A 255,190-nucleotide genomic window follows, 5' to 3' on the forward strand; every position below is an offset into this window, starting at 1 on the left:
AACCCCCTGCACAGACCCCAAATGCCACAGCAGGAGAAGGAGATGTGCAGGTGGGTCAAAAGCTTTGCCCCCTTCCTTCAGATGCTGGACCCCCCCCTCCCACCCCACACCCCTACCCCAAAATGAGTCCAGTCAGAGTGTCAAGTGAGAGGGGTTACTGGCAAAAACCTTCATTTATTTTTTTTTCTCCTATTCATGCAATGGATCAACCCCTGACCTTATTTAAATAAAACAAAATACTTTTGCTGTATAATAAAAATTCCATGTTTTAATACATCGCCATGCACAAATGAAATCAAACAATGCAGAGTACAAAATTGTCAAATATACAAAATGATAAAGCAGATATCCAAAGCTTCCAGAGATCATGCCCAAAGATACCAAAAATTTGATATTGATTTTAATTTAATTGTTTAAAAGAATTCCTCCCTCCCACCTGGGTATTATTTTTTTGTTGATTTTTGAAAACAGAAGGAATTAAAGAGTAAATATAAAAACTGTAAGGTGGAATTAACAGTGATGGCCACTTTGTATACTAAAAATTAGATTGCATTATAATTTTTGTTTGGGGAAAAAAGCACTGCTGTACAGATGAACACCTTGGATGCCTGGGGAAATGCAGTGTACATCAAACAAAAAGGCACACTTTTGTCTTATGCCACCTCATTTGGCTCCTTTAAAAAATTCAGCCACAGACTTACTGGGAATAACAGTGTCTTGCTTTTTAACTAGTAGAGTGCTGGTATTTTCCTAGCTTTTCCACCAAGTTAACATCAAAAGATCACTGACTTGCTTCCTTAGTGAATGTAAAGCAGAAGTGACTCCAAAGGCAGCTGGACCAGACACAACTTGCTGGCTTCAGGAGACCATTTTGGTCACACAATGTGGCCATGGGCCTGCATCCAGCTCTCCTGCAGAAAGCCACTGGACTTCCCAGGGCCTTCATCCCCACCTCCCTCTTGCTCCCTGCAGCTCCTGTCCAGCTCAGCCAGAGCCAACGTGCCCAAGCAGCCTGGATCTGGTTCTGTACATGGGCCACAAATTTAGGGGCAACCTTTGGAGACACCTCAGGTGCTGGTGTCAATCCAGCTGACAGTTACCTGTTTGCCTCAAATTCAGGTTCAATCAACCTTAAATTTAGATCCTCAAAATAAAGAAGCCCAAATCTGGAGGCCCCTTTGCAGGTTTAGGCAGTGCAGAGCCAGCAAGGTGTGACTTCCAGCTTACCCCCTCCTGGGAAAAAGAAATAGGAGTTGTGAGGCAGATCCATGTAGTCCCTAAGAGAAACTGAAAGCAAAGCCCAGCACACCCCGAAGCATGTCCCTGACACTTCCAGAGTTGCAGGAACTGTGAGAAAGATAAAAATGTGCCTTTTACTCTGGCCCGGTAGCCCAGCAGCATCGTGCAGAGCAAAGGAGCCCTCTCCTGAGCCAGCAGCCTCTGGGGAAGCATTGATCATTCCCATGACCAGAGCATTGCTCCTGCAGGTCACCTGTATTCCAGGGAAGCCAGCAGGTAGCAGCAACCCAGCTGATGCCCTGAAACACAGGGACTGATCCTGCAAGGTAACGTTTCCCCTGCGCTGGGTACAGGATCCGGGCTTTGGTTCTGGGTCAGCTCAGTACAGCCCCTTGGTCAGTGGCGTTGGGGTGAGGAGGATGAGCTCTGGGTCTCAGACATGCTTTGCATAGGCTGTAACCTTGTGACTCTCTGTGCCTTCTCTACTGCCACTTAATTTATTTTCTACCTTTCTCAAAAGGAAAGCAGAGAAGGAGCCTCTTGTGTACAAGTGAGACAGATGAAGTAGCAAGAGGACTCCAAACACATCTTCATTTGGACTAGTCTGAGGACCAGACCCTGGCTCAGTAGGGAAAAGTTTTGTCAGGATGCAAAAGCAGGCTCTCAATAAACACCACCAACCAACCAACCAACCAACCAACCAAGTCCCCTAAGCATCTGATGGGGCAGATTGTGTTGGTTTATTTTTTCTCTCCTGCACAGCTTCTTATTGCTTATATGCAGTTTTGCTGCAATATTGATCTCCCTGCTTTAAAATAACCCTGTGTGTTGCTATTTAATTTGGTGACTTATGATATTAAATAGATGAATCCAAGGCAAGCACTTAATAGAAGTAACATGGTTAGAGATGTAAAAGCGGCTACACTGGATGTTGTGGGTTTTTTCTGGTTTTTGTTTTTGTTTTTTTTTTTCTGAGAACGTTTTTACACATATTTGGAATTAAAATCAGAAAGGAGCTTTTTGTCTCATCCTCAGACTGTGTTACAATACTGCTGGCAATCCTACATTTATGGCAAAAGCAGATATTATACAGTCATCTGCAAGATCAGCTTCTTCTCTGTCCAGCCTGGCCCCAGGTCTGCCTGCTAGGGATGCTGTCCCCCAGAGCTGCAAGGTGTCTCAGCAGCCTGAGGACACTCAGAAGCCACCATGCACCAAAGCCAGTGACTTCACAATATTTATTTGACAGGCAGCCAGCTTGTACCAATGTTCTTTAAACAATAAATCTAGACCAAACTAATTTTCTTAGGATTTCACACTGGATTAGAGAAAGAATCCCCAAAGACCTTTATCTTCTTAGCTATGGCTGTAGTTGGCTCCCTTCTTGTTTCAGCTTCTTGATGTCAATTCAATATCAATTTGCTGTAAGTATTGCTTTTATGGTTTCTCTGGGCTACGTGGACTGCTTACTCTTTAAACCTGTACATCCCAGATCCTGCTGTTCCCCACTGCCACACAGAGCTTCTAGAAGGGGGTTCTGAGGGTCTGCACTTGCCTCACACCAGGTCACAGCCCCCCTGAGAAACCCCAACCAGACACCGAGCTCCCCTTTGCTTATTCTTTAGGTACAACATTCAAACCAGACATTAGAGCCCCAAAACCCACCCCCAGGAGCAGCTCTCATTTCTCTGGGCAGTCCCACTGAAATAAATTTCACTTCTAGGGTCTCCTTAGCTGGCTCTGACGGGGCTGGTCAGGACAGCAGCAGAGTTTGCTGTCTTTAGAGCAAGGAACTGGTGTACCCTGTTCAGCTGCACAGTGACACAGTGTAATTCTCAGTCTGCAACACAGCTTCTCTGCCGGTTGTTGAAGGCAGGAAAAAATCTGTTTCTTGCCAGCAAGATGCTACCTCCTTAATTAAGAGGCAAGTCCACAGTTGTTCTTCCTTGCTCAGACCACACTTCCACTTGGCCCCAGCCATTTGAGTGCAACATTTTGTCTCAGGCTGTTATTAATGAAAGGCAGCAGTCCTTCTCTCTGCGTCCAAGGGTTTGTGTTGTCCCTTGTCTGATTTTCTTCCTTTAATTACATGCAGAAGGACTTCACAAGTGCAAGCAGATCTACTGATGCTCAGAACAAATGCTGGAAAGCACAGCTCTTCCCATATGAGCTGTTTAAATTAAGAACATTTTCTGTGGAAAAAAATGGATAAAGGCTGCCCTGCCTTCCTGTAATATTGGAAAGTTTAAGATATTTTTAATTTAGAAGTTGACATCTGATGATCTAGTCTAATACTTGCATAACACACACCTAGTAACCTCATCCAGTAAAGGCTGCGCCAAGCCTGGATTTTAGTTTGAGGTAGAGCTTATTGACTTAGAAAAATACTCTGCCTACGTTTAAAGACTTTATGTGATGGGGAACATGCCAGGTAACTAAGTAAGTTGTCTCCATGGGTTATTATCCTCCCTGTCAAGCATTTGCACCTAATTTCTAGCCTGAAATCAGTATCCAACCAGTAGAGCACATAATTCCCTTTCCTTCTAAATAACAGAGTTACCTGTCCTCAGCCAGGACATGCCTGCCCAGGTAGAAGATTGTGATTGCAGCTGGAGATCGAGTCACCTCTTCAAATTACCTCTGATAAATTAATAGCTTGAGCTTCATTAGTCTGGCACTATAATAAGACCTGTTTTCCTGCCCTTGAATGACACTGGGAGCTATTGATAATAATATTTCCTAGTTGTCAATACCCTTTCTGAAAGGCAGGCAGTAACCCAGCAAACTGGAACATCATCACTACTGCCAGGTCCCACAGCCCTGCTGGCAGGAGTCTCTCTGGGGCTGATGTTGAACAGATTATTTATCACACTTTATAACCAATATATTGTGCCAGACACACTCCCCATGCCTCTAAGTGGGACTTGCTGCCATTTCTCCTGGATTTCCAACCTTGCTGCCCTCCAGGTTACTCTCTACCACTGACCTGCTCCATATCATTATTTACTGTGCCCCTGTTTTTGTTGCCACTGGCTGTTGCCAACAATAATTTTCTCTTTCCCTGGGAGGAACATTGAAAACAGAACATACCTTGGGAGGAGCTAATTAGAAATACTCTCACTGATGACAATTTTTTTATTTTTTATGATCTACCTTGCAATCAGTTTTAATCCACTTCATATAGGCAGTACCGATTTTGCATTGTGCCATTCTGTTCTTTATCAGAATGAAAGGATCTACAGGAGGTTTAGTATATATGCCAGCAGAGTTTCTTTTATCAACAAGCCTTTGATATCACAAAAAATGATAGTGAATTTATTTGCCATGATACATTTCTATAAAAGACATTTGGATGGTTTTATGAATTTTTAATTGCTATAATCGTTGTGCCTAAGACTGATAAGAAGCTAATGTGCCTATAGTTTCCAGGGTCAAATCACCCATCCTTTTGACTTATTGGGGTTTGCTTCTTTTATGCTTTCCAGTTTTGAGGAGTCCTAGGCAAGTTTTCCTTCACTTTTGGATTCAGTTAATGGTTCTACTGACTCAAAAGTATGTTTGGAGAGTTGGTGCTTAATATTACACATAATTACTGATGGAGTAGGAGGAATTACTTTTTAACGTGCAATCTGCCTCCCTCCTTCTACTGCTTTTAAATACCAAACAAGAGTATTTGGTTTTTGCATTTAGTGTGAGTAATCACCATGCTGTGCCTGTCTAACATCACTTTGCTTTGCTACAAAGGTATTTATTAAGATATATGTTAAGCTTTTGCTCTAACGAGCCCTAACCTACTGGCCACTGACTTCCCATATATTTTTTTAGCTTCCCTCATCCAACACCTACTTTTCTTATTTGCTGATTTATTCTCATAAGCTTGCCCAATCACCCATATGCTATGTTGGTGAGGTTTTTCTGCACTCCTGGTAATTCTCCCGAATTTTACTATAGGAGGTTGCAGATAATACTGGGAGTACTTTCCTCCTCTGCCCATCAATTTTAATCATAGCAGAGGAGCTTTTCTTTTTAAATTAAAATCTTATTGACCACAATCTATATATACCAGGGTCAATTGCAGCACAGTCCTGCAGCAGGCTGTTCAAGGAGACTCTGATGGCAGAGATGTTAATTGCTAAAAGGGGACTGATGTGAAAGATGCAGGATTTTACTTTACCTGCCTGAGATAATTTTGAATAATTGAGATCTTGTGGCTTTCTGGTGGATGGAGGGAGGTTAGTTTTAGCAATAACAAAAAAGCACCCCAGGCCTGGCACCATGGCTGGCATTAATCAACACATCTCAGGAGACTTTGATGGAGTAGAGCCAGTGTAGGTCTGCTGGGAGTCTGGCCTGGGGTGTCCTGAAAATTTAGGAAAAAACAAACCCAGAGTTTTGTAATTTTTAATAGTTTGATTTCCTCAGTGATGCTGCAGCTGCTGTCAAGTGACAACACCTACTCTAAAGGAACAGACAGGGAGGGATGAGCCCCTTGGTAGAGCATTGCCATGCAGCTGGATGGGCAGAACTAAAGAGCTCGTGGTGCTTTTTCAAACTCCCCTCCTGGAAGGCTGCAATTCTACTAACAGAATAAATCATGGGTAGTCAGACACAGAAACCCACGACATGAAAAAAAAAGCAAGGAACAAAACAGCACAGAGAATGCTTTCAGCTGCAGTGTGTTTTCTGGGGCGAGCCATTCCTTCAGGTTTCTATTGCAGGACCTGTGATGGTTTGAAACACTTGAGATAACAGAGTCTCTGCTGACATTTCTTAGCACTTCTTCATCAGGCCTGATGCTGCAACCTTCCTCTCCACAAAATGAACCCAGGTGGGTGTGGCGGTGGGGAGAGGCACCAGGCAGGGGAGGAAGGCTGCAGGTCTGCACAGAGAGAACTGCATCCTGACCACAGTTCTGGTTTTTTTCAGATAATAACCTGTGATCAGTGGAACAGCAGCACTGGCCTTTGCAACTTTATCTCCACAGGGCTGATAATTGTTGTTTTATGAAAACAGCATCAGTCTCCGACTCTTTTGCACTGAACTAATGGCTCTGAGAGTATTTAAATTCACTTCCTTTGCTGGAATAACTTATTTGCTCCCTTTCATGTTGACTTGGTCTTTGGCACTCTCAACATAAATGATTTATTGACTAGAGATAAAGCATTCTTTCCCCTGAACTGTTCCTGTGACCCAGGCAAAAGCGGATATGTCTGCTATTAGTAAGGTGTTCAGCATAAAAAATGAACTAGACTTGATTGTCTGCACTCAATAGCCTTTCCGAGAACACAGTACCTGCCCCCATTCATGATAACAAAAATCTCTCCCAAATGTTTATTTATATTAAAAAGTTTTCAGAAGAATATGCTGGGATCCAGATAGTTGTTCGGTAGATGTAGAACAATTTCATAAATATCCCTGAGGAAGCATGGCCCACTTTGGGAGAATAACAGTGAATAAAAAAACCCAAACACGATGAATAGTTAAATACGAGCCAAAAAGCACAGTTATTTCCTTATGGCTCCTGCAGACAGTTACACACATGAGAAGTGTCACGGGGTTCTGGGGAACTATGCTTGGAGTGATCCACATGCACAGTCTGGCTGTAGGATGGAGACCTACACCAGCTTCAAAGGAGATTTGTCTGATAGGCACCTACAGCAGACTTCTCACTGAGTCTGGCTACACAAGGGTCTGGACTTGGTTTTTCACATTTCTCAGGGCCTGTAACACTGCTTTTCTAGGTCACTGTAGCTAAAATCCAGGGAAGCTTTTAAAACAAATTGTTTTAACAAGAGAAGTGCACACATCTAAATTCATGCCCATACACTGGAAGATGTTCAAAACTAACATTGAGACAAAAAATGCTTCTAGTGGCTCTCTGCCCAACTCAACTTCTTCTCGTACGCCCTTTTAAGATAACAGTCTCTGATAAACTCTTCTTTTATCATTCAAATTATTCTAGACTTTTGCACTGGGTAGTAAAATAAGAAAATTCCTTCTTCAGAATAATAGCATTCTCCTTTTAAAAATAACTTAAAAGTGGTGTTTTTTTAATTGCTGTACCAACATGAAATGGATGTCAGTTGCCTGAGTGTATTTTTAAAACCTGTAGCAGAAAGAGCTGTAAAATTTGCTGAAGCTTATAGTGGACCCGTGCCATGTGCACAGTCGGGTCTCTTGGTACCAGATTCCAACCTGCAACCCTATGAAAAGCTCTAAAAAGTGCAAATGTTGCTATTGGCAAAGATTCTTATGTCTTAAGGAGAATTTTTACACCAATTAATTTCATATTAGGGACCAGGATTTTCAGAAAGAGAACACAGATGCTTATTTTGTAATTCTTGAAAGTTCCATTTGAAAACCCCTGGGAAGACCCAAACCATTAGAAATCACTAGTGACCTCTGAAAATCTTAGTTGTCAATAAAAACAATTTGCTTTTGGACTTAACACTACAGAAGTATTCAACATGCTGAATCTGAGATGGGTGAAGAGCTGGAATCTAAGCCTCTACCCATCTGAAAAAACTGCTACACCCTCACAGTACTCATCTGTTGGTTGTATGGGCACCCTCAGTGGTTGACCTTCCATTCTCTAGCAATGAACTTTACAATAGTTTTTAAGAAGGCTAACACAGGAGCTTCCTCTAAAAAGGTCCTTTTGCCTTGATGTAGCTTCCCCTTCTCTCCATCACTGCAGAATCTTCACACCAGAATGGTGTCTCACCCACAGTTTGGCATTTATGCTAATGGCAACTCCGTAGTTCCTCTCTATCAGACTGGAGAGACTGATGGTCTTCAAACACACAGAAAGCTATAGGTAAGTCCCCTCAGTATGTTGATGGCATCAGTTCATTATAAAGAGTGTGTCAAGAAGGTCCTGACGTGAGGGACAGACACTAATTCCACTGAGTCCTCGTGGAAGAAAGAGTACCACAGCCAGCTGTGATACAGCCAGAGATGAGCTCAGCCATTCAGAGACTGAACAAAAAACAACGCCCAGATTGAATGCAACAGTCTTGAGCCTGCTACAGTATATTGAAAGGCTTATTGGAACCATTTGCTTATTCCCAGTTCCTACCAAAATACTGTTTTGGATAGAAAGTGGAAAAAGTTAATGAAGAAGTCTGCCCTCTCCAAAGGGAGTGTGTTGCTCCTTACAAGTATAGTCTTACAATTTACCTTGTTCAGAGAGTTTGGTTTGGACTATGATTCCCCAGCCCTGCCCAAAACATAAATGGTGGCCAGCATAAAGAACCTGAATTTTTCCAGTTTTCTCTGGTTTTATCACAGACCAAACTCAGGGTCACACACAGCTCTCAGAAAGGTTCTCTCCCCTGCTTCTCCCTCCCTGGGTAAGAAAACAGATTGGCACACTGGAAATGAGAACCTTTGATATTTGGCAGACAAGAGGGAGAGGAAACACAGTGTCCTTCAGCTTGTTCAGCATACCCTGTTTTTGGCTACCTCTGTGACAGCTGTTGTCTAAGTCTCAATAAAAGAAGTCACACTCTGCCACGTGCAAATCTATCTACACCATCTACTGTGAATGGGTGAGGGTACACGAGTAGCTGACTTCAGTTTGGATGCAGCTTCAGCATAAACACTGAAACATATCCTCAATATTTTAAAAAAGGACAATTATATATATATGGACTGTGCTAGATCTGTGCAGAAAGCACGTATGAAGTGCTGATATAGTTTAACAGAATGCCATTAGACTGCAAAACTAACATATACAAGACATTTACATTCCTATCAGGGTGTAATATGTGAACATATCCACTGAGATTGGAGAGTTGTAAGTTTTTCCTAAAACATCATGCCATCTGCATACATAATAAAAGAATCCAGTAGTTGCCATGCTAAAACAGGACTTCTAGTGAAGGGCATAGACAGTCCCCTAAAGGGAACTCAAAAGTTATGCACAGTGATGAGAACTGGAAGTAATTTTCCAGCTAAAGGTCTGTCAATGACCATTTTTCAACAAATTAGCACTGTGTATTATGCACCACATTTTAACTCCACAGCAAACCAGGTCTTCCCTGCCCCATCTTCAGTGGGCTGACTTGACTTCAAGTTTGTCTTCCATCCTCCATGGTCACCTTCTGGCAGTGCTATTTATTATGGTTTTTTTCATGAAGGAAAGTTCACTTTCATATTAAGTGGCAGGACAGCAGCTTTAGAGGCTGGATGTATTTATGGTGAGCTCTCTGCTGGGGCTGTAGGAAACAAAACAGAAAAGCAAAACCAGACGGTAAGTATAGAACAGAGCAGAGTAATGACTATGTAGTTCAAATAAAATTCAAAAAAAGTCAGGTTTGAGCTGAGTAAATGTACTTCTGCCATGAAGACAAACTACTCATAGAATACATATTGTAATTCTGGTACTTTTGTAATCAGCTTTACTCATCAGCCAAAAAACTCAGTGCATAATCAATTCCTTAGGTAAACATACAGCACAGACCACAATCACTTGTATGATTTAACAAATCCTGTTTAAATTTATTACCTCTTCCTCTAGTCTGAGGACCAGAGAACAAGCTCTTTGGTTTGGCTGGGCTTGCATGATCTACTGAAGGGCTTGATAGCCAAATGCTGGAAAGGTTCTTCAAAATGCCAAAGTAGGAGCTGATGTCCTCTCATCATTTGTGCTGGCCAAGATGTCAAGAGTTGGCCATTGCTGCACAGGAGGTGTAAAAAAAGCTCACCTACTTCTTCCCTGCTTCAGGCCGGTAAGACAACTACAGGCTTTAAGAGTTTCTTTTTTTCTGCTAAGCTCAGCAAACACACTCAATTTTGTTGGCTGCCAGTTTTTGCCTGAAAGCCCTTGCAAGGCTGTAAGGTGATCAGACCATAAAGGAGGAATATGTAGAGGTTTATCGTAATTCTCCTCCCCTCCACCCACACTCTTCGAGATGCACAGCAAAAGGACAAAAGGACACAATATGAAACAAAAGAGATTTTCAGTCAGATACAAAGGAAAAAAAAATCTTTCCAGTAAGGTTAGTCAAATTTTGCAACAAGTTACCTAACCAGGTTATGTGATCTCCACCTAGGGAGACATCTGTACCTCCACCAGACAAGGCCCTGAACAACGCAACTGGGCTGTGTTTTGAGCACTGGTGAGTGGGATGACATCCAGAGGTCCCTCCTGACCTAAATTTTGTTAAGATTATACATTTTCTGAAGGGGATTTGAGTGCCCTGCTCTGCCTTTCTGCACAGGAGATGAGTGCCCGAGCAGGACTGCTCACACTGAAACACATTCAGTGCTTTGTTCAGGACGGAGCCATGAAATTCCATGTAAACCCATCACAGGCTTATGCCAGCCTCTGGAGCCAAGGAGCCATGCAGGGGCAAGTCTAGTGTGTTACTGCAATGTGTCTGGATGTAGCTTTGTGTCTCACACATCACCAGCTTTACAGACCAGCTCTCTGACCAGGGCAGTGCTGGGACAGGACCCACTGGGGTGGGCTTCACATCCTTTCCAAATGATGTCCTGCTTCCTGCATGGATCTATGTGTGTGTATGCGTGGAAAGAGCTGGGTTGCTGGGGTTTTTTGGGCCAGATTCCAAATTGTGAAGCAACAGGATACTGATGCTGTCAAGGCAGCATTCCTGTCAGCTGAAACTCAGGCTGGCAGTGGATTTCTTCTTCTCACCAAAATCATGCCTGGCAGGCTCTTCTCTGTGGTGTGGGAGCTGGCTGGCTCTGACGAGCTGTCCATTTGCCCATTCCCCTCTCCCAGTCATAAATTGTAGCAATGAACAGTAAGGCCTGATCAGTAAGGGAAAGGATGGGACAGTAAATCAGTAGTTGCTGGAAGAAAGCTGAATAAGATTGGAAAAATTCTCACACCCTGCCATGAGCACTTTACACCTCAGTGTAAGTCCTATGTAACAGAGGAACAATAAAAAAAGAAAACAAAAACAGTCTTTAGCTATTTCATTCCCCATGTGGAATGAAACATTCATCTGATTGCAGTGCTACTTTTGATTTCTGTTTTTACAGCTTCCTTGCTTTTATCTTTGAGGTTCTGTAGTGCAATGATTCCACCACAATCATCATCTGCTACATGAGATACCCACATCAGTAATGGCCTGAGAAAGATGCTAATTTGGGATCCAGCAGCTGTTTTATTCCATGGAAGAACATCCAGGAAGGTTTTTAGCCCTCAGATAGTCTAGACAGATAACTGCATCCCCCCAGGATGGAAAAGAAATTAATGGTATTAAAGAAAAAAAGAAAGCAATGGTATTAGGCAGGGCTGAAGATAAAGGGGAAATCTGGCAGGGGGGGATGTGTGTGTAAACTTGGAGAGAGGGAAACTGGCACTTCACCTCAAAAGTGTTTGATTCCAGGTAGACTGGAGGGTATGTCCCATGTGTGGGACAGAGATGGGCCTGTCTCACATGGGAGAAATGGGACTTTTTGAGGAGAAACAGATCATAAGCTGCAAAGGGAAAATTTGAAAACCTCTCCCAAGCAATGGAAAGTACCTTACCTAGACAGAGTTGCAGGACAAAAATAAAATGGCTGAACTGGGTGAAACCTTAAGATTGTGTTCATGCTGACATTTCCTAATCATACACACTGTGTTAGCCATAGGCTTGAACTTGTGCTTAATACTGAAAAGAGCCAGCTAGTCCTTCAGACAGAATCCTGTTAATGAGGAGAAATGAGCTGAGCCCACCCTGAGCTCTGCCCACACCTCAGAGGTCGCACAGTGGCTCTGAGCCATGTGGGACACCAAGCAGAGCCAGGCTGGATACAGCCAGAAATCCTGACCAGGGCAATAGTAGTAATTCTGTTGAGCTCTGCATTTAGAGCAAGCAAACTGAGGATTTAGTGGTGATCTAGCCCATTTTTCTCTTGTTGCTATGTCTTTTGAAGATAGGGCTTTAGAAGTAGTTATTCTTCCTCATTACCTAAATAATTTTTTGGTGCTCAGCTAAAGACTTCTCTTAAGGACCCTGGTTTGCCAACAGTAGGTACACAGTGCTTTCTGAAAGAAAGGTCTTTTTAAAAGGTATCACAAAGGAGCAGTTGTCTTTGAAAACCTTGCTTGAGACTGTAAGCTCTCGGAACAAAGGCCGCCCTTCGCAGGGGGTTCGTCCGCTTACCAACACACCAGCATTCAGATCTAATCTCACCTGACATTTTCAGAGAGGTATTTCAGTTTTTGAGTACCTGTACGGTGTGGTTTTTCTAACAGCTTGAAAAGGGACATGTTTTTCATTAATTTTAAACACACATTAATTCAGCTCAACATAGCAGTATTATCTATTTCTCATATTTTCATAACCAAAGGATTCTGATAAAGAAAACAAGCATTTGTTACCTTTGCTAAGTTTATTCTCTTGGAACTAATCTGATACTATATTTCTAAGGTCAAGGCATTTAGAACATGGGATTATTACGAAAAATGCCTATTTCCAATATACATTCACCACCAACAGCTGCATTCAATTACATTTACTAGTATTTTTCCTGTCAGAAAGGCCACAGGTATCACTTCATGCTATTCCTGAGTCCTGTGACATTTTAATATTCTGTACATTATTGCAGACTTGCATCTTGCTACTGACTGATTAGAGCTATCAGAAGCTTTGAAAGAAATGGTACACTGACAAAAGGAAAGGGCTGGCAGCCCATTTGTAGATTTACCCCTTTCTCTATTGCACACTGAATTGCCATCACTGAGGTGTCAGAGCATGAGGTGTCTTTGTGATGCTGGTGGAATTTAATGAAAAAACTAAAGTACCTGTTTGGGGAGCTGCTGATCCTGGCCAGCCCACATGGTAGAAGGAGGATTACCTGGGGCTGGGAAATGCTGCAGTCATTTGCCTCTGGCAAAACGAGACAGAAGTTGTACCAGTTTTGTTTTGCTCTGTCTCAAAACCATCCCATTGCTGCTCCATGTGGAACCAGCACCAGTTCCTTTAACCTCTAGGTGAATACAGCTATTGCTACAGATCCTTACATCTGTTGATGCCATCACCATAAATACTCTACTGAATAAATATTCCTGTATGAGACCTGTGGAAGAGAATGACTTCACATGCAATAAACTCATTGGTGTTATTTGGTACCAGCACACTGCTCACTCTGAGGGGTCCCAGGTCCACACAAGGGCTCTGAGGCAGCACCTGGCATCCAGCTTGTGCACAGCCTTCTGGGGCATAGCACTGTGTCTGACACTGTCTGATGCAGTGGGAAAGCCCAACTCAGCCATGGCCTGGGTATGCAGGACCCTGGCTCACTCCTGGATTCACTGTCTGGATCAACAGCAAACCTCATCTCCAGGAAGGCTTCAGGGTGGCCTTCAAAAGGCAGTTAAGACAGGATGATCAATACTTCAAGACAAACGATGAACAGTCAACAAAGTCGGATTGCTCTGACTTGTTGTATCCCTTCCCTGATATTGTGACTCAAGAGAGAACTCACTTCTTGCCTGTGATGCTGGGCTCTGTGAGTCTGCATCAGGCAATTTGGAGATGAATCATTTTGGGGAGAGTGGATGTCATGGCAGATGCTCTCAGCAGGTAACCTTCTGAAAAACCAATTAGTCAGAGGTTATCACAGCTGCTCTGTGGAACACAGTTGGTTCACACAGAATGGGTTGAAAATGTCCAGAATGTGTTTCACTAAGCTATTCAATACCCTGAAAGAGAACGATTAGCCAAGAGTCATGCACAAGTCCAGCTTCCCTACCAAAGCAAATCTCTCAGTAACTTTACTAGGTTAAACAAAATGAGGACACACATTGGTTCTGTGTAGAGATGATTTATACAGGAACTTCAGTTCCTTGCCCCTTCCTTCAAAAATCAGGGTTCATGGTGGACAGTTCACAAAAGGGACTGAGCTCACACTCCAGCCTTGTTCTGAAAAATTCCTTAAAAACCTTTAAGCCCCTTCTGAGCTTTATTTTACAGAGTTAATCTGGAAACCTCACAACAAAAATCTGTCCTAAGAAATTATGTCTTTCTTATGCCTGAGCCTAACCAGCATGTGGAAATTTCCTGAGCTTAAAAGGTCTAGTTTCAAAAAGCCAGGCAAAATCCTGGGAGAAATTCTTCTTTCAAAGTGGTTCATTCATCCCTACTCAAGATGCTTCACGCATCCCACCACCTACCTACTGCTGCAAACATACAAAGAAAGAAAAGCTTTTGCATTCATGAGATCATGATGGTTTCCTTGAACGAACAAGCAGTTAAAATATTTTGGAAAAGTGCATGCAACCGCTTCCTTAGTGTTTATAGCTCCTTTCAAGGAATTCTTTTTATCTACTGCACCCGTACCCATCTCTGTGAACAGTGAACTGGCTGTCCACCAGCATCCTACCCTGGAGACTCAAATGACAGCAAGCAGTAAGATAGAAAGGAACATGATGCAGAAGAGTCTGATAGTCTCAGCTGGTGCTGTCTGAAACTGAAAATGTGTATGAGATTGCTGACTCGATGCCTTATCATGCATACCTCTCACTGCCTGCCTGTAATCAGTTCTTAATCTCATAAGTCCTTGTGGGTGCTCTGCAGGAAGTGAAAAAGGTTGTCACAGGCGAATGGTCTTCCACACTCCATGGCTCCCAACAGCCATTTGCACTACATTGTAGAGCCTGTGCATATCTATTGTTTTCATCTCAAGAGACTGGGTTTTAATACGAAGCACGAGGAACTGTGCAAATTGAGTGAACTTAAAAAAGATGTGGCCTTACAAGTATCTTCAGCATGCACAAAAGGTGCTTAACCACACAGCTCCCAGGGGCCTGCAGTGGTTTGGTGGCTGCTCTGATCATCACCAGGAATTTGCATGTCTCCCACAGCTTCTGCAGGACACTTTCAAGCCTATCCTGTTCAGAAGCATGCAGCAGCATTTGGGAACGAGATCTGCCCATGATATCATCATACTATTTGCTTTAGGATCTTCAGCAAAAGAAGTCTTAAGAAACATAATCAGATGAAACCAAAAATTTCACTAGACAAATCAAGTATAGCAAAAGGGACTGGAAACTTCCCAGAGCAACAGCTCCCTCACTGCTTATGCAGAGCTTATGCAGGGCTAATAGTTAGAACAAACTATCCACCTTAAGGGAGATATTCACTTTGAGGTCCCCTGAAATGAAAGTTTCCATTCAGTGAAGTGATTAACCAAGTGAAAAGGGAAATCATACTCACTAAACCCACCTAAGACTGCAGATGTGCACACACATATTTGCCAAAAAACAAAACAAAAAAGCAGATCATGAAGCCTACAAAATCAGCCCCTTCTCCCCCATTAATTAGTTGAACAGGCATTTTATTGAGCCTTTTGGAGGAATGAATTCAAACATACTCTTTACCTGTATTACCACAATGTGTTATCACGGTGTTTTCCCTTGCACTGCTCTGGAAGTACCAAAGACAGAGCCCAGAGAAAGAGCATTTTGGTACCATTTGGTACTTGTTTTATTGTTGCAGCCCAACATATGGCCCATCACCTTACTTAATGCACAACATTAGACGGGTATGCTGGTTGACACTCATCTGAACCTGAGCCAGCAGTGTGCCTGGGTGGCCAAGAAAGCCAACAGCATCCTGATCTGCTTCAGAAAACAGTGTGGCCAGCAGGTGTAGGGAAGTGATTGTCCCCCTGGACTTGGCATTGGTGAGGCTGCACCTTGAGTACTGTGTTTGGTTCTGGGTCCCTCTCTACAAGAAGCACATTGAGGTGCTGGAGTGAGTTCAGAGAAAGGCAACAAAGATGGTGAAAGTTCTGGAGCACACATCTGCTGAGGAGTGTCTGAGGGAATAGGGCTTAGTCTAGAGAAAAGGAAGCTGAGGAAAGATCACTCTCTGCAACTACCTGAAACGAGGTTGTAGTGAGGTGAGGGTCAGTCTCTTCTCCCACATAACCAGTGAAAGAACAAGAGGAAATGGACTCAAGTTGGAACAGGGGAAGTTCCAATTGGATAGTAGGAAGAATTTCTTTACTGAAAGAATAGTCAGGTGATGGAACAGGCTGCCCTGTGAAGTGGTGGAGTCACCATACATAGAGACTCCTCAACATGCTTTTAGCTGATTTCTACTAATCTGCACCAAAGTCTGATTTTATTGGGAAACTGATGCTTCCCAATCACCCATCTGAAGGGGAAATCTGCTGGATCATCAATGTTACAAACCAGCACAGCCCTCTATGGACACCGGGCTGACTGAAAAAAAAAATCCAGTCACAATTTTATCCTCATCAAGCCAGTTTAGACCAGATCAAGGAACTATTCCTAGGCCTCCTGGGAAAGTTTTACAGAGAAATTAGAATGGTGCATACATCACTGCTGTTCAAGAAATTGAGTCACAGGCTCCTTGTCCAATTCCCCGAGCTCCAAGACCAAGCTTGGGCAGAGAGCTGCTGTGAGGGAAGGTCCTGTTGGAGGCAGAGGTCCTCTTCTACCCCACAACTGATGCTGTGACAAGTCAGCCACTCTGCAAATCAAACTTAATGTCTCTGCCTGGGTAGCTGGGAAATGAACTAGAGAGATCAAAATGAGTTACCACCTTCAAAGAGTTCCCTGGGTGATTATTAAGACTATATCTTAATGTACATCCACCAGAGTGCTGAGATGCCAGCAATGCTGCCTCTGCAGAAGGACTTGATAAATGATGGATGTGATAATTGTATTGTAATGGTTCTTAACTCAGGCATGAAGTCCAAGGCCTCAAATTACATGGGCTGTACTGACCAAGAGCCAAGCAAAGGCTTGGCATTCATGAAAACACAAGAGTATGAAGCAAAGAATATCTGGTTCAGAAAGCATGAGACATTCAGCCTTTCAAGTTTTGGGGAGTAACAAATAATTAGTTCTTCACAACTTTCTGATCAGTCACAAAATCTTATTCTGATTATTACTTATTCTGATTTGACCTTTTCCTATTATTTACATTTGGAGGATAACCAAAGCACCTGTGTATTTTTCTGTCTCCTACTGCATCACACACAACTATTTTCCTGAAAATACAGTTGCACAGAAATGTACATAAGTGTTTTTAGAATACAGTGGCTGTTTAGCATATTGTGGAGATGATGCCATATTTTTTTTCTGCCATCACAGATTCACAGAATCTGCAAAATCACAGATTCACAGAACTGTTCTAGTTGGAAAAGACCTTTTAGATCATCAAGTCCAACCATTAATCTATTTCTACTGTACCCAGTGCTAAAATGTTGTGTAATGTCTCCCTTTGCCCAAACTAAGTGATATGAACCATGTCTGCAATGTGTTGCAGGTGGGCCCTGTGGGGCAGATTACAGGACCTGCTGGAGTATTCCCCATTGCCTTGGCTGCTTCCAAACCCAGACACCTTCCTAAGGGAAGGTCATGCCTGGGAAGAGGACACATTCCCCATCCTCACCCTCACTGCACCCATCACCAATGCTCAGGGCTGGGCCATGCTCTCAGGTGCTGCACTGGAGGTATACCCAGTGTAAAATCAAGGAGAGGACCAAGGTACTTAGTGGAAGAAACTAATTAAATACCAGCTGGAAGCTGACCTTTAGAAGCCAGACAGAAGGGCATGACTACACTTTAAACAGAGGGGGTTTGGGCTAGATGTCATATTGGGCTAGATGTCATATTTGATTCATCATTCAAATTCTTTCCTTGCACAACATACCAGTATGGATTGATGGATGCAAGATAGTGAAATATTCACCAGAACAGTGACTCAGTGGTAAAGCTGAAGGCCTTATCTGCCATGTTGTGGAATACTAGACTTCCCTTGGCTGTCCAGATAAATAAATACATAATTGCTGTGCACAAAGTGGAACAGCATCAAAAAAAGATACAGAGTTTACCTCCTTCCTACCTGGAAGCTTGTCTTTGCAGTTAGAAATGTAGAAAAATAAACTTGCATGGACTTCTGAGATGATTCAGTTGAACTTCTATAGGCAGCTTGATTAAAGCTAGCTGGATATTTCCATGCAGAACTGTAGACTGCAACCCCAAGTGAATGCAAATCACAGGCAGAAGTGGGATGGGAGAATGCATCCCTACACGTGCTTAGCCAGGAGAAGCAACTCCCTCTGCAGAGCAGCAGCTCATTTGGCACTGCAGTTTGCATGGTGCTTGCACAGACACTCATTTCACCCATTCCAGACAGACAAGCCAGTTATCATGGCTTCTTAAACAAGCAAGCAGAGAAAGACAAGGAAGAGTGGATTCACCTTGTCATACTGGATAAATGGTTCTCTGGCAGTTCCTCTCTTCACCAATTATCAAGAAAGATGAATGATGAGCCCAGAGTAGGTATCCAGCAATTAAATGGCAAACAAGAGGTGACAGGAATTGCAGCTTAATGCTTAACTTGATTGTTAGAAATTTCAATTAGAATGTGAAATGTAGGTACCACAATGTTCAGCTGTAGCATGTGTAATGCTTAGATTTCTACTGAAATCAAGAATGATACAGATTCTGGTGAGGGATAAGTGCCCTGAATTCCTTATAGGCCTTGGATATTAGAATTTTACAAAGAAATTTCACATTAAATAATCCTCTTTTAAATTCATACACACAACTGAGATAATGAGGTGCTTCCTGCAAACAATCCACTAAAGTTGGATTAAACAATCTACTAAAGTACTGAAGTTTTTTAGAAGAATTATTTACTCAGCTCTGTTGGTATCATTTTGTAGCTTGAGAATTTACTGTCTATGCTGCCAAGTTGTTTCAATTTGCCACTGATTTGCTTTTTATTTCCACTTTCAATGTATGAACAAATCAACATCACAGTCAAGGAATTTACATGGGTAAGTAAAACCAGAGTGAACAAAAATAATGCTTTGTTTATTATTGTACACCTTTCATATTCTAGCTATTGTAGGAAATCAGGTTAGTAAGAATTTGCAACTGGAGAAGTTCAACCATTTAATCTCAGGCCAAATACTTTTTCACAATTAATGTGCACACAAACTTCTGTGCTTCAAAAACCAGGGGGAAATATCTAATGGGATGTGGTATGTCTCTTCCAGTGCTTAAAAGCATGGAGAGAAGGGAGAGAGGGAGGGAGGATGGGAGGAAGAGAGGAGGGAAGAGAGGGAGGGAGGGAAGGAGGGAGGGAGGGAGGGAGGAAGGGAGGGAGGGAGGAAGGGAGGGAGGAAGGGAGGGAGGAAGGGAGGAAGGGAGGAAGGGAGGAAGGGAGGAAGGGAGGGAGGAAGGAAGGAAGGAAGGAAGGAAGGAAGGAAGGAAGGAAGGAAGGAAGGAAGGAAGGAAGGAAGGAAGGAAGGAAGGAAGGAAGGAAGGAAGGAAGGAAGGAAGGAAGGAAGGAAGGAAGGAAGGAAGGAAGGAAGGACTTTTCTGCAAACAGATTTTGGCAAGAAAGAAGATGTACAAGATTAAAACTCCATGTGATTTCAAAGTTGTGAAAATTTGCTCATCATTCACACTCAGTTTTCCAGTTGTCTCACAGGAACTTGCTCAGGTAGCTACACTGTAAGATTTGTTTTACAATGCCATACAATATCACAGACTGCCCAAGAATAAACACATGCAGAATGTCTTTTACTAAGACATTTTTTTGCCTGTTCAGTGCCACCTCTAACTCACCCTTCAAAGCTTCTGTATTTGGTGCTCATCCCCATCTAGGCTGCACCAGGCTGAGAGCATCATGAAGAAGTGGATGCTGGGCAGTGGTCAACTAGGAGGATCAGTGCCCTGTTATTTTAGCAAGATGAAATTCTAGGTTCTTGAAGAGGCTGTATTTAAACACAGTACTGATAAAATGTCTAAGTGGAAAAAAAAAACCCAAACAACTATGCAGCTGAAGAGACTGAAAAACTAAAAATTAGCTTTGTCAGAAAAGCAGTGTGAGATGTTCAGGAACTGCCACTCAGATTTCCCCACTAACAAAAGAGTTTTCCCTGGAAATGACCCAGATTTGAGGAGCCTGGAATTTGGTCCCAAAGGATGTGGGAAATGAAAGATCTGTAAAGATGTTAAATATCAACTTCCTAATGACACTGTCATTCAGATTTTACTTTCAATTTTGAGATTACAAAGAGAAATTATCTCACCTCACAAGAGTGCAACTACATTGTGCTGCTACAGCTTAGAACTCCCAATTTTTTCCATTTTCTCTGGTTAGAGGGTCCCTAGAGGTTACTGTATCTGTGTCCCTAATGAAGCATCCTGGAGGCATCTCTGTGATCAGCATAGCACAGCCAGCCAAAAAGAACTTTTGTCTACAACCTTTTGGCCCAGATTCCACACCAGAAATTCATTCTAATGTCTCAGGATATTACGTGTTTTGATCTAGTTGAAAGGTGTTCCTTCATTGCACATGGATATTGTTCATTGCTGTTATACAGACCAGGCCACTCAAGTGAGCACTTCTAAATCAACTGCTATAAATCTACCCCAACTATCAACTGGAAGGAAGGAAATCCATCCATTCCAGATTTTAATCTTCAAGATACTACTGGCTTTGTGTAGAAAGTAGAAAGAAAAAACAAAACTTTAAAAAAACCACCTTTTTGCTTCTGATTCAAAGTTTCTAGAACTTAACCAGTAAATAACCTGTGATATCTTTGATAAAAAAGTAAGATTTCTGCACATCATATAGGAAAGAGGTTCCACCCTTCTCTCCTTGGAAATCAGTTTTTCTTTTTTTCATTGTAGCTTCTTGTGCTAAAGTCTATGGTTTTTGTAATGCTGGGATGCAAAGTCCACATAGCATTTTGGGAATATCTATGTGCTTCTGAAGCATGCACACTTTATGTCTCTTCAGGGTACCTAACAGGAGTTGTACTGTTCAGGTTTCTCTCTGCACCTTTGGGCAAGGTAAGGAGGTCACCCAACTGTGAGCTGAAGCCCATGGCTCTGCTTCCAGCACACACACAATACTGGAAGCACGATTCCATGCAATGAATCATGGAATGCTGCAGATAGAGGTGGTCTCCCAATCTTCCCTCCAACTCTGCTACATAGTACAATGGGCCTGTGAAATAAGCCACGAGAAAAGCTAGACCAAAGTTTTAAACCAGTTCCTTTCCCAGATCTGCTTTTGAGCTCCAGAACCGCTGGAGCGATGCTGGCAGGGAGCAGGGAGAGATGGCGCCAGCAGCAGCAGGAGCCTTTCCAGCTGCAATTTAAAGTATTCATAATATGGACTCAAATCTTGTGTCTCCCCAAATGCTGACTGTGGCCTCCCAAAGAACATTGATGTTTAACTCGATTTAGAAAGGTAATAAAGGATGAAGCCCGCAGCCTGCGAATGGATAGGCTGCGCTGTAGGTAACAGGCGCGGCTAATTCTGTTTTAAATAACAATAGGGACAGCAGAGCCACTGGCAACAGCCAGAGCATTTCTTCAAATTATGCATTCTCTGACTTTTCTTATGCTACTGGAGGGCCCAACTTTGCAAACTATTTTTAGTAGCGTTACTTTGTCAGTGCCCAGCCATGAATCAGGGTCCCACTGTGCTATTCAAACACTTAACTAAAGGCTGCTTTCTGTCCAAAGACTTTTAAATCAAACTTACAAAAATCCCATAGGTTTAAATGGCAGAAAGGACTACATTAGCAGAACTTTCTTTTCTTCCCTTTTATGAGTTATTTTCCTAAATATTATTTACTTCATTTGTGGCAGTTGGAGTAAACAATGAGAAAAATGTTTCCAAGCCAAAGACTGGAGCAGCTCTGCAGTACTGCTGCTGAAATAACAAACCATTTCAATGAAAGAAACTGTAAGCATTGAACAGCCCAAAATGGCTTCCGCAGAGCCTCAGCAGTATTGTATGCAAATATATAATTTAGCTGTTCCTATGTAACATGGCCATTTTGTAATCACAGGAGTAGGGATTAGAGAAACGGGCATTTGCCATTTGTGAAGAAACTACACAGGAAAAATATACACTGCAGTTATAGTCCTGATATTTAAATTTCAATAGTCAATAAACACATTGTCAGCTAACAGCAAATTACTTAGTTTCATTAATGACACTGTTTTGGAGTTAAGGGGGAAGATACAGAAATGAAAGTCTACATATGTACATGATCTGTTAAAACAAATTTTAATGAATGGTGATTATCTTGCTTTTATCGAGTACTGTTCATCCAACCGTGCTTTACAAACCAACTGCACAATCACAGACTCATTTGCCCATGAACAAAGGAGTTCACTGTGTCTATCACTAGACAGCAATCATCTCTGGTGTGCCAACATGAGGTGCTTGTAAGCCTGTATAACACATTTAAAACACTTTTTGCACACTAAATGTAAAATATGCACAGGATCTGTGTCTCCCGTCTAGACAGGGTATGTGTTTATGATAACTCTAGCTAACATGTCATGAGAAACATAAATCTATCTCAAAATATATTGTACCATATATAAAATAATCTCAAGTGATTGTGACTAAATAGCTAAGTTCTGCAAATCCAGCAACTCATCCATACCACCATGCTGAGATATCACTTGTAATGACCTTTAAAGAAAATGACCCATATTCCCAGAGAGCAGACTGCCTGCAGGACAAGTATCTAGGATATGAGCTCATGACTGAGTGGCAAATATCTTTACACAACTCCACTTGATCTAATATAAAAAGCAGTTCTGAGACCATGTTTTTGAGATTCTGCTTCAAAAACCTTTCTAGCAGCCTCAAAGAGGTTTGGAAAGCCCAGTAACCTTCTTCATTAAGACCAAGGGCAAAACACAGCCACAACTTAACTGGATTTCTCCAAATCAAAGTCTTTAAAATCTGTGATGTGGATCTGGATCCATTCTGAAGCTACACTGAGTTGCCTACCAAAGATCAGGACAAAAGTACCACCGGAGGTGACAGCAGCTAATGTTTAAAATACCCATTTCCCCATCACACAGAATTAGCTACTCATGTTGTATATCACATGCAACCCAAAGTCTACTTATCATACTTGGTGTCTATGGGTTGCTGTATCAGAAAAGGTCTTGCAAATGAAAATATGGCCCAGATTCTTCCAAAAATTTTTAGACACCTACTGCTGTTACCTATACTGTCCACACAGTCAGTGCAGAGACAGTCACCCACCTCCTGTCCCCAGCCCCAAACCTGGTCACTCTTGGGAAATCCTTACTGGTGGCTACAGTGGGAACACAGAGGAACCTGGAAGGTACCTGAGGGTAGACAGGAACTCAAAATTTGATTTAGTAATGCAGAAGAGCAAGGTTTTCACTGATAGAATAGTTCAGTTGGAAAGGACATACAACTATCATCTAGTGTGATGGCCTGACATGTCCCAGTTAATCTCAGTTAACTAGGGAGAAAAAGGAACTGTAAACTGTGCTGCATCTGCAGAGCTAAGAGGAAAAAAAACAGTAAAACAATTTTAGTTAACCAAGGTTTCACGCATGGATATGAATACACACAGGGAACAGATTTTGTGACTGAGGCAGTGCCATTTTTACATACTGCTGGGTAATAACACATTCTAAAAATGCTTTATAGGCTTTCATTGTGAAAGACAGAATTAGTTTGGAAACTCTGCCTTTTGAAGACCATGGCAGCCACTAGGCAAGGTGAAAAACAGCCTCCCTGGGTCATTTTATGGAGGTTTCTGATAGTAGCTTGGCTGGTGATCACTTCCCTGTGTAGCAGCAGAATTATTTGGCCGAGAACAGCCAAAACTCCTTGCTTAATATCAAGTTATGACAAATCACTACAATTATAGTGCTGGCTATAAATTGCATTTAAAGTATTTATTTGAGATTTTAAGGAGCAGACAAAGGATTTGCAATACTGGAATGGAAGTTGTCTCCTATTAACGAGTTTCCCTGTTAATTTCATACAGGTGCCTTGATTCTTGGACTTATCCTTTCTCTAAATAAAAATCTGTGGAGGTCTGATACCAGCTATTTGCCAGCTGTTAAATATCCTTTGTGACTGCACAACAAATCACCTCAGTCTGTTCTGACTGGCACTAATGGAGCTCTCATATTCCAAAAGAACATCCATCTTAAATGGACAGTAGCTCCCAATCCTTTTAGCCTTTTCAACTTTATGGTGTTGCCTCCACACCCCATAGCAGTTGTTTAGTGTAAGAAAGGCCCCAAACCTTTACACAGAGAGGTGTCTGTGCGTATACATAATCTATGAATAAGGAATTAGCAACTTCTCCAGCACCCCTTGAGGACCTAAAAGAATCACCTGTAACCCTACTGTATCAGGGGTTAGCCAGTTGCTGGTTTCTAGTGCTGTCAGACACTCTCTCCTTGTTTCTTTTTTATTGATCAGTCTGCAAACTTTCAGCCTTTTAATATCAAATGTGAAGCCAGATTATATAAATGACCAGTCTCACAGTCCAGTAGAAATATTAAATTTCAAGGCAGTATATTTACATTGGTAGATACACCATTTGTACCCCTAAAAGAAAGGCTTGTTTTTGAGGCTTATTCCCCTTTTTAATGCTGAAAATTTTCCTCAGTTTGAATCACCAATGATCAAGATGAACGGGCTAGAACCAGGACAAAAATCTCTCAGCCTTTATGAAGATGTCACATGGACCTATGGAATAGGTACAGACAGTCAAGTCTGCCCTGTGGGGATGAATCAGGAATACATCACTTATTGGCACCTATCTGTCTGTCTGTCTACCTATCTCTCTGGATATCAGATTTTTGTCTTGTGTCTGTTGGCACTGATTAGTGCATACACCCACATTGTCAGCAGCTCCAAATAAAAATATTTTTCCCTATTACATTTCATTCTTTGTGTGTCAAGATGCATGCAAGACTTACCCATAAAAGTCTGCATTTAAGTGTTTCTGTTTTGTCTCCCCTTATTGTAAAACTTATGGGTAATTTGCTCTTTGATTTCAAGATAAGACCAAAATGGACACAGAGTGATACTTAACCAGGGATGATTTAGTTAAAAACACTGTCATCTCCATAACTAGTCCATGCAAGCCAAATGCTTTTTAAAAATAGTTTGGCTACTACTGGTGCCCCTAAATCCTACTACCAATTTTTGTGGGTTTCTGACATGGTGTTGTTTTGGTTTTTTTTTTCAAATAAGCCCTGCTCAAACCAAAACAAAACACATTCATAGGCACCCACAGAGTGGTAGGGAAATCCATTTCTGTATTTGCAAAGAACACAGAATTGTAGAATCATTTTGTGTGGAAAAGACCTTTAAGATTATCAAGTCTAACTGTTAACTTAGCACTGCCAAGCCCATCACTAAACCATGTTTCTGAGCACCACATCTACACATCTTTTAAATACCTCCAGGGATGGTGACTCAAGCACTTCCCTTGTAAGTCTGTTCCAGTGCCACAACAACTCTTTGGTGAAGAATTTTTTCCTAATATCTAATCTAAACCTCCTCTGCCACAGCTTGAGGTCTTTTCCTGTTGTTTTGTTGTTGCCTGGGAGAAAAGACCAACCTGCACTTTGCTCCAGCCTCCAGTCAGGTAGCAGAGAAGTAACAAGGTCTCCCCTCAGTTTCCTTTTCTCCAGACTAACCAGCCCCAGTTCCCTCAGCTGCTCAACAGGACTTGTTCTCTAGACCCTTCAACATCTTTGTTGTCCTTCTCTGGACACGCTCCAGCACCTCAGTGTCCTTCCTGTAGTGGGAGTCCCAAACCTGAACACAGTACTCGAGGTGCAGCCCCACCCATGCCAAGTACAGGGGGATGATCACTCCCCCACTCCCCCCACACTATTTCTGATACATGCTGATGCTCAACTGTGGCAGCCTCCTTTAATTTAAGGAGAAAGAAAGTGAAAAAAACAATCCTGGTAACTACAGAGGAGAAGAAGTGTAGATGTATATATATTGAAAAAAAAGACCAATGACAATGGGTTCCTTGATGTAAGTTATAACCTAAACACAAGCAAGCAGACAAACTAAGCAGATGTATGCTTTGTATGTACATTAATGTTGGTATTGGACCTCTAAGAAATAACTTCGCATTATGCATTCCTTAAGCAACTATAAATTTGGTTGGCACTTGCATCCCAGTGGAAGGACAGAAGCAGCCAGTGATATGAATTGTTGTTAAACTCAATTTAAAACAATTATATCTTTATGCTAGCTGAAATTCTTTACTGTTCATAATCAGCTTTGAGCTCTAAAATCCAAGTCACCAGGATACATACATAACTTACATTGGACTGTAAGACTGTGGTGGTAAAAGAATATTAAGGAGGAACCCTTGCCAATATAATACTAAATAATTCCTTTCTAGTTAAGATTAAAATTATGGCTAAGAGAGTACAGACTTGCTAATTCACTTTAATGATTGGGAGATCCACTGCAAATCACTGAATTTTGCAACTAAGTGAAAAACACATTAAAAAAGCAAGAGTAATTTATCACAAAATGCATTTTGCTCATTTATTTTGACAACTGTTGCTTAAATTATTTATGCCCCTTCATCATATACTAGCAAATGTACTGTAGTCTGTTTTGCAAAAATAGTCATCAGTGAGATGAGAGTACCATAACACCCGCTATTAGCCTTTGCTTGGAGGTGAGCAGAAATCAGCATTTTGTGCTTTCCCAATGCAAAACAGGGCTTCAGAAAAGGGCTGCGTTGGTGGCTCTTGGGTTTTGTTTTTTTTGGTTAAATAATGTTGACCCTACAGCAGTTCCAAACCTTGTCAAACACCTGTATTGAAACCTGAGTGAAAGAAGGTGAGTGTTATTACTTTGAATATGGGGCCACTTATTTAAGTGACCTATTTAAAAGCATAAAAATGTGGTATTTGGATTCCTCCCCTGGAAATCTACATCAGTGACCATGAACAAGGTTTTGAACTTGTGCTCAAAGTCAGTAGAGGCTTTGTTTGAACAAGATGATGAAAATTATTGAGTACCTAATGCCTTGAATTGATTTATCTTCTTTCAACAAAAGGAAATTTTGCCTTCTCTCCCTGTTTGTATTTCAGGTCAACCTGAAGGAACGAAGGAAGAAGCCACACCTTTATCTCCTGAGCTGTGGTTTGACTTTACAAACTTGGATTACAGGCATGATATCAAGGTGAATAAGAGCAAATGAGGAAGGAGAAAAGTTGAAGCAGATTTGGCCCTAGTCATTCCTGGAATCAAGTTATATCAAGACTATGAAAGACTCAGGGTGTTGGCTGTAGTTGCATCACAGTCAACCTACGCTACTGAACACCATGTACTCAGGAAACAACAAGGCACTGGGGCATCCCATCAGGATTAGCACAGCAGACGTGTCAGAGCACGCGCTTCCATCCCTTCTATCAAGTACTGCAACTCTGAAGAAGAAGAAAAAAAAAGAAACCAAACCACCCAAAACCCAGCTCCTCACCTCTCCAGTAAGAGATTAGCTATTATGAAAGATGCTGAAGTGACAGACAGAATCAGGGATGAGAGGGGTTTTGGCATTCATAGCTAAGCAAGGAACATTGCAAGAGATTTTGGGAATGGAGCTGGAAGACTTCTTGAGACCTCTTTCCTCCAATACACAAAGAAATCATATCAGCCAGAGTGTGACCTTACAGTTGCATTCACCTCACTTATTTTATACCTTCATTAACAATGATTATTAGTTACTCTTAATTACTTTAGATCCCTGAATTAATGATGGTGCTTCTCAACCAGAACTGTGGTTATCCTTGGTATTTGGTGCCTCAGCAGATTCTACAAATCCAGCCCCTACAGAATTATCTTCTCACTTAACACACTTATGACCGAAAATACTGAATATCCCTTCTGTGAATTGCTGGAACAGAAATGTCAAAAAAGGCTTATTTTGAAATCAACATTATTCTCTCCTGAACCTACCAATTAGCAAGAGAGCTTTATAATATGTTTGGGGCTTTAAATTGCTCCCATCCACGGGAGTGTGGTTCTGTGCCTTGATGGGTGCAGGGGGAGGGAGCCAGCCTCTCTGCAGGACAGAGGGAAATTTCAGGCTCCAGAAAAGCAACAAGCTTTATACTTAATTCAGAATGTATTTCTTTTAAAAGCACAGTCATTAAACTAATTTAGGGGAAGAGGGGGAGAGAAAAATTGAGAAAAAAGATTTACTGATAATCTAACCAGTCATGTGCATCAGCTTCCTGTATGCTGACTCACCTTTAGCTGTTTAAACGTGTTTCCTTCAACTATTTTTTTTTTAATGGCACAAACTTGTCTCTACTTTATATGGTAAGATACAGACAAAGACATTCAGGCCTTTATCCTGCTCATTTTTTCCTCCCATTTGTTTCTGCTTCCCTGGTTCTATGGAAACTTAATCAGTTTCCTCTTGGATGTAGCCCGTCTGAAGGGCACCTGCATGCAGACAAAGCAAACCTGTACCATTTCTTGCAAATGTTGCAGCTCATCCAGAATGATTTTTTTGGATGCAAACACAGTTTCTGATAAACAGGTTTCCAGTCAGGAGAGTTAAATTTAATGACACAGTTTCCCCATAGCTGGAGGATGGGATAAGCCTGTGGTACAAACCAGCTGGATTTCCATGTCAAACCAAGAGCAGCCTCCTGAATGTGGACCTCAGATGTGACTCACATTTCTGTACCACTTACAGCAAATCTCACAAATGGTTAATCCTTCCCCTGCTTCTCCCTTCGTTTTCTCCAGATGCCCAAACAAATTCAATTCACTGACTGCTTTTTAGATAACTCACACATTTTTTGGATGGAGTGAGACAGCTGTGGATGTCTCGGAGCTGTGTGCTGCCCCAGGTGGGACTCCTGCTGTAGGAGCCAGGAGGACCTGCACTGAGACCAAGTCCTCTCAAAACAAGGCTGAAAGCAGGGCTATTACTAGTGTAAGCATTTGAACCACACCATCAGATATATATGGGGACATAGACTGATGGTTTCCTCCAGATTTAGCTGGAAACTCCAAAAAAGGAGCAGCTTTTCAGCCTGCATTGGTTTGTAGGCCCCTCAGAAACACATTTATCCTCTGGAGGTGTGGGTCCTGCATGGTGCCTGGAACTGCTGACCAGAGTTGGTCTCGTCTCAGTTACCTCTCAGAGGCCCCTCACAAACAACCCCTGGCTCCCAGAGGCTTCAGCCACTCTCCAAATCCCTGCTTTGAACAATGAAATGACCACATCGACATTGCTGGAGTGCACGGGTGTGTGTGGAGAGGGTATTGCTCTTTTAGCTCCTGGCTGGATCTCATTAAAATCAGGGTAAGATCACAGTACAGAGTCCCTAAAACATCCCCTGATTAAAAACAAAAATGCCATCAACTACCATGAGATAAACCAGGACTGTATTGGTAGTTTGTGCACATAACACAGCAAATTATTAAACACACTTCAACTAGAAATAATAATAAACATAAGGAAACAACTCTTAAGGTCTGTGTAACTTAATCTCAAAATTTTAGGTGCAGTTCTCTAGTTAAATTACAAAGCACTAGACCTAAAATGAACTTGCTCTGGGCAATCTTAAAATAGTAGATTGATGGATCTAAGCTTATGGGTGTTCTCAGTTAACTGCTTCTGAAGAAATACAAAAGTGGTTTATTACATCTATAATTACAGAAAAACTTTGCCCCATACTTTTCTCTCCTAGCTGGAGGAGACAAGTTTGGATGTATTATATGAAACTGAGCACTGAATATCAAAAGGACTGGAATCCTAAACAGTGTTAGAGCTATCAAAGCTCTTGAGACCTGACACAGCCTAATGCAGCACTGTACAGGTTTTCCTCTTCAAGCACAACCAATTATATGTGTGTACAAGCATGTACACACATGCATAGATATTAGTGCTTATATATACACAAATAAGTACGTACAACCATATGAACAATCCTGCAGAAAAGGAACTTTCTGGTCATATTTAATAACAGATGCTCTTGCACACACAGAGAATTACTTTTCAATGTTGTCTCTATTTCTGTATCTCTGTTCTCATTTGTCTATCAATAGTTTTATTTTTGTATAAAATTTGAGACCCTGATCTTCACAATCTATACTGCCAGCAATCACAGAATATTGACAACATTGTCATTCTGGGCAGAAGATGAGAGTCAGACTCCCCTCTTCAAAACCATAAGGCTGGGTGAAAAATCGATACGAGACATTGATCTGGTCTTGATTTTTCAGTTGTTAGAGTCACATTTCCAAGCTGTTCTCTCCAGACCATGAAGGACCAGAAACTTCTTTTTTATTGCTTAATGAAAGCTGAAAACTCATAATTTCACATGGCTTCAGAAGCAGTTGCTTGTAGAGAAATACCAAATATTGTCACAGTCATGACAAATTGTATGATTTGCCACAGTTTTAAGATTGTGAGGGTTGAAATGCTACTTTTGCCAGAAAGTCATGCAGATAAACTTTTAAGCGAGGCATGAGTTGAAAAAAAAATCTGGAAAATAACTTTTTAACAGGAGAAAAGATGGAATATTGCTATTCTAGAAAGAATTCCTATATGGATTTTTTGTACACTTTTCTGTTTTTTTTAAAATTCACCCATTTTAATACAGTTGAAATATTTTCAGGTAGAAGATCTCTGTTGGAGGAAGGAATGCATCTGCTATTCAATGCTCTTCAACAGAATCAGATAGAGTTCCTGGTTCTTGATTGCATTTGCTACTGTATTGCAACATTTTATGATTAAGTCAGTAAACTTATTAGTATTTAAACTGCTGTTCTGATTAGAGAGCTTAAAACAAGTTGAGAGTAGTGGGGTTACTTTCAAAAGCACTTGGCTTAATTTTTCTTCCACTGTATAAAATGAAAAGATCTGATACAGAGAAGTGTCAGAGCAACACTGGGTAAAAGGATCCAGACTTTCCTATATTTCTAATTGTCCTCCACTGCTTTTCCTACCATTTTCCAGCCTGCTGCTTTTATTGAACTTTTTCCAATTTCCTCTCATAAACTGAGAACTCACACAAAAGGTTAGCAACATAAGAAAAAGGCATTCCCACAATTATGCAACCTAATTTAGTAAAAATGTTAATACTTTTCAAAGATTAGCAGATACTTCTCTTAATAAAAGTTACTTTTAAAATCTATCCTGATGACTGGGCAGTTCTGGAAAAGTACCATGTTTCTCTTACAGACTATTTTAATATAAAAGGCAAACTCTGAAATATTAAAGAGCAAGTAAAACAATAACGAGTGAGACGTGTAAGGACTCCCCTTCCAACCTCTTTTCTAGAAAATGAGTCATACATTCATTTACAGCAAAGCTTGGATTAAATTGCTAGCAGTGAATCTCAAAGCAGAAAAATAAAAACAGAACCACTGTCCAAAGGTGAACTTTCCAAGTCAGACCAAAAGTATTTCAATAGATATTTCCTAGTGTTTGTTCTGGCAAGGAAACTGAATTGAGAAAATAAAATTATGAAATTTTAGAAAATATCTTTGCTAAAACCTGTTTCATGATGGCACAAAAGTCTTCTGTTCCCTGCAAAGTACCAGCTGTTTTTCTTTATTTTATATGCAAAAAAAAATTAATTCAATCATCTGTTATACAAATTGCTATTTCAGGGAAGTAAAGCATTCAATGCAGAAAGTTCAGACCCGCTCAGTTCTCTGCAGCATGTGCCAGGTCTGGCCAAAGAGATCCAGTGATGTCTGAATCATATTGATCTCTGCCTAAGATAAATCTACATTAAACTCTGCTTTTCAGTGAATGGAAATGAAGTTAATAAAAATATATGCTAAAACACATACCATGTCAAAACTGAAAAAAAAAATAAATTATACAGTTGCTTTTTCCTAGGAATTGTAGAACTCCTTCTATCAATAACTCATGGGGTAATAAGAGCTTGATCCAAATATGAGGCTGCACATCTGCAGAAGAATATCAATTTCATAGTATCAAGATATTTTCCATTTTGTCATCATCCTTTGACAGAATGACACCAGGGAGCATTTTACCAGCAGTGCAGGTGAGATTACAGCCCCTCTGCCACATCCATTTGCATGAACTGCTCCCAGGGTTTCCTGTTTTCATCAGATGGTGTTAGGGTGGGATCACTGGTGAGCATCAAACCTGCCTGTTTCTGCGCAGATTCTTTCTGAAAGATTTGCTGACAGCAAGATGTGAAAAGCAGAGCTGTGAAGCTGTGCCTCCTGTGTGTGAACTTGGTTTTTCACAGCGTCAGTCAACTGTTTGGGAAAGATAGCCATGCTCCGTATGCTCCCTGTCTTCTTTCCCAAACCCCTTCCAAAGAGTTGAAAACAAGTCCGGACTCCAGCCAAGATTTCTCTGAATATACACTACCATGCCAAAAAATCTTGATTCTTTGGGCTCTGTGCTACACTTCAAAAGAATATACAGAAATACTGGTTCTAGGACAGTCAACAACACATGTTTTTTCATTTATAGTAAACTTGATTATAGATTTATCATCGATTTTAAAGGAGACCCAGCAGAAAACACAACTGATGTGACAAAAATGTGATGGACTTGTGTAATCTTGAGGGGATTGTAAACAGAAGGTGGCATAATAAAGAAATCTGATTTTAACTGAAATTACTTGAGACAGGAAAAATAAATGCCCATGTTTCTCCATCATGCCAGGCTAACTTTGAACTAAGACAAAGGCTTACAGGGACTGTGAAAGACTTTCAGCCATTTTATCATGACAGCTTCCTTAAGGAACATTATACTTTCAGATGACAGACTACTGAGTGCATTTGGACAGTCTGCAAAAGGGATCTCTTTTAGCATTGTTAAAAAGTTTTCTTGGAAAATAGGGTTTCTCAGAAGAACGTTTGGCCCTACTATTATCTAACATCAATTTTTAATTCTTTAATAGCATACATTGTCCATGTATCTTAATATCTTTACCAATGATGATTTTAAATCTCAAACAGATGCTTGTTCACAACAATTTGGACTCCTTTCCTCTTTTGTTTTAGTCTTCTCTCTACACTGCTGTTCTGTTCAGCCCTCTTCAAACTTCATTTAAGCTGAAAACACACAAAGGAAAACTTGCCTGTACTTGCTCAATACTATTTCACAGCTAAGGTTAAGAACAATGAGAGGTCTCTCAGTGTATGCACAACACCTTTGCTTGGACTGAACATGTCAGACTGCCTTCAAGCACTGGCTGTGGATGCCAGGAAAGATGGATCCTTGAGATTGCAGTTTTTGGGAAAGCTGAACTATATTTGGGCCTATCTCTGTATGAATGTGTATCAGCCAAAAAGTATTCTTTAAGCTTCTTGAAAGAAAAAGCTTGCAGAAAAAGGAAGAAAAAATTAGGCACCCAACTACATTATTTTTGCATCTAGGAATGATCCAATATTAACGAGGATGGCTCACTCCCACGTTCCATCTCATGGAACAGCACTCACAGATTTCCAGGTCTAAGCATCTTAATCAGAAGCTTGCATCTGATTCTGAGAGCCAAATGTTAGCAGTTCAGCAAACTATTTCCTGGTTTGTCAGTCTAGAGAATGACAAGGTTTAACCACACCCTAGAAAACAGCTGGATCCTTTAATTTTACTTTCAATATTCAATTTACTCTGTCCACTTCTCCTTGGGAAACAAACTGGAGCTCCAGTGATCCTCACAACCTGTTCTTTCAACCTAATGTTTCTAATTCACTTCAGCAGAGGGAAGCAACAAGTCCTGCCTTTGGGTAGAAATAACCCAGGCACCAGTACAGCCTCAGCAAAACATCTGGAAAGCAGCTTTGCAAAAATGGCCTTGGTTGTCCTGGTGAACAACAAGCTGATCATGAGCCTGCAATGTTCCCTTTCAACAAAGAAAGGCAACAGCCTCCTCAGCTGCTTCAGGCAGAGCATTGCCAGCAGCTCCCAGCATCATTCCCTTGATCCTTTCCTCTGCTCAGACCCAGTGAGACACAGCCAGTGCTGGGCTGCCCAGTACAAGAGAGACATGGACTTACTGGAGGAAGTCCAGCAAAGGGTGATCATTAAGGGACTGGAGAATCTGTCTTACAAGGAAAAGCTGAGAGAGCTGGGGGGGTAAGCTCTGGAGAGGAGAAGGCTCAGGTGGATCTTGTGCACGTGTGTAAATACCTTCTGTGGAGAGCAGAGCAGATGGAGCCAGGCTCTTTCAGGCAGTACCCAGTGACAGGTTAAGAGGCAATGGGCATGAATTTGACATACAGGAAATTCAATTCAAATGTAAAAAAGGATTTTTTTTGCAGTGACTATGGTGAAATACTGGAACAGGATGCCCGAAGTGGTTATGGACTCCCTATCCTTGAAGGTACTTGAAACATGACTGAGCATGGCCCTTCAGCTGCCTGCCCAGAGGAGCCTGCTTTCAGCGTAGGGTTTGGGCTGAACAATCTCAAGGTTCCTTCCTACCTCAGTTATTCTCATCCATGATTGCTTCTTCCAGCAATGGCAATTAATTTAAGGTTTGTAGCCTTATACTTTTCTCTGAAGCCTCTAATGTTCTAAGTAAAACACTGTTGTGCTTTAGGAAAAAAGCAGAAATACATTGTGGTGGTTTAACCCCAGTCAGCAGCTGAGCACCACAGTCACTCACTCCCCCATGGTGCGATGGAGGAGAGACTCAGAAGAGTAAAAGTGAAAGAACTTGTGCATTGAGATAAAAACTTTAATTATTAAAAAAGTAGTAGTACTAGTAATAAGTTGTAAGGAAAACAGAAAAAAATAACAAGGAGAGAGAAAAATAAAGCCTAAGAAAGACAAGCTATGCAAAAGAAATTAATTGCTCATCACCAATTGACTGATGCCCAGCCAGTCCCTGTAGAGGGACAACCTCAGCCCCCTGACCTCCCTCTGGTTTATTGCTGGGCATGATTTCCCATGGTACAGAATATCCCTTTAGTGAGTTGGGGTCAGCTGTCCTGGCTGTGTCCCCTCCCAGATTCTTCTGCAACGTCAGCCCACTGGATGGAGGAGAGGTATGAGAAACAGAGAAACCTCCACTCTGTGCCAGCACTGCTCAGTAGTAACAAAACATCCCTGTGTTATCAACAATATTTCCAGCACAAATTCAAACCATGGCTCCGGACTAGTACTATGAAGAAAATTAACCCTGTCCCAGCCAAGACCAACACACACATTTAATGCTAAGTCAACTCATAATGTCCCTATTGTGTGCTTATGGTTGGACGGTTTCCTATTTATTATCCTTCAACTTCATCACCTAGGATGTGTAAAGCATACAATTTATCATCTTGGCCTCATTCTACAGATCTGAAACTGTTTAGCAGTGTCTTCTGAAAAACTCACAGACTCTTTGAGACCCACAGTAGCCTTAGGACAAGATCTGATGGTCTGAGAAAAAAATATGTCCAAGAGTCAATAAGTGAACGTGGAACACAGTGGCCAGAATTACAGCCCAGCCCCAGCCCCTGCAAAAGCTTTGCTTATAAATTGGTGTTAGCCACTGTTACACAGAGATGCTGCCAAATAGTACAGTTAAATGTTTTGTGTGTGTGTGTGTGTGTGAATGTGGCTCCTCATGATTCTTCTGTAGCATTCCTGTGCTCCCGGACCACCAAGTTTTGAAACAGTCTGCAATGGCAAAAACCAATGGAATCCCACTTTGACCAGTGCAATATAAACATCTTCCCATCTACAACAGAACTGTGCTTTGGCTTAAATTCTAAGTGAATGAACTGTTTTTTGAGCCCTACCCTATTAATATTCAGGGAAAAGCATTTTTCATTTATAAATGCTTTTTACTAATTCACTTGCTTTAATCAGAGAGCAAACAATTTAACATTTTTAATGTAAACTCTCAAAAATGCACCTCGTTTTTACAACAGCACTGAAAGCAACTTTGTAATTAAATTCATCCCATTTCAACTCATATTTAGAAATTTACCTTTTTAAGATATGATATTTAAAAAGCAAATGGATTAGATACCTCCTGATTCCAGTATTCAAATATTAGCTAGAAAACTAACTCAAAAAATGTGACCTCATTTCCACTATTTGTGGTTAAAATAAAAACTTCTATTCTACAAGTTAATGAATGTGTCTGAACAGCTGCTGCAGTCACTGCTGGAGGAAGAGCAGAAATTTAATAAAGAGTAAAGTGATAATTATCCAGCATCCCAATTCTTTTTAAGATATAGCATCTTTAAGCAACAAAACACACATACTCCCTTTAATTGATAACTGAAAACATTTCCTTAGGCTAACTAAATATCAAGTTGACTGAATTTTCATTTACAAAAAATGGTGGTATGATCCCCTGGGGAGAATGTTCTTCAATTTAAACACCCATGTTTCATTCTATATTCTCCTCTCATACCTTCTTGAGGAGACTGCATTAAAATCTGTGCCATCGTTCTCTTTGGAAGCAGACAATATTTTATTATTATTCATGGGTTTTCCAGGTCAAGGAAAAAAAAGGCATTTTCCACATCTGGACAGCATCCCATGCTATGTGTTTTCAGAACTACTAAAGCACAAATGTACCCTCAATGATTTTTCTCCACAAGTGGTATCAGCCAGATTTTATCTTCCTCTACAGTGAGCACAGTTGCTCTTCACTTTCAACCTCCTGAAAGGGAATGCTCTCAGGAGATGACCTCACATTATGTCACTGGCATGAGGAAAAGAAAGGTGGGCCAGCATGGGAGGATTTCTGGCAAATTAGGCTATTGGTTTTGTTCTGATCTGATCCTCAGGATTTCTTCTTGGGTGTAGAAGAAATGTAGCAAAGGCAGAGAAACTAAGCTAAATGACATCTCCGTCAGCCCTTTCCACTGCTGAATTCCTTCTTCAATTCCTGTTCAGCTCTGCAGCTCTCAGTGACAGCATTTAGTCTCAGCTTTATCAAGGCAGATCTATAGACTGGCATCTAGATGACTAGATACTGCTGATCTATTAATCCATGTGCTGTCAACACTTTGAAATTTATCCTCCAATTTCTGGCCACATCACACATTTTCTGTCTGCCATCTGCTCTTCTTCCAGGAGCTGCCTGGTGATTCTCTACTGCACACAAAATGTTGCTGAAGGGCTATCATCTTCATACACCTTCTGACAGCTCTACCCTTGTATCCTGGGCATATCATCCCATCTCCAACTTTCTCACGTAGAGATGCCCTTCTGACCTGTAAAATTTGCCTAGAAGAGATTTTTCAACTTAGACACACACCTTTTATTGTGGCTTCCTTGCTCCCCAGCAAGAGACTCATCTAAGTGGAAAGAGCTCCTGCAACTATCCAACTTCAGGTCTTTTACAGCATTAGCCATAAAATCAACTGATACTGTTTGACCACAGCTAGGAAGATGGTAACTGCAGTTTCTCTGGATGCTATTTTGGAGCAGGTCCCTGCCTGTGGCAACTCTACACCCAGGGCAACACTCTGCCTTACTCAGCTCTTATTCACCTCATCTCTTCCATGCTGCAGACTCTCCTCAGCTGTCATTTACTCTTGATTTGTCAAACCTTGAAGCTAGGAGCCCTGGGTCTGCAAACACCTGGGTGGCAGCTAACCCTACTGAAGAAGAGAAAGGACAGATGGTTACAGGTCTGTAACACTCGTGCACTGTGGGGAGACCTGGAGGTAGAGGAGAAAGATGCAATATGGACAGTTCTGAAGAGAGACGAGAAAGAGGAGAGTGAGGAAAGCAAAGCAGGAAGAAAATTTATCATTGTCCTATATGATAACAATTTTTTTTTCTGATTTGTTCTATAGGTTTTGAACAACCGACTTTGGGGAGCAAACTCATAATACTATTCCTGTGTGTTGATCTATGCCTGAGGTGAACCTATATCACCATGGCTCAATTTATAAAGTAGGGCAGGAACATGCTATAAAATGCACCTCATGCACAGTTATGCCCTTTCTTACAGCCCACCTGAGGGTGCATTCTGGAGCATCCTCTGGTACCCTGCAATTGGGGCTTTCTCTGCAAGAAAACCAAGATGCTGGGGTCTGCTGAGCAGAAGGAACATGTGGGTCTTGCACTAGTGTGGATCTAGGAGCTAGGAAGCAGTACTGGATCCCACAGAATGGATACAGTATGGACACAACCAATGATACTAGTGGGCAAAGAGGTTCATATCAGTGGATCACATAGTTGTAAAGTAATCACAACAGTAATTAACAGACAACCCCTGTCAATTCCGAGATGCTTGTGGAGATTTTAGATGTGCTTTTTGGGATGGACTTGACTAAAAATATCAGCCAAAATAAACCTACTAATATTTGCAAATCATATATTCAAACCATAAACCCATTAAAAATCCAACAGTAGTCTTTGTTCTCCCATACACTTTGATATTCAGATGCTTTAATCTCTGTTATGAAGCCTCCTAGGACATCCCCTTACAGATTTAATTTCGGTACTGTGAGCATAGTTATTTACTAATTTTTTCCAGGCCATTATTCGATCCCCTTGGGACAGGATTCATCCAGCCAACAGCAGATGTCTGTAGAGAAGAACAGCTGAGAGGTCAATGGCTCCCCTCCTTTCTTCCACAATGGAGAGCAACAGACATTGCTCATGTGTAGCTCTGCTTATCTCATCTGGAGGTAGACATTTAAATTAGGGAAGATACAGGTCACATCATTAGGTCTACCATTAGGAGAGAAGAGCTCAAACTGACTAAATTAGCTCCAAGCTTGAACATTTTTTTCTCTTTCTGGTTCAAATATTCCATACTGGGCAGAAGACTCAGACACCATCTACTAGAAAATACAGTGCATGCAGAAAGAATTTCAGGTGTCTCAGTCTGGACTTTATAAATGTAACACATCATCAACTAAGTAACAAAATTATAATCAAACACGATCTCTTCAGCAAGTTTTTGTCAGAAATTTAATGTCATTGTTGAAAACATTACAGTCACTGATGCTTATAATAGAAAAAAATAGTTACTCTTAACAACATTCTGGAGCTTCCAAATACTCTCCTGTCATCCATTTTGCATCACCTGACTGCAGAGATGTGATTGAGGAAAACAGTGACAAACTTCTGTCCCTGGAACGCAAGAGCAGATCCTTTAGGAGAATAAGATGTCCTTCATTTGACAGAGGTATAACTGCCACCTCAGCCTTCCTGCTCAGCCACCCTGCTCCATGGCAGCTCCTACTCAGAGCCCCACAGGGTGCTACAGCACAGGGGAGCATGGGGCTGCCTGTCCTCACCCTCCCTGCACTAAGAAAATCAGTCACATTCAGGTCATGCTGCATATCCCTTCTCCAGAGGTTTTTCTGAGTGTGGGGAAGGAAGCTCTTAGTTCAGGATATAGACATTAATCTATATGTTTGTGATGGGTTTTACTGGGTGTTGTGTATTTACACACACTGGCCAAGGTAACAGGGTCTGAACCTAGGACCTCTGAGAATGTCACATTTCCAACTTATTTCATTAATTTTTAGGTTACAGCTCAAGCTTGGTGTCTCTGGAGAGGGTCCCTCTCTCCAATTCATACTTCTCAATTATACACATACCGCCTTCACCTCATTCCTGAGTCAAATCACTTAAGTTTGGTAAACGGTCTCTTGATTTCTGATGGGTTTTCACCAGGTGGCTGAGCTGGGCTTCTGGTTACCTCATTCTCTTGCAACTGTCTTCTGGGCCCTTGCCTTCTTCAATCCACTTGTGTCTGCTAAAGTCAGCGAGTTCTTTGTCAGCAGCATCAGTTTTATCAAAAAAGTTTTCTCTTGGTCAGCCTGTGTGGCCTAAGGCTTCAGCTACTTCAGCTGCCAATGCTATGCCACTGAAGCTAAACTGTTCAGAGAGAGGAATACAGTCTGTAACACTGGGATAGGGTTAATATTTCTTCTGGCTAGTATTTTGGGGCTATGTTTTGGATTTGTGCTGGAAAGAATGTTGATAACCAGGGATGGTTTGTTATCACTGAGCAGTGCTTACACACAGTCAAGGCCTTTTCTGCTTCTTACCCTACCTCACCAGCAAGTGGGCTGGGGGTGCACAAGAAGCCATGAGGGGACACAGCTGGGACAACTGACTCCAGCTGACCAAAGGGATATTCCAGATCATGTGAAGCCATGCAGAGATGGAGGAGAAGATGGGAGGGGGACATTTGAAGTGACAACATTTGTCTTGCCAAGTACCAGTCACATGTGATGGAGCCCTGCTCTCCTGGACATGTCTGAACACCTGCCTGCTGACGCAATTCCTTGATTTGCTCACGTGTGTGGGTTTTGCTTTCCCTATTAAACTGGCTTTATCTCAACATATGAGTTTTCTCACTTTTACCCTTCCAATTCTCTTCTATCCCACTGGGGATGAGTATCTGAGGCCTGTGTGGGGCTTAACTGCCAGCTGGGGTTAAACCAGAACAATGCTGTAGGTGACTGTTTTTATTATTAAGCTTACGCACCTGTGCCCAGCATGTTGGATGAGTGAATTTTAAATAAATTAAATTTTGCATACGCACTCCCTTTGTGATTTTATTACGCAAATAATGCTCATCCTTTCACCTTTGAAACCATCCACATACCACAATTTCAAAGTCAGACTGATTTGTAAAAATGCTGAGAAAGGCAGATCTTTTTTAAGGACTCAATACAATAAGAACTGATTTCTGTTCCTTTGTAGTCTAGAGGGTAAATGGGACAGCCCATTGTTTTCACATGGTTTTTCTTTTTTGGAAAATAGAAGTCTAATTGTAATTTTATCTATGGTTATACTCTGTTGTCTCCAGATTTCTGCAGGTCATCTTAAATCCTGCCTATTCTACGAGCTGTGGGTATTTTATAATTCTCTGTGACACACATTGCAACTCTGAAAGCAAAAGTGCCAATCTTTTCTTGAGGCAGTTGGGATGGATGAATTCCCAAGGTAAGGGGGGACAGGATGGGGAGCATGAGAAGCAGGACAATGTGGAGGACAATGAGAGGGAGAGCTGGCAGCTTTCAGAGCATTCAGATTGCTCTCCAGAGGCTTTCCTGGAAATCGACAGAGTTGGCAGCAGGATGTATTGAAAAGATCCTGAGCACATAATCCTTAGCTCTTTCATAAATGCTGATCCACAGCTGGGTCACATCAACTGCTGCAGAGCAGGAGCAATAGTAACAGATGCTACCAGTACAGAAATATGTTGGCTTTGTTATGCCTTGGGTTTTGCAGAGGCAGACACAAGCTGGTCTCCACACATCATGCTCATTTTTGACTCTCTGTGAGCCTTGGGTGAAGAGGGACTCCTTTCACCCCTCATTTTATCTGCTGGTTCAAACAGCAGATCACCAGTTCCATCAGCATTTGGGATTATATTTGCCAAGCTGCAGGCATTTATTCAAGGCTGTCAATGTATGTATACTGATTATTTATCATTCAGAGCAAGGGTCACTCACTCTTGGCAGAAAACTATGAATACTGCTCAGTGGTTTCTTGACCTTAGTCTCAACGATTCCATTAGTCAGATGTCCTGGTGGACTCAAGGCAGTCCTGTTTCACTGGAGCTGGTCGAGTTCCAATTCTACAAACTCTTGGAGGACATCTTCCTATTTTATAGGTTCCATGTACTTTTCCCTTTGAGCCTCTCTTTTCAGCCTAACTAGGAAAGCCAGTATTCAATATTTCTGGTTACGAGTCCTTTCTTAATTGTCTTCAGTTAATATTTTACCTTATTTTCATAATGAGTGCCCTGTCACCTCTGTATTATGCAAGACTTCTTTGGAGAATCCAAACCAACCAGTAACTACCAACCCCAAAAACACCCACTCTAATGATGAATCCATCAGATCAGATAGAGAAATAATTCAAAGGAATCATTAGCAATCTTAGCTTGCACAAGAAAAAAAAAGAAACAGAATAAAGTGTACTTATTTGATCTGTTCACATTTAGTATCAATTATAGAGATAGTGTGAAGTAGACAAATCTAAAATTTTAATTACTTTGAATTTGCATAGTGGTTTACTAAATGCCTTTTTGTTTAAGTCTGTTTAATACAGTATTTAATTAAATCTCATTCTAGGTCAAAGTAATTTAATTTAAAAAAACTTATTGCCTGTAGGTCCCACATAAACAGCGCTGAGCACACCTTGTGCTTGGAGATCATATGTTCAAGGGTGAAATTGCTTCCTTGCTCAAGGACAAGCTGGTTACTTAAAAATCTGTATTACTGGGCATGAAGAAACAGAGAAATGCTTTGCCACTGGTAAAACCCAACACAAAATCCCACAGGAAAGAGCTTCTGTACTGGGGGGGCTGTTGCAGCGTAAGTCGGATATTGCACAGCAAGCCCACTGCACACCCTTCTCTGAACGGGAACAGAAGGAGTGAGGGGATACAGTATTTTAGGTTACACTCCAAAGAATTTTTGTATAAATACTCCATAAATACCCAAGTACCATGTTGCTCTTTTGTGAAAATGCATCTGATACAAACCCAATACTTTCAGGATATCTTTAACATGCTTTGGAACAGGTACCAGTACCTAAATTTCATGCACATCAATCGTAATTTTAAAATGCTAACAGTACAAAGAGTGCTCTGCCAAGGATTTGGGCAATCTTGCACAGATAAAAAACATACTTAAGTCTTGGCAGTATTTCTCTCTTACCCTTATAAGATTTTTCATTTTCAAATGAAAATTTGTCCAAGCTCATGACTGTTTTGAGAACCAGGGTCCATCAGTTGCGGGCTGTAAACATTTCACAGGGTCTCCTGGCCCTGCTTCTCTTCCATTCAAAATGCTGACACAAAGACTTTTCTTTTCCTTGAGAATAGATTCATATTTGAAACAGCAGTCTCAGAAATTCCTAAAGGTCCCTCTAAGCAGAGCCTATCTTTACCCATCATTTCTTCTTTGTTACTGAACTACTGAACCTAACTCTAGGAGGGACACCAGACTCTGCTATGTAGTCAAAACAATCTCCAAAGACAATTGGATTTTCTCCCATGAGGCTGCCACTTCTGGGCAGAGTTTGTTAAAACACCTGAGAGGCCACACCTTACTATCTTCTTGAAAAATCTGAGAAGAAATCTAGGAAGATTTTCCTTTACCAAGATACCTACAAAAATTTGCCAGATTTGTTGGGACTGTGGCTTAAGAGAGCTACTGTCTTATTTTACTTCCATATTTATTTGTTGCAGTTACCTGCTGCATTGGACATACTTAGCATGCAACCTTTTGCAGTCTTTGCAGTCCATACCCAAAAAGTACCAAGTGTGGTGAGGTGTCAGCTCACAAGGAGTGCTTCTGATGTGCTGTCATAATACAAACAAGCACAACGAAATAACAGCACGTGGAAAGGATTAATTTACCCTCTGTTTTCCATCAGTAAGAAAAAGAAGACTCACGTATCTAGAAAGAAAATAACTAGTGCATGCTGCAGACAGACTACATGTACCAGCTACTGTGCCAGGAAGAGATTTCCCAGTTTGCCTCGTAATTACCTTCACGGGGGATCACTCTGTATACCTGCAGATTAGGTATGTTCTTCCTGATGGCACCATGAGAGTCCAGGCTGAAGCACACTCAGGTACCTTCATGTCTGATTTGCCTCCTTCTTGGCTCTTTCACTGATCTTCCCACTACTGGAAAAGGACACTTGGGTCTCCCAAAAGTGAGAGGCCACTCAACTCCACATCTGGAACCTCTTTGGTTCAAGGATGTTTAGCAGCATATGCCAAAGATACTTTCATAAAGTAGCATGCACTATCACAAAAACCACCTCTCTTCTCTGTTTATCCAATTCTAAAACTACTTTAAATGCTTTAAGGAAGGGAAAATATGCACTCAATAAGGCAGAATAGAAAATATTGAAGAAGCATGATTGCTGTTTGATTTTCAGAGGTGTGAAGCCCCCAGAGACTCTATGCAGGCCCTGGGTCTCTCAAAATAAACCTTGAAGTATTTCATATAGATCATTTGACACTTGTGGGTACCTTGTAAAATCAGATTATCCCAGGCAACATATGCACAAAAGCAGTCACTGTTTTTTGCAGGCTATGTGGCCATCTGCAGCTGCTTATTTAAGGCAAGCTTTGAACTCTGAATGAGATTCACTGATAGAAAATGTTGCAGTGCTGTGGCAAATTATGTAAATATCACACACAAGGAAGCACCCTCAAACCCTGATCTTTTTTGCGTTCATTCTAAATTTCCATCAATGTGGATTTTAACTAAATAAACACCGTTCTTGTGTTGTTATTTGGAGAGAAAATCCAGTGGGAACTCCAGTTCTTCTCTGAACCATGTCCTAGATTTTTCTAGCTTAAAATCTCCACCACCCACGTCCCCAGACATTTATACTTTCACCTGCAAAAATTAACCCTTAATTCTGCTGTATCTTTCCAGATCTCAAGGCAATTGGTTACTAGGCAACCACCCCCTATTTCACCCAGCTTCCTTGTTTAATTGAAGCCTGTGCTAAATACCATGACCAAAGAGGAAAGGGCCTCTTTAATGATGAATAGTTCTTACTCAAATAATGGGCAGACCTTTGGTACAGGGATCTGAGTACAGGGAAGAAGTACTCCTCTCTAAAATGTTCTCTTATCACAAGCAAGCAATTGCTAAATATAGAAGAAAAGACTTTTTGCCTATTTGTCTTCTAACCCCACAACAGGGGACCCAAGTGGAGGCCAGGTCTGCACTGCCTGGTTACCTGCCCCAGGGAGCACTGATTCTTCCATCTGTTCATTTCCTATCCACATGACATGACAGAGCCCTCAGTGGATGCAGGGAACCACTGAACAGCACCAGGCTTCCTCTGGGAAGAGACCCAGACCTGTTCCTCCATGCACAGGATCTGCAGCTGATCTACCTTGTCTGCCTCAGGAACAACTGGAGATACAGAGCACCATTGGGATGCAAACTTGAACTGACAGCATTCCATGAGTATAGATGTAAATCTGTAAGCAAATACAGTGGAGTTTGGGTCTTCCAGACCCAGAATGAGGTCAATTCCACAGCAATCATTTTGGGACAGATTTTCAAGGAGGCCCAGTTCAGCAGGCACTGTTCCTATACCAATAAACCTGCAGAGGCAGCACGCAGGCCTGGGAACAGAGCTGCAATATTTGGTCCAGTTCCTGAAAACCGAGATAGAAAAGGTGCTACCTTTCAAAAAGTACAGGCCCTCCTGCTTTCTGCAATCATGTTGTTCAGAGGAAGATGGAAACTGTGACCATGAAGTCACATCTTGGTAAAATGCTACAGTTCCATACTGCAAAATGGAACATGAATGTGTGTGCTTGTGTGCATGGTGAAGGTGAGATTATATGTGCTGGGTTTGGCTGCAACAGAGCTAATTTTTTTTCACAGCAGCCAGTAATCAGCTATGTTTTGGATTTGTGCTGGAAACAGTGTTGATAACAGGAGGATGTTTTGTTACTGTTGAGCAGTCAGGGCCTTTTCTGCTTCTCACACAACCCCACCAGCAAGTAGGCTGAGGGTGCACAAAAAAGTGGGAGGGGACACAGCCAGGACAGCTGACCCCAGCTAACCAAAGGGATATTTCATACCATATAATGTCATTCTCAACAATAAAATCAGGGGGAGGTTGGAAGCAGGGTCATTGCTCAGGGACTGGGCATCAGTTGGTTGCTGGTGAGAAATTAATTTAATTTGCATCACTTGTCTTTCCTGGGTCTCATTTCTCTTTCGTTCTTTTGGGTTTTGGGTTTTTGGTTTTTAAATTTTTTTTCCTTTTCCTTTTAATTACAATTTATTATTATTTTATTTCAATTGTTAAACTGTTTTTATCTCAACCTGTGAGTCTTATCAATCAGCCTTCCAGTTCAATGCCCCCCTTACTGGGGGATGAATGAGCAAGAGGTTGTGTGGTGCTTAACCTCAGTTGCCAGCTGAGGTTAAACCACAACAACTTATCTGCATGATGGAAAGTGTGCTAGTGTGAACGACAAATATCTCAGTGCACAAAACTCCTAATGCCTTGGCAGTTGTTAGTCATTAAACTGACTGATTTCTGGCTAGACCGACTCCGTAAATCAGTTCTCCATGCTGCTGTGCAAATCCCAAGAGAGGTGTTAGGAACTTGCAAGAGTTGGGGAAGGGGAAGCTGCAGCAGATTTCACCCAGATGGCCTATAACTGCTACAGAAACACCTCAAAACTACAGCCTGTCAACTGAATATTCCCATTGCTGTGTCAGGTAGAAAGTTGTGACAGGGATCTCACTGCCTTCACAGACATATCTACAGCACCAGGTGAAGAACACTTGAAAGCAGCTGCTGACCAGACTTGCTCCAAGCCTGACCTCACAGATTAATTTATTTAACATTCACAGCAAAGGAACAAAAAAGATATCTGTGAATTTCCTTATTTAATGAATAGAGAATTAATGATGTAATTGGTTGTTAGGAAGAGTGTTTATCCAGAGAAATAACTGACCTAAATCTCAGGGACAGTAACAGCAATATCAAACATCTTCATAAAGGGAGAGCTGTGGAGCAAGGACTTCTAAAGAGTCCTATTTCGCTTCTCCAAATAACTCTTCTCTCCCTGGAAGCCAAAATCTTGTCCAAGCAAATTCTGCCAGGCTGCAGCGACAGACCTTATAGGCTGGCTCCATCCCACCAAGCTGAAAACATTTAAATAAATGCCTTCATAAGCTTAGAACCCAGTTATCTTCTAATCAGAGGAGGAAAATGTTGCCTCAAATTTGAATTACCCTCTGGAAGCCTGTCTGAATCAGTGGCTTGAAATGAGTTTCTTGCCTCCCAACTCCAGGTATATACTGCAAGTTTTGTGGGAAAACCCCAGGCTGTACTATGTCATGCACACATTCCAGCACCAAGTCAAAAAACACTTCTCCATCGTGCCTCATTCACTCCTCCATGGCCAGAGATTTTCTTAAAAAATAGTAATGAAACATTTCACTATTCTTCAAGAACTTAGAATTAGTTTGTGATACTTGAAATAGCTCTATTGATACACTTACTTTATATCCTGACTCATTACACATATCTTCAAGATATTCCCTGCCAGCCAGCTGATAAGACTTGGTCTAGAAGCTCCAAGTGACTAATTGGTAAAGAATATATCTTAAAGAGAACGCTTTTTAATTATGTGTGTTTGACATCTTTATATAAATTTTGTAAGATGACAAATACATTTTCACCACATTTCCATTGATGCCATATGGTGGCTCACAAAAAGCTGAACAAATGAAGTGTAATGATGCTCATTTAAAAAAAAAAATAAAAAAAATCTGATATTAAGAGACCTTAAGAACTGGCATATGACTTTCAGGTGGAGGAGATAGCCTGTACCCCACTCCTCTGATCTTTCTGGTACATGGCCAGAAATGCCTTTGCCACTGTTAGAGGTACCATCAGAGTTACAAAGAGAAGCAGTCCTGGATACAGTTAAAATACAAATAGAAAGCAAAACAGAATGCGTTCTACAAAATCTGATCCAAGTCCCTAAAACTGTGGAAATTGAGGGAAACATGATGGAGGTGATAATACTGACTTGAATCGTGTCATTTTCATATGAAGAGATGACCCCAGTAAGTCAAAGGTACCTGGTCACAAGTCCAGCTGGAGCAGAAGGGTAAAAAAAGCTATGTTCAATAAATGGGTATAAGGTTCTATTAAGGGTTCAGGTGGGATGGTTTCTGCCTGTCCTGTCTTCCCTCAGAAGAGAGGGGGAGACAGAATATGTCTTGATCCAACAGACAAAAAAAACCAGCAACAAAGTATTGTGGACGAGGCTGAGGGCAGCAGTGAACAGAGCAGCAGCAGTGAACAGAGCAGCAGCAGTTGCTTGAAGAGATTCTTCAGGGTTGGTTCACACTCCACCAAACACACAGGCACCTCCCTGCCAGACTGGGTGCATCCTGGAGGTAGGAAGGGGAAAGGGGGAATCTCTGAAAAAAATGTCAGCCTCTGCCATAACAGCTGCTTTACAGTTTAGTCAGGCAGTGTGATTGGGAAAAAGAAAGCACAACAACTGGAGCCTACCAGATCTGCATCAGTTCCTAAAAATGTAAAGCAAACCCTGCCATCACCTTATGACACACGTGAAAAACCAGACAGTGTTGTACTTCTTCCATCAGGGACACCTGACTAATTACAGTAGCCCTAAGGATATTTTCATGTGATTTCAGAAGATATAACAATGGTCACAAGCACCTTTGGTTTCATTTGCACTGGGGCCACTCTCATCAAGCTATGCTAGTCAGAGAAGAGTGACTTGAGCTCATTCTGCAGTGAAAATCTGTCTAGAGCCTTGGAGAAAACCCCAGCTGGTATTACTGTGGGACACATTCAGTGCTTAATTATTTGTTAGAACTGTGGCTCAGAAAGATTAGGTGGTTTATTACTGTTGTCAGAACCAGCCTTCTCACCCCTGCTTTTCACATCTGAGCGTGTGCTTCTTCTCTGACCTGGCTGGAGGATAAGCCCAATGGCAGCTACTTACCTGCTTTTGGAATCACTGGACTGGGAGCCTACAGAGGTATGTGAGTGTCTATTTATTTTATGGTGAGATCATTTAACTAAAGGGACTAAAATGCATCAGGAGATCAAAGGGAAAGACTCTGCTGCCAATTATTCCAAGGTAGACTATCACACTGAACTTAAGCCTACTCTTACCAGTGCTACAGTAAACTCTGATACAGGCATGGCACTTAGACTTCCTTCATGTCTCTGTATTTCCATTTCCCTCTAATTTTACCAGATTTACTGGTATCAAACAACTACTGCATCTCTAACCTCTGTCCATTTCCTACAGTGCCTTTACCTAAACCCATGACACAACAAGACTTCTCCAGAGGATCCCTGCTTTAGACATTAACATCCAAAGTAATGTCTTCAATAGAAACAGCAGATGCATGAGGCAGAAATAGAGACATACAAAGAGCACAAGAGAGGGAGGACAGTACTGATTAAGTTTTGCTATGTTACAGCTTGTTCTTCCAGAAAGGCTGCCATCAGCTGTTCCCTAGTATGTGTCTCTTCTGGCTGGAAAGCACTGCATTGTGTGTCAGATGCAGCACGACTTCTCCTGGCTATTACTCACTAATTGCAGACCCACTTCAGGGTCATTCAGCCTCTCTGCACAACAGGATTCTGCCCTTCACCTTTATAAAAAAACATTCCTGGGGTATATTTTGCAGAAGACCTTACAATGTGAGGTGCAATATGTTAATTATGCTACATCAGCTGTGTATTTTCTCCCATTCCATGTAAAAGATTGATGCACTTCTCCAAAAACAAGGTTCAAAATGATATCTAACCAATGGGGGAAAAAATCCAGTCCCACCTCTCCAGGCCATATGTCCTTAAAAGCTCATTTCATAAGGGGAGCACTGTTAACCTGCAAAACAAAGCATATTGGCTCAATCTGGTCACAAATGGGCTGATAATAAGGAATAAATGTAATAGAAATTATCAAAATAGGGGAAAAAGGCAATTATTTTAATGTATTTACACCCTGTTTAAATATCCAGAGGGAACCTGTGTAGCTTTTTTTTTTTTTTTTAAATTCCCTGAGCTGGGGAGACATTTATAAGATTTCACTGCCTCAATTATATTTACCCTATTTTATGTTACCACAAAGAGGACTTAAAGCTGACAAAATACACTTCCAAAGAGCACATTAGTCTCCTTTCAGAATGATGAGTTTCCATTAAGACTGACAGGTATTTTCCATAATTTCCCATGGGAGAATATCCCCAGACTCCTCTAAAAGGTTTTCAAACCCCACTGCTGCTGCCATTCACAAGGCACAAGCAGAACACCCTGCTCCTGCTGTCCAGCTCAAAGCACTCTTCAAAAACAAATGACAAATTCTCCAACAAATTGCTACTGAATACAATTTGCCTGCCCTCCTTGATTCTGCTTATAAGGAAGAGTGCTTTGTTCCCATTACTCTTCCTGCCAAAAGCATATTATCACAAACTAAAGGGGGAAATTACTTCGCGGGAGTCTTTAATTAAAAGAGGGTTGCATTTCATTGCCTTTTCCCTCTGTGACAGGCATTGCTATTCCTCCCCTCTCCTTTCTCTACCTCCCAAAACCCAATCTGGAACAGGTTGGCACGATGGTCTTTTACTGAATCTACATCAGCACTGACATTCGCTCCCTTTATACGCTGGCAGAATGCAGCATTGCATAACGCTACAAATAATTGGTTTATTCATTGAGGGCCTATCTGGCACTGGCTATCATATTGCTCTTTCTAGCACTGTGCAATAATTACAAATTACAATTTTTTCACCAGTGTGTTTATTTAGCATTAAGAAATAATTGTAAGGAGCACAATACCGCAGTCCGGCTTCTTCTAAAATATATTATTTTCTTGTCCCGTTAATGGCATCTAAATTGTTCAATTTTTTAATGTGCTGTTGAGAACAAAATTAATTAAGAGCATCTTTTTCTATATACTTTAACTGGTTTTTGGACAAGAAAACTAGTTTCTTTCGTACCTGCCATGACTCCAAGGGAACTGCTATGTTCATTTTTTTCTCAGATGAGAGACAGTGTATGTGTGAGTGGGTTTTTTTGATGATTAGACTCTTCACCTGTGCTTCACTTCTATCTTTACTTCTATCTAGCTAACTGAAATACCAGTCAGAAGCCTGTAACAGACATACTGAGCTATTTGTGATCAAATATTTTCCCAGGATTTGCCACCTGGCAGGTCACCGACAGATTTCAGTACCTGTAGCAGAAATTCCATTTTTTCCTGGAAACAGAATTTTCTGCCCTAAACAGATTCTCTTTTTCTTTTGGGACTGATACACATCTATGAACTATATCTTGCTTTTCTTACTTAAAAATTCCTGGATCAGCTGAAGTGTGTGCAGCAGCAGGTGTTAAGGGCTTCTCTGACAATATGAGGCATTCGGATCGTATTCTCTTAAACTCATTTCAAAAGCAACTATGGGGTTACTGTTTTCACTGTTATAAAGCACAAATTTATGACAATAGGAAGAAATGACTTAGCAAAAAAACCTATAAGCGCCTCTTTGTCAAGAAGCCATTATTTAAATAGCCTCTGAGATGTTATCACAAGCAGAAAACCACGTTCTTTCCTCAGAAGATTCCTTTCCAAGCCAAGAGGTACAAAAGGCAGGATAAAACACAGAGTTCAGAAAAAGATGACCCAAGGTCTATGCACTATAATTCATCATACATGAGCTCCAATCCAAAACATGGAAACACTGATGAAAATTAAGAAAATTTAAAGTAAATTAAATTAATCAACCTAAACAATGAAGTCACTGTGTGGGCTGTGTCCCTTAAACCTATAAGGGATGCTTTCATTCAAGCATAAAGGAGTCATAAAACTGTAATTCTCCTTAGAGGATTTTATGTGCTCCATCACAGATGCATTGATTTAAAGAATTAGCAGGTTTGGCTTATCTTTCCCCTATGCATTTCTCTTTATATGGCACTGTTCAGTGACAACTGATTCAAAAGTTGAGCTCTGATTTACCATGGCAATTTGCTCTATTGCTGTAAAACTCTCTCACCCAAAAATAACTGCAGGAAGGGTGAGAAACTGAGGGAAATTCTGAGCACAGCTAATACTATAAAAGTATGTCCTGAACTCCACTTTAAACTGCATTTTAGAAATACCTGAACCACCTGAAGCTTTAGTATCTCCATAACCTATCTCTCAGGTATTTCTGTGAATGTGCCAGGTTACAGCCAGCAGGTGGTGGCATCTTGGTCCTCCTGGAAGGAGCGAATTGCCACTACAGGGCAACAGAAACCACGCCTGTTTCAGAAACGACATTATAAAAGGCATTTTAAGAATCTGAGTTATAAAAGCTGTGGTTCAAGTCTAAAGAATGAGTCCATTAAAGAAAGTGTCACTAGATATTTCTGTGTTTATTATGTGCTAGTAACTCTGGTCTGAATGTGCTCAATTTGTGAGTACAAAGACATTTTTCTTCTAACAGCCAATCTTAAAAACTCAAGCTGGGATCTGAGAGGTAGGGTGGGTTTTTCATTCTCATACCTCATTACCAGTAAATCTCAATTAATATATGCTTGCTTATTTAGCTGTAACTGATCCTTCTTCTATTTTTTATCTTGAAACCACTTTGAATACAAAAGCCAAAAAAGGCAAACAAGACTACAGACTTTACACAACAATGACCCAGCACCTATGCACTGTAACTCAGCGTATTTGCACAAATCCAAAGCATCTGACTGAAGCCACAGATGCTGCAAAACTAATAACCAAGGTAAATGGTGAAGATACCACAGTTTAGAGTCAAACCCTCCCAAGATTACTGCATGAGTTGTTATTGTCCTCTGAACTCCTGACAGTATCCTTTCAGGAGTCTGCTGCTTGGGGCTCAATGTATTATCCTAGACACGGTCACAAAAAGCCAGATAGGAAGGCTATTACCTCCCTATATTATCATACAGGATCTCTGTCAACACTTCCCTAGTGGCAAGCGTACAGTACTCTGAATTTATATTTAACCTATTTCTTGAACACTGGAAGGGCAGGAGTTTATCAAAATGGCTTTGAGCTACAACTTGTACTCTACCCACAGAATGGCTTAGATGACCCTGACTTGGTGCTGCTGCCTCTCCCTGGGATCAAGCAGGGAAGCAGTTTAAGTCAGTAGCCAGTCCGTAACAAAATGAGTTTTTTAGAAGACTATCCTAAGTGACAATTAGTCCATAATAATTAGCAAGAAACAACAATAAAAATAGCATTCATTCACTTAAAATTATTTTTGATGTTATCATGACTGGTACATAATTATACCAGAGAAAGGCTATTTAAAAGAGGGGGGAAAAGATAACTTCAAAAGAAAAGAATTCATTTGGTGTTTATTTGCTTCAGGGTTCTAATTACTCTGGAAACCAGCAACCCTCCTGATAGGATTACTGACATGAACTCAACTGCAGCTGCAAGGAACGCTGAGCACATCATTTTTTTAGCACCATTAAAACAATCCTCTATAAATACCAGATGCATCTATCTATCTATTACTCTCCCTTCTCAGCACTTATTAGCTGAGCAGTTGCACAGCATATCACAAAAATGAAATGTGTAGATGTGGCAGAACTGGCGCAGTAGAGCAAATAATTTGTATCAGGCTATATAAGAGCTTACGTTTTATTAGTAAGTATATGTTACAGATACACTAGCAGCAGTTCATCCTATTTCTCCTTTTAGTTTGGATTTATATAATTATTAATAAACTGCAGACGGTCATTTCAGCACCCTCATTTAGCAGAATAAGCTGCTCAAATCTGGTCAGAGTTGCGAGGACTCCACGTGGCACAGCATAGTGCCCTGGCAACTTTAATTGTTGCCGTCTAGAGGAGATTTATGATGCTATCTATTTGGGTCCCAGCTAATAAATCACGTCTTCCTCCTTCAGGTAGGTCGGATGAAAAAGGCTGGTTGCTCTCATTAGTGGTCCTGAAAGTGGCACAGAGGCAGGAAGGGAGCCATGAGGCTCAGCATTGCTTTCTCTTTTGCCCACACAGATTCTCAGAGAATTGCTTTACCTGATGGTGCTTTGAAAACCTTTAAGAGGAGGCTTTTTCCTCAGAACATGAGGCTGGAGGAGATTCAAGCTGGCATTCAGTCCCAGTCCCAGCACAGATTTCCAACACAACCTAAACCATGAGGTTCAGTGCCTCTGTGCCAGATCCTCCAAGGAGCAACCCTCAAATGATGCTTCCTACCATTTTTCTTGGCCAGTCGTTTAGCTCTTCAGGACAGTCACTATTACCATGCACAGCAGCCATCCTCACCAAGGGCTGGCAGGTACAACAGCAATGGCAAACTGGTAGTTTCATTATGAGATCATCCTCTGATAGTCTTTGTGCATTCTTACATTGTACTCTTATTAACTGTCTTTCTTTGAGACCTGTAAAAGAGGGAGGAAGTCTACACCCAAAACCATGAGCCTGGCAAAACAAACACAGGGGCACAGGCAGCACACTGGTGAAGAAAGGGTGAGTTCCAATGGCTGTTCCTGTCATTATAGGGAAGCTCTGTAATTTATACAAACATATTGCTTGCCGAATTCATTAAAAAATATATTTACCTATTTACCTAATGAAAACATTCCCCTATTCCTCATGCTGAGTGAGAAAACAAAAAGAAATTCTGAGTGCTGGAGCACAATGCATGGTATAGTGTTCCTAGTTGAAATGAGTTGGCTCAAGAATAAGATCTGCAATAGCAGAGCACAAAGCTTTCCTCTTGTAGGCAGAGTTCTCCGAGCTCCTTTGATGGATTATGTTCCTCTACAACATAAAGCAATGCAGAGGTACCAAAGACAAGACAAACACAATAGATGCAGAGATACAAGGAACTGTGAGAGGTCAGCAAGACATCAAGCAGGCAGCACACTGCAGTAGCTCAAATGCTGGCATACTTGCAAGATCCGTTCATGAGGTGGGATCTGAAGGGGACCAGGGGGTGACCTTGTGGTAGCTCATAGGGACCTCTTCCCAAGGGAGAGCATAGGTGACACCCTCATTTAGACATGGGCAAAGGGGGGTGGAATTGCAGCAATAGGGAATGATCCTTGCTAGTGCATAAAAGCTGACAGGGAGAGAGGAAGCCTAAGAAGGGTTGGAACAAAAGAGAAGCTGCTTAAATTTCATGTGTACACAAGAGCCAGGCTTGAAAAGGAGGCCCAGTCTTTTTGCAGAGGTCAGTTTCCTGAAGACAGCAGAAGTTTCACTTTGCTCATGTTTACAGGCATCACAGAGCCAGGTTCATAAAGACAGTAATACTGGCCTGGAAATATTTGAAGTCTTTACCCATTAAAGTCCTGTGTGAAACTGGAGGAAAGGCTGTATCAGATCTTTGTTAATCACCTCAGTAATGTATATGGAATGAGAGTGCTGCAAGCCTTAATTGCTGGCAACCAACAGCAAATAGTACCTGTTTCTTGATCAGTTGGTCACAATAAGCTCTATGCTTACTCCTTCCTCACATTTCCAAGATGATGTTCACATTTTCAAGATCATGTTCAGCTCTCAAGCGGGAAGAGAGGGAATGAAAATGCTGCTTGTAGTCTCATAACAGTTTCAGCTATGAAAAAGACATAGCTTCACGATTTCCAAAGTTGCTATTTTTGTATATGCTTGGAGAAAGCACAGTTTAACAAAACTTCAGAATCAATGATCCTCACAAAATGTGTGGCATGTATTCACCAGTTCTTTACTGGGATAATTCGTTTTTAAAAGGAGTTCAGCAGAGATAACCACTCAGATTTAGAGTTGTATCCTCCTGCATGATACTCTTCAGTAGAAATGAAATATTTTGAAGGTAAAAACAATCATATTGTTTCATTAGCCTGTAATACCTCAGATGGGGACAACTATAAAAATAGACCTGAGCACAGCAGAAAAACTATGTTTCATAGAGGGAATTCAGAATTACTCTGGCCAATAACCTACTTTTCTAACAGAAGTGTGAGGAAGGTCAGGCCAGCATGTGGAGTGACTCGTTCAGCTGATGAAGGTCTTCCTGCTCTTTGAGTTGTGTGTTGTGCATCCTAATACAATGAGTTTCAGTGCTTCCTGTTGGTTGCTTTATATCACAGAGAAAAGCAAACAGAGAGGCAAATGTTCCATGAACTCTAAAGACAGAGCCAGCTTTATGATTTACACACATCATTTTCCCTGCAGGCAAGCCAAGCAGGACACCATTCACATGTGGATGTCTCAGAGTGGTGTTCTGCCTTCAAACTTCTGACAAGTCATCACTCCTGATAGGAAACATGTATGAATATCCCTTTCTCCAAGTCATCATAATACTTGGAAGGGAGGTTGTGCAAGTCAGTGACAGCCCGCAAGCAGATTTGAATTAATACTTGATTTATCTCCTAATGTATTAATTTCTTTATAGAAAAACTAAAAATTACTTTCATTAGAAAAATAGGCATTTTAGAACTAAAGCACAAACATATAAAGCAAGAAAGAAAACTCCAGACAAAATACTTTGTAGTTCTTTTTCTTCTTGAAAAGTTACTAAGAATTTACTAGAATAGAATGTCACAATCTGGTGTTTTCACATGACCCCCAGAGTACCCTGTGGTAGCCTATGAAATTAACTCATTGGGAGTGACATACAGGAGATAACTTAGAACTGAAAAAGAGTGAATTATATCCTGAACTTCAACAGCCTTTCAGATTCAAATATTATTGGTGTATATCGCTGAGATTTTTCAACTTCTGAGGTACATCAGACATTATTTTGGGAAGAACTTAGCTTAAGCTATCAGGCACAAGCTGACATTTTGAGGTATCATAGAAGGATTACATTGAAATGTTAAAGAGAAGACCTATTCCCTCTAGGCCAGCTGAAGCAGGAACGGCACATCCTCATCTCTCAAAGTCCACCACAAGCCCCAAATTGTACAACAGCACAGTTTAATTATTCCACTGCTTTCAGCGTACTAAAATAAGACTGACATCATAAACCAATTTTAACTAATATTATAAAGCTAAGTGCACACCGATGTCAGTAAATGAAACATAAAATTAATTGTGCTGCAAAAGGGGGAAGTCTTATGAAAGAATTCACTGTAGTAGTAAATGGTGAGCACTTTGTATGCCTTCAAGCTTCACTGAAGCCATTGCTACGTAGATGGATAGTTTCACAAAATCTTCTTAAACATGACTTTTATAATTTATTATCAGACACAAAAATCAGCTAGCCAAGCCCCAGGACTCACTGGAGTTAGCTTCTCATGATTTCAAGGGGCAGTATTTGGGCTCAGACTTACAGAAGAGGGGCTGTTGATAGGTGAAGTTTTGACAGAACACAACACTGTCTGTTCCAGAGAGACAAAATGTATCACTTTCTGAAACAAATACAAATGTCATGTTCCTAAAATTGGTGATCATTAACTGGGGAAGCTGAAACTTTAACATGAAAGTAAACAGATTAGGGCAACTTTTGAAAATCAGCTTTCTCCTACTGCTTATTTTCCTGGCCAAACAAGACTTGACTGCTGCTAGCAATATACTCCCACTTCAACTATGGATGGGCAAACTGACTTCCAGATGCCACCTTCATGCTTCAACTACAATGCATGGTATGGTAAGCATGGTATGGCAATTCTCTTTTAGTGGTGAGTGTATGAAGAAACAGGAGGCAGGCAGGTGATGTTGGTGGGACAGCAAAGGGGGGAAAAGGCACCTGTTAACTGTTAAATGCAAAAGAAAATAACTATGTTGAAGCACATAAGAAAGAATACAGACTTTCAGACTTCTTCCTCTTTAAGAGTCACTTTTTTTTGACAACTGCAGTTTTAAATGGTTAATGAAGCAATAAGGGAGGTGTGAATTTGATGCACAACAGCATTAGAACCAGAAGCTGACAGTACAGAGATTACTTGTTCTGTTGTCCCTGAGGGTGTGTAAAACGCAGGTCTGAGTGAGTCACTGGACAGGTAGGGGAGTTCTGGAACACAAATGGCCAATTTAACAAGCATGCTAATGTCCACTGAAGGGAATGACAATTAGAAGTGCAAGCTGTGTCTTAGTGAAGAGATGAAGAGACAATGAGGAGATTCAGTTGTTAGGAAGGAAATGTGTTGAGCTGGGATCCCTCTGCATCTCTCATCTATGCTCTCTCTACCACAGAGACCTTGACTCTGCTACAAAGATATTGACAATACCAATGTAAGTATCACAAGAATACATATTTAAATATAAAACATGGTCTTTGAACTCACTGTGTCTTAGTGCTGTTTTGCAGATGAGAATATTGTCTACTACAGAGATAAGCACTACTAAGTGTTGGTAAAATACTGGTGCTGGAAAACGAAGCAGCATTAACAACAGCCTTGCTCCCAACACTGCTCTTGGTCAAAGAAGGTTATGCTAAATGTGTATAACTATAGCAGAGTTATGATGAGTAAGTGTAAGAAAAATAATATTCAGAACATCTGTAGCCACACTAAGACCACCAGTTCCTCAAACATTGAGCAGGTTTGCTCTTGTAAGGTCACACTCATTCTGGTGTTCACATGCCAAGGTTTTTGCATATGCATTCATGTTGGAAGAACTGGTTCCTAACACTGTACCACAGAACTACATCCCCATACATAGTTTAACATGGCCATGTGAAATTTAGTATAATATGCAAAGCACAGATCACATTAAGTGATAAACATTTAATGTTGGTGGAGTTGAAGGTGACACACTACCATAAAATGAAAACATATAAAGCAGTATTTGTTCTTCCTGTCATCCTTTGGTGGACAACTTGATAGCAAAATGACACACACATATTTCCAGACTTAATCTGGATGCACAACAAAGCCTAAAATTTAAACTAACAGGCCCCAAGGATTTGGATCCAAGAATAGACTATGCCAAGAGAAAACAGTGAAATCTGATGATTACACTTTTCAAAAGAATGATCCCTCAAATGTGTCATGCCAAGATTATAAATGTAACTGAATATCCATGGAACCTACAGGCAAAATTTAAAATAGAAACCAGCTTTTAAAGATGAGAATTTCAACCTGAGCCAAGGCTGAGTATATTTCCTTTAAAACAATTTTTGGTAGTTGTTTATTTTCAGTGTATTAGTCATTAACATGGCACTGTCCAGTAGCTTCCTCTTGCTTACACCCAATTTGAAAGAAATAATAATAATAATAATAATAATAATAATAATAATAATAATAATAATAATAATAATAATAATAATATTTCCTACACCTACCGGAAAACCAACTTTCCTTCCCAACCAACTCTGACCTTTTCTGTTTGGGAGACATCGATTTTTTTTTTACCGCCTGTGTTTCTAATGGAGCTTGAAATTAACATGGCTTTTGTTTACCTCCTAATTTGTGCATCACCATCATCAGTGCTGTCAGCACAGCTCTGGGAATAGGGCTTGTTTACTGCTTCTGCATAACCAGCAGAAGGAGCATAGGAGCAGAAAATAGGTTTGGTTTAGAGTTTTTCCTTTATTTATTTTTTTTTTAATGCCCAAGTCCTTTTGTAGGTTACATATTAATGACTTGAGTGATACTGTGACCCACTTTATCAGTTTTTTTAAATGAAACACAGAAAGACTTGAGCTAGCTTCAGGGATATGTTGAATTCCTCTGGCACATAAATCATAAAAAGTTGGTATTTTTGTTGTGTCAGTCCAAAGCATCTGTCAGCCTTTTGCACAGCTGGAGTTTCAGTGAGACCCAACACTGCCTGTCTAATATGGAACACCAGCTAGAGAAGTCTCACAGCAACTCATTCTCTGAGTAGCTGCTTTGGCACTATGTCCCAGTCTCTGGATCTAAGACAGACTCCAGTATCAGAGTACCTGAAAGGAACAATGTCATCTTCTCTTCTCAGACATGAATTGAATATTCAGAATCAGGAGACAGGCACATGTTCTTGCAGATCTGAAGCCGTATTATCTCTGTAAGAATAAGCTTATTTCCCTTGGTCACCACCAAAGTGCATGGGCAGGGGTTGGTAACATACAAACTAATTTGAGTAGGTTACCATTCCATTACCATGTCCTTCAGCAACTGCAAAGTTACTACATGATATGTCCATCCAATCAGTGCTCGAATAGATCATTGTATGATTCTGATACACAGTTAAACCATTTGTATTGCCGACTACAAATAACTATTTTCTAGATATGACTATAGATTCTATGCACTGCTTTTGTTTCAGTGCAAAGGGATGGACACCATGATCAGTGAAACCCTGTGCATCTGTTTTTTATTAGTACTCAACCTAGCCTTTTTTTCCTAAGAAACTTTGTTATCCAAGGTGAGAGAGAACAATTCCATTCCCAAACATCCCCATGACTCCATTTACTTTTATATGAACATTGGCACAATCTGCACATGTAAGAAAATTACTTGGTTCATGAAAATAATAATAAAAAAATTTAATTCTAAACAAAAATTATTTTGTTTCTTTAAACCAAATACACCTCTTCACATATTATACTCAAAAGACCATAGAAGTCTGATGATCTTTCTCAGCATGAGCTCAATAACCTGAGTTTCTTGTTCCTGTCAGAAACCTATCCCTCTTCTCCAAATTCTCTATAACCTCTGAATATGCCTCCCAGTTTCCTCCTGCTTGAAATACACCACACCACACCATACCATCCTTTCAGAATACACCACACTCTCAGAATTTAATGCTACAGTGATTTACTCTCTTTGATTATGTGCAACATATCTAACCACTAAGCATTCCCTGATAAAAATCCTGGTTCATTGTGAGGGATCAAGAACTATGTTTTAAAAGCAGTGATGTGGCACGTTGAAAATCCTACCTTACCTGCTCTGTAAACTCTGCTTCAATGTCAAAATAAAACCTTTCAGCTACCTCAGACATACAGTGTATTCCTGTTGTTTCCTTTCCCATATTATCTCCATTTCTGATATGACAATATTGTTGATCTCTCCTTGCATCTTCATGCCTAAAGCCTTTTTCCCCTACAGAAGGTCACTAGGTTTCAGAGGGTTGTTTTTTGGTTTTGTTTTTTTTTCACGCAGCTACCAAAATTAGTCTCGGCACTGCCCTGTTAGCACCCCAGAGACTAAACAACTCAGCTTCCTCAGGAGACAGGAACTCAGAAAGGTCATCTCTTGATTCAATCAGACTGTGCATATGCACTCTGTATCCCCTAGGCTGCCTATGAGCTAAGGATAAATCATTATCAAGAAGCAGGAGTATGAAAACTAATCTGATTTTTAACACATCCTCTGCAAATAAAAAGCCCAGAACACCATAACAACACAAAGCCTGAAGACTTATTCAGACTTCAGCTGAAAAATCCTGTAAGGTAAGAGCAAAAATGAAATCCCAAACAATGCCATTCCAGGCCTCCTAAATTGACTCATGAATGAGTCAAGCATGACATTCAAGGAGGAAGAGAGGTTGACTAACCTTAGAAAGAGAACTATTTGGCCTTTTGAGGAAAGTGGATGCCCTGGTGGCTTGTTTGTGATGGGGAAACATGTCCATTAGTGGGCATTTTAGAAAAGCATATTCACTTCATAAACCATCCAATTTGATTTTAATCATCTGTTTACTTCTGGCCTCAACTACATGGAAGTAAATGACAACAGAGACCACTAAGAGTCTCCTGAGCAATGCAGACTCAGTGGATTTTCTCAAAAATAGTTTAAATAAAAGATACTTGGATTGAACCACAAACACTGCAGATCAATTTGGGACCTAGCAGAGTCTCAGAGGAGAAATCTGCCTGTAGAAGATTGGGAAAGGATTCTACTCTTGCTCAGCAATCATATAGTGGGAACCATTAACAGTAAACATTTGTGACCTCTTTGCAAATGAAATAGAAGGGCATCTCCTATTCTAACAACTTTGTGGTTAACACAGATGCCTGGAGTGATGGGATGTGGTGCTTTTCATTGGAATTGCTGTAGCATTATACATCTGGTTAACCAGCTCATTTGGGCCATTTCCAAGGGCTGCATGTTGTTCTAAATGGATCATGGTCTGACTGGGAAAACCAATGTCACGTGTACTTTATCCCTGAAATTCAAAAGCAGATGTCTAAGCAGACACCTGACCTGATAGGATTCCAAAGAAGGTTAGATGTACACTGGAAGGACTTCCACAAGTGTTTAGTAAAGGTTTACTAAACTAAGGATGTTTGCAACAGCATGTGAGTGTTCACTAGGGATGAAAAGTAAAGGGTCTTAAAGACATAATCTTAAAATGATGGAAATTATTTCACTTTATATTCTTATCCACCACTATCAGAATAATTGTCTTATAAATAGATACATGCATTTGTCTATTTTCATGTCAATTTTTTTCAAAGACTGATGTACCAGAATGTCAATGTTATATAATTATATATTCTGTAAAATAAAGAGGATGGCATACTGGTTGGGAACAGCACATTTCACACTTCATTACTTCAGCTGCAAACTCAACCAATGTTAAGTTCCAAATTTTCTGTTTCCAGTAGTCAGGTTTCTTTGATTGTTTTGTGTTTTGTTTGTTTTGGTTGTTGTTTTTGTGGATTTTTTGTTTGTTTTGTTTGGTTTTGGGGTTTTTATGTGTTCGTTTTGGTGGGGGTTTTTGTTGTGTTTTGTTTTGGGGGTTTTTTTAAACATATTTCTGTTCCACAGCTTTATCTAGAAGTTATACTGTCCTCAGTGAAAGACATCCAGATGGTAGTGGTGGAAATCTGGTGGTTTCCTTTAGAAATGAACACAGAGAACAATGGAAGTGAACAGTAGGCTTGGGAAACACATCTGGGTATCACAGTGAGAACAGGATAAAGGACAGAACTGTCACCAGTGGCCCAAAGTTCAAACCACCATGGAAATGTTACAGTCAAGCCAACTGCTCTATTTTAAAATACAGCACGTGTCCCAAATTCATCAAGGCCAGACAAAATATCACATTATGAGACTGCTATCAGGTTGTGAAATTCTTAGGTCAATTTTTAATTACAGAAGATCATTCAAACTGATTTGCAGAAATATATACAAAGGATATGCTTGGTGAATTAAAAGAGTCCTAAAATACTATTAACAACTATTTGCTACTTCGACACCTCTGAAAGTGTAATTTGTACTGGCCCTTTAAACACAAAATAGCTACCAAGGAATGTGTGTTTTAATAGAGCTATAAAAAGATTAAGCTAAGATGCCACTAAAATCTGTCTTTACCTCTCAGCACATTTCAGTGCTGATTTGGAGATAGTTTTGATCCCAGTAGTAAGAACAGGAGAGGATAACTTTGATTTATTTTGGTTTGTACTGCAGAAGGAAGTCACAGTGCATTACAGACTTTTCAATTGTCTCCCAAAATCCAGATTTGCTGAGTGCAAATTGTTAATGTTGTCAGGGTGGAGGAGGTATTCAACTGCAAACATAAAAGAAAGTTTAAAGAGTTGAGGGTCACCTTTAGAAGATATAAATCTTTGAATTTATTTGAACGGGTTTAAGATTTTATGAATGATGGAACCACCCATCTGTAAGACACCATCTCTAACCATATCACCAATGTGTGTTGTAGGTTGCAATGCTTATTTAGCAGCTTATAGCTGCACATGTGGATTTTCCGGGCAGCGGTGGGAGTGCCCTCCTCTCCCACTGATCACATTGTGCAGCTTCCTATTAAATGTCACAGCAGAAGCAACCTCACTGATCCCCCATCCAGATCACACTCAGCTCAACTCAGAGCCCTTGGCTTAAGTTTGGCTTCTAACTAGCAAGCAGATTGTGTGTCACAAAATCTGGTGCTCTCAGAGTCATGTGCAATGTGACAGCATCAGCAAGCAGACCACAAGTTCCTTCTCTATGAAGCACTATTTTTTTACTTTATGGTTTAACTCATTCTGAATCGGGACCCCTTACTGAAGCTGAAGGTTACACTATGATAACAACAACAAACAGATTCCCCAGGAGACAGTGATACAAAATTTCTCAATGCTTCTGATGTTCTGGAGGACATGAACTCCTTTCAATATAACAAACAAAAAGCTGCCACCACTGCAATGCCACAGCAGCTGCTATTTAAATACATTCATCACCTCCTTGAGCTTACAAGCACTCTGAAATACCGCCACTCACTTCTAACTATAACATATGTGTCCTCAAGGCAGACAGGGGTTAAGTTGCTGGTCTGGTATCACCCAGGAAGGCCAGAGCAGAAATATGTAAAAAAACCCCGAAAACCTGAATGGCAGTCCTACACAGTAACCCCAAGCACATCCTTCCATAAAGGTACCTTACTTCAAAATGCTCACTTTCCTTTCCAACTTGGCAGTTTGGCTTCATTTAAAAACCTTTCATTATAGCTTAAATTATGTTCAATTTATTTTTCCATGTCTGGCTTTTTCCTGACTCGGGCTTGACCGTTTTTACTCTCTCCAGAAACAGTAAAATCTCTTTTGTTGTTAGCAAGCAGGAAAGGAGAATTTATTCAGAATGTCTCTCTATTCCTCCACTGAGAAAACAAAACAGATGTGTTGTCCTCAGGGAGAAGGATCCTATCACACTGCAGGTGTGAGCAAAGGCTGCTTTGCATGTGGAGAAGAAAAGAGCAGCATTAAGGGACCTTGCTGGAAAAACAGCACCAATGGCAAAGGCATTTGGTTTCTGAGCAAGCAGAAGTTCATCCACCTGAAGAAAAGAAGGGGTACAAGGAAAGCACGAGGGAAAATAACACCCTGCTTTGCATTGGCAGGAGGAGTAAGTGCTGCTGCCAACTTTCCCAATATTAACTTAGCATTTCCCTTAAAGCAACAGCGTCACAAACCAGGGAATGGCATGAAAATGTCTGCTTTGGTTTTTAAAAAGGTTTCACGCTTCAGCCTGAAACCAAGAATAGCCTAAAGACCCAAATTCCCAAAACATCCAGGGCAAAATGTGTATTCTTTTTAAACCTCATTGTTTCTGAAGGGGGATCTGAACTAGTTTTTTTTAATTCTTTGGGTAGACATCATTAGGTAACTTTCATAGCCTTGAAGATTTCCTAAGCCCTTCATTGACACCTCAAAAGATATTTTTTAAAAATCCCAAAAGTAATAAGAAGCAATTCCTTAAACATAATTTCATCTTTTGAAACACAAGGAAGTGTTGGTGTTTACATCACTAAATCTTGGACAATTCAGAGTTACTATAAACTGATTTGCAGAAAAACACAGCCCATTGCATATGGCAGTAATTATGCTGAAACTGGCAGAGTTAGTTGCAACCACTGGTTTGACACTGGCCTCTCTTAGGATGACACAGTCATGTTCAGTCTGTATCACACAGGGAAAGAAACATCAGAGCAGCTTTCTCCATCTCCATGAAGACTGGTTACTAATGAAAAGAAAATGGTTTCCTTTGGAGTTTCATGGCGTTTTATTTTTTGTCCTCTCATAGATCAAAGAGTATCTTTTCCTGGATGAACTAAGTCATGTTTGCATAAATGTCAGCTTTTAAGGACAGCCTTGCACTACAGGAAGCCAGTTTTATCTACAGAGCTTGATTTTAAAAAGGAGACATCAAATGAGCTGGTCCCAATGCTGCTTCCAAGATCAATTTATAGAAGAGACAGATCTTTATAGGCATTATTTGCACTCAACGAAAGCCCAGATGCATCCCTAGAATCCCTAAACTTCTGTGACCCTTTCCTGCCATAATTTGCTTTTATGTGCAAATAATGCTAAAGTAAACCAAACCCTGCTCACTTGGGAATGAAAGAACTATGGTATTCAGATATGATTTTACATGTTTAGATAATCTTTTTAATTTTGATGGATGTATTTTTTACAAGTCCTCAGTGAGCAAGACTGGTTGTTAACGCAGGGAACTAGGAGTGCTGGAGGACAGGCAAGACTGCTGTAATAATCTCATTTATAAATAAGCAAGAGGCAAATGATACTTAAAATTGCTGAGAATTGTTACCATACTGTATCATGAAATATTAGAGCTGTATAAATCTGTGGTATCACTGGTGGGTACCACAGGAAACTACTGAAGTGCAGCAGCAGAGGTGCAGGAGGAAACAAAGCCCCAGGTACAGCAGTAGGCCTCTTCAGAAACACCCAAACCTATATTCCCAAGAATTGTGTGCTTTGGAGCTGACACCATGGGATGGTACTCCATTAGATCATATACTAATGTAGAACAGAGCAAAGGCTTCTGTTCCTTGGGTTAATTATGGCAGAGCTGCACAGGAACATCTCTGGCCAGGACAATGTCACACCTGCATGAAGTTTTTTCTGCAAGTAACAGTGCTGGAGTACAGCAAACAACCTCCTCTTCCTCCAAAGACTGAAAAAAAATAAAAATAAAAATATCTTTACGTTGGTTTTGGCTGAGAAGTGAGGCCAGCCTGAGCCTGGAAGTGAAAATGTTGCCTGGAATAACTACTAGCAATATTCTAAGAATCCGATTCAGTTTTTTATAGCAATTCTATTCCAAAGCAATGGAAAGTTAAACATCTGACAATTTTCTTTTTCTGGCATCACAATCTAGCTATGAGAAGTCACTGTGATGCAGTGCCACCTTTCTGACCCAGAAGCAAAGGGTCAAAGGTACAGTCTATGCAGTGCCCATCTTTCTGCTCTGCAGTGGCCAGGTGGGCAGTGGTTCAGTCTCAGGAAAGCAGGAGACTTCATCAGATCCTGTAGAGCTCTGCTTGGTAAGAACAGAAGAAGGATCTCAAGTCCACAACTGTCTTTACACTGTACCTTTTTACTCTTTGCAGTGGAATGAAAGATGTTCTGCTATATTTATGAAACTTTAGAAATACTGAGGAAGCAGGACAGGTTTGTCTCCATTACCCAAATGCACTGTATATTTTCTGCTCTTGAGAAGTAAAAAGACTAACAAGTTTGGTCCATCAAACAATAAATAATATGCGTGCACAGATTTGATTCACAACAGCCCAATGGTGCATGGTACCAAGGTAGCAAATAGCATTCTCCAAGTATAGGAAAGCAAAGGGATACAGCTGCAGAAGGGTGATGTGAAATTAAAGAGGGAATGAAATGTGTGATCTTATTTAATCACACCTGGTGCTTCAGTTTTTCAATAACAGCACCCTGCTAGACTCTGTCAAATCAGTTCTACAAAGAAAAAATTATGGATGGAAAATGAATTAACTCTTTCAATCCTTCTGTTAATACATTATACCAAACAGAAACATCTTTAGCAGTGGCTGTTAAGTATCCTTTTTTCTCAGATGAAAGGTGCTCAGCACCTGGCTAAACGGAGCTCAGTGGATGACAGTGCATCTGTGCCAGCACGTGAGCACGTGTCCTCTACAGTGACAGAAGCACAAGTTTTGAGTGTGTATATAGCCTATTATTATACACAAGATATCTTTCTGGTCAGAATCAACTTAAAGGACTGAAATGCCACAACGGGATCAGTGGTGGGTGGCCTGTATGCACAGTGAGACAGACAGAGGAAGCAGGACAGCCAGGGAGAGCAGAAGGCAGCAGGGCAGAAAGCAGCTCCTCCCTCGCCTTGGACACACTGCTCAGCACAGATTTCCTATAAAAAGAGAATGTGTCCCAGCAATTACCTGTTTTCTGGTTTCTTTTGGGCTTTCCTTTTTTAGAGGTTTGTTTTTTTGTTTTTGTTTCGGTTTGTTTTTTTAAGTCTTATTTTGCAGTTTCTGTTTATATGAAACATCAAACACAATTTGATTCTGCAGGCATTGCATGATTACTGCATCCCATTGGCTAGTCAGACAGTGCTTCTCGAACTGCATGCCCTATGTACTAATAAATCACCTGTGGTAATAGACAGCAAGGTGCTCTATCCAATATAAAAAATGGTAATCGTGGTCAAATGTTCCATTCTTCAGGGAAAAGGAAAAGAAAATAAACCTTCTACATGATTTCACTCAGCAGCAGAAAATAAAAAGCCAAGGTATAATTAGCTTAACATAACCATCTTTATATTAAATTCATAGAGAAGTAAATCAAACATGAAAAATAACTAGCAGGCTCCTGTTCAGGCTCCTCAATGAATTAATGTCACCAGTATGGCACTGGATAAACTAAGAGATAAAAGTCTGCTGCCTGGATGAGCTGTGTGTTTGGAGAGTAGTTAATTTTCAGAGGGGAGAGATTTCTTTATGCAAGTGTTACCCATTTAAGTGTTACCCATCTGGCATTTATTTGGACATTACTGTCTCAGGAGATGTCTAGATTTTGCAGTATGGATTCAGACAATTTACTGAAAAGCTAAGGTGTTAAAGCAAATGCGTCAGAATGGTCTTAAGGACATCTTAGTCTCCTCATTGTCTCTTCATCACACTCAAGGAGATTATCACACCAAGGAGCAAACACTGACTTTTTTATTAAATAACTAAAAAGGCATTGTAAAAGACAAATTAAAGATGCTAACACTGCAGCACAAGGGATTAATTTAAACCAGGGTTATTTAAAAAGCTGAATATAATCACAGTTCAAATTAACAAACAGGAACCCTTGGTTTAAATCAGTTTTATTCTTGTTTTGCATTTTAAATTTGTGTTTTCCTCTAGAGGACAGAACCATAGAGAGTGTTGAAATAGACTTCAAAAAGATTATCTAGTCTGCCCTTCTACTTGAGGTGTACAGAAATACAAAACTATTCCCTCAGGTAACTCTTACCTATTTCTCACACCTACAGCCTTCCTCTACGCTCACTACCCCAGATACTCCACTCCAGTGTGTTTATGCTGAGTTTCTAAAACCCAAAACTAAACCTCCTCAGGTATAAACTCAATTAATTACTTTGCATCTTACTTGTGAGTTCAGAGAGGGTAAAACACCACTACAATTTTACATTATAAGTCCTTTAATATACCTGGAAGATTCTGTCTCAATCCAACATTCTCCTTGCATCCTGGACCAAAGCCTTTCAGTATTTTCTCATTGGTCTTTTCTAAATGTCTGCTCACTTCTACAGCTCTCTTCCTGGCTTTCTTCCATTTGTCTATATTGTTTCATGGTGTGAAGCCAGCTCTGGACACTATCCCAACAGAGAACCCAGAGAAAACAGTTCAGGGTGTCCCATGGCTTACATGCAAGACTCCCAGTTGCAGAGAAGTCTGGTTTCATTCCTTTTATTCTCCCTCAGCTGTACCAAGGTGCTGACTCATGCTCAGCTTGTGATATCCCCCCAGCACACCCTCTCTCACAGTACTGTCACTTACTCAGATATCCCTCATCTGCATTCCCTTCCTTGTTTTCCCTTCCTCACTGCAGGCCTTCTTACTGAATCTGAATTCCCATCTTATTCATTTCAACGATTTCTGCATTTTATCAAGATTACTTTGGACTCTAAACCTGCCCTCCACAATACCCTAAACCTATTGCAGCTCATAGTCCCTTGCACACTGTACTCTCCAGTCCATCATCCAAGACACTAATGAAAACCAAGAGCAGCACTAATGAAAACCACGACCTGGGGCAGAATCCAACTGCACTGCACTTCAGGCTCCCTCCCTATCTGCCGAGCAAACAATAACTGTCCTTGAACACAGTACTTCAACCCTTTCACCTGCCTCACAGCAATTTTACCTAGATGATTTTTTCCATATTTACTTGCAGAGAGGCTACATGCCTTTCCACAACACTGCCAAAAGCCATAGAAAAGAAAAGACATACCACAGACTTCTAACTGCTACACCTCTTATTCCACTAAAAAAGTAAATCAGAGAGGTTTGACATGTATTTTGCTTTTTTTCCCTAACAAGTCCACACTGGCTGTTTTCCCATCAGCTTATTATCCTATAGCTGTTTACAAATTAATTAATCATTTTCTGCAGCATTTTACCATGTATTAAAGTTAAGCTGACAGGTTTCCTCATTTTAAATGCTTAAGTTTGGCCTTCCTTATCCCTCTGAAACTCTTAAAGGTAAAAGTTGAAGTGCAGGGATCATCTCATGTGAGTCCAAGGTACCCGGGGGTCAATTTCATTATACCACAATCACTTAACTGTGTCCAACTTCCCTCCATACACTCCACCCCTCTTCTCCATTCTATGTTGTGTTCTTTTCCCTCTGTTTCTTAGAATCACAAATTGGGTTGAGCAGAAAGGGACCTTTAAAGCTCACCTAGTCCAACCTCCCAGCCTTGGACAGGGACATCTTCAACTAGATGAGGTAGCTCACAACCCCATACAACCTCATCTTAAATCAATGTTTCCAGGGATGAGAGTTCCATCACCTCTCTGGACAACCTGTTCCAGTATTTCACCACCCTCATTGCAAAAAAAACACCCCTAAAAGCATCTTTTAGTTTAAAACCGTTACCACTTGTTCCGCCATAACAGGTCCATTTAAGGTAACTGTTCAAAGCACCTCGTCATGGTTCACCTGTTTGGGAAAACTGAATCCAACAAAGTTTCCTTCATCTTTCTCTTATTTCTCTGAATTTTAATACCTCTTGCAGTTTCAACTCATTAAACTAGGTGTTTGTGCTATATTTTGAGTTTTTGCATTAGCAATGCACTTTCCTGCTCCCACTCCTTGTAGCATTCTTGATTTTTCAGTAATTGCAGAAGCCTAAATGAGTTCTGGTATTTTGTGTCTCCTTCCTTCAGTGAGACAGTCTGCTGCCATTTCCGTCGTATTCTGTCTACCAAAAACCTATAAATTCCCTTGAACTTCTTTTCCATCCCTTCCTGGCCATTACCTATTTATTCCAAAGTTCAAAGAAATCAGGTCTTTTAAAGTCCTTTGATATTATTCAGCTGCTTTTACTCATTCCTTCCTCTCTTTTGGATCTGAAATGTTTTTGTGAAAAAAATTCACAAGCACTTCCTTCTGATGACTCACAATAAGTTAAATTCCTTCATTAATTTCCTTTATCCTCACAAACAAAAGTAACCCTCTTTAGATTTTAACTCTTATTAACAGTTTAGACAAGACTGACTTGACCAAAAGTAGGCATCTATTCAGCTTGTCAATCCAGAGAAGTGATCAGGATCTCTCAGGGGGAGATTCAACAACACCTACAGTAAATCACATAAAGCATTTCTAATGGGTCCTATTTTTCCTGAAGTAACCCTAAAAGGGAAGTTCTGGCAATCAGCTCACACACTGGCATCTATCAGTCACAGAATCATGCAGGGCAGAGAGCACTTCTGCTGGTTTCCAGCTCAATCTCCTGCTCAGTGCAAGATCAGTGTTAGAACAGGTTGCCCTGCACCATATCCAGTCAAGTTTGATATAACTACAGGAATGGAGATCCATACTTTGTCTGGGCCCATTCCACTGTTTAACCAACCTTTTCCACTCCCTTAAACTTTGTTAGATTTCTCTGTGTCACAACTTGTGCCTGTTACCTCTAGTTCTGGCGCCATGCACATCTGAGAAGAATCTGGTTCTGCCTTCTCTGAGCCCTCCCAACAAGCAGCTGCATGCAGCAGAAAGACCTCCCCAGACCTGGTGTACAGCCTAAATGAACCCAACTCTACCCCTTTTCCCTACATATGCTCCAGCCCTGACCATCTTGGTGGCTTGTCCATTAATTTGCTCCAATTTGTCAACGTCTGACTTACTGTGAGCACAAAACTGCACAGACTTTTCAAGATGTCATCTCATTGGTGCCAAATAGAAGGAATGATCAGTTTCTGTGACTTGCTGGGATACAGAGCTGCTTGTGCAGCACAGGGTGGTGGTGTCCTCTTTAAAGCAAGGGTACCCTTCTTGTTCATACTGACTGTTATTTACCAAGACCTCATAGTATTGAGGCAAGGTACTGAGGTCAGGTAGCACCAGTCAGGGCCCAGCCTGTAGTGGTGCAGGGGGTTATTCCATCCCAGATACAGGACTCCATACTTGCATTTGCTGAACTTCCTAAGGCTTCAGTCAGATCAGTTCTCCAGATGGTGCTGTCCTCCCAGCACATCAAGAGCCCTCCCAAATTTGGCAATATCTCACAAACTTGTTAAGGGTACACCCTGTCTCATCGTCATGGTCACTTACAAAAGTATTTGGACAGTGTTGGCCCCTCTATCCCCATTCAGGATCCCACTAGATTCTCCATTCACTTGTTTCCTATTTATGCAGCCCATAGGTCAGCAATTTGGCTACAAGGACATTGTGGGAGTTTCACTATGTCAAAGGCCTTTGTAAAGTCAAGGTATACAACATACATTGCTCCTCCCTTGCCCACACAGCCTGTTGTCTCAATGTAGAAGACAATCAGGCTGTTTTTCCCTCAGTAAGCCTAGGTTGGCTCCTCCTGGGTACCTCTTTGTCTATCAGTGTGCCTTGATCTCTAAACCAGAAAAGATTACTTGCTCTTCTGAATTCTGCTTTCTCTTGATATTGCTTGGTACTACTTGTCAAAAGATTGTGAATAGTAGAGTTCAAATGTAATACTGAACTTGTCAGCATGTTGACCTGAATCTAAATATAGCATGTATCAATAAATATGGCATTTCTTTTTAAAGTTAACACAGGCTACGCATATTTATTCCTATTATTAGCATTCTTATATACAATTCTTGACTAATTTTAGAAGAAAGTAGACTAGAATAGAGTATTCCAGTTGGAAGTGACTCACAACCATCACATAGTCCAACTGCCTGACAATTCGGGACTAAACAAGTTTAATCATGTTATTAAAGGTATTGTCCAAATGCCTCAAACACTGACAGTCTTGGGGCATAGACAATCTCTCTAGGAGGTTCCAGTGTTTGACCATCCTCCTGGTAAAGCAATACCTCCTAATGTCCAGTATGAACCCCTCCTGGCAAAGCTTTTAATCATTCCCATATATCCTATCACTGGATACAAGGGACAAGAGACTAGCACATCCCTCTCCACCTCGTCTCTTCAGGAAGCTGAACAAAGCAATGAGGTCATGCCCTCAGGCTCCTACTCTCCAAAGTAGACAAGTCCAAAGTTGCCACCCACTCCTCAGAGGACATCCCTTCCAGCCCTTTCACCAGCTTTGTTGCCCTCCTCCATTCAAGGACCTTCACATCCTTCAGTGGTGGGGCACAGAACTGCACCAGAGTCCTCAAGGTGAGACTGCACCAGTGGTGAATGCAGGAGGATAACAATCTCTTTTGACTGGCTGGTTATCTTGTGTTCGATGCAACTCAGGATGGGGTCTGGCCTCGTGGTTGCCAGGACATGCTACTGGCTCCTACTGAACCTGCTGCCAACCAGCACTCCCAGATCTCGTTCTGCAGGGTTGCTCTTCAGCCACCCTACTCCCAAGTTATACTTGTGCCTAGAGTTACTTATTCCTAGGTGCAGAATACAACACTTTGGCTTGTTAGATTTTATTCTACCAAACACATCAATGCCCCAGTCTATCTAGAACATTCTGCAAGATATCCTGCCCTCAAAATAGTCAACAGCACCTCCCAGTCTGGTATCATCAGCAAACCTGCTATTGATGCATTCACCTTCTCTATCCAGATCACTTATAAATAAATTGAACAGCACTGGCCCTAGAACTGAACCCTGAGAAACACTGCAGGAGACCACTCACCAGCCAGAAGTAGTCCCATTCACTCCAACCCTTTGAGCCCTGCTATTCAGACAGCTCTTCACCCAGCATACCATGAACTCACTCATCCTACAGCTGGACAGTTTGTCAAGAAGGATGGTGTGAGGGATTTTCACTGCTTATGTTCTAATTGGGCATGAGCAATGATAGGACCTTTTGACAAGAGTTGACTAGGGCTGTTTTCTTTGGTAGTCATGTTAAGTTCTAGTTGTAAACTAGGTCTTAGTGTGTAAAAGTGAAATGCAATAAAATTTGAAGAACAATATTGTCCAAATAAGCTACATAGTCAAGGGATAAATAAGGTTATGATTGTACTTTTAAAGTACTCAGTGTCATTAAGCAAGGAAGCATTACCATCACTTGAACTGAATGTCTTAGTTCTGGTTACCGTATTTCTCAGGCTCTCAGAACTGGTACATTGTATTCTCTACTGCATAGATTTTGTTTATAGATTAAAAGTGGAAAACAAGCTTTTCAGCTTTTTTTTCTCCCAAGTGGTTTCTTACTTTTGAATGAACTAGTCACTGAATTGAAATAGCTGAGCAAACATGAGAAAGATATTATCTCTGCATCTGCAGGAGTAAAAAAACAGTTTAGCTCTTCAACAACAGGTGTTTAATCAGTGATTTTCACCAATTCTGTTGTCTGACTTCCTTTGTATTTCAGCAGCAAATACTCACTGCTATACATCGAAAAATACGGATTTAAATACTGAATCTGCAAGATCTAACTTTACAATGCTGTCTGAATTTCAAATAACTCCAATGTACTGTCCTTTTAAAAAGTAAACATGCAGCACAGTTTTAATTTAAAATCACATTAAATATTTCATATCCACTTTGCACTGCACAGTTTGCAACTGTTGGAAATACTGCAATATGTTGGCACAATTTTTAGTGCTTTAATTTTTTTTCAAAGGAAGAAAAAACCAATGATGACCTTGTTGTGAAAGAAGATGCAGAAGCACTTGATGCCTAAACCCCCATATAATCCAAGTGTGTGCTGAGAAGAGGAAACAGGATGTGAATGAAATCAGCTTTTGATATTCCAAACTGTTTTGCAATAACTTTGAAGCAAACATATTCCATGCTTTTGCAATTGTAACCCAGGTTTTTGAATTTCAAGCTGTAACATGTACAAAATCTTGCTTCACTACCACCACTATGGTTCAACCTGACCTTTTTGCATTGAGTTTGACATTTATCCTATCTCAGACATAACTCTGAAAAAACCCCTGAAGATGCCAAACAATGCTTTTAAAGCTCATAATATTGGTTTGCACTAGTAACAAATTCATTTGTCTCTGTCTTCCTTTATTCTTAAATGAAAACACCTTCTCATTTATACACAGGCTAAGTTGGACAATAAAGAGATTAGATCTAAATGGGAACTAGAAATCATAAAACCCTAATAACTGGGCATGAAAGAATTTTATTTTCTGTTTGGCACATCTGTCAACCACCTAAATCTGATGTGCTGATAAAACAAGACAGCTTAAGGCACTAACCATGTCAGATCCATCTGTTCTTCTGGACATCAAGAAGAAAAGGAATTGCTCCCCATGGTATTCTGTACACTTGAGACCATTTTGTAGAGTTTTCCTCTGCTGCTGACAGCAATCAGGTCTACCAGCCCAAGGAAGAGGTTTTCCAACCTTGTTTCCTCTGTTCCACCTGGGCATGCTGTGAATCCTTGGCTTCCTCCCTTCTCTCCATGGTCTGGGACTTGGTGGATGGGAGAGGGATACAACTATATTGGAAAGGCTTTGGCAAAGTCAGGAAACCAAGCACAGAAAGCAAGAGTGAAGCCTATCCTGAGTCAACCTAACCCAGGATCCTGGCTCCAGAAGTGGTTCTCAGAGGCTGCACACTTCCTGCTCTGCATCTCAGACCAGGTTCATGCCCATTATGTTCTCCACTACTTTCTTAGCACTAAAGTATCCCTTCTCATACTATTCCTCTGCTACAGCCAGAAACTCCCACCACGAATATCCCTATCAGGACAGCAGTGATACCCCCCACAACACAAGCCAGTGGTCTAAGAGACTGCAAGGGATGCTGATCAGACAGCAGCTGCTCCAGTAGTCACCACTCATTTGCTCAGCTGCCCAAAGCACTGTGGCAGCCAATGCTGAGCTACAATGCCAGCAGCTACCAAAAAGAAACCCACTGCATGGCTCCAAATATGGACCACACCAATTGGAGCAGAACAAGCACAGAAACAGTTGACAGTACTGAGGTGTTCGTGACAATCATCTTCCAGAAGTGTTTCAACAAAAATCACATTTGAGCCACTTGCAGCCATATTCCACGAGCTTGGCAGCAATTCAGGGGGTGTACTACTTTCCTACAGAAAGGTAGAATCAAAGGTGGTTTTTTTTTTACAGGATAGATACAACCCACAGATACTGGGCTGGCTACAGATCTCTAACTCAAGCAAAGCCCCTTCATTTCTTGCTTTTGACTGGCAGGAGAAAAGGGAAGGAGGTCCCCAGTCTAAAGGAACATAGGAGACCCAGGTAACAAGCACAAAGCTCAGCTGCTCTCTAGAGTGAGAAGCCCACAGTTTTGGCCGTATGAAGGCAGGAAACAAGTATGCAAAAGGTTCTTTTTACCATACACTGGTCACATATCCATATTATCCAACCCACCTGAAAAGCAAACATCTGAGAAGACAGAGTTCACTGGAAAAGATCATGTTTTACTCAGCACTGCTTGATTAGCCTCAATTTTGAGAGGTCTTTAACCTTTTTTCAACTTCATGCTAAATGTTCAAAAGCTGACATTGAGCTGCTGGTATTAAATCCAGGCTGTAACAGTTCTAGGGAGAATGGCTTGCTCCAGCTCAAAACCATGCTGACTCTAACTCTGAAGCAAGACAGCCAAACACCTTGTCCCCTGATATGCAGGCTTCCAGATCAAGTCACACAAGAGGGTAAGGCATAAATGTCATGAGAGGACTTGGAAAGAGACCACGGAGCTGCAGGGTGCCCTTTCCAGAAACTGCAGCCTGTGCCATGCAGAGCCAGATGGAGCTGGTCTGCAGATCACAGATGCGCATGTGGCACTTGAACGGGCAGGTGAAAATGTGTAAATCTACTTTGCCCTTCAGCTTCTCATGCAGGATGTACATAAACAGCCAGCAAGGGTGTGTGTGTGTGTGTGTCACAGAATGGATAAGGGCTCTGGTGAAGCCCTGTATTAAAAGGAGATGGAGATGAGGGGCAAATCATAGAAGTCTCACAATACACATGGTAGGACCAAGCTGGGTCAGATCCATACTGACTCATCCTTGCTAAGTACCAGAGGTGAAAGAGTAAGCATATCACCTACTATAGTGCAAGAAAGTAATGCATATTATCAGTTACTTAAAAGTTTGGAAAAAAATGTGAAGAAACAAAACAAGCAATCAGAGCTGAGGGTCTGATTACTGAGACCCAGAAATATCCTTTTCGAAAGCTTGCCTTATTTGCTGCAAATCAGTTTAAGCAGCCAATTTGAAGCTATCACACCAGCATGCTGTTATATGTAAGTTAATAAGCACTTGCTATTTAGGGTTTCTGCAATGGCTGTTTAATTTTTAATCATATCCTTAATTTACTGTTTACTTTTCTATCCAATTAGAGTGTGTGTGTGTGAGTGTGCATCTGTGTGACTAAAAGAACATAGAAAACTTTGTTTATTCAAAAGTACAATGCCTTGCTTTCTAAATGAGGAGATCCGTGTGTCTCCTGATGGTATTTTTTTCACACAGCCCTCTTATTTTTCAGGAGAGTGTCACCTCAGGCTGCTGTGTTATGTTGCATCATTCTGCTGTTAGAAATGGGCACCACTGACCTCTCTCTGCACTGCTGTACTGGTGAGTTTGGAATTGAATGTCATTAAAATACCTAGTGCTAAAAATTGGGCAGTTTTACTGTCACTTTCCTGAACCGAAATCCCAGCATCCCTTTTCTTCTGTAGACCAGACATTAGGTAACACCCTGGGACACCTTCATCCTCCTCATCCCCATTTCAAACTTTCATTAGATTCGTGTAGTCATAAAAACTGGATGCACTGAGGGGATGGAAGATGGATCATTTATTTTTAAGCACACATTTTTTCATGTTGATCAACAATAAAGTTCTCAATTACAGAGAGAGAGTAAATATAGCAAAGAAGGACAGAGCATCAAGAAGAGCTGGGTGATGATGGAAGGATAGAGATTAGAACATCTCGGAGTCCAAGAGATGAGCTAATCACAAGTAAAATACTATTATATACCTACTACTACCTGACATGTTAGTTGGTGTAACACCAGTGATTAAAAAAAAAATCAAGGAAAGTCAGAAATTTACTCAGCAGAGGAGTAATGTGGGATCCTGGAAGAGCTCTAGAGAGGAGATCTGACACCCAGCACAACTCCTGTGCCTGCACCCTCCACATTCAGACTGGCTCCGCTCACTGCAAATTAGGACAGGTGGTAACAGGACTGCACACACCTCAGTCAGACACTACTCTCACTCCCAGCAAGCAAAGGCTAAAGAGAAAGGGCCTTATGTTTCCCCACATGTGGCATCTGCTTCAAGGGCAGGTACCTGAGGAGCTCCACAGGAGAGGTTTTGAAAGGCCATGCCAGGCTGAGGCTTGCTGCTTCCTCTTGCCATGTTCATGGCACTCACCTGGACACTCACATCCCAATGCAGCTGTATTCCCTGTATCTTTGAGAGTTATGTTGAAAAACCCAGACTGACATCCACTTTATTTTGCTCTCAGGGAAAAAAAATTAAAAAATAAGCAGTTGCACCCCTCTGCAAATGTAACACCTGCAGTTTCCTTTCTTTTTCTCTTACAGCAAAAGGAAGGTAACGATATGAAATCTACATGTTCATCAAAAAAAATAAACATCTAAGAGTTCCCTTTAAGGAAGAAACTAAAGGGCTATGGCTACAGATGTCTTAACAGTGGCAGAACAGGTTGGATTAATCTGTTGAGGCAAAAGACTTAAAAACCAGAGGGAAGTAAAATGCTTTCAGAGTAAATCCTACAGGTTACAGCACCCTTTTTCAGAAGCCCATTGCACTCGGTAGCCAAAGTGCTGGGCAGTTAGCCACACCTTCACACAGCAACCCTTCCTAAAAACACCCACTCCAGGGAATGTTTCTGCTGAGTACAGGCAGCCCTGCACTCCAGGAACCAAACTGCTGCGTTTAAAACAAAAGCTGTCTGCATCAGCCAGGCAGCTCAAAAAGGCAGCTTTGGTTCTTGTTTTGCCCCCGGGAGCAGGAGCTCACAACAAGGAAGGAGGAAACTGTATAATAAAAGGGAGACAGGAAGGTCTACAGTAGGCTCTGAGTCCTAAAGATAGCAATGAAACTAGCACGAAGGGAAGGAGGAAACCACCCTCCCACACAAGAGGAAACCCCAAAATAAAAACTTTTGGCAGATGGTAAAAGGCTTTAGCATTCAGTAAAATGAATGAGCTGCATAAGAATGCAAGAGAGCTTTAGTGGAGACAGAAAGTCCAAACAAAAGACATATGAGGAGGTTTTTCAGTCATTCTGTTCTTATTTCAAGTCATTTTTGATAGGTTTCATGAGCTTTTCTATTTAATTGAGACTATGCAGTTCATGGTTTTCAGGAGACTTACACCTTCGTTGTCTGTACTAATTAATTATATGAATGGGAAAACGTTTTCAGTAAGTTTTCTGAATTAGAAAGCAAAAGTTCAGCTCCCGATGTACATTTCATTTGATGCTCTCAGAGTGCTCAGACCTTCTGTGTATGACTGGACAAAACTCCACAGAGGGAACAAAAGCCACAATCATAACAGTTTAATATTTGTATCAGGCTCAACCATGTTCAGGTGAAAGAAAGAACTCAAGAGTGATTGGGATCTGTCTAACTGAAGTTATTAAAGTACTCATGTCTGAGGAAAATTGTCAAGGCACAGCTAAGTTATAACACCATTCCAAGACAATGTATAAAATGAATCCTTGTCTGCTTCAGATTAAAGGACCATTTAAATTACAAGTAAGAAAACAACCCCAAAAAAGCCCTTAACCCAGAACTTGCAACTCATTAACTTTACCCTTTTTGGTCAGTGCTTTTACTACCAGTGAACAGAAGTTAGCTCAGTTTAAAAAATGTTCATAGCAAGTAATTATATACGAAAACCAATGTTATCAATTGCAGCCAAGAAAAGCAATATAGGGGTGTAACATAACCAGATTTTTCCAACAGGTACAGATAAAGACAACCAAATTAATATACTAAGGCAGTGGAAGACTGGTGGCAAATTAAAACTGAGCAACATCACTTGCTATATGCTTCATGCTGAGAAGCAAAAACCAGGAAAAGCTACTGTCTACTTTTCCTCAATTCAATTTTGGCTATCCCAAATTAGAGAGTCTGTTGTCCAGCTGAAGCCTCCAGTGGGCAAAACATTGCTCCTATCAGGGGCCTTTGTTTAAAAAGGGCACAGGTAATTTCTGCAGGTGGTTGTTGTTCATTATTAGTTAAGGAATGTAAGCAATGAATTCAGTCAAATACCTAACTTTTTAGCTGGCAAATATAAGATACAACAAAGACATTTCAAACTGCTCAAGCTAAAAGAAAGTATACTTGTTTTGGTCTTTGATTATGCCATTTTAGTAAAGAACATGAACAAAATAAGATAAAAACAAGTTTTGTGGGGTTTATTTTCAACAGTGATCATCAAATTAGGATTGCAAATAACACAGGCAGTGCACATCACCAAAAGAGATTTGGAGACCAAGTGAAAAACATGCTTTATGTAGTTAAGAAGAAGTGATACAGAATATAAAATATTAAAAATGTATTTTTTATATATTTGGCAAGGGACCATATTTTTCAATTTTAGAAGGAGCTATGTTGGGTTAGAGAACAGAACACTTATGTTTCTGTATTTGTGGTTTTAATTAAGTTACTAAAAAGGTTTATAGATTTTATCCAAAGGTCAGCAAAGTCATTGGTACCCCTCATTGATTTGAATGGGCTTTGTAGTCTCGTGCTGTAGAGGAAAAATGGGGTTGATCCTGTTCTCATTTTAACTTGTTTCACATTTTGCTGAAATCAATGGAGCATTACTCCTTCATTTGCCCTCACAGAACCAAGAGCAAAGTTGAGTTCTCAGACTTTTAAAGGGAAATAATTGAGATAAAACCAATTCATAGAGGATAGTAGACAAAAATTTGCACTCTTTTTAGAAGAGTAGCTACTATAGAATGTGTGCATGAAGAGTTTAAAGTCAGCTAAAGACTTTCCCAAAGACTTCAAGCCAAATTAACTGTGTGCAGTAGAAATTTAAAGAAGACACTAGCTTTAAGTCCCCCTGATTCCTAGAGACATCTTTGATAACAGGATTTGATTCTTCTGGTCCCAACACCTGTTCACATTCCTCACCTTAAATGTCGTGGGTTCTGATGATTTGTTCAAGAGATAACACTGAAGGAATCAGCAAAACATAATATCCTTTCACCAATTATCATGTGATCAGCTAAACCATGTAGAAGTACAGTAAAATTTCCACAGTGACATTCTCATTACTAGAGGGAACCAAGGAGATCTCAAGACTAGCAGTAAGAATGTAATAAAAGAAAGCATGAGCTGCTGACAAAGCAATGGTCACACATTTTAGTGCTTATCACTGCACTATTTTTAAGAAAGGAGAAAGAAAATTTATCAACAAATAATTCTAGCAAGCAAATATCAGGAAATGGTAATAATAATTCACTTGGAAAGAGATTATTAGCAATAGAAAAAATGAAACACTATTTTTCACAATGATAGCTGAAAAAATCTCTACACCTAAAAGCAACATTTGTAGAAAAAACCAAAAAAAGCTCATAGAAGTCTCATTTTATGAAGATACATCCCAGCAAAAAGACATTCATTACCTTGATGGGCTGTAAGGGTTGTCTGCTTTTCTATGACCCTCAAAAAACCATGCTCCAGGTTTAAGTAGAGATCTACAAAAGTCAACAATACCAGTGGTTAATGTCACAGTCAACAGCTGTAATGGAAAGGATGGCAGCTGCACTGTTGGACACATTAAAGCAATTCTTGATTCTAGAGAAAGATGCATTCAGAAACTATACAGGTAACAACTCATCTGTCAGTGGAGCTTTAAAGGTCAGACTATCCCTCCTTTCCTCTTTCCTATCCCTTTCTTCTGAAATACAGTTTGTTTGTTTCAGTCTTTAAAGTTTGGACCAAGGATTATAACTGCTGTGATGCCACAGGAATAATCAGCATAGAGAATTTTCCAAGGTCTATCTCCATCCTTAATTGCCCAACACTTTTCATAGCCACTCCATTGTCTAAGATGATGCTGATGATTCCTCCTGGCATCCAGGATTCTTTAAATAGGCTGACCCATCTTGACACCTTATGACAGAAAATCACAAGGAATGGCTGAGAAATTCCTCACCAGAAAACTGGAGTCTTATCAGTCCTTTAAACCCAAAGGCTAAAGGAAAATCAACAAAAGAGAACTACAGCAGGAGATACTAATCTCTTGGCCCAACTTTAACAACAATTCTCAGTTACTCCGTAGTTCTTCAGGGAATGAAAGACAAAAAGAAACAGAGTAAGAAAGAAGGCTTTCCTCTTTATTTCTTGAGAAGACTGGAATGACCTAACTCTTAGAAAGGAGGAAAAGTAATTATTATTTCCTCTTCATCTCTACCTCTGATATATGCCAAAGAGGAAAGCAAATAAAACCATACAGCTTAGAGGACTTTGGAGAGTAAGTTTTAACAAAAGAAGCTCTATATTACTGCTCCCTGAAGAAAGGCAGAATCAGTTAGAAAGAACTTCTTTTTGCTATGCAAGACCTTTTTTTTCCTCTCAGGTCTTTCTCTCAAAACCCAGCTCCTGAACATCCTACACAACAGCACTCTCTCAGCACAACAAACAAAGAGTTTTAACTTCAGTCTGCCAGCTGACAGTACAAATGGTAAGCCTCTCAGCTGCTCTCAGTAAAGAATGAAAGAACATGGCAAAATTACTTGTTTCAAGGCCCAGGTGCTGGAGATACTTCAGCTCCGTCCCACAGCACCAACTGCCAGCTGATGGCAGAGGGGTGTCCCACATGAAATGACAGGGCAATTCTATTTCTAATGGGAGGGACTCAAAACTCTGAGACCATGCCAATGTATATGCCTTCAGCCTGTGCTCCAGCTTGAAGGGGAACCTCGATTTGCCTTTTTGTTCACACAGAAAAGTCTCTACAGTTCCTGAGGGTGAGAGCTCCAGCCCTCTTATACAGCTGAAAGAGTATAACAAATCAGAGACCTGACACTTTATACCAGGCTGTCTGGATATGAAATTACGTGCACATTCCTGAGTCTGGCTATTTCCTAATCAGGTCTTTAGGTGCAAGTCATCCTGCAAGCCCAATTAATGTAAAACAACTACTTTTTCATCAGTGTGGATAAGCTTAATGAGCTCCAGGATGTGGATGAAACCTTAGTGTGGTTGAGGAGCTTCAGTATTGCCACACACATACTGTCTTAAACTCATCACACTGACATTGGGAAAACCAGTCAAAGACTGACTCAGTGCTTTCACAGGTTTATACCTTTCAAAAAACACTGAGCTTCTTACAGAGCTACTCACTGCAGATTTTCAGCATATCCTTTCTTTGTACAGGTAACTTTGAGTAAGTCAAGTGACTAGGAGGTATTTTTACTGATAAAAACTTCAAAGGTAACACTATGTGTAACAGCATATATTTAAATTTTTGGATCAAACAATACAGCTATGGCTGAACTGCAAACAGAAAAATAGATAATTAATAAAAAAAAAAATCCCTGACACATTGCCATTCACATTCATGTAGCAAATTAGGACTGCTGTATTTATGCTGTCATTTGCTGGAAATAGCACTTATAAAAAAATGACAGGTGCTTTATGAGTACTTGGACTGCAGAGAGGAAAATCAGGTATTTTTTGAAAACTACAAAATTTTGTTTGAATTCAGAACTCCTTAGCATCAAGGACCACCAGATCATTATTAATACACTTCAATTTATTATTTTATAGGGAATCAATTTCAATTAAAATCCATTCAAACAGTGACTGGGAAAATTCTATAAAATTGATTTTAAGGAGGAACTAGCATAGTTAAAATTATTAATCATACTTGAGTATGTCATAAACCACTGGGCTAGTCCTCATGCTTTATGATCATGTCAAATAAAGAGTTTTTTTAAAAAACACCCTTTCCTTTGTAGAAGATGCCAGAGATCTGCATAGTGCTTAGTAATAGAGAAACAGTTCATAACACTGCTGACTGCCTATGTGTAACTAAGTAAGAGAAGGTGCTCTATCATATGAACATAAAAGCCATTAAGAGTAAACTTTTATTTGAACAGAACCACATACATTTTTAAAATTACATTACAGAAAGGCTTTTAAAAATGTGAAGGAAAGAAAGAGAAGCTTTTAAATAAAACAGGTTCTTTTTACACAACTTAGAAAAGCAACTTTACAAAGGCCTAAAAAGGAGAGGGTTTCTCCCACCTCCCTTGAATCTTTCCAGCAATTATAAATCTTTATTGCACAGGCCATAAATGCTAGTAACAACAGGAAGAAAAATGCTTTTGAACTATTTGGCAACATTCACCTTCAGGAATTCAAAGCAGCAAAACTTTATTTTATATTTTCAAAAAGGCTTTAAGTGACTTTCATGTTTGTTAAAGGTACCAATATGGTGAAACACTTTACAAACAGAACACATTCATGCAGGCATCAGCAACACCAGTTTCATAAAAGTCAGAAAGATGGTGTTACCAGAACTTATCTGAGTGGAGAGTGCAATTCATCCAGTTTTCAGACCAACTTTTTCAGTGTAGGCGTTTACATCCAGGCATAGAGAGTGGGAATTGATCTCACCCAAGTTTTAGTTGTCTGCCATGTAGAAAAATAGAGCTGGCAGACACCTGAGCTTCTGTAATAATCGATGGAGAGCAACAGGCACAATCCATCTGATGTGTCTGAGGTGTGACTGGTGCATCTGAAATACAGAGGATGGGTAGCTACTCCTTCACTAGTAGGACAGAATTAGAGTCTGTGGAAGGCAGCAGATATTCAGCTGATGCCATGCCAAATTAGGCTTTGCCACTTTTGGTACCACTGAAGCTGAGAGTAATTATATTCTAATTGGTAAAAATATCTTGTGTCCAACTTGTTTCATGACAAACTGAGATACTCAACAGATACTTAACAAACAAGGCAGGGAAGTGCTCTTCCTAATGCAGCAATAATGGGTGGCCAAGGGGATGGGACCACAGGGAAGAGCCAAGGATCTGGGCTCTGCCTAACCAGCTACCATCAGAGTCAGAGTACTGAGACAGAGAGCTACTGGATCTGATCAAGAATGGCATTTCTTATCTTCATATTTCCAAAACTCTACCCATTCAGTCTGACCATAAAGGTGTTAGCTGATGAAGACAGTTCATCAGTCAAAATTGCTATGTACTTTCTAAGCAGTCAGAAGTATAGTTAGAGCTCTGATTTGTTCAATTCTCCCAAAAAATAACTACCAACCCTAATTTTATTCTATGTCTGATTTCTGGAAAAATCTCATTAGGAATGACAAATATGCTACATTGTAAATAGCATCATCATACAATATGGAGACTTGATTTATTTAATTTCTGTGTGAAAGACTGCACCTATTCCTGGAATCTCTTTTACCAGCCTGCTCTTTTCAGCTGGGGGAAAACAAGTGATTTCTCCTGGCACTGATCACAAACAGCTGCTGTGAAATCGCAGCCTCTTTCCTATTTAGTTGAAAGTCTTTCATGACTGGCTGCAGCACAAACAGCAGTATTTTTTTTTTATTAAACCTTGAGCAAAATTGTTTTTTCTCTTTCCAATTTACCCATGAGTGGGGAAATACATAGATAGGTATGTGTGTGTGTGTGTATATGTATGTAATATCTATTCATCAAACATGTAAGACATTAGCTCAGAAGGATTAAACTTTCCAGACCAAATTTTCCAGTAGACTGACTTCTGAGAAATTTGAAAAGTAAGAATGAAAAAAAAATCAACATTCATAAAATAAGAAAACCAGACAACTGCACTCATGTCCTTGCAATCATACAAAACAACTAACAGTACATTCTTAGTAGACTGAGTTGCAATATAATTTATAGAAACATATAAAAATGCAAGCACATCATAATATTATACAGCTAAAGTTTTACTGCAGAAGTTCATAAATACAAATTTCATAGCTGCATACATGTTTCCTTATTCGTACTCCAAACTAATACACTGAGCATACTGAAGGACAATTCTGTGCTAAACCTATCCAGAGTGCATTACAATGTATTGTCCAGTGTATTTAAACTTATTTTACCTGTCAGCTGAATCACTTGGTTATTTGATATTAATATATATTAGCATCACAGCAATAGCTAAAATGTAACTAACAGAACCACAGTCATTCAATGGTCTATCAGGGACCATTGATTGTGATGCAAACCATATTCTTCAGGTTAGAAACCAGCCACATGAAATTCAAATAACTGATGCCAGAGATGGAATTTGATATTTATCATCACCGATGCATGCATTTTAACATTTTTATCTGTGCTCAGATACACACTCCACATACGATATTCTGCCTCAGCTAAAACAAATAAAAACTATACAGAACCCCTCAGTGCATAATTGTAACCTCAAAAAATTGATTTTCTGAAATCTTAATGATGACTAAAGTCTGAAAAACCTCTCAGAAACAACCACAGCTTCTGACTCCAAAGCCTACGTCCTGTCTAAGTGCTGAAAATGTCTTTGAGTGCGGTCTGGAAAAACACAACAAAGACTGCTCTTTTGTAGTCTAATGGATAGTACCAAAATTGTTTCACAGTCTTGGAAGATCAGTGTTAAGTACCAGTGTTATGAATCCTACTGAACATCAAAATAGGGCATCCAATGAAAAAGAGTAAAAGGGATCTTGATATTCAGTGAAAATAAAACAATATTGAGAAGAAGGCTGAGATTTCTTTACCTGTTATCAGGCAATTTAGCATGTTGTGTCTTGGTTCATAGGTTTTTCTGCTATGATAAGGGATAAACCACTACTTTTGGGCAATTTCTGTGTTTCTGTGCTACACTTTGTGTTCAACTCACAAGGTCTCACAGAGATTTTTAAGTATAGCCAGAGCACAGAGCAAAAAAAATCAGATGGGAATTAAGTTTGCCGAAGCTCTTCTGAAATATCAAGTGTTTTTTCTGTGTCTTGGACAGATGCCATGTATGCAGCATATGCAAGAAACATTTGCATAGAAATTTGTGCTATAGGAAGAAAAGCCCTTTTTGACAAGCTGGAGGCTTCAGGGTTAGGGAAATGAAAAAGGTGAGATCAAGGCAATGAAAACAAAAGAAACGGGTGCCTGGTAAGAGGACAGTCAGCATTTCAAGTGCTGCACACCTCTGAACCCCATCACAGGGACATGAAACTGAGATTCCTCAACTGTTACACACTTCCCCCACCAGCTGCTTGGGAAGGCAAACACACTGCCTAACTGGGGTGCTCACAGAGGCAACATCTGCTGGTTTTTGCAGACAATAAAAAGTCTATTTCTGGTGGAAGGAACTCATGATTCCTTGGGTGCCAAAACCTTTAGTCCAGAATGTACCCAGGAAAGAATATAACACATCCTGGAAGTGAAAGAGGATGACCCTCAATCACAAACCTCAGCTATTCTGATTTCTTTGCAGAGATGACAAAGAAATATGCTGATCTCAAACAACAGTTCTTCAAGGGACATGAAGGATAGTAGGCACCAGCAGTTCAGGTACCACACTATCTCTGAAGCCTACACAGCAGGAGGATGGCAAGCTGCAATTGTCTTCTCCTTCCAGTTCTGCACTTTGCAAGGTCCCACATTCTCAAATTTTCTGACCACTCAAACCAGTTTTTAGGCAAGTGTGTAACTCTCAATAATTCATGCTATGCACCAGAGCCACCCCTCCAGGCAAGATCTTAATACATGGTAGTTCAGAAGATGGGACTAAGTCTAGCACTTGAAGGCTCTGATTATGGAAAATGCCAACGAGGCTCAGTGATACAAACTGGAACAGCAATACTTGGGTTCCTCCTAGCTTCAACATTCACAAGGAAGAAGCAGATAAGGTAAACAGGAACTACCATCATATACCTGACACCTGGGAGGGTTCAGTGACAAACAGCTCAAATTTTGGTCAAGCCTGCCTTTACTCTGGTACTAAGAGGCTGACAATGCTGTAAAAATGCTTCTAGTATGTTTCAGCAAGGAGAGTTTCAGGGTCCTAGTTCATGATTGTTTCTTCAACTTTCCTCAGAAGATGACATGCATTTCTGGAGGCCCTTTAGTTCCATTTCTGGAAGAGTACAGTGCCAGAGTACCATAATAGGTTTTGAATGGGACTATTCTGAAAATAGAAGGAAGCAAAAAAAACAAACCCTGGTCTTACTGTTGTTATCATTGGGCACATATGCTGTTCAATAGCTGAGCACAAGTGTAGCATGAGCAGAAAACTTACTGAAGAAATAATATCAATAGCTGCAATGATTTTCAATGAAGCATAAAGCCTTATTCTAACACATTCTGCTAGGGGAAAATTTTTTTGAAGAAAACTTGGCATTCCATGGCCTGGCAGTACTTTTCCCTATATAAGATTCACAGAGGAGCTTAGGAGGGGTCCCAGCATTATCTTAAATGCAGTTGTCCTTTAATCCAAATCCAAAAATGTTTCTTAAACTCAGCCCTATTAGAAGACTGCTTGCTGTCTATGGATACTTTGCTCAGAATCACCCATATCACATAGCACTGTTCTACTAGTTTGAGGACAGTCCTATGCTAGCTAAAAGAAGGACTTGCATTGAAAAATCTCAAAATAACTTCTTTGTGTAGTTATGTAAGGCTTTTTCAAAAAAATGATCTTTCAACTCAGGCTTACAGTGTTAACAGTACAATAATGGTGTTTCCAACAGTGTGCAGATCTCCCCAAAAGACACTGGAAGATATTTTTTCAAATCAGTTCCTCAACATCACTAAGACTGGGAAAAAAGCACAGATCAGTAGTTGAGCCTGTGCCCTTCTTTCTTGGTGGAGGTTGGAAAGCATTTCTACTGATAATAGCCTTGATCAGGCAGTCCTTACTCCAAAGAAGTCTCCCTAAAAAAACTCAAGACAAGTCTTCAAATACAAAATCACATACTATTCTGGCTTTAAGATCCCCAGAACAGACAGGATTGTGTATCCTGAATGAAGAAGAATGAAAAAGTCTAAAGCCATCTCCTCAAACAGGAGTAGAAAAGAATTCTAGTTCTCTACTGAGTTTTTAAAATGAGGTTAACTTTCTCTCCAGACAACAGAATCCAAAAACACTTAAAATATCTGGTAAGTATTACATAATGCATTTTAAAAACTTTTCCTGTTCACTGCAGCTTCAAACGGGTTATGAACTACATCAGTGGAAGTCTTTTTGCTGACATTAATGGGCTCTGAGTTAGGACCTTATTGCTTGAAACTCAGCTTGTGTGCAAAATTAATCCAGAAAGGGGTTTTAATGGATCCTTTCACTTATCAATCTCCTGAGCTGTGCACTGAGAGACACAGGGCTTTTCCCCCCTCTCTTTTGGAGGACATTTTTGAGGACAGCAAAGCACAGTGTAGCAACAGCTACACTGTGACCTGCATTTTGCAACTGGAATTTCCAAAAGGCAGAAAATGCTGGCATGCAAGTGTGTTACTTTTCAGAGAAAAAAAGTCCTCCAAACCAGAAAAGCACTTAGGAAAATTTACTCTAGTAAAAAACTGGATTAGGAATGTATAAACCATAATATGAATACAAGCGGACACAGTTAAAGGAAACTGGGCAAAGGGACAGAACCAGTCTGGAAAACAGCTGACATGCACACAGCTTTACAGCCTCCACTGACAGTAGCTGAGAAATTAGATTTTATCCTTAGTACTTGCAAACAATCATTTTCAACAGACACATACTCCATCTTGGTGTAAATGAGGCAATAAAGGACAGGAATACTGCAGGCATCCCATCACTCACTGCCCTCCTCTTCTGGGATCGTATGATTAGCACAGCACGGATGCACAGAGGACTCCTGTGTGGACTGCTGTGCTGCCCTGTAGCTTCAGCCCTACTTAAGAAGACTGAAGTGGAGCTGAAGAGCAGTGCAATGACCAGTGTGTTATTGTGGGGGAAGACCACACGAGCTGCAGACTGCCATCTTTTTGTGTGCTTGTGCCAGTTTGCATAAAGCATATGATGACAGACCAAGTAACAGTACTCTCTCCACATGGTTTCTGAAGAAACCTATCTGGACTGTGGTGACCAACTGACCCAAATTTACAGCTAGTGGGTCCTCATTGTCCCATATCAATAAAATCCCAATTTCTGTAAGCAGGCCTAAAACTGTAAGGGTTGGTGACCAAACTCTGCAGTCTGGCAGACTATCCAGCACCACCAGATGCAGGGGAAGAGACAAACAAGCCAACACTGACCAAATGGATGTAGGACTAATAGATGAAAGGATAAAGGGACAATGATCAGTTCTAAACCTCTGGGGAAGACCCTGGTGCTTCAGCATGTGCACTGCCTTTGATGTGACACGAGATGAGGTGAGGTCATACTCACAGATCATGGCAAAATGAAGGAGCTGTAAAGCTCCTCATCTCAATCCACACAACACCAAGCCTGAAGGAACAATTCAGTCGAGATATTGGCTCTTTCAGATAAAATGCAGCTTACACAACTAACCAGAGAGTTCTCCCCCAAACACGTAAGCAAGGCTTTATCAGGAACATAATGGTCATGTGTGAAGGACATTTTGTTAAAAATACACTGCATGTACACAAGAACTCTGTTTCTTTCATATGATGTGACATATAACAAGCACTAAATCAAAATATCACAGAGGTATGCAGCTTATGCTATCTCACTGAACTACCAGACAACATCTAACACTGAGAAAGTATTGCAGATGTCTAAATGTTGCTTTAAACTATTACCACAATGACTGCTTTTCTTCCATGTTACCACAGCTGTTAAAAAGCCTTAACAGACAGCTAATAACATAAGTTGTTATAAATCATCTTAACCTCATTTGGAAAATATGTACAAGCTTTTTTGTTACTCCATCTTCCCTATCTGCCAATCAAGAACTTCATATTGTGCTCAGTTTTGTGGCTTTTTTAGTATCATAAATTAGAAGCCAATAAAATTATTCCAACATGAAAAAGGAATCAGCCATCTGCAAAAAGCTGAATCTAACAGGTAATTCTCCACTGATAGCTCTTACCATAAAACAGGTTACAGAGATTACTCTTTTATCTAACACTGAAAGTAAACAATCAATGCAAAATGTAAAATATCTGTAAAGACAGCATGTTCACTACTTGTATCCTTTATATGTAATTATTTTCATCTTGGTAAGCAGACAATTAAGTAAGACTACCATCAAGCTGTAGATGGAGCCTATTCATCATGCAAAACAGACAGCTGAACATCTCCATTTATGCATTATTCTACCTTTTGTTCCCACCTTGGAAAGCATGTGGAATCTATGAGACATTTTCACGCATCATTTCATGAGGGAGAATGTCAAGTCACCTTTTATGCCCTCAGGCAAACTTCTTCTACCTGAGCTCAATAACTGTCTGTATCAAAATTATTTTTCATACCTTGTGTAAGCAGCTGGAGGTTTCGGACTTCTTCTCTCACCTTCAGCTGAAGGACTTGCTGCAGAATGTGCTGTCGCAGGCTTTCCTGGGCAATGCCCATTCGTTCAAGCTTTTTGTCAGTAAGTCTCAGCAAAGCACGGCCTGGATACAAAAGGCAAAAAGAAAAATCACCCAAGATTTTCCATTAATGCAAAATTCTCTCTCTGACAGGATAATTTGCTACAGAAAAAAAATCTCATCCCTGAAATACCTCAGCCCAAGAAGTTACTGCTTCATTAGTTAGATATTTCCTTACTGTCAGAGATTTATGTTCTCTCCCCCCCTTTCTTTTGATTTTTTTGGTATTGTTTTGGTGCTTTGTGAGACATTTAAGCACATAAAATAGGTACCTTGTGCCATTTTAGACAATCAATTGCTGTTCCTAAGTGCCAGATGGTCTCCCACAGGCAGTATATACCCTAGAAGTCTACAAGTGGTCATGGTGCCTAAAGCCTCATCTCTTTTCAATTATCAACATTACTGTCAAGAAACCACTGATGAAAATGAATTTTACCAATTTAATCAATTTAAGATACAGTGATAATGAACACTGATGCAATTCAGGCATGCCCGTAGTTCCCATAGCACTGTTTCCCAGGAGGGCCCTGTACTTCATGGTTCACCTTTCCAATGCCTTCTCAACAGTAACCTATCATAGCAAAAGAGAAGAAAGAGCCAGAGATTTCCCTTCACACTATCAGCTGTAATTAAATCATTCCTGAAAAAACAATAAAAAAACCATTTGCCCAATTATAAGGAGCCTATGGTCTTTGCAGACAGTCATTCCAAGATTCATCTTTACCATTAGGTTAACGTTGAGCCACGGTCTCCATACCGACTGTAGATGTTTAAAAAATCAAACAATTCACACTCCCCAGATTCTGCTGGTGGAACTCTAACTCCATCTTTTGGGCATTAATATGCTATAAGTAAAAGGAGGAAAGCAACACAGTGGCTGAGGAAGTACTTGGACCAAACAGAACCAAAGCATCAAACAGAGCTTTTCATTAGGAATAAAACCAAAACTTCCTTTTCTTTGGTCTTTACCTCTGCTGTGAGCTAGCAGTGCAGTACCCTGCAGCCCTCTACTGACCCTTGATTCCCAGTGAGGTGATTAATTAATTCCCTTTTTTCTACATTTGATTCATGATTCTATATATAATATATCTTATGTATATATAATACATCATGATTCTACATTTGCTATTGAAAGGTACCCTGGCCAACACCGGCCAATCACACTGGACCTCCAGTGATACCATCTTGGTAAATTGCACGTTTGGCTCACAGACTCAACTCTTCACCTCCTTGAGTTCTGACCGTAAGAACTTTTTAATTATTAAAAATCTCATTTTTGATTTCTCAGCCTTTTTTTGTGAAACCAAAAGATGACAGCAAAGAGCAAGTTACTCCCTGTGCAACACAGCAGCCCCTGTGCTACCATTACTGTGGATTTCAGATGAATGGGACAATTTAGCTCATCGTGAAGTGTTACTCAACACAGTAAGATATGGTCCCTACCCAATCTCTTTCTTTACAAAACAGCAGTGAGTACCAAATTGTTATGATTATTTTAATTTAAGAATGTAAGATAAATGACATGAATTTAAAGGGGTGCACAGTATTTGTCTCAAACCAAGCAACATATACCATTGACTAGTTGCTAGAATGTCCTTACAAGCAGTTCTGTGAAGTGGTTAATGGGATCTTGATAAAACACAAGGCAAAATACTGGGATATTAGCTGTTCACAAAGCAAGATGTTATTAATCAGATAAAAAATGACAGGGTTAATATATTTTCTGCCCTTCAACATCTCCCAAGCACTACATGCTATGGAGGATGACCTTTTGATTATGAAAACATTTTTTGAAATCAAAACCAAGAGGAATCCTATGGGTTAATGTAATAACAAAATGTGGAAATTAGTCTCTTACAGATCAGTGCCAGCTGTCCAATGCCCCAGGTGATACAGTCAGTAATAATGACTTCAATTTTTATATCGTCTTATCACACTAAACCATCTTAAAGCAATTTATAAAGGATGTACAGCAGTCCATGACCATGGTCTGTAATGTTAATCTAGCCACTGAAGGCAAACAAAAAATAAACAAGTCATCAGATAAAGAGCACCAACACACATGTCATCTTAGTGCAGGGAGTCAGCAGCAGTAACATGAAAGGACAGACAGAGGCCATGCATGTCACCCAGTGCCCTCTACCTCTTTTTGGCCGTGGATACAGTCATTACTCTATACTTCCTCTGGGCAACTCATTATTTCATATTCAAATTGGATTTGTACCCCAGATACTGTGTTTGGAAGTTAAGTGTGCACAAAACAGCTTGTTGAGGCAGGAATGAGGTGAGAAGGCAAACATCTAAATGGGACATTTCAAGAATGCAGTAAGTGACATGAACTCAGAAAATTCAGTCCTCCCCATACTTTCTTCCCCCTCAACACTCAGAACAACAATATCCAAGTAAAAAATGGAATAATTTTTTTCCTTCTAGTACCAAGTCATGCCTTTGCAAAGATATCACTAATTCCTGGATCAATCACCAAAGCTAATTAGTTACTAAGGCCGAGGTCCTTACAATCTGCTAATGATTTTGGATGCTTTGCTGTCTTCCTTCTTATATTGTACACATCTGAAAGAATTATCATTTGGTACTAAGAACTTTGTAAGGGTTATTGAACATTGAAAACAGTTGTTCGGAAACATTCAAAACCTGACTACTAAGGTCCTGAGCAACCTGCTGCAGTTGTCGCTGCTTTAAGTAGGGGATTGGACTGGAGAGCCACCAGAGGTGCCTTCCAACATCAGGTGTTCTGAGATGCTGTGAAACAACCTGCATGAAGGAACTCAAGACAGGGAGGTTGTGGAGTCTCCTTCACTGGAGACATTCAAAACCCGCTTGGACACGTTCCTGCGCGATGTACTCTAGGTGGCCCTGCTCTGGCAGGGGGGGTTGGACTAGATGATCTTTCGAGGTCCCTTCCAACCCCTAGGATTCTATGATTCTATGATTCTATGATTCTTTGGAAAAGAGAAGATTAAAAACGGAGGTGAATAAGCATACACAAAAGGTGGTCATTTTGGCAAGCATCATGGCTAAAAAGAGCTACACAATAAAAATTGAGAATGGATTTTTAATTTTCAGAGTGTTGGGTAGAATATATTTATATTAGATATATTGATATATCTAAGAGTGTAAACTGATCTTTGCTAGGATACGGGTAAAGGAACTTTACCTACATCTCATGAAAATTGCCTTAACACTACAGAACTGCTGCTGCCTCTTAGATATAGTAGCTACATGCATAAATGGGACAGGGAGACTTTTTTCAAAAGCACCTTGACCAACAGAAGCATAAAGACTGCAGTCACAAACACCTAGGCCTTGGCTCTAGATAATGGCAAGGCTGGAAACCAATACTTGAAAAGAAAAAAAACCAAAATACTACCATAGATTCCTTAGCATCTGTATGCATTGTTTAGCACCTCAATCCCAGCCCTCTCATACACAGGACAGATCATCCGTGGAACGTTCTGAGACACCTCGAGGGCAGATACAGAATAGAAAATACTTTCCTGCTTAATAATGGATTGATGGTCTAATTTTTTCTAATGTGACTTAGCTGCTGTATATCTCATTTGATCAAACTGGGATTAGATGAAGATTTGAACAGAGGGAGAAACATTGCATGCCACAGAACATTAATATGAGTATAAGCATTGGTCCAATGAGGTTGGCATTGGCCCTAGAGCTAGGAATGTGGCACAGGCTGCTGTACCTAATCAGAAATGCTCACACCTCCTTGCACGATGAGAGCCTAGTGCTCTTCTCCCTGAGTCCATGAACCAACTCCCAGTTCACAGACATCCAGAGGGGCACCGTGAGAGAAGCCTTGAAAGCTCACTAGCAATGAAGATGAATTACTAGCTAAGGAAAAACTTATCATATGTGTATAAAAAAACCTAAAGAAATACAGGAAAATGGGAGATGATAGTAAGAGGATGGGCTCACAGAAAACCCTGAAAAAAAACTATAGCTAATTTAAAGTTGATGAACATTTTAAAGCACTGGTGGGAGCAAATGATGTGTGGGAAATATGGCCAAGAAAGGTCATCTTGTCTCCTCAGTAAAATAGGAGAGGTATGCCTGGATATCAAGACAAGATACTCAGTTTACTCACCATGAGGCAGAGAATCTAGGAAAGAAAGAACAGGGCAGAGAACACCAGGAGATTAAAAACTGCCCTTGTGCCAGACCAGCAGCTCACCCAGCCCTGTATTCAGACTGGCAGCAGGAGACAGATTTTGGGACAGCTACTGGAAGGGCTACTTTCTGAAATAATTTCCTTTGCATGGTGCAAAGGAACTGATACACTAGGGTTATTGGAGAGTATGGCATTTTGAGCACCTACTGGATGTCCACAAATGTGGACCTGATGTCCATAAATTTGTCTTTTTGACTTCCTAATACTGTCTGCCTCTGCAAATTCCAGAAGCCCACTGCCCATTTTTGTCTGTTTTCATTGATTTCTTACTAATTACTTCAAGTGTTCTCTAGTTATAACTTTGCATTATTTGGTTAACAGTTCAACATTCAGCTTATCTGTTGCTTCCATGATCTGCAAACTTTAATCATATGCCTTTTGATCATATTTCTGGATGGATTCAGTTTACAAACCTAGAAAAAGAGGAACATGGGATTCACTAAACCCCTAAATTACATAAGATGAAAGCTATTTCAATTTTATACTTAAACACTATAAACACCAGTTCAAATTGTTGTTACAACAGGATATTCTTATTTAATTGATAATAATGTGCTTCACTAGTTTTGGGGCAGAATAAATTCAAACATACTGCTTCTGCATTTACCTCTTTAGTTCCAGAAACACATTCATAATTCTACTTCATTGGGTTTTTCTACTTGAAGTAGTCTGATCACAGCTCTCCTCTGCTTATATAGACTGATGGTTGGGTTTTCTCTTGTTGTTTAAAAACAAGCCTCCTAGGACTTACAATTAAGAAATTTCTATGCCAGAGACACAGACATTAATATCATTGTTCAGGTGCTGGTGAGACACAAGTATAACATTCTCATCATGTACTCAGGAAAGAAGAATTCAAACAAGGACAGGCAGAGTAGATTCACATACTACTTCATAGTAAGGAGTGATGAAATAAGGACAGGAGGCCAGACAAATAAGTTACCTATAGAATGAAAATGGCCTCATGATGGCAGTGGAGGGAGAGGAACAGCAGGGAACGGAACTAAGGAGCTAAGCTGCAAAAAGAACAAATGGACATGAATACAATTGAGGACACTAGGTTCAGAAACTTCTTTTGAAAGAATAAACACAAACCAGAAATCAATCAAATTTTCACACCAAACTTGATATGACTTATGAGGTTCTTCTTAATAACCCATTGGATCTTCTACAGTCCTAGATTTTCTGCCTACCACATGAGAACATAAGAGCACGGCTCTCCTTCTCTTGCCAGCCTCATCATTGACATCAACAAGACACATCAACCACTTTGTCATCAATGCCTTATGGCAAATCTACAGCTCTGCTTGCAAAAGCAGCTAGATCTGGCTTGTCTTACCAATAATTTTAGGCTGAAGACTGGTACTGACTCTTAGTAAACTGCAGCTTGTGTTACCACCCTCTTTGTCCCACTTCAGTTACCCATTATCTTGCTAATTAGGGAAGAATCACTTCCTTCAAAAGTAAGAAAGAATGGATTAATTTTTCAGTAGACTCATCACAGCAGCAAACGTGCTATTGATCTACCTATTAGCATAAGAGCAGCTGCCACCATAGGCAAAGAATTAGCTCTCAAAATATTGGTAGCTGCCAGGTACTTCTGACACAATGAACAACTCCCAGCTGTGGGGCCACATAGGAGACACGAGGGACAACGGTGCAGAAAAAAAGCAGATTTTCTAATGATGAGGACCTTGATGAGTATCAGAGATCTCCAGCTGAGGGAATTCTTCAACGTCAGAGTCAGCATATTTGTGCTTTCTCATTCTGTTAATAAATGCAGCAAAACCCTGTGGAGCTGTAGAGATTACCTTCTGGTAAGTCACAGGAATGAGAGGCCCATAAGTGTGGCTTCAGTAGAGGTGCAGGAAAGCACAGAAAGGCATTTGCAACAATGATTTTCTGGCTCTTACTCATTATCTGCTGGATCTGGATGAGGCCAGCTCTACAGGAAATTTTTTCAAAGAAAACACTGTCATACTGGTCAATTACTGTCTGATCGAACTCAGCAATGTAAAAAAAGGTACTTTCTGAGTATTACCTGTACCCTTTGTCTTCACATTTTTCCAGTATATAGCTCTGACAAGAGGAAGTGATGACTATTGTTATTGCTACCAATAAATCTACAATAAAATCTGTTTATTTCCATAAATATCCTTTCCTGCATCTTTCTGCCCTCCACATTTCTGAACTGCAAGCATGAAAAGGATATGAGAGAAAAGTAATTCAATACAATCTTAGCTGTGTTTTCAAATACAAAACTAGCAACAATCAAGACATGACTTTGTTTCTAAATCTGTCAGTTTCTGACAAGCTTAAAGTGGTCAGTAATATATCTGTGAGGCAATTTAATTCAATTTACTTAGTTTGGCATAACTTCCTCTCACCTCAGCACAGTCTGTACCAATTCCCTCTATATTTTATCAAGTAACACTTTGATTTTCTATTCTCTTAATCCTGTCAGAGTCTTTTGAGCTATGTATTCCTGCTCCACAATGGCCTCCAAAAATACACCAAGTTAGGAAATGTTTTTGTTGCACTTGGATTTTCCTGGCTCTTTCTTCCCAAAGACCTCTCCCAACAAGCTACCTCCAGATACCACTATCTTTGGGGGTCCTATGCCCTACTACAGAGGCTCAAGCACGTCCATCTGCCTAGTTATAACAATCTTAGATTTAAGCTATTGAAAGAAAATATAATACCTACAGTAATGGTGAAGTCATATAAAAATACCAAAAGACTGTGAGTTAACAGAGTATAGGTCTTGAATATTCAGTTTAGGGACTGCATTTTCAAACTACCCTTCCTCCCAAGTAGGCACTTTTGTCCAACCAGGCAGCTCAAGAGAGTCCATGTGTCTTGAAAAGTCATGCAAAAGACAAAAATGCTCTCCAGAAGTGAGAGAACCTCCTGAATCCCAATTCCTCCTATAAGTAAGGCAAGCAATTCCTGCTTCTTGACTCATCCACACAATAAGAGATTTCAAGAAAGTACTTAATTGTTGCCTTTAAGTGTGTGGGAGCACCACACACTCTTACAAATAACAGCCTAAGTTATCAAATTCGGAAATAATTGCTCTAGTGTCTAATGATTTCCAAATGTATTCCAAAATAACTTTATTCTGAAACAGTATTAGTTCTACATAAAGAAGGGAAGGAGTTAATGAGAAATTGTGCACCGTGATTACTGGAAGTGGTTCAGTAAGTGATTTACTGTACTGATGGGAACTACATTGATTCCTTACAAGTCTTGAGTAAAAGACTGCTAGACTGTCCTGTTTTTCAGCTGAACGTATTCAGGACCTGATGATTTTAATAGGAGGAAATAGCAATAACCTGAATTCCCCTCTGAAATATAAATTCAGGCACAAATCAAATTACACCACTTTTCAAATGTACTGTAAAATGTGAGACAACCATTTTTAGTGCTCTCAGGAAGGACCTGATAGGACCCACAAAGTAAATTGAGAATAAATGTAAACTTCAGCAGGCAGTCTATAAATCCACATTGTTTGTTATATATACATTTGCCAACATACTTCCTGACCATACAAATATATTATTCACAGCTATATATAAACATATAAAATAATGAACTTTTATTATATTGCACATCATATTTTTAAAGAAACAAAGTCGAGGACTATTGTTACTGGTATCTGTGTGCTAGATTTATGATCCCCCTATTCAAATAAAAAAACTCAAGGTCTTTTTTTGTTTGTGATGGAGTGAGTGAATCTGTCAACACCTTTGATTTCGTCCACCATCAGCAGGGCACACTGTTCTTCAATTTCTAGTTAACCTGATGTCGCTCAGTGTGCAACTCATTAAGTATTACATATCCCATTTATTAATTAGAAGAAAAATCACATTAGATCATGCCTGCTGGCAAAACTCCTGTTAATTTATTCAGGAGTAAACACACAGTCATGTATTATAATGCACAGCATCTACACAGAACAGATTAGAAAAGGGAAAGCCAATTTGGAAAGCATTAGAATCGACTGGACTCTTTACAGCAAACTCCAACACAAGCCCTTCCTGCAACTCCTAATGGTGGACCTAACAAAACATATAAAAACCTTTTTCTTCCAGAAAAAAGGATCATTTCTTACCACATAAAAAATAACCACACATACACATCACACAAAACCACCAACATTCATTCTTGAAGTGCCCAACCCAAACGGATCCTTGAAACCACACTGAAGACCATCTTTTTGAATTTTCCAAAGCAAAAGGAGTTGTGCAGCTCAGCCTGGGTATTGAACTGCTGTGTACATGCAGCCCAGGGGCAAGCCTCCTGACGTACACTTGTGAATCCAAAAAAAAGCCACTATTTAATTGAGGAAAAACACCTGCTCCTACAACAGACAAATGTACCCACTGACCTCTACGAACTGCACTATTTTGAAACACTTGCATGGCTGGAGACCAGGCTCTTGGAGCCTGCTTCCCCCCAAGAGACAGAAATTGTCAGTAAATATTGCTGCTTGCGATACGTCACAAAATAGCACATGGAGGACACTGCTCTTCAGTATGCAACATATGGAAGGATGAGGAAAGACAAACTATTTATATGCAATCTCTTCCATGTTTTTGTAATGCCTCAGAAGGCAATCTTGTAGACTGCCTCACTTACTCTGTGGTGCTGAGGAAAGCTCTATCTTCTTTGTGATTATTCTAAACACTACACAGTTCTCAGGCAAAAAACAACATAAAGAAACAGTATTTGGAACATGTTTAATTCATTTTTTGAGTTTCTTTGAATGCCAAACTTGTGGGAAGCAAGAAGGACCTATGTAATGTGACCAGACAGCTTACTGTATTGCATTACTGTATTGCATTTCCCCCAGTTCAGGAAGGATATCGAGGTTCTGGAGCAGGTCCAAAGGAGGGCAACCAGGCTGGTGAAGGGACTCGAGCATAGACCCTACGAGGAGAGGCTGAGAGAACTGGGGTTGTTCAGCCTAAAGAAGAGGCGGCTCAGGGGAGACCTCATCGCTCTCTACAACTACCTGAAAGGAGGCTGTAGCCAGGTGGGGGTTGGGCTCTTTTACCAAACAACTTTCAACAAGACAAGAGGGCATGGACTTAAGTTGTGCCAGGGGAAGTTTAGGTTAGATATTAGAAAGAATTTCTTTACGGAAAGAGTGATCCGTCATTGGAATGGGCTGCCCAGGGAAGTGGTGGATTCTCCGTCCCTGGAGATATTTAAAAAAAGACTGGATGTGGTACTCAGTGCCATGGTCTAGCAACCGCAACGGTGGTTCAAGGGTTGGACTCGATGATCTCTGAGGTCCCTTCCAACCCAGCCGATTCTATGATTCTATGATTCTATGATTACAAAAGCTCTGTGGGCCATCACAGCATTCTAGCATATCAGAATTTGAGAACTTACATTTTCTAATAAATTTTTCCAATCATTGCTTTTTTAGAATAAAAACAGCAAAAATAAGATTTCATTAAATACTAAAATAAGCCTTCTTATTCTAATGCTGAGGGACACACAGTCTTACATTTCCCAATCTGTATCCCTGGTTCCCTCCTGCTCCTCATCGTAAAGTCCAAGCAGCTTTCAGTGATGCCTGTCCCAATTTTACCATACTTTTTTAAATAAAAAGTGAAATTGAAAAAGCTTTTCTGTTAATATTAATAATGCCAATTATTCATGTTAATAAAAACAGAAAATTAAAAGAAGCATTCTCCTAGGTTAAGCCCTGCTTCAACATTCCTAACAGGAAGAATCAGCCACATCTCTCCTGATGCACTTTTTGCTCCACCACTTCTCTTTGGGGTTTTTAACCAGAAGCCTAGCATCTGTCAGGATGCACACATCACCTTTGATGTGCTCTTAACTTACAGGTTTTGCTGCCCATTTTATAACCTAGGCGAAGATAATTTTCCTATTGTGAGTCACCTCTTCTCAATTATATGTACAGTCTTACAGATGCAGACACTATTCTGTTGCTACACTGCTGATGCAGTAGTACAAGTTTTGCAGAGCTCCTTTGCATTTCTCACAGCCTTTATTGCTGTAGCTGTGAGGAGAACCTGGACATATGGATTTTACATGGCTGGTCTGTTCCTCCTTTTTAATACTTCCATTCGACCTACAGAAGACCGTGGGACCACAATCATTTTGGATGAGAAATAAAACAGATACATAAACAATAACTTTCTATACATATTTTGTAAGCAACTGGTTCTATAACAGAATTCTGATTCCATCTAGTGAAATTCTGCCTCCTGTACCCCATGCATTTGACTCACTAAGATATCCAGCCATGCATGTAGAAGCAACAACAGTAACAATAATAATAATGTACAGGCACCTTAACAACAACAATAATAATAACAATCAACAACAACAACAACAATAATAATAATGTACAAGCACCTTACCAGGGAGTGCAGCCAGGCATTGCAGTTCAAAAGGAACATGCAGAACGGATTCCTGCTCTGGCTTTGGGTCTCACTCTCCCAAGCTAAAATAAAAGCTCATTTTCCCTACAAAGAGCGGAAAGACAGGAAAATGTTGTGTGACTTTCCTTATAAAAATAATTATTTTAGCTAGGAAAAAAGCAGCTCTCCCCAAAAGAGGGAGAAACCTCATCTCCAGACTCCCAGGTGAACATGACAAAGCCCAGCTCCTCCTGCAAGCCAGGGACCCCTTGGGCCATTAAGAAAGGCTGCACTGACCTTGCAGCAACACAGCCAGGAACCTGTATACAAGATGCAAAGGCACAAATATTGGTTCCAAGACCAGATACGGAGAACCCACTTCAGCCCTTGGAGGAGCATCCCAGTGGTGGGGTCACTCACCTCTCCCTTCTCTGCATGCCAGGAAAGGTGCTGAAATTATACATGATGAATCCTATGACATACAAGCAGCTCAGGCCACCTGTTTTGTATCAAAGACTCCCAAAATGATGGATGGAGAGAAGCAGTCACCTCACCTAGGGTAGGAGGCTGTAACCACAGTGGGGAGCTGATTTTCCATCACTGTCCCTTTCGGGACACTTTGGGTATGCATAAAGAAGCAACTCCAGACACCAAGGTAAATTCATGGCTAAAACAAAAAAATGAAAGAAGATGTTCATGCCCCTCCAGGCTTTTTCAGCAGCCACAGAAGGGACTGGTCTGGATGTCATGAACACATGACATTATCAACTTTAAGTCTTTTTGTTAAAGAGCCACTGAGTTGAACAAACACAAATTAACCAACAAAATCAGATTCAAGAAAAGCAACAACTGTGGCTACCAAATCTATTATAAACCCTATCCACAATTTGCATATAACAATATATAAAGAGGATGAAGACTGAAAACAATAATTCTAGAAATTTCTGATGTTAACACTGAAGACTAACTCTCTAAGAAGACCAAATGACACACAGTTTAAGCACAGTGCTTTTACATACAGAATATACATTAGATACCAGTGACACACCAGCTAAGTCTAAGGCCAGATCGTTTCCTGTTGCAACAAGTGACTATTCTGACAGGTTTAACAAAAATGCACCCACACATATTGGAGCTTAGAGAAAATCGTGTGCACAAAATCATTTTTCTGTTGCTTTACATCCAGAGAACAAAGAAAAGAAATACAGCATTTTCATCCCAGCAAAACTTTCCTCAGACACAAGAGTCTAGAGAACATTTTCTGAGTATTAACACAAAGTTAATCCTTAGTCAAGTACTAATTTGTTTATCTTTATCTCCATTCAACAGCTTGCACTCAGTCTTCAATACAAAATCCAAAACATTTTAAGGTAGGTTTCAAACAAAGTTTTGGTAGTGCGTGAAACACACTTTCTTGTTTCTAGATAATAAATGAACATTTAGGCTTAACACACTTTCCCGGGTTGTAGGCGCATGTCCTGTGAAGCTTCAGCAATTAACAATATTCACCTAGCAGATTTGAAGAGCAGCAATACAAACCCTAAAAGCAACAACAAATACGATGAGATTATTTACTTCATCTTCCAGTGTATAATTAAAATTCTGAAGCAAATATCTTGATCTGTAAATACTCCTTGCCCAATTAACTTATCTTCTGTAATGTTCTCTTTTGAGTCCTCTTTGGGATACATGTTGTATCTTGTTTTCCTCACCAGTGTTCTTCTGTTTTCTTCCCACTGGGACGAGTAATTTTCTGCAGGTGTCTCAGATGTAAACTAAGAAGATGAGTGGCAAGACACCTAGCAACCTGAACTACCCTCAAAATTGTTTGTTACTAGTGTACAGCACCAGCAGGATCACTCACTAGGAGCATCCAGACACTGGATTTCTCTAAAGGAGATGCTATGACTACCAAGGTTAGAAAGGCAGAAGGATGAGGGCTACTGAGCATGTAAAACATGGAGTTTTGCATCCTGGTGAAGTTCACCTGAAATGACAGAGTCTGAAAACATGGCTGTGGCTAGTTTCAAGAATGTTCATTCCATACTGCTGTCCATTCCAGTAAATTGACCTGTGGCACTACTGTTCAGGCACTGGAATTCAATTGTTGCTACCATCAAGTCACCCCAACAGTTCCTGGATTGATTCTGGACTGGGACACTTAATACCCTCCCCGAAACTCCCAGGTATGGTTCAAAAACAAAAGAAAATTGGGGGCTGTTCTCCATAGGGGGTATGAACACAGGCATCCTGTCCTGAAAAGTAAAAGCCCTTAGAAGCATAGCCATGAGCCAGCCTCAGTGACAACAGATGTTTGAGGAAACATCACTGACAACAACACGGAAACATTACAGAGCCACAAGTTCTATTGGCAAAACCCAACAAGCTCTACTAACACAGTACATCTGCTACATGCAGGCCTGTTTAATCTTAAAAAAAAGAGGGCTTAGAGTCATTATCTCTTCCTGAAAAGTAAAAGCATAAGCTGGTTTCTCAGAAAGCAGAGATTTTTTTCCCTCAGGAAAGGCAAAATTATTTCCTCCCTTGCAAATTCTACTTGTCTACTGGCACAATTCACAGCAATTGGAGAGGATTTTCTCTGCTGCTTCTTACCTGTTTTAAACAGGTAGTAGTTCTCAATAGTGGAAATGACAAAAAGCAACAGTGAATATAAGTTTGGGCATATTTTTAATTACTATGGAAATTTTACTTAAATTTAATTTTTACTCCTAGGCATTTGAAGGACTCTGCTGTTTTCAGTCCTGTCTCAGCTTTCTTTTAATTCTTTTAATTCCACATTTCCAAACTCTAGCAACAAGGAGGGACAGAGAATAGGTGTAAACGATTGGATACTGTTTTTAAGGAAAGCAACAATGCATTTATTCAAGGAATGCTGTTTCTGTGCAGTCCCGTAAGAGACAGCATGCAAAAAAGAGCCCCAAAAGCAGTAATCTCAAGTCCAGTTTTGGATTGCTTCTGAAGGGCAACATGATGCATATCACATTGCATAAACCAAAAGAGCTGTCAAGGATTTTTACACATATATTCTGCCTGATTCACAGGAACCATGAATTAGAATTGTAGGGTAAGCCTGTGTCAGTTCACTTGCATTTCTTGGGCACACTGCTAATGTGTTCTGCAATCCTGACCTCTAAGCCAGTACTGCTTCTGAAGCTCTGTCAGGTCATATAGAAAAAATGCTAACAAATACTGGTCTCCTCCCACCTGCCAGTATCATTAGTCAGACTCCACAGAAACAGCTTAAATATGAGAAAGAGAGGCAAACTGACAAAAATTTGGTATTTCTAAAGGTAGTCAGCATGTTTTGGTCTCTACCCAACCACAGAAATTAATAGGATAAGATAATAATTCCAGACTTGGGATAATATTATGGGATGAAAGTAAATTCCCTTCCTGTAACTTTGCAGATTGAACACTTCTGTAAAGTAACCTCACCTGTACCAGAAAGCACCTGGATCTTGCTAGCCAAGAGCCTCCTGCTGCTGCTGCAGAGTGGCTGGGCTGTAGCAGAGCTGTTGTGGAACTGCTATAAAAGAAGCATGCACAGATATCAAGAAAACTGTTCTGCTGTTACAGGTGTGGTCAATATGAGGACAGTTACTAATGGTGTGTACTGTTAGGGTTCCTGAATGTTCTGTAGCTGTAGTAACAAACATTCTTACTGCCATCTCCCAGCCTAAATTTTGAGATTCACTGTGGATACTTTCATTGGGCTTTAAAGCACCCCATATGGGAGAAAAGAGTTTCCTCAGACATCTGCATCATACTGTAAAGGTTTACCTGGAGAGGTGATGATAGAGGTTAGAAAGAACCCCAACGCCAGGATTTTAGAAATCTTACACCCACACACATGCTGACAAGAAAAGCATTTGCATCTACAGAGGACCATCTCCTGACATGACTCCTGACTCGCAGCATTTTGGAATTGCCAGCTCTTCAATGCACTCCCAAAGATTGCAAAACCTTTCACTAAACACTTGGCTAGAGAAGAGAATCAATTCAGCTCTTCCTGAAGAAGTCCCAGAATGATTGGGGGAAATGGCTTTTAGAGAGCTGAAGGACAGATCAGCACAAGCTAACCAGGCTCTTAACGTGGAAATGTTTCTTGCTATGACTGACTTCTGCAATGCAATCAAGAGTTTTCTGAAAGCAACAGAGACCTGCACTTCAATGTGGAGTATCAGATAATCTCAGTTACATGAAACAGCCTCTACAAAGCAAGTAATCTATGAGAGAGAGAGAGAGAAAGACAGAGAGAGGGGTGGGGGAGAGACTGAGACTCTCTGCATACCCAGGTGCAGTCTGGGAAGTCCATGTTCTCAGGTAAGAAATTTTGCTGGTGTGCTAAAGTAAAATACTGCACATTATACAGCTACTTATTTGCGTGTGAACTGATGCAAATTGTTACTGATAACTGGGGCATTCACAGTCTCATTCATATTTTATATCTTCAATTTTAATAAGCTGCTTATTACAAAGTTATTGTCACATAGTACTTGTTCTGAATTTGCTATAAGGTCTGCCTGGATGTTATGGAAATAGTGTTTCAAAACAGAAAGAGAGGACTATAAAGCCACCAAATGACAAATGCTATGTAATGTCATGATATTATTTATTATCTTTAATAATAAAAACTCAGTTGTATACCAAAAAGAAAGCTGTTCATATTAAAGCATTTTCATTGTAGAGTCATAAGGCTTTGCAGAGCTTGAACAGTACTTGCTTCAGGAGACTAAATTGCTTCTCTACCAGCAAAGTTTCTATCTTCTCACACTGATACTACATGAAAATAAAGCACACAAGTTTTCTCTGTTGCCTTAAAAATCTTCCAGTCAGGTAATAGTTATTTTTAATTCTTTATTTTATTTTTTTTTTTGCATTCTAGTAAAAACACACACAAGTGTGAAGATGAATAAGCATAATTTTTTCCTGAGCTTTCTTATCACCTTAAAAGAAGAATAAAGATTTTCCATCCTCTCTAAACCCCATTTAGTCCAGCAGTGGTGTGGCAGGAAGGCAGTGAGTACATTATTTCTCCTTCCATTAAATTCTATTTCTACATTGTCTCAAATACTTACAGGAACTGAAAACATGATCAGTCAAGGTAGAAATCTATGGTCCTGATTTCTTCTTTTGTTCTAACTTGGACACATTAAAGACTTCCATGACTGCACCTGGTAGTATGGGTTAGCAGCACCTGGGTTTGGATACCAGTTACAACATTCATCCTGCCACAATCTTTGAAAGCAATTCAGCACATCAAGTAAAACAGGCAGAAGTTTCTAAAGTCACAGCATCACACTTCTCATCATATTGTTGAGAGGCAACAGTCAATACAACATATTGTGACCAGAGCTTTTCCATTTCACAAAGGCACTGGAGAGCACCTTGGTTGTCCCCTTACTTGGAACCTGCCTGACACCTGCTTTTATACCTCTGTGAAGCTGCTGCCTGATAGCTGGCAAAGTCAAAGTTCCCTCTGCAGGGTCACTTGCACTGAGCATTTCCAGTACATGACCACAATACAGTTGCCCAAGGCATGACTGGAAACTAACTGGGACAAAGATTTGTGATATCCCCACTAACTACAATAGCACTGGATGGTAACAGCCACACACTAATATTTAGAAGTAGAGATTAAATCCCACCTGGATGCCCCTGGAGCAGAAGAGGACACTTTGGTCCACAAACTAGTCCACCTCTTTACTGGATGTATGATTTATATGGAACTACTTAGAAAATTTAGTAGGCTTCCAGGAATTACAAGGGGACACAAAGATATCCACAGCTAGTTTGTTGAAGGCAAATCCAACCCACTTCCAATGTGGTTTGACAGCCAGGTGACAACCAAGCTCAAAGATACAAAACATGTTAGTGCATAACACTCTGAAGTTGAGCAGAACCAATTTATTGTCCTTGTTAGGCCCCTGCAGTTGCAAACAGTTCCAGTGCTTTTCAATGACCTTCTACAGAGGACAATTACATGACTGGTCACTGTGGCTTACATAAAGCAAAGGAAGTTCAATATTTCAGATATGATTGTGGTCCAAGGTCAAATTTGGCAACCTCACTTTTCTGCACTCAGAGAAAACCATTGATAATTGGAAAAAAACCCAAGCTGCATATTTAAAAAGTCAAAAACAAAACCAAAACATGTATCAGTCTAGAATTAGCAAGTCCTGAATTTCTTTGTGAAAACCATTTAATCATTACTCTATATTTTTGGGAGACACTATCAAAAGATAATGCTTCCCACAGTTTCTTGCTACCAGTCCTAACTGCAGGTTTGTACAAGGGGAGTATTTCAGACTAAGATTGTTTATACTATTCTTTCACTTTGGGTAATTCACTGAGGTGCAGAATGGATCCAGCATATCAGAGCTTTTGCCACACAAAAGTGTTAAATGCACTGCAGTTTACATCATTTTTTTCTGCCAGATGGATGATCATATTGGTGTAACAGTTCCCAGCAATTTTTGCAAGTCAGCAATAGACTGTACAAGATTTAGTGGATGCTGTTTAGCTACAGCTTGCTTACATAAAGAGTATGCAAATACTTGCTTACCACTGAAGGATTCACTCAAGTGAGATGTAAAAAAACAGATTCTACTTCACCTTAAATTTTCAGGACTACTGTTGCTCAGAAAATAGGATGTTTCCATCTTTTCCTGCAAGTTGCATTCTGACATCTGGCATTCCAAAACAAGTAATAAATGTTCAGACACTGTAATTGTTATTTTACTGACAACTATCTCTTTGATAAAGGGGAAAAACAAACAAAGGGTCAGTCCTGAGGCATACCTGGTATAAACAAACACTGTCAGGGGAATGAAAGCCAGGCATCATTCCTCAGATTCAACAAAATAAAAAGGCTCTGTGAGTTCTTCAGAAGTGGTGTCTCTGAAGGTCAGAAGTGTACTGCAACAGCAGGGATTTGGAAGTGAACACTGCAAGTTTTCCAAAGCAGACTTCCATCAGTGTTGACAGAACTATCTCAAATACCACAAGCCTGGACCATGAATGAAAACTGAAACAGGTTCATGTGGACACACTTTGAGCTTATTTAAGTTAAATTTTCTGGATGTAAAAGTATTTGTGCCATCAAATAACCCAGAGAATCAATTTTTCAACTAAAATATTAATTAATTATCAATAATGACTACAAACTCAAGGCACAGAGTTTTCTACTCCATCAGCCTGGTAGGGTTTTTGTGTGCTTTGTGGGGATTTTTAAATATCTGTATTACTCCCTTGTACCTTAAAATGTTAAACAAAACACCATCACTGAGCATGTGGAAGCCAGTATTAAAGCTTTCTTGTTCTGGTCACAGAAATCAGGCCATTTCAGCTTTCATGTTGCATATGCACTCTTTTCTTTGTGCTTTAGCCATACATACGTCCACAGATACTTTGGGTCTGTGTTAATATAGTGACTGCTTAAACTCATGACCTATCCTGCCTTGTGACAGACTGTGAACAACAAACTGCTGGAGGGCAGAAGGGTATTGAGAGGAAATATGCTTGTCCTGTACTCACACTCCTCCCTAAGCACTACTTTTGGACTAATAGCCTGATGGAGCATACTCATAATTACAGCTATTTCACCACTTTAAAGATGCATATAGAATATATTTGAACACCATGCGCACTGAGGTTTGAGAGAGAATCCATGAAAATTACTGCAACATATAGAAAATGTATACACAACATATTAGTTGTAAGAAATTAAACTTAGTAATAATTATCTCCTAATACAGGGAATGATACTGTAATTCTTGTTTGAAGAACTCATTTTTAAATAAAGCAATAAAAAAAGAAAATTAAAGCTTCCATAAAAGTATACTCGTGATTTACAGAATAGCAGCAGCCCCTCTAAACAGACATTGCCCTCTACACAGAGAAATGTGCTATGCAGGTGATAGAAACACTTGCAACAATTAGGTATTGCATATATTCCTAAAAAAGGAGACCAAATACATGTTTTGGTAAACACATACAGCACAGGTGTTGATGACTATGATTATAGCTGCTTGACACCTTTCATAATCATCAAGTGCTACTGAACCACAACCACTGAAGCTGAAAATTTCCATGTCAGTTATTTTGCATCAGACTGATTTTTTGGTAGGCTTAATAGCTGTTGCCAAAATTTCAATGGGTTTCAATGCAAGACCAGAAAAATACTTGCAGTTCAGTTAAAAGAATTAAGTAACTATAGGGAGGAAGACAAAAAACCCCCATAGATTCTAGTTAGAAAGCATAACTTGAGAGTAAGCCATCGTGCCAGCATGCTATCTTTGTGAAGATTAACCTGAATTAGTTCATGTTAGAACATCTAAAGAATTTCAAAGTGCATTTACTCAACAGAGGCACTCAAAAAGTTATTTCAAGAGCCTGTGCATGACCAAGCCCCAGGCTGAGGGGGCTGAACAGAGTCATCCAAACCAGCTAGAGCCTTTGTGGATCCAGAGACAATCAGAAGAAAAGCATCCCTCCTGTACTCCTAAAGGTTTCCATTACTAGAAAAGAAGACTGTTCAACAGAAGGACCAAAAAACTGAAAAGTTTTAAAACAGGACTAGGACAAGAAAATTATGCAAAGATCACAGTCAGATGTGACCAAAACTGAACCTGAATCTGCAGTCTTTTGAATGGACATCCATCAATAGCCTCTACAGAAGGCTCATTGTCCTCCAGTGACTGGTCCCTGTAGAAGATTAGAAACCATCAGCCACATCTGTAACCACCATGAGAACTCAGGGACAGCTCCACTTGATGCAGCTCTGCTGATGAGCAGTGTGGGAATCAACGCAGTCTGACACTGTGAATTTAAGGTGCAGTTTGAGGGTGCATATGAACTGAAATGTGTTTTCCTCCAGTGCAGTATCACAAACCATTCACTCACAAGGCTCCACCTCAGTCATGGGCCAGAGAGAACACTGCTCAAAAATATTCCATGTGATTCTTCATCTAGCCTGAAAACTGTGCTCAGGCAGAGCTGTGTCATTCTGAACCAGTGAAGACCAAAAATTATGAAAGCAATATTAAAGGTCCAGGAAAAAAAAGTCTGGTAGCATTCCATGGCCAATGTATTCTTTCAACTTGAGTAGGTAACTGTTTCTGCTTTTGTTAAACAAAATTCAGGCACTAATCTGAAAGCCTTCAGTCCCTAAGTTACTTTTCTGAATGGACACTACACAACACCTGAACTTCAGAATCTGAATCCCCTCAAGAGTTTTTGCAAGATCCCAAACCCTAAGATTAGGTAATCTATTTAAACCCAAAGAAGCCACAAGCACAGAAAATAAAAAAAAGAATGCAATAGCTCTTGCACAAGTAGAAGATGCTCTTGCCTAGAAATGGGACAAACACAGCCAGTGTGAACCCTGCTTTCCTTTAGACTGATTTGATGTCTGCACTTTGCAGCTCCAAGTCCCATTACAGAAACACAGCACTGTACCAGGAATCCTTATGGCATTACTTTATGGAGCGTATGGAGGCCAAAGATAGTTCCATGGTTAAAACATTTCTTTTGATCTGTTCCAGGCTGCATCAGTTGATGGCCACACATTTCTGAATTGGAAAAGAAAAAATACTTGAATTTTTATGCCTACAGAATAAATTGTCTTCAAATAGTTATTCTTCATTATCATTTTTCTGACAGTTCTGATGTTGCAAATGTAAGGAGATGCATAGCATGATGTAAGAATTAGTTAGCTAGCCTGCAGTTCTTTTTACAGCAATTGCCAGGCAACAGCTGTTACAGCAAGAGTCTCCTAGCAGGCTGTAGGTTCTGGTATCTGTCCCAGCAAGAGAGCATCACACACAGATTCAGCAACAATTCTTTATCTGATCTAGAAAGAATGTGTAAATAGACAGGGAAAACTGTTGGTATGTGGGGAAGCTTGCACAGAAATGATACCTAAGAAGAGAATTAAAGGAATGGCAGGTATGTGAGCATGTTTCAGCATCCTACTGGACTCATAAGAAACTTCAGAGACGTCATCTTTGTGTATATCATATTAAGCACACTTGCAAAATTCAAGTCAGAGGGGAATTCTAAAAGAAGACAGAGAAGGACTTTAAAATCTAGTTAGCCTTTCTATATTGCATGAAACCAGACTAACGCTGTCTGGTCAAACACGGGAAATATAATAGATTCAAACCCTACGAGAGCTGTAGGGGAAATACACATTACACACATAAATTACTGTTTTTACCATGTAGTTTCCTAAGTACTCATTCCAAATGTGATGTTTACAACAGGGGCATATCTAGCAGCATGCAGGACTGCTCACATCCAGCTCTAAGTGGGAACACAAAAGATAAACTGCCCTTAGATCTAAAGTTTTACCCTAGTCCTACTCTGACATACTGAGTGAACAATCAGGAAACATGACTTGTAAACCACAGGAAGAACAGGTGGGTAACTGGCAGATTATTTTGCCTGCAGTTTTGCTAATTAGTTTCTCCTACTATGTGGGGTACCAAGTTGAGGGCTTGTTTGAACTTCCCAGGGACCTTTGCTTCTGAAGGCCTCTTCAGAAAAGTAGAAAAAGTAGAAAAACAAACCCACAAATTCAAATCACCAACTACCCCAATTCACACAAGGTTGTAGAGCATACTGGAATTGAGGGACTGCAGATATTTCTGTTAAAGGGCCACAGGGACCATGCAGCCTGGGGACTGCATGTACCCATGCTTACCATGTATTTTTCAACTCACCTTTCCTTTCAAAAACTCGATTCTGTCAGTGTCTACCCTTTTTTCCTAGTAAGCACTTCCACTGCTCAATGACCTGCAAAGCCAGAATTCCTTTTCTGATTTCTGAATCACTCAAGCTTCCAATTTCAGCTTTTGAACACATGCTGTTGTCCTGCTAAGTCCCTATACCCAGTTATCAAGTCATCTATCAACCCTCCTTTCAGCAGCTTCCTCTCCTGTAGCATGACAACACACGGCTCATCTTCCAGGCTTGGGAAAAGGTAGGGCTCCCCCTTCCATCTACTTCTATGATATTCTTAGAACTGAACCATCACAACTGGACACAGTGTGTTAGAATCTGACTTAAGTGACCTGACCTGTCTACCTTACAATGCTCCTTGCTATTTGATACAACTTTTATAACCAGAGATTACATAAGTCCCATTAGCTTTGCATTTAGAGTACATGTAATGTGGCCACCTACAAAAACTCCCAATTAATTTTCTCCTTTGACAGCCTGCATTCCAGGGGGAAAGAGACCATAGCTGCAGGGTGAAGGGATTTCTCATATGTTGCACTACATTTGGCTACAAGACAAATTTTATCAGGACCATCTAGATAGATTATTTATACCACCCTTGTATCATTAACCCATCCTGCTAATTGCTACCACATCAACTTAGCAACCAACACCGAAAATGTGAACGCTGCTGCACAACCAGCTAAACAGGGAACACAAATAAAGATCCTTTTCACTGGAGTCCCCCTCCTGTTATGGGCAATTCTCAATGAACCAGACTGATTCTAGCATGCAGAATACAGAATTAAAAAGAATGTGCTGCATTGTCACATGACCCTAAGCTGTAGCCTTGGGGGTCAAAAATCATATTATATGCCATGTGGTAGATATTAACTACTAACCTTGTACCTTTGCCAGTGGGGAGGAAAAAAAAAAAAAGCACTATGTTAGTCTGACAGGCTGAACATCAAGCTGACTAGTATGAACTATACAATGCAATTCTTTGTTGACAGAAACTCAAATTAACTGTACTATTATTTTGGCAGAATTGGCAAGAGGCTAACAGGTCTGTAGCTCCTTGTATTGAGTGAAATAAAAAGAAAAAAATCTCAGAACATCATATTTGAACAGAAAGAAGCTTTCTCCATAAAATTGACTTAGAATGAGTCAGAATTATGTGGGTCTGAATATGGCTTAGTGTGACATAAAAAAGGACTGTACACATCTGTGAATGGCAAATTCAGAAGCAGATTATCTTAGAATAAAGGCTACAGGTGACATTCATCACAACCAAACTGTCTTTTGTTTGGTTTTGATAAGCCAATATTTGACAAGCTTTATCTACATGAATATAACATCCATAAACCAATGGACACAAGCATTTTAGCACTGCAATTTAACTAGCACTTGACAGCAGATTGAATTGCAGTACTTCATAGATTTGATATGCTCATAACAGACTGTCACATTCCTGGCATTTCTCCAGACAGTGTTTATACTTAACAAGAGCAACAAAAAAAATTAGAACATGTAACAACCATTTCCTTTTGGCCATTTGGGATTATTCCACATTTGGCACAGTTTTTAGATTAACCTTATTAATCCATCTTCCGTTTCTGAGCTGTTATATTTAGATCAAGAACATGTACTGCAAGATAAAATCTACATAACCTATACAAAACAAACATTAAAAAGTGTACATTCAAAATGATAGTCACAGAAAACCTGGAATATCTGTTGTGATATTCAAAACCCAACTGGACAATCTGTTCCAGCTGACCCTGCCTGAACAGGGGGGTTGGACTAGGCGATCTCAAAAGGATCTTTCCAAGCTAAGTAACTCCAGGATTTGGTAATTTTGACTTGGAAACGGTTAAGTAATTTCAATTCTGCACTGCACTACACCCAATAGAACCTGCAGAGAAAGCAACTGATGTTTATACCCAGGAGTATATTTGGGGGAATCAGACAGTTCTGTCAAAGACCTCCCTGTGATCACAGCACAATGTCACCAGGCCCTGTGCAATGCAGGTGTCCTGCCAGGACAGTTGGCAGGACTGGGATTACATTGACAGCTTGTCTGAAACGCAGGGCACGCTGACAGGAGATACACATTTCCTCAAGGGTATCATTGTTCAGCATTTCACAAAACATAACAAAGCCTTGGGAGAGCATTTGGATTCTTTACCCAGTGATTAAGAAGCAACATTTTTGTCTGTGGAATTCTGTCTGTGGAAAAGGCTTCTCTTACCAATCTGGTGGGCAGGAATTCCACTGCGCTTCAAGGAAAGATACTGGGGAACAGGGTGAGGTCTATACAGCCTGACAGGTCCCTGGCTTTTGAGCTTCTGAAGACTTCTAAAGGCATAGCTCAAAATTTTTGTTTTATTTTATGTTTTAATTTGTGTTTTGTTTTTTTTTCATTCTTTAACCTAGCTTCTGCTGTAAATAAACAGCAATGTAGTCCTGAAAGACTGAAATTGGCAGCAGACTGGAATAGCAGCAGTAAGAACAGAGCAGCTGATTTTCAGCAGCAGCAGCACTGCCCTCAAATATATGCATTAACATATTGGATTATGTTAGATAGTAGCTGTAGTTAATAAGCTATTAGAAAAGGAGTCCCCCAAGTTTTACCTGAGGTTAACCACTTAATGTTGATTGCTGTATAACAGGGTTTGCATTTGATAAGTACACAAGGGCTCTGTAAGGTCAATGAACGAGGAGGGATGATTTATTTTGTTGTGGGTTTTTTGTTTTTGCTTTTTTTTAAGGATTCATGCCTTGAGTGCACGTTGCTATGAAGGTTCATGGATTAGTCTGCACGTCCCACGTTTCAGACCAAAATGCCTTATTAAGTTCCCACTTCTTTGTGTGTCTAGGCTAACATCTGTAAATGTAGGTTTCTGTTCACAGATTAAAACAATGACAAGGCACAGGTTTCTTACAGGGGATTCTCATTTTGAGTAGCAGGAATTTCTTCTGGCTGCACCCAGAACAGAAAGCTGTCTCCCACATCAGGTAAGTGCTGATCACCACTAGGATCTGAGGAATTAGAAAAACACTTCACAGGGTGTGCAGATCCTTGTTAGGTGAAAATCAATCCCTGAATGCAGGAAGAATTTGGACAAAATCCAGCTTTTTTTTTTTTTTTTTTTGTTCCAAGAGCTCCTTCCACTGAAAATGCACAAGGTGGATCCTTGTATCTTTGCTAAAAGAGATGAGTATTAGAGACCTCCTACGTTCGATGGTAACATGGATAAAGCTCAACATTGAGTGCACTGTACTGAGCCCTGTCAGACTTTCAGCCTTGTCGATTAATTATATAAAATCAAACAATAACTTTCACTGAACACTGGGAGGCCCTTCTCTTTTATTGAGGGCTATTTCCCTGGCAAACCTTGACTTTCAGTGGCCAGCTCTCAGAGCACTTGAGCGATTCAGCTTTAGAATTCATTTTTATTACAATACAGAACAGGCAGGGAGGAGAGGAGCGCTTTTACTTCCAGTCTCTGCCTTCTGCAAAAGGCTCAGCTGCCTGGGCTCTGATTTCCCAAACCCGAATCATTCTCTAAGAGGGACACGAACAAATCAGACGGAGAAGCTCATTAGAAGAGGCTGGAAGCTATGGGTAAGGACCGGCGTGCTTCACACCCGCCCGAGCGTGCCCGTACACACGATTACACAAACACAGGTATTTGTTGGGACCAAACCCCCCGCACTGACCCACGGGTGGGGTGGTGTGGAGTGGGGTTTCCACTGCCGCGATGCCCCCACATGACTGAGACGCGGCGGCCCCCGCCGGAGCTCCGCGGCGCCCGGCAGTGCCCGGCGGGTTGGCCGGTGAGACAGCGCCCCCCCGCGGCCCGGCGGCACCGCCTGTCAGCCCCAGCCCCTCAGCCCTCATCCCCCAGCTCCTCATCCCACTGCCCTCAGCCCCCATCCCTCATCCCCCACCCCTCAGCCCCCACCCTTGATCCCTCATCCCCCAAGCCCTCATCCCACTGCCCTCAGCCCCCATCCCTCATTCCTCAGCCCCCACCCTTGATCCCTCATCCCCCAAGCCCTCATCCCACTGCCCTCAGCCTCTCAGCCCTTCAGCCCCCAGCCCCACCCCGGCTCGGCCGGAGGAAGCGGGAGAAGCCGCCACCTCCCCAAGGCACTCCGGACCCTTCCGGCACGGCAGCCCAGGGACACCGGGGGAGGTCCGGGGGATGCAGGCGGCTGTTTGTTTGTCTGTTTGTCTGCACTCGGCTGTTTGTCTGTTTGTCTGCACACGGCTGTTTGTCTGTTTGTCTGTGCTCGGCAGCAGCGGGGGAGCTGGGGGCTCGGGCACCCACAGAGGGCGAGCCCAGATCTTGGTGGCAACGTCGTGAGACCTGACAAAGGGTCCAGGGGATGGACAGCAGAAGGCAGCTGAGAACATGGAGCCACGAAGGAGGGCAAAAATCAGGCTGTGAGTTACTCCGTTTGTCAGAGATCGGTGCAGGAGTGGACTTGTTGGCCACACACATAAAAATACAGAGACGGCGGGACCGGAGCGTGGATTGCAGAGGGCACCGGGCCTGGGAAGAGTGAGAGGAGCGATGAGGAGCAGTCGGAGGTGGAGGTGGCAGAAGGAACACAATGAACTGCAGACCGCTCGGGTTAGAGATTAAATCGGAACCCGCTCGTTTGTGTCACAAAACAGAAGTCAAAACTCCTGGCCATGGCTTCCTCCAGGTTCATATTTCAGGAGGCTATCCTTATGCCGTTCACCATGAGGTCTGCTGTGTTATTAGACCAGGGAACACTGCCAAATAATTGTAAAGTTACACTAAGACTAAATCCCCATGAATCACGAATAGCACATGCTGGCAAGTAACAAGCTGAAATCGGCTCTAGCTGCCCACTGACAGCACAAACACCCACTAAGCAGCAAATTAATTCATTTCTTCAAAGTGAAGAACTGTAAGGCTCTCTCAGTTTTCCTCATCGAAATTTTCGTTACATACAACTTAGCCAGAAAAGTGACTTCGTGTCTTCACAGCAAAGAAGACAAATGCTCCTTCCCGGAAACAGCACAGGTAATCAGAAAGGAGTCACTCCCAACACCTCCTATTTCCATCCCAGTTCCCACCAGAAGGGAAATGAGAACTTCTGGAGTGCTGCAAGAAAGGCTGACTTGGTGGGGAATGAGAGCCCAACAGAACCAACCAGCTCTTTAACCCAATTAGAAAAATATGTTCCAGACTCAACAAGTGCAGCAGAAATTTTTAAAAAGCACCACAGAATTACAGTCTAATGAGACTTTGGTCAGGGCACAGTACTTGTAATCAGCACAATTCATAGGAAGGCATAAATACTGACTGGTCAGCTCTAAACTAAAGAGCCCATCATTTGAGTGAAAAGACTCTAACCTGTTATGCCCCATACTGAAGTAGTTCACTGGTATTAATCAAGTAGGGAAATAAACAATTTTTAAAAAGGAAATAAAGAAGTGCCATCAGGGTTAACAATGGTACTACATCCTCTAGCTTCAAGCTATTCCCTGGAGGTGTCCAAGTAAGAACAGTGCTTTGCCTTGCCTACCTTCTAGATAAGGGGTTCACACAGCCTAGTGACCAATCAAGGAGCATGGTAAAGTAATAATGTAATCACTAACAGTTGGTGATTGTTCCAAAAACCTGTAGAAAAAGAACTTCTTGAGAAATAAAATGAGAGGTCAGAGCTTCAATATTTGGCAAAGTGTTAGTGCTATTAATAAAGTAATCGATACCCCTGTAAAGCAGCTGAAATAAAAATAGTTGATAAAAAGCATGCTACATCAAGAACATGTGAAGGGTCACAAACAAAAGGTGGACAAAGGAAACAGGGTGAACGTTTATAACATCTTCTCTTAGCTATATTAAGTCCACTAATTTAATTGGTTTGGAGGCATCTCTCAACCCTCCACTGATTACTTCAGGAACTGACTTTCTTATACTCTGTCTTCCGAATCCCACTTCAGTTGGATGCCTGAGTCACCTAAGACTGATAGGATAAGCACCCAAAGGCTACACAGTAGCTCCTAAGCTTCTTGGCTCTGTCAGTGGATCACAATCAGTGTTCAGTTCTTCCTGCAGACACACTGCACAGCCTTATCAGCAAACTAGGAAACATCACAAAGCTTTACAATATGGTTTGAAAATTCCTGAAATAGGCTTCACTAAGACTTTTGACACAGTTTTCCGTATCTTACCCAAATTCACATTTTAGCTCCCCTCTGAGTGAGATACAGAAATTGGATTTTGAAACTGGCTGCCACGGTGAGAGGTTTGGGGGGTGAGTTTTACAGTATACTGATGTGAATCACTGTTTTGAAGAGAATACAGTGGATCAGGCTTGCAAAGGCCATACAACTGAGTTCTTTTCAAGGAGAAGGGTAAAATATGATACAGTCTCTTGTTAGTAAAAGTTGACTAAAATAAATAGAGCAAGATTAAATTAAAAATTAAAAAACCCCACACTCTTGTGTTGGAGGGAAAGAATAATCCAATTGTTCTTGCATATAATTATGAAGCATTAATTTCCCAACATATGACAGCACTTTGGGAGTAAGCATTGAGGACCAAGCAAACAGTGCTTCAAATTAAAAGCAATAAACCTTTCTCTCCTGTTACCTAAACACTCACAATCCTAAGGGCACAGAATTTATCTAAGTAAATTGACAGAAAATTTCAAATGTGAAGCTGAAGCACAGGAATTACAGTTTGCAGTTCAAAGATTATTTTCCTTCAGTGTTATGTATCAGGTAAAAGCTAGAGCAAATCTGACTGCCATGGCTCTTACTGAATCTTTATATAGCAACAAAGTAAAGAAAAAGAGGCAGCTAGAGTGTAATTCACTTCTGAGTATACTGTTGAGCAATTATTTATTGAAACCATGAGAGATCTTCCCAGGTAGTTAAGTGGAGAGAGCATACCAAGAAAAAGAAACCAAACCTAAGAAATACCCAGTAAGTCAGGAAACAGTGTAAACCTTTCATCCTCTACTTGCACAGCAGGTCTCCCAGCTGATAATGGAGGAGTGTGGAAACTGTTCGTTCTGAATTGAGTAGACATACAAGCAGTAACACTAATATGCCCCTAGCAAGCAAGGCCCAAAACGCCTCAATTGCCCTTCAGCAAGTTCCTTTTACTATTGAGCAGATATGATAATATCACTTCTTCCACAGAGGATTTTATGTAACAAATAATGGCATTAGACACTTACTGCTCCTCTGCATACAGAAGTGATCTCCGTGACTCATTGACTCAAGTTTCTTCTTATGTATATAGGGAGGGCCTAGTTCTATGCACAGGCAGAAAGTTGGTTTAGCAATTAAGAATTTGTCATGGCAGCGAGTTAGAAAATGTTCCCCTGTTCCTGATTTAAAAACCACAAATAAACAAACAACAAAACTCCGAAAACATATTAAGAGATGACTTTCTGCCATAATAATCTACAGATTATCTTTCACAGAAAAGCAAAGTTATCAGAAGATAATAAACTAAGTTAATACCTAAACTGAAACTTCCAAGAAGTGTTCAATTGCCTCACTGTCCCCTTCTCAACTGCAGATGAGCTTTCCTGGTCATATAAGATCTCTCATGAGCCATTACTGCTTTGCCTTCTGTTTTGCCACTATATATTGCATGAGCTATAATCTGACTGAGAAGCCAGACCCAAGCACCATTGCTGAGACATGAGAGAAGATTCCTTTCATGCAAAATTTTCTTTATTAGTAATAAAGGTTGATTAATGAAAAAAAAGATTGTCACTTTCCAACTATTTAGTTCATCCAACTTCTTTCAATTCTATGTTATATAAACACAAGGGTACACTAACATATTTCTGATATTATTTTCCAAGCAAAAAGAACAGTTGCCACATATTATGGAAACAGAAGCCTTATCCCAAAGCCTGTCACTCTTTGATGTGCTCCACATGTTCAAAGTTTGAGAGCAGCCAAGTATGAAACAGAGAAGGCTCTTCAGTCCCTCACATATTCAAACACAACCATCACAACTCCATAAAGTAGGCTGCAAATAAGTCTGACCTTATCCAGGTAGAATAAAAGTTCTCTCACCATGGTGAAGCAGTGATTCTATTATATTTTTTAAATCACAGATAAATATAGTCATGATTGATCTGATAGCCCACTAACCAACATTGCTCTTAAGACCTCACAGAACGAGCATGAAGAAGTGGCATAAAAAGACCTGTGGGCAAGCCTGGCTTAGCTTTGCAGCACAGAGAAGGGAAGGGCTTCACAGAGATGGCTGGAGATGGAAGATGCTTCTACATCGCCACTATCAGAGGAACACTGCTTGGGAGGAGAAATGTGTCATGCTGAAGAATGCTGTCATATGCAAAACAAACAGCATAACCAATTTTATCAGAAATGCCCTCCATTTAGACACAATTAAGGTTGTCTTTATTTCTTCTAAAAGCTTTTCTTTTTCTGTGAATAAACCACATGCTTTCCGAGATACATGGCAGTGCTGTGGAATGCTCAAAACTTGCTACAGATTTGGACCAAACAGAAAAATGCAGTAAGTAAAATGTTAATAATTCTTTAAAGGAGGTGAAAGCACTTCCTACAACAGCTTGCCCAGACCCAGGGCCTTCACTCAGTACCAGAGCTACACCTGATCATAAAAACAGCCCTCTACCAATAACAACCTAGAGAGTAGGTGGTGACCGGTTTATAAGGTACAATAAAACAATGTCTAATAAAATAAGCTAAGAAAAGATGCCAGTTTGTGTAGTCTTCTGCGCTTTAATGACAGTAGGATTTGTGAGAAGACTCTGGAGGGCCAGGTGTCAGGTAACACAGACAGTAAAAGAATGTGAAAGGATCAACGCCTGTTGAGGACACCTTACAGAAGATCTCATTTTCCTTCTTGCATTAGGCTTCACAGTAGATGTGCTGAGTCATTGGCACAAGAGGTATCTTGGGGGCAAAAAGTTACTCATCAATATGGAAGAATGAAGGATAACAACATTGGAATTACTTGCCAAGAAAAGAATGAAGAAGCGAGAAGTTGCTCCCAGTGAAAAAGATCTGGTAACAAAAAGACTGAGCTGGCTCAAACAACATCTTTTATCACAGCACATTTAACACTGGTATCTTTATCTCTGTGGTACAGACACCAAAACATATATAGGGACAATGAACACAATCAGGAAGTTACAACATGGTGAATAACCTGGTTTTGGACACCTTTCCTGCCCCAGATGTAGGAATGAAACCCCGAGCTCCTGAGCTCTATTGAACACCATTTTATCTCCAAGTCACTGGATTGGTTTGGTTGGATTTGGTTACAGAACAAAAAAGAGTTCTGTGAAATAAAGGCCATAATTAAACAATACCTGTTCTGGAAGTCAGAAATATATCCAGCAACACCTTTGAGAAGAAAAACAAGCCCTTTCTCTGTAACCTACAGTAACCTACTCTCTGAGGATTCAGTGTGCCTCCTAAGAATATCAGAATAATCTGAAAAGAAGCCAAGATTTCTCCAAGTTCCAGTGTAGTATATAAACCACAAGACCATCCATTCACCAACATGCTAAATAACTTGGGTATTTCAGCTGATATGATAAAACCCTAACATATGCAAAAATATTATCGAACTCTGAAAGAATACATCAATTCAAAGAAGATTTTATATGAACTTCATGAAAGTACCTCAATATAGCCCATTTAATACAAGCTTCTTTAGAGGTTCTAGAACTAGCCAGATTTTAAGGCTACTTGCAGCAGGTTTTTCAGTAGCAGTTCATACCTCATTTTCTGAGGTGCTGTTTGTTACTTAATGAATATTCATAAGTTCTGGTCCCTTCTAAAACGAAAAAGCAGTTTTCTTGAGTCCTGTTCCTTTCCTCCGTAAAAGTTTAATTTAAAAAGGCTTAAGTCCTTTCAAGTACCTCCTATCAAATTCCTTCACTTGGACCAAGGTACCACTTGGGTATTACTTTGACAGAATGAGGTTTGTTTAATGATCAGAGCATGAGGTTTTAATGCTATGAAGACATACATTAGGACACTGGGGAACATGGTGTAAAAACAGGAGGTGAAGCAGGGTTTCTTTCCTTCTTTCCTTTCTTTCAACAAATCACACATCAATAAGTAGTCACTTAGCCATCTTCTTTCTTGCTTTGTCAATGGACCATTTTCCCCCAAATGGTTATTCCTTAGTCATCCTATGCCCTGTCTTGCTTCTGTTAATGCTAAAACATTGCAAAAATTTTCGTTTATTTAAATGGTTCAGGATAAGACTGTCAAAGAATAATTCATCTCTCAAGAACTCCCCAGTCATTTAAAAGTATTGCTGCCCAGCAAATTCAAAGCCACAAATGCACACTGAAACCAAGGTCAATTTCTCAGGTTTGCCCCCTGGACTACACTGGTATAAGTGTTAAAACCTGGAGAGTAAGAACAACTTTTTATGTCCTCTCACACTGGTGTAAACACCAGCACCAGTTGTAGAGCCTCTAGTGACATGGTCCTACCATTAAATTGCTCTTTTTAATGTACAAGGCACTATCCTTGTTCCTCCGTTTTTATTGTCTCATTTTTCCTACCACTGCTAACTCCTATCAGGTGGCCTTAGATCTCACTCAGGATTAGTCCCTAGAATTCTTAGAGTTCTGACTCTAACTCCAACACCAAGAAAATTACCTCTGACCTGTTGCTAGTAAACTAACCAAATCAACTCAAAGATTTAGTGTATAAAAAAGGTCTTCCAATTTCTTATTAGATATTTCTATATTTAATTATCCCTAACTGGCTGCAAAATGCATTTCCCTGGTTCTGAGGTACTCAGTAATTCACAGGACCACAGAAGAATTCAGTTGAATGGGACCCCAGCAGATTTCCAGCCTAACCTCTTGCACAAAGCACAGTCAGATACAAGTTCAGATCAGGTTTCTCGAGCTGGGGATTGAAACCTTTCGAGGACAGAGACTGTCCAACCTCTGAACAAGCTGGGCCAATGCCAAAGCAGTCTCTTCTGTTCCGCCTCAGTTCAGCTCCTGTCTGCTGTCTCTCCTACATCACTGTGAAGGGCCTGGTTCCAACTTTTTGATAACATTCTTCTACACACTGGGGGCCTGCTGCTATTTCTGCCATTCCACCCCTGCTAGCTGCCTTCTCCCCACACTGAACAAGCCCAGCTCCTACAATCCCCTGCTCACAGGGCAACTGCTCTAGCCCTGAGCATCTCGGTGGTCCTCACCTGATAACCAACAGTGGATAACCAAGAACTGGAATCTAAAAAGTGCAGAGTAAAGGGGAATGATGATCACCCTTGATCAGCTGGCTACTGTCCTTTTAATACAGCCCATGATTCTGTTAGCCTTCTTTGCTACCAAGGCACAACACTGCTTTATTTAATTTTCCTGACTATCAAGACCACAGAACTTCTTCACCAAAGCCTCTGCCCAGCCAGCAAGCAAGCCCCAGGTTGTGTGGTAACAGGGGCTCAGCCTCCCCAGCTGCAGAACTTTGCATTTGCCCTTGTTGAATTTCAAAAGGTTCCTGTTGACACATTTCTCCATCCTATGCTTGGTCCCTGTACCTAGGTCCCTACAAATGGCAACCCTGCTCTTGAGTCTATGACTACTGCCCCAACTGCAGATCTCATGGGAGTACACTTCGTCCCCTGTCAATGTTAGTAAGAACATCTTTATTAGTACCAGGCAAATCACCAGTTAAGCATTTTTTTCCTGCTGCTCCTATGTCAGGAGTAATAAAAAGGTATAAAATCTCTACCATGAAAAGGATGCTTTGGGTTGCATTTTTGCCCCAAACTAAATGAACTGTAATCAGCAACTAATAGCCTCCAGTAAAATGCCACACTTCTCAACACCTATGATTAACTGATAGATATGTTTGTCCAAGGCTATTTTCCTAGCTTATGACAATGCCTTATATTTTATCTTCAAATAAACTTTAAATATCCCTTTCATGTCACTTTCTTCAAGTTTTTTTCTATCATATTTTTCCATATCAGAAAAAACCTGTGAAGTTTCTTTAATTCCTGCAAAATTTTCAACAATCATATCACTGACTCTTCCATAGCCATATCTGGAATTAGGTACTACTTTGTCTTAATCATCACGTTAGTTTCTGTGTTCCTTTCATGCTCTAATATTTTGAGCCACAAATCCACTGTTCTATCCCCTTATTAGATTTCAAATAATTGGAGTCACATGGATCAACAGAACTGGAAATATCCTCCTAAGTTATTGATTTCACCCATAATATCACCATATACTTCTAAAAGAAATCTATAAAACCAATCGCATCTCTTTTCTTTAGTAGTTACTGAATTGAAGTTGATTTTTTTCCTGCAGACTTAATTTCTCACACTCATACTACTATTTTCTTTATACCTCTTCAGTATAAAGTAAGAACAATTGATCTTGATTCTTCTTTTTCATAGAGGTCCATGAAGTTTGAAGTTCTGCACATCTGCAATGAAACTACAAGGTTTCCATCTATGCTTATGTTGAAAAAAACCCAACTTTTTCTTCCTTTTCACTTCAGCTCATAGTGCTTTAACTCTAGAAAGACACTATGTCATAGTAAAACAGTAATAGAAAAAAAAAATTAAAATAGCTTCAATTTTTTTCTGGTAGCACTCTGGATGCTGTCAGCCCTGTACCTATGGGTAGAGACACAGACTACATTCCTATGGACAGCTTTCAACAGATGATGCCTCAGCAGAAATGGGATCAATGGTTATGTACTAAAACTCACCACTTACCAAACCAACACAAACCACCTCTCACATATAACTGCATCTGTATTCATGGCTACATAGTAAACAAATATTGCTAGTTTAATTTTCCATGGTTGCAATCATTCACATATTATCAGAAAGGAAAGAATAGTAACAGGAATCAATGGAAAATCTGAAACACTGCAAGCACGAGTGTAAGAACAGACACTGACTGAAACACACATTACTTAACAACACATTATTGTGCAGCCTAAGATTTGTATGTGGAACTCAAATCTTTGCTTAGTATTAAAAGGCTGAATGCAAATTCCCAGTTTTCTACACTTCAGAGAACTTCAGAGAACATATTAGTGTTCCATATTAAACTTTTTACAGATTAATTACTGCCTGGGATACAAGTTAAAATGCTATTTAACCCCCAAGTGACATCTGTATTTATATTAACCCAGTTCCTCTGAGAAACTGATGTCAGTTTAAAGTGGTCAGCTAAAATACCACTACAGCAAACTGAATAGGAGTTAACAAGTCAAGCAGATCAACAAAATCAGTATCAACTTCTAAAATAAATAGGAAAATAAAATACAATTATGCTTTTTAATATATTCTTCTAAGACAAGACTCCAGGTGTTGAAGGTTTGGAGGTCTCGTGGGTATTTAGGGGACAAACCATGACAAAACAAATATTTTTTAGACTACACAAGGAATTATGTGCAAGTGGGAAGCCACCTATCCAATAAAAGAAAAACTGCAAGAAAGAACAGTTCTCTGTACTTGAGCTACATTTGGGACAGAAATCAGTTTCATCAGCTGGCAATGGTATTTTATATTGATACTAGGAAAATACTAACTTGAAGGATCATAAAATACTGGAATAGAGAGATGTAAAACTCTCCACCATTGAAATTTTTCCAGAAAAAAGTATGAGAAACATCTGACAGAAACAAACTTGCTGTATTGATCATGCTTCAGCCTTAGGGAGGGGCTTAGTTGCACTTTCTTCCCATCCTACATGCTAAAGACTGAAGTTTGATTTTGCATGACAAAAAAGGCAAAAAAAGTATATGAACTCACTGAAAAACAACAAGGAAAAAACTCATTTACATTTTGCCTCATAGGATATTTCTTAATGTTTGGGGTAGGTTTAGTTATTTGTAATGAACAGGGTGTGGCCTTTACCCACATACATACTGACTTTTTTTCTCATTGTATTCACCCCAAATAATCTGAAATTTACCTTTTAGAGAGACAGGAAAATAAACTACAACATCTTATGAAAGCTGATCTATTTCCCCAGCTCTAATCCTTGCAACTGTCTAGTCATACAATTAACATAAAGCCCTTCGTGGACAGTCACAATGCATTAACAACAAAGTAAAACAATTCACCACATTTTAAGTAAGTAAAATATTTCTGATAGTGCATACTTTACCAGTTATGTCATGCTGTTTGAATGACTCACTGTAGATTTGATACTGATTAGGGCAATGTTTCTTCAGCCATTTGCAGACATCCTGCTGGGTCCATAACGCCACAGGTTTGGTCAGCTTCACAGTCCCAGACTAGAAATACAAAATGAAGACAGAAATGATGTTTAGCTCACACATAAGTTTCAGAAATTCTAATCTGTGACATTCATATATGATATTAAAATAACAAATGCCTGATAAGGAGCTGCTCTGACTGGCAGATATCCATCAATCACCAGCATGTTATGCAAGACCTAGCAATTCAAATCCATTACACCCCAATCACATAGAGTGAAAGGTTCTTAATGTTATTTTGCAATGAATACATCTTCCTTGCATCACAGAAACATCCTTGAATAACATAAAAAGTGACCAAGTCTGACTGTTCCTGAAAGGCAATAGTTGCAGCCTTTGAAGTCTTCAAATTCACAAGAGGGATGTACATTTGTGTCCTGGTGTGGCTGTAACCACGGAAGACCAGGAGTATCCTCAGGACAGGTGTGTTCCTCAGCTACAATTACAGAAGAATTTGCAATGAAGCCCTTCAGTGGAAACATGCTGAAAGACTGGTTCTGCCTGGAAAAAAAGAGACTTCACACAGCTGGAGGTAGAGCTGTTGATATCAGTTCATACTGAGCATTTCAGCCAATACTCTTTCTAGTTTGAGTGATGGATACAAGCAGATTTGGTTTTTCTGCTCCTTTTCACCTTTGAGCCTCCTACAGCAACTGCTTCATGAAATAAGTAGGACTCCTGTTTAACACCATTGCTTCCTTCTCAATAAGGACTAGTGTTCAATACTTTCCTGAAAAATCAGTTTTGTAATAGATTATCTGAACAGATTAGCAGTTTTTACATAAAACATTTATAAATCAACTCAATAGCATTATTTTATGTATAAAGTCACATTTCAACTGCAGGGATTTAAAGCCTCTTTTCAAAGTAGAAGAAACAATAAAAACAAACAAACAAAATCTTCAAAGAGATTTCAGCTTTTTTTTTTCTTTTTGCAGCACAGTCTGCCTAAGAGACTAAGAAAATCTAAAATAGATGGACAGTTATTACCAACAATAAATGTTTAACATTGGACATTGCTGATGTAAATGATTGTGAATAACAGTGTATCCTATTTACTTGATGATTTTGTCTACTAACTAAGTCTATGGAATAAAATCCAAGTATCTTTGTTCCTACAGTGGGCATGCAGAATACCTTGGTGGTGTAGAAGGTTCAAGAGAAGTTTTTGTGCACAAATTTGAGATGAAGGGGAATGTCATCTCAAACATTCTTCTCCATTAGGTCTCATGGCAGATTCCCTTGATAGCTCCAGCCAGGGTTTATCCCAGCATTTATGCAGATGCACTTTGTCAGACAGACCTCTTCAAAGTTGCTTTGAATTTTTCATTACTAGAAGCCCAAAGGACCGAAGCAGTTTTAAGCCAGTGATTTGCATGTCCTATTAAGTCCATAAGGTACATCATGCAAAGATATTAAGTTAGGGCCAGGGAATATGGCAGACATAAAATTGCAAAGGGTAAACATGTCTTGAATTTCTCATGTCCAATTTTCCCCATCTCTTTTTCACTGTCTGAGTAACACTTAAATAAACCCGAGGACAATTATAGTTGAATATGTAATACAATGCATATGCCTCAGCTCAGCTGTTTTTTTTGTTTTGGACAAAAATACACTCACAAAAATATGAAGCCTGCATGAATAGGTACCATCCACATTAAAAGGTGTCACAATTATGCACAAAACCACCCCAAATAATTGATTTTTATGTACTGCTGCCACCCACCAAGCAGCAGCAGGCAGAAACCTGACTAACAGACTTCTAATAGGCATCCACAAGAAGAGAAACTTCCAGAGAAGTTTATAGTGCCCTATAGCCAGGACAATGCTTTCTCCACTGTTCTTTTTAAGAAGCCTGTTAGCCTTCTGCACACCCAGAAACTCCTCTGGAATTTGCACAGGTCTGGAGAAGGGGCAACCTCTGTAGGGAATATAAGTTCCCGTAACTGTTCCTCATGCAATTAGGAATATCAAAGGCTCCTCTTTGAACTTCTGTATCCTACTTGTTACTGCTATTTGAATCAAAGATAAAACTGAATTTCAATGAAGAGTCTGATATTATGGAAATCAGTTAGCTGGTTTTTATTACACACATATATAAATGTGTGCCCTTCACAAGTACATCACAGAAAAAAAAAAAAAAAAAGTAAAAATAGCCATACACAAGTGGTCTCTCTGATTCCATAGAAATCCCTTAAAAACAGGGTCAAGACTTCAACATCTATCATTCTTAAATTGTATCTGATCTAATAAATTATGGTGCTTCTCATGTATTTGCTTAGAGAAATTTCTTCAACATTGTAATAGTCAAAGACTAGAGCACTGTCTGTTGGTTCTTGAAAAATAATGTTTTTTCTTGTACAACATAAAAATACTAAAATTGCAACTATTGTTATGGAAACATATATAGCTAGGTACAGATTTGCAAGCTATTTATTTCTAGCTGAACGTACACAAGTAGTGTTAATGTTTGTTTTAACTCAGAGGTTGCTCTTTTCAGTTCAGCAACTATTCTCCTCTTAAAAGGTTTAAGCATCATCACCTTAAATATCTGAACAACAAGTTTTTCAGCAATTACAGAACAAATTTAACATTTCCCTCTGTGCCTGTAGAGCTGAAAAATTGTTTCAAATGTAGCTATTATGCTGTGCAATATCCAGATGACTGCACAGGAAACATACGTGCTCATTTTTTACTGACCAGTGCTCAGAATTATGACTCAAACATATTTGACTTAAACTTATAACTTCAATTATAAGAGAACATTTTTAAATTGACATCATCAAGCATTATGGTTAATTATCTAATTCATAAGGACTCAATAATTTAGAAGAATACAGGTTTCTAAAGCAATAGTTATAAAAAGTATATTGCTGTTGCTTTCATTTTTGGAACACCATACCCAAAATATTTTCCAACCAGGTGCTCTAAATGAAAGGCTATTAAAAAAAAAAAAAGAAAATACTTCTTTCCCACAAAATTCATTTGTTAGTTTCTTCTCTGGTCTAAAGCAAACTATTGTAATAAAAAAAATTCACAGTAAAATGAGGAAAATTACCCTTACCATAAACATACATACCAAGTGAGTCTCCTCCCACTAACTATATATAAGCTATCCAGACAAGTGGAAAACATTAAATTTCCCTTTCGTTCTGCTCATCAGGTCAGTGAAGCAATAGCACCAAACTGATTATAATAATATATTTTTAAAAATGAAAAAAATTTAAAAAAAAACAAAAAACAAAAAACAAAAAAAACCACAAAACAAAAAAATCAAAACAAAACAACCCACGAATATTTGGTCTGGATTTCTCTTTCATTTTCCTGACATAACATCAACCTAAGATCTCCCTTTGCTGGCAACGCTTTAATAGTTCTAAACCTGCCAAACACTAAGCCAACTCCTATGCCAGATACAGATCTACCAAGAATAAATAAAAGTCTTCAGTATTCTGAGCTTTCATAGTATATTTGAAGGAAAACCTGTTTCTTTAGGATTTTGTGTCAAAATCTTTCTTCTAAATTGCTTAACTCCAGTTTTTGCCATGCGTATCTAAAACAAAAATTACTCCCAAATAGAGGAGGAAATTACCATATTTCATGTGACGCAAATGCACACTCCCTTTGCTCCACGCTGCAGAAGACAGTACTTAAAACCACCAGCTCAAGAATAAATAAAAATCCAATCAAATTCAGAGCTGCACAGTACTAAAGTGAATTTCAGTGGTGTTCAAAATACCATTAGCAACCAAGCCCTGCTCTTCTGAAGCAATGACATACAAGTTATCTCTTCAGCCTTCCAGGTGCAGTTTACTAAGCCTGCCAATTCTGAAGGTCAATTTATTCACCAGAATTTCTTTGTCTTTATATTGTACTTTAGTCCAGAAAAGAAAGAAAGGCTCCTGTATTTTTAGGTGCTGGAGTATTCAATCTCATTATTAAAACTACTTCACATACCATGAGCCAAGTTATTTGGAAGAGCCTCTCCAACCCTATATTTTTTCTGCTTTTAAAAATCTGTGCAGCTTATAAAATCCAGGAATTGTGGAGATCAGGGCTGCAGGTCTGCTGGAAGAAGGCTGCCTGACACTACTTGTTACATCCAATTTGCCAGCATGCTGATCCTCACATACAAGCAAAGTCAATGCATATTTACACTTACATTTATCTAAAGTCAGACCCTGCAGTTTCTGCCTAAAAAAAAAACCAACTCTTGATTTTTTTAGATAAGAGAAGCACTGCCCTAAGCATTAAGGTCTCTGAAGTTTATAGCTTAACTAAAAAAAACAAACAAAAAAAACCCCCAACAAGACCAATTTTGTTATAGCTGTTTTGGTCAAGGGAGATAAGGAAGTCAAAGCTGGAAGGAGGAGCACTATAATTTAATTAGATCAGCAGTGTGGATCTCTGCCAGCTGTATTTCAGGCATGAAGAAATCTTCACACAGAGCAGACATGGAGTAGAACTGCTCAGTGTTGAACCATTATGCTAACCCAGCCAGGCAGTCTGAGAGAAAAGGGGGGTGTGACAGCCATGAGTGGAGATATGGAAGAGCAAAGGAAAGAAGAAATAATGTCACTTTCCCCTCACAGACAGAGATAGTGGGATGGGTGGCTGTCACCTGTAGCATCATGCAGAGTCAGCTGGGACAGGAAAACTAAAATGTGTCAGAAACCCATTTATGTGTCTGTGATCTGACAGAAAGACCGGGAGGAAAGAAACAGGATCACCCCGTGCATGAAGCTGAGAAGGGAGTATTTGATAAATCAAAGCATAATGCCTTCTACAAGCAAACTATAAAGGACCAATGATATTTTTAAAAATCAGAATAATAAAATTTTATGTGTATCTGATATGGATACACAGAGCAGAGCATTTGAACTGCACAGCTCTAAAAGCTATCAAAATTATTGTGAAATCTTTTAGACTGCTCCAGAAGCAAGATAACAGTATCATCTTCAAAGTTTATGACAAGTAGTTGCAGGAGCAGCAATGCCCAGTAAGAATTTCAAAAGCCTGATCTTTTAAAAACATGCTTAGGTTGTATTTCTTAAACTGAGAAAATAAGAATATTTTTCGTATATTCCCAATTACTTCTACAACATTAGACTGCCTATATAGAATTTAGAATCAACGACTAACATAAAAGATGGTTTCAGTTTTGGAAGGAACAGAAGAAATGAGACAGCCTTGTAAATGTGTTTTTATATGATATCTTAAAATATTGAACAGTCTGGAAAGAACACATTTTGGTTTAGAAATACACTTTCTCAGAGAGCTGTACTTACAGATTTTTCCAGCAAAGACTGAAGAAAATTACAGTAATAAGAGGATACCACATAAAACCACTGAACTCTCTCATCTTGGGTTCCCATCTGTTTTACTGAGAATGTTAATACTAAGAAGAGATAAAACCAATAAACTACAGGAAATGTGCTTATTTAAACAAACAAACAAGCAAAATATTGTAAGACACCTTCCCTTTTATATTAATAAAAAGGTTGAATGTTTAAAAGATTAACTGAATCAGAAATCCAAGCAGTCACATTCTGATACATTGCTTAGGTCACTGTGAAAACCAAAAAAATCCATATGGAAAATATATTTTAAAAATAAAATAAAGTTGCTATTTAATTTAAAGCACAGTTTAAAGTTGAACTTTGCTCTTCCTACCAAGAGACTGCTCTGGCACTGCTTAAAGCCATCTCTGCACAAGCAAACTGTCTACTGCAGGATCCCAAATCATTTCAGCACCAGCATTCTTCAAAGACTGATGAAAGACGAGGGAAGTTTTACCTGGCTTTCAAGCAAAACCAGGATTGATCCAATCCAGTACTTTCCATACCCGTGCCACAATCTTAGAATGCAAAGCAGGGAAAAGAAAACAAATTATGAAAAATAACAAGATTGATACAGAAAGTAGTAAGCTGTAACAGGGAATTACCTCCCTCTTAAGGCTATCACGAGTATAACCACCAACAGGAAAGGATAAAGCTGTCCAACAATTCCTGAGCATTTTCTTGACTGGGATAAAGACAGCATCAAAACAACAAGCAAACATAAGTAAAGAGACACATTTCCCATGAAAGTTACTCTCTTTTCAATGAGATACCACACTCTGAAAGCTGGAATCATGACTGGCAGATGCCAGTGCTGACATAAGTGGCAGTGGCACCATCAGTGAACTGTGGAGAATTGAAGTGTGAGAATGACAAAGAAGACAGAGCCCTCCTCAGCACTGTCAAGAAGCTTGTCTGACATTGATCTAATTGCTACCAAAAATCCTGAAAGCCACAACCAGAACAGAGAGGCCAACAGTGCTTAAAATTAAAATCACAAGTAGGACCAGGAACACAATCTGATTTTGACAGTCATCTCTATATCAAAGAGTGAAGTGTTTTGAACTTCACTTCAACTAAAACCACTGCATGTTTGATTTTGCCAAACTGAAGCCCCATTTCCCTCAGTGTCGAAGACTCCTTCCAGTCCAAAACTTCTAGCCTGCTTGTTACCACTACTGAATCAATGAAGAAACAGAATTTCAGTTAACAGCCCTGTATTAACAGCAGCTTACAAGAAATAAGTAACTAAACTTTATTATAACCCCATGTTCTTTATTGTATTTAACAGTTCAATACAGCAAGAAAATAAAATTTGAATCATTCACCCTAAATACGGTGCACTAAACTTGAAGGTTACCTCACCTTTCATCCTATCTTGAGGACTAAGTACTACATCCCCTGGGAAGATGGTGAATGGCATGAGTCTTCACCATGGAATACTCTGTTCAGACTGGCAGTAGACACAGAGTGCCCCAACTTGATGAGTGCTAAGGTTAAATCCATGCAGGTACACATAGGAAAGCAAACAGGAGTATCTTATAACTAAGACAAGAATGAAATTTAGCTTACACTTTTCCAACAGTTTGAACTGAAATTAGAAATACCAACAGAGCAATTGAAATTCCACCTTTGAGGAAAGGTCAAAGGTATTTATTTGTCAAAAATATTTTCTCCAGGTCTAAATAAAAATAAAAATAATTTTAAAAAATAACACCACTCAAAACCTACCTGTACTCCAAAGCTGACAATCACAAAGGAGTTTCTATTCCCACTTCTTCTTCTTGTTTTTTTAAAACCAATCCTGGCATCTCTGCAAGTGGCATCTTAGGCACTTACGTCTACAGCTGAACTAAACCAAGGCTGCTTATCAGGAATTCTATTAAGATGAATTTAAACCAGACATATAGGTAGGTCCACAGATTGTCTGGGAATTTCTCATGTGTTTATTTAAAGATTGCCATAAAGAAGAATTTGGCTAAAATAAATCCCATAGCATCAACAAAATCCATTGGTTAAACTAGTGTGAAAAAATGTTTAATTTTCATCAAAATATAAATTCAATGAAATCTTATTACTCTTTAATTACAGAATGAGAAACAAAACTAAAATGTGTCAATAAAAATTATGATGTGTAACTTAATGGAAGAATTTTCTAATGCTTATAAAATTAGTTTTCTCTTCTTGGAATATTACTGTAATACTGTAATACAAATAGGTATTTAATGAGGAAAAAGAGGTTGTACAGAGCAGTACTGTGGTTTTCCCTGATATTTCAGGTAACACTAGTAAAAAAACATGTCTATCTAAAAGCCCAACTACTTCTCCTTACAAATTAAATTAAAAAGAAAAAAAAAAAGATAATCTTCTCTAGGTTTCCAAAAGTTCAGGATATTCTAATTAAAAGATTACTCAGATACAGACTAAGCCTAATCTCAGAAACATGCACCTAACAATGTCAGTTAGCCTACACTTAAAACACAGGGTCAGTAAGGTACACTGTTTTTTGTGACATGATTTTTAAAGAAAAACACATCTGTGGCATATACAGCTTTTGTCAAGGCAGTCAGTGTACCTTTCTCTTCGGGAGCTGCTACTAATGATACTGGCAGAATGTTTTTAATCTTGGGATTCACAGACAGAGTTATCCTGACATAATAAATCTATCCAGCAGAGATCACCCCTCGATCCTTCAATTTCTGATTAGTGTTCTGTTGAGAAAATACTCAACATGTCACAACCTAGGGTTTGAGAAGTATCTGTCTACTTTTTTAGTATCTGCCGTATGTCAGAGGTGAAGGGTACAGTCAATTTTTTTATTTTATTTTAAAGGCACAGATAGTGAAGCATTTCTATAGGAGAAGAGCTATAAAAGGAACTGTTACTTCAGCATTAGGAGGTAGTGAGGTTAGTTCTGCCATTAGCTCAACACCAGTACCTTTGTGTAAGAACATCTAACATCCTGAGAGGATCTTAATCCCTATTAAATAACGACAGGTTGCTTTATTACAAGGTTTACTCCTTCTGAGTGAATTACATTTTTGGCACTTTTTTTTTTTTTCCTCAGCAGATGTGCCAATTAAGAGACTTGTATGCTAAGAAGTAGTATAACCTTTGCATGCCAACTTTCAGTCTTTACGGATTGGCTCATTCATATGCAAAAGGCAAGTGCAGCAGCCAAGGCATTTTATACCCCAACAGCAATCAAAGTTTTCTGGCTATCTTTGCCAGCTGACTCTTAACTACATCCTCCTGAGCCAAATACACTTTGAGGAAAACAACTTTATAGGCCAGGCATGTACATGAGTATGAATAAGAAAAGGTCTCTGAGCCTCAGCCGACAGGTCAACCTCTTGCTTCCCAATAAGATTGCTTCCACTTCAGCAAAAACAGGAGAAAAAAGACAAATGTAGACAGAAGAGGCAGATTAGCCCAGCCATCTGATTCATGCAATATCATTGCAACACCTGTGTAGAAGGTCATAATGGCTTTCTCTACCTAGAATAGCAGATAGAAGGCAGATAGTATTTTTTAAAACAAGAAGGGCACTTTTGATGTCAGTGTAGTGTCTTACTAATTATTTTGGAGAAACTAGCCTTCTCTCCTATAAAGAAATTCCTGTATTCTCTTATCATCCCCGTGAAGTCAAATATTCTTAAAAAGAGCTTAAACACTACAGTGCCCTTTTATCTCTTTTTTTAGAGAAAGCAAAAAGCCACAAGCAGAGATTCATGAAGGCCAGCCCCTCCTGGCTAGGAAGCAGCCTAAGCCAGCATGCAAGAAGATAAAAAGCCACAGAACACAAGCCCCATATTCACAACAAGGCCAGCCCAAGCCAAAGGGAGACATTTCCTCACAGTGCAGGAAATAAACTTGAAAACAAAAGAAAGGTCAGAAGCTTGTCCTTGTTCATTTCAAAAGGAAACAGAAGGATGTGTCAGGAACACTGTCTTTGCTCAAAACCCTGAAGATTTGGACCTATAAAGCCCACATAAATAGGACTTAGCAGACCAGATTCAAAAGATGAAGGGTGGGAAAGGAAGGCAGAGGTTAATACTGTGGGAAAATGGGGCTTTCCCAGGAACATCCCAACAGGCACCACAAGGAAGCTAAGCAGGGAAGGAATGCCAGTCACAGGAAGATTTTCATGGTTCCAAGCACCATTTGTAAATCCAGCCCAAAATGTCCCAGCAACGTCTTTAAAGAAAGGCAGCTGTGAGATGTCCCTAGAAATGTGGAGCTGAGATTTTCAACAAAAATACAATGCCCACCTGACCCTAGTTTATGGACCTTGGGTCATAGAAAGATGGATGTGAACAAAAGGCTGAGGAAAGGTAAATTAAGCATTGTAAAGAACAGTATTCATCTGCTGTAATGTGTTGAGTGCATCCAATATATATCCTTTCCAGAGGGAGACCTGCAGAGGGATATCCCTACCCTACATTGGGAAGACAATGTGATGCTGAATCAGAACTAGAAATATTTTAATTACATTTCTGAAAGGAACTTGGTTCCCTTTTCTTTCTTGGATCATTTACTTACAGCTTAAGTTTACACGAAAAAATCACCCTAATCCTTCAAATTTCTCTTTGCAGGAAGACCAGTAGTGTCAGGCAGCAAGCAGCAGGCAGTTCTCAAGACTCACTGTAGGGGCAAATTCATCTCACGAGCCAGAATTTATCACTTGGTTATGTAGCTGATGTTCTGCACACAGACCTCTGCAAAAAAGACACGCTTAACTTCAGGCATCTCAGTTTTCCCATTAGGTCTGCCATGCTGTTCTGCTGCCCAGATCAGGAGTTTCACCTCAACAGCAACCTTTGCACAATGATACTCTTACAAAATTAACACATTTAACTTTTTATCTCCAGAGCCAGCATCTTTTCTGAATAATAAAAATACAGACAGATCCAGTAATGCTTCAATCACATTAACGAGGAAATCTTTATTTTTATGCAGCTTTTTATATCCATCCAACTACCAAAAAATAAATTACTCCAGGTAAAACTCACAATTGCACTGATTCATTTAAGCCTTTTCTAAGAAGCATTACATTTAAAATTAAGCTAATTCCTAGCTATCCAGAAACAGCAGGTAGAGTTGCAAAGTTAATATGCAAAAGAAAACTTTAGAACCACAAATGACTTGCCAAATCTGCTTTGCAATTTTATTTCAAGCCACGTTTTTGCAGTGTCTTACAGGCCAGTTGCCAAACTGAATTAATCTGCTATATATGCTCCAATCCACAATGTTTGATCAACATTTTAATGCTGAAAGCTTATGAATTTGTCTGAGTTCAAAACAATACACATCCACAAGCAGAAGCAGTTAACTGAAAAAATTTGAGGATGGAGAATGTTTCAAAGAAACTTAGGCAACCATTTTTAATTTTTTTTGTCTGTCCCTCAAACATTGAGAGACACATCTCCATTTTCTAATCTCCCAGATACAGGAATTCAGACAAACGAACTGTTAAGGAATGTTATGAGACCTTTTACATGAAAACACAGTCAAGCAGAGGCAGCACGAATAAGTAGCTGATACAAAGAGCACCATCTACTGACAGGCAGAATTTTGACAGATCCAGTCAGTTTTGCAAAGAACTGCATGGGGCTTCCATATAATCTAGCTTTTAGGGAATTCAGCTTTTGTTTGGAAATGTGTAGTGCTTTTCACATTTTCTTTCTCACCTTGCCCATCTCTTCTATGCCACCCAAGCTGCTCTCCTGCCAGTGGCTCACAAGACAGCCCACTCGCTCCAAGATGCAGCAGCACAGTTCTAGCAGTCGCCCCCCCAAATATCTTCCCATTTTTCTCCCATTTCACTTTGCCATTGAAGCTTCCTAAATGGAGCTCCTCCCCCATCCTGCTTTGTACATAGCTGCTATGCCACCATTTTACAACTATAACTTTTTATTACCAGCTGTTTATGAGGATATGTTTCCAAAGCCTCCTTATTCAACAAGGATTTTCCACTAAAGTCAAACACTTTTAAATTGTCCCTAGATGAGACACAATCACCTTATGATTACTGCAAACTTCAAGGTTTACTTCATGAAATGAAATATCTTCCCATGGAAGAGGTTTATATCTTTCTCTTGGAAGGGATTACAAAGAAGTGGAGGTTTCTTCCTTACTTATTTTCTACTGCTGGTTTATTTCTTTGAACACACTACTATGACCTTTTATTATTTTACTAAACAAAGTTATCAGCAGATAAGAAAAGGTTGCTTCCTGACAGAGAAGAAAATATTATCAATATCCTCAAATGGTTCTAATGCTATTTTCTTGGCTAGTATAATCAGAAGTAACCTTTAGGAATGCTATTTAACGTGTTGATCACTTCTAAACTCAGGCAAAATACACAGTAGAAATGCCCTGAACCATCCTGGCACACTGTCTGAAAGCACTTGCTAGCTCTGTCACAGTTACTGGGCAAGATCTGTGCTGCAACACAGTAAGAGCTAGATTATTTTTAGGTATGCTTGGAGATAATAAAAATAGTAAATTAGAATCACTTTTCTATCAAATTGATCAAAATTCAGTAGCCCTAAAGGCCTTCACTAGCAAACACCGGAATCAGTTGTGAGAAATAATACTGAAAGTAGAAAAGAAATATTCATGTATTGGTTTTGCTTCATGTTTCTTCACTGATTAAAGTCTCAATAACACATCTAAAACTTATCACTTGTATTTTTATATAGCAAGCAGATTTCTAAGGCCAATGAAATTAAATTTAATGGTTTTGTACAATAATTCATGTCAATCAGTTTAGAACAGGACTGGAATATAAACAACAATATGAGCTTTGCTAAGGGAGAGTGTGTAGTCAACCTGTTAATACATGTGGCAGATCCATACCCATTAATAAAACTATGAGAGGAACTTTCAATTAGGTAGGAAAGTTTCAAGCTCTACTGTGTTTAATAGCCCTACTTCCTTGGGTAGGAACAGTACTTTTATTCTTCTGGTGCAACTGTATGCAGCAGCAATATTTTTCTGGTTTTACCTCTTCCTCAATTCTAAGATTTGTAAATTCAGTGGGATATTCAGATTCATCCTAAAAATTATTCTTCCTTAGCACTGTATTTCATCCTCTGCAGACAAATTCTCTTTTGTTACACATACTTGGCTACTTTGCCTGTTCTCCATAACCAACTACTATTCTTGCAGCATATACATTTCTTGGCTTTTTCTTTTATCTTCTGAGCTCAGTTATATACCTGGCTATGAAATGGGTAATTTCACTGTCCCCTATTCTATTGATCATATAATTATAGCACTGGATGCAGAAGGCTGCTATATTTATGCAGACAAAAAAGGCTTGTAACCTAGTGTTCTGCTGTAAGATCACCCAGTTCTCATCTGTAACACATTAGGACAAACTGAAGCATTTGGTAAAGCTGCCGAAGTGGTATAAAATTAAAACACATTTGGTTATTAACATTACTACTCTTTTAGAATAATTGTATTGCCTGTTCCTCCTCTGAATGCGATTCAGTCTAGCTTTATTTCCACTGAACTTTCACAGACTTTTCTCTCGGCAGCAAAGCAATACTGTCCCTAACTACTGCCAGCATGGGAAAGTGATTAAAATAAGCCAAATTAACACAGAAATGCTGCCAAAGAGGACAGTTCTTACTGGCTGATCTTGACCAACAAGTACAGAGTACTGTATGATTAGTAAGATAATTGTGGTCAATGGTAAACTGTTCTTACTGAAGTAAAAGAACTGAAGAGTCAACTCAGTAAAATGAGAAAAAGCAGAGGTTGGGAACTGAAACAGTCTGCAGGAATTTCACCACTAAATGTAAGTACATTACCAGCCCATCCTACACCCTTCTCCAGCCTGGCAGAAGCCTTGGCAAAATCCTAAGGAATTGAATAAAATTTTATCAACAATGGCCCAGTTTTATTTGCCACTGCTGTGTCATATATAGAGGAGCTAATTTAATTCTCAAGTTCAGTCTCATCTGTTCTGCTTATTTTATGATTTTTAGAATAACTTGCAATTTTCTTTAATTATTTCAGAGCATAATAATCGGATGCACTTTTTCCCCCACAGGCCTGTTCAGATAACCTGACTACATTCTACCATATTTTTGGAATCAAAAGCTAGGATAACTTCCTTTCTAATTATTCTTCTTTTTGACTTTTATCAGCATTTTTGTGTTCTTTGGAGCCTGGAAACTGGGACAGGGGAAAAAAAGTCAACAGGAAAAAAAAAAACAAAGAAAACACTAAGAAAAGTAGTATATTGTTTTCCTCCCAGCAAAAGCAACACAGGGCAAGAGGTAGTAATGGACACATAAAAGTCACTGAATTTCATTTGAATTAGAGTGTTTAATCAACATTCTCAGTTCTTACCTGATCTAAACATTTCATTTTGCATATTTATCTTTTTCTTTCTTTCAAAAACACTGTTAAAAATTAATCCTTCCAATACTAAATTATTTCATCAGAGCATACGGGAACATGAAACAACAGTTATGGAAAACAAAATCTGGTAATTACTCAGGCAAAATAAGTTTTCCAGAATAATCTGCTACCAGTTACTATGGACAATTAACTGCAGTTTGCAAGCCATAAAGAAGCCTTCCCTACAGAAAAAGAAAATGGTAGTGACAGCTTAATAAGCATGAACTTTAACAAGCATTTCAAATTCTTCTACAGTCAACAATAAAGGTTTCAGAAAAGCTTAGTCCATGGAATAACACTCAGTTTTTCTCATCAACTGCACAAATCACATCTAATGCTGAAATGTTGGCAATTAGGCTATTTGTTCTTAAAGACAAACCTGAAATAAACCTCAAATTCTGAGCCACCAAAAGAGAAGCAAGTTTGCAAGAGTCTTTATTCTGAGGGAGGACGTGATTTTGATAGTCTTCATATCCAGAAAGTTTTTCTATTTAATTAGCAAGGATATTGATTATTTCAAAATGCATCTTCAAAAAGACACACAAGCTTTATTTAGATAGCAGAGTGCATTACTGGCATAGGTATGCTGAAGTTCAGTCACATCTACCTTTTCATAACGAAAACACATTCACAAAATCTTTCGCAATCTAAAGTGTATTGCTAAGAATGAAAGCAATCAGCCTTGAATAAAAGATGAATTAATAGCAGTTCTAAAACCATTAGATACAGACTCTATTGTCATGCTTTTGTTTAAAGGAAAGGAAAAAAAGGAGAGGGTGTCTAGGTCAGCAAAGTCATCAGTAGTTGATGGATGCATTTAGACATTAGAGAAAAAAGGAAAATAGGCAGAACATAATACCCACTTACAAGATTCTCTATGTTAAGGATAGAAAAAAGGCCTCAAAATACACAGTAACTCTACCTTGTTCAGAGCTGAAGGTTTTCTATTTTTAGGTATGCATGTCGAGGGCACATTTAACCCTAGAAGTCCAGTGTGATGCACCATGACAATATTAATTTCTAGAGGTTGGTACAATTAGAAATACTCATTTTACCAAGTACATCTTCTGAGAACAGCCCCTACCAGTATCAGCTACAACCCTCAGAGTGAGGAACTAGGAGGTAAGGGAGATAGAACTGATGCTCCAGACCATATTAATGACTGGTAGCAGTTGTGTGGTTATCTGCTGATAGGAAGGGAATGCAGTATTTACAGAGTAAGAAATGGCCAAGTTAATGGCTTCCTATAACCCAAAATTATAAAAAAACCCTCTCCCCAACAGCCCAAGCCACACACTCTAGCTGCTTCTTCTGCTGCAGCTCTTCAGGTATCAAGGGGAAGGGTCCCACCTGTGAGCTGCTCCAGGCCATAAAGTGGGCACAGCTGCCCACAGCTTCTCTCACTGCACACTGGCAGTCATATTAGGGGCAAGCCCCAAGCAGATTTTGCTGGTTATTCAATCTGAATCAGGCATTGGTGAGTTTTAGTAGCACTGCACCACAGGGACCAGTATCATCAGCATCTCCCATTTCAGGCAACAGTTTGCAAAGCAAGACTGAATACTACATAACTCTTAACTGGTCATAAGTGAAGAGGAAAGATACAAGGTCTACGGGTAATAAGATTGGTTTGGCAGCTGAAGACTAAACTGGTGGGCAGAAGACCATGATGTGTCAGTCTGTGGGGTCTCACAGGACTGGTAGAGGAGAATATGAAAACACCACAAGTTTGCATGAACAGGAGACACTTCAGAAGCTAAAATAAGTAAATAGCCTAAAACCAGTAATATCTTTTCTCTTCTTAAACTGTGGATTTGTTGATGGGATTGGATCCACGTTTCCTAGTCTCTTAAAGCAAAATTACTCAGGATGTTTGATGCCACTACCACCAACTGTCCTTCTCTGGAGACATTCCAAACCTGTGTGGACATGTTCCTACATGACCTCCTGTAACTGACCCTGTTCTGCCAGGGGTGTGGGATCAATGATCTTTTAAGGTCCCTTCCAATCCCTGTGATAATGTGAACAGCATTTTTCTTTACCAAGAGGTGAAGATCTCAGCTGCACATTAACACTGACACCTCTCAAATTCAAAAGGCATCCTGTTGCACTGCTTCCTCCCTACCTTCCCTTCCTCCTCCCTCTGCTTTTTCATTCCTAACTTACAACACTTCTTTTAATTTTAAAAAAGAATACTTGGATATAATTTTTAGTTTTGAACTAATCTTGCAATCACCCAGAGTGGTTAATGACAATAGGAAAGCACCCCATCAACATAACTGGAAGCACTGGAGTACTAGAAGTAGGACAGAGGCACTTAAAGCCATCCCCAGGCTAAATCACTGTATCAAAGTTTCACTTAATAACATCACAGACCCCATGCTACTAGCAAATCACTTACTCAACAAAAATTAATGTGGGAAAGGGAAGAATTGCCTCTTATTGAACATTGCATTCTCTTAACTGTCTGCTTGCCCCACTGATAATACACAGCATCATATAAAATGTCTGCTTTAACATTTGGGAGATGTTTTCCTGCTCCCTACAGTGGCACATCAGCTATACAGTAATCTGCAGCTGAGTGTGGAAGAGAGATAAAACAGAAACACTGAAGTCCACATTCAGAAATAGCTGAAAAGAGCTACTATTTGCAAAGTGTGAAATGAAAGCATACTGAAATGCCTCCTCGATTTTAGGTCATTATTGTTGGCATTTTTGCAGTGCCTAGAGGCCCCAAGTTAGACAAGATACTCCTCAGAGCTAAACAGCATGCACATTCTAGCCCTCATCCACTAAATATTTCCAGTCAAAACCTGAGGCATGACACAGTTGAAGCACCAGTGGAGGCCTTCACCACTGCCCACATGGAAAACAGTGGGAGAATCTGTCCCACGGAGAGGAAGGGGAACAGGCAGCAAATGTGCTGCTGCATTTGTAATTCTCGGTGGCCTGATCAAGCCAATGCTTTCCAGTTTTCAGGGTCACGCTGCAAAGCTTTTGGACAACCAACTTTACATACATACACACATGCAGGTAACAAAATTTTAGTAGGAAATTTATTCCAAATCTCAGTTTTCTACTGAAATAACAGTGCTAATTATCATCATTCTTCTACAGTTGGAAAAACTGAGCCACAGAGCAAGAACTTCCCTTCCAGTGAGAAGTGACTTCTGAAGCCCAAGACCAATTAAAATGAAACACACACTCCAGTAATTTCCTTTTAATCCACAAGTCAGACTCTTTTTCATATTAAATAGTATTTGCTTGCCAGAAGATCATCTGGAACATAGCCATATACATGGGAATAGCCTGTCCTAATAATTTTAAGTATAATTTTTGAGGTAAATGCAGATTCTGAAATACAGGCTCCTGGCATAAGGTTTCACCTCCATTGATAACCATTTCAACACTAAATGCAGAGGCTGGTTAGCTAGTAAGGCACAGGACAGAACTGAGTTTGAGATCTGACTACTTAACCTCAAGTGCCAGTGCAGTCTATAAAAACATAGACAGATCCAGCTGAGAGGTGCTCACTTCAGACCGAGTCTGATCCCTCTCTACACTCCTCAGAGCATCACTGAATAGATCTACACCAAAGATAACTGGACTTTCGACACCCAGTTTACACACAGACAATTTAAGTTGCCCTCATCAGCAAGTTCAATTCCACCTACAGTAACTAAGGGAAAGACAGACTCCACCCTGCCCCAGGCCACCCTTTTCCATACACTCCTAATGAAATCCCTTCCCTCTTTAGCCCTACTTCACTCTGAGGGAAAGCCTGACAGGTTGATAACACAAGAAACACCCTTCAGACGTTATCAAAGCTATTACAGTCCCATACCCCTTATGCAATTGTGACACATTTCACTTCTAGTGCTCAGCAATTATGTTATTTTTTCAAAATGGAATAGAAGAAATAAGTCCCTCTTGTAGAAAGGTGAACTACAGCAATTGCTAATCAGTTTTGTCAGAAGTGTCCAGTGAACACACATGGCACATTAATGAAATTATTGTTATAACTCAGATGAGACACACTATTTGCAGAACCTGCAGTGTCAGGAGTGGAGCATTAAACTGCTTTCCCATTTTAAGTGTTAAATTGGTTCTATAATACATCTTGTAATCCCTCTAATCACAACGCTATTATTTTCTTTACTGGGCAATTCTATACTTTCCCTTTCCCATCAAGGCAGCTGCATTATTAAAATACGGTTTTATTTTTGAAGCAATCTCTATGACGCTCTTAAAGTAGCTTCAAAGTGAAAGCAAAGGGTTTGGATGGCTTTATGGAAGCAGTTTCACAACAAGGCAAGCAGTAGAACTGGCACTATAAGTACATGATGCATCCACATGCTGTATGGAATTGCTTTTTCCTCTAAAAGCTGCTCAATCTTTTTATCTATGGTTCTTTTTCCCCCGACAAGAGGAAGTCTTTTTAAATAATGTGTCTGTGTCTACATGTGTCTATAGTACTGGATATCCTACTTATTTGAAGAGTTCTGCCACAGCTTCTTGATGCTTATGTTTGCTAATATGTACTGTAATTGCTGCTCCTTTTCACACTAGTGTAGTGGGAAAGAACACAAATTTCACATTGATAGCTTTCACAGAACAGGAGCCATATCAGACTACATTTCCCTCCTTATGCTCCATCAGCTGCCTCTTTGTAGCCATCTGCTCCCTCCTGCCCTATGCCAGGACTGCCTTTGCTGGCTGCAGCAGAAGCCACAGCTCTGCATTTGTGCAGCCCCTGGCACACCCCAGGGTCACCATTTCCCACAGGACAACCCCTTCCCATCCTTCACGTGTGTGCACTGTGTGAATGGTTTCACATGCATGCACCAGTGAAAAGGTTTTCATTGTTGATTTTTTGGTGAAAGTCCAACTGCAAAAAGCCTGACAAACAGCAATTTCTCTTCCAATCATCACCTGTTGGCCTGAAGTCAAAGACAATGCATGCTCTTACAGATGAATTTGATAAAGGATCTCTTTAAATACTTTGTAAGGTCAGTCAATAGTAGTCTTTGAGAGTAAACTTCATCTGTTCCACTTACACCCATCTAAAGAGCTAAGCATTAGTCTGAGCTAATTGTTTTGACTTCCTAGGAAAAGAGAAGCAATAGGAAAATAATCCCACCTTGTGATGGGGGATGAAGGAGAAGGAAATGAATCATGGTCCTTTGCAGATGCCCTTCTTTTCCCCTCACTCTCCTGGGCAAAGCACAACAAACTAACTCAGGCAAGATCTCCCACTTAAATGTGGCTGCTGTCAGGGCAGATGATATTTCAGAATCCCCAAGCACACAGGATGAGCAGAAGAAGCTGGATCTTTTATGCTGACTGTAGAAACCTTGCTGCAAAAATGTGGGCCTTCATATTACACTATTTATAACAATAATGGATGACGTAGGAAAGGGGCAAAATTCACTACAAGAATATACTTGGATTCTGAATCAGGCATTTGTCCTCCTATGAATAGCTGTCTTGCAGGACAGCAACAGAGAGAGATGTTTCTTGTTTTCCAGGCTTATAACAATTCTAAACCAAGCAGATATATTTTGCAGTACAAGTAGGGTTATTCTAGTACTTCAGTTACAGGGAAACCCCCCAAAGTGATAAAAAAGCCCCATCAGCCTCAGCTGTTTGAAATGTACAGTCACCCAGCACTCCTGTGTCACTGCTCGGGAGAGGTTTGTTCACTGCATAGTCCTGAAACTTCAGAGTTCATAACCATGAAGGACAGGCTTAGGAAGGAACAGATAAATACACATCAAACATTTGACCCCCCAGTTTAGACACCTTGAAGCAAGACAACATGCATTACTTATAATTATGCAACATATGAAAGCAAAAGTCTATTAAAAATGAAGATAGAAGTGATCACTCTATTGTGTATTACTAATAATTGCAGAATGAGACATTAGAAAGGCAGATTGCCCTGATGTGTAGTTATTTCATTGGACATTAAAATGTTTTAAAATCCACCTCAAACATACTGTACACTCAGATTCTATACCTATTTTATACCTGTTTTTTCCTAGTCATAACAATGATCCAATGCAATAAGTGGTGATTTGTCACTACTGTAGTCAAAGAATGGAGAAAGAAAATATAAATAAATAAATCACACTCACAGAATCACAGCATGTTTTAGGTTGGAAGAGACCTCCAGGATCATCCAGTCTAGCCTTTGACCAACACCATAAATTAACTACTAAACTATGTCCCTAAGGACCAGGTCCAAAAGCCTTTTAAATGCCTCCAGGGATGGTGACTCCACCACTGTCCTGGTCAGGCCATTCCAATGCCTGACAACCCTCTCAGTGAAAAAATATTTCCTAACATCCAGCCTAAACCTCCCCTGGCACAGCTTCCATCCATTTCCTCTGGTCCTTTCACAGTTTACTAAGGAGAAGAGGCTTTTTCCCTCCTCACTCCAACCTCCCTTGAGGTAGAAGAGAGCAATAAGGTCTCCTCTCAGCCTCCTCTTCTCCAGACCAAACACCCCCAGCTCCCTCACCCACTCCTCTCAGGACTTGTGCTCCAGGCCCTTCATGAGCTTTGTTGCCCTTCTCTGGACACTCTCCAGCACTTCTCTGTTCCTCCTATAGTGAGGTGCCCAGAACTGAATACAGGACTCAAGATGTGGCCTCACCAGAGCTGAGTACAGAGGGACAATCACCTCCCTATTCCTGCTGGCCACAGTGTTCCTAATACAAGCCAGGATGCCATTGGCCTGCTTGTGCAGCCTGCTGACTCATATTAAGTCAACTATCAACCAATACCTCCAGGTCGCTTTCCAACTTGCAGCTCCCTAACCACACTTCGCCAAGTCTGTAGCTTACCATGGAGTTGTTATGACCCAGGTGCAAGATCTGGCATTTGGCCTTGTTAAACCTCATACAATTAACCTTGGCCCATTGGTCCAACCTGTCTAAGTCCCACTGTAAGGCTTCCCTACCCTCCAGCAGATCGACACATCCACCTAGTTTGGTGTCATCTGCAGATTTACTGAGGGTACACTCAATCCCCTCATCCAAATCATTAATGCATCTATTGGTTTTCATCATGGCGATCTGATGTGGACACTGGTAATCTGTGCACTACTTCCCTACAATAATCAACTAAGAAAAGCTAACTTTCTGTCAGTAAAGTAACATTCTGCTATGCAGGCTCTGCACCTCCACTGGGATACATGTAGTGGTCAGCAATTCAAAGACCCTCCCACACTATTTTAAAGCAAATCCTGGAGGAGTGGAACAGCCCAGCTGGGGCTATTCTGAACCTCATTTTGACAGGCAAAACATTTTTTAACTTCAGCCAGTCCAATCTGGGTTCTTCTCTACATATCCCATACCCACCACAAGTTTCACAGGAGGGGGACAGTTGGAAGACAAAGCAAAATGGTAAAACCTCGTTGTTTCAGTTCAGTGATCATTGGTGTTTCTCAAGCAGTCGCACAAAAAAAGAAAAAAAAAATTAAAAAAAGAGGTGGGAAGAGGGGATAAAGTAGTCCTGATATAAAGCTGATTGATGTGTATGTTCTATCCTACTCACTGCCAGAATCACTGCTTCACAAAGACTGTCTCTCTCATCCAACCCATTTTATAAGCTTGACCAAAAAGGATAAACACTGAAGCAAAACCCACCGATTTAAAAAGTGGAGAATTCTTACAGAAAATCACGTTTTATATTCTCTAATGAGAGAATAGTTAAAGGACTTTTTTTTATTTTTATTTTTATAACTGACAAAACACGTTTTTAAGAATAATTCAATGAGACTGTTATTACCCAGACAGCTAAGTCTTCTGTGCTTGGACATTTCATCCAACACTTGACACACACCAAAAATTTTCCTGAGCAGAGAACTCTCCAGGAAGCCAAAGGAGCTGCTTCCATCTTAACCAGTCCTGAACTGGATTCAATAATCCAAGATAAATTCTCATCCTCTTGTTACTGAATTCAGTCAGTCCCTCACAGTGTTGTTCAATGTAATTTTTTTTAAGAAAACGGGAAGTAACCAAAAGAACTGAGCTAAACTGCAACAAAAACTATAGTCTACCAGTGTGTATATAGATAGAATATGGCTCAACAGAAGGCAAGAAAAAAAAAGCTTCTCAGTTCTAACAGTTTCTCTTCATTGTCTTAGTAACATTTTAAACTGTTAATTTGTCTCTGAGTAAGATAAGAAAACTGCCATTGCAAATGCTAGATAAAAAGTTTAACTGTAGTAGCTATCATGAAAAAGCTTTTATTATTTGCTATTGGTGCTACCACAGAAAGTGTAGACAAAGGGCACCACCAGATATGCACACTTTACTTAGGAATCAAAATTTCCTGAATAAATAATCCTCTTCTAATAAGTGGCAAAGCCAATTTGGGTCTCATGCTTACAGTGGTTGTATGAGTGCAATTTTTAGGAAGCCTTGATAAAACTTAAAACTTCTGTAAGTGATTAATCTTGTCATAAAAGTTGCCTTCTGTTGAAGCCTATACACAGGGAAGTGCCAGACTCCAGAAGCACAGTAAAACTTCTAAAAATTTTTTAACAGGATTCTAGAGTTCTGTTCTAGTCGCGTTTATCTAGAGACAACTATGATATTAAACCCAAACAAACCTGACATAAGAGCCAGAAGTACCATTTTGGTGAAAAATAAGAATTCCAGAAAGTACACACAACAGAGATTAGATGTAGAGGGTGTTAAAAAAAAATACATATTTTTAAAATGCATATCAGAAAACATTCTTGCTTTCTCTAATGAATTTTCTTGCTCTGTAAAAAAGTCCACCAAGCTGTCAGTATTTTTTTAATATATCAGTGAGTGACCATGAAAGTATGTTGGTGTACATAAATACTCTTTAAAATACATATATAATATATAAAAGTTAAGTATTTTTAGACTTTCTATACTTTCCTTAGCTTGCATTATATCCTGTACATTATCTAGGTCTCACTGGATTGTGCCTACAAGTACAAATATGAATAAACTGGGCCTTTTTGTAGACTTGCTCACATTTATAATAAGGTGATTCCTTAGGGAACCAGATGAGGAAGACTAAGATTCCTGTTCCATTTTCCATTAAATTCTATAAAAATTAGATTCCATACTCATCAGGAGCCTCAAATGAGTGATCCTTCACTTGCTACACTTTCTCCTGTCTGCATCCTAAATATATAAACAAACACTTGTGCTCCTCTATTTACTTTGCAGTATCTGCATATGAAGGAACTTCAGATCTCTCTATAAGTTGTAGTACTGTGGATAGGAGGTATGTGTTAATACTATTTGAATATATGCAACCAAAAAAGAAACCTTTTTCAAAAGCAACAGAGCAATGAGGAAACAAATGGGTCTGTGCACATTTTATTTACAATACTTTCCTTTGATTCCCACTCATCTTTCCACTGTATAAATATGATTGCATGGATAATGTTTCATGACAGCTTAATTCAGCTCTTAAAGCCACAACCCCAAGTCTATATTCACATCTGAGGATAAAGCAATACGATTTTTAAATTTAAGGAAGAGCAGGCCAGACAGTCCTCCTCAGTCTATGTGCCATATGAATCCAGAGAGAAAATGTCACTAAGTTAACACAAGACATAAAAAACAGTTACTAAAAAGGCAGGAATACATTCAGAAAAACTGTCCACTTTGTTAGCTTGATACTGTTATGCCAATCTTATTCGATCAAGCATTCCATCAAGCAAGCAAGTTTTCGTTTGTTCAGTGCTTGGTTTATTTCTAAACTTAAAACTTAATGCTTCAAACTTAAAAACAAAGATATTGCAATCAGACCTAGGAAACCAATAGTTAATTTCACTACTTTAAGAGCAATACACCTCTCCTCTTCCCCACCTATCTCCAGCAGGGACAGCCTTATAAATTATATTCTATTCATCAGACCAACAAGCACATTTCATAGAGTGGAAACAAGCTCCATTACATTAAATCACCAAGGTATTTCATCCTGGTTTTCAACTACAATGAGCCTTTTGCAAGCAAAGACAAGCTTGATCTGCCTGTGTTCTGTGTCAACTGCATGAGCCCATTTTCAGCTGGAAGGTCAATTGTGTCATTTGGCTTCTTCATGCCCAAGCTTGTAAGATCTCTGAGCTTAGCATTCACCTTTAGCTTTAAATGCAGAACAGATTTTCATCTGGTGATGTTGAAATGCATCATTAGATGAGCTTTGACTCAAAGCCCATCCAAAATCTGGTGGTCTTGTTACCAAACAGATGATTCATAGCAATAAACACAAACCTATTCTTCAAGGGCTCAAGTGAAATCAGCACCTTACAGGATAACTGGCCACAAAACATTTATCAGTGCCAGCCTATGCCGGATCTAGTTCAATGACTTAAGATAGGATGAAATGAGTGTCAATTGTAGTAATTTAAAGCTAAACATTTTGGATAAAAATAAGAATTAAGAGTTCACATGAAGTCCTTATTGCCAAGGCAACTGTTCAACAAATTTAATGCTATTTTATTCTAAAATTGAAAGGCATCACAATTGTGTGTTTATTGTTTGTTAGATTTATTGTAGGGACGACAGGGGATGACAGTAGGAAATGCTCTTACTTCCTCAGTCATGGAATTAATTGTTACTGCCACTTGGGGGCCTCTAAAAAAAAAGAAAAAACAACAAAAAACCCGACCTCATTTTATGTGCTCTATTAGCTCCCAAAAATCTCAGATTCAATAAAAATTCAGTTTTCAACTCTGCAGAAATCACCTCCAAAACCCTGGTTTTAGATCTTTAAAGATCAAAAAAACTGATAAGGATTTTAAAGAATCTTAATTTATTTTTTGAAACATTATCTTATTTTTCATTCTAGCTTAAAACATGTTAGATATAAAAAAATATTATTCTAAAACCAAAGTGTCTGGAGCAAACACATTTATCTGCATTTGGTAGTCATGTCTGCTACACACAAGAAACAGCAGGTTATAAATGAGAGCAGACACTTCATTTGTCTTTAGAAATTCATGACTGAAGTATGCTCGTATCTAGAAGAACTGATCTCAAATTTTGCATAAAATTAGTTAAAAAGCTATTAAAGTCAGATTGCTATATAAAAATTCATGTATTCATATATGTGTAGCACCCTTCTTTTCCTGTACCTGCCTCAGGAAAAAAATAAACAAGCAAACAAAAAACAGTCAAGGAAAACATCGACTCCCATTCTGGTTGTTACCCAAGTCATTTGGGAAAGAAATCTCCACAGTGCTTGAAAAAGCATAATTGCATTATTTCAATTATTTTCAACCAGGAAAAAAAAAAAAAAAAAAAAAAAAAAAAAAAAAAAGTAAAAGTAAAAGTAGAATATTGCAATGTACAAGATACGTACGGTCTAAAACTCCATGGCACTACCTTGCTTCTGTAACACCACTTCCTCAGACTGCTACTTTTGCACATTTGCATGTCTTTAAGAGGATGATAAATGCTTCCTAAGCAGTAGCCAGGACTTCAAGAAGCCTGGATTCTTGAAGACTCCCCAAAACAGTAACGCAGTCCTACCTACCTTAGATATTTCTGGTTCCACTTGTTGTCTCTTGGGTGTCTCTTTTGCCTCAGGCCCTTTTGGAGTACTGGTGTTCTTAACAGAGGATGACTCAACTCCTTCACCTTCAAGTTGCAGATTAATACCTTCTGCAGGGACAGGGTGATCAATACCATTTGGATTCAGATTGCAATGGATAGCTGAAAAAAAAATCAAGAAAGAGAAAACACTGCTTAGGAAGGAAGAATCCAGTGGGGTATAAACATGTATCACAAAGTATGCAGTGCCATGTGGTAATCACAGCTTGTCAGATCATGGCAAAAGAACTCCTGTACCCTGACATCCATTCAGGGCAAGATATTTGGGACAGAAAATGAGAGGCAACACAGCGGTGTACAAGGCTATTTAGTGCAGGCTATTGTGCTCAACTGTGTTCTGCTGGATTCACTACAGTGTCCAGGACTCAGCTTTTACTAGGGTAGGAAAGTATATATCCCATATGTTTATCATAAAGCCATACTCTTTTTTTTTTTCCTAGGCAAGCAAGTTAAAGTTTTCTCTTACATTTTCAACTACTACAATATTCTAGGTCTTAAACAATGAGGGATAAGTAAGCTGTGCACAGGAAGTTAGTCTCTGCACAGAGTGATGACTTCCCCAGCTGATTATCTCTCCTTCAGCACTTTGCACCACTGCAAATTACCACCTACAACATCCTAACAAGCAAGTGGGAGGTACTCTCTAGGAGCATATAATGAGGTGTGGACTAACAAGGCAGAATGAGGAAAACAGCCAGAGGAAAAACTAAAACAAATGCAAACCATACCACAGAAATGCATATTTAGAACTACAGTAGCAGTTCATTTTTTTCTGTCTGAAATTTCACAGTTCCAACACTCACATAGAGAGCGACCTTAACAAACTTCTTGGCACGTGTAAAAATGTTAAGATGTGTGGATCCTAAGGCAATTTCCCCTTCATGCAAGTATCTGATTTGTGCATTCATGCTCCTGGATAGCTGCACTACTTCTAGCACTACTCCTACTTAATGGTGCCAACTTGCCCTGTACACAGACACTCAGATTACAGTAATTTCTTGGTGCAGAATTAATGCAAAGGCCAAAAAGCTGGCCTTTTCTCCTTGATATTTCAAAAACATCCAAGTTTTTGCAAAAGATAAGCGATCATTCCAAGCACTACAATACCTACAACTGTAACACAGTGATGGAAACATCTCCTGTCTTTAAGTCAAAGGCACATTATAAAGCATAATTCATTAACAACGAGTGACAGAAAGCAGCAAAGAATTACAACGTTTTATTACCAATTGCTGCCATTTTATATAGAATGTCACTGGTCCCCAGAAAACTACCAAATGAAACTAAAACCAGGAAGAGAACTAAATTTCAGTCTCACTGTGAGAAGCTGTAGGGAATTAGTTCTGGTCTCCTTTTACAAGTATGTAAAAGAGAGAGAGAGGTCTCTCTCCAAGCAGTTGATTCTTCAGCAGACAGCATGAGAGGAGGAGGAATGACTTGACTGCACCATGTCCAGAGCTGAGGTCTGGAGACCTCCTTCTGGGGAAGGAAACAGAAGAGGTGAATGATGCAGATCTTCTGGAGGTGAGGCACAGCTTCTACTAGCTACCCCAGGGACCACACCAGGAGAAGGATTTCTAGAAAAAAATAATTTCTTTTGAGAAAGGAATCATCCATGTGTTGAGACCTTGCAGAGAGAGTTTTGAGTTTGTTTTAAAAGCACTGAAAAACCCTATGACAAGTTTTTTGGGAAGTCCTCAGTTTCCCCTTCAGGGACCAATTTCTCAAAAAACAAGAACATTTTTTATTTAGTTGGGAAACTGGCACACAAGGAAAAGGGGTCTGCAGCACTCTGTGTGGCACTTGTTCTTCCCTGTCATCTTTCTCTCATCTTAGTAGATAAAGCATCTACAATTTCTTCCTAATACAGAGAGAGCTGCTACAGAGCCTCATTTCCCAAACCAACTCCAAGAAGCCCTTCCCTCATTACAGCTGCAGCTCTTCTACTTGCAAATCTCCCCCTTCTCTTGTTCAAACCACTTTTGTAGGTTGACTGGCCAAACCATTTGTGATGCAAAATCCTTCTGGCATTGCCTTTTACTGGTAAAGAGTAAAAATCAGGTAACTGTCTTCAAGTTACTCCTTTCCTTCTACAGGTCTTCCTAGCCACAAGATGCAAAACATAAATACATAAACCAAAATAATGTTAGTGGAGGCATCTCCATAACTTTTTAGTCCTTTGTTTCTAGGCACACTCCATACCTACCCATGCCTAGAATTTAGTTTTGTCATGGCTTCAAGACTGTAATGGAATTTGAACTTGATTTTTGTTTCTTCCCTTGCAGGACCTCTTTCTGTGTCAGAGAAAATACAAAATCCTTTTTATTTCTGTGGTGAAGTTAACAGGCTTCATTTGCTCTGGCTGTACAGCCATTATGGGGAGGTATCCAGAACCTGTCAAGCTGTTATGATGAAGTGAGTCTTTGGGGTTTTTAAGTTTCCATGGGAGGTTTCAACGACATCCTAGTTTGTTGCTTATACTTATGGCACCATGTCTTAAAATACCCTCCCCAAAATAAATACATATTTTTTTTAAATTTTTTTTTTTTTTTTTTTTAAATCATATCCACCTATCATTATCTCCTCTAGATAGACTACCTGAAAGAAACAAGTAATCACTATTGACTACTTTGCTTATCTGCCAGACCACGGGAAAGATGTACGGGATCCACCAAGTCAGACCTTTTCACAGCACAAAGAGGATGGAAACTGTTTTGTTAGCAGCAAAACTGACTTTCTCCTTCACAAAAAATGGGAGCTATCCTAACCAATATGTAAAAGTCCTCCCAGTGAATCCTGCTCCAGCAAGGGCTGGAATTAGCAGTGAGAGAATGCTGTGGAACATGGGCCATCCAAATTCCTTTATCTTCTGCAAGTATCTTGCCTAGCTGAATAAGAATCCCACATGAATCTTTGAAATGCTAACACACCTCAGCAGCATTCAGAAACGTTTTGGCTGTCAAACCCCTTCCAGTGCTTGATAGAGAGAAAGCACAAGGCACAGCGGGACTTAACTGCCGGAAAGGATGCTGCCAGCAGCAAACTCCCTGTGGATTGCAACTGCTCCCTTCCCAGTGCCCCCAAACAATACAGATCAGGGAGAAAGGTGGTAGGGGATGGATGAGGAAAGCCTTCTGGGTTACAGCATTGATTTATCATGCATTACAGGGAACAAATTATCAAGATTTCTGGTAACATGACAGCATAAGCATCACCTGGGTGGTTAAAAAAACAAAACAACACAGATCACATGGCAAGATGTTGCTTGACTCTTAGGCCATGATTTTTTCAGGAGTAACAAACGTTAGTGCTGTTTATACGATGTTATACAATCCTTCTTCAGGATACAAAAGAGAGAAAAAATTGGAGAGGCTGCTTGTGATTATATACATGCTCAGTACTTTTTTTTAATTGAAAAGAGGTGACTGGTTAAAACAAACATAGGCTGCCTCAGGACTTTTCCAAAGTTGCTGATATTGGGAGGGAGGGGGAATTGAAACAACTTTTTCATTTCCTAGGGCAGACGGAGAAGGAAAGAGTTCCTATTTTCCCTTCACCCCCCCATCAGTTTCAGCTTACCAGACACTTGGACTGAATCTGTTCCTCAAGGAAGACACACCTGGAAAAAGGGTGTGGGGAGAAGGCAGACTGAAGGACAGGAGGAAAAAAGGTACCTCAGTCATGTGGCCAAGCTCATCTCTCTTTCTCATGCAGCCAGCTCTGTTGTTTTTCCATAGTACTGCCTACAACTCAGCAACACAAAGGGTAAGAAGTAAAGAGTATGTGCTTGTGTGGATCTTCTTTCCTGTTACCACACAGAAATACTTACACTTCCATCTTCATGGCAGATGAAGGTGGAGCTCTTGTGTCCTTTTAAACATCAATACAAACTGTATTTGTTCCCCTTCAAGATTTGTTAAAAGCAGGAAGAGAGGTCAAGACTTGGTCAGCAATAACATATTATCTTCTTAAATCAGCACCTTACATCATTTGACCAAGGTAAGACCAGCACTAAACTAAAGATCAACTAACTATGCAAAACTAAAGGGGCTGGGGAACTGACAGCACCCAGGGTTAAAGTCTTGTATAACGGAGCCTAAGAAAAAAAGTCTTACAAATTAATCACAAATCACCAACTTTATCACTACCCAACTGTTGTGAATAGTCAGCTAAGGCTAACTCCTCTTAAATATTTTTCAAGATTTAGTGGCATTTTTGGGGAAAAAAGTCTACAGACAGATGAATAGTTTCTTGCCCAAATACTTGTCCAGGCTCTTACTTCACGTTATGCTGGTATTGGGTAATGCTCATTCCACCCTCTGCATTCAGATAATTTTCCCACACCACTGCTGTGACAGTATCCCAACTGACTCAGCACCTCTTCACTCTACCAAATTAAATCCACCTCATTATTGCCAGACTTTGAAATTCCATCAAGACCCCAAATCCTGCCCTCCAAACTAGCTAACAGTATCAGCCTAATACCTATAGTATCAGAGAATAACAGAATAATACAGGTTGGAAGGGACCTCTGAAGATAGTCCAACCCCCTGCAGTAAGAAGGGACATCCTCGATAGACCAGGTTGATCAGATCCTCATCAAACCTCACATTAGATTTTAAAATAGAACCTCATCCAATATTACAGAATCACAGAATTGTCACTGTTGGAAAAGACCTCTAAGATCACCACATCCAACTGTCACCATCCCCCCCAATAAAATAAACAAAAAATATATAATATTATCTGTATCACCTTGTCCACTAAAGTATGTTCTGAAGTGCCTCATCTACACAGTTTTTAAATACTTCCAGGGATGGGGAACTGCACCACCACCTCCCTGTGCAGTCCATTCCAACATCTAGTCTCTCAGTAAAGAAATTCTTCCTAATATCTAGTTTAATATCTAATTATCTAATATCTACTCACCTCCCATCATGCAACTTCAAGCCACTTCCTCTTATCCTATCATTATTTATTTGAGAGAGGAGTAGAGCACGCACCTCCCTACAACCTCCTCTCAGGTAGCTGAAGAGAGCAATAATATCTTCTCTTCTCCAAACTAAACATTCCCAATTCCATCAGCCTCTCCTCATACAACTTGTTCTCCAGATCCTTCACTAACTTGGTTGCCCTTCTATGAACTTGCAGCAGCTTCCCCAGCAACTCAATGTATTTCTTGTAGTGAAGGGCCCAGAACTGAAGGCAGTACTTGAGATGCAGCCTCACTAGTGCCAAAGACAGGGGCACAATCGCTTCCCTTCTCCTCCTGGCCACACTGTTCCTGGTTACAAGTCAGGATGTTGCTGGCATTCTTGGCCACCTGCACATAATCTTACATGAAATCTCAATATTTATGTATCGTCAATATGTCTCACTAATACAACTCTACATCCAGTTTCAGAGAACTTTAATTCTCTTTTCACTGCTTAACCCCACTTAACAGTTGGTTAACACTGTGTCTCCCCTCATGATCCCCAACACTTGTCAGTTAACTTGGACTGAAACCTTTCTGTGGTGGGAACTTGTTTTCATTTGAAGAGGGAAGGTGGATATTCTGTACAGCTCTGACTCCACAGCAACAAGCACATGCTGAATGATGCTGACAGACACAGTAACACAGATCCACAGATTACATTTATGAAACAAACTACTATTTAAAACAAAGGCAATTAAGTGCTTTTGTACTTCTCTGCAAGAAAACAGTAAGTGGAGCACTCAAAATGAAAAAACGTCTGTCCTAAAAAACTAGAGAAGAAAAAATAATGCAATACACAGTGTGTTTTTCCACTTGCTAGAACACAAACCCAAGTCCTGTCCAAGTAGACAGAGCAACAGAATTAATTGCCCTGCAGAATCTGGTATGTGTGAGCCAAGCTCTGTGCCCATGCAGATCCCTTATGCCATGTTTATGCAGTTCAAAAGGAGAGCTCCCAGGGAATGGTGAATGTTCCCCTTGCTACCTTCCTCCCATACATGCTGCCTCCCATATGGCAAGCACCCAAGAGACAGCCTGTCTGAGCACACTGAGTGGGACACAAGTCACCAAGTACCATGGTAAGTTACAGGTATCTGGGGGCAAGGCTTGCATTTTACTGAAGGGTCCTCTGTAAATCCTGTCATGAAAAAAGTCTGAAGGCACCCTTCTAAACACAGCCTTGACACATCCAAAGTTTTGCATGGGCAGGTGGAAACTCTTTGCCTCTCCATCCATAGGCTCAAGACTTAGCACATCAAATTAATGATCAGTCGCTACCTCTGTGCTCTCTACTGCCTACCATGTCAAATGTTTCATAACTACTTGGTTCAGTGGGAATACTGCTGGCTGCTTATATTTTAAGCAGATCAATTAAGGCTATATTAGAGCATATTTGGCAAGTACTTGAGTTACATGCAATAACAATTGTTCTATTCTAAAAAGCGATGGAGTAAAAATAGCATCTTCTTACTCATCTGCCCTGTTCTGTGTGCATCACAGTCATATGCTAGCTTTTGCTATTTGGAGACAAAAGGCAGGCACAGGAGATATATCAAACTCTAATAATGCTTAGAAAACTTTAATGTGTCAACTACTGGCAAGCATGCAAGCTCCGTTTTATGTATTCGTGCTATAAACAGCTGCACAATGCTAGGAGGTGAATCCATATGATCCACTTGCTACTTCCACCATAAAATGCCACATTGTTGAAAATGACAGCAGAAGTCTGTACAGCTGGAACATTAACAAACTCAGTCAGACATAGCAGGGACCTTATAGAAAGATTCTAATACCTTTTCAGTCATCTCAAGGCTTCATGAAGATCAGGTATTTACAGGAAAGGGGATCCTGCAAGAACTTTGGACAGCAGCTCTTACTAAACCTGTTCCTTCCATCTCTGCTCCTGTCATGGTGAAAGGCAAACCAAATCTCCAACCACATCAAATTCTGCAGTCAACACTTTCAGTCAGACTTCTACATTCAGATTCTGCATATCAATACCAAGCAGTGAAAAAGGATCCCTAGAGCTTCTTGCTGGCTGTCATTCACAACCTGCTTTAACTGTGGGTTGGTCAGATTCATGAAGACATTCACATCGAGAGCATTAAGATCTTGTTCCAGATTGAGATGGCTACTCACACTGACTGAACAAGCAAAAAGGACCCACATTGCAAAGCCGTCCTCATATTCCCAGAAGCTTGTACTTCATTAGTAACTCTGAATATCCCTAGAAAACAACTGGATTATTTCAAAGATTACCTTACCTGAACAGTTGTCACCACTTCTACAATAGTAAAGCAAGATTAAAGCCAGCTAATAAATACAACCTTAATTTGTAATCAGTTCCTGTAACTCCCATGGATGAGTCCATCTGCCTCATTTATTAGTTTCTAGTTTTGAGAAAGTTTTGCCTGTAGGAATGACTTCTCCATTCAGTCCTATCTCCAACTAAGGTAAATCAGCAGTTTCCCCAACCCATCATTTCAGACCACCTGAAACTGCAGTTAAGATCCCATGAACCTAACCTGCTGCTTATGTTACCAGCTAGTAAAGACTGCTGGCAACCTGCTGAGCTTCAAGATTCTGCCCCCTTTGTTTCTCAGATTTGCCTATCTACACACCACCAAACTAGCAGCATTCTCACAGAAGCCCACAAAATCAGGCAGGACCTTTTCTGCTTCAGGACAGATAATGCTGATTCACCAGAAACCTCCTCTAAGGCTGAAGTGCCAAAGTACTTTGCTGAAGCACTGTTGGTGTCTAGCTACCTGCTTTCTGTTGGTCAGCATCAAAAATCAGCACCAAGCAATATCAAATAGGCTGTGCCAAAAGCCAGTGCTGAGCCGTGGGGTGCTTTACAAATAGGTGCTACTGATGAGCTCTACCACTAGGTTTTGAGTTCAAAGCTCAGACACCAAGGCTTGGAAAACACAGCAGCACACTGCTGTTCCATCAGGTCCCTCCAGAGAGCTGCCTGGTTTTATGGCCTCTCTTTGTAATGACTATTAATCAGCTACCGGATTAACCAATTTTTAAAATGATAAACTTCTTATAAGATATGGCTTTTACATTCAAGTGGTTGTCCAAGCAGTGGAACATGCCCTTCAGCTGGGAGGTATCTCAGAGGGCAAGAGAAGAGACAGCTCTGCTGCAAGAAGTGAACCACAGTGAACCAGAGCAAGTCTGGCAGGGAAGGCAGAGCAGGGGAAGCCACGTGTAAGAAGATGACAGAGGGAGAAGGGGCTACAGTGTTCCCAAGAGGGGTGTTCATTTTAGTTTGTAACTGTAAATTATGAAACTTTTGCTTTTCTTACCCTTTTAGAAGTATTATCAGCAAGACAAAATTTGAAGTAATTGCACTTCTGATACAGCTATATTGATAAGGCTGCTGGGAGCCTGCTACTGCTGCTGCCCAACTTTCAGCTGGAGGGTCTTTGGTGAGGCCAATCAGCTGTTAAGGGCTGTGAAGGGCGCGGCCCCCACACCGGAGACAAGGTATTTAAGAGGTTTCCGGGAGCGCCAGCGACCCGGAGCGCGGCGAACAGGAGCAGGCAAACAGGAAAGTGAAGCAGCAGTTAGCGAGGCAGTTCGCGCGGGCAGAGCGAGCAGGATGGTCTCCAAAAAAGCAAAAACTGTTGCTGTCAAGAAGAAGAATGTGTCCATACAGACAGAATCCCTTAAGAGGAACAAAAAAATAGATGTAGCCGTTCAAGTCTCTGGATGTGCCGAATGTTTAAGCCTCGTCTTAGCACCCGCGGACAGTGAAAATAAGCCCTGTGTAAGATGCGAGCAGGTCAATGACTTGCTGAGCATGGTGGCAGAGCTTAAGGAGGAGGTGGAGAGACTGAGAAGTATTAGGGATAGCGAAAGGGAAATTGACTGGTGGAGTCACACCCTTTCGACTGCATTAGAAATGCAACAGGATACGGTAAAGCCCTGCCCCTCCTATCAGGCAGCTGATACGGACCAGGTGGATAGGGGAGAATGGAAACAGATCCCCCACCGGAAAGGCAAAAGAATTCTCCCCCAACCCCCACCATCCCCCCAGGTGCCCATAGAGAACAGATATGAGGCCCTAGACCCAGAGGATCAAGAGGAGGATGGACAAGAGGACGATCTGTCCAGAAGGTCTCCTGTTCACCCCCTGTCTAGCAGCCTGATTAAAACTTCACCCACAAAGAAAAGAAGAAGGGTAGTCGTAGTTGGCGACTCCCTTCTGAGGGGAACTGAGGGACCTATATGTCGACCAGACCCATCCCACAGAGAGGTATGCTGCCTTCCTGGCGCCCGGGTGAGGGACATTACTAAGAGACTCCCTCAACTAATTCGACCCTCAGATTATTACCCACTGCTGGTAGTCCAGGCTGGCAGTGACGATATCAATGGAAGAAATACTAGGGCAATTAAAAAGGACTTCAAGGCCCTGGGTCGATTAGTTGGTGGATCAGGAGCACAGGTGGTGTTCACCTCAGTCCCTGCATTAGAGCAGATGAATGAGGAGAGGAGCAGGAAAACATATCTCATCAATAGGTGGCTAAGGGACTGGTGCCACCGGAAGAACTTTGGGTTTTTTGACTATGGGATGAATTTCAGCATATCAGCTGGACTGCAACTATCTAACAGGGGAAAAAGGACTCTAGCCCACAAGCTGGCGGGTCTAATAAGGAGGGCTTTAAACTAGGTTCGAAGGGGGAAGGGGTTGAAACAAGGTCCTCCGGAAAGGAGCCCAAGGGTGGACAGCGCAAGTTAAGGGACAAATCAGCAGCCCAGCTGAAATGCATGTACACCAATGCACGCAGCATGGGCAACAAACAGGATGAGCTGGAAGCCACCGTGCAGCAGGAAAGATATGATGTAGTCGCTATCACGGAAACGTGGTGGGATGACTCCCATGACTGGAGTGCTGCAATGGGTGGCTACAGGCTCTTCAGAAAGGACAGACAGGGTAGAAGAGGTGGAGGGGTAGCCCTGTATGTTAGAGAGTCTCTTGACTCCACAGAAATTGAAGTAGGTGATAATAAGGTGGAGTGCCTGTGGGTAAGAATCAGGGGGAAGGCCAACAAGACTGATACTGTGGTGGGAGTCTGTTACAGACCACCCAACCAGGAGGATGAGGGTGATGAACTCTTCTACAACCAGCTGGCACATGTTTCAAAATCGTCGTCCCTTATTCTCGTGGGTGACTTTAACCTGCCGGACATCTGCTGGGAATTCCACACAGCAGAGAGGAGGCAGTCTAGGAGATTCCTAGAGTGTATTGAGGATAATTTCCTGATGCAGCTGGTAAATGAGCCTACCAGGGATGGAGCCCCACTTGATCTACTCTTTACAAACAGAGAGGGGCTGGTGGGGGATGTGGTGGTCGGAGGGCGTCTGGGACTTAGTGATCACGAAATAATAGAGTTCTCAATAATCAGGGACACAAGGAGGGTTGTCAATAAAACCTCTACATTAGACTTCCGGAGGGCAGATTTTGGCCTTTTCAGAAGACTAGTCCGGAGCATATCCTGGGAAACAGCCCTTGAAAACAAAGGGGTCAAGGAGGGATGGACATTCTTCAAAGAGCAAGTTTTGAAAGCTCAGGAGCAGGCTATCCCGGTGTGTCGAAAGGCGAGCCGGCGGGGAAGACGACCACTCTGGCTCAACAGAGAGACTTTGAAGGAAATTAGGATTAAGAAGAGGGCCTACCGGTTATGGAAAAAAGGGTTATCTACTCAAGAGGAATTCAGGAATACAGTTAAGTTATGTAGGAAAAAAATTAGAGACACAAAGGCACAACTTGAACTAAATCTCGCCACCTCTGTGAAGGATAACAAGAAGTCCTTCTACAGATACATCAGTAGCAAAAGGAGGGGCAAGGAAAACATTCATTCTTTAATGGACATGGACGGGAATGTAATTGTCAATGATGAAGAAAAGGCTGAGGTATTTAACACTTTCTTTGCCTCAGTTTTTAACAGTAAAACGGGCTATCCTGATGACAGCTGGCTTCTGGAGCCTATAGGAGACAAGAATCTAAACACTCTCCCTGCAATCCAGAAGGAAACTGTCAGTGATCTACTGGGCTGCTTGGATCCCCACAAGTCTATGGGACCAGATGAGCTCCATCCAAAGGTGATGAGAGAGTTGGCAGAAGAGCTCGCCAAGCCTCTCTCTATCATCTACCAGAAGTCCTGGCTCACTGGGGACATCCCAGATGACTGGAAGTTGGCGAATGTCACGCCAATCCACAAGAAGGGCCGGAAGGAAGACCCGGGAAACTACAGGCCCGTCAGCCTGACCTCAGTGCCTGGCAGGGTTATGGAGCAGATCATCCTGGGGGCAATCACACAGCACCTGCAGGATGGACAGGGGATCAGACCCAGCCAGCATGGGTTTAGGAAGGGCAGGTCCTGTCTGACCAACCTGATCTCCTTTTATGATCAGGTGACCCGCCTGGTGGATGAGGGGAAGGCTGTGGATGTGGTCTATCTGGACTTCAGCAAGGCCTTCGACACCGTCTCCCACAGCATCCTCCTGAGAAAGCTGGCTGCCCACAGCTTGGACAAGCGTACTCTGCACTGGGTTAGGAACTGGCTGGAGGGCCGGGCCCAGAGAGTGGTGCTGAATGGGGCTGCTTCCAGTTGGCGGCCGGTCACCAGCGGTGTCCCCCAGGGATCAGTGCTGGGCCCAGTCCTGTTCAATATCTTCATTGATGACTTGGATGAGGGGATTGAGTCCATCATCAGCAAGTTTGCCGATGACACCAAGCTGGGGAGAAGTGTTGATCAGCTGGAAGGCAGGAGGGCTCTGCAGAGGGACCTGGACAGACTGGAGAGATGGGCTGACTCCAATGGGATGAGCTTCAACAAGGCCAAGTGCCGGGTCCTCCACTTTGGCCACAACAACCCTATGCAGCGCTACAAGCTGGGGACAGAGTGGTTGGAGAGCAGCCAGGCAGAAAGGGACCTGGGAGTCTGGATTGACAGGAAGCTGAACATGAGCCAGCAGTGTGCCCAGGTGGCCAAGAAGGCCAATGGCATCCTGGCATGTATCAGAAACAGCGTCACCAGCAGGTCCAAGGAGGTGATTCTGCCCCTATACTCAGCCCTGGTAAGGCCACACCTTGAGTACTGTGTTCAGTTTTGGGCCCCTCAGTTCAAGAAGAATATTGAGGTCCTTGAACAGGTCCAAAGGAGGGCAACCAAGCTGGTGAAGGGACTCGAACACAGATCCTATGAGGAGAGGCTGAGGGAGCTGGGGCTGTTCAGCCTGAGGAAGAGGAGGCTCAGGGGAGACCTCATTGCTCTCTACAACTACCTGAAAGGAGGATGGAGCCAGGCAGGGGTTGATCTCTTTTCCCAGGCAACTCTCAATAAGACAAGAGGGCATGGTCTTAAATTGTGCCGGGGGAAGTTCAGATTGGATATTAGAAAGAATTTTTTCACGGAAAGGGTGATCAGACATTGGAACGGACTGCCTGGGGAGGTGGTGGACTCTTCGTCCCTGGAGACATTTAAAAAGCGACTCGATATGGCACTCAGTGCCATGGTCTAGTGACTGTGGCGGTAGCTGATCAAGGGTTGGACTCGATGATCTCTGAGGTCCCTTCCAACCCAGCCTATTCTATGATTCTATGATCTCTGAACCTCTCTAGATAGGCAACTGGGAAGTGATCCCACAGTATGAAGCCATTTACTACTACAAGCCACTGTCTCCAGAAACAATGAAAAAGTGACCAAAACTAAAGCCAAAAACAAACACAGAAGGAGAAAAAGAGACAATCTGCTACACTCCACATATATCTCTTAACACACACACCTCAGCTCTAAGAGCCAATTCATGATGTTCTTGTATAGCACCAGATATATCAAGAAACCAGACAAACTCAGGAGTTACATCTGGAATCCAACAAAACTTTGGTTGAAGGCCATGCAAATCTTGAGTGTGCTGAGAGAAGAAAGACACCTTAGCTGTCTCTAGAACAAAATCATTAAGCCCTGAACAAGAAAACCTTTTATGTGTTAAGTTTTCCCTTTAAGACCTTCATCCAATCAAGATATTTATAAACTTAAGTTTAAGTTCAGCTAAGAAATTTACTTGTGCATTGTTGACAGTTTTCCTGCTAGAAACTACTTATTTTGTATATGGAAATATCTGCTTGCCATCCCTTATGTCAGACTTTAGCAAATGCTGTAAACACAGAAGACAGTTTCTGCTACACTTGCTCTTCAGGAGACAGACTGCACATTCTCACTAGATAAGATTTTGGAGCCTCAGCAATGCAAGTTCTGCCTTTGTAACAGCAGCAGGATTTCATGATGAAAAGCAAGTACAGTGACTGGACGGCCAAATTATTTCCAAAGCATCTTCTCATTCCCCAGTAATAAGTGTATAGTTGTTACAAGCAGCTCTTGAACTCCCATTGGCCACAGAGAGCCTCATTTTAAAATACATCAATTCAGTGAGTAAGGCAAGTTACCACAAATCCTGCACAGGTAAAGTGAAAGAGGAGAACACTGACAAAGAAGCAGAGTATTGAGCTATGCAATCAGCTCACAGCAAAATTAATCCTAATGAACAAAGTAATAAAAGTTGGTAACATACATTATATGTATGCAGGAACATAAATTGAGCAGTAGGTTAGAGTACAAAACAATAATTTATTTTGAAAACTAATTTCATCCTCTGCTAATAAGAAGGCTTGTTTGATAATCTACAAAGATTCTCCTGAAAAGTGAGGCAACTGTCACTTTCCAGTTTTTGAGATGTACAAATCTGAAATCAAAGCAGGTGCTACAGAAGTAGTATGAAAAACAAAAATAAAAAATCAGTGGGTAGATAAAGAGTAAGTGACCTAAAATAATGTTCTCTCTGAAAGAAAATTATCCACTATACCCTGCGACTGTCACTCACCAACTGACTTGGGCAAATTCCAGACCAGGCACCACTGCTGCCTTCCAAGGACTGCACAGTGAATATGGACAGAAAGTAGATAGAAAAAATAAAGAACTAACCTGGGGAAGAAACAAGGCTTCAGTAGTTCCACTATTCCTGGAAGAAACTTGCCTTGCAATCACTGCTTAGCTAATCACACTCCACCACAATTTATATTTCTAAGAATGCCTAATCTCAAGCCCTAATGGCACTACTATTCAGTGCTATAATCACCCAGCATTACATTAGAAACCTTTTCTAAACACCAGTGAGCCTATCCAGCATCTAAAGAATGGGTCAGACACACACACAGAGGTTAAGTCTTTATTCCAACATCAGAGGTGCCCTGTCCCAGTCACGCAGCACAGATCTCTGCATTTTCCCTACTCATGAAAGCTGGTGCCTGCTGAACATGCAGCACAGAACTGGCTGCAACTCAGCTGTGGATCCAGGCTTTATTTCTTGCCCCATGAATGATGTACAAAGTGAGCAAAAAGCAAAAGAAAATTTATTCATTCTCACTAGCATAACTAGTTTGTAATCTGGCTGTTACATTAGGCTTTCAACTGCCTAAAAGTTACTTTCTTTAGCAGTGTTTAAGGCTACCCCTTCCCTTGCACATCTAAATGAAGAGCTTGAAAAATGCCTTTTTTCCTTCCCCCAGTAAAATTCTTCACATCCTACTGCTTACTCATACCACTGGTATCCTACTCACTCTAGTATCACAGATGATTTGTGTAGCAACAAACTGTTAGCTGAGAGTATCCTATTATTTTCCTTTAAGAAAATCCAGGAGAAAGCTTCTATTTACACACATTAGAATTCTTTCTTTATTTCTGTTTCTGAAACACCATTATTAAAAGTTTCTTTCTTGCTTTTACTAGGTTATTTACAGAGATGCAAATCTACTTGACTAAAATCCACCCTGGGGGACAAAAAAAAAAAAAAAAAAGCCACAAAATCAGAACAGAGGAGAGCAAATGAGTGAGGGTGTGAAGAGAGTTAATGATCTGAATGTTCAGCTGAAGAGTATGAGCTAGTAAGATTTCACATTATATGGAAACCCTTTTCCTGTTCAGTCACATACTCCCTGCAAGCATAATAGAATGCAGAGCTGACTTCAGCCCAAGTCCAGTTCTCTGGCCCACCTGCTTTCCTCTTCCAGGGGCAGCACATATTACAAATTCTTATTGTTCTGAGTAATGAACCTGCTCCTTATTGACAGGTTCAGCACATGCTGCATGGAGAACATGCAGCTACTGACAGGAACTCCCTTATCATTCTCTTTGTAGTTCTTCTGCCACAAGATGCTTCCATAGTGAGAGCACTCTGTGCCAAGGTGAGAGAGCATACAACCTACCCCAGGCAGAAGCCTTTAAGTGTGAGATCTGTAGATCTAATCTGTTTCAGGCTCTCCTGAAGGTCTTTGTCAGACCATACTTCACCTGGTTTATGCAGGTCAGTACAATAGTTTCCAACCTACCTGCTGTGGGGAATTGGTTATTTCCCAGGACAGCCTTTCTACTGCTGCTGCCTACTGCTTCCCTCCCAGTCCTACTGACCTGATATAGCAGACAGTTCCTCTTACAGAGTAATATCAGTTCTTATTTACTAGGAAAAAAAAAGAAAAAAAAAAGAAAAAAAAAATGACCTAAAGGTGAAAGCTGCACCTGGGGAACTGTATGCTACATGAAAAACTATTTTTTAATTTTAATCACAAAACCCTACAGCTTCATTGTTCTGCCTTGTGACCTAGTTCCTTTCTCACCTTCTCCAAACCATTCACTAATGTCTAAGGATTCTCTCCACAGTCATCTCTTTTCCAAGCTAAAGAATCAGAACCTTTGTAACTGTCCCTCAGAGAAGCAGCCAAGTCTCTGACCAGTCAACTGCCCTTTTTTCCAGTATTTTTTCCAGTCCTGTCCCTTTTTGGGGGGTGTGGCAAGCAAAACTGCAGGAAGCATTCAAAATACAAGAGCAATATGTAGTGACAGAAACAAGGACCTTTCATGCTTTGTTCTGGACTCTTCCTCATAGTTCCTGAAATCAAATTTGCCATTTTGACTACCACCAGCCAGTTTAAAAAAAAACTTTTAAATTATTCCATTTTCTAGCCCTTTTCTCCACCTTTGCCTTTGGCACCTTCCAGAACTACTACCTCCACATTCTGTGCATGCTTTGAGCAAATAATTTAGGGCTGAGTTGTTCAGTTTCTAATCTGCAAGGGTGAATACCTGTATATATGCAAAGGCAACAGCTTCCATGAGAAATAAACCACATTAGGATTGCTCGGTCCCAATCACTAAACATCTCTTATGCACAGAAATGGGAGCCCCCACAGATCATATAGTTTGGACAAAAAGAGATATACCTGAGAGATGGGAGGGCATGGGAAGGTAAAGCTATCTCAGACAGAAGAGCAGAGAAAGTTGACACCAGAAATAAACACAGCATCCCTTAGAGACCTGGAAACTCAATACTCCATGCACTGAGCAGTAGCCCTCCAGCAGCTCTACAACCTCTGTAGCACTCCAGAGTCCACTGGCCAAACTTTTGGGGTGCTATTCAAATACTCAGGTGTGCACTCACTAGCAAGGCTGCTCAGAGGATGTTTTGGACAGAACCATCTCCAGTGTTTCCAGCTGAACAGCCTGCACCAACCTGCAACCGTGACATCACCTGACTACAGCACCTTACTCTGGGCTTGTCACTGCTGCTCTCCTGCCATAATCCTTGTGACACAACAACACTGGAAAGCACAAGAGTCTGGCTCCAAACAGCTTCCCTGGCCTCGTACACTGAGCTGTAAATGAGAGGAACAAAGCCACATGGCCTCTTTGGATGTTACCCCCCCCATGCTTAGGCAACTCAAGAAAACTACCCAAACATAACAGAAACTTCTCATGAATAATTCTATTTTATAATTTCTATTTAAGCCGTAAACATGGGATCTTACAACTTTACTACAGGCTTTGTCAGTACTTTCTAGTACTATGTTAGGAAGTGCATCTGATGTCTAACTCTTGTCATTTGCTCACTTGCCTTCCCTCTTTGGTGGAGAAAGCACATGAACTTTCAAAGCACCATTCCTTCCCTTTACCCGTATTTCACCACCACCTGACAAATTTTATCCTTACGATGGGATTTGATTGCACTGAATCAGCCAATTTATATTATTCAATGTCCTCGCTGAGCTTCTGAGTCTTCCAAGTATTTTAAAGGCTAAGGCCAACTACTCATGGAATTGTATCTAAATTGGTTGCCTTGGAAGCACTTACAAGTTTGCAGGCACACTCTTGTCCTGCAACCAAATTTTCTCCAAGGGAAATGCAGTGACACACCACATCCATACTGTATCTTGATTACTGCCTAGTATGGGTTCATTTCTAAAAGCAGGGAGGGGAAAATGACCCTATAAACTGCAATCATATCCACTTCCCACTCAGTCTGAATATACCCAAAGAGACTTCAGTGCAGGTACATTCTTTGTTGCCACTGCTTCATTTTGAGGTCTCCAATTCCTACAGTAAAATGCACTTTCTGAACTTCAGCTCAGTCTCTGTATAGGATGCCTGAGGAGCGTAGTGTACCCGTCTGAAAGGAGAACTTGCAGTCCAAAACAGACTCCAAGCCTGAGGTAGCTACATTATTCCTTTGAAGAGGGATCATTGACTAGCTGCCTTGTTAAAGACAGATGTAATCAACTGCAACTTCTTCAAATGTAGCAACTTAGATAAAAAAGCTCCAAGCAGCAGTTCAAAGCAGAGGAGCACACACTGCCACCAAGCTGTATGTATGCTGGGGGGGTAGAGGAGGGGGCAGGATGGTGGTGGCAGTGTGGTAAGAAGACTCATCTTCTGAAGTTGTGCTATAGCTGAGCAAGAAAAAAGGTATTGATGCTGCAGCCCAAAAAGGCTGCCACATGAATGTGGATGGAAGTCCTATCTTCCCATCTGTAATCCCATAACTGCTGATGCATTTTTGCACTAAATAGCCACTGAATAACATATTGGTACCAAGACCAAAGGGTGGAGTTCAGGTCTTACTCCCATCTGTCCTGTGTGCATCTCCACCAATGGGCTTGTCCATCTGCTCTGCTATGACCAGATGTGGCAATTTCAACTGGAGAGGTAGAAGTGCATCCCAGCCCTGCTTACAGCTGGTAGCTCTTTCTGAGCCACATGTCTGAGTCCCCCAAGCTAAGGAGTGGCTGGGAGCTACTGAAAAAACAAGAGCACATGCTATCTTTGAACAACAAGCTTTATTACTTCTTTGCTTCACTGGCAATTAAGTGTGCTGAAAACCCATCTATTAGATCACGTTCCCTGGAAACTTAGATGTGGAGACATCCAGTCTCAGCCTGGAGTGGGTGCAGGAATAAGACAAGGTTCAACAACTGAATACCTGTCAAAAGAGTTGTACATTTGGCCACACCCTCGAACAGCATGATGTATACCTATGCTTTAGGTATACCTAAAGCTGGTTAGGAAACCTGCTTTAAAGTTGTCCTTCTGATGGCCCTGAACTTGCTTTAATGTTCCTGGCAAATTTATGTTCCTTTAATGTTCCTGATGTAGCCTATCTCTGAGCTCTGTGTATCTCAAGTCCCTGAGGAAATACATGGCAGCATTCAGTACCTGCTGAAGCTAGGCAGGCACTGTAGGCCTTCCACTCAGGTATCACACTGCTGAAATTCAGAGGGTCACTTTGATAGAAGCTGGCTACAAGCTGCAAATAACTTCAGTCTTGTGGCAATTAAACTCCAGAATGTCCCAACCTCCTTTAAGTTTCTAGTTGCCGTGAGGATTACCAAGGGGTAACACCAGAGCCACTGGCATTTTATGTCACCAAGGCTCTACTCCTTCCTAAAAAATATTCTCCCCGAGGTAGATCCAGGATCTCAACAACATGAACCCACTACAGAAGAGCCACAGAATGATGTAAGTTTACATAAACTTCAGGAGAACAGTGACAAACACATGTATGCACTTTCCAAAGGCTGTACACAGCAGGAAAGGTGTTAGACCAAACCTCATTAAACACTTACTATGAAAGAACTCCATGATACAATTAGCACTTTTTTTTGCTCAGGAATCTTAGACACCACAGGTCAGAGCTGCAGGGTCAGAACTATGAGGGATTACCTGCATATATACATTATTTGATGGGTGCTGTCAGTCTCTCACTTTCATGTGCACTAACACTGGAAGAAGAGGAAACCATCATTTCTTTTTCCCTTTACCTCTGCTGCACAAGAGCAAAAATAAAAATAAAAAATAATTTGAGAACAGTGCTTCAGAGATCAAAAGCCTTTTTCTTCTGGCTCTGACCTAGTTCTTTCATTCTTACTAGAGGGAAAAAAAGCACTTAAAGGAACACTGTCAAAACTGTTAGGTCTAAAAATAGACTTACCTTGGCAGTGCTCCCATCTTTAAGGGCTCATATTAAAGAATGCAAGCTTACTTTCCCCATACATACACCAATCCATCAGTCAGGAAGCACTGCTGCTGCACAGCCCAAAGGAACCCCCAGTGCACATAATCTCTTTTGGGACGCTCAGGTATATATTATAAATATATGTATGTATGTATATATAGATATATATTTGGCAAGGAACTGTAGTACCCTCCAAACTCTTATTTCATATTTACAAATACATCAATGTCAGCTATCCCAATAAAAAAATCTGGGGTATTTTCCCTAAGTAAACTGCTGAATATTTGTTGCCATAACTTAAGCCCAACACTTCTACTAAGACAGTATTCATATAATGAAATTTGAGGAAGATTTCAACAGTTTGATAGATGAAATCAGAAATTTTTAGAGACTGTCCACAAACCATAAGTTACAAAATATTTTCACTTGAGACACACAAAGCATTTCTGAAAGGAGAAACAAAGAGTCCTGGGTGCATGGCTGAGGCTGACACAGAAAAACAGCCATGGTGGAGCTGGTGGGGCAATGGATGTTGGCTCCAGCCAGGAACTCCCATGGTCTAGGATCCATAGCTCTCTTGTGCCCCAGGGACCTCTCCACTCCCTGCCAGAGCCAGCCACACAAGAAGCCAGGTGGCCCAGCCATCCAGAACCCTTGCTACATTCCGTGGAAAGGTCTGAAGACCCAGGGAGCCAACCCTAGCTAAGATCACAGCCAACTGCTGCAGAGACTGAAGGGCCAGACCAGGTTTTCAATGCTTTCCTTATTTCCAGGCTTCCAGAGCTGACATACAGCAGGTTATGTTCTCAAGATCCCAAGCAGCAAAGCAGAAAAAAAACAGTTTTTCCAATGAAAACAAACAAACATAAAAAGCAGTAGTTTATGTTTCCTGAGCTTAAGACATTTGGAGTACAGCAAATTGGAAGTTTTCTACAAAATTACCAGTTTAGAAGATTCAACAGCAACTTTAGACTAAAGTAGGACCTGCACACTGTGGTGATGGGAGACAAAAGGAAGAAGCAACTTCTCAGTTTCCCAAACAGAAGCTGTAATGCCACAGGTTACCTGCCAAAATCCAAAGTTCATGAAAAGAACATGGCTCACAGCTGGGCTTCCAATACGGCAGAAGAGGCATTAATCTAAAAGCATGCTTTTAAGTACTGTCACACAAAGACTCACAGTTCCAACAGAAAATCATGGATAAGGAGAGGCCTTAAATGTGCATGCACTATGCTTACACAAAGTAGCCACAGCTGCTTGTGCTGAAAAACTAGCTAACTTGTTGTTCTTGTGTGAGGGTAATAAAATTACAAAAGGCAAGAAAGTTGAGGGAGAAAAACTGAAATATAAGAAAGCAGAACACATAGACAAGAAAGTCTACTCTGAGAGACCATATCAGGGATGCACCCCAGGGGAAGGAAATGGGAAGAAGGAGTTAAAGAAAAAAAATCCCATCACAGGAGGAGGGAAAGGCACTGCTTCCCAAAGACTTAGCAGAGCTTTCCTTCATTAATATTTACAAAGCTTTTAGAGATTCTCAGATGGAAGGCACTGCAGATATGACAGGAATTATTACAGACCTGAAAATATCTAGCAAACAGACTGAGAAGGACTTTGAGTGAATAAAGGAGGATGACATTAGAGAGGGCACTGAAATAGAGGTTGCTGTTGGCATATGAACCATCTGGTGCCTGGCAATCCCTTTCATTTGCTTACCTACCCACTACCAGGCACACATACCTAGCTCATGTTGCTAAGTTTTTGCCAATGAAGAAGCAATGCTTTTATTCAGGTCCACAACCTTCTTTATCACTGCAGTCTTCCAAACTGCTGCTCAGTAAATCAGCCTGTGAATAAGAAATCTGTTTGACTCATGGAGAGGCTTATGGCTTATGATGGACAACTTCGGATGTACACAGTTGCCTTTTGAGTCATAGTGATTTTATTTACCTTTATTCAAGTTTGTCTAGGAAGCTGGTTGTCAAAGACCTTAGGCCGCCCACTGGCTTCAGTAATCAAGTTTTTGCTGGGCTATCATTTCCATTGCTCACTGGGATACTTAGCAAAAGACAACTTCAGCATGATTTTCAGCAATAAAGCAAGTAGTGTCTGATGGAACCCAGCATATCTGAGAAACAAAGCTCAAGGCAGACTCAAGATGAGTGCCCCAAAAAACACACCATACCCCAAATTAAGCATAGGAGGTGGTTCAGATGGATGCTTTTCATACTGAGGACTTCTAAAACTTTCCCACGGCACAGAGGAAAGCAAGATGAGACCTAAGCCCCAAGATTCTCAGTGTCTCACTCTAAAGTGCTAGAAAACCCACTGAATTTTGGAAGCGGACAGCAGGAAAAGCAGATTTGTCTGTTACTCCACACCTCTCCTCCAGCCTCCTGAAAGCCCCATGGAAAGGGAACAAGCAGCCAATGTCAGGACTGCCGCAGGAGTCCAGCATCTACTGGAAGACCTCAGCAAGGCATGCACCTTTCCAGCTTAGTAAGCACCGCCTCGGTCACCGGGCAGTTCCCCCGGAACCGGCACCTCACGCACACCCGCCAGGTCGCGGCTTCCCAGGACGGGGCACCTCTGCCCCCGGGATTCCGGTGTCCTGCGGGGCGAAGGAGGGGCCGAGTACACCCCGGCGCCGACAGCTCTGCGCCCACGCGGGAGAACAGCTAGGGGCAGCTTGGGCTTCGCGGGTATCACTCTGGGCACCTCTGGGGATTCGGGCGGCACCGAGGGACAGAGGCGCCCGGCTCCTGCGGGAGGCCGGCGGCGGGGTGGGGAAGGAGCCCTCCGAGGCGAGCGGGGCCGCCGGGGCCACTTCGGAGGGAGGCGGCGCAGCTCTGCAGCCCCTGCCGGGAGAGGCGGCACCTCCGGGCCCGCCGGGAAGTTGCCGGACTGAAACCTCCGGCTGCCGCAGACTGCGCGGGCCACCCCCACTGCCTCCTCCGCCGGACCCACGGGCGGGCTGCCCGACCCTGCGCCACCTGGCCCGAGGGGCGGGCGCGGCGCCGGGAGCGTCCGGGCCGAGGAGGTGGCGGGAGGCGGCCGGGCGCCCCACGGGCGAGGCCGGTGCAGCAGGAGGCAGAGCGGCACCGCCGCCGCCTCGGGCCCCACCGGCGGGCACGGCTCCCCCCTCCCTCCTTCCTCTCCGCAGAGCCGGGCCAGCCCCGCCGCGGCGCAGGTGAGTGCCCGGGGGAGGAGACAGGGGAGGGACCCCGGGGGCGGCGGGCAGCGGCCGCGGAGCCCTTACCTTCCACCGCCATCCTCCCGGCCTCGCATAGTGCGCCGGCCGCCGCCCCGGCCCCGGCGGCGCTGCCCCGGCCGCCCCCCCGCCCGTGCGCGGGCTCCGCTCATCTGCAGCCGCGGCGATCAACCTGCAGCGCTCCCTCCCGCTGACAGACGGGCGGGCGGGGCCGCGCCACCGCCCCGCGGCACGCTGGGAAATGTAGTCCCGGGCGGCCCCGCCGGTTCGGCTCGGCCCGGGCCCGCCGTCCCTGGGGGCTGCCAAGTGCCCGGACGAGGGGCTGCGGCTTCACCCATGGCCAGAGCAGCCCGCGGGCCTTTGGGGAGGCTTGGAGGCTTCGGGTGTCTCCGCGTTAAGCTGCCGAGCAGGCAGACCTCTGCGGGGGGGGCAGAGAGTGGGCTGTGGGTGGCTGGTGGTGTGGTAAGAAGGGGCTGAACGTGTACCTGCCAACAGAGAACACCATTCCAGGAGTGCACAGGTTATTTAAGTCGTGGTATTCCCGTGCCTACGACTTCCAGCCTTGTGGTTCCAGGGGTTGAGCTGAGGGGGAGGCTTCCCATAAGGAAGGAGAAAGCACGCAAAGGACTGGGAACCTCCATCAGGTACTTAGCCTGGAGTGAGGCCCTCAGTCTTCATCCATTCACCAGCTTTATCTTATCAAACTCTGACAGATTGTCCAAGAAAATCCAGTTAATGAACACGATTAGGACCGCAGTAATGGAGGCTTTACTTCAGCTCCTCACAAATCCTATGCCAAACAACCAGGCACCTTCGAAGATCTGCCCTGAAGTATTTGCTGTCCAGAAAAGGGCTGTGGGGTTGTGCCCTTGTCAGTTTCATTTTGAGATCCAAAAAACCTTTTGGATGTTTTTCTCCTTCAAAAATACCTTTTTGTTTGTTTGTTTTAAAATATATCAGCAGATTTCAACCTACCCAGAAGGTATCTATGAGTTCCCTCACTCACTGAAGTTACAGCTTTACTGAAATTGAGAGGAACAGCAGAGAGACCAAAGACACAACAGCAGATATGGATGGAGCCTGAAAACATTTTCACATCTTTCTGTTACTTAGTCGTGGCTATTGCAGCTAGTAAGTTGTTCCTGACAGGTTATTTTTGAAAAACAAACCCCTGAGAGTTCAAATTGGAGTGCATAAACATACAGTGTGGAATCTTCATAAACCCCAGGAATTTTTACATTCTTGCTATCTCTAAAGTCATTAAAATAAAATAAGGTCTTCATTATTTATTTTATGAATACAGAATGGCCTTAAAGCCCATCTCTTTCATGAAGCCTTCTATTACCGACTTTGCCCTGAAGACCTCGCTTGTTCTTTGCCCTCATATGAATTTGAACTATTAGCCTTTGTGTTGTGTATGAGTCAAGATACAAGCTCCCTGGAGCAGCAGCCTTGTCTTTCACGTGTTTGCAAAGTGGCAGGCACACTCATAGTGCATTATAAGTAATAACAGTTGAGAGGATATGCTGGCATTCCCGAGCACACTACTGTCACGCACCTGATCCCATATGCTGGGTGAAATGGGCTGATACTCACAAACTTTCTGTCAAGAAAATAGTGTGTGCCCAGATTTCACAGTTCTCAAATATATGTAAAACACACGTGCAACCTTCAGTAATTTCTTCTCAAACTGCTACATAAACTTCTGTGATTTTTATGACATTTGGTACTAGACTGATGTATTCAATTAATAATCATTTATTTAATCATGACAATATTTGGAGGTATGGTTAATACCTGTGTTAAGCTGTGCTTTCTTGATAAAGGTAAGTTGGAAGCTATGGAGTTAATAAACCAAGGCTCAGCCTGCCAAGCGGCATGGAGATGGAGAGCTGGAGTCCCATCTCCATTAGTATGCTGGGCTTCTGATAACTGCATTTCAGCTGTGGGCCCTGAGGACATCTCCAGTGAGTACAGTTTTACTAAGCCCTTTAAACAGCTCTGTAGTTTTTAATTAAGACTTTGTGCCTGCTGAAGAACAGCAAAATTATGACTGTGACTAGATAGCAAATAGGGCTTGACAGATGTTAAAAGGTGTAGTGTTTGATTCCTAATGTTACATGATAGGTAGTGAAACCTAGTATTTAATGATATCTACAAATGTCAGAAACTTATCAAATTCTGGTCAAGACTAGGCAAATTGTAATTTAATATATGTCACTCATTAGAGAAAGGAGGGTGTAAATTGACCCAATTAATCTCTGGTATAGTACAAGCTGTTTTGAGCAGAGCTTTCAAAAACATCAGTGAGAGCAAGCTAACTTTTTTAAAACACACTGTTAAATTATAGAGTACTAAAAAAACAGCTTTCTCTGCTTAGAAGGAACTATCTCATCACAGTTCCATGCTTGCCTTCTTCTCTTTTTACCTTTCCTCTCTCCAGACAGATGAGCTTTAAACTTTCTCTTGAAAGTGTAGCAAAATTCCTTTAAACAGACTTGGTTTCTCCCAGCTAAATTCAATTTGCTGTGCACTTTGCCCTAGGTCACCAGATGAAATAAGCAATACTGACCAGAGTCTCCTTAGCCATTTGAGTTATTTCTAGGTAGGACTTCTGCCAGCTTACATTAGGTGACCATCCATCCATCAACAGCATAGCTCTTCTAGCAGAGTTCTGAAGTTTAAACAAGGTGTTATTCTGGTATACTTCAACACACAACCATCCCTCATAATTTTTCCGGTTTTATTCCCCTTTCACCTTACAGAAACTCAACAGTCAGTAAGCTTTAAGCAGCTCTTTGTGCTTTTAAGCCCTTTCTTTAAAACATAGTGATGATGACTTTGTTAGCAAGGTACTTCTGCCATGTTGTTGTGACATAGGATTTTCAAAGTTAATTCATTACTTTGAGTGCCCAAACATACTGCAGAGCCATCTTACACAGACACTGGAAGAAGCATCTGAAAACCATTGACCTCAAGTCAGGCACCCCGTGTCTGCAGTGGTGAATAGCATCACAGCCACGATGGAACATTTTTGGCTGTGATTTGCCTAGCTGAATGGGCCTAGGCTGTGATGATGAAATTAAAATCATTCACAGTTTATCATCAAACTCGAGTGTGACAGAAATAGCCTGTCACAGGACCATCCCACCTGTCTAACAACTCAGTCTCTGGACTCTTTCACTGCCTTGTGTATTGCTGGGAATCAGCAGATGGAAAGGGGGGGGGAGGGGGTTTCAAGGGTAACTGGTTATTTGTGTGTTTAATCTGGGGGTAGGTGTGGGAGGAATGTGCATAGGACTGTATAGTTTGATATCAATGGGGAAGAAGAAGTGTGATTTTCCACTCCAGCACCTCTGCTGGTACTGAGGTGGAAGAGGAAGAGGGATGGGCTGTGTGGCAGTGCAGGGATGGGCTGCGTGGCAGTGCAGGGATGGGCTGCGTGGCAGTGCAGGGATGGGCTGCGTGGCAGTGCAGGCAGGCTTTCAGCACACACCCTAGGCCAAGAGCTGCACTGGTTTAGTAATGAATAACAAGGAAGTTTCAGCAGAAATTACATGGACACTACAGTGTAGGAGGTAGCAGGAAATTCGGATGTGAAAGAGGTACGCAGAGAATTCCTGTACAATTCCCCTCCCTCTCTCAGAGCTAGCCAAGTGGCTGGGAAGATAGCCTCAGGGATAGAGGGTGCCAGATTGGGAGTGAGGAGGGTGGGAAGTTTCTGCGCATTCTCTTTTTGCTCTGGGAAGTGGCATAGGGCAACCTGCTGAGTTTCATGCAAATACCTGAAAGGCACGGGGAGAAAATGCTGAATGCGTTGCTGATTTTTTTTCATCTGACGTTATGTTATTAATAATCTGCAGGGGGTTGATAAAAAAAAAAAAAAAAAAAAAAAAAAAAGTGGCTCTATGACTCAACTAAGCATATACTGTGAAAAGAGAAACTGAAGTTCCATGCTCTCACGTAGGAAAAGAGATTCTTATGCTTGTGTGGATCCAGTCCCACCTTCACCAAATGAACCAAGTACGGTAGATGTTAAAGTGCAAACACGAATACTCAGATGCAGAAGAGCTCTTAGGTAGGGAGGCTATAGTCTGCCTGAAAATACAATAAACATGTGTAACATATGTATAATATGATTTCAACAGTATGCCATTAAGACATTGCAATGCAGGTTTTAATACTGTAGTGTGTATAGTTATTATTCTTTGTCTATACTATTGCTTAAGTATACTTTGAGAGCGGGAATATGCACCTTATTGGAGCATCTTATTGTCAAAAATATCTTGTATGATAACCTGTAATAATATATGAAGTACATTTGATAGTCTGCAGGAGACTGAGAAAAGATCATAGGATATCTTCAATATGTGTGTGATCATTACTGTTGCAATTTCTGGTGTTTTATTCCATCCAATATTCAATTCATTTGTTTCAAATAAAAAAGTATATTAAATATGCAGTGTCTTCAACTCTTAGTTGCAAGAAAAAAATGTGATCTCGGTGTTAAAATACTCAGAAAATCCATACAATTTATTCTGGTTTGTTTCATATGATAGAAGAATGTCAAAGGGAAGCAGGTGGGTCAATGCAATCTGTCTGGGGTGGGCTGCAGTATATACAAATGTCTATTCTTTCATAAATTAATTCCAGGTTCCAGGAATATCTATGTCTCAAGTCATACACAGAGAGCAGTACTGACTTTTGCCATCATCAAATGATCTGATGAGTTGTTTATTTCATTAATTTAGTGGTAAACTAAAGAGAAGTTTTATAAAAATGTGGAAGCTGGCCACATATTTTCCTCTCAAAGCATTGTGACATCTTGCCCAGCAGGACAGTCTAAAATCAGCAGCAGGGCTCCATGCATAGACCACAGCTGTGGCTGCCTTGGGCTACAGCTTTTTGAGTCAGGCTTTTCACAGTGGTGCATGGCAGGAGGTTAGGAGAAATCAGGCATAAACTGAAAAAAAAAGAGAAGTTCAGGCTGAGCATAAGGCAAACGTTACCCTCCAGGCAGACAGTTACTGATTGGAGTGGGTTGGTTGTTCAGAGAAGTTTTGCAGTCACCATCATTGGAGGTTTCCAAGCCTCAGCTGGATTAAGCCCTGAACAACCTGCTCTGATCACACACATGACTCTGCTTGGAGCAGGAGGTTTGGCTAGAGACCTCCTGAGGTCCCTTCCACCTTGAATCAAGCTGTGATCTTATGAATAGTTTCATAATAGCCCAGTTACTCTGGGCTGGCATTGCTACCTAAAACACTGCTTTACTTTCCTGCTCTCTACTGCTATCATTAGGCCCAAACAACCCTCCTTTTTACAGGAAACTAACCTGGCACAAAGCCTGTTGAGTGGTACCCCCATCAGTTACCTCTTTCGTTCACTGCCCGAATGCATGTGGTAGCACAAGGGAATTGGGCAATATCAGGTGGGGAAAAGCAAGTGAGGGTAGTGTCACCAATGCAAAACTTGGCTGTTTCAGTGGCAACTTCACATAAGTTTGTACTGGAGATCTGAGAGCAGTGGATGAGATTTATGGTTTCCTGAAAAATGCTTGGCCCCTGGCAGAGAAAAGTAAAACACTGGGTGTCCTTCTTGCTCCTGATTGGAAAGTGTGAATGAGTGGAAAGAGTCTTACTGCATAAGCATTCCTCATTAAAAGAGAGAGAACTGTACCTAACAGAGGATGTATATGTGAACAGAGCTGCAGAAACACTCTACCAGAGCAGGTCCAGAAACAGTGTACCAGAGCAGGTCCATGTGACCAGCTGGCAAACAGTTGGGTGTTTTGTTTAAACACTCCTGACTTACCCTGTTATTTGCTGATTTTAGCTGTAACAATTCAGTGCTCTCAGTAACCTGCAGTCACAGTCACAGGATGACTGGAACTGGAAGGCAGCCCTGGAGGTTATCTAGTCTGACCCTCTGCTCGGAGCAGAGGCAACTAGAACAGGCTGCTCAGGGTCATGTCCACTCAGCTTTGAATATTGCCAAGGGTGGAGACTCCACAGCCTCTCTGGACAACCTGCTCCAGTGTTTGAACCTTCCTCATAGTTTATTCCCCCATCTGAGTAAAATGTCCTGTTATTTCAGTTTGTGGCCAGTGTGTCATTTCTTTTCTGTGGGCACTGCTGAGAAGGGTCTGTCTCCACCTTCTTTATTCCCCCTCATCAGGTATTTATACACACTGATGAGATCCCCTCAAACCTTTTCTTCTACAAGCTGAACAGGTCCAGGTCTCTCAGCCTCTCCTTGTATGAGAGGCTTAATCCTTAATAATCTTCATGGCCCTTTGATGGACATACTCCAGTATTTCCAGCTTCCTCTGAATATCAACACAACCATCCAGAACATCAGCACCTGCAGTTTTGTTTCATCAGCACACTTGCTGAGGTGTTGCTGAGGTGGTAACTGTCCTGTCATCCCAATATGTCATGAATGAAGATGACAAGAACAATACTGTCCAGGGTATCAAGCCCTGGAGTATACCACTCATGTCTGGCCTCCCAATGGACTTCGTGCTGCTAATCACAACCCTTTGAGCCCAGCATATCATCCAGTTTTCAGTCCACCTCACCAACCACTGATATAGCTTGCATTTCATTAAGTTTTTAAAGAAGTTGCTATGGGACACAGTGCTGAAAGTCTTGCTTGTCCATCAAGTTAGTCATTCCATCTCAGTAGTCTCTCAGCTTAGTCAGGCATGATTTCCCCTGTGTAAACCCATTTTGACCATTTTTTATTCCTAATGCTTTCCCATCCTAAAGGTGGCAAATGGCAAATGGTTTCCAGGATTAGTTGCTCCATCTTTTTCACAAGGGTTGGTGTGAGGCTGACTGCTCTGTAGTTCTTCAAATCCTCATTGCTCTTCTTGAAGATATGAGTGACATTTGCTCAGTTCCAATCATCAAGAATCTCCCTGAATTACTATGAGTGCTCAAAGTTAGTTGAGAGTTGTCTTGCAGTCATGTAAGCCAGCTCCCTCAGCACTTGCTGGGTGCAACCCCTCAGGTCTTGGGGATTTATATATGTCCATGGTTTAAATGTTCCATAATCTGATCCTCATCCACTAATACATTCCTTGCTCTAGATTTCCCTCTGCTCTCTGGCGTCTGGGGTTCTTGAAGGATGGTCTTACCAGTAAAGTTGACATGAAGACCTTGAATACTTTGACTTTTTCCATTTCCTCTGTCACTAGGGCTCCCGTTCCATTTAGCAGCAGGCCAACGTTTTCCCCAGTCTTCCACTGGCTTCTGACATAACTGTAGATGCTTTTCTTCGTATCCTTTACCAAATGCATCTCCATGTGGGCTTTGACTTTCCTAACACCATCTCTGCATGCTCGGACTGTGTCTACGTTCCTCCTGGCTGTAACAGTTTTCTTCTCCACTGTTTTGAGGATCCTGGAACTCTGGATACCGGTTCACTATAGAACTAAGTCAATTCTGCTTTTGTAAAGTCCTTATTTTATCAGTTCTATGTTGGATTTTACTGGGTGAGCATTCACTCCACTCCTGCTACACTCACATATTAGATATTGATTGGTGTGTGCACTGATATTTGTAGTGTGGAGTTTCATTGTGCTCATATTTGGGTAACACACACACAAATGCCCATCTTTGTGATGAGCAGGCAGAAATGTTTACACTAATGCAAAATAGATTTTAGATTTATATTGGTAGTTTTTGTCACAGGCATAAATAACAGCTGAGAAACAAAGCCTTTGATAGCATGATCATAGCTCTTCCTGGTGTCTCCAGAGAAAAATACATGAACTTGTGCAGTGTGGGACATGTGCATCTGTACAGAGCCTGTCTAGGACATAATTTGGATGTGCACAGTATGGCTGCTACATCCTGAGCACAGTGCACTTATAACCAGAATATTTAATTTGAACAGTCACAGTGACCTATTACTCTTGGGCAGAATTACTGGGCAAATAGGAAAAAGGGATCTATCTGAGGATTTTCTGATATACAGAAGATCCAGCCATGGGGAATATGGAGCAACGATCTTGGGATCTGACCTTTAAAAACATTAAATTTTGTCACTTACCTCAGTGCCAGCAGGATGAAGCTGTAAGTAATAATCAATACTGCATAGACTTCACTGTACTAACATGCATAGTGTGATCCTTTGAAGGTCAGAGCTAAAAAAAATAATCCCTCTCTTTTAAAAAAATCTTTTATGTGCTGCATTTGGATGGAAGTAATAGTGCTATTATAAAAGTTGATAATGATCAAAGTTGATAATGCCTTAGTGTGATGACCTTTACCTGCTTCTGAATGACTCAGAACAGTATTGAAAAATTCAAGTGGTTGGCAGTGATTTGTAAGCACTTATTAAGGCAAATAAGATAATTGCATTTAACATCACAGATGGCTTGTATTTCCTAAAGTGCTTTTATTTCAGTGCAATAAGATGACTCAGAAACTCAGTGGGATATTATGACCCCAATTTTCATTGCCTTACACCTCATATTGTGAAAATTTCCAGTACAGAGGAGGTATTGGTCCTGTATTGAAGAATTTGATGCTATTACTATGCAAACATCAACTGTTACCAGCAATGCAAAGCATCACAGCCCTATCCCCTTTCTTATGTTACTTTTCCTCATCAGTGTTATATTTGGAGATCATCCATACAGTGTTACTTATGTTTTCTCTTTGTACTTTGCTTCCTTTTACTACCTGAAGAGACAAGGAAATTCATGGTGACCCAAGAAAACATTAAATTTTCCCTGGCATCCAGGAAAGAGCACATATTCACCACTGCTAAAAGCCTCCCACTTATTTCTGAACAGGTTGTTTTGTTTTGCTTTTTAATAGAAAGGGAATTCCATGTGTATTCCAAGCAGAAGAATTCAGAGTGCTGCTTCCATATGGGCAAACATAAGTCTGCTATTTCTTGGCAGAGGAGCAGCAGCATAGGTCTGCTTCTTCTTGGCAGGAAAGAAGGAAGGGTAGGATTCATCTCACTGAACTTTAGCTACCAAAGCATCAGGCACTCAGTAAGACCCCATTTCCTAGAAGTCACCAAGGGGAGGAGAGGAGCATTCATTGAAGGTGCCTGTCCTCATATCTCCTGACATTAGCAGTAGCACAGATGACCAGTGAGCTTTAAACAACTAACTCATAGAGTACTCTATGTTTAAAAAGAGAAATCCTACTCCCACTGCTTACTTTCTTTATTTTTATTTGTCCTTGAATAGAAATGCTCACAAATAGAAAGTGGCACCCACCTCTCTGGAGCTTCAGCCTTAGAACTAGGGTTATTGCCTAGGAAGCTTTTTTTCTACCACGAAGTAGAACTCAGCGAAGCTTAAGAGATGGTGAAAACCAGTGCTATTGGCAACAGCATCACAAAATTAGAGTATTTCTTCAATGAACTACTGTTTTTATGCCAAGAAACACCACTCCAGGAAGAGCATCACCCACGGTATCTGACACAACTCTCTGCTGGATTTATGACAAAGAACCAATAATTTCTCTCAATGACAGTTTCAGTGGCATAGAAAGATCATAAGTACCGACTAACAGCAGAGCTCACAGCCTTGTCCAGACCTCTGCCTTTTAAGATAAGGGACTGAAGCACTGAGACGAGGTGAGATTGCAAATTACAAACAAACAATGGGGTGTAAGCATGCACAAGTTTTAACTATGCAAATGCAGAGCACAAGCTGCTGGTGCGTGGGGATATATCAGCTGGAATGACAACAAGTAATAACAGCTCTGTCCAGCCACTCTGCTAATCTAATCACTCAGCACTGCTAATCAAATCACTCCAGTAGATGGAATGGTGTTTCCCTGAATGCCAGTGCTCTCTAAAACTAAGCTAAACTCAAATTAAGTCATTCAGATATATTAACTTAAACTAATCATTGCAAATTAAGACAAGCTTTGGGAATGCCAAGTCTTTAATTCCTGCTTTCTCATACCTGTAAGCATTGTTCCAGGAAAGATAATGGCATTATTCTGGATTAGATTGGGATAGAAGGAAGGAGTAAATCTGACTGCAATACCAGGATGGTTAGTTGATCCCCAGCTCAGGAAAGCAGAACTCTGTTCACACTGGCTGAAGTGGTTGTGCATGGGTTTTGCTTTCAAGGCCAGGGAAAGTAACAAATTGCTGAGGGCAGTTCAGTAAACCAAATGATGCCTTGTGATACTTACTTGCCTGTCCTAGCAGAGGCAAAGACCAGTCTGAGGAACCCATAGCTACATGCCCAATTTAGGTACTACTGCTGTATGGGTGGGAATGGGGATGTGAGAGGTGTTACTTTCTGGAGGAAGTGCACCTTTCACACTGTCACCCAACAGCAGAAGCAACAAGCCCATCTCATCAATGCTCTTCTGAGCTGTCACTCCAGCTCTCTTGCCCATTTTCATGCTTCCCTTTGGACAGAAGAGCCTGCTGTCTCTCTTTCCATCCCTGTGGTTAATATGGAAGTGAATATTGTCTGTTTGCTGGCAGAGGAAGGAAGTTTCTCCAGTGCAGACTTGATAGTCAGAAATAGGATTGTTAGTGAAAGAAGAATATGGAATTCTTCCATTTCCATCAGTATGACTGTGGAACCTCCCCCAACACCATGATGTTTTGCTACCCCAAAGATAACTTATAACTTATTTTGTGCTCATCTTCGTACGTGGCTTTCCCTGAGCTTCTGAGAAGCCCCGGGGAAAAGAAAAGAGGGAAAAAGAAGGAAATTTTGGAAGCCTGCCATGTCAGGCAGCATCGCAGATTCAGTTTGTTACACAAGTACCCTTGCAGACATTCTGGTGCTTTACCAAACTGTGTGAAGGTGTCCCAGGTGCCCTACTCTGATGTAGCTACTCTGATGTAGCAAGCTCTGAAACATGCATTAAACCCATAAAATGCAAGTTATGTTTGTGACTTCAGTGCAAAGATGTTCCAGCATCAATTCAGCTGTCTAAACACAAGTATCTGGTGACCTTTGAGATTCTTTCAGTGACATCTCTGACAGTCCTTGTGGTAGACTTTTCCAGCACAGGCTGGCTTCCTGCTGACCAGCAGGAGCTGGTGTGACTGTCCTCTCTGCTTCTGGGATAGAGACTACAGCCAGCAGTTGTGTGCTTACTGTTTGTTGTTCCAGCTGCATGGCGATGCCTGCCAGGAATAACAGAGATGGAGGAACAGCTCAGCCTTCTCCTCTTCAGCCCCATGTGGAGGTGCTGGTAGCCTACAGCTTTGTCAGCCTGCACTCCAGCCTGCATCCTTGTCCGAGGGGCTGGAGACCCAGCTCATGCTCAGCACTGGGGCAGTGCAGTGCCTTCAGTGTGCTCATTCACTGGCAAAACCTGCCAGTGGTCACGGTGCCCATGGGCACAGTTCAGCCCCAGTGAATATGTTCTGAGCTCAGGTGTGCAGACCAGGAAGGAACTGTGGTCAGCCATGGGGATGTTATTAGTTCAACCTACAAAACTCAAGAAGCTGGAGCCTGAGCTGGTGTGACTACTGGGGCAGTAAGCAACTGAACTTGGAGCCTAATGGCTTTCATAGCATGGTTCCTCACAGATTACAGGAAAACGTATTCTTTTACTGTGTGTCTTACAGGTAGGAAGTCTTTTCTCCTAAAATTCCTACTGTAGGTTAATTTTAAGAATATAATTTGTTATGAGTTCATTATTTTTAACACACAGGAAGAAAATAAAATCACAATGTTTTATTTATGGTTTTATTTTTCCTCTTTATTCCCTTTTTCTACTAGTTTGAATGCATCTATTTTGCAAGCTTATAGCACCAGAAACCGAGATACGTGACAGAACTACAGATTCCAAATATTACTTTTTCACCCGTTTCCTAAAAAACACCAAAAGATTTTGTAGTACACAACAGACTTGTAAGAGTTTTAGTGCTTCTCTTTTTTTCTCTCCAGTGCTCCAAAAGCTCTTTTCATAGTGTGCTTTTAATTGAGTCTGGAAACCATCCACTTTTAATGAGAACTTACTGACACCTAATTGCCATCTCCCTCCTTCAGTTTCTCTCCTAAGACTGCTTTATTTTTCCTTTGTGCTCTGAACTGCTCCTCCATTGCTGCTGCTGTTTTTTACTCTGAATTAATAAGTGTAGCATAAGTTTTAAGTCCTTTATTCTGTGGTTCACCTCTACCTATTTCAGAACTATACTAAAATGCCTTTAGAGCTAAATACCTTTTAAGCTGCAGAATGCAGATGCAAGCTTCCTAGCATAACATGGATGATGTTTGCTGGTGTGCATCTTTTACAATGGTGTCTTTTTTTATCTGATGACACCGTATCAAAAAGGCAAAGCAGTAGCAATACAGTGTGAGAAAAGTACTTCAAGTCTCATGAAGGATGCCCTATCTTCCACATGAAATCTGCACTTTTGCTGAGAGCCTCAGCAAGGATGTTCCTTTAATAAAGTCTCTAAATGAGATACCAATACTGCTTTCTGGTGGCCTTCCACTCTGTAGTGAGTTCACCCTATATCAGAAGCTAAGAATCTTTCACTGACTGAGGGCTGAACAGGTCTTTCAAAAATGTTTAGTGAGCCACATCTTACATACTCTCACCATTATGGAGTAAAAGGTTTTATAGAAAGTCTCTAGTGAAGATTTTCCTACTTTTCTTTAGGTAACAGTTTCTTTCAAAATTCTACTGGTGTTTTTCAGGTTCTCTGGCCTGACTGAATGTAGGCTGCCAGTGATGCCACTGCATCATGTTTTCCTCATGTAAGGAGAGGTTCAAATCCTAAGACGGTGAATTGTGATCCTTGGTCAGATATTGATTCTCTGAGACTTTTTTCCTGGCTGAAAGCAATAGAGAGAAAAGTGAGCTATATCAGCAGGTACAACTTGTGGCATTAGTGATAGTTTTGGGCATTTCTTACTGGGAGGAGAGCAGAGAAACTGTTAAATAGTGCATCAGTTTCACAACTTTCAGTGATTGAAACTCTCTTGCTGTAAATGACAGTGGAAGTAACTTCTGTTATGTGGGATCAGATTAAGATGAATTTTAACTCTATGAGGAAATTTCCTTCATCAGTGACTCTTAAAAGAAATGCCTGAACTCTGTGCTGTGTTAGTATCTAAGGTTAATAAGCCCAGTTCCCATAACATATTTGCATAATATGGATCTGTGTGCTTTTGTCAGAGAGATTCAGCAGGTACACAAATCATGCCTATATTTGCATCTACATGTAAATCACCATTCTCAGGAATTTCATCTTTAGGTAATGAGCTGCATGTAAGCTGGGCAAGTCTTAAAACATTGCAAGTAAACAATCTGATGTTATGGAAAATAAAAAATTTGCATCCAACATTAATTAAATAGACTTCTTGTCTCCCTGGTGAGATAATAGAAACACTGACAGTCAGTGGTGTTGTTTCTCCTTTGTATTTGAGGTTGCTTCTGTCCAAATGACAAATAGTAACTGCTGGCACTTCAAGGAACTGTGGCTTGGATGGTGCACATGACATGTATCACCCAAACTGCTTTTTTTTTGCCACTGCTTTTTTTTGCAGTGTTCCATTCAAACTTTCCTCACAAGAATGTGAAGACATAAAAGGAGGATTCTGTGGGACACCAGCAGCACCCTGGTTCCTGCTGTTGTACCTCTGCTTTCCCAGAGCTTGGGGGTTGCGTCTGCAATTTTCTCTTGGCCATACTTTGAGCCATGTTTGTACTGCTCCTACAGCTTGAACAGCATGAGCTGGGCATCACCTGCTCACTTCTGCTGTTGCCAGCTCAGTCTGACCAGCAATGACTCTACCCAGCCTTAATGTCAGGTCTTGTTCAAGCAGTATGAGCTTCCTGCAATAAGGTTTAGATGTTCTTCTAGAAGAAATCTCTCAGAGCTTCACCTGCCATGTTGACAAACTTGCCTGTGACCACTACTTGCCAAAAAGCAGTAATGCACAAAGCAGCAGACTCTGTAACAGCAGAGAGGCAGGATCACATTTATCATTAACAAAACTCCTTGGAGTCTCTTTTACGCATTCCATCTGAGTGCATAGGCAGAATAGGATTTGTTCTCTGTTGAAAGATTAATATTAGCTATTGTAAGCAGCTATTTTTCAAATCTTCAAGAGTTCAGGGTTTTCTCCAGGCCTTGGAGAATTGGTGCAGATGAATTTAAGATTTGCACTGATGTTCTCTTTGCTAAATCACTGGGCATCTTGAAAGAAGGTAAATCCAGGTTTTGCAGTGTTTATTCTAGATGCATAAAAGTACTGACATAACATGGCTTCAGCAATTGCATGATATAAAGAGTCTAACACCAAGCACACAGAGGGAGAGTAGCCTGGAGAAAAGGGTCTGTACTTCCCTCCCTGCCCAGGAGATCCTGATCAGTGCCCTCCACAGCAGGGCAATGCCAACTGCACCTTTTCAGGGGCTACTTGGTGATCATTTCCTAAAACATAAAATATGAACTACTGGGCTATCTTCTCCTTGTGGATTGTCTGGATTATATATCCAATGGCATCTTTGGAAGCTACAGTAAAACATAAAGTAATGTAGGCTTTGATCCTCCTGCAAGACGAGACTTGATTCTCTGCAAGCAGCTGAATGAGCCTGGATGATGTTTCCTTCCATCCTTTTGATCTGAAGGACTCTGCCTGTTAATCGGGACAGCTTCTCTCAGTCACAGTGAAGGGCTCTTGTCTGCTGTTCTTACATTCCTTCCAAAAGGTGGAAAGGATGGAAATACCAGGAGTGCAGAATTGAGAAGCACTTCCAGGGCTGCAGTATCTGTGGGAGGCATTTGCCAACAGGGGTGATGGATCATCTTTTCATCTTGCTGCTGAAGAATGAAGGAGATGTGGAGAAAAAGAGGGAAGCAAGTCTCCTTGAGTAATTATATAGGAGGCTACAGATATTGCATACTCATTGCTTAGCAGAGAGATGGCAAAGGCCAAGAAATGCAGGGGTAGGACTGTAGAATTTGAGAACAGGTGTGACTAGACAGGATTAGCTGGGCAACAGAAAAATACAAACCCTCTGCTTGACCTCTGGCAATTCTTTTTGCTAACATCTATATATACTATATAGACTGTATTAACTGCTGGATTGTCTCCAGTCCCTCAGTGAATTGATAGTGAGGAGCTCTATGACATTGATCTGCATCAGTATATGATATTATAATGTATTTGGATATAGTTCACTTTTTCAGCTGTGCATCAAAAATCTAAGCCTATTGGCCTTATCTAGCAATGACAGAGTTGGCTTCTTTGTTGTGATTTTTTGGGTTTTGCTTTTTAAGACAGCCATCTGCCTATCTCAAACCTATTCAAAATTCCCTCAGGCAAACTATTTTTAACTGTTTCAATTTTAATTGTATAAACTGTTCTGTAGTTATTGTATTGTAGGTTTTCCCTGCTGTATCAACATTCCCTTTCCTAGTCTGTTTTTAGGAACATTATGATCTTGTTCCTGTCACCCAAAGGAAGGACTCTCCATGTTTTACTTGCTGCAGAACAAAACTAAGTGTTTGTAAAGCTGTATTTTCAATCAGTGCTTCTATCTACTGATGTCTGAATATCCTGCCCAAGCAAAAGATGTAAGTTTATTCCCTCCTCAGCAAACTCTCTTTGTTTTAACTCAGTCAAAAGCATACATTTTGCATTCACAGTCCCTTTGAATTGACTTGATTGATTCTCACTTTCTCTGAACAGCTAAATTAAGAAAATGTAAATGAATTAAAGATAAGTCAGATGAGATGACTTGCTGCTGATGACCCTGATTCTATATAATAAAGTATTCTTAGGTAAGTAACAAGAGGATTTTATTTAGTGTTCATCACTTTTATGTCTTTCTTTGTATCCTACACAGTGTTTTCCATAATTCTGTAATAACTACATTTAATACCATATAATTGCTCTATGAAGTTACATTTGATTAAGTCTTCCATCTCAGCCTCAGCAAACACAACATTTTCTTTCCTAGAACATATAAATTTGAAGACTGAAAGTCATCTGACACAATCTAGCATCTAATTCCATTCCTATTTGACTCAAGGCAATGCATAGACTCTTTTGTTCAAGAATACAGAGTTTTTGGGAAGGTTAATATCTCTTTCTCTAACTGTAAATAGCAATTGCATTGGGACTATTCGGTGGCAACATTTGTAATGAGAAGTGAATTTTTGGAGTAGAAATAATTTTAATTACATTTGCTTTTCCCCAGAGACGCAGATTGTCCTGTCTTTGAAATAATCTAATATATTTTGCACCACAGGGCTCTGGATATATTTTGCCATGTTATTAAGACTGTTATTTATTTTAATACTGCAGTCACTATGAGCTGGATTGCCCCATTGCCTGCAGAACCTAATAAGATACTGAACCAGGCAAACATTGTGCAAAGTTGCTTGCACAGACTTCTCTGTAAATCTCCTCCTTTAGGCTTATGGATTTACATGAATATGGGATTGGCAGAGTATATGACCTCCTGCTGATAAAAGGAATATTGAGATTCAGAGCAACTCTGTGCTCCTGGATTCTCAGGCAAAAATCTTCCTGGACTCCCAGGGAAAGAGAAGTTCCCTTCCTTCTACCATGGTTATAGAAGACCTATAGAACAGGTTTTTGTAAAACCCAGAAAAAATATTTATGAGTATAAAATATTACAGGAGGGCAGAGATACGGAATTTTGTCCAGCTGGTTGGTCATGAAATACTGCCAACACATATTAGCGATTTCTAAGATAAGTAGGACTGGGACATCCATCCTCTCAACTGTCCATCTCAATAATAATGCCATGAACATTGTGACCAGTTTTGTTAACCTTTCTAATATTGTTTCTCTCACTAATCATAACAACTATCTGCATGGATATAGCCTACAGCAGTAATTAAAGCTGTGAAGCTGCTTAACATGCAACTAAACTAACTGGTACCCATCTCACAGCACCCATCTGACATAAAGCCTTGGGGTTAATGCTCAGAGCATTGATAATTACAGGTCTTAGGACAAAGAACAGCTGGAGTGTATCCAAAAGCACAGAATGGAAGATGCCTAGTGTGGCAAATGCTTCCATTAGATCCCTTTATGATGCACTACAATCTGTGGCTATTCTTTATATAACCTTGTAGCATTGCAGAAGTTGACTTTGGGATACACAAGCCATCTGCTTAATTTTAGGAAGCTAACTGTTCTGTTCTTTCTCCATGTTCCAGTAAGAGAAGAGTCTGAATCCACTATCTGAGGTTCTTACTTGGTCACATCTGATTTTCCTGAGAATTGGGAGATACAGTGATTTTCAGGGTGTATTCTTTGTCTTACGGATTCTAAAAGATCAGAGCACAGAACAAGAGGCTTGGAAATCTGAACTTAATAGCACGTCTACAGTCTAGCACTTCCACTCATTTTAGAAGAATGCTTCTCTTAATAAAACCCAGCAGTCTTGTCATTGCTAGTGTTTCTATCTAGACTGTATCTGCTGCATTATCTTTGTGCATTAACTTGTGTGGGAAATCACTGATTTTATTAAAAAAATAGATTAGTCTGTCATGAGCTGTATTTGATCAAACCATGGTGCTGTTTACTCTGCTTTCTATTGCCTCTCCACTCTTATTTATGCATTCCTCCAAAATCTATTCTAAAATTTTACAGTCAAAGTCATATTTAAAGGCCTGAAGTGTTGCTCAGAATCATGTTTTCTTTATTCTCCAAATGAGGCACTGCATTTACAATCTTCCAGACAGCACTTACAGTTTCATAGAGTCCCTCCTACTGGACTTAGCATTGGACATTTCCATTTTTTTAATGGTCTGGAATAGGAATTTCCTAAGTCCTGTATTTTATTGCATTAAATGGTCACTCATAGAAACTGAGAGCAATAATGCTCTTAATTAGAAATATACATGTGTAGAACTCAACCTATCCATAGTTATTTTAATAGCCATGTTCTCTGCAAGACCTTCACACCCACTGAATCAGAGTCCAGATCACCACTGCTTCTTGTTGATACATTGACCATCTAGTAAATAAATCCCTATTCCATTCTGTTCAGACCTTTACTGATGGCAGCTCCCAATCAGTGGATGTTGGGAAAGTCAAGGAATTTACGATCTTATACAATTTGTATTATTAGTTATTTCACCTGTTGTTTTGTAAAGAGGAGGATCAACATTGTTGTCAGAAGCTGCATTTTTGTAAGAAGTCCCTTTTACTATAGTTGTAGTGCTTCCTTTACTATTATGACTTTCCCTGGACTTTCTGGTTTAACCACAGTATTGCACCTCTATTTTTTTACAGTCAAAATTTCACTGATTTTACAGAACCATGCTAGCCCTGCAGCTCCTACAAGCCTGTTTTAGGCTGTTGTACATAGTCTGTAATCTAAAATATTTGAGTAATATTTTGCAGCTCTTACAATAAAAGGAAATTGGGGGCTGTTTGATTATTAAGTCTTCATTTTCTCAGGCTTTAACATAACTATTTATTGTTTGGCATTTAAGTGCCATCATCTAGGATTTTTATGATAAAATAACACTTATTTTCTGTTAGAACTTTGCTGGAGGTTTTATAAACGATTCATTATTCATTCTCATAATTATTTTTTTTTAATGTTTGGGTCTGTAAGTTTCTCTATTAACAAATTCTTTCAGATGGAGGAGTAATTTTAATTCATACTTAATGGTGCTGTTTACTCTGCTTTCTATTGCCTCTCCACTCTTATTTATGCATTCCTCCAAAATCTGTTCTAAAGTTTTGCAGTCAAAGTCTGAGAAATGAGAAAATCAAGGGATCAACTTTGGGGGTTTTGTGATACAGACACTAACCTTGTGAAAAATGGCCTGAATCCTTCTCATGTTCCCTGCATGTTGAGAGGACATTTAGCCATATTATTGTCTAGCATAAACTTAAGTATGCAATGAAGCTTCCTAAGGAAAACTTTATTTCCAGCACCTAATGAAGTGATTGGATTTTCAGAAGTGCTTCCCTTTCATCAGCTTGCCACAGGACTAGCATGGGTGCAGCAGGGAGAATCTTTACCTATGAACTGTGCCTTCTCAAATCTTCATCTCAGGTGTTCAGTAATTTCATGGTTGGGTTAAACTGCATTAAATAATGCTTTTAATAAAACCTAAAAGATAGAAATAATAATTCAGCCCCTCCTTAGGAGAAGCAATGGTATATTTGACATACATAGCATTCAGAAGATACATATTCAGCTATACATAGTTCTCTAATCTCTCTTCATTTCTCTGCTGTTCTAATCATGTTTGTCATTGAATGTTTCCATGTAGGAATGCGAAACATGATTTCAGGCACTGCTTTCCCACAGCAACTCATCCGTCCCCCAGTATTTTCCCCTTTGCCATCTCTTTGCTTACCTGAGTGCTGAACTGTGCATCATGTCTGCCTGCCCAGCTGCAAAACACTCTGAACCTCTGTCCTCTTGATCACACACTTGGCTTTTATCCCTCAGAGAAACAGGGAAAGACTATATTGACATCTGGGAGCGTAAGGATTGCCCAAAGGTTGGAACTGCTGATTACAAGTTTGGTTCTATCAAAAAATTTCCATCATCCAGAGCAGTTAGGTGGTACTCCTGAAGATGCCTTACAGTGTGGACATCTCCGATGTTCTTAAGTTGTAACAACTATGTCAATATTGATTCTTCATACGACTAAAGCAATTGTTTCATTTAATTGGAACTCACCAGAAAAAGACTTATCACAAAAAAAAAAAAAAAAAAACAAGCCCAAAAAAACCCCCAAAACCAAACAACTGACTTTACAAAAAGTAAAAAATAAAGGAATAACATAAATGTTTTTGCTAAAGAATGAATCCCTGTGAACCAGGCTCCTTGTCTGAACTGTGACTCTCCAACACTGCTCTCATTCCTCCTGAGCCCCTTAGAGTGCCTACAAGGTGACTGTTAGGCTGGAGTACTCAGCCCAAGGTGGCCCAGGGTGGTCCCAAGGTGCTCAGACTGTCCCAAGGGTCAGCTCTGAATACAGAGTGGGTGCTGAGTGACAAAGCAAAACCTTTCCAGGACTTGGAGATTAGGATGCAGGAGTGAATGTTTGTGTGTGTTTATGAATGTGGGGAGGTTAGAGCTGTGGTTTAGTTAATCATTTTTCATCTGACTGTCAGGAATACTTGACACTAATTTGTCTTGATTGAGGCAAGATTGAAATTACTGGTGGATGAGGGGAAGGCTGTGGATGGAGTCTACCTGGAGTTCAAAGCCTCTGACACCATCTCCCATAGCATTCTCCTGGAAAAGCTGTCAGCCCAGGGCTCAGACAGGAGCACTCTGTACTGGGTTAGGAACTGCTGGAGGCCACCAGAGAGTGGTGCTGAATGGTGCTGATCCAATTGGCGGCTGCTCACCAGTGGTGAGCGTGCTGGGATCAGTGCTGGGCCCAATTCTGTTTAATATCTTCATTGATGATTTAGATGAGGGGATTGAGTTCACAATTAGCAAATTCGCAGATGACACTAAGTTGGGAGGGAGTATGGATAAGCTGGAAGGCAGGAGGGCTCTGCAGAGGGACCTGGACAGACTGGAGAGTTGGGCTGATTCCAATGGGATGAGGTTCAACACGGCCAAGTGCCGGGTCCTGCACTTTGGCCACAACAACCCCATGGGGAGCTCCAGGCTGGGGACAGAGTGGCTGAGAGCAGCCAGGCAGAAAGGGACCTGGGAGTCTGGATTGACAGGAAGCTGAACAGGAGCCAGCAGTGTGCCCAGGTGGCCAAGAAGACCAATGGCATCCTGGCCTGGAACAGGAACAGCGTGGCCAGCAGGTCCAGGGAAGGGATTCTGCCCCTGTACTCAGCCTTGGTGAGGCCACACCTCGAGTACTGTGTCCAGTTCTGGGCCCCTCAGTTCAGGAGGGAACTGAGGTGCTGGAGCAGGTCCAGAGAAAAGCAAGGAGGCTGTGAAGGGATCCAGCACAAGTCCTGTGAGCGAGGGCTGAGGGAGCTGGGGGTGTTGAAGCTGGAGAAGAGGAGGCTCAGGGGAGACCTCATCACTCTCTACAACTCCCTGTAAGGAGGATGGAGCCGGGGGGGATCGAACTCTTCTCCCAAGTAGCTACCAGTAAGACAAGAGGGCATGGACTTAAGCTCTGTCAGGGGAGGCTTAAGTTAGATATTAGGGAAAAACTCTTTACAGAGAGGGTCATCAGGCATTGGAATGGGCTGCCCAGGGAGGTGGTGGATTCTCCATTCCTGGAGATATTTAAAAAGAGACTGAATGTGGCACTCAGTGCCATGGTCTGGAAACCACAGTGGCAGTGGATTAAGGGTTAGACTTGATGATCTCAGAGGTCCTTTCCAACCTGGATGATTCTGTTATTCTGTGATACTTCTCATTTTTAAATAACATGGGTGGATATCCACAAGTATCCAAGTATTGTCTATCTTTCCTACATAAATAATAATGGCTGTTTTCTCTGGCTGTGAATATTACATGTCAAAGCTAATTTTCAATCCCATTCACTTATTTTATTCAATTTTTTTCCTGCTCCTTTAAGATAATATAGAAATACTTTTCAGCATGCTAACCATCTGCTACCTCTTGCAGGCAGAGTTAATGTCTCCTTGTTTTTTTCCATTAATCTCACAGTAGTAGAGCTTCATTCCTTTCATTTGTAAAATTTTCTTTCTGCATGACTGTATGAACAGTCTGCATTGCAAATCATTATTTCTAAATTGTGCATCTTCTGCTGTACGAAATTATCTTCTGTAAGTGTTCTTCTAGTGGTTGATTTCTTCAAAAAGATTTCCTGAGCTTTCTCCTCCAACTCCTCCCACATGTCATTCTTGATCAGAAATATCTCAAGAAAGAGGAAGGATACTAGCCAAAGGGGAAATCCCTGTTATCATTAACCACACTAGCTCCATGGCCAAGAGGTTCAAGAGCAAGATCCTGGCTTTGGAGGCACAGGCTTTCATTCAATTGCTTCCTCATGAGAAGCATCACATAAGTATCCCTGCAGCTGCACATTGCTCTTGTTGGCAGCACTTGTAAGACAGACCACTCATCATGGCTTTGTCATGTGCATACCCTTCAAAGCATGAGGAGACCTCATCTAGCATTTTGGTTTGCTAATGTATAGCCAATTACACAACCAGAAAACTATATTACTATCTAAGTATGATTTTAGAAGCCCTTAAAAATTAGTCTTAATTTTATATGCCTTAAAAAACCCATTGGACCACTATCTTCAATAGCAGCAGCACAGCTGGAATCAATAACCCATTAACACCATCCCAAATTGTCACCCCAGCCAAAAAAGTGGAAAATTTAAAAAAGGAAATCTTGCTTTCCCTTGAAAGAATGAACAAATTACAGTATCTCTAGTCTGTTTTAATGATCATGTGTGGCCGTGGCTATTTGAGCCAGTGTGGCACACACACCGAGCTGGTAACATGTCACAGAACCAGAGTACAGTTGTCTCAGGCACCATGGCTCTAAGTATGCCCCTGCATCTTCCCATGAGATGTCAGTGTGTGATTTAACCACATCAGAGCTCAATGACAGTTTGTGACAAGCAGGAATGGGGAAGAAGGTCCTAATGGCTTATCAGAACCATTAAGAAAATTGGATAGGTGGAACCAGTGCCTTAGAGCAAAATGATACATCACTGCATGACTCCTGAAATTGCCAGTCCTACTCATTTATTAAAGATGCAGCATTCCTGTCACAGTCCATGAAGCACTTGCTAGCACTGTCCATTTCAGGCAGATCATCACTGAATTCCTTAATTCTCATTCTGTTCTGCTAATGAGGATCCTGTGTGTTTCTGCATCTGGGGTCCCTAAATTATTCAGACACTTAAACCACCTGAAGGCAAATTATATTCTTTGAGAGGGGAATATGCAATCAATGACAAAAATGTCCAATCATTTTGTCTGTCTTCTTCTTTAAGTGTTAGTAGTCAAGAGAACAGAATATAAATTGAATGATATTTTGCTTTAATTAAGAAAAATGAAAATAATTGTGTATTCTATTTCCACTTGTGACACCTTGTTGGTTGCTTAAAATGCAATTTAACTGAGACCAGACAATTTCAAAAGTGAAGATTCTTGGTGCTTGTGCTGAAAAGAAGACAGCTGTCTATAAGAATGATGTTTGATGTTATTTCACTCACAGTCTTTTCATTTCTTGTTCACTTTGTTTCCCGCTCGAATTTTTGCTTCTTTGTCTTATAATCATATAGTTACTTTTTTCTTCCTTCCTTTTCCCTTGTTTTCTACAGATTCTTCTCCCATCTTTGCCTTCTCCCCTTATCCTTTTGCCTGTCTCAACTGCATCTGTGAAGGACCACTGGGGAGACCTTGAATGATCAGATCTAATTTTCATTATAGTATCTGAATGCAGTGCTAGGTAAAGCTGGATGATGATCACTCTCTTTTTTGCATGGCCTTTGGAAGAGATCAAGTAATGCAAAGGATATGATTTTGACCTTGGTACCTGAACAGTAATGAGTACATAGAGATATTGCTTGTTCTAAGAGCCATGCAAAACACACACGCCAGGCTCTGTTCGCACTCACTGTTCTGTAGCTGCTTGGGTATAATTTATTCTTGAGGTGACAGAATGCAGCTTACAGCTTGTATCCTGTATACCTAATGAGTCAATTATTCCAGGAGAGCCTGAGCTATTCAGCAAAATCGACACAAAGCAAACAAACAGACTGTGCTGGAAATGAAGACTGAGTTTGTTCAACCTGAGGGTCTCCTGGCTAGGCTGTCATTTGCTTGCATGTAACTTCCTTTGGTGGAAAACGAGGTCTCACAGATTTGCTCTGAGTGATGGTTCAAGCCAAGTTTCCCAAGGCTATCTACAAAATATTTGTACTTTCAGAAGATGTTACTCTTCCCTAAATGTTAACTAGGGAAGTAGCAGTGAGTAAACTGAGAGTGGGTGAAGGGAGATGGATGGGTCTGTCCAACTGGCACAGCGAGAGCACTGTCTACCAAAGGGGGGAGACAGCCAAGAGATGACATTCAAGTTGTAAGCAGAGATGCCTCAATGTCTTCCAAAGCGCTGTAATAGAGTACGTATATTTAACACACTATTTTTAGTTTACAAATGTTTGTTGACAGGAGTGACAAATATAATGTGCATATTGGAGTGAGGAACAGGAATGAAACTTCTGTCTCCACTTGAAATTGTCTCCTTGTAACCCAAACAAACACACACCTGCAAATTCCTGACAAGTCAGCCAGCGGAAGTTCAGAAGATGACTCACGTTGCTCTGGCTGGAACACTCACTGAGGCAGCAGTGTGGACACTGTGCAATGCCACAGGATGCTGGATAGTTGGGGGTAGCGATGTTACAATACTGCAGTTTTAAGCAAGGGCTTTCTTCTTTCCAAGGGACTGGAAAAGATCTGCCAGCAGAGCAAAAGCAGAGGGGTTTTTTGTTTTGTTTTTGGTTTTGCTTTTAAAGATAAATACAGTTCAACGTGGTCTGGGGAGGAGGCAGAATTTAAACAGAACTGCAGGTCTGGATGTAATGCTTACTATTTTGACTGAACTTCTCAGAGTCTCTTTAGAAATTCTGTGGGTCAAATTCTGGGTGGCAGCCCTTCTGGGAAACAGGAAACACTTCTAATGAGGCCAGCACACATTTTGTCCATAAAGCACAAGTATTACATGTTTATAATATTGAATAATGGTTGTTAGCTTCCAAGATGTGGCAAGCTGGCATTTCTGCATGGAAGTTGGGCTGGAGAAGAAACCACAATAAATGATCCCACAAGTCACTACTGGGTGCACATCCCAATGCATATGGAAACATATAGTGCACAAATGTAGCAGTAAAGACTAAAAAGGGACTCAGTTCTATAGCTTTGTCCTTTTTCAGTATAATATGAATGTTCTTATTAAGTTGCAAAGGATAATAGTAGTCTGTAATTATTATTTAAAATGACATATATTTTTAGTAGGTTTGAATTATTCAGAATACCAGAATGGTTTGAGGATACATTGTTCTGTGAGCAGGCACGTCAGCTCTGGATGTTTGGGTAAAAAAGAGTGGGGTGGAAGTACCTTTGCCACTGCTCTCTCTGGAGTGCAAAGTTGGACCAGGCCAGGTGGGCACAGCCATGTTGCAGAGCAGGAACCAACATCAGTCTCTCACTGACACCTTAAAGGGGCCACAAATGAGTCTAGTGCTTGGACTAATAGTTCTGTCTGCATGATTGGAAGTTATGAAGTACTCACTTTGTGTCCAACTGTTAAAGAGAAAGATGAACCCACGTCTCACTTAAAAATGGAGAAAGATTTAAATTTGTGCTAATTTTTGCATTGACTCAATGAGGGCAAGGATTTTTTGATACTTTTTACTGGAATGACACTATGTAGACCAGCACATAGCTATTACTTTCTCAAATATGTTCTTTTATTCCTTTGGTGGTGTTACAGCTTCAAAGAATGGAGGAGGGAAGATGGCATGGTCATTGGTGCTTTTTGCTGGAAATTAACTCAAAGCTAGACTGAAGTTTGCAGCTGGTGCTCCACTCAGTCCTTCTTTTTCTTCAGAAGCATACAGAAGGGTAGAAAATACTTCTTTTTCATTGCTTTTTTGGTGTTTAATTTTGTTCCCATGGTGATGTGTGCTTTTAAATACTGGAGAGAGATGATCTGTGCTGCAAGGAGAAATATTTACAAAATGCACAAGATTTAGAAAGGAGTTCTGCTCTTTTTGTCCATTCTGAACAGACATAAAATATCTCAGAAATTAAGTTGAAGGTTATAAAGAACATATACATGTAAATCTTAGTTGCAGTTTTTGTGTTATCTTTGACTGAATTTGAAAGACTTGATCAGGGGAATGTATTGAAGGAAACAAGTTCTAGAGAAGCAAAAGAGAGGTTCCAAATTTGATCTTTTCTGTGTGGTGAAAAAAAAATCAAAAGCAAATAAAAAGACACTAAGAAAAAGAAATTCGGTACCTTTTCTGTAAATGCAATATTATTATATCTGTATTTTGGAATGGGAATGAAATTGTTATCTTTCATTTCTGTCTCTGTAACAAGGATGCACAAGGCTCAGGGACAAAGAGCAAATCCGCTCCAGTTGTTTAATTGGACAGAGTTGTTGCTGAATGCCAGCCTGACCTAAATGGAACTGAAGGACTTTCACCAACCTTTCATCCTTCTGTATTTTCTAAGGTTAATCTTCTTTCCTTTGTGTTACTCTCAGTAGGCTACAGCTGAGAGAACAAGAGGTTCAGCTGAACTTGGAGCATCTTTCCATGTCTAGCTGATAAGGAGTTGCTTTGCTTGAGGCTAGAGCTAAATGACCTATTCATAATGAATGTTTTTCAATTAATTTAATCTTTTCTATTGCATATCCGTTTGTCATGAAGAGACTAGTTTTTATAAATGCGTTCTTTGTCTAATATCATTTGATGAATACTTCAAGAGAAAATAAAGTAACGACCTATGTTTTACTTGAAAGCTGTCATTTCAAGGTTATTTGCCACTTGTTATGGCATCACTGATGCAAATAACAGAAAGTAGATGGGACTGTCAGGACCACTCTGAAGTTATTCCATGAGGGGGGCAGAGCAGCACATAGCATCTACTGTGGAAGTAAGATTTTGAGCTCTGGTCACTACAGCCAGGTTGATTGCAGTTTTCTTTACAACTCCAAACTTGTGACAGGTGATGCACTGTTCTATTTTATATCTGTACCATACAGGTAGGGTAAGAGTTAGAGTAAAGCTGTTCTTTTCCTCTCCCTTTCCCTGGGATTTCCTTCTCTCTTTTGCCAACAAACTGCCAAAGTGAGGATGTTAAAGGTGTAAGCTTGAGGAATAAAATGCATGTTGCAGCCTGCCAATATGATCAGATTTGCTGCAGAGAGGCAGATTGTCAAGAGAGGAGGGATCTGAGGATCCTCAACCCTCATCCAAAAGAGCTGTGTGATATATATAAAACTTCAATGCATGGGCTGCAGGACTCACAGATTATTCAGAATATCATTTGGCAGCTGGCTTGATTTGTTTGCAAAAGGTTGTTTTATACCAGTCAAACAGATGCAATAACAAATAGCAACAGAAAAGTTAAAAGCCTGGAGACATAATGCAGCAAGTCCTGGATTTCTATGTTGGTCCATGGATTCTGCCAATTATATTCTCAGTTCTGCAGATGAGAGGTTTTGCTGCTTCCTCTCAGTCATCACTCCTTGGATTTAACTCCTTGGATATGAGCTCTGTGACATATGGCTGCTCCAATCACAGTGATCTCGGCTTGTTTCCAACATGCTATAACTCCAATTTACCAGAATGGCACTTATAGATGTCCAGCTACAACATCCTGTTTTATTAGGGAAAATGCTTTCCCATTGGTACTGTTTGCCACTGAATAGAATTGAAGAATCATTTTGTCTGCTATGACTCTTATTTTCATAAAGAATGCAGACATGAAATACTTTATGCGATGTCCTAATTAATGCAAATATGCCAAAAATCTTTATATTCTAGAGAAAATTATATTACACTGTTATGTTTCCACATTTTGTGGCTGCATATTTTTATACTGTAACCATGGTTACTGTGTCATTAAAGTCTATTCAGAGGGAGTTGGGCATAGCATAGAGCTATCACAGAGAATGATTGCTTTTGTAAATTTAAAAGAAGCTCTGCAGCTAATTAGTGAGAGTTTGTGTAAATTGGACCAATGGAGAGCATGAAATTTGGAACAAATTATTGTAGAGTCTGAAGCAAATGGAGTACATTTTTATTTGATTTAGGAACTTGCCTTCTGCATCACGAGCCTCTTAACTTTTAATTGTGTAATGGTGAAGCCTCACACTGGCGCTGCCAATAGTGGGAACACAGCCCTGGCTGGGAAGGGAGGTGAATGGTCTGAAGTGGGAAGTACTGGTGATGGGCAGAAAGCAGGGGCAAGGGCAGAGCATGCCTGGGCTTTTCTGATTCTGCATCATTTGGAAATTTTAGAAGCAATGTGAGCTGCTTGGGAATTTTTCAGGCTTTATCTTGTATACCGATTCAGTTTATGTTTCCTCCACACAGTGCAATCTGTACAGGGAGAGCAGGGCTGTCTCTTCTGCCCTTCACTGCCCAGCACTACACTAGAGGATGCAAAGTAGAGTCTTGCAGTCACAAGTTTACTTGATCTTTTTGCAAACATTGACATTCTTGTCAGAGGGTATCATATCCAGGGCCAGGTAGATGCCCAACACTCTTTGTATTGTATGAGAAGCTGAATATGACAGCTGATTATCTTCCTACTTTGGATATTATGGATCACTTTTCCATCATGCCCTCCAAATTTTCAATAGTTGCATGACTTGTGGCATTCTTATATATTAATAAGAATTTCCCCTTCATCCCTGTTCCTCTGTGTTCAGCAAATACAATTGTGTGATTTTTTCACCTGCATTTGAAACAGCTGCATGGGCCACTGCCAGCAGCAGGTTTGAGTGACTACAGAAGTGAGAGTTTGTGGTGATGGCTTCCAGCAGTGAAGCAGTTAATGGCCTGTCCTTGTCCTTTCTCTGCCTCTGTACTGCCACACACCTTCCATCTTCCAGCAGCCAGGGGCAGCAATTGACAACTTGCTTTTGGTAATTTTTCTGACTTTCGTCTCTTACAATATTTGGCAGATATTAACAATGAAGACCTAACTGCTCCCCATGGACTCAGAAAATCAAACAGTGTCCTGATCCAAGCTGGTGTTTGTTTTGTATTGAGTTACTTTTGTAACACTGGGAGACAGTGGGGATTCATTCTTCTTCTGGGTCTCAGAGAATAAGCAGAAAATAAACAGCATCTTCTCATGTGCTGGTAGCATGAACTACACCAGGCCCAGCAAAAATCTGACCCAACCACTACCTTCCCCTTATTTTGAATCCTAACAGGGGAGCTGTGGAAGGAAACACGTTGGCCCTAGCCAGCTTTAAGGAACATACTTCCACAAATTAATGAAGAAAAAAAACTTTATATAATATCTTAAGCAGTCACTAACAGTCCCTGTTTCTTCACCATTACCCAATTTGATCCCAAATGCAGCTCTGCATAGCCTGGCCACAGTACCCATCACAGTAACCTTGGCCAGAGAAGTTGCAAAACCTGGGTTTCCCATTGACCACTCCCAGTTTGGCCAGTCACAGTCTGGTGCAAGCAGCCCTCAGACAAACAGCTGCTAAAGCGGGGGGGGGGGAAAAAACCTCCCAGTGCTGAAAGCCACTTAATCTTGCATGGTCTTCTTGTACGAGCATATCTGTAACAAAGAATTGGGCTGGTTTGATTGCAGGACTGTTAATTGAATAAATAAGATAAATAACACCGCACCGGAGTATGTGTGTGGGTCCAGTCTCCCTGGTCTGATCACCCACAGAGATGCAAGTTTGAGGGTCAGGCTCTCTGCCAACCTATTCTCCATTAAATGTTCTGGTTGCTTTTAGTGTTTTGGTTTTGGGGGGGGTTTCCTTTCTTTTTTCTTTTTTTTTTAAATTGTTATTTTATTTTTTTGTTGTTTTTTGCTTTTTTGTGTTGGGTGTTTTTTTGGTTTGGTTTGGTTTTGTGGCTTTTTTGTTGTGGTTTTTTTTATTTGTTTGGTTTTTTGGTTGTGGTTTTGGTTTTGTGGCTTTTTGTTGTGGTTCTTTTTTTTGTTTATTTGTTCGTTTTTTTCCCCCTGCATCTATTCACTTATCAAATTTTCATGCAGGATACCTGTACCATTTCCAAGGATAATAGTCTGTCAGAAGGTAGGTAATGACATGGAGAAGCATAATATTTTTGTATAGCAAAGCTTTGATGAAATAGCTAGGCAGTGTGTCAGGAACAGTGTGTTTATCTTTCTGTGGTATCTTTGCATCATTTTGGGAGAGGCTGAGTATGCCTATGATGATGTGATATTATCAGAGAACATTTCAACACTGATCCAGTGAGCTAAGACTGGGAGAGACAAGCACCTTAGCTCTGCCATCACCAGCAGCAGGTGATCCTGTACCTCCTACTTTGCAATAGTTTAAGCAGATCCAGTTTCCAAACTCATTTGGAAAGAGCTGGCATCACCAATGCACACTCTTTCACTCTCCTATATCACTCTGTCAGAGTATTAACCACTCACTTGCAATTCAGTGTGGAAACACACTCCATCTCAGTTAAAAGCCCTTGAAGCATACTGGAGACACACATTTGTTCAGGAAAAAGAGAAAAAATGCCCTCCTGGCAAAAGCAGTAAGCACATAATCCTCCACGTGATGGTAGCTTGCAGCAAGCACAACGCAAGAAAACTCAGGAGCACTCCAGTTGCTACCTCAGTCTGCTGCTTTTGTTCAGGGGTTCTGCTAAATCCATGTCACATTTCCCATTAGCTAGTAAAGGCTCATTTCAGAGAAGCCCTTGTATTTTTTTAACATTTCCAAAAATAAAGCATAACCAGAGGGGTCCTGTTATGTAACATAAATATTTTATTATCTTCCACATTACTGATTAGCAGTAAAAAAAATACTTTTGGCTTCTTTCATCAGCCTTGAAAAATATTATGCCATACTGCACAAGTTGTCCTTCTGCATAAACATGGAATATTGCATTACTTATACCTACCCCTTTGCCAAGTTGATGCTTGAAAAGACAGGAAAAAACAAAGTCTACATCTCACAACAACTCCTATTGCTTTTTATTTAAAAAATGTGCCTGGCATTGTATTCTTCCTGCATCACAGGCACTTTTTTCTTTTTTAATATTTCAAAAACAGAGAATTGTAATTTTTGCTAGATTCATCATTCAATATCACAGAGCTGTAAAAACTAAATTGCAAATCTTGCAGATCTTGCTCTACCCAGGCTAAGTGCTGTGCCACAGAGAGCTCTGCTGGGGTTTGCCAGGTTGCTGCCCAGATGCATCCACTCACAGACAATTCCCAGAGTTGGAGTGTGTGCAATTATCCACATTGCCAGAGTCACTGCCCCAACCCAGTGCACATCTCTGGGCTTTTGTTAAGTGGATGCTTCTCACTTCCAGACTCAACACGTAATCTGTGTACAGGTGTGCTTGTGTTACAGGCAAGGACACAAGCTAATCTGAGAGGGATGAGGTGAGGAGAAGGAACCCAGGCAGACGTGTGCCTTAGCCCTGACCCAAGCCTTTGCTCATGCTGTTCAGACAGGTTTGGTGCCTCTGAGGGCATTCACATCACAGCCCAGCCTCTCAGCAGCCAGCAGCTTTTTTGCTTCTCCTGCCCACTCCATGCAAGCTTTGGGAACCAGCCACCAGTGTTCTGCAGCTTGTTCTTAACCTCAGGCTTAGCCTCTGTGTGTTAGTAGGTGAACTGGTAACTTTTTGCTAATGTACCAGACATAGTCAATATAAGGAAAGGTAAGAAGCAGGACATGGTTAACTCTGGCTGCAAAAAACGTTCCCGAGGAGTTGGGAAGAGATGAGGCTACTGGACAGACAATTTCTCCATGCATCATCTTCCTCAGATTTTCTCCAAGTGTACTTTGGGAAACCGCTTATTTCTATAGGTTTTCCAATTGTCTGTAGTCCTCTCCTGAGTGTCTCAGTCTGCCTGTGCATTGGGCAGTCACACAAAGTGCTCACACAGCAGGCCAGACATGTCCATCAAGAGCCTCCCTGCATCCAGAAATTCTCAGTGCACCCACAGCACCAGTCTTCAGCACATGTGCTGTAAGGTCATCCTTCTCCAAAGGGCACAGGATATTTGGTATATGAACTGTTTGGTCATCTGCAAAAGTCTCAGGAGGTCTCAGACATCAGGGACTTAACTGAGGCTCAGAAAAGGTACCAAGTTGTATAAGAAAACGTCTCTTATTAAAACACTTAATGTACATAACAGGGAGTCACCCAACCCAGTCCTTGTTGTTCAAGGACTACTTGAAGTTATGTCAGCCTGGCATAACGAAGCTCTCCATTTAGTAGTTATCAGGACTATTTCAGATTTGTGATAACATTTACAGTTGACTTCATTTCTATTTGAATTGCGTGCCAGAGATACCAGTAATATTTTGGTATTCTTGCCAAAGAAAAGCTTTTAATATTTACAGACCGCCTTTGAACATGCCAGCTGGCTGATGCTAAGAGTTTGAGTTCTCTTCAAAACAAAATTATTAGAGTAATTTACGTAAGTCTCATTGACAGTTTACTTTAGCTTTCATTTCCAAGACATCAACATTAGCATGTGTGATTTTTTTTTATTTTTCTGTGGGGGAAAAAGAAAGCCCTCAACTCTATATTCATATTAACATTTATATAAATCAGCCAGTAATCACTTAGATGTAAAAGCTGTGTGCCACGTTTTAAACAAGATGCAGTTGAACTCCCAGGCACCAAGCCAGTAGATTGGGCCATCCTCAGCTGTGCTGTGTCACTTGGTGCTTTTTTTTCTCTTACTCTTCACTTCAGAAAATTCTGCAAACCCAGCAATACAAACATTGCTCTGAGTGCACACGGGTTTGAACCCGTCGCATGAGCTTGTGTACATTCTGTTGATTCTAGTTAAAAAAGCTGTCCCACATTTAAGACAGCTGAAGAAAGGAAGCTGCTGGGTTGCTCTACCTGCATTTCTGTCATATTCATGTTATTTCAAGTTAGAATAAAATTATTTGGATTATTTGTTTGCTAACTATTGTTCATGATTACATCCTGAGAACTGAGTGAATAGCAGGCAAAAGGAAAGTGATTGTTCCTTGTGCCTGGCAGCTGCCCAGAGGTGAAACCAACCTTTCCTGATGGCAAGATGGAGCCCTCACAGGGATTGATGGTTATGGCCCAATGGGACAAGCCTCCAGCCCACTTTCAGTGGATATCTTTCCCTGTATCTTCATGGTGCTCTAGATAACTAGCTCCCACTGTAGCCCTGCAGCAGGACTGTGTATTTTGGTCAGCAACCATAGTGCCATGGATCCCTGCTAACCGTACAGGAATTTGGCCAAATAGTGCTTCCCAGTCAGGATCATGTCCATGCCACCAGCTGAGCTGGGGTTCCATATTGCCATTAGCAATTGCTCAGCGTCTGGGGAGTGAGGAAGCTTTAGCTTTCACCAGGAAGTGAAGGTTGAGTGAAGGAAGTGTTGGCTGAGCTCACAATGTAGGATAAGAGTGATGCTATCGACAGAGCACAAACAGCTGACATCCACCTCCTGCTCCCCCCACAAAGAGCACAGGGATATAAGGCACAATTCATTTTTGGAGGGGTTGTGAGGAGGATGTTGCTGGTTAGAGTAACTCAGAAGCAACACTATGTCATAGGTGTCCCATAGCCTATGCTTAACCCTTTCAAAGGAACAATGCAACCAAGAAATATTTATACAACATCCTGCCTTGGAGCAGCCTCTACTCCTTGGGCTCCTGCAAAAGTGGGTCTGAGCTGGCAGACACTCAGCCCCCAGAACAGGCAGAGAGCCCTCAGTCACACTTAAATCTTTAGAGATGGGAATGGTGTTGGCAGACAAAGCAATACAAAGAGAAAGGAACAAGTACATCAGGCTTTGTCCACAGACAGAGGTAGAGCAACTCTTGGAGAGCCACTTGTTTTACATCTCAGAGTCTACAGCCAACCCAGTCCCACTGATGACCACCTCTGATGGGCACAGGACTGTCTCAGCTCTGGTACCAAAAGCACATTAGTCCCTCAGGCTCCTTGATGCATGCAGACAATTCTGAGTTAAAAAATAACCACACCACAGTGGAGTTCTAGCTCTTCCCTTCCTCACCTTCCTCAGGAAAAATAGGTAGATCTGAAGATGCCTTACATTCCTCCATTGAAAAGACCTCTGAGGGCTGCTGTAATTCCAATGAGAGCTTTTAGGATCTTTTTCTACAGAGAGTACTCCTTACTCTATGTATCTTGGTGAAAGTTCAGGGCACAGTGTTCCATCAGTCATTTTCAGCACTACTGAAAGACCAGATCTCTTCAAATACAAAGGCATATATTTAGGACATTAATTCATATTTCTTCATTCTGGTTCATACTGCCAACTCTTAAAAGAAATGGTGATTGAACTCTGAAAAAATAGGCATGTTCCTTTAGAAAAAATCTTTTGAATGTGTGTATAGAATAACTTGTAAGACTCTGAACAGTTTCTTCCCCACATAGCAACTACTGTTGTTGATGCTTTGCGGAAATATCTGGAAATTATATTAAAGGAAGAAAAGAAATGGTGGAGGAGGAAGCTGTATGTGAAAACATTCTTTCTCTGATCCATATCTGAATGTTCCCAGTCAACAAGCTCTCAAGTCTGCACTTGAACTGTGCATCAAAAGAAGCCAATGTGTATTCTCTTGTCAAGCTCATTCCAAACTGATGCATAACAGCCTGTCCTAGCCAAAGTCATTTCAAAGGTGTTTACTTTGACTGCAAACTAAATTCATCTCTCTTCACTCAAAGACAAAGTCAGTAACATTTGTAAAACAAACATCATAAGGCAAAGGTCTGACTTGAAGCTGATGCTCATGTTGGAGCTGGGAGCATGGAACAGCTGCGTGACTGTGATATTTCCCTGGAGATGCTGGCCATGACTGTATGATGAAGGCCTTGGTCAGAGGCGAAGCCTTTGGAAATACCTCTGGGGTGATACCTTCCAGAGCAATATTTGCTTCCAGAGGACTGTCTCTAGCCAATCCAAGGTCTGTCCTGCCTGCCAAGGACGGCATTCAGTGCCTGGCCTGATGCCTTTACCTGTCTCTTCTGGCTTGGCTTCATGGCGCTGCCCTTGAGCAGACTCATCCATGGACCCTTCCTAGAAGAGAGAGCCCTGTCACAGCCTGTTGCCAAGGCAAATGAGATCTGAAGCAGCTGGAAATGAGCGTTGAACATAGCCTTGTTAAAGATGTATCTGAGAACACCCTCAGCTTTGGCAGCCTTGAGAGTAGCCAGTTTCAGGTCTAGCAGGTCCTAGCTAGAACACCTCAGATTCTTAGGAGGTGCAGACTTGTTCCATGTTTCTGACATGCAATTTGCAAAACGTGTCTCAAAATCCATGGTGGCTATTAGGTTGTCCCTACAGGCTGAAAAGGCTCAGGGGTGTTAAAAAGGGTGTAGAGACTGGGTCAGGAGTCTGGCTAGTCAGGAAGCCAACTTGTGCCATGGCCAGTGCATATTATGCACATAATCTGGGACAAACATACCACTGATGTTTTATCTGAACCTGTCTTGGTGCTGTGTATTTGCTTAATTTTTTTTTGTCCTTGTGTGCCACATAATATGAATTTCATGTTGTCCAATCCTGTTGAATTTTTGCATGCATTTACAGTGTTACCAGGAGAGTGCACATGGCTCCTTCAGCAGCCAAATATTTTTCTAAAATTCTTGAACTTCCATCCACTGGTTCTGTAATGATAATGAATTAAAAACAGAATACCACACCCTTGTGTAAATAAGGACACTCATCTTCAGATTGCTGCATATGTCCTACATGATGACATTTTTGTTTCTGCAACATGAAAAAAAAGAGCACCTAACTTACCTTAATGCTGCTAATGGAAGACAAAATGATTTTTTTGTAGTTAACTACTAGGTTCTTGATGTTTTTGACCAAATGCAGAACAGGATTTCATTTCCATGTGGTACTTCAGCTGCTAGCATTTGCCTGTGTCTAATCAAGCAAGAAGTTAACCTTGAATACCAAACACAAAATCTATAAACTAAAAGCTAGAACTAACTTGATTTCCTGAAGGTCACAGAATTTGAATAGAATGGAGCAAACCCATCTGAAAATAAAACATTTTGCATTGTTGCAGATGTATAGCCATATATCTTTGATACAGGATTTTCAAACTGCTTAATAGCCCTTTCCAGAAAATTGCTTTAAGTAGCAAAAGCTTGAGTCAAATCTGTCTGTGCTTCTTCAGAGTTTCACCAAGCCAGACCAGCACCTCAGGGCAAGGATATCATTTGACCTGTGCAGCAGGGACAAAGAGAAATGGGAGTCTTTCCTCTCCCTTGCATGAGCACAGAGGTTAATGTAATCCAATTCTTTGTGCTCCAGTAAATGGCAAAGAGGAGGCAGAAAAGAGCCAGCTATACAGTGTGGGGGAGGAGAGAGTAGATTCCTCTTGACTGAAGGCCTCCTCATTGAGTAGATGAAGTGTTCCGCTCGATGGGTTAGGTCCATGCTTATGGAAAGAGCCAACCTCTTCTCCTTCCCACTCTGCCCACAACAGTACTCACAGCAAGAGGCCATCATCCCATGTACAACAGAGGGAATTTTGATGGAGAAGACTGTCATCTCAGGTCTTCTGAGATTTACAGGATAAGACTTAAAGGATATATTTAGCAGCACTGTCATTTCTTTTTCCAGAACCTCATCTGCAGACCAAATATTTACTGTTCCTCTTCATAAAAATTTGAGGACTTTTGAGATCCTGCACTCTGGTTTGCAAGGACTTATTTTGTTGCCAGCATATAGCCCTTAATTAAAGAGTAGTTAACATTCAGCCACTGATAGCACAATACAGGGGCCAGGTTCAGCTCTAGACAGTGACATCTGCATCTAAATTTAGGTGTCTCAGCTCCTTTTTTGGTCAGTGGAACTCTGGATCTCAGTCTGGGTCCCTGAACTTCAGGGTCCAGGGGGTTTTGATGGAGCATCCAGACATCAGAGTGGAGCACAAGTTCTCTCATTTTGTCAGAAATGACACCAGCCAGGGCACCAAGTCTCCCCCTGCCTTCCTCAGAGGCCATGCCAGAGGCTTCAGAGAAAAGCCCTCTTTTTGAGGCAGTATCTTCTACCTTCCACCTCTGTGGTGATGAATGTGAGAGGCGAATTTCTCTCCTAACCAATTTAGCAATCAATTTAACACCCTCAAAAATAAAGTTTTGTGGCCGATTCAATTTTCTCCTTGGAGCTGTAACTGCTGGCCTTGCTTTTATTCTCAGGCAGAGTGTCTCATCTTTTACTGAAGCCTCCTGTTGCAATTTCATCTCCCAAGCAGCCCCCCAGTGAGCCTTGTGCTAAAAAAACCCCATAATCCCTGGGATTTATTGTAATGCAGTTATCATAAAGGAAATAAGAAACCAGAGTCCAGGTTAATTAGAAGCAGGATGGGATTCTGAGTGTGGGGAAGGAGTTGTATCCATGTGTGCAGTCACCCAATCAACAGTAGCAAATGAATCCAGGTCTCAGAGACTGACTCGATGCTTCCCATTCAGCCTGTTCTTCTGCTGGCAGTCTTCATTACTGCACCTTCTATTTGGGAGCAGAACTGTATGCTGAGCTGAAGTGGAAATGGACATGTTTCTCTGGATTTTCCATTTTAAAACTGGTTTCATTCTTAATGCCTGAGGATACTATCTTTTGGTCTATTCTTCTGGTTTTCAAAAGAAACTTTTAACAAAAAAATGACTTTATTTATTTAGACTGTTTTCATCTCCTCCCTGTGCCACTCCTTTTTGAATCCACCTCCACACAGTTCCTTCTTCATGTAAAATTCCACAGATCATTGCTTTCATTTTCATTCCCATAGAAAGAAATCATGTTTTATGACAATCTGGAGTAAAACGCCATCTTTTCTGATGACCTCACATTTCTTATGGGTGACAATGGAAGAGCAACTTTTCTCTGTGTGTGTGTGAGTGTCAGCTAACACTTCAAAGACCTGAATACTCTATTTGTCTCTCTGTTCTAGCTGCCTTACACAGGCAAGATCCCCCCCACTCTTTGGCCCATTCCCTACCAGCAGTTACCCACCTAGTTTCACCTTTTCCAGAATAAAATGGCTCTTTCAGACAAAACAGATTGTATAAGAACTGGAGGTAATTTCCCAGTCATTTCCCAATCATTTTGACTTTGGGTGATACCCTCTCAAGAAATATGCTGGAGATCTGGTGTGGGCTGTCCCAGGAAGTTCCTGGCAGAGGGAGGGAGCATCAGGAAAATTCAGTGGCGAATGCTTACAGCATAACCTGACAAGGGGAAAATTTGTCTTATTATTATTTAGGAATTGTTGATGCCTGCAGCAGGGAGGCTGTGTATTACCTGCAATTTTTTCCAATCCTGTTTGATTTAGTATTATCCTTATAATATGTAATCTCTCTTTTAATGTTGCTAAACTCATGACCACAATATTTTGTAAAAATTAATTTCAACACTTAGTTATACATTGTGAAGGAGAAGACATTAATTTTGGCTCTTAATTTTGGTTAAGAGTGTTCCTTCCTGGCCTAAGTGTTCATGAACATTAGAAAATAATCTCTTGAGCAACCGTTTCTTAGAATTTACGTCAACACTTGTTACTTGCATTCCTCCAAATGTCACCTCTGTGTTCATTAGAAAGTGTTCAGACACTGTAGTATTGCAGCGGAGACAATGTACCACCTCCTCATGTAGCATCACTTTGCTTCTTCTAAGATTTTTGAAATTATCTCTTCATCCAGCCTTGACCAAAGTGTTAATTGCTCAGACCCTGACTTTCTTAAATCTAGTTAAAATTAGTCTTCCTTTAACTTTCTCACAACTACTGTAATTTTTTTTTTACATTTTTGAAAAGACATTATAGCAAAGACAAGAGATTAAACCAAAAACAAAGACTAAAACTGTCAAACTGGGTTGTCAGAGGTACTTTCCATCCTTTACCATTTGAATTCCATGTGGTTTGTGGCATACACAAATTTTAATTAAGTGACAGATTGCTATTTCTTCATGGAAAAATCCTCTCCCAATTTGGGAGAGAAAATGCTCTGGTAATTCTTATTAAACTCAGCCTACAAGCCATCAAGGCCAGAGGCCTTCTTTGATTGTATTTTTAGAATAGCCATCTGGACTTCCTCTGGAGATCTGAGCTTGAAGCATGGTCTCTATTTTTTATAGTCACTTTGCAGAAGCACACCCTGTCTGAAAAATCCAAGACCTTAGGTGCAGCTGAGCTAATTAATTACATACAGTGCTGTGCTTTGAGGGTTTTCTCAGGAATCCTTTGTTAAAATTCTACCACCATCCCATAAGTGGGAGGGATAACATTCCTCCTCTACTGGATTCCTGCTAAATCAGCCTGGCCAGAGTTGCCATATTCCTTACGCTCCTAAAAAACTTCTGAAGGAGAAACTGTTTTCCTCTGTAACCACTCCCTCTGCTTAGACTGGACCTGCAGTTTACCACGTGCAAACACAATTTATTTATTTTGTGATAAGTCGGCAGCACAGTGCTTGCAGAGCAGAAGTGTGCAGGAGTTGTTTAGTTACACTAACCATGTAAGCATCTGAAGCAGTCTCCCATCCCAGTGATTTCATATTTGGACTAGGAAGGCAATAAGTATTTTGCCAAGAGGTTAATTAGCCACAAAGTGGCCTCTTCTGTCATTATGAGACTGATCCTGAGAACCATTCACATCAAAGCAGAAATTCTCCTTGGGTCTAGGTGGCCTGCACCAGGTGTCTGTAGACCCTCTGAAAGACAGCATCCATGGGTAAGGTGTACAATGGGGTAATGCACTCCCTGACATTCTCACCACAGCAGCTGCTTGTGTATTTTAACTCATCCCAAATGCAAAGCAACTGGAATTAGGTTATCCTCAGTGCAGAGGGCTGAAGTAGCTTATCACATTTGCTGCAGGCTGAAAGTCTGTGTGCTGACAGCAGTTGTGGATATGAGATATTATTTTGGCAGAAATTATTTTGTGTGAGGCCAGAAAGATCTTCAGAAACCTCTAATGTCTTCCTTAGCTGGGCAGTCTCAAGGTGATTAGAGAAGTGTACAAGGCCAAGTGTTATCACAGTGGGAAGTATCTCACCATTTTCAAAGTTGGAAGGTTAAACCTGTGTTATTATTTTATTTTAGATTTTCATGCCATGGTATCAAAACCAGTTTGGAACCACTGATTCTATGTCACTCTTGTTCTTCCATCTTTTTCTCCCCTGTATCTTCCAAGGACATTTTAGTTCTCCAGTCTTTACCTTCCTGCTGTTGTCAGCTCTTTCCTCAAGAGTCTTCTGCCCCCTAAATTCTGACAGGCTGAATCCCAGCTTCATTTACCCAGGGATTATTACTACTAGCTAGACTGCCTCTATTGTGTGCTGATGACCTGGGAGAACGCATATGTACACAGGGAATAAAGCTTGCAGCAGGACTCTCAATACAAATGAGGAAATAACTATGCCCAGAAGGTGTGGAATGGAGTACCAGCCTAGGGAGGAGCAGAAGTACAAGCAGGAAATTGAGCAAGAGAAAAATGAAAAATTAAAACCTGGGCTGAGTAAACAGGGTGGAAAGATCAGGAGATTGGGATGCAGATTGGCAAGGAAAGCCCCATTCAGAGAGAGGAATTCAGAAACCCAAGGGAGTTGCTTGGGCACTCAGCACTTGGGCTGGAAGAGCCCAGCAGCCCAGAATAGGATTGACACCATTGGATGGAGGAGGAAGGAGGTGGAGAGACCACAAGCTAGACAACAGGAACACCAGAGGGAACACTATGTCTGACACTGTGCTTCCTCTGTGGAACTCAACACCTCCTTTCTGCCCTGGGACAGAGAGCTGGCAGCCACAGCCAGAACTGCTGCCTGCACGTCAGCAGCTGTGGGTCCTGGGCATGGATGCTGGAACACACTGTTGGTTAACAAAACAATTTTGTCCAATCCAACCTGAAACCAAATATTTCATTTTCATTTTTTCTCACTAGAAAAACAATCCTATTTTTAAAGGAAGTTGGTGTTTATACCATAAGATGCTTTTATTTTGCAAAAAAAAAAAAATATTTGTTACCAGATCATTCCAACTCTAAGTTCCCACCCTGCCAGGGCCCAAGTTGTTTCAACAAAATTCTGTCTGACAGGTTATGGACTTGTCAGGTCACAACTACAAATAAATACAGATTCCAATCCTGTATTTTTCTTGAGAATCAAATCCTCTAACACAGTTCTTTCCTACAGTGTTTGAAAAATTACACAGATTTTGGGTGGAAGATAGGAGTGAGTCATAATTCAGCTCTCCCTCGTATGACAGATACCTAGTTTTGAATATCTAGGTTAACCCAGAGCAGGTTGCACAACAAAGTACAACATAAATTACTACAACCTGACTGATTTGTATTCCTCGAGCATTCAGGTATGTTACCTGTTGAGACACTAGGATTTTCCCAGTGAGCTGAGCAGGTATCTATGACTATATAATCACATTCTCCACTGTGGTAAATCCATCTTGAATTAAAGGAAATCCAAACTGGGGGCAGGAAGTTTTGAATGCTTGACCGGAGAAAATTAATGGGTGAGGCCAATGCAGGTGAGAGCCTGGATTCAGTGAGGAGTGAAGGGTGTGGATGAGGAGCAGACCCATGGAGTGAGGCATGTTTTGAGAAATCTATATCCCAATTTTTTTAACACTAAAGGATCATTTGCTCTAGCTGCATGAGTTTTTACAGTAAAATGTTGCAAATAATTTGCAGGTCACGTCTACCTTCCAGGTCTGTAGGTGAATATAGGGCTGCAGAACTTTGGGGAGCTCTGTGCACCTTTCCTGGGCCTCAGTCAGTGCTGTTTATAATCAGTGCTCCTCATGCTTGGCTGATGTGTCACTCTCTACACATACTGATTTAAAACTCTGTCATATCAAATAAAAGGCACATAATTTGTTCAATATCAAACACAATAAATTAGCTGTAAGCTGAATAATTTGGATAGGTAATAATATCACTGATTTTTTTCCCTACACTATGTACATTAAAAGGAATTCTATTTTTAAAGTATTTCCTCCAAACTGCTGCATTCATTATTGATTTTCTTTCTACCGTTGTTTAAACATCAATATTTTTCTAACCAAACACTTCATGAAAATGCAGTTTACCAGAAGTTATTTTTACCTTTTTATTCTTAAATAATTTATTTTATATCTCAGTTGCATGAAAAGGTAAAGAATTCAGGAAGAAAAAAAGGGAAATATCTGTGTTCTTGAATGCCTAACTTGTAAGGCTTGAATTAGTTAAGATGTCTTCTCCTCTTTATTGATGTTTTGGATGTTTTGAAATGAAGAACAAATAATGAGTCTTTGCTCAAGAGGAGACAATGTACAAAATTCGTTCTACAGCAGCTAAATGTTAACAAAGGTATTTAAAAAATGGTTGGCTAATGCCCTGCCCTTCCTTCAGAGTAACCCTTTGCATAAATGTTTTGCTGTGTATTCTTCTGTACAGCGGTGATAATATACCTGAAGAGCTTTTTCCTCTGTACTCTGTAGGTACATATTGACATTTAGGCTCACAAGTCCTAATTAGCACAACCAATTTTCCTCTGGGAGTTGATGACAGCAGCAGAAAAAAGAATAAAAAGTGTCTCAACATTGCAGTCATTCTAATACAGAGCTATCTTAGTAAACCTTTTAATTGAAGACAAACTGTCAGGTTGCTTAATGCTTCCAAGGAATCAGAAATACAGAGCATTCAGCATAAGGATGGCTCCTTCCTCCTGGAACACCCCCTCACCCTGGTAAGAATTACCACCCAAAGCTGCCCCAACTCTGTCAGCTCCAGGTTCACAACACCTTGTGGTCATCTTTATAAAAAGGTATTGAAAGATGTAATTTAGATCCAATTTAGATTAAACATACATTTGGTCAATGTATGTGCTATGTGCATCCAGGAATACCTGGGGATTGGTATTAAGACACTTAGAAAGGTTCAGACACTACTACTTGTAGCAATTCACAGTAAACTTGGTAGAGTACCCAACATGCACCCAGGAGGGAAGAAATGAAAGAGACAGAAAAATGATTTGTTGAGGAAAAGTGAAACCATGATATAAAGCAGAAATATTTTGGTCCCCACAGGACAATATTAAAAGGTCCTCAGAAATGAAGGCATTTGAATTAGTTGATGGGACAGATGTTGAGAAACAAGAAGACTCAGTTTCCCAGAAGTCAGTGGCAGTTTTGTTACTTCATTAAGTAGGGTGACATTTTTCTCCTCAAAGTTGGTGTTACAGATGTCTGTAGAGAAGAATTGTACCCAGCAGTGAAGTCAGGGAACACTCAACAGAAACAAGCAACATATTGCCCTTACCCTCACCTCTGCCCATAGCCTTGGGCTGACTCTAGCAAAGCTGACAAAACTGCCAAGCAGCTGGACTAATGTAAGAAGAAATTCTATTCATAACAAGAAATAATGGATCTAGTTCTCACTGAGGAGAAGGTATATGTTAATTCACCCTTCTTATTATTTGGATAATGCCTTCTATATAAGATTTCAAAATGGCATGTTTTGAAAGAGAAGAATAACCTTTTCACTTCAATCTTTTTATATCTATTTGGAAAGTTTCATACTTTCATGTTCCCAGGAGTGCAGATCCACTGAAGACAAGAAACAGTTGTTTTAACCACATTACTGAAGTTGGAAAGGGGCAAATTGGGAATAGTTAGCAACGCTTTTCATACCCTGCCACCCTAGCCCATTATTCCTCATTATCGTGTTAGCTGTACCAATAACAGCTAAATAATAAAAGAAAGGGAGGGGAAAAAAGCAAGCTTTTGCATGCCAGCTTCTATTTCTATTACTTGATAAGGAATGTCCTACCAAGGTGAGCACCAGAGTGTATCCTCTGCCCCAAGCTCTCAGTTTCACCTCTGCTGTCTTATTTTATTAACGAGTGATTCGTAATGCACTTTTATCTCAAACTATGGTGGAAAGGATGCATACTGGCACTCTGATGAAGAATAAGATCATTACAGATGGTGTGAAACCGCCATCCACATATTTTCCAAAAGGTGATTGGAGGGAACATTAATAAAAAGAAGGGGTTGAAAGTGGAGGTTTGGGTACTTTGTCTTCTGACTAGAGAAGTATCTGTAGGGTAAGGTCTCAGAAGTGAGCAGTTAAGTGGTTTTAAGATAGCAGTTAATCATTAAGAGTCTTTAAAATCTCAGTGGGACACTTTAGCACTCATTTACTTTTTTTTCCTAAATTTTATTTTTGTTTTGTGCAGCTTTAATTAATTTAATCTGAAATCAACCTAGTTAAAAGAGTGTAATTCTCAGGGGCGTGCACCAGTATTCCAATGAAGCGAATCACCTCTGGCATAAGGCAATTTTATATACCCCTCTTGAAAATATTTGTGACACTTGTCACAAATATTCAGTGTGTAAAGAACTGGGGAAAACTGGATGAAAAATCAAAAGCAGTCTCTGTGGATAGCATATATTTGAAAAGGAAGATCTCTGGCCACAAAACAAAGATTGTCTCTGGCTAGATAACAGGAGATATTGGCAGAGATGACAAAAAAAATGTCCAAAGAGACAGATGTAAGCAATTCACTTCTCTTGAAATGTGGAAGTTATTATAATCTTTTTTACCTCTTTTCAAATGCATTTTCTCTCTGTTTTTAATAACTATTGTGCTATTTAGTTGTTTCACATTGGTGGATCCAGAAAAAATGCCACAGAGTCTTGGAGACATGCTGCATGTGTCAAAAAGCCTCTGAGATCACATCCTTAAGACTCAGACACATGTTCTCATGGGTTCAGGAATTACTGAATTAATTTCCAGTGGCTTAAAAGTACACATAGAAAGTGGAATATGTATCCTCTGTTGAGGCTTAAGCTGAAATGCTTTATCTCATGTTTACTGTGGGCTAAGGGCATGCACACAGCCAGTCATCCAGACTCATCATGCCATAAATTGTTAGACCTCTGCTGTGTCTTAGCCCCTGACAATGACAATAGAAAATATGCTCACGTCTACCTGAAATGTACACGTATTGACTTCACATATTACCACCACAAACCTCATAAAGTAGCTGTCATTGAGAATTACCATCAAATGGGGTCTTTCTTGCGGTAAAAAGCAACGTTTATAGGGCAAAAAAGATAATTTCTTAAGCCATACCTTTTCAAATCAATTTACTTTTATTAAAATCAAGTGAAAATAGCATGTCATGAAACAGAAATTTAGCCAATGGTTGCAGAAAAAAACAGCAACAGCGCAGCAAAGCAGGAAAAGAGAGAAGTGGCCCAAGAAAAGGGCCAGTACATACACATATATCTATATATGTAACACTGAAGTCATGGGCCTTGGGATCTTCCTCTGTTCATAGTCTTCCTGATCAGATTGAAACTGGAATATACTTGTTCAATAAGTCTTCACATTTTAGAGAAAATGTTGAAAAAATTGGAGAAGATATTGGAAAAAATAAAAATTGCCAAAGCCCTAGAGATATTCCTTACAGTGACAACTCTAACAGGCTCAGCCGCTTGAGCTAATCAAAATAAAAACTGAGAAAATATGTGATTGAGTTTCTACCAACAAATAAAAAATAATAATAAAAAAAGGACACAACTGCAAACAAAGCCAGACAAATTCAAACTAGAAATCAGGAATAAAAATGTAAATGAGAAGGCAGTTAGTCCATGGAACAAATTGCCAAGGGAAGGTAGGGATCCTTCACCTCCTGATCCTTCCTGAAAGGTTTCTTTGTATCACTGAACCCAGTATAAATATAATGGGGAAAGACATCTGAAAATTATCTGGATCTTTTCCCTCTGGAACTTTATGAACTGCTGGTAGAGAGAGGCCGAAGGTGTGAGCCAGAGAGAAGCATTTGCAGCTAAGAAGGTCACACCAGGCCAATGGCAATGGAACGGTGACGTTCCTCCGGTAGCTTTCCAAGGTGAACAAACCCGTGCGATGGTCTCACGCTGGTCTCCATCCCCTTCTCCAGCTTCCAAGCCCCTCTCAAGCCTCGCTCCAGCACCTCGATGTAGCGAGGAGGCCGGTACTGCCTCGCTTCGGCACCTTGCAGGGACTGAGCTGAAGATGCCAGCGCTGGCGTCACGCTCGGGGTGAGATCCACCGCTCTTTTCCCTCTGGGAGAGGCAGGGAGAGTCCTGCCGGCCATGCCGGTGCCAGGGACCCACCTGGGTGGCGGCGCCGCTGCCGCAGGGGGTGGCGGCCGCACGGCGGGGGCTGCGCCCGCCCCTCCCCGAGCAGCAGATGGCGCTCGCAGCGCGCGCTCCCGCCCAAAGCCCCGCGGCCCTCACGGCCTTGATCGGCCCCTGCCCTGCCCTTCCCTTCCCTCCCTGGCCCTCCCTTTCCCTGACCCTTCCCTACCCCTTCCTGCTCTCCCCTCCCCTCCACTGCCCTCCCTTGTCCATCCCTTCCCTTCCCTGCCACTCCTTGCCCTCGCCATCCCCTTGCGCTTGCCCTTGCTCTTGCCTTCCCTTTGCTCTTGCCTCGCCCTCCCCTCCCCTCCCCTCCCTCCCCCTCCCCTCCCCTCCCCTCCCCTCCCCTCCCTCCCCTCCCCTCCCCTCCCCTCCCCCCTCCCCTCCCCTCCCCTCTCCCCTCCCCTACCCTTCCCCCCTTCCCTTCCCTTCCCTTCCCTCCCTTCCTTCCCCCTTCCCTTCCCTTCCCTTCCCTTCCCTTCCCTTCCCTTCCCTTCCCTTCCCTTCCCTTCCTCCTTCCCTTCCCTTCCCTTCCCTCCCCTTCCCCTCCCCTCCCCCCTCCCCTCCCCTCCCTCCCCTCCCCCTTCCCTCCCCTCCCCTCCCCTCCCCCCTTCCCTCCCCTCCCCTCCCCCTCCCCTCCCTCCCCTCCCCTCCCCTCCCCTCCTCCCCTCCCCTCCCCTCCCTCCCTGCCCGGCACCTTCACATGCCACCTCCCTGTGGCAATGGGGCCGCCGAGCAAACCGCAGTGCTTTCCAGGCTGGTTTTTCCCCCGGTGCTGAGAGCCACGGCTGTTTGCTGCTTTACCCCGATGGCGGCAGGCTGCGGGAGTTGGGGTGGCTCTGACCGCGGAAGAGGAGGCTCTGAAGAGACCTTAGAACAGTTTCCAGTACTTGAAGGGGCTACAGGAAAGATGGAGAGTGACTTTTCACAAGGGCATGAAGCAACAGGAGTGATGGTTTTTAGCTGAAAGATGATAGATTTAGATTAGATATTAGGAAGAAATTCTGTTCCGTGAGGGTGGTGAGACTCTGGCACAGGTTGTCAAGGGGAGTTGTGGATGTCCCCTCCCTGTAAGTATTCAAGGCCAGGTTGTATGAGGCTTTGAGCAGCCTGGTCTGGGGGAAGGTGTCCCTGCCCATGACAGGTACTAGATCATCTTTAAGGTCCCTTCCTACTCAGAGCATTCTGTGATTCTGTTACTTTCCTGCAAGACACAAATGTTCAAGAGTCCCAGCTCTTGCACCAGCGGCTGACACACCCGGCTCTGCACTCAGAGCCCCTCGGCTCTACTGCTCGCGGCTGTAACTCTTGGGGTTCAGGTATGGCCAACCTGTCCGGACAGCCTTGAGTTTGGCTGCCATAAGGGAGGCCCCATCCCTGCAGGGTGGAACTGTGAATTATTTCCTGCTGTTTTGGGAACAAGGAACAAACCTTCACAGCCTGGAACACTCACCCATTTGCACAAAACAGCCCCAGGGTTGCAGCCACCTCCTCTGTTGCAGAGAAGGAAGCTGAAGAGCAGCGCTAAGGATGGTAGAGAGTTTTAGGCTTTGAAATAAAACTGATAAGGTCACTTCTATCTCACAGCTCCCCCAAAACTTCACTTTAATTAGAGCTACAATGAGTTTTATTTTACCTCCAACCAATCACTCTTGGGGGACAAAGAAATAGGGACTTCATAAATTAATTATCCTTCCCATGCACACAACAGCTGGTCTGTTTCCTCCGGTTCATGCTGGCAAGACAGTGATAGGAAAGGGAAACAATGGGCCTTAAGTGGTACAGTCCTCTCTGTGCACAGAGATAGCCACATGCAGCAATCCCAATATTTAGGGTAACATCTGCAGTGCTGTCCTTGACCCTGGCTTGCTTGCCAGTCTGCTCTTTCTCTCCATTTACTGTCTCTTTCTCACTGCTGGATGTCATGTGCCCAGAGGTCTACAGCATGGCTGATTAGTTTCACATAAATCCCTCCATGCTTTTTCTATCCTGACTGTAAGTATCTGCAAAGCTGCCTCAGAGTCCTCTGATCAAGCCTCATTTTCCTTAAAAGCTCTTACTTTTCAAACACCTATGAAAAGCTTGACAATACATAGACTGATGGTACCTTGAGATGATTTGCCAGTCATACCAAATAACATTTTCTTACTGTTTCCTTTCACTCTCTGTATGTCTGGATATCTCCTCTGTTGTCTATAATTTGAGTTATAAGTACCTGGGGACAACAATATTGTAGATTTATCCATGTTTCTACACATTTAACACAATGGAATTGTAGTCCCTGAGCAGCATTTTGGGGGCTACATTAATAAAAATGCTTGTTATGCATAGTATGATTCCCAATACTATGAACTGCCTGATGCTTCTAATTATAAATCCCTACTCTGGCTATTTATAACTTTGTGAATTTTTATGCTGGGTGTCTGCCTCTGCTTAGATTTTTTTTGGAAAGTTTCAGTAAAAATGGTTGTGCTATTTCCCAGAAAAAAGATTAGGAAAAAGGACATTGTTTTGCCAATGTTAATGAATTGGTTGCAAGAATTCTTATTTGGAAATGTTAGCTTCTCCATGCTTTACTTGGAGGTTGGCAGGCTGGTGGCATCCTCCTGCCAGACACATAAGCATTTACCCATATTTGGCTCAGTTTTAAACCCTATTCATTAGTAATATGGTAGAGTTTGGCAGATAAAACCCTCAAAATTCCTCTCTTTCTGAGCATGTGCTACCTTTTGCATGCCAGCTGCACTATCTCCAGAATGATTTGAGCCTTCTGCATCCTTAAAAACCCAGGATTTCATTGCAGATGCTTTTAAAAGTAGCAGCAAACTGGTGCATGACTGGTGACTTCTGTGCCCACACACTGCCAGATCAATGGAGAACAAGAAACCATCTAGTTTGAGTCCACACAAGAAAGGACAAAAATTTCAGATCTGTAGCCAAAGAGGACAAAGAGGCTGAGCTAGAAAAGCATGGAAACTGGTGGGTATTGTAAAAAAAAAATAAATAAAAGGAGAAACCACCTGGATAAGACCATAATCAAAAATCACTACAGAAGAATAGGAGCAATATGAAAACCTGTGAGACTGACAAGATCAGAACAGAACAAAGTAAAGTCATGCAGGTTAGATGAAAAGCCACAATGAAAGAAGAGTGAGGGAATAGATCACCTTTAGACACTGTTGAGGTGAGGAGGCAGTTACTCAAGAGAGCAGATTGAATGGGAAGTCAGTATGGATGAATAGAGACCAAGGAAGGAGAGATGATTGAGCAGCCAAAGGAAAAACTTAGGAATGGTGTGAAGCCCAGATCATGGAAGAAAAGTAGAACAAGGAATTTGATGATAAAAAGGAGAAAAATGGAAGGCTGCAAATGGGAACAAACAGTTTGTTATACTGAATAACATTTGAGTATGGGACCTCCTATACAGATAGACAGGAAGGGGAAGATTTGAGTTAAGAAAAGACTAGGAATAAAGTTCATGAATGTGTCAGGGGAGAAAAGAAAAATAATGAAAGAAACACTTAAAAATCGGTATGCATGATCTGTGACCACTGAGACTTGAAATTATATCCATTTGCTGAGTCTGGCCATTTCTGTGCATAAAAAGTGTCTGTGAAGTTTACTTTCAGACTGCATCTCATATTCCCTTGCAAAACTGGTGCATCCAGAAATGGTCAGCACCAGTAACAGTCCAGGCTTACTTTCTCTGCATAGAAGTTCCAGCCCTGTTAGTGACCCCTCCATGCTGTCAATACAGTTCCACATAGAGGAATTGTTGAGAGGATTTTCTTGGCTTTTTGAAGAATCTTAAAAATTGTGAACCAAACCCGTTCATACAAAGAAAGATATGAACCTACAAGACAGACTCTCAGACATTAAAGAGCACACAAATTACAGATACTGACTGTAACCTTTATTTAATGTCCCTCTGTGTAGGACACAGAGAGGATCTGTTTGGAGTTCACTTTCTTACCTTGATTTCCTACACTCTTAGCCAGATACTGATGTATGTATAAAGCTCAAATAAATTTGCACTATTAAATGTTAAAAAATGATAAGCATGATAGAACAGTTTTACTTAGTACTAGTTTACACTGTCCATCACAGAACACAGTAGTGTGTGGCATTGTACCTGTGCTGTGTCTATCTGTAAGAGTGAGGAAATCTTAGGGTACCTGTGATAATGTATTTGCAGTTCTGGTGTTTTGTTTGGAAGAGGAGATTAACAAGGATATATAGTCTAGAATAAATTTGTATTTCCCTATTACTTTATATCCTCGTAATTCTGACTTAGCTTTTGTATGAAGGCACTGGAAATAGTAGGGAGTAACACTGAATTTGATGCATCCAGTTCACTGGTGACTTTCAGCTTTTACATCACTATCACTTCTGATATGGCTGATGAGCAATGGACCACTTTTATGAGCTTAAGCCCTGGCTGAGGTCTCACCACTCATGCCAGACAGGATGAATTGTGTAGGAAAGGCAGCCAGAAGAACTGACAGAATTTATGCCAGCACTCCTTCTTGAGAAAGTATGACCAACACTTGTATCATGGTATAACACAGCATTCAGCACGTTCCAGTTGTGTGCCTGGACTCTCCAGGAGCCAGGCTGGCCAAGAACAATTTTTATACTCATGTCAAGGCAAATATGGCCTTTTCTGCCAGATGAGAACCTGTCAAAACCATCAATGTTTTTGGCCACCCAAAATGAAACTGCTGTAGCACTTCTCTGATGTGGTATCATAAATAAGCTGAAGATTGGTAAAAGTGCTGAGACCTGTTGAAGAGGGCTGTATATTAAAGGCTTGTGAACTAGCTGCTGAGATAGAGTGCAGACCCAGCCTTAACTCTTCCTCTATATGCCATATTTTTCTTGCTTTTTCTTTTTACATCTCCCATTTAAAATCTCCCCACAACTTTCCCAAGCTTTGGGATTCTAAAGTTTTCTTATTGAGGGCCCAGGACATGCTCATGAATGTGCTTGCTTTTAGATTAATGAGCATAAATGTTTTTTTTATAATCTGAGATATTTCTTTCATGCCTCACAAATACCTTTATTCACCTGCTGTTTGTGGACTATGATTCCTAAAAGAGGCATTTCAGAATTCCTCTTTTGATGACACAAAACTGGGTGGAGTGGCTGACAGCCCAGAAGGCTGTGCTGCCATTCAGAGGGACCTAGACAGACTGGAGAGTTGGGCAGAGAGAAATTTAATGTATTACAACAAGGCCAAGTGCAAAGTCTTACATTTGGGAAAGAACAACCCCAGGTACCAGAATAGGTTGGGGACTGAGCTGTTGGAGAGAAGCACAGGTAGAAAGGGAGCTGGGGGTGCTGGTGGATGGAAGGATGACCATGAGCCAGCAATGTGCCCTTGTGGCCAAGAAGGCCAATGGCATCCTGGGGTGCATTGGCAGGTCGAGAGAGGTTCTCCTCCCCCTCTACTCTGCTCTGGTGAGGCCACATCTGGAATCTTGTGTCCATTTCTGGGCCCCTCAGTTCCAGAAGGACCAGGAATTGCTTGGAAGAGTCCAGTGGAGAGCGATCAAGATGAGTAAGGGAGTGGAACATCTCCCTTGTGAGGAAAGGCTGAGGGAGCTGGGGATCTTCAGCTTGGAGAAGAGGAGAATGAGGGGTGACCTCATTAATGTTTATAAATATGTAAGGGGTGAGTGTCAGAAGGATGGGGTAAAGCTTTTCTCAGGGGTGACTAACAACAGGACAAGGGGCAGTGGTTATAAACTGGAGCATAGGCGGTTCCATATAAATATTTGCAAGAATTTTTTCACTGTGAGAGTGACAGAGCACTGGAACAGGCTGTCCAGGGAGGTTGTGGAGTCTTCTTCCCTGGAGACATTCAAAGCCCACCTGGATGTATTTCTATGTGACCTGCTATGGGTGACCCTGCTCTGACTGCCTCTGGCAGGCGAGGGTTGGACTCAGTGATCTTTTGAGGTCCCTTCCAAACCCTGACTTTCTATGATTCTGTGAATCTATGAATGGAAGGAAGTAGGATCTAGCTCAGGCTTTGCTTCTAGCAGCGACACAACATTTTTCATTACAGTGTAGAAAGAAACATTTCTGGTTTCTCACTGGATGTGAAAGAAAAACACACAGAGTCATCTTGTTCTGATTTGTCTTCCTGAAAGATCTGAGGATTCTTGTCCCACTAGAAGCAGGAATGATGTGTGTAGTCAAGAGACAAGCTTTGTGAGGAACTGTGTGAAGGGACATATAAGAAGCCTGTAACTATGAAGTGGAAAAGGGGTGGAGACATGGACTAAAGGTTTCAAGTGATTTGTGGAAACATGAATTGTAAACTCAGCTTGCTCAACAAAAACTGGGCCTACTTTTGCTTTGCCATAATGGAACCAGTTTAGGTGGCTATCAGAGCTTCAACAGACTTCTCCAGTTTCTCTTCTTTCAGTGTTCACAAGAACTCCACCTGGATGCAAGTGATGCCATCAAGACATGGACATGGAAAAGATAACAGCAGCAACATGGAGTCAGAGATGTTCTGCTCCGTGGGCACAAAGGCACTGGAGGTGACAGAACTGGGAGCTGCTGAGCAGCACTGCCACTGCCTCAATGCTCTCCACATGCCCCTGCATGCTGCTTGACATCTTACAGGACTGGAGATGAGCAATAGTTGGTGAGACCTGGACAAGGCTGCAGTTTCTTATCTCGTGTCTCTGGCTTCTGCATCTCCAGCAACAAATGAGACTGGCTGTGCATCTTAGGTTAGACTATTTTCAAATCCACCCCAATGACAAGCTCATCACTTTGTACCCAGAGCAAAAACATCTCAGGAGAAGTGAGATGAAAGAAGGAATTCTACTCAAAGTGCTTTGCAACATGTAGTATGTTAAAAATTGGTGTAACAAGAAGTAACAACAATAATAATGAAGAAGATGTAGCTAAAGGTGCCTGTCCTTTCTCACCTTCTTGAGGTTTGATGATTGCTTGGATCCCAGCCACCATAAATCATATGGCAGCAACCTAATCCTCACCAGCATTTTTTTCTAATTTCACCAGAAGGTAGTGATTGATTGTTTTCTGCACATGTGGAAGGCTGAATTACTGGCCTGAGATTTTTTCTGTAAATTCTTGAGTACCACACTGAAAAAGCCATATATTTATCTGAGTGAGTGGGGGATGTCCACATGGCTGCAACACAGGACAGAGAAGGGTCCTTAAAGGCACAAATATGTATGGGACAGCAAGCACCAGGACCATCTGGACATGCTTTAGGCATTCAAAATTAAAGATTATAAGGTGATTTAGGTAATGAAAACTGTCAGTGATTGCAAACTCTTTTTCACTGAATCTGGGTGACAGGCAATGCCATCACACCATGTTTATTCAGTGGATTTAAAATGCAAGCATTAAAAGCAGATACAATTGACAGAAGTCTCATGTTTACATGATGCAAGACAATATTCGTGCACCATAGATACTGAAGTAGCTCTCTGTCCATGAAAAGTACAGCAGGCCAGGGGCCTTTATTTTTTTTATGGGAAGGTACAGACTTATTTGTTATGCATCTTAGACCTAGGAAGTGGTATGGGGTTGGTTTTGGCTTCTCTGACATGGTTTTGGATAAGATTTTGGTATGTGGGCTTAAATGGAGCTCAGATTGCAAGCTTCAAGAATTCATCATTTTTAGTGGCTTGCAAAAGTGGTCCAAAAATGAAATCCTGTGGGACAACTGATGTTTGAAGAAACACCGCAATTAAAAATGAAATGGGGAACATGAACATGAAGTAGCTATTGGAAAATGTGGTTCATGTTATAATATGATTGAATAAAAGAACAAACACTTATGAACCCGCAACTAAGCCTGAAAGTGTGGTACACAGTTTTAGATAGAAACAATATTCAGCCAACTGTTTCAGAAATAAGTGAAGTGCTGTAATTGGAGAGGGCCCGAAATGCATGTGCTGCCAGCTTTAAAATGCACCAGGCAAACGTGAATTTGTATTTGTTTTGACTCAATCCCTTGAAATTAATTTCGATCAGTTATTTAAAATCCAATTATGCTATCTGCCATATTTCAAATGCTAAAATTCCACCCCCCCTAAAAAAAAAAAGAAAAAAAGGAAGTAAGGTCTCCTTACTGCTTTCAGGTGGGTATTAATGTTGGCAGCAACCTAAGAACACTATCATCTTGGGATTGTCTTGGTGAACACAGTAGTTTCACTTCATTTTTGACACCCGCTAAAGCAATGGTATATTGGAACAAAAACACAGGGACGTCTTTCACCCCAGTAAAAATATACATGATGCTCATTAAAATTCAAACCAGTTGCCAATGCACTCACTTGCTTTATGGTTTGCATTGTATTTTCTGAGGGAAAACTACTCAAGTACATGAAATTGGAAAAACAAATTCCAATTTAGTTTTTTTTCTGGTAGTAGAACTGAAGAAAAAAATAAAGGGCAAGAGCAAATTTTCCACAGTAAGCCTGTTGTCCCCTAACTTGATGTAAACCAAAATTTATCTTGTACATTAACTCTACTTTGGGACCAATTGTTCTCATGTACTTTGATAATATTGGAAATAGATAGACATGGGGGGAAAAAAAAGTCAGATGTTTAATCCCTTGTCTTTTTTTTTTCTTCATCTTTCAGCTCTGCTCTCAGAAGAATTCAGTAATGGGGCTCAGGAAGTTTTGATCATAAGAATGAAAAGAACAGTAGAGAATACAGACAAAACCCATCCAGATACACAACTGAAGTGCAGCTCCCAAAGGAATATTGCATCCATTCACTCTGCTGGCTTGGCAGGAAGGCCTGGAAGACCCCAGGGGTGTGGGACTATAAGCCATTCTTTTTATACTTCCTAGTGTGCTTTGCTGTCCTATGGCATTTGTCTTACATGACAACCTCATAAAAAATAACTTCCCTTCTGATGAAAAAAATACTGATGGCTTATTCAGTACATGAATTCTGGAGTTTTCTCTCCGACTAAGAGGAGTTCCTAATATTGTACTGCACTGGACCTATTGCTTCAGCTGTCCCTGATTTCTGTACTGTAAGTGGAACCAAGTATTTAATAAAAATTTTAATTGCGGTTTTCTTTAACTTGGACTCAGTGTGAGTATCATCTTGTAACAGCAATTTGCCAGTTCTCACAATGCCCTCTATAGTGATTCTGATGGAAGTCTGGAAGAATTGGGGTGTCTCTGGGTTTTGAGCTTTTTTATCAGACTTGTACCAGTCTGTCCTCTGCTGTTTTCTTTCGCCACTTGGCTTTGTTGTGATCTTTCTGTGGATGGAGCCCCAGGCTGCGAGCACCCTGCTTAGTTGAGGTCCTGCCCAACCCTCTGGGTAAATAATGATCTCACCCCAAAGTCTCCTATGATTTCTTTGGTGGGGGTAAAATTCTTCCACCTAGTTTGGATGAACAGTCTGAAATGTTTCCACTTGCACTGACCAATTTGGTCCTAACTCCTGCATCCTGTCTGCTCCTGCATGACTCGAGGCTGCAAGCCATACTCTATGTCTGGGCTGTAAAATTTCCTTTCTTTTCTAATCAGGCTCTCCTTTAGTTCCAAGAAATCTATTTACTCTGTCCCAGACCTGAAGATACCAATGGCACCAACTTTCCTGTGGCTTCTAATCTTGTTGCTGCAGCTCCTTCTGCTTTCCTCTTTCTTTTTGTCCTATGATTCATACAGCTTTTAAGTCTTGTACTATCCAGGTGGGGTCTTGGATATCAAACAAGAAACTATTGTTAGTTTAATACCTAAAAAATCATAATGCTCTTCAGTCACTCTGTTCTGTACACTGTGAGACATAGTATGAAGAGCAAACAACTTTCCTGGGGTTTTCAAAGGCTGAAATAATTAAAACAAGATTGGAGAGGTCATTCTCTTCCAGACTTGCCACTCTGGAATGATTAATTATTTCTTAAGTTTATTTCATAATAAAACAGGGCAGACATTTTCTGCAGCCTTCTTCCAACACCTTGCAATCAAATGCTTGAGCCATGTCACCTAAGCTCTATGCCAGTGACACTACTGTCCCAGCTGCCCCAGCTCTGCTTTAATGTAGTTTCCATACCTATTCCAGCAGACTTTCTCCTAAAGAAATGATTGTCCTGCAACTTGGTATTAGTACCCCTGAAACCAAATTACTCCAGAACTGGATTTATTTGAACCTTTTGTACATACATAACATTCAACCTCATGACATTTTTTGCTATGCTTTTTAATTCTGAATAGATAAGCAACAAAAACACCACACCAGTGGTAGTAGCTGCAGCCCCAGATAGCCCCAGTCATGTTACCACTTCCTTCCAGATTTTTGTCATTTTTGGACACAAGCACAAGGAGCAAGTCGTTTCATCTTTTGACCTTCTATGTCTCCAGTGACAGTAATTATCATCTGACTCACATCTAAATATGTGGGTTGGCATCCAGCTAATTTTATGCAAAATTTGAAAATTCCTCAGAGTAATATAATTTCCTTTGGAGCCGTGCCAATGAAGCCTCTCCTTCTGTTTGTCATGCTCATCTTGGATGGGAGGGAAGGAGGAAAGGAAGGAGGAAAGGAAGGAAGGAAGGAAGGAAGGAAGGAAGGAAGGAAGGAAGGAAGGAAGGAAGGAAGGAAGGAAGGAAGGAAGGAAGGAAGGAAGGAAGGAAGGAAGGAAGGAAGGAAGGAAGGAAGGAAGGAAGGAAGGAAGGAAGGAAGGAAGGAAGGAAGGAAGGAAGGAAGGAAGGAAGGTTGGATAAAACTGTACCTTAATGTAATGCAAGCAATAATTGGATATTGACCCATTTCTGACACTTTTTACTGAGCAACTGTCAACCCCTGCTAAGTGGTTGCACTCAGATATTTTGAGGTGATGTTTAACCTCTTATGGGTTGAAACCTATTATAAAGAGAGGAGCTTTAAAGATGGGGCTTAAGTTGTCATGGATTTAAGAACCTCAGAGCTTTACTGAAGCCTGCTGTATAGAAATACCTATGCCATACAAATCTATTTCATTCCTTCTGACTTTTTAAACCTACTTCAAATACCAAGAAGGAGCAATTCCCATTAATATTGATACTATTTTTTACCTAGATAAAAGTGAAGGCTCTTTCTGATCATTAAGAAGAATAAAAAATATTGGCACACATGAGGGCCCCATGAGCTTTCAAGTAATATTAAATCATACCTTTTATAAACTTGTGCTTTCTCCCTTCTGACTTCATTATCTGGGGGCTGCCTTACCTGAGCAACTAACCAGAAGCACTGTAAGAAAAATATGAGTTGCTGCATTTCTGACTCATCCTTTCCTAAAGTTCTTAGGGCACTCCGAGCCTGAAATAACACAACACTATCACATCATCACCCGGGCATTTTACTGCACCTGTTTCACATCAGGGCACTGACACAAAGGAAGTGGAATTGACCTGCCTGGTAACAGTGAAAATTTGGGGGTGGGGAGGTGGTATTAAGTACAATTAATTTACTTCACTGTCAGTAAAATAATTAATCACATTATTTATCTTAAAGTCTTTGCTGGCTTTAAAGGAGCTACTTTTATCTTTGCACTTGAGCATCTGTCCAAGTTGTGAATAGGATCAGGCTTCCACCGTGTAAATCTCTTAGGAGAGGGTCTTATAATGTTCTTACCCTACACTTCACCTGGCATGGCAGAAACATGACCAAGGCCCCAGCCAAAGGCTCCTGGCATCTGGATTTTTGTCTGTGTGTAAGAGCTCACCCTTTCCACAGGGACCAGGAGTACCTTGGAAGTGATCAGAGAGGGATCCATCAGCAATGCTGAGTGCTGTAAACATGGCCAGTGCTCCCAGCAGGGCTCCCAGCCCTCATTCCAGGTATTGAAACAAAATATTTCTTCATCACTTCTGAATTTTAGAGCAAATACAGAACTAGCACATGGTCTCTCCAAACCTCAGACAATTTACTTTGGCTACCAATACACCCACAGAAAGAGTTTTGCGATTTATATATTTATCCTTTCCTTACTTAGTATTGATTCTAAATACAGAAGAAACCATGCTTGACGGGAAACCTATGAGTAAGGACATGTGAATTAAAGAGTTTGTTTTATCTACCCACTTGCCTTTTACTGCTGCCAAAAAAGAAGTTTTCTTCTTTGTAGTAAAAGTAATGGTGTTCTGCATATAGTCACTATGATGTAGATGAAGTAGAACATTCTTTTCCAGATACCAAGTACTGAAAAAGCCTATTAATTTTTTATTCCTATTCCATAATTCATATTTCATTAATTTTACCAAATCTTCCCAACAAGGACAAAATACTGGCAAGCACTCATAAAATTCACCTTTCTTATTTGCCTGTTACTACAGTCTTTTATTTATACATTTCATATATTTAGTTTAAATTTGTCAGCTCCTTTGTCTACAGCAGAAACAAAAAGGAGATACTTCTGTGACAACAAGTGTCATGGATATATTCATCTGAATAAACAACAGTCATATTTCTAAAGTTCTAATAATTGTATTTTACATCCATATCCTCCAGTCAATGGTAAAGTTCAGCCATTTTTCCTCAATGGATAAGTTTAAAACAATATTTTTGTTACGTCTGTGGAGAACTATAATAACCTTGAACCAGCACTCCAGATGCAGGTTGCACTATATAATTAGGTACTCTAGATAAACATTACTGTAGAAGTTAGAACTGAATGAACTTTTAAGGAATGGAAAGAAAGGGAATTATTATCCAGTGGTAAGAATACACTTCAGGCAATGATCATGTAACAATGTTTTCCTGATGATAGGTTTACCCATTTGTTTTAGTAAATAAGAAAATACTTTTGGAAAAACAATTAGAACATTTTTTTATCCATGCTCACTCCTTGTTTTCAAATTTTAACAAATATCTATTACTGCAAGATGGGAAGAAAAAACAGTTCAGCCCCTAAACACTTGTATGCACCCAGTTTTCATCTTTGTTGGAAAAAACACAGCTTAGATATAATTTCAGCATTTGCCACTATTTTACTTTATAGAAATAGCCATCAGGCATATGTGGGACCTAATGATATGGATAATGGGAATACAAGTAAAAAATTCCACAGAGAAAACAAAACACCAAATCAAGCTGTTGGCAGAATGCAGGGCCTGCAGTACCTTTTACATGTCAAGTTATCTATCGTCTGTCCAGAGGAATGAAATATGAGTGGCTGCTTCTGTGCTGTTGTGGCCTTGGTAATAATCTTACTCATCTAGGCAACAGGAATTGATATAATGTGATGTTGCTCCATACAAGTAAAAGGGACTAGAACTGTCGTTGTGGCATTGCCAGTTGCATGGATACAGCTGCCTTAAGGCCAAAAATCCTACCAAAGTAACTCCTGTGGGTTCCAGAGGTTTTGGAGGAGGCCTCATGATTGAACAATATCTGAGATATCTATGCTACACAGATAATGGTCCTTCCACAATACTGGCCCAAGTAAATGAAGAGGTAATTTTTTACGCCTTATTGCAAGTCTATAAAATTGAATCTTAATTAAAAAAAAAAAAAAGCTATTTCCTCTTATGCCAAACTAAAGCTGACATAATGGAAGCTCCAAATCGGGTCATCATGTTGATTTTAAAGCTTCACTGGTAGTAATGGAGGGCATCTGCTCCTCACCAGTGCTCATACTCAGCATACCATTTTCCTTACTCATGCCTTCATTTTAGTTCTGGGAATGTGGCCCATACCTAAATTGGACATGAAGGAAATGGGTGCCTGCAACCAAAATAGGACTGTAAAAGGAAAGAAAATTGAAATTGTTTTGGTTTTGGGTTTTTTGTTTGGTTTTTTTTTTAAAGGTAGAAAAAGACAATGCTTGTGGATTAAATGGTGCTAGAGATATTCTTAATAAATTTGATTAGCAAATGTAAAAGGATTTCTGAAGTGGATATGAAACTTCCAGTTTTACTTCTGTGAACATTCAGGGGAGAATTTTTCCATGGCATAAATGAACTAGGAGTGATACATACTCAGTCCAGTTTCTGTGGATGTTTAAGGGTAGATGTCCAAGTCAGGTGACTGCAGTTTTTTAACACATACTAGTAGAACCAAAACATGGAATAGCTTTTAACCTTCCTCAGGCTCATAAATTAATGAAATAAAAAGGATATGTTTATGGCTGAGTGTTATTTCAAGGTAGTTTTACAGGAGAAAAGAAGTGAAGTTAGGGGCACAGCTCACATATAGGAGTGACCACCTGCTTATCACAAAAGCTTGAGTGACTTTCTCAGCCAGCCAACATCAGACAGATACACATGGAGGCAGGTACTTCAGCTGTAGAAATTACTATAGCAATCACTTAAGCTACACTGTTTTTTTCCCTTTCTTGCATAACAAGTAGCCTGGATAACCTAACATCTCCCAGGTGCACCACAGTGATGCCTTTCTTGCTTTCTTGTTTCCTGTTTTTTCTGGTCAGATTACTTGGAAATGGATCCCTGAACCTTGATGTATATGGTCCTTGCTTGATGATATATAAAGGCTTCCTGAAATAATATCCTCTATTTTTTCCCTTGGAGCGTCAATCGTCATCCATCAGGGCCCAAATTCACTTTAAATCCTATCACATCACTGCCAGGAGAAACAGCAAAAAAATATCATAAGTTTGGAGCCTCTGAAAATCTTATTCAGAGTCTTGCTGCAGTGGCAGAAGCTTTAATGTTCATTCCACCCTTAACCCTGTGTCTCTCTGAGTCATGACTCCCTTCAAAGGAGGTGATAAAAAAAAAGACCAGATCAAAAAACAACTTGAGAATCTTTATTTCTCCTGTGGGAAATGCTTCATTTTCAAGACAGGCTCATCTGTTAAAATAAACTCTGGTGGCATTTAAATACTCTTCCTTAGTAATTTGTTTCACTTTGCAGTTTTGTAATTAGTTGTTATTTCTAATATGCACTGGCTGCAAAATTCTACATGCTCATAACTCATGACTGAGGCCTTGAGACAGGAGAATTCTTTGTGTGAAAGGGAATTGCAAGTTCTTCTGTCTTTCTAAAATCATAGGTTTGTTGAGCAGTGAGCAAAAATTTGTCAGTGACTGGAATAACATGGCCTGAAAGTGATTTGAAGAAAAGGTGATCTGGAAAGCACAATTTATATTATTTTTCAAAAAAACCTTCATAATTTTTTCAAGACACTCTGATTATCCACAGTGCAAATGGTTGGGTTATAAGTAACCATAGGTCAAGAAGTGAAGTCCTGGCAAAGACTTAGAAATGATAACACAAGGGAAAGTCTGTTCCTTAGCACAGAAAAGAAATGAATCATGATGTAAGGACATGGATCGTTTCTGGGACTGGGGAAATCTCCAGCACTGACAATCTGTGGGAGGCAGCAGACAGCCAGCTAATTAAAGCCTGCTGATGACTAAGTTGTTTTCAGTAATAAGAACCATGAAGACCTGTGAAATACTAGATGGATTTATACACATTGGACATTTCCCACATGATTAACTTGTGTAAATAAATCGATGTCAATGTGCTTCAAACAGGAACACCTTCTCCAGTACAAATAAGACCCAGAATCTGCCAGAATTTTTTATGTAAAAGCTCGAGGACATTGTGCCATCCTCCCTAATGATCTGAAGAAGAAATCTGTGCCTTTAAAACTGGAGATGAAAAACCAAATGTGTGTCTGTGTTACTGCAAGACCAGGAGTACACCTGGGTCTCTTGTATAAGAGTACATCCCCAGCTGCAGAGCTGGAATGAAATTCCTGGTGGGGGGCAGAGGGATCCCTGCATGGGTGGCTGCCAGTGTCCACCACACCTCCCAGGCTTACCCACAGCATCCCCACGATTGCACCAAAAGCAGAATCATCGTGGCAAGCAGAGAAACCCAAAGAGCCACAGTGCTTGCCTGCAATTTCACTGTGCAAGTTGTGACACCACGTTAGGGTCAAGAAAAGAGGATGTCCATTTGGATGCCTGCCCACTTAGTCAGGTAGAGACCCATCACCTCAACCTCATACTTCAATACCACATTTAGCCGGTGTCAACGGGAAACAGCCTCTGACAGAGAGGTGTCATTGCTGTAGGAAGCTATATATAGATGTGTACTCACAAGTGGTGTGTACTTTTGGACGGTGAGTTCAAGGAGCCAGGATAAAAGTTTCCACCAAGCCTGGAGGAAATGGGGAAACCTGCAAACTGGTCTGAGTCAGGCCTTCAGGGAAACCTTGGGGATGCAGCCTGCCTGGATGTTCACCTCACTTTTCTCGCTCCTTTGTTGTTTTCAGAAGAAGGTTTTTCTGCACAGGAGGTGTCCCTGGAGCAGACAGCTGTGCTGGAGCCCTGGCAGGGCCACCCCACCCAGCAGGCTGCCCAGGGCAGCTCCAGATCTCTGCTGCCCACACTGTCCTCTTCCTCTGAGTCCCACTTTCAGCTCCCCTCCTTCCCCCTTAGCCCTTTGACTACCAACCCATGGCCACCCAGCTCCTTCCCAACGCTCAGGACACATTTCAGAAGAGTTTACATTTCACAGATTTCCAATTCCTATTTTGTGCCTTGCATCTGGAGTTTCACTCAGCTGGCAATGCAGCCCATGCAGGGCACTTTTTAAAGAAACCTTCACTAACGCCTTCCCTTTTGTTCTCACAAAAAATAGCAGAATGTGAAACACAAACCCCTGTTTAGGCTTCATAAGTATAATGCTTAAGCAGTGGTAAAGCATCAAGAACCTCTGAAATCACTGAAGAAACTAAAGAAAACAGACAGGACTTGTTTTCCTTCATAGATACCAATACATTTTCATTTACTTCTTTCTATTAACTGGGTTTCCTTGACTGTGTCCACAGCGATCTCAATTGTAATTATGTAGCAGTTAACCTGTTCCCCATGCCTGACATAACCCATAATTAGTTGTCTTGTGTCCACAGTTTATGACTCAACTTTGTGTGGTTTTTCTATATCAAAGGCTTGGTTACCAGATTTTTTTTTTCTTTACCACAGTACTTGTGCCTGCCCTGGCAGAGGGCAGCAAAACCTGAGCACATCTGTTTTGTTTGAGGACAAAACCACCAGAAGACCAGACAATTTTATGAAGATCTTACTTGGGTGCTTTCCAAATACTACACAATCTTGTAGAAAAAACTGTTTTCTTCAGTAACAACCGATATATTTATTTATTTAAGTTGTCACTGGGACATAGAAGCAAAACCTTCTCAAACCAAATACTATCTTTGTGCCTTATCTGGCAGTGAGTGAGATAGAAATACACATCTTGAATGTGGACAGGGATGGGCTATTCTTCATTGAGAGGCAAGAATTCTGCATAATGAATTAATAAACCTCAACATTTATTAAGTTTCATTGTCTCTTGGGGCTCCTCATGTGGATGGATAAGATCATTATGTAGGAGAAAATAGATTACTTTGATAAATAAATAGCTTTGCTGAATAAAAACTAACATTTTAATAAATGTTATTAGGCAAGTTTTACATTTGATTAATTTTGCAGTGACAAATGAGCAGAAGAAGGGCACATAAAACAAACAGGCCATTTAGAGTAACATAAGAATACAGTCAACCACTCTTCAAGAATGTTTAGATGAGAACAATTACATGATCTGACCTAGATATTCGTTTTGTGGTCTGTATATGAAGGCAAACTTTCTGATTGCCCTGGACACTGCATGCTTAGCTCAGCTGCTGCACCTGAGAACTGGTGGCTGCAGCAGAAGAGAGGTCTCATCAGCACTGAACTATAACTTCTCCATCAGACTGGAACAAATGCTGCTGGGAAAGTTTCACACTGTTTATCTGTGCAGGAGGAATGTATTTACCCTCATTAAATCACAGCTGGGGACATTATCTCAAAGCCATGATGTAGCTGCTGCAGAGGCATCCTTATTAAGTAGTCTTGTGGTTGAATGATCTGAGCAGTTATAAAACTGTTATATCAGATAAGAAAGAAAAGTGCCCTGGGAAGGACTTCTTTTTCTCCAAAGAAGTTGGCAGTTTATATAAGAACTGTCTGCTGAAGACTCCCATCTGACCATCGAGGCTGTTTGGTTTTGTTCATGAAGATGATAAGCAAAGCCTGATGTATGCCTTGGATACTTCTACAGAATGGGCAGTCTGTCATTCCCTGATTTTACCTTTCTTGAGTATAATTCTTATGGCAACAGAGCAATGAATACAAAACCCTTTGTATAATTCTCCTGGCAGCAAGGAATACAAGATGTATTACTGCTTTGGCTCTTGAAGGATTATTAATTAACACGAATTAATATCTGAATTATACTTCAGTAGAAGGGGAAAATATAATGGCAGATGATTCAGTCAATACGACCCAAATTATCTTACCCCAAAATACTTATAAAAAGTCTAAGATGGATGAATTTTATGTAAGTTTTAACCAGATCCACCAAGACCACTATCCTCCAATTCTTCCAGCTTCTAGTTACACATCAGGAGGATCCAGTTAGAAGCAGTGGTCCAGAGGGGAGGAGTTGTTCAAGTGTAAAATGCACTGTGCATTTCTGATGCCTTTGCAATAAGGAAGGTAGAAAGATAGCAAGTTGACCAGACTTGCATTGTAGTGAGTAGTAACCAGAAGGACAGACCTTTGGAGTTTGACTGGTGGCCAGGTTCTGACAGACACCTACAGGCAGACCCCTGGGAGCTGCACATAACAGAATGAGCAACAGTAAAATCAGTGATGATTCTCATTTGTCTTGAAGAAGCTACTGCTATGTTTTTGGTCAGTTTTAATAGCTGTTTTAATAATGCCGCATAGTTACTTTTGTATTTAAAATCTGAAGTGAGGGATTGCCTGTGCTCAAACTTTTCCCATCTCAGCAAAATGGAATGTTTACTGTCATCCTCTTCTCAAAATACGGTGATGCAAGGCGTCCATGTGTGTGTAAAGGGTAGTGCACCTTTCCAGAAATAAAAATAGGAACTGGCCTTCCTCAGGTAGGAATTTTGCAATGGTCTCTTTTAAAGAAGTAGCTAATTCTGTCTGTTTCCTGGTCAGCAAAACGAAAAGTTTTACTTTCCATTAAAGTAATGACAGCAGGAGTTGAAATGTCATTACTATATAATTTTAGAAGAGTCCTCTAATATCTGCTCTATTGATTCCTAGTGGCTAAAATAAATGCTATTTATATCCAGGGGAAAAACTAAGACAAATCCAACATGACTTTTAGAACTTCTTTCCAGGAAGATTTTTCTTGTAAGGTTTTCTATTTGTTAGATCATCAGATATTTTACAAATGAAACAAAACCAAGCAAAAACCAGGACTCATAATTTTTCAATTGTAAAAGGCTAAAAAATCAAACCAGACAAGAAATTATAAAAAACATTACAGACACAAAGGCAGCCAGAAGGAAGAAATTACTGGTAGTTCATTAATTTTTTACATAAAGTAGAGGAACACAAATAAGACTAATAAACTATAAATTAAAAAATACATTAATGTGAGAGATTGAGGCAGTAGAACTTAAGCTCTAGATGGTATTTTTTTCTAAAATAGAGTTTGATGTGAGTTTGGAGGATGTATTTTAGTAGTTATGTTTTCAGCATTTTGCAGATGGCATTTGACCACAGCTGTGGATTTTATTCCTTTGCAGTCCTGGAAATAAAGGACAAGGTGCAACTTCAGTTCATAAGCATGCATTGCATGCCCAACCTAAATAATTTTGTCACTTTTCTGTGGGTCAGTTTTCTTAAGGGAAAAAGTAAATAATGTTTGCTTTCTTCAATAGGAGTGTGGTTCATATTTATAAGTAAAAACACCTTAACAGTCTTCATAAAGGGCACTTGAGAGTAAAAGTGTGCATAGAAAGAGAAATGTTCATGAGTAGGATCCAGATCACCTCTCTTAGACAACAAATGTGTGGCAAATTTAGGCATCTAAGACCATATCTAATGAGAACACTCCCTCTACAGTAAATGGAGAGAAGCAGGTTTTTGAAGGCTCCATTGAATAGAGAACTTTCCTGCTTAACACTGCTACATCTACATTGGATGGAAGAATTTTCTTCTGAAAACTGTCCAAGGCATCTCCTTTACTTCATGGACAACTTAGGCACTTAAGGAATAGCTTTTTCAGGTAACACAATTTCAAGGTTTCCTGATTGTGCAGGATGGATCCTACATAAAGTTTTTACGCTTACAAAGAGAACTCCTAAGTCTCTGGAAGTTTGTGAGCTGGGTTGGCCACAGCAGAGAAATTACAAACAATAGCACCTGTGGTATATATATTTTTCCTGTATTTAAAGCCCTGAAGTGAAAACTTTTAATTTGAATATTCAAAGAAGAGCTTGGAAAAAAGAGAAGCCTGTTTTGTTTGATCACTGAACTCTTCATTTCATAGGTGGCTGCTGCAATAAGCAAACTCTCCCTATAATTGTGGTGGCGCAGTCACTGCCATCAGCTGGTTGGCTCATTTGAGATGGGAGTCAAAGCATGCTGCCTGTTTTAGCATTTAATCCCAATAGTTTAGAACAACCACAGTCTTATAAGCGTATAATTCATCTCAGTCCCTTATGAAACTTTTAAGAATTTTCATGGCTATCCCAGTTTTCAAAGATTATTTTTTCAGGCCACCAGAAGCTTGTATGATTTGTACATGTCATCCCCATGTTTTCCACCTCCCATCTTAGATATTTTCCACTATGTTGCTTGTTGCAGACGTTAGTGCTGTAGAGGTCAATACCTTCCAAATTCTCACTTAGCCCTCTATTTAGAGGTCTGTGTGGCCAGATGGCTTTCAGCAGTGGACGCAACTTTATTATAATAATAACGCATTTCAATTTATGGCCATCCACGCCTGAAGGATACTGGGCATCTTAACAAAAACAAAATGACAATAAACAAAGGCAAAAGGCCTATAAAAAGAGAGCTTGGGAGCCAAGAGCTTAAAATCCCTGCACAACAAAACAAGAAAGGAAATGAGAAAGTCAGAAACCTTGCCTGCAAATATGCTCTGGCATAGGCGGGAGACAGCGCGTTTCCGAGGAGAGGGAGGAGACCATCATCCCTTTTAACTTTCCAAGTGGAACAGACAGTGACCAACATCATCAGTCTGAACTGCTCAGAAAGAACAAAGAGTTGCTGGATCCTCTTACCTTGGAACAAGGAACTTCGTCAGAAAAGTCAAGTTATTCTTGAAGTTATGTTGTCTCTCTTCACTTCCCTGGAAAGGTTCACTGGAAAACTCTCTTCCCCTTTGGGTTTCCTTCCATTTGTTTGAAGAGATGGCAGCTAATCTCTCACATGGCTGCAATGGCCCTACAGCATTTGAACTTAAATTGGCTAATTTTGGAGTATAATTCACTATACTATATATGCATAAATATAGCTAACTACACACCAGACACGTATCTAACCACATTGTCCACATACTAACTGCATCAGAACCCAAAGGATTAGCAGTCCTAAGAAAAATGTGGAAGACTTTTTAACTTAGCTTTATTTTTGTTTCTTCAGCAGCCTTTTTAAGTCAATCTTCAGTTTCTCAAGTGGCTGATCTGTGAAGATACTTATCTGGCCTGATGGAAAATACCATACATGTCCTAAATCTCCTCTTGTTTGCTTACCTCTGCCTGCAGCAAATCCTGGTCTCGGCACAGATATATGCCACTTCTGCTCTGCCAAGGTCCCTTCCAGCACCTCTTCTGGTACGTCACTTTCCTCTGTCTATTCAAATTTGAACAAAGGCCTTGACTGAAGTTTTTGTCCCAGCTTTGGAGGACCTAATAGGTATTGCAAAAAAGTCCACTGAAACAACTTTAAAAAATGGGGCTTTTGGTTTTTCAGTCTGTAATTACAACATCAGTTCTCTTTTATGCTTCTAAATTACAGAGAAGCAAGCTGCCCTGTTTTCTGATGGTTTATTATTTTAAATTACCCAGTGGCTTTGTGGGGAAAGAGTAACTGAATATTTTTGGTGGTGTTACATAGGCGACGCCTTCCCCATTAGCTCTTGTGATTCTTTCTCACTCTCTAAGGTTCCCTTCAAGGGGAATGGAAATTAATTTGCTTCAAGAGAAATAATAAAGAATGTCCCCTTTTTGTGGTCTAGTCAGCTTGAAACAAACTCTTAGAAATGTGCACATCATTTTTGACAGAGGCTTTGTGTTAACCAGGATTAAGCAGGCTCTGTTTTTTGCTTCAAAACATATTTTTCTGGGTAGTCTTGAAGTGTGATTAGCATAGACCTCAGTGTGAGACATGAAATGGACCCTCAGGCCAGTGAGCCACAAATGTTATCCCCACCTACCCCTACCAGCTTATCCAAGCTTGGCACCCACATGGCCCTGCACATGGGCTTGGTCCAGCTGCATCACTCACGCAGATGCTGTGAACTTTGCTGGATCCAGCTGTAGCCTGAAGCAACACACTGGGATGTTTTTAGAGGTTATAGGGACCCATCTTTCAATGAAGGGCTGCTTTGTTTCCATTTTCCCTGGAGCTCCTGACTTCTGCTATTATTTTCTTTCCATCTTTCCAGTTTGAGAGTGTGTGTTTTTCAGGTTTTTCCTTGCATTAAGGACGTGGATTTCAGCTGATTGACCATGACAGACTGACTCACAGCCTGTGTCAGCACTTGTCCCTCCAAGCTGTCATGCTGCCACAGGAGGGCTGGGTGGCAAAAGTTGGACTGGCAATGAGGGAGTGAAGTTCAAAGTTCCGTGGTGTTTAGATACTTAATCACTGCACCCAGAAAATGTCCCACCTTGGGATCTGCACATATTGCAGATTTCCTGAGCATCTATCCCATCAGTTCTCCAGACTGGGTGGAGTGGAGTGGAGTGGAGTGGAGTGGAGTGGAGTGGAGTGGAGTGGAGTAGAGTAGAGTAGAGTAGAGTAGAGTAGAGTAGAGTAGAGTAGAGTAGAGTAGAGTAGAGTAAGGAGAGGAGAAAAGAGAAGAGAAGAGAAGAGAAGAGAAGAGAAGAGAAGAGAAGAGAAGAGAAGAGAAGAGAAGAGAAGAGAAGATTATTTCAGTTAGAAGGGACCTACAGTGATCATCTAGTCCAACTGCTTGACCACTGCAAGACTGAACAAGTTAAAGTATGTTGTTCAGGGAGTTGTCCAAATGCATCTTAAAAACTGACAGGCACAGATCACCTTTCTGGGAATCCTGTTCCAGTGTTTGATCATCCTCTCAGTAAAAAATGCTTCCTAATGCCCAGTCTCAATCACCCCTAGTGCAGCTTTGAGCCATTATGGCTAGGTTGGTTGGGGCCTTAGAAACCTGGTCTAGTTGGAGGTTTATCTGCCCATGAAGAAAGATTGCAACTAATGATCTTTAAAGTCACTTTGAATCCAAACCATTTTATGATTCTATGATTCATTTCCACACACCCTATCACCGAATTCCAGGGTGAAGAGATCAGCACCTCTTTGTCCCCTTCCCTTCCTCAGAGACCAATGAGGTCACCCTCCAACATCCTTTTTTCTGAACTAGACAAGCCCAAAGTCCTTAGCTGCTCCTCACAGTAAATTCCTTCCAGCCCTGTCACCAACTTTGTTGCCCTCTTCTGAGCACATTCAAATGGCTTAACATCCTTCTTTAATGGTAGGGATCAGAACTACACACAGGCCCCACCAATGCTGACTGCAGGAGCATCATCATCTCTTTCAAGCAGCTGGCTAAGCCATGTCTGATGCACTGGATGTTTGTTGTACCCTCTGGTGGCTGCCAGGGCAGGGCTGGCTCACACTGAGCCTGATGTGTGAGCCTGAACCCCCATCCTCAGATCCCTCTCCAGCCACTCCTCTTCCCATTTATACTTGTGCCTGGCATTACTCCCTCCTGTGTGCATAATCCAGAACTTGTTAAGTTTCATCCTATCAATCACAGCTCAATGCTCCAACCTATCTAGATCCCTCTACAAGACCTCTTGTTCCTCAAGAGAGCCAACAGCACATCCAGTTGATAGAGTATCCAAATGATACCCAGTTTGGTATCATTAGCACACATGTTAATGGGGCCTTCAGCTGGGTTAATTCTGCACAGAACTGAGTATCAAACACAAATCTGCTCAAGTAGGTACTGGTGCTGTCTGCCAGTCTTACTGAACTGCTACTCTCCACCATGTATTTCTAATTTTTAAGGCCAGTTTTCTACAGGTCTTTGTAATGAACAGATTATATATGATATTGCTCAAACCCAGCCATGGGCCCTTAGCCATTAAATTATGTCTATTCATGAATTTTTTTGCCAGCATGGGAAATGAACAGCATAGACTTGTCAAGTAAAGGGTTGTCTCAATTTACTGCTTTACTCAAAGAAAACATGAAGTGATTTAGAGATTCTAATTTCTACAGAATTTCTACAACAACTCACTGATTAATATTTATTTTGAGTTTTTTGTTTTGAGTAATTTCTGCTGTTTTTACCCAACCTGTCTGTTTGTTGTATCTGGAAGATGATCCAGCCAGACCACTGGCTTTAGTAAGGTCTAGGATTGTCTTTGGACCCTAGAGTTGCCAGATGGCAAAAATGAACACTTTCCACCACTTTAAGGTTTCAGTTCTGTTTGGCTGTAACACACATTTGAATTTTCAAAAATTAGTAGCTTACTGGTTTACAGTCAAGCTTCCTTATTCTGTTAATTTTGATTCCAAATTTACTTTTCTTTAGTTTATTGTACCCAATTTACAACAATAAGTGTAGATATAGAGACATATACTCCTGCTTCCCAGAGCTAACTTAATATTGTTTTGTTTCAGCTTCAGAGAAACAATGCTGGATGAAAACTAATCCAATTTTTGTTCCACAGAGGTCAGGAGAATCTCATAGGCTGTGGAATTCCATTTTCCTGGGATTATTAGAATCGCATTATGAATCGTATTTCACTGTGTTGGATCATATATTATTTGAAATGTGCTTTTGATTGCCTTTGTGTGACTAGCTATGTGTTTGTGCTAGTTTCATATATTTTGTTCTTGTGGAGTGGAGCAATAAAATTTGAAAGAAGCAATCTTTCTCTATGGTATCTTTAATAAAATTTGATTTTTCCTGTGAGATCTTAAAAAAAAAAAATCACTATCCTCTGTCCATCTGGCTTGCTGCAGCAAAAAACAAATCCAAAACACCTTAAGGTCATTATAGTCTATAGTTGTTGCAACACTGGGTTTGAATTTTGGCCCAAAATAGCAATTGTGCAGTCCCTTGTAGAATTAAAAAAAAACAAAAAAAAATCCCCAATTGCAAGACATTGGTTTCATAACTGTAGACAAGGGGAACATTTGAATTTGTTGGCTTACAGAGTCTGTAGAGGTGAGCATCCCCAATTTTGGATTTTGGCTGCCCAGCCAAAACTTTTGTTTTTGGTGTGCCCACGTTCTCCCTGATCAGATGTTCATGCACCCAGGCAGATCCCTAAAATGGGAATGTTGGGATCCAGACCTGCTGGACCTGCTGCCCAATGGGAAGAGCAGACATAGCAGGGTCCAACAGCAGCCCCATCCTGTGGGGGTTCTGCCAAGCATGGTGCTCCCTGAGTACCAGGGGCTATTTCAGCTGAATTGAAGAATAAATGTTGAAAAGGCCATTTGAGTAGTGCTTGGTGGCTTGTCCTCATATTGATCCTGGGGAGGGCTGCATGGGGGGGATCTCCAGTGGTGATGCAGTGCAGCCCCCTCTCTGGTGCAAGGTGAGGGCCACTGGTAGAGGAGGCAGCTGAGAGGTAAGAAATCTTGTAGAAAGACAGATATTTGGGGGAAATTTGGGTAAATGGAGCTGATTTACCACTACTGCTCCAAACTTGGGGTAGTTTGTTTGGATTGTTGGGCCTGGAGGTTTTGTTGAGAACTAGAATGTATGGAGGGGAAAATGAAACAAGAGAAAAGCATGAGATGGTCTGGGTTCACCTGGGGTTGGACTCAGCAGTAAGTACCTGGGGTACAGGCCCAAGGAAGTTTTCAGGGCTTGGTTGATCCCACTGCTCATGGTGTCCCCAGCATGAGGTTATCTGGGGCCATTCTTCACCCAAAACCCATTTCTGAACCCAGAAACTGTGTCTGCACCCAGCACTGCCAGAAGCCACCTCTGTGCAGGACTGGGACACGCTGACAGCCACTCAAGTGGAGCCACCCAGGGGCTGTGCCTGGGGCACTGGATGTGGGAACAGCAGGAGGGCTGAGCAGAGAGACAGGGAGTCTTTCAGGGAGTCAAAGCAGAGACTTTGATTCTTGAGTGCATGTTCTTCATTGTTATGGACATTCTCATTGCTTCTGCTTTTCCTCTGGGCTTTGCTGCTGAATTTGTGCCAAAGGGACATAGGAATGAAGGAGAAAAGTTGTAGACGCTTGCAGAGAAAAATGGCTCTGAAGAATGGCCACACTTCTTGGATCTGATGTGGGGCCATATCTGCTTCTACTGCTCCCTGGAAATGTACATCATCAGGCAAAAAATAAGCACCTTTAATAACAGTCTTTGAGCTTGCAGAAAAGGAACTCTTTGCTGTTCTTTTGTGGTGCCCTGGACAACAAATCATCTTCCATTTAACACGTGTTCTGTCCATGCAAATATTTTCACTGTTTCACTTTGTTAGACATGAACAGTTGTAGTTTTGATACAGAGACAATGGTTGTTCCATGGAAAAAGGTGACAACTGCATGAGTGCTAGTGGAGATGTGGGTTCTTTCTGCTTTTCCCAGCTGACCTAGGAACTAGACATTTCAAGTATGACAACAGAGTGGGAAACAGGGCAGAAATTAGGAACTTTCTTTACATGCCTACAGCTCTAATCTTGATAGGTCAGAGTGAGATATTGTAGTTAGAGGTAGCAGCTGAGATGTCACCTTCAATATATATTCTTACACTGAGTCACCACCTGGATTATGAGGTTCTTTGGGACTAGCCCAGGTAGACAGCAAATACTTGATAAGGATGGTATGAAGGACAAATGATAGATTGGACAACACTTCCATAGAAGATATAAACTTTCAGATTTGATGAGAAACTGGATGAGATGTGGAAAGGTGAGAAACAGTATCTGTGAGAAGGCATTTGGAGATCCACATAACCACACAGATCCACATAATAGGGAGGGAAAACCCAACAAATGCCAATGATTCTGGAGGATTTCCTACATTGGTAGGAATCTTGTTTATCACCACTCTATTTTATCAAATCACTTCTGGGTTATTTTTTCTCCTCAACAGTATTCCTTTTGTTTATAGCAAGGCTTAGAGCTTGTGAGAGGGGAAGTATAGCCTGCACAGTTTCTGGGGAAAACACCTACTTTTCCCAGATGTCTGGGTGGAGTCATAGGGTGTTTGTTAACTTTAACAGAAATCTCTTGGTATCTGCACCTGTCCATTGTTACTGCCAACAGACTGAACAACGAGAGGTCCCTTCAGCCTGTCTGGTAGAGATAGAAAGTGTGGAGCTGGGAGACATCCATGTTCTGTTGCCACCTGGAACATGGAAAATCACAAAAATAACTTCCCTTTCTGGGCTACTTTACTCCATCTGTTGTATTCAGATTTGCTGTACAACACACACACATGTCTTTGCATATTCCTCAGTAAATGGGAAAGTCAAGTAACCCTCTATTTTCCAATGTCAGTCTCATACTGGGCTCAGTAAGGTTAAAATCTTGTCTCAGTAAGGTTAAAATATCTTCCACCACTGTTAAATCATTCTGTAATGCAAGGAAAGGAAATTATATGAGTAGGAGACTATGCTAGTGCAGGAGTTTTCATTTACGAAGATGAACTTTCTGAATAAAGGATGAGACAGGTCACATACATTATAAACACAGCTCCTCCTCCTCCTTTAGGGTCTTATCCCAGCGATTTCAGTAGCACTACTGGTGACTTACAGTGAAAGCATTACTAAGCCTGTTTGGATTTCAGGACATACAGTAAAAAGAGCATTTAGTCATGGTTTGGGGATGCAGCTTCAAGGAATATCATTCAGTCTTCTTGAAAAACGATACTCAGTCGTAGATGAGTATGACACATTACTAAGCAAACCAGTGTTACTCTCTTTTACTGTTCTGAAATACAGTTTAAATTGATGTTCAGACCAGTCTCTCATTGCTGATGGAAGCCACAGAGTGGGAGAAATTGTCATCTGGTGCCAGGAGCATATCTTGATATCTTCAAGTTTTCAAAGATAAGATTTTAGAATGATATTGGATTGGGACAGAAAGAGTCAGGTGGAAGAAGTATTTTCTTCCTTGGAAAATAGACATGTACCTGCTGGAGCAAATTCAGAGGAGGGCTACAAAGATGACCAGGGAGATGAAGCACCTCTCCTTTGTAGACAGACTTAGAGAGTTTGGCTTATTCAGTCTGGAGAAGAGAAGGTTCTGGGAAGACCTTATAGAGGCTTTCCAGTACCTCAAAGAGGCCTACAGGAAAGCTGGAGAGGGATTTTTTTATAAGGTCATGTAACAATAGGACAAGAGATAATGACCTTAAACTGAAGCAAGGTAGATTTATATTAGACATTAGGAAGACTTATTTCCTGTGAGGGTGGTGAGACATTGGCAGAGGTTGCCTAGAGGACTTGTGGATGTTCCCTCTTTGGAAGTGTTGAAGGCAGCTTGGATGGGGCTCTGGGCAGCCTGGTTCAGTGTGAGTTGCTGCTGTCCATGTCAGGGGAGTCTCTTAAATCCCTTCCAACCCAAACCATTTTATGATTTGTTTGCAGGATGGCTCAAGCCATAACTTTCACAGAATCATCAAGGCTGGAAAAGACCTCAAGATCATTGAGTCCAACAACCATCCACCCTACAACCTATAACCACCAAACCATCCATTGTAGCTCTTCATCTGCCTTTCTTTTGAATACCTCCAGGGATGGTGTCCCCACCACCTTTCAGGCCAGCCTGATCCAGTGCCTCACCAATCTTTCTGGGAAGAAGTTTTTCCTAATATCTGACCTGAACCTACCCTGGAGGAGCTCTACCCCATTTCCTATTGTCTTAAAATCTTCTTGTCATCACATCTTCATGCAGTAGTAACTGGCATAGTCTATACAGGCTGTGACCACCATTTTGACTACTGGGAGGACAAAGAAGGAAATGATAACTTAATTTTTCTGGGTCCACAGAAGGAACAGATCTGTCAGCAACTCAGAAAATGGTTTTACTGGTTTCCTTCTTGATGTAACAGTCCTGTTAGATACAAATTACAGTTACAATACAAAGAGTCAGATGAAGCAGGTGAGATAAACACAAGAGGCGAAGATGAGAGAAATGAATGAAACCAAGGAATTGCAAGATTCCAAGACATTGTTCTGGATCTTCTCAGGAAACAAAGCTTGAAATCTACCCTCAACTTGACAGTGACTGCAGGACCCATTTCATTCTGAGCATTCAGTGGAGCATTATAGAGTGGCCAATACGGTGGAGTTAACAGATTGTGTAGTCCTTCATGTTAAAGGAAAATTTTGTGATAGTGAGTAGATGGGTAATAATACATATGTGAAGAAAAAGTCATGGACATCAGTTGTGCTGTTGTAATAAGCTTCACAACAAGCTATTTGTGTCTCTTTGCAGGCACATGGCACTTATGATCTCTTGGGTTCTATTCTCACACAGAAGACATTAAATCCCAAAGTGGTACTGGACTTGGTGGGCATCATTAAGAAGCACTGGGGAAGGTTATAATACTAGTGTAGAAATGTGTTAATAATACAACTTTTCACAGTTGAAACATTATTTTGTATGCTAGTCATGGCCAGAGAGGTCAGTAAATCCAGGATTAGGGAGGATATTGAAGTTTTTAATGTTCTTTCTTGAAATGAACTACCATAATTCCACATCTTGGAAGCTGACAAGCACACGTGAAACAGAGCAGACTTCAGTGAAACCTGTGTTTTGTGTTTAGACCATGGAAGTACCTTCATACCGCATTACTGTCTGTCTTCAGTTAGGGCTCTCTCAGTCCCTCCTTTCAGAGCTGTTTTCTTTGTATTACTGGTGGTATCTTTCCTGAAGCCAAGAACTTAACTCTGGATCCCTCACACCCCAGGTATATGCCTTGACAAACAGGCTGTCAAGGAGACTGAGCAGGTTGTTTTCACTGGAAATTCCAGGTAGGCTTCCTGAGGAAGCTGGCATGTGTGCTCCCACTGAATTTGGGTATTTTCAACAAATAAACACTTTCTAATAAAATGGAAAATTCCATGCCTGTCCTGTACATGCAGAGGTGCCATTTAGGTGCAATTTTTTTGAGTAGACAGTACAGTAGTGCCCAACACCTGAAGAAAATAAGAATAATAAAAAAAACCCAACAAAAAAGCCAAAAAATGAAAAGCATTCATAATATACAAAGCCAAAGCACTATGATAAACTAGCAAGCAAAGGTGATAAGTCACACTTCTGTCTGAACTTTGTGCTCATTTGTGATAAACAAAATCCATAATGTTCATCTATTTCCTATCTTATTTGTCAGGGATCCCATGACAGCTCTTTGATGACCAAAGATCCTTAGATCCTGCAGCAGGCAGAGAGCAGATCTTTCTGCCCTCCCTTTTTGTTTTCCAGTTTTCTAATATCTGATGCAATTTTCTTTGTTCTGCTTCTCTGTACCCCTCACCAGAGGTTACCTGCTGCTTGGGTTGGGGAACATCTATTCACTGAAACCTATTTTATATCAAAGGAATATATGAGGAGCAAAGCTTTCAATGGACACTCATAGCATTTCTCCTCCATACTCCATTTCTCTCCAGTTCATTTTCCTCTTCTCCTTCCTGACTCCACTGCTCTAATCTGCAAATGATCTCTGTGGGCTATGCACAGCACTGCAGCCTAAGAACAAATAATCAGAGGTCTGTTTAATTTGGAAACAAGTAAGAATGGGCAGTCAGGTTAAGGACACCTTATTTGCTTTCTTGCAAAAACAAGGAGATATTCAATCATAGTTAAAGCAGCGTAGTGTAAATCTTACCAAAGGGAAATGCTTTTATATTATGCAGAAGCACTAATGCACAGCCACAGGATTTAAGTAAAGCCAAGGTCAATAGGAATAATGAGGGGAATTCAACATTTGTATGAGTAATAAGACCATAAAATTATGTCTGATGGGAATTTGTGTTTTGTTAAATAAACATTAAAACAGCATGTTTTTAAAAACCATCAAGGGGTACTATTCAATAGAAGTCATAAAAAGAGCTGGTGACAAATAGAGGGGAAGGGGGAAGTGATCTAATTCTCTTCCAGTACCTGAGCCTATAGTGAGGACAGGACAGAGCTCCAGACTCCTCACATCCCTCTGGTCTCTGTGTGCAGCCCAACGAGCTGGCATGGGCCACATCCCATGGATGTTGGCAAGGGCTTCAGTCCCACCAAGGTCACACTGGTTAAGTGGGAGAAATCCCTCCCACCAGATCAGAGCACCTGGGATTTGGGGTCACTCTGGGAGACAGCAGGATTTGTCACATGTTAATGAATAGAAATTTCAACAAAAGCTCCACAGTGTTGCTTTCTGTAACATCTTAAAGAACTGTTTCACTTCACTTCTTAAACCATCTTAATTCTTGTGTTGCATTTGTTCTCCATGTAAACAGATTGGCAAGACTTAGCCACTTAATGAGGTAGAATCCATTCATCATAAATCTCTCGAGGCTTCTACTGTCTGGAAGAAAAAAGGTTTTTGTGAGAAAATATTTAATTCTTAATTCTTTTTTATTACTCCTTTATCTTAATAAGATAAAGACAAAAACCCCATGAAAACAGTTTAAAGGCATTTACTTACGCTTGTTTTATTTCAGTAAATGAGGGATTTTCTTGTAAATTATGCTCACCAAAACTAAAAATTTGAGGCTTATTTAATAACAGAATCAGGACAAACCACAGAGCAATACTGAATATATCTAAGTGTGTTGCTGAATGTTGAGTTGAATGCATTAGATCTATGTTAGAACTGCAGCATTTGAACTGGAGAATGAAAGACTGCAAAGGTCAGGAGTCCCTCTGAGCTGAAATTTCACATTAGTAAAAAAAGTGAAAAGTTTTCATCCAGGCTGAATTTAACTGCTTTAAAGCAGCTTTTGTCCATGTGTTAATGAAGTAGACATTGCCGTCAGAAAAACAATCATTGTGAGTTCTGGGTGTGTAACAGGAAGGAATTTTTAAATTTTTTTTTTTTCCAATGGAGAAAATAGAAAGATTTATCCACCCTTATGCTAAAAATACAGAATAATTATCAGCTGGGCAAGTGCACTTCTGACCTAAGAATACATGCATACCATCTATTTTCTAGCCTTCTTTTTTATAATAAGAAGAATTTTTCCTGAAGTACAGACTTGAAAAGCAAATACAAGTGGCTTTCCTGTGGAAAGGAAAACCAGTCCCAGAGATGCAGATGAAAAGGGAATCTGTCCATCTTCAAGTCTTTTTTGTACTGTTGCTTCCACAGAAGGACAAGGGCTCTCAAACATGTGCCACAGCCTCCGTGGAGATGATCCCAAGTCAAAGGGCTCAGTGACATAGCTCTCCACCATTTACAACCTCTCCTTCTTTTTGCCAAGGTTCAAGAGGTTTCATGGCAAGAACAGAGCTTCTGGAATTTGTAGAATCACAGGATGGTTGATGATGGAAGGTTACCCACCCCAGTGCCCCGCTCAAGAAGTTGCCCTGGACTGTGCTCAGACATGTGAATATCTCCAAGGATGGGGACTCCACCACTTCCTCAGGTAACCTGATCCAGGACTCAGTTACCCTCATAGTAAAAAAAGTGTTTCCTGATGTTCAGAGAAAACCTTGTGCTTCAAGTAGCATCAACTGCCCATTGGGACAGTCTGGTATTTCACAATTGTGAAGGCCTTGGGGAATCTTAGCTATTAATGGAAGGTGATTCCTGATTTTTGACTCACTTTAGGGCAGTGAACAGTTTTTCTGATTTCCTTAATGGATGCTAAACCTTCAGAAAATAAATCAGGAGCTGTATCATAAGTGAATAATCATAAAGTAAATACATATTCAGCTTGGGTATTTTTTGTGAACTTTGCTTGTTTCTTCCTTATGCTTGGACTCTGGTTCTGTTTGTCAGTACGTGTCTCTTCTGCTTTCTTCCAGGCTTTCCTTCTCAGGGTACAGTTTTGGTCACCACCTCTAAGCATGCAGGTCAACATCCCCCTTAGGAACAGGTCTCATAACCAACATAAAACCAGACAGAATCCCAGGGTCTTGCATGAGATGTGCTTTGTGAGACCTAGGACACAGCATACTACACCAAACCACTCCTTAGATATGCAGCTTTCTATTCTATCCTCTTTATCCTTTCATCATTGCCTACTTCTCTTCCTGAATCCTTTTTTTGTGGTCCCACTCTTCCTCCCTTTCCTCATACCTCTTTTGCTTCTGCCACTTTATAATGGGAGATTATTTAGCTATTGATGCTCAACCTCAGCAGCTGGATGAACTGCCTGCAGAAGAGATATCTCTTAACTTCTCCCTGTCCATGAATCCCGCCAGTCTCCAGGCTAGAACTATGGATTTTGTTCTTTGCCCACACTGAGGAGTGGATGAGTGGGAGAGAAAAGGGAGAGCCGTTTTTGTGTTCTGCCATAGGCACTGGGGCAGAGCAGAAAGCCTGGATCCTAATCACAGATATGCAAAGATCAAAAGTTGGCTCAGGTCCAGGATATAGGTCTGGGCTCAACTCTCTTTAGTGTGCCAGCTCTTCTGAAGTCTTTGCTCATTAAATCATTCCTCACCATCTATTACAGTGCCATGGGAAAAAGAACAAGTTGGAGTCCTCAAGGGCAATGGCCCTTTTTGATTCAGGTCCATATGAATGCTCATAGGCAGATGAAGAAGGACCATCAGCAATTATTAAGAAATTAAGGGCCTTTCTTCCAGAAAGTGCTAAGTAAATGATTTCTTCCTTGCATGCTCTTTCCAGAATTTCCACAGAAGTTACAATTATTCATTTGTGCCATAAGAAAGATCTATGCTTCTGAGTAACAATCTTATACATTGTCAAATAAAAGCTGCTTTCACTGCCTGTGAAAGACGAAAATGAGCTCTGTTGCAGCCAAAACCAGACAAACACAAATCAAGTCACTTCTGCCTGAAAAAAGGCAATGGATAAGCCATGTGAAAAAAGTCAACTAAGATTGTCTGTCTTTGAGCTGTTCTGAAGGCAGTCACTTCACTCTGTTCTTGCTCTTGCTTAGTAAGAAAAGCTCTTTAACACCTTCTGACAAATCTTAAAGGGTTGTCTTGTCTTCTGAAGAGATGCAGATGAAATCCTTATTACTTTATAACTTTAGTCTGTATTTGTTTTGGATATGATGATTAATGGGTTTGATTTACTAATCTGACTATTAAGGGGCTTTCACACAGCTACCCCACAAAGAAGAGCCTGCAAGGCAGAAAAAGACAGGGCTGTTCCAGGGCAGAAAGTGGGACAGGGGACCTATACAAGTTGATTGTACCATAATGTAAAAACTGGGGCCTTTTTAAAAACAGGGATCTCAGCTAAGGGGAAAATTAAAATTTTTCTGTTCCAACCATCCTCTCAGGCAGAAGATGGAGGCAGCTGATAGAAAAGAGTTGCTACAGTCAGGAACCTGGAGATACTTTCAGTTCCCAGATTCTCTAGTCCTTCACACCAGGCAATTTTATGCCAGTAGTTTTTGTCTTTTTCACACAGAATAATTAAGTAGTTTTGTCCCTACCCCACAAATTGCTTGTGACAGTCCCTACAAAAGGAACCTTTTCCTGTATCCATTTGATCTCAGAAAATATATTCATAATATTTATACAGTATAAAGCAATGGTTTATTTTTTGTCCCCAAGTCTTCTAAACTATCAGAGCTTACCATTTGTTGGATAACCGTAAATGCATTATTTAATTATTTTTAAAGGTTAAAATACTCTTTTTATTTCCTATTTTTACAGGCATGTACAGCTTTGTGTGAATTGGAACCATTCCACTTTACTGCAGTCAAGTGGGGATGACTTGCATATTAGTTCAGCTCGGATCTTTTATGCTTAGAAAATAAAAGCAGGATTATGAATTTTTTTTTTCCTCTGTTTTGTTTTAATTTAAAATGTTTTAAGTTGGACATGTTAGGGGGGGAGACAGGATT

At 40.8% G+C, this 255,190-nt stretch overlaps 1 protein-coding gene across 3 annotated transcripts; it reads right to left on the bottom strand.

Annotated features, from left to right (window-relative positions):
- Nucleotides 1-240: 240 nt before the first annotated feature.
- On the bottom strand, nucleotides 241-174,564 carry SAMD12 (sterile alpha motif domain containing 12). Of its 3 annotated transcripts, none has more exons than XM_030445061.1 (6): nucleotides 174,417-174,481; nucleotides 151,751-151,929; nucleotides 126,380-126,479; nucleotides 90,707-90,847; nucleotides 80,900-80,971; nucleotides 241-9,458 (listed from the first exon to the last, which is right to left on the bottom strand). In XM_030445061.1, the coding sequence occupies exons 1-6, from the start codon at nucleotides 174,427-174,429 to the stop codon at nucleotides 9,436-9,438; spliced, it is 528 nt and encodes a 175-aa protein (XP_030300921.1). In that variant the 5' UTR covers nucleotides 174,430-174,481; the 3' UTR covers nucleotides 241-9,435. The 3 variants fall into 3 exon arrangements, with proteins under 3 accessions (XP_030300921.1, XP_030300920.1, XP_030300922.1); XM_030445060.1 differs by having other exon boundaries at nucleotides 126,350-126,479; XM_030445062.1 differs by lacking the exon at nucleotides 80,900-80,971 and having other exon boundaries at nucleotides 126,350-126,479; nucleotides 174,417-174,564.
- Nucleotides 174,565-255,190: the final 80,626 nt, after the last annotated feature.

This window comes from Calypte anna, chromosome 2 (assembly GCF_003957555.1).
Source record: "Calypte anna isolate BGI_N300 chromosome 2, bCalAnn1_v1.p, whole genome shotgun sequence".
In the NCBI taxonomy this organism is placed as follows: domain Eukaryota; kingdom Metazoa; phylum Chordata; class Aves; order Apodiformes; family Trochilidae; genus Calypte; species Calypte anna.

Excerpts from the sequence above, each read along its gene's own strand:
- SAMD12 (XM_030445060.1), bottom strand. Across the intron at positions 126,480-151,750 it reads TGGAACCAGAAATATCTAAG|TCTGGGACTGTGAAGCTGAC; the intron begins GTAGGTAGGACT and ends TTGTATTTCTAG. Across the intron at positions 90,848-126,349 it reads CAAACAGCATGACATAACTG|GCCGTGCTTTGCTGAGACTT; the intron begins GTAAAGTATGCA and ends TTTTGTATCCAG.